Source organism: Nothobranchius furzeri, chromosome 7 (genome assembly GCF_043380555.1).
Source record: "Nothobranchius furzeri strain GRZ-AD chromosome 7, NfurGRZ-RIMD1, whole genome shotgun sequence".
In the NCBI taxonomy this organism is placed as follows: Eukaryota; Metazoa; Chordata; class Actinopteri; order Cyprinodontiformes; family Nothobranchiidae; genus Nothobranchius; species Nothobranchius furzeri.
In genome coordinates this window covers 27,398,680-27,687,037 of record NC_091747.1, presented here as the reverse complement: position 1 = coordinate 27,687,037, position 288,358 = coordinate 27,398,680, and the positions used below count along the sequence as shown (strand labels likewise).

The 288,358-nt window shown below is 44.9% G+C and overlaps 1 protein-coding gene and 1 long non-coding RNA gene across 4 annotated transcripts; both read left to right on the top strand.

Moving 5' to 3' along the window:
- Nucleotides 1-51,665: 51,665 nt before the first annotated feature.
- LOC139070549 (uncharacterized) lies at nt 51,666-53,745 on the top strand. The gene is made up of 3 exons (XR_011521033.1): nt 51,666-52,519; nt 52,597-52,862; nt 53,377-53,745. It is a non-coding gene; the product is annotated as an uncharacterized lncRNA (long non-coding RNA).
- A 19,973-nt stretch (nt 53,746-73,718) lies between these two features.
- ttn.1 (titin, tandem duplicate 1) lies at nt 73,719-264,766 on the top strand. 3 transcript variants are annotated; one of them, XM_070552979.1, is made up of 218 exons: nt 73,719-73,948; nt 75,911-76,014; nt 76,101-76,304; nt 76,453-76,740; nt 76,825-76,910; nt 77,082-77,287; nt 77,391-77,514; nt 85,102-85,164; nt 85,285-85,543; nt 86,717-86,777; nt 86,846-87,043; nt 87,197-87,339; nt 89,141-89,280; nt 89,373-89,600; nt 89,676-89,914; nt 90,005-90,237; nt 90,323-90,487; nt 90,569-90,737; nt 91,930-93,626; nt 93,703-93,984; nt 94,400-94,666; nt 94,769-95,041; nt 95,128-95,391; nt 95,632-95,892; nt 96,282-96,542; nt 96,685-96,948; nt 97,022-97,282; nt 97,365-97,625; nt 98,993-99,253; nt 99,374-99,515; nt 99,774-99,942; nt 100,012-100,243; nt 100,412-100,696; nt 100,802-100,915; nt 102,268-102,456; nt 103,873-104,325; nt 104,575-105,057; nt 105,323-105,367; nt 107,779-111,372; nt 111,755-112,033; nt 112,193-112,753; nt 112,882-113,163; nt 113,251-113,529; nt 113,607-113,888; nt 113,972-114,250; nt 114,339-114,626; nt 114,699-114,977; nt 115,063-115,344; nt 115,624-115,902; nt 116,132-116,410; nt 117,455-117,742; nt 117,818-118,096; nt 118,263-118,544; nt 118,781-119,071; nt 119,293-119,580; nt 119,698-119,808; nt 119,958-120,240; nt 120,318-120,501; nt 120,605-120,685; nt 120,750-121,017; nt 128,477-128,539; nt 128,828-128,899; nt 129,024-129,101; nt 129,562-129,717; nt 130,280-130,366; nt 130,501-132,345; nt 133,803-133,892; nt 134,027-134,320; nt 134,492-134,551; nt 134,686-134,760; nt 134,875-134,955; nt 135,213-135,248; nt 135,402-137,540; nt 137,992-138,042; nt 138,284-138,682; nt 138,786-139,064; nt 140,182-140,451; nt 140,530-140,669; nt 140,950-141,076; nt 141,223-141,489; nt 141,582-141,848; nt 141,988-142,251; nt 145,633-145,772; nt 145,854-145,980; nt 147,653-147,919; nt 148,010-148,276; nt 148,357-148,623; nt 151,710-151,849; nt 151,918-152,044; nt 152,122-152,264; nt 153,561-153,684; nt 153,754-154,020; nt 154,119-154,216; nt 155,806-155,974; nt 156,118-156,387; nt 156,459-156,725; nt 156,805-157,083; nt 157,161-157,569; nt 157,654-157,778; nt 157,860-158,126; nt 158,759-159,028; nt 159,105-159,404; nt 159,482-159,784; nt 159,925-160,112; nt 160,187-160,301; nt 161,243-161,530; nt 161,616-161,767; nt 161,877-162,024; nt 162,282-162,459; nt 162,529-162,650; nt 162,732-163,019; nt 163,116-163,412; nt 164,773-164,959; nt 165,037-165,152; nt 165,264-165,563; nt 166,555-166,854; nt 167,036-167,141; nt 167,263-167,459; nt 167,534-167,842; nt 167,936-168,214; nt 169,790-170,089; nt 170,325-170,627; nt 170,704-170,900; nt 170,984-171,167; nt 171,236-171,538; nt 171,621-171,920; nt 172,385-172,503; nt 172,575-172,752; nt 174,384-174,668; nt 174,789-175,082; nt 175,165-175,464; nt 175,544-175,725; nt 175,851-175,980; nt 177,586-177,776; nt 178,927-179,356; nt 179,801-180,106; nt 180,276-180,460; nt 181,118-181,247; nt 181,332-181,483; nt 181,569-181,716; nt 181,908-182,073; nt 182,187-182,338; nt 182,443-182,739; nt 185,324-185,623; nt 187,695-188,009; nt 188,085-188,233; nt 188,341-188,491; nt 188,561-188,842; nt 188,914-189,216; nt 191,588-191,890; nt 192,061-192,342; nt 192,422-192,609; nt 192,696-192,807; nt 192,913-193,215; nt 193,435-193,743; nt 196,436-196,717; nt 196,805-197,104; nt 197,483-197,776; nt 197,862-200,831; nt 200,905-201,225; nt 201,336-201,620; nt 201,725-202,030; nt 202,117-202,280; nt 203,232-203,463; nt 204,454-204,729; nt 204,834-205,133; nt 205,242-205,544; nt 205,623-205,922; nt 206,016-206,303; nt 206,393-206,695; nt 206,901-207,203; nt 207,300-207,605; nt 211,611-211,898; nt 212,023-212,313; nt 212,389-212,676; nt 212,761-213,043; nt 213,143-213,450; nt 213,552-213,656; nt 213,769-213,966; nt 214,054-214,350; nt 214,450-215,037; nt 215,176-215,478; nt 215,616-232,895; nt 232,981-233,277; nt 233,476-234,063; nt 234,166-234,468; nt 234,734-235,030; nt 235,483-235,770; nt 235,892-236,197; nt 236,324-236,626; nt 237,283-237,588; nt 237,691-239,454; nt 239,579-239,872; nt 239,982-240,266; nt 240,396-240,695; nt 240,806-242,872; nt 248,071-248,373; nt 248,450-248,755; nt 248,910-249,200; nt 249,300-249,599; nt 249,722-250,027; nt 250,145-250,447; nt 251,277-251,558; nt 251,682-252,275; nt 252,458-252,745; nt 252,887-253,186; nt 253,259-253,561; nt 253,734-254,036; nt 254,130-254,714; nt 254,796-255,098; nt 255,281-255,580; nt 255,665-256,240; nt 256,338-256,643; nt 256,775-257,380; nt 258,042-263,302; nt 263,384-263,537; nt 263,702-263,983; nt 264,241-264,766. In XM_070552979.1, the coding sequence occupies exons 2-218, from the start codon at nt 75,924-75,926 to the stop codon at nt 264,531-264,533; spliced, it is 89,949 nt and encodes a 29,982-aa protein (XP_070409080.1). In that variant the 5' UTR covers nt 73,719-73,948; nt 75,911-75,923; the 3' UTR covers nt 264,534-264,766. The 3 variants fall into 3 exon arrangements, with proteins under 3 accessions (XP_070409080.1, XP_070409081.1, XP_070409082.1); XM_070552980.1 differs by lacking the exons at nt 117,455-117,742; nt 117,818-118,096; nt 118,263-118,544; XM_070552981.1 differs by lacking the exons at nt 112,193-112,753; nt 112,882-113,163; nt 113,251-113,529; ... (8 more) ...; nt 117,818-118,096; nt 118,263-118,544.
- Nucleotides 264,767-288,358: the final 23,592 nt, after the last annotated feature.

Genomic DNA, 288,358 nt, shown 5'->3' with positions numbered 1-288,358 from the left:
ACCAGACACCATCCCTCTGTATTCATCCCTTTTATTTTACATTATTTTATTTCTCTTTGTGTTCTCCCCTCACCACTCCTAGATGCCAGAGAGGACGTCACAGTTGAAGACAATTAAAGTTGTGCTGCAAGGAGGACAAAGCTGTGTTCAAGGAAGAGCTGCATGAATATAAAATGGTGTCATCAGCATATAAGTCTGTATGAGAACTGTCACCAGCATGAACAATGTTATTAATACAGATTCTGAATAAAGTTGGGCCCAGTATCGACCCTTGAGGAACGCCCATAGATAGAGGTAGAGGAGCAGGTTGGTAACCCTCTGTTCTCACTGGCGTACGACCTCAGATATAACTTCTGAACCATACCACAGATGTCTGAGAAAGTCCTTTATGTTTGAGCCTACTGAGTAAGATGTTATGGTCTACAGAGTCAAAGGCTTTAGCAAAGTCAACAAACACAGGTACACAATATTCCTTATTGTCAATGGCACATGTGATGTCATTTAGCACTTTCAGTGTTGCAGAGACACATCCATGGCCAGTTCTGAAGCCAGACTGTATGGGGGTAATGATACTGCTGGATTCCATATAGTGAGTTAGCTGTTGGTTGGCAAACTTTTCAATTACTAGAGAGGCATGGCAGGATAGAGGTAGGCCTTTAATAGCTTAGGTCTGAATGATCTCCCCCTTTAAAGGCTGGAGTATCAGATGCCGATTTCCAGTCCTGCAGAAATGCACCAGTTTGTATGGACAGATTAAGTTCAATTCAATTCAATTTTATTTATATAGCGCCAAATCACGACAAGAGTCGTCTCAAGGCACTTCACATAATAAACATTCCAATTCAGGTCAGTTCATTAAGCCAATCAGAAATAATGTTTCCTATATAAGGAACCCAGCAAATTGCATCCAGTCACTGACTAGTGTCAGTGACTGGATTGTTATCAGGTATATTGTTATCAGTGCTGTACAGTCACTGACTAGTGTCAGTGACTGTACAACAATCCTCATACTAAGCAAGCATAAAGCGACAGTGGAGAGGGAAACTCAATTTTAACAGGAAGAAACCTCCAGAGAATCCCGGCTCACACACGAACACACACACACACACACACACACACACACACACACACACACACACACACACACACACACACACACACACACACACACACACACACACACACACACACACACACACACACACACACACACAGACTAGTAATGTGTCTATAGTTATATTGTGATGTCTAAGTAAATATTCTATTTGGTGAGAGATAAACTTTATTGTATTTATCCTAGTGGATCTATAATTAAACGGATAAACTAGTAGTAGCACATCCAATGTCAAGGAAAGCAAAAAGTTATTATCAGGAGAGGGAGAATGTTTTAGTGGTTAGCAGCAGTGCGCTAGTCGATGGCCCCCTCCGAGGCCACCACAGCTCAGCAGAACGTCGTTGTAGCTTCTTCTGGGGAGAAAAACACTTACAGAGAAAATAAAGTTAACAGCTGAAATTGCAGAAAATATTACAGTTAAAGAGCAGATTGTAGAAGAAAGCAGTAGAGTGTGAAAAGTGGTCAGTGTATCCTCCAGCAGTCTAAGCCTATAGCAGCATAACTACAGAGATAACTCTGGATAACCTATCCTATTTAGATGGAGGCATGTTGGAGGCAGGGCAAGGGAGAGCCGTCGTTACCGACTGTACACTCCACCTCCCTCTACTCCCCCACTTGTCCAGATTTAGGCTAACATCAGATTTTAACCATAAACCCTATCAAATAAAAATGTTTTAAGCCTATTCTTAAAAGTAGACAAGGTGTCTGCCTCACAGACTAAAGCTGGGAGCTGGTTCCACAGGAGAGGAGCCTGATAACTAAAAGATCTGCCTCCCATCCTAATTTTAGATATTCTGGGAACCACCAGTAGACCTGCAGTCTGAGAGCGAAGTGCTCGGTTAGGAACATATGGAACAATCAGATCACTGATGTATGATGGAGCTTGATTATTAAGAGCTTTATATGTGAGAAGGAGGATCTTAAAATCTATTCTGAATTTAACAGGTAGCCAATGTAGGGAAGCTAAGACAGGAGAGATATGATCTCTCTTTTTAATTCTCATCAGAACTCTAGCTGCAGCATTTTGGACAAGCTGAAGACTTTTAACTACATTCTGTGGACTTCCTGAGAGCAATGAATTACAGTAATCCAGTTTTTCAGCATCACTCCTGGAAAGGATGCTTCTAATCTTAGCAATATTCCGAAGGTGGAAAAAGGAAATCCTACAAACTTGTGAAACCTGGGATTTGAATGACATTTCCTGGTCAAAGATAACACCAAGGTTCCTTACTTTGTTCTCGGAGACTAATGTAATGCCATTCAGGTCAGGCAATTGGCTAAGCAATTTCCTTTTCTGGATTTCTGGTCCAAAGATGAGAACTTCCGTCTTGTCTTGATTTAAAAGCAAAAAGTTTAGAGTCATCCAATTTTTTATGTCCTCAATACAAGCCTGTAATCTACCCAACCGATTAGGTTCATCAGGGTTAATGGATAAATATAGCTGAGCATCGTCAGCATAACAGTGGAAGTTTATCCCATGCTGTCTAATGATTTTGCCAATTGGGAGCATATATATAGTAAAAAGAATTGGTCCAAGCACTGAACCCTGTGGTACTCCGCAAGTAACCCTGGAGTATGAAGACGATTTTTCATGTACATTTACAAAATGAAATCTGCCAGACAGGTAGGATTTAAACCAGCCTAACGCTGTTCCTTTGATCCCTACAACATGTTCAAGTCTTTCTAAAAGAACATTGGGATCAACTGTGTCAAAGGCAGCACTGAGATCTAACAAGACTAGAACAGACACAAGACTCTTATCTGAGGCCATGAGAATATCATTTGTAACTCTCACTAATGCAGTTTCAGTGCTGTGATACTCTCTAAAACCAGACTGAAACTCCTCAAACAGAGCATTAGTGTTTAAATGCTCACATACTTGGATAGCCACTATTTTCTCCAGGACTTTGGATAAAAATGGAAGGTTAGATATTGGTCTATAATTCATTGGGTCATCCGGATCCAGAGAAGGCTTCTTAAGTGAAGGTTTGATTACAGCAGCCTTAAAATCCTGTGGTACATACCCATTTACTAAGGATAGATTGATTATATTTAGAATGGGGTCAGTAACCAAAGGAAATGCTTCGTTAAATAATTTGGTTGGGATTGGATCCAAAATGCATTTTGAAGGTTTAGATGAAGCCAATATTTTTGATAACTCTGAAAGCTCAACTGGAACAAAACGGTTCAAACACAGATGAGGTTCTACAGTTACCTCTGATGCTGCCTCACTTTCTGAGGAAGAAGAAATCGCATTAGGGAGGATGCTAAAGATTTTGTTTCTAATAGAATTAATTTTACTTGTGAAAAATCCCATGAAGTCATTGCTGCTGAGGGCTAAGGGAATAGATGGCTCAGAGCTATGATTCTGTGTAAGTTTAGCAACTGTACTGAAAAGAAATTTAGGATTATGCTTATTCTCCTCAATTAGTGCTGAAAAATAAGCAGTTCTTGTTTGTCGAAGCTTATTTTTATAAAGCACAAGACTATTTTTCCAGGATAGGTAGGCCTCCTCATGGCGCATAAAGCGCCATGTTCTCTCCAATTTCCTAGAGTTTTGTTTTAAGGCTCGTAAATGAGAATTAAACCAGGGAGCCAACTTCCTGTCCCTAATTACCTTCTTTTTTTTAAATAGATGGGTAATGGGTGCAGCAATAACACGTGCCACCATTTTCAGAAAGAAAGGGTCAAGAGCTTTCCAGTCCGGCTGATTTATGTGGATCTAACCTGAGTAACTCGTCAAGTACCTCATTTACCTGAAACAACTGAACGGAAATAGTTATGGAGAGGGAATCGTTGCATATAGCTGAGTCGAGGTCAGAGACCCCAGAGACGTGTGAAGCTGTAGCAAAGGCATGACCGGAGGACTTGTTGGTATTTTCCATAGTTTTGACAGTCGGCCAGAACTTTTTGGGTCAGAACTACTCATCAGAAATCGTTTTTTATAATATTCAATTTTTGCTTTTCTGATTGGCCGGGTACATTTGTTCCTTACAGATCTGAAGGATTGCCAATCCCTGATATTCTTGGATGCCTTTGCTCTTTGCCAACATTGATGTTTTAGATGAATCAGTTCTGAAAGTTCAGTGTTGATCCAGGGACTGAAACGATTTTTTACCCTCACTTTTATTAAAGTAGCGTGCCCATCTAAAATCAAGATAAAGGAGTTTTTGAAATGTGACCAAGCATCCTCGACAGTAGGAATGAGGTTAGTGTTATGCCATTGTTCTTTCGATAAGTCACGTAAAAAGTCCTGCTCGTTAAAGTTCTTCAGCATTCGTTTACTGATAATTAGGGGAGGTTGTTAATGTTTGTACCACTGTGGACACACACAGTAATACAATGGTCACAAAGGCTTTGGCTGAAAACTGCAGATGAGTATTTTGTTGGTCTGTTGGTGAGAATTATATCGATTTAATGTTCCGTTATGGAAGGACTTATTGGTAAATCTAGTTGGAGGTTGCACAATCTGGGAGAGGTTTAAAGCATCCAGCTGAAGTTACAGGAAGTAGACAGTTTGAGCACGTCCCAGTTCAAATCACCTAATAACAAGAATTCAGAGGAGGTGTAAGGGGCAACACAGGGCACAGGCAGGGGCAGATGGGGGCCTGTAGCAGCCAGCAGCAACCAACCTAGTCTAGAAGATGGTTGTGCAGTCAGGTGAGGATGCAGACACTTCACACGGCAGCAGAGAGGACCCCAACCCCCCTCTGGAGGACCGAATCAGAGCTTCATTACTACTCTGATGAGCTGCAGACGCCTCGTCTCTAATCTGCTCATTATCAGAGCTGCAGATTTAGCTGTGATTGGACGACTACATGATGACTTCATAATAAAAGTCGGTAATGAGACAGCTGATCAAAAGGAGGCAGGGGTCAGGAGGTCACTGATAACATTATCATCTTATCTCTGACACAAAGGTCGTCCTTGGAGGACAAAACCACTTTTTTACCCACTCTAGTGTGAAAGGGATGAGTCCAACTTTCTACTGTGTGACTGTCGTCAGACTTGATCAACACAGGTCATGTATGTTCTGATGGTCATGTGTGCGCTTTGTTGTTCACACTCAGCTGGTCCACAACTCATCTGCCCAAAAATAGATGATAAACTTTGGTTTAGCTTCTGTTGTCTTCTGTCCTCTTCGCTGTCCTCTTTCATTTGTCTGTTTTCTTATCCTGTCCTCCGTCTCTGCAGTTTGATCTGGTCTTTTGTTCTCCTGGTTCTGTCGGACGTTCCTCCTGCTGGTAAAACCAACAGACAGGAGGCAACATGACAAACCAGATCATAATTTTCCGGCTCTTTGCCTGGACTCAGCTGGGCTTTTTTTCCACTAAAAGACACAGCAGGATGTCTTCTATCTGCCAGGACATTGACTCTAGGTCATGTGTCTTAACCCTGAAGGCCCAGACAGAGCCAGGAGGACTGAGTGTCCAGTGTGTGCAGGCTAAAGCAGGAGGAGGGACATGTCCAGCGGGGAGGAGACTCTTCTAGAGCAGCATAATGTCTCTTAGCAACAGCACCTAAAGACTGAACAATAAGTCAGCCATGGTCCTTCAGGAAGACCCAAACAGACTCTCAAACCAAGCAGATCCACCCCCCCCCCCCCCCCCCCCCCGGTTCATTTGCCACTAAACAGCAAAAAGTTCTAGATGTCTGAGAAGGTAGCTTTAGTCCAGCAGCAGAACCGGACCTCCTGGGCTCATGTGTGAAACAATAACTCTTCACTACATTCTGATCGCATTGCTGCGTTTAATGAGCTGCCTCCCTGTCCACAGCGTCTTACTTTCAGCAGGTTGAGCAAACTGGAGATGATGGATTAAAAAGGACCACCACTAAGTTCTGCTCAGTGATCTGGGCCTATTAGCACTTTAAACATTTGTATTTTGTTCTCACAACGGCTAACACGGAAGAAGAAACGGATTTGGTCTCAGGAAATAATAAAATTCCATTTTCAAGTTGGGCTTTTTCAGAAAAGCTGGAAACGGTTAAACACGCTGACCTAAAGCACAGAGATCAGCTCTGTGGTCACCGATGTTCTCCTGCATGAAGAGATGAGAATGGGTTAAAAAAAAATCAGCAACTTCAATGAGTGTCATTTACATTTATAAATATTACATTACCAATAAAGTACAGCCCCCAACAAAAGCGTTCACAGCATTTCAACGACAGACAGGACGTTTAGACTCCACCAGGATTCTATTGAGATTTTTTGTGATGCATAAAGTAACTGCTACAGGAGCCTGTAGAGACGCTGGACGGCGCGTCGCCCCTCTCTCCCTTCTCTGACACTGCACAGGCATGCAGCGGCAAAAACTGACCCCCACCCCCCCACCCCACCCCCCCACCCCCCTCCCCTGGGACAACAGATGTTAAGTTGTTATCCTACAATAAAAATACGGTGCGGAGGAAGCTCGTTCTTTCATACGAGTTTATAGAAGAACTTCTGGGTGGTGTGAGGTGAGTTTTTAAGGCTCACTGCAGAAATAAAAACAGGAGCATCAACAGTCAAACACAACACTTGTCTGTATGAGTGTGACACTCGTAGCTGCACTAATAACCTGCAAATAATTAAACATCAAGTTAGATCAGCAGCCTGGATGACAACTGCTTCTGCTCACTACAAGAGCTGCTTCAGATATCAAATAAATAATAAAATATACAGAAATGTTATCAAACGGAGCTCTTCCAAACACTGAACGGAACCGAATATGATTTCAGCGTACCGCTACGACCCTTGCTAACCATGCTGATGTGTTTTTATTTAGCAGCGGTTTATCTCTGTTTATTGACAACTAGGAGTGTTACGTCCCCGACAGATGTTCAAATGTGAAGGAGGGGGTGACATGAGAAATGCAACAGTGGAGTTAAAATGGGTTTAATTGTTATAAAAGGTGCTAAAAACAAGTGCAAACAGACGGTGAGCATTATTAAGATAATGCTAAACAAAAAACTCTCAAAAAGGTTAAGATTAAAAGAGCAGTTACCAACATTAAAAACACCTGGTTAAAACTTATTAGAAGCTACACCAGAACCTTTAAAACGATCCCTCTGGACCACTCAGACTTAAAACTATAAAAGTTAAACCTCTTCTACTCAAAGGGGTTGAAAACAAAACGAGGCCTGGAGGACAGCAGAACCCCTGCACTGCTGCCTCCCAGACTGCTGAAGGCTCAGCCTTTTCATCCAGGTGTGGGTCATCAGCAGGACTCAGCCCAGCTGTGCTCCTCAGCAGCCTGGAAGAGAGGAGGAGGAGGGACGGTGTCTGGCTGATCACCAGGGATGGGCGATCCTGCCTCCTGCATCCCAGTGGCCAGGCTGGTAGCCGCCACAAGGAGATAAACACGTAAAAACCGAGACATCACGTTTCAAGGGGTTTATATTGATTTGGTGGTTTGAGGAGTCATCATCCGTACATTTAGCATTCCATTTAGCACCATCTGGATGTGTGTTTCACTGAAATAAGAGCATTTATTTAGGCCTAGTCCACACGTAGCCGGTTTTTTAAAAAACGAATATCCGCCCCTCAAAAAACTTGCATCCACACCACCTCGTTTTAAAAAAAAACTCTGTCCACACGTACCCGGATAAATACGTTGTTAAGGACATGCCAGACCTGTAGGCGGCAGTACTTCCCCCGTTCTTAACCTCGTCCTTCGTCTGTGGTCTTCCAGAAGGAGCAGTAATTCCGCTTGCAAAAACAAACAAGCAAAAAGCGCTTGGACAATTGATAAAGCGAGCGCAGCTCTGAGGGCATCCATGCTGTCGGCTAGTGTAAACACAGGTCGCACACGTGATGTCAGCATTTTTTTGTCGCAGAAAGTGACGTCGCGGACCTTAAAACTCCGGTTTTGTCTGTCCATACGCAGACACCCAAAACGGAGAAAACGCACATCTTCACTTTGGCCGGAGTTTTTGAAAAGATCCGTTTTAGTGTGGAAAAAACTCAGTTTTCGTGTGAAAAAAAAATCCGTTTTCATGTGGATGACAGGCCAAAACGTAGAAAAACATCTACGTTTTGGCAGATCCCCGGCTACGTGTGGACAGGGCCTTAGATCATGTAAACACAAGCTGCTGAATTTTGTACCAAAAAGTCTCAAAGAAGAGTTGAAGGAATCATGGAACGAGAGCATTTCCTTTTCATTGTATTTGTTAAAAAACAGAAACCTCAAGTGATGTCAGAAAGACAAAAGGCTCAGATTGGTTCCCAGTCATTATGTTGGCAGAGTTCAGCCCAACCTTCAGACCGTTTCTTTCATCAGACCTCAGATCAGTGTGGAATCACAGTGGGAGCTGGAAACATTCACTTCCTCCTCACACGGAAGAACAAACTGCACCTGCTGGGAGACAACCTCACACAGGCTTTTATTTAGAAGATTTCTAATTTTGATACAAGTAGGAGCAGAGTTCTGATTTATAGTCCTCGGAGTGGGTCCAGCTTCTCTTCTGGGTTTTATATCCTGATTAAAAATGTGAAATACAACCACCGTTGAGTGTGGATGTGTGTGAATGAATAAATGATGTGTTGTGAAGAGCCTTGGGGGTCACAAGGCTCTATAAATATAATCATTTCATATCTCTTGTATTGTCACCAATGTAGAGTGGTAAATGTAGTGCTTTTAAGCTTAATATATTACCTTTACTTATGACCAATAAACTGTGCTGCTCTATATGAATATAGAATATCACCCTGCTTGGTCTTTAGATGTTTAATCAGAAGATTCTAGGATTCTTTGTTTATTCAGGGATTGTAGAACACTTCGTATTGACTCAATAAGAGAGTCAGGTTTATAAAAAGTAAGAATTTATTTTCCAAACAATTAAAAACACGACAAGTTAACTAATATTAGTGTGATGGATGGATCTAGGTGGATGGAATGTGATGTATGGTGACTATGTGTGAATGTGAGGTTATCAGAGGAACTGAGTTCTCGGTGAAAAAGGAAAGAATTTGGTTTGCGTTAACTAGGAAGTTGACTCTTATCAAAGCCACATAAGACGCGATCATGCTGTGTCTACCTCACCGTTTGGAAGACCCTCTTCGTGGATCCGAAGGTCAGGGAGGTCGGATGACCTCTGCACTCTTAACCCGAATTAGTTGACTTTACTCGCAAATTGCGAGGAAACCCGTTGCCTTATGCCACTTTAGTTTTTACACAAGCTGAAACTAAATAGGTTTAGTTTAATTAACATAGAAGATTAATTTTTATACAAGCTGAAATTTAACTTTTAGCTGTATTAATATAACCTGAATTTTTATATTTTTTGTGTAGTCAAAATTATTAAATAACAAGCGATTGTTATTGGTACTTACTAAAAATTACAATTATTTTATTTTCCTCTAACAAAATAATTTTTATGAATTATAAAAAACATTGTTACAATGAAATTGAAAAAAAAAAATCTTCAAATGCTCGATGAATTTTATTTTTAGGAAAAAGCCACAACAAAGCCAATGTCAATTTTAGCCTAAAATTCAGTGAACAGCAACACATCCAACCTAAAATGTAACAGCCTGTCTTACTTTAGCTTATATTTTGGTGAACAGCAATGCATCCAAACTTAAATAATAATCCTGAAAAAGGTCATAACTATTTTAAACAGTTATGAGTGTGGTAGTTGAATGTGTGTGTTGTGTGGTTGTTGTGTGTGTGTGTGTGCGCGCGCGTGTGTGTGTGTGTGTGTGTGTGTGTGTGTGTGTGGTTGTTGGTGCCTGTGTTTTCTGTGCTGCTTGTGTGTGTGTGTGTGTGTGTGTGTGTGTGTGTGTGGGGGGGGGGGGTTGAATGTAACAACCAACAAAAAACAGTACTCCCAAGAAACCTCGGTTCAAATGTAGAATTACAAACAGGATCTGCACCATCGGCCTACATTAAGGGAGGTCAACAGACAAACTAACAAATACTTTCTTATTAGAACGATATCCATCTCCATCTAAAAGACTTATGACGTAGCAACTTAAACAATATCTTTCTTTCAGCTACAACTCTTCAATTTACTTTCACCTTACATGCTTCTACTTACTTCTAAAGCATCTAAGTGTGTGTGTGTGTGTGTGTGGAACGTTTATGTCTAGTGTTTTTTGTTTGTAGGTGTTGTATGGGACTGTTCTGACTGGGTGCTGAATGTGTCTGTTTCTGCGTTTTGTGCCTTTTTGTTCGGCTGTTTTACAGAACCAAAAACATGAAAAAAAGCTTGTTACAGCAGAGATGGCATCTCTTTACATTGTAAGCAGATTTTTCAAAGATTGAATCTTTGGCTTTAGGTCAGTGTGGCCTAAAGAGAGCAAAATCTGTTGGATGAACAGAAAGGTCAGCGTCATACTTTTAGGATAGTTAAGATGGAGTGCATACGTGAGTCCAAACAGAATGCACATTGCTTTAGGCCAATCTTTTCCATCACGACTTCTCCCTCAATGATAATTTTCAACAAGGTTGGACTTGGATGCTGGGCAGATGTGAGCGCAGCCTCTTCACGCTCAGTGAGAAGAATCCCGATGTCAAGGTCACGGAAAAAATCTGCATCTGATTCCTTGTAAAACAAAAGTACATAATCATTAGAATATTCATTAGAAAAATAAACTTCAATCAGTATACCACAAGAGTGTCATGGTAAAATGTAGAAGGAAAGAGTGGAACAGAGGCTCCGGGAAGACTTCAAGTGCTATAAAACAATCTTCATAAGTAGATTGACAGGGTTATTGAAACAAAAAACAAACAAACAAACAGAGTTTCAATATGCAGCATCCTATAGGAAGGAATGTCGATTCACCAATCAAAATGTAGGGCTGGTACCTTCAATTTAATTGGGTAAAAAGCAATTTGAACTGGATCAGTATAAGTGCCCCTGGAGATGCCAAGAAGAATCTTTAAGGGAATAAAAACCTAGAAATAAACAAAATATGTATATAAAATAAAAAGAACCAACACAAAAAAGATGAAAAGTAAAAAACGTGAAAATAAAATAGCAAACAGGATGCAAAGATAATAAACAGTACATCTAGGGATAAAAGGAAGTAATAAAAAAAACACGATTGAATGGGAAAAGAACCAGATCAGGGAAACGAGAATGGACAGAAAAAACTTTATTCTAGAAGACTCCAAGTGAATGCAGATTAAAAAAACAATTAAAATGCAAAATTTATTTAAAAAAAATCTGAAAAATCATTTCTAATTTTAACAAAACTGAATAATTTATTCATTTTTAAAATTAGAAAACTTTTTTCAGACTTGATCCAGTTTTAATTCCATTCTAATTGCACCCCCTGCTGTTCTTCATTTGCTTGTGACAACCCAGAGGTTCTGCTCTCTGCTTTGCCCTGGTGATCCTCCTGCTGCAGGCCTCCAGTCCTGAAGTCCTGCTATCCACCACTAGAGACCAGCAGAGAGTGGTGAAGAACAGCTGCACTCAATCAACTATCAGCTGCACCTGGAACCTTTTTTAAGCCTCCCCTTTTTCTTCATTCTAGGAGACACAGTGACAGAGGAGATACAGCTTTAGTGCTGCCTGTGATCTCTTAGAGACTCGGTTTATAGCTATACAACTGTGATCTCCAGCCCTGGGGTTTTTGGTTAAATGTTTAGTGTCCCAGTTCAGCTAAACTTAATTTGTGCTTTTGCCACCCGTTTTGTAGATCTCGAATCCTCAGTTTAGTTTTAGTGTTTTGCCTTTGAGGATTTTTAGTTGGGGAGATTTCTAGCTTCTAGTTTTGATGATTGTGGGTCTTTTTGGTTTGGTACTGGCTAAGGTTTATTCTTTTCGTTCTTTTGTTGTCGGTTTAGTTTTGAACAAGTGTTTTTCCCTTTGTGGTCTCCTCTCAAGTAAATCAGGGAGAGTCGCTTTCAGTTGATTATTATTTTTGCTTACTCCCTCTTTTAGCAGAGGAAGTTTCTTTAATTTGATTATAATAATATCTTTTATCCAACCTTTTGTTAATAAACCTTTTTGAATTGCCAGTTAACCTCCTCACCATTCTTTTATTTTTCTCGGTGTTCTCCCCTCACCTCTCCTAGACGCCAGAGGGGACGTAACTATGGGATTAGATTTGTGCCAATAGGATCAAGAAAAAACACTTTGGAGAGCAAACAAATTTTAAGACATTGAGAGAAAAAAACATTCGTTTCAAAAGAAAAACTTAAGATCTGAATCAGATTCTTAAAATGATCAAGAAAAACACTTTGACGGTCAAACAAAAATTAAGAAATTGACAGAACAAAAATATTGACTAAAGGAAAAATACATGTATCAAAAGAAAAACTTACGATCTGAATAAACTTCTTAAAATCAGTAACAAAGTATGTTTCCTTTTTCTGTTTGCCTCTATGTGTTTTTGTTATCAATTTCCTTAGTTTCGTTCTCGCTGCTCACAGCTTTGCTCTCACTACCAGATTTGCACTTACACTTTCTGGCTTTCTCCTTTGCAATTCCTGAGTTTTTGGTTGCAATTCTGACACAACCCTTTCGGGTGGGTGGGACTTCTGAGAAGTCCTCTCCCATAGGACAGTGGTTTCTCTTGAGTGACAGTTCAGTGACATGGAAGTGATGTAGCCTCCAAGACTTTTTTTTTCCCCACCTCGGTCAACAACATGAATTTTGAGCCCCAAACATGTTATTTCTGCTGTCTGTGGTGTCTACTGAGGATCTAAAGTGAGTATTGACATTATATTTTATCTTTTCTTAGTTGATCTGTAAGTTAAGCCACTTTCTTTTTAAGTTGGTTTTAACCAGACGTTAGCTCACTAGCTAGCTGCTAAGCAAGCCATTGCGCTAGAATCTGGTAGTGAGAGCAAAGCTCTGAGCAGCGAGAACAAAACTAAGGAAACAAATTTTGCCTCTGGCCGATAACTTTAAATGAGTGAGTGAACCCACTACCAAGGATGAACTCTGCTAACTTTAAAAATCAGCTGCTCTAAATAAGCATGAAGGTCAGAGAGGAGCTCTAGGATGGACATGGATAAAGGAACTGTAATGTAGAGGTAAAGTAGGGCAGGGCCAATGTTAGCAGCTGTCATACGGTCCATTTGAAATGTTTGACTTTCATTTAGCTTGTTATGTGACCGGTTAGAGCACAGTCTCATGTTAGAGTTTTGTCATGAGAACATTGAGATACCTCACATACTGATGGCATCTAAAAATTAACCTTTTTGTTTCAAAATAAATAATAATTTTAATCACAGTTGAAACGTACAATCCTAGAAAAACCTCGTCCAATCAATGTGCACGTCCTGTTTTCACTGATTGGATAGAAATCCTTCCATCAAACTGTGTGTGTGTCCGTGTGTGTGCGTGCACACAAGAGCGTGTTGTGAACTGGTGTTGTGGTTTTGCACTGATGTAACCATCTTTACGCTGACAAAAATGTAACAAAGTAACATTTACTTTGAGTTCATTTTATTTACGATACTTTTTACTTTTACTTGAGCTCTTACTCTTGGCAACCGTTTATATTCCACCTTCAGCCATTGCTGAAAATGCATGTGATGCCATCAGTTCCGTTGTCGCTACGCTACAAACCCAGCACCCCAATGCATTTGTGGCTATATCTGGTGATTTTAATCATGCCTCGCTCTCTGCTACACGTCCAACATTTCATCAGTTTGTCAGCTGCTCCACCAGAGAAAACAAGACATTGGATTTGTGTTATGCAAATGTAAAGAATGCATACATGTCCAAAACAAGACCTCCTCTGGGACATTCAGATCACAATCTTGTTTTTCTCTGCTCGGAATACAAACCACTTGTTCAGAGGCAACCTGTGACAAGAAGAACTGTGAGAAAATGGTCACAGGACGCTGAAGAAGCCCTGCAGGGTTGTTTTGAGACCACATATTGGATGACTCTCTGCCAAGGATATGAAGAGGACATCAATGCCATGACTGGATGTGTCACTGACTATATAAACTTCTGTGTGGAATACATCATACCCACCAGAACATTGAGATGCTTCGCTAATAACAAACCCTGGATCACCAGTGAACTGAAGAATCTGCTAAATGAGGAAAAAAAGAGCCTTCAAGGAGGGAGACGGAATTATTGAGGAGTATACAGAAGCAACTGAAGATCAAGATCAGAGACAGCAAGGAGGCATACAGGAAGAAGCTGGAGAACACGCTACAGAGGAACAATATCAGAGATGTCTGGTCAGGGATGAAGAAGATCACAGGCTTCAAGCAGAGGAAGGATTGCACAGATGGCAGCCTGGACATAGCCAATGAACTGAACAAGTTCTTCAATAGGTTCAGGTCAGGAACAAACCCAGCATCCTCCTCGCCTGTCCCCAGCCAATCAGTCATCCCAACCTCCTCTGATGCAACATTTTCCTGTCACACGCCAGCTCTTTTGTTCTCTAATGCAGTCATGGACTCTTCTGGTTCTATAAATTCGTCTTCAACCAAGTCAGGAGATGCTGCTGCCCCATTTACCTCCCCCTCACACCTATTTATCTCTAGATGTCAGGTGAAGAGGCAGCTGGAGAGACTGAACAGGAACAAGGCTGCAGGTCCAGATGGTGTCAGCCCAAGAGTACTGAAGGCCTGTGCAGAGCAGCTCTGTGGGATTCTGCAGCACCTCTTCAACCTCAGCCTGGCCCAGAAGAAGGTTCCAGTCCTGTGGAAGACATTCTGCCTTGTTCCAGTTCCAAAGAAAACTTGCCCATCAGTCAATGATGACTACAGACCGGTTGCCCTGACATCCCACATCCTGAAGGTCCTGGAGAGACTCCTGTTGGTCCACCTGAATAAGCAAACTAGAACATATCAGGACCCGCTGCAGTTTGCTTATCGCCATGGAGTTGGAGTTGAAGATGCCATCATCCACCTGCTTCAACCAACCCACTGTCATCTGGACAAAGCAGGCAGCACTGTGAGGGTCATGTTCTTTGATTTCTCCAGTGCATTTAACACAATCCAGCCTGATGTACTTTGCCAGAAACTCCAGAAGACACAGGTGGGGGCCTCAGCTATCACCCGGATTAAAGACTACCTGACAAACAGACCACAGTTTGTGAGGCTGACGAACTGCACATCAAATCAGGCGATCAGTAACATTGGAGCACCACAGGGGACTGTACTCTCACCATTCCTTTTCACCCTGTACACCTCAGACTTCCAGTACAAATCAGAGACCTGCCATCTACAGAAATACTCAGATGAGTCTGCAGTTGTCGGGTGTATCAGAGATGGACAGGAAGCTGAGTACAGAGAGCTGGTGGAGCGCTTTGTGGCATGGTGTGGAAACAGTCATCTGACCTTGAATGTGAACAAAACAAAGGAGATGATTTTAGACTTCAGAAGAAATAGGGTGGAGTCAAACACTGTTTCCATCATGGGAGAAGAAGTGGAGGTGGTTGAGGAATACAGATACCTTGGAGTTCACCTGGACAACAGACTGGACTGGAGAAAGAACAGCAAAGCTGTTTACAAGAAGGGACCATAGACTGTACATACTGGACAAAACGATTCCATAGGCTCCAATAACACGTTTTTTGTCTATAATGGGAGGTGGCCACCACCGCCATTTTGACCGTGTCACAGGTTCCGTCCAGCCCAGACAATTCCATAAAAGGGAAGAGAGGAGGAGCTGAGGGTGGGGCTGTAAGGCTGGGATCGAGTGACAACACCCAGGCGAACTAGCTACGAGCTAACCTGAAGCTAACCCTGGCTAACCCAAAGTTAACGCGGAGGTGGGAGCCGAGCTAACGGATGTAGCCAACTAGCTTCAACCCAACCGGAGCTAACTGGAACACTCATCGACCTGAACCTCACACGGAGTTTAGGCGGAGGTTTTCGGCGCCTGATCGTGAAAAGTACCTGGATTAAAAAAGTATTAAATCGGTAAGTTTATAATTTATCTCCGTAATGAAAACATTTTGCTTTGAGCAAGTTTTCAGTACCGTATTCTCCGGGCTATCGCTCCTGAGTCACACCAGCCATTAAATGTATAATGAAGAAGAGAAAATATATTTAAGTCGTATTTTGGGGGGACATTTTATTATTTTTCTTACAAAATCTGAGACCAAGCGTTTCACATTGCAAGACAAGCACCGGTAACCATAACAGAATGAACAACCGCGCGCCACGGGTCGGAGTCGGCCCGCAGCAGCGCGGAGTAGCCTACATATTTTGTTATATAAGTCGCTCCGGAGTAGCAGGACCAGCCAGATTATGTAAAATAGTGCGAGTTATAGTCTGGAAAATACGGCAGTTTTTAGTATTCGAGCTAAATTAGCAGCCTAAATACATTTCATATATTTCCAAAACGTAATACTTGTTTGTATCTTGTACAGCCAACTAGCCTTTATTCTGGACTCAGTACAATTCACCAAAAGTAAAGAGACATTATACAGATGAAGTAAGCACAAGATAACTTACTGGAAGACACGGAATTATTATGAGAACCAGAACAAGAGAGCCTGATAACAGTCATGTGAAAATAACAGTTAAAAAGTATGTAGAAATAAAAATATATTAGAATTAGTGTAACTCACTGTGTTCCAAACAATAAATCAGCCATAGCTGATTAGTAAATATGACATGAGGTCTGGGAGTTTTAATGTTTCATTCTTTTATTACATTTTTTTTCTAAGATCTGTTTAAAGGTCACCATGGCAGCCTGTGTGTCTCCAACATCAGCTACACAACGCAGCAAGTGTAAGTTCCAAATACCTGTCTTGACCACTTCATGTATGGTTTTGTACTTTAAACAATTATGACAAACCTGTTATTTTTTCTCCTTAGCCATTTGGATCATTGGAGACAGCTACGTGAGGCGTGGTGCCCAGAGAGCTGCAGAGACCGTTGGAGACAACCTTGGCCTCCCTGACGTCTGTGTCTCCTGGTTTGGTTGGGGCGGACCATCGACATACAAACATGTGCCGACACTTTGCGCCCTGTTTTATAAAATGCAGTGTTAAAAATAAATGTTTTTGCTCAATTACTGGAATTTCTTTGGTTAAGACAAAAAAGTGAGGAATAATCATTTACAAGTTATTTGTACAACAGGCCCATTTTAAATCCCAACAGTTTCTTAGCAGACAATAGAAATGTGTTCTTTACTAACTTTACTTGGTTTAAAATCTTACTAAAATAAACAGAGTGCCATATTGCAAAACACAATCATACTTGTTATGTAAACATTAGCTTTGTAGATATTTCTTACAGATATATATTTGTGAGCAACAAAAATCAAACTTAAATAATTTGTCATTCTTTATTGAAAAACAATAAAATACAATTATACAGAAAGTGTGGGAAAATGATAATGTGAAAGTATTGCTCTTTAAATGAAGAAAAGAAAACTCTAAAAATGTCCTGTACAGCAACATGACAGAAGAATGGTGGTCTGTCTGTCAGAATGTGCTGAACAGATTTGCTCTCATCAAGAGGAGCCTTAATGTGTACGAGGTTCCCCTTGAGTAATATTGGTTTGGGTTATGTATCGCCACATCAGCATGTAAATGCTGAACCAATCTGGAATAAAGACTGCTGATAGAGGATAAACAAGTAAATAAGAGAAAAATTAATACAACTAGGAAACCAACATAAAAAACAGCAACCAGCAGCTGCACCTGTGAAGAAACATTTCTAAGAGTCATCAAGAAAACGTGGGATAAACAACTATAAACATGTAAAGCATGGACCACAAACATGACCAACAAACATCGACAAGCATGTGTTCGTGTGTGTGCTGGGATGTGAAGTGTTAGACTGGATCAGGTGCACTCTGGAACGGCCACAAGCACCAGAAAACCTTGCTACAGAGAACTCAGCAAGGCCACATCCAGAACCGGGTTGACCAATATAGCAAGCCAAATGAGCATTTATTCTGATATCAGGAAATCAGCCAGAATTGTCATGAAGATGTAAGCCATTTCTGTCCACTAGTTAACTAGTTAGCCATGTTTGTGTCAACTAGTTAAATAGTGACAGCCTAAATGTCAACTAGTTAACTAGTAAGGCCTAAATTCTCTCTAGTTAACTAGTTAAAATGTTTCATATCTTACTAGTTAACTAGTATTGCTCAGTGTGTTCACTAGTTAACTAGTGGACAAATCAATGTCCACTAGTTAACTAGTTAAAACACATTTAGTTTTTACTAGTCAACTAGTAAGGTACAAAAACTCATACTAGCTGACTACTGAATGTAAAAATCCCACTTGTTAACTTTGCCCAATTTGGCCAGCCGCTTGAGCATTAATTTTGATATCTTGTCAACAGGTCAACTAGTTAACTAGTGAGGGTCAAACTGTACATGCTAGTTAACTAGTGAACACATTTTGACCTTCACTAGTTAACTAGTTGACACAAAAATGGCTCATTAGTTAACTGGTAAAGGCCAAAATGCATACCAGTCAGCTAGTTGAAGGTATTTGTGTCTCACTAGTTAACTAGTCAGGGTCAAAATGAGCCCACCAGTTAACTAGTGGGAGACAGAAATGTTCACTAGTTAACTAGTGAACACATTTTGGCTTCACTAGTTAACTAGGTGACACAAAAATGGCTCACTAGTTAACTAGTAAAGGCCAAAATGCATACCAGTCAGCTAGTTGAAGGTTTTTGTGTCTCACTAGTTAACTAGTGATAGCCAAAATGTGCACACCAGTTAACTAGTGACAGAAGAAATGCCCACTAGTTGACAAGTGAACACATTTTGGCTTCCTAGTTAACTAGGTGACAGAAAAATGGCTCACTAGTTAACTAGTAAAGGCTAAAATGCATACCAGTCAGCTAGTTGAAGGTTTTTGTGTCTCACTAGTTAACTAGTGATGGCCAAAATGTGCACACCAGTTAACTAGTGACAGAAGAAATGCCCACTAGTTGACATGTGAACACATTTTGGCTTCCTAGTTAACTAGGTGACAGAAAAATGGCTCACTAGTTAACTAGTAAAGGCTAAAATGCATACCAGTCAGCTAGTTGAAGGTTTTTGTGTCTCACTAGTTAACTAGTGACAGTTCAAAGTGTCCACATGTTCACTAGTGAAGGCAAAACTCCTAACTAGTTAACTAGTTGGAGTAGGTCAGTGCCACTAGTTAACTAGTGAACCATTGATTGTAGCAGGCTCACTAGTTACCTAGTTGATGCATCCATTGTTCAAACTAGTTAACTAGTGAGGACATAAATGTATACTAGTAAACTAGTTCAAGCCTACATTCACACTAGTTAGCTAGTTGCACAGAATTCTAATTAGGAGGCGGAGAATTTCTCAAATTGAGGCTTTCTGTTGGCTGACTATGTTAAAATAAAATATGACAACCAATCACAGTGCGGAATTTTGCAAAATCCCACCCCAAACATTTGCATGCGGCACACAAGTTAACATAATGGCCAGAGGAACCTCAGCTAGTGAACTAGTAGTGGCTTCAGTGTGACACTTACATGTAAACTTGTGAAGGCGGAACTGCTCACTAGTTAACTAGTGAGGGTACAAATGTCCACTAGTTAACTAGTGAGGTGCAAAATAAGTGTCACTAGTTCACTAGTGGGCCCCAAAACGCCCACAAGTTAACTAGTAAGGTGCAGATATGCTCACTAGTTAACTAGTGAGGTGCACATTTGCTCACTAGTTAACTAGTGCGCCCTTAAGCGCACACTAGTTAACTAGTAAGGTGCAAAAAAAGCATCACTAGTTAACTTGTAAAGTGCAGATATGCTCACTAGTTAACTAGTGGGCCCCAAAACGCCAACTAGTTAACCAGTAGGGTGCAGATTTTCTCACTAGTTAACTAGTGAGGCGCAGATATGCTCACTAGTTAACTAGTGAGGCGCAGATTTGCTCACTAGTTAACTAGTGAAGTGCGGATTTGCTCACTAGTTAACTAGTGAGGTGCAGATTTGCTCACTAGTTAACTAGTGAGGTGCGGATTTGCTCACTAGTTAACTAGTGAGGTGCAGATATGCTCACTAGTTAACTAGTGAAGTGCGGATTTGCTCACTAGTTAACTAGTTACATCTAAAAACACATACAAGCTGACCATTTTTGTCCACTAGTTAACTAGTGGAACAATTCAAATTTCACCAGTTTACATGTGTGGCAGTGCAGCAGCTCACTAGTTAACTAGTGCCTGAAACACAAATTATGCATATTCTAATGAGAAGGCGGGCAGAAGACTCCTGTTGGGTATAAGAATCCCACCCAGTCTAAAACGTATGTGCTGTGGCCTCGCAATCACATACTAATGGGTGCCCCTGAGCGCCAAGGCTTGCACTCATTAGTCATGGTTTGACACCTACTGGTTGGTCATTGCGGCGGGTTCGAATCCCGCAGATGGCATTCCGCAATTCCATCTTCCCAAGAAATAGATCAAATGACACTGAGGGAAAAAACTGTGGTTATTTTGAGCTAGTACCAGAAGACAGTGTAACCTTTTTTAGTTCTCTCCAGTCAAAACAAAACTTTAGACTTTTTTCTTTTTTAATTTAACAGGGAACAGCAATCAATTGAACAGGGAACTGCAACCAGTAGTCACACAACAAAATAAAATCACACAAACAAAATAAAGTTACTCTCCTCTTTTCTTGGTGTCTGAAAAGGGCAGGGAAAACCATCAGACTCCAGTCACCCATCGAATGGACTCTTCACCCTCCTGCCCTCTGGGAAGCGCTACAGGAGCCTATGGACTAAGACTACCAGGTCCCGAAACAGTTTCTTCCCCACAGCTGTCAGACTCCTAAACTCTGCCTGCTGACATAACACCCCAAACTAGCAGCACCCTACATAAACTCTGTAGAAACAAGAAAGCCCCGCAAATCGACGCAGAGCGTCGCAGGATATGCCTGACTGGTCATGTATATTATCTCTCATGACACTGACCTCTGACCCTATGAGCTTGTGTATGTGAAGAGTTTATTTACCTTTGATAGGGAGTTATGACCTCTGATTTTGTCAAAATCCTTCAACCCGTTCAGGAGATATTGCACACACAAGCCAAATTTTCATATATACGGCCTCACGCAACCTTGACCTTTGACCCTATGAGGTTTTGTACCTCATGAGTTTATTTTCCTTAGATAGGGAGTTATCACCTGCGATTTGGTCAAAGTATTTCAACCTGTTCAGAAGATATTGCACACAAAAACCAATTTGGCATATATACGGCCTCACACGACCTTTACCTTTGACCCTATGAGGTTGTGACCTGATCAGTTTATCTACCTTTGATAGGAAGCTATCACCTCTGATTTGGTCAAAATCATTCAACCCATTCAGGCAATTTTTGATATATATATATATATATGACCTCACACGACCTTGACCTTTGACCCTATGACCTTGTGTTCCTAATCAGTTCATGTACCCTTCATAGTAATAAAATACACAGGCGAGGGTCCGACTCTCTGGAGGACGCCATGTTGGATTTTATGTTTATTTAGCTGTATTTATGGTTTTGCTGGTGGTTTTTGACTCCTTTGAAAACTGTGCAACAACACTCTTCTTCTTCCTTTTCTTGTGTGTTATTTGGCGGATGGCACTCAACATAGAAAGATGCATTTTTCAACAATTAATGTATTGGAGCGTGAACCAGAGTCATTAATCTCATATCCTAATTTGAGAGTTACAGCTAGAGTCCAGAGGGTTTTGTTGGCTTTATGAGCATTAGTTAGTAAGGTCCTCACTTGAACAAAAAATACAGCTTGTTTGCAGTGACTTTGGTATTTACTACCCCCTATTGCCAGAAATCTACACACTTTCCCTTTAAGCCGCGTTGTCTCTTTAAGACCGGTCCTGGGTGACATTGGAGTTTACAGCGAGGCCGTAGAAATTCTCTGTCTGGATATTTATTGTGGAGATTAATGGACTAAAATGGGTTGCTGCACCGTGACTGTCTTCTCCTTTTTTTGGAGAGAAAAAACTATATTTTGGTTTTTAAATGCTGCCGCTGCACCGTGTTAAGAAATCATATTACTGGTTGGTTCGAAATGGGTTGAAATGTTCACATTTCTTCTTTGCTTTACATGCTGATCACTAAAGCGTGCTTTAATTAATATTACGTTTTCGTAAAACGTAAGAGCAAACAAGGGGGATTTTAATTGACAAAAATAATAAAATCAGCACATTTCCGTGCCAACATTGGCACGTCGGCTTGAAAAATATCTCCTTTTTGCCGTAAATAACAGACATTTCATAGCTGTTGTGGGTTATTTATGTGTTCATCAGTGCTTGAGAACTGTAACTTTGGGGAGCGGGTCGTAATTGTGGGCTTTAATGCGGTGCTGTCTGTGGCGAGGTGTTGGTAGGGTCTGATCGGAGCTGCAGCCAGAGCGTTTCTCCCGACCAGCGGCTGCTGGGAGCTGGTCCACTGTGAAGCAGCCCACGCAGTCGAACGAGGGCTTCCCGGCTCTACCTAAGAGCTGACCGCAGCGGCCCCGACGACCGCGGGCCAGCGACCCGAGACATAACATGGGGAGTCCTGCTGCTGCCTGCTGTTGTTTTTTTTTTCCGTAGTAAATACCTGAAAATGCAGAGACTCAACAGGTCATTCAGTTGTATGGTATCATTCAGATGATCAAATGAAATGTTGCAACATTAATATCGGTTTACCTGATCTTGATCAATAATCACATTGATGAATTGGTGCATGAATAACTACAGACCCTGCTTCCTGCAGCAGCTTTTTCTGCTCTAGATTTATGATTTGCTATTTGTATATTTCAACGAATAAGACGGAAATAGCATTAATTATTTAGATTTATTTGTGGATTTTTTTGTCGTTGTTGACCCTGTTGTGTCTCAGTTCATGAAGCTGTTTTCAATGTTTCCCGCGATGCAAGCAGCTGATTGTGCAGCAGATGGCCGCGGACATTATCAATTTAGAAGTGAGCAAGTTTCAGAACTTTGTTCTGTAGATTCTGGTGGTTCTGATAACCACCCGCTAGTTCTGGATCAAGAGAAAGCCTGCTGTGCTGTGCCGATGAGGAGCTGCAGCGAGGATGGATTGAGGAAGGGGGACACACATGCTTAAATATCGACTGTCGGCAATAATCAGATTCATACTCATAAATTACTTGTTTACGTTTTGTGTGTGTGTGTGTGTGTGTGTGTGTGTGTGTGTGTGTGTGTGTGTGTGTGTGTGTGTGTGTGTGTGTGTAACTCTGCCCAGTAATCCGTTACGTATTTTGTTTCTTGTTGACATAAATACAAAAATTATGCAAAAGAAAAGAAGTGAAATAATGTACAAAACTAAAATATATGAACCAGGATCGAACCCGCGACCATCACCATTGCAGGCGAACGCGTTAGTCATTAGACCACCAGCACTGGATGCTAAAACCCCTTTGCAAATTCATAGCTTCAAAACACCATGAGTGCTGGCAGGCTTTACAGCAACGTATGTAAAATAGAGCCTTTTTTATTATTATAAACTTGTTGCTTCCGTACAAATGTGAAACAATATATCTGACGGAGATTTCTGCGGAGTTTCTGCACTTTCCTGTCAACAGAAACAGACATGCTGTCTGCCGCTGCCTTCCGCCTCCAGGCTTTTTCAGACTAATAACTGAAAACTAAAGACTGTACACATTAACTGAACAAAGATTACAGCAATACACCACAACTTTCTCGCTACAAATGTCGTCAAAACATATTTATATGCTCAAACGATCTTAGTTTATCAAATTTTCTCTTAGAACAGCCGGAACAGAGTCCGCCATACTTTCTCTGTTTCTCAGTCCTAAATAGACCAATCACATTGCTGTTCTGCATTTCTTCATTTGCATGTAAAGGCCGGATTTGCTCACTAGTTAACTAGTGAGCAGTACAGCGGTCGAACTAGTTAACATGTTACACAGAATGCCAGCCAAGTGTGTATTTATTCAAATTCCACTAATTTACTAGTTTTAGGGGCATTTTTCTGCAGCTAGTTAACTAGTGACAGTGTTTTGTGTTCACTACTTAAAGCCGGGCGTACACTGTGCGACTTTTTCACTCGCAGCGTTCAGCTTCAGCTCAAACTGTACGTCTTCCTCGCAGAGCAGATCTCACGAGTCATGTGCTCACACTGTACGACCCAGTTCTCGCATGCGACCTGACTGCTCACACTGTACGTCTGGTAGCAACACGTCGGCCCTAAAAATGTGCTAAAAATAGCAGTATTTACTCAACACGTCAGACTTTTTTGTCTTGTCTTGCCTGTTGTCCTTCGGGAGTGCTGCAGGAGGACACACAGGGATTTATGGGGGTTGGATGAGGACAACGAAATAAAGAGAGTAAATCTGTGTTTTGTGATCAGTTTAATTTGACATGAACACGACAAACACGCTTTCTTGACAATCTTTGTGAGTAAAAAAAACGTGTAGAGACAAAAACGAACAGCGTGTGTTATTAGGGAAATAGCGAGCGACCGGCGTTGATGCAGGATTGCGCATGCGCCGTGAGCGGTTCTGATACATTTTGGATCGTAGCTGCTCGCAGCTGTTCGCAGCGCTGCTTCAACAGTGCGATACCCTCACGAGGGACGAGCGAAATATTAAACACACCAGAAGTCCGTGCAACCTCACGACTGCTGATCGGCAGCTGGTCACGTGGTGTTAATCACCTCTCGTAACCCCCTGTACACTACACGACTGCTCGGCGCAAAACTCGCCCCGATGTCGTGGATTCTCGCACGACTGGAAAATCGGCTCAAAAAAGTGAAAAAGTCGCACAGTGTACGCCCGGCTTAACATGTAAGGCTCAGTTTGCCCTCTATAAGCTACTGAGAAAAAATTATAATGCAGATATGCTCACTAGTTAACTAGTGAGTGCGTCCTGTCCCATTACAAGTGAACTAGAAAGGCCAAATATGCCAACTAGTTAACTAGTGAAGGTAAATTTGTCACTAGTTAACTAGTAAGAACACATTTTTACATAACAAGTAAACTAGATTGCTCCAAAAACAGCAACTAGTGTGTGTCTTGTGCGCACTAGTTAACTAGTGAGCATATCTGCACCTCACTAGTTAACTAGTGAGCATATCCGCACCTCACTAGTTAACTAGTGAGCAAATCCGCACCTCACTAGTTAACTAGTGAGCAAATCCGCACTTCACTAGTTAACTAGTGAGCAAATCCGCGCCTCACTAGTTAACTAGTAAGCAAATCCGCACTTCACTAGTTAACTAGTAAGCAAATCCGCACCCTACTAGTTAACTAGTTGGCGTTTTGGGGCCCACTAGTTAACTAGTGAGCATATCTGCACTTTACAAGTTAACTAGTGATGCTTTTTGCACCTTACTAGTTAACTAGTGGGCGCTTTAGGGCGCACTAGTTAACTAGTGAGCAAATCTGCACCTCACTAGTTAACTAGTGAGCAAATCCGCACATCACTAGTTAACTAGTGAGCATATCTGTGCCTCACTAGTTAACTAGTGAGCATATCTGTGCCTCACTAGTTAACTAGTGAGCAAATCCGCACCCTACTAATTCACTTGTTGGCATTTTGGGGCCCACTAGTTAACTAGTGAGCATATCTGCACTCTACAAGTTAACTAGTGATGCTTTTTTGCACCTTACTAGTTAACTAGTGGGCGCTTTAGGGCGCACTAGTTAACTAGTGAGCAAATCTGCACCTCACTAGTTAACTAGTGAGCATATCCGCACCTTACTAGTTAACTTGTGGGCATTTTGGGGCCCACTAGTGAACTAGTGACACTTATTTTGCACCTCACTGGTTAACTAGTGGACATTTGTACCTTCTCTAGTTAACTAGTGAGCAGTTCCGCCTTCACAAGTTTACATGTAAGTGTCACACTGAAGCCACTACTAGTTCACTAGCTGAGGTTCCTCTGGCCATTATGTTAACTTGTGTGCCGCATGCAAATGTTTGGGGTGGGATTTTGCGAAATTCCGCACTGTGATTGGTTGTCATATTTTATTTTGACACAGGGAGCCAATAGAGTCTTAATTTGAGAAATTCTCTGCCTCCTAATTAGAATTCTGCGCAACTAGCTAACTAGTGTGAATGTAGACTTGAACTAGTTTACTAGTATACATTTTTGTCCTCACTAGTTAACTAGTTTGGACAATGGATGCATCAACTAGGTAACTAGTGAGCCTGCTACAATCAACTAGCTAGCTAGTGAGCCATTAATGGTTCACTAGTTAACTAGTGGCACTGACCTACTCCAACTAGTTAACTAGTTAGGAGTTTTGCCTTCACTAGTGAACATGTGGACACTTTGAACTGTCACTAGTTAACTAGTGAGACACAAAAACCTTCAACTAGCTGACTGGTATGAATTTTAGGCTTTACTAGTTAACTAGTGAGCCATTTTTGTGTCACCTAGTTAACTAGGAAGCCAAAATGTGTTCACTTGTCAACTAGTGGGCATTTCTTCTGTCACTAGTTAACTGGTGTGCACATTTTGGCCATCACTAGTTAACTAGTGAGACACAAAAACTTTCAACTAGCTGACTGGTATGCATTTTGGTCTTTACTAGTTAACTAGTGAGCCATTTATGTGTCAACTAGTTAACTAGTGAAGCCAAAATGTGTTCACTAGTTAACTAGTGCGCATTTATGTCTACCACAAGTTAACTAGTTTGCACATTTTGACCCTCACTAGTTAACTAGTGAGACAAATACCTTCAAGTAGCTGACTGGTATGCATTTCTGCTTTTACTAGTTAACTAGTGAGCAGTTTTTTGTCAACTAGTTAACTACTGAAGCCTAAATGTGTTCACTAGTTAACTAGTGCACATTTCTGCTGTCACTAGTTAACTAGTGGGCACAGTTTCACCCTCGATATTTAACTAGTTGACAGAAACATGGCTAACTAGTTAACTAGTGGACATAAATGGCTTACACAGCATTTCCACCTGAAACAGAATCATTAAAATTAGAATCAAATAAAACAGTTGTTCAGTATGACATCAAAAGGATTTTTAAAGAAGGCAATTGGACTTCTTTGGTTTCATGAATATAGGAGGGTTGATCTTAAGCCTGATTCATGCTTCTCCTGCGTCAGTGCGGAGACACGCAACTCCATTATCCGTCCTTGCGTAGGGCCCCAGCAGGCACGCAAGTACGTATGGAGTCGAGCCCACTTTTTTAAACATCCGTTTAACGAGACGGACAACGCAAGCTTGTGATTGGTCAGGATGCCGTTGTCGTCTACAGCGCCGCCATTGCACACTCAAAAACAAAGAGCCGAGGATAACTAGCGACAGACACAGAGAAACTTGAAGAACACCTCGCAAAAATACTCTAAAAACATGAACATTTTTATTCCCCGTGACTGGAGGAGTGAAACGATGCACAGCAAGCGTTTTATTTGTAGACGCAAATGACAGGAATCATAGGTTTGGAGGTGGCGAGCCCGTGAAGAGGTGTAGGAGAATGAGACAAATTTGTCTGTTAAAAAGTCTGTTATGTACAAAAAACACAATATCATCACACTATTTTGGACCGATACATGACAGGATACCACAGAACAGCTCTACACCCTCTGCTGTCCTGGCCAGGAATTGCTTTGCAACACTCCCCAGAAGACGGAGAAGTATGAGAGCTAAACATCTCCGTCCGTGCGTGCGTGTCTCTCCCTGTTGGAGCTGACAGAGAAGCATGAATCAGGCTTTATTGTAGCTGTCAATTGTTGCTTGATAAGCAGAAACTGTCACCTTCAAAACACCTCCTCTGCACAGGTATTTCTTTGTAAGTAGGAACAGGAATAAAGTTATAGATGTCAGCAGGTAAAAGATCCACTAAAATTAATTTCACCATTAGAACAAAGGATGTTGTGTAGGCGTGAGATCACCAAAGATGATAGGGTCTTTTAAATCTTACTTTCAGATAAGCTGATGACGTTCAGCACCTGTTCTTCCCTTCTTGGAACAGGTTTTTTTTACCTTAAAGGACGAGAAGATTGTAGGTACGGCTGTGTCCTTCAGGCAAACTCTCCCCTAAAATAAAAAAAAACATAATTACTTAATTAAAAAAAAAGAGATTCACATATACACACATCAGACAAGGTCAGCTTCTGAAGAACACACTGGTACACCAGAGCACTGTGTGTGTGTGAGTGAATGTGCTTGCGTGCATGCGTGTGTGCGTGTGTGTGTGTGTGTGTGTGTGTGTGTGTGTGTGTGTGTGTGTGTGTGTGTAAAAGCCATGTGTAGTGTTTGTTATTTTTAAAGCATATGTTGTTGGATTTTATCAAGAATCGAGACTTTGAAACTATATAGTTTAATTACAGTTTGATTTATTTGACATCTGTATAATGTTTATTATTTTGTTTTTTCCCCCTAAATGCCTAACATTTTAGTTTAACATGAATATTTGCCATTCATCCAAATACATAAAGTTACACATTAAAGACTGTCCAAAAATTAAATTGTTTCTCTGAGTAATTGACCATAGAATTAGATGGAAATTAATAACATGATTGTTTCTCATCTAAACAGCCCTAGTCACAGACAATTCAAGGGTGGGGAAGATTTTCTTCTAGTTACACAGCAATGTAACGTCGGTATGTTATACAGCTAATGCTTCAATTTTTTAAATCTCAACCAAAATATGAAGTAATGTGTTTGTACCCTTATTTATTATATGGAGTCTACATTTACAGCAGCTGGCAGAGGCAGAGATTTTTTCTATTGATACACGGAATTTACAGAATCATTTTAAATTTTAATAGGGGAAGACTGCAGGAGGGAGCGGTAAAATACAGGGGGTCCCCAGCAAAAACAAACTTTACGAGTGTGATGAAACTTGCTGGTGTTCCCTCAGCAGGCCTGGTGGCAGCAACAACGGCCCAGTGGCTGTGCTTGGTCAATGTTATCGAGCTCAGTCCGGCTCGGCCGTGAACCAGCCGAGGAGACATCCTGCTCTGCTTAAGAAGAAGTGTTATTTTACCGCTTCAGAAGAAGCGTCCGTGTTTTTACGCTTTCTCAGAGACATGTCACATCGCTAACACGTCAATAGTGCAGCGTAGCCTGCTGGAGGTTTTAAGGGTTCCGATGAAAACACCCTACCATTCAGGCTGCTTACACATCCATATTAAGTTGTCGCTGTTGCGCTCACGCCGTAATACAGTATTAGATGCGGTTAAAGTCAGACATGAAAAACTCCACGAGCGGTCAGACCGCGCAGCAGCTAGGCGCAGCAAGTAGGCGCCGCATCGGTCAGGCTGCCCGGCCTGACCGCTGGGGATTACCGGATGGAAGAATGGACACAGAAGTCTCCCTCCAAGCGCTTTTTACCCTTTTACTCATCAAAATATGCCCTATTAATTATTTTACCGTATTTTACATTTAAATTTCATGGTTAAACAGTACATGCTACATGTTAAACTGATAGTTAGCTAGCTACTTCGGTAAACTCAGCTAGTTTAAAGGCGGCAGTGACATAAAATACGAATATAGATTTTAACTTACCGAAAAAAAATGAAGTGGAGACTCCTTGGATGCTCTATTAGTGCAATTAATACCACAGCACGTCATTTTGTCCAACAATTGCACCAATAATATCCAAAACAGAATTCACAAGCACAGAGACTCAAAATCCCGAAACAGTTTCCAGGAGGGACCGAGGCTGTACTGAGGCCTTTCCACGGAGCTAACTCTGTGGTCACGTGGGTCTGAGGCGGCGGTCACGTGTGTCGGATGCTCATTAATTATACAGAATTTTAGGCTTTCAATACACTTAAACAGAAGAGTGAGAAAAAAATTCACCCCCCTCAGAGTTGTCATGAGTATAAACTAGATAATTTAGACAAAAAACATGTTTTGGTATCAGGCTGTAAACATGTTTATTTCTGCTGTGAAATTGGCATTTTTAACATGGGAGTCAATGAGGATTTGCTCGCTTCTGGCACCAGCCCCCAGTGGATGAGGGTGGAACTGCAATTTCTCTTACTTCCGGGTTGGGGCCATTTTTAGAGACCCATTGTGGGGGCTTGGAAGGGACACAGCAGACTGCACTTCTTGAGGACGCTTAGGTCCTTCAATGTCTGTAGCAAGATCCTGCAGATCTTCTACAAGTCTGTTGTTGAGAGGGTAATCTCTTCAGCCATCGTCTGTTGGGGTAGCAGCATCAGAAGCAGGGACCTAAAAAGGCTCAACAGCCTAATAAAAAAGGCTAGTTCTGTTCTGGGGACGACTGTGGAACCACTGGAGGAGATAATGCAAAGAAGGATTCTCCAGAGAATCAAGAAAATGATGGACAACCCTGAGCATTCTCTTCACAAGACTGTCCGACAACGGAAGACTGTCTTCAGTCAGAGGCTTCTTCAGTTTCGCTGCAACACTGACCGCTACTGGAGATCCTTCCTGCCAACAGCCATTGTAATATACAACAACTCTTTGATGACTTGATTATTATTATTATTATTATTATTATTATTATTCTGAGCTACTACAGCAATCAATTTCCCTCTGGGATTAATAAAGTATTTTTGAGTTGAATAAAATTTAGGCAAGTACTTTTACTTGTACTTGAGTAAAAATTATCAAAGTACTGGTACTCGTACTTAAGTAGGAAATTTTAGTACTCTTTCCACCTCTGCTGGTACACAATAACACAAATGCAATATTCAGTATGTGTTCAATATTTGTGCAATACCGGATTTACATGGTATGTCTGTGTCCCTTACAGCATGCTGCATATTCTGGAACCCAAGTTTTTCATTTTTATTTGTAGTTTTTAGTGGTCGAAGGTTACAATAATAGCTTACTGCCTATTTGTTATTATTTCTCTTGAAATTATTCTGGTGAGTGCTGGTGCTGCTGTAACAAGTGAATTTCCCCACTGTGGGATCAATAAAGTCTATTCTATTCTATTCTAACAATCGCTTTCTGCTATGATTAATAATGTATCTTCCTTCAGTGCATGTAACAATTCTGGGGTGGTTTTTCATTTAAAAAAATTCATAAACAAGTTGACTCATGAGTCAAGTAGTTTTCATACCTCCAGATTTTAGCTAAAGTTAAGCTCAGCTTTCAGCAGATGAGTCCAACAGGTTCCAGCTGAGAGATGTTTTTATGTTTTGGTAACAATAACCAGCACAAATCATCACTTTGGAAAAGTCACACCAGGTAATCTAGAAATCTGATGGAGGACATGCAAGTGAAACTGGAAAAATGTAAATAATGTGTAAAAGTCCATCTATTTCGTGAATTCAACTTAGACTGAGACCAGGTGCGAGCCACCCCAATTATTTTGCCATGACATGTGGAGATGTGCAGCAAAACATGAAGTTACGCGTCACACTGACGTCACTCAGAAGACTCAGAAGATTAAAAAGTAAGTAAGTAAATGAATAAATAAAATGAATAAATAATAAATTCAATCAAAATAGCCCCCACCCACCCACTCTCTCTCTCCCATGCTTATTTATCAGTGTGGTCTCAGGGAGCTGCTACAGAACTCCATCAGTCAGTCCATCACGGGGACACGGGGACAGTCTAAGATCTTCTAGTCGTGGGCTGGTGTAGAAACTCCCACACCCGTTTTTCACACAACAGGAGATGTTTTAGAGCACTGGTCCCAGGTGGATGAATAGCATAGAACATTAATGTCAGTGGGGAAGTTCGTTTGCTAGAGCAGCACAAACACTTACAGAAAAGAAAAAGGAAAATTAATAAGATTAGAGGTAAACACACAAAGGCAGTAAGCTATAGTAACGTTCAACCACTAAAAACAACCAATAAAAAACTGGGTTTCCAGAACTATGCAGCAGGGACACGAACATACTACATCCGGTAATAAAATCATCTCTATATTTTTTAACAGCAGCTGATTTTTGTATAGTGGTTTTAACTAGATTTTGGCTGTATGACTTTATGTTTTATCTATTTTATTTTTGGTTTTATGTCCTTAATTTCATCTATGGTGCCTTAAGATTTTTTGTGAAGCACTGTCAGTTTTTTTAATCCTGTACAAATAAATTGTAACACACGTGTCTCACTCCATGCTGCATGTGCTAGCGTCTGACTGGGCGCCATTAATGAGCAGTGAAATTGCAGACAGCGCCTCGCTGACCAGTGCGAGCCAGGGAGAGGAAATGTCAGAGATGGTTTTTACAACAGCGCAATGAAGATGTTAGGTGCATGGGTGTATTTTTAATTAGATCAAAACTGGTTTTATTACAGATGTTTCATTTTCTTTTAGAACCATTAGAATAATGTCAATATTTTAGGTGTAGTACCACCACACAGGCACAGGAGGGCGACATCGCTCCAACAGACGATTTACATTTACCTGTAACACCGTGGTTAAGACAACTGACTTCATCTGCCTGATTTCATGTTCCTGATATTTTCTAATTATAGTTTATCTGTTTGGTCAGTCTTGTTTTCTCTACTTCCTGGATTCAGCGCCAGAGACGATTTTCCACTCCTTTTACGTAACGTAGAAGCAAGCCCTTGTTGCCATGGTGACCCGCCGCATGCTACGCTAAATACCGCTCGCCCTCTACTGTTGTTGCTGCATGTGCACAAAGTTCACGTGTTTACGTTCACGTGCTTCATTGAGCTCGTATTTACAGGTAGGACTGACATTTCTAGTCTTTAGTGTTTAAAAGTATTTCATTAGAACCTGCAGAAGCAGCTAAACGTTTTTTCTGTCCCAACTGGACCGGACCGGACCCTCTGGAGACAGAAACCCGACACAAGACGGCCACAGCGTTGACGCATGTCTGACAGCACTTGTAGCACCAGTAGAAGACGTATCGTAGTACCAGCAGACGTAAAGTAGCGCGCGCACCAGTACAACTGCAATCGTCTGCACGCACGGAAGCGCAGGTGGCGTGATGACGTCACAAAGCCTTTATGACTGACGCTGGCAGCATCATATACATGTAGGTCTGCAGTCTGTGGTCAGTCAGTATCAGACTTGCTTTGAAGAAGGTGGTTGGACGGATTGTTGCTCTCAGAAAACTTGTTGGTTTTGTGTAAACAACATCTTTTAACAGCTTCCTTCAGAGAAATCTGGTGCATTTGGTGAATATTTATAGCTAAATTATACACTGCTCGAAAATCATAGAGTGCAAAATGGTCTTTGCTCTCTCAAACAGCCAACCAGCTTTCCAGTCAGGGCTAAGGTCCTCTGAGCTACAGTCGCTTCACAAACGACGCAGATATGAACTTCTGGCTAGCTACAGAGGAACTAGCTTTGCAGAAACACAAAAACTGTGTCTGTCTGCATCAAAACCTGACAAGTCTCGTCAGACTCAGCCCTTTGAGGAACCAAGTGTCTTTTTCAAGACAGCCGTGTCTGTGGACACCAGTGGAGGTTTAACATCCTTCTCCAGCAAAAACTCCTCTGTTTTACGGGCTAATCGGCAAGACCAAAGATATAAAACGCTGGCAAGGTACCGAGGAATTTCCTTAGTGGAGAAAAGACAGATGTCCTCTGTCCAACTCCAGGATACTCCTCGCATTCAGCTGTTGGGAAAAAGAAAGCGTTTGAGTGACGGAGGTCACGAGAACTCTGATTTCCCCAGCGCTGCTAAAGGGCCAAGGCTGTCAGAAGGCGCGCCTCAGCAGAAACGTCCCACTATGATCCGCCTCAAAGGTCGTAGGAAAGGGACGTTTTCCGGACCCAAAAATGTCTCTGAACACACCAAAACTGCATCTACCATCAAGTCTGAGCAGCCTCGAACTCCAGTAATCTGGATTATTGGATCCAGTTACATCAGACGGGGTGAAGAGGCGGCTCAGAAGCAGTTTGGGACAAACTTTGGACTCAGAGCTAAGGTCCAATGGTTTGGTAAAGGAGGCATGCGCTGGGGTGGTGTCCTTCCCAGGTTTTACTCCGAGGCTTGCACACACGGTCCTCCAGATATTCTGGTAGTCCACGCTGGAGGAAACGATCTGGGTCTAGTTTCCCCGGTGGAACTGGCTTCTCAGATCCAAAAGGATTTGTCCCACCTCCACAAGGACTTTCCGGAAATGAGAATAGCCTTTTCCGCCATCAACGAACGGCAGTCGTGGCGATACGGGCGACCAGGAAGAATTAACAGCAACAGAAAAAAGGTTAATTCTTTACTGAGGAGGGCCGTTAGGAGCTTTGGGGGCCTGGTCATCGAGCATCCTGAGCTCAGGTTCTTCAAAAACTCCCTTTTTCTCCCAGACAGAGTGCATTTTAGTAAGAGAGGAAACAGCTTGTTTCTGGGCAGCATTCACTCTGTTCTGGAGAAGATTCTGGCTCAGAGGTGTAACACCTAAATCTGTTACGCCTTAAAAAGATAACAGCTGACAGAAAAGGGCAAATGGACGAGCTTCTCATCCGGCACGTGTGTGAATCAACCGTTGGATTAGGACTCCTGAAGAGCCAACAACTGTCACGCTGAGCAGGAGGAGGTAGGACCCAAAACGCAGAAGCCCAGAATGACTCGAGGCAAGAGCGGTTGAAAAAAGGTCAAATCCTTTTATTAAGGTGGCAACAAAAATGACTTAGATGCAGGAATCAAATCCAGAAAACTGAAAGCCAAAAAAAAAAAAACTCCAAAAAGCCCAATAATGAGCACGAAGACTAGAACCTGACGAGGGAACAAAACAACGCTGACTCACAACGATGGACCGACAAACACTGAGGGACAAGACAGGACTTTTAAACACAGAGCGAGGTGATCAGAGGAACAGGTGACAGGTGTGAGTGATCTGAAGGGAAGGCAGGTGCATTCAGTAAACTAAATGTGGAAAGAACTAAGCAGGAGAACCTGGAGGAGAACAGGAGGAGGCTGGGGACAGAGGGACACAGAACATGAAAACAACTGTCTTTTTAAAGACAAAACGTAACAAAAAAACATGAAAAAGATTAACTTAAAGTTCAGAAAGCATCTGAATAAAAAACCAAAAAAAAAAAAAAAAAAAAAAAAACCAACTAACTCTGCCAGAGTTTCCCTTTTGGGTCACTTTTGCCGGTCCCAAGCCCGGATTAAAGAGGAGGGGTTGGATTATAACACAGAAATAAATCCACAGTATAGGGATTTTAGTCTGAAGAAATAAATTGTAAAAATGCAAAATAATTACACTTTACCATCTATATAAACATTTACTGGGTTCAGTTTTTTATTTTGTTAAGGACTTTTGTCATAAATCATTACAGAAAATCCAGATCCTCTCCTGCAGACAGTGAAGAACTGTGTTTCGCATACGTCGCTCCAGCACGTAAAACAAGCTAGCTGCTGATGCTAGTATTGTGAATCACTGTTATTTGTTTACTTTCAAGCTCCTAATTATTACGTGAAATTGCGTTTACAGCTGCAGCAAAAGGTCTGAGCATAGGCGTCATTTTAACCGGGGACGCCGGGGACATGTCCCCGGCAAAATTTGTGATTGGCAGCTGTGTCCCCCCCACTTTCAAAAAAGCCTGCTGATGAGGATTTTTGTTTTACCAGCTCAGATCTTATACCAGGGGTCGGCAACCTGTTCCCATCAAAGAGCCATTATTACCCGTTTCCCACAGTAAAGAAAACACCGCAGCAGCCGCAGCGTTGTGGGCGGGGCCTACCCTCAGACAGCAGAGCGCTGCTCACAACCAGGTGACAGCAGCCAGTACCGGTCGCTCGCATGGGCGTCGCACCCGTGGGGGATTCAACACCCACACTTTTCCAGCTGTTTTGTTCCCCTCCACACCAGTCTGGTTTCTTTATGTCGCACACTCACTCTGTTTGCCTCATCTCCTTCTTCACCTCCCAGCCGATGTCGGGTTTCCAGGAGAGCAGGAGAGGGAGGGACGGGAGAGCTCGACTGAATTCATAATTTTACATCTTGACATTAGCTGTACAAAGTCTGAGTTTGATAAAGTGAAGAACAACCATTTGCAGAGGATTATAACAGGCGCGGCGCCAGGTTTTCATGGGCCATGGTAATTTTGGACGGACCTTAATAAGCAGTGACTTAGTGAAGCAGGCAGGACGCGCTAGAAAATTTCGTTTAAAAAGACATCATAAAGTTTTCCCCCCGTCATTTTTATTTATAAAATATGAAGTAAAAACTCCCAGTTTAATTTTCATTCATTTGTCATTAATATTTAGTCTACACCCGTGCGTAAAGTGGACCATCTTCCAGTAAAAGCAAAGCTTCCAGCCCACCTCTCCAAATGCGTAAAATGTGCATCAGCCGCTAGTTAGGTGCGCCGCGCGCAGCATTAGCTACGCCATCCCAGACAAGAGCAGAGCAAATAGAGACAGAATAGAGGATAATTGTGTCTGGATGTGGATGGAGATTACATTTTACAGCAGCCTGATCATCATTTAAATACGTAAACCATCACCTGTCTTCTAGTCCACGCTATCAGCATTATTTTAATTGGTGTGTGTGTGTGTGTGTGTGTGTGTGTGTGTGTGTGTGTGTGTGTGTGTGTGTGTGTGTGTGTGTGTGTGTGTGTGTTTTCCACTTCCAACACTGGTCTAACCAACCAGACCAGCATGTCCAGTATGTGTTTAGACTGTTCAGAATACAAGTCCAGGCTCGCAGAACCAGAGCGCATGTGAGAAGGTTCCTCCCACTGAAGCGAGTGTTTTCCAAACCCTGTCTCTCAGAGACTTGTCACTTAGAAAATGTTCCCTGATTATGAAACTTTGGCTGAATAGCGCTTGTTCCTGTCTCCAATGTGGCGACGCATCCAGGAGCCGTCTGAGGAGAATCCCAGAATCTGACATCCTCCAGCTCAGGAAGCGCATATGATTACGCACAAGCGTGACGCGTCAACCCGGTCTCACAGTAAGACCGGGTTGGAACTGTTTAGGTTTACGCAGACAATCTTTACATTTAGAATTAGCTTACAGATGTAAAATTAATGCAGTAAAATATAAAGCTTTTTATTTAAATATCCATTCATTATTTTACAAGCACAGCGAGCCGCCGACCCCTGTGCTAGCCTATATTGTCCCCAGCAATTTTTAAACCCCACTCAAGTGTATGGTTATTGTCCCCAGCAATTCTGAAAACAAACTGACGCCCTTGGGTCTGAGCCATGTGTCTGTGTCCTACACGCATTTTTAAATAACAGGTCTGATCTAAAATAATAACCTACATCTATGAATCCATCTAGAACTGGACTCTAGACGAGTCCCGTTAGCATGACTGCAGCAAAACTGCTAACCGTGTTAGCTCCGGTAAGGACAGAACAAGTCCTTTGGGAAAGCTACGACACACACACACACACACACGCACGCACGCATGCTATATCTGATTGATGACACATTGTTCTCTGCTATAACGCTAACACAGAAACAGCGGAGCCAGGCGTTGTTTACTACAGCTGTTTCAGCAGAGCTCCATGTGAAACGTCACCAGCTGCCCAGGACTTAGACCGGAAGTTAGTTTCTGTTTTTCCCTCGCCGGTCACAAACATCAGATTTTCTTACAATTCCAGACGTCAAAATCCAAAAAATCTTTTTCATCTAAGGTTTTAATACACATTTACACATGCTGTTCAAACGAATTTTGCCTCTGGCCGATATCTTTAAACGAGTGAGTGAACCCACTACCAAGGATGAACTCTAACTTTAAAAATCAGCTGCTCTAAATAAGCATGAAGTTCAGAGAGGAGCTCTAGGATGGACACGAATAAAGGAACTGAAATGTAGAGGTAAAGTAGGGCAGGGCCAATGTTAGCAGCTGTCATACGGTCCATTTGAAATGTTTGACTTTCATTTAGCTTGTTATGTGACAGGTTAGAGCACAGTCTCATGTTAGAGTTTTGTCATTAGAACATTGAGATACCTCACATACTGATGGCATCTAAAAATTAACATTTCCGTCACACTGTGTGTGTGTCCGTGTGTGTGCGTGCACACAAGAGCGTGTTGTGAACTGGTGTTGTGGTTTTGCACTGATGTAACCATCTTTACGCTGACAAAAATGTATCTAAGTAACTTTTTACTTTGAATCCATTTTATTTATGATACTTTTTACTTTTACTTGAGTAAAAATTTAGGCAAGTACTTTTACTTGTACTTGAGTAAAAAATTATCAAAGTACTGGTACTCGTACTTAAGTAGGAAATTTTAGTACTCTTTCCACCTCTGCTGGTACATAACACAAATGCAATATTCAGTATGTGTTCAATATTTGTGCAATACCGGATTTACATGGTATGTCTGTGTCCCTTACAGCATGCTGCATATTCTGGAACCCAAGTTTTTCATTTTAATTTGTAGTTTTTAGTGGTCGAAGGTTACAATAATAGCTTACTGCCTATTTGTTATTATTTCTCTTGAAATTATTCTGGTGAGTGCTGGTGCTGCTGTAACAAGTGAATTTCCCCACTGTGGGATCAATAAAGTCTATTCCATTCTATTCTAACAATCGCGTTCTGCTATGATTAATAATGTATCTTCCTTCAGTGCATGTAACAATTCTGGGGTGGTTTTTCATTTAAAAAAAATTCATAATTAAGTTGACTCATGAGTCAAGTAGTTTTCATACCTCCAGATTTTAGCTAAAGTTAAGCTCAGCTTTCAGCAGATGAGTCCAACAGGTTCCAGCTGAGAGCCGTTTTTATGTTTTGGTAACAATAACCAGCACAAATCACTTTGGAAAAGTCACACCAGGTAATCTAGAATTCTGATGGAGGACATGCAAGTGAAACTGGAAAAATGTAAATATTGTGTAAAAGTCCATCTATTTCAGTAATTCAACTTAGACTGAGACCAGGAGCGAGCCACCCCAATTATTTTGCCATGACATGTGGAGATGTGCAGCAAAACATGAAGTTACGCGTCACACTGACGTCACTCAGAAGACTCAGAAGATTAAAAAGTAAGTAAATAAAATGAATAAAAATAAATTCAATCAAAATAGCCCCCGCCCACTATCTCTCTCCCATGCTTATTTCTCAGTGTGGTCTCAGGGTGTCATGGCGGGCGGCAGTCCTTTGACCCACGACATGCAGAATCACCAAACAGGAACTGGTAAGTAAGTAAAACGACTTTATTATATACTGCAGAGCAAGGACGGGAACAGACGACGGGCAGGCTGGCAGCAAGATTTCCGGATGGAACTCTGAGGAAGGAGACAGAGTGAATATATGGAGGGAATGACGGGGAATGATATTGGGAGTGGAGCTTACTGATTGTAGTAGTGGTGAGAACTTCCGGAGGGATTGGTCAGGTCCGGGTGAGCAGGAAGGCTCCAGAAGGAGGAGGAACTGTTGGATCGGAGAGGAGGTAGGAGTAGAGGCTTGGTGGGTGCAGGTGAGCGGCTGAGAGCGGGCGGCCAGGGGAGGAGACAGCGTGACATGAAGTGCAGGGATCCGAGCTGGTGTTGAGATGGTGGAGTGTGGAGTGAAACCTGGAGTAGAGCAGGGAAGAGAAGTCAGGGTCTTTTCAGGTTGAAGAAATCCAGTGAATAATTCTCAAGATCTGGTAACAAGACGGAACACAGGATCAAAAAACAGGTCAGAGGCTAGAGCTACCCAAAATTGAGCAATCATCCAGCGAAGTGAAGAGTCACACTGCTCCTTAAATCCCCTGGACCGTGATGACAGGATTAGCTGCAGCTGGAGACTCTCAGACACGCCCACCTGCAAACAATGTTCAGAAAAGCTGGTTAAGTGCAGGGAGCTCACCACGGATCGTGACACAGGGAGCTGCTACAGAACTCCATCAGTCAGTCCATCACGGGGACAGTCTAAGATCTTCTAGTCGTGGGCTGGTGTTGAAACTATGGGATTAGATTTGTGCCAATAGGATCAAGAAAAACACTTTGGAGAGCAAACAAATTTTAAGACATTGAGAGAAAAAAAACATTCGTTTCAAAAGAAAAACTTAAGATCTGAATCAGATTCTTAAAACGATCAAGAAAAACACTTTGACGGTCAAACAAAAATTAAGAAATTGACAGAACAAAAATATTGACTAAAGGAAAAATACATGTTTCAAAAGTAAAACTTACTATCTGAATCAACTTCTTAAAATGAGTATAAAGTATGTTTCCTTTTTCTGTTTGCCTCTATGTGTTTTTGTTATCAGTTTCCTCAGTTTCGTTCTCGCTGCTCACAGCTTTGCTCTCACTACCAGATTTGCACTTACACTTTCTGCCTTTCTCCTTTGCAATCCCTGAGTTTTTGGTTGCAATTCTGACACAACCCTTTCGGGTGGGTGGGAATTCTGAGAAGTCCTCTCCCATAGGACAGTGGTTTCTCTTGAGTGACAGTTCAGTGACCCGGAAGTGATGTAGCCTCCAAGACTTTTTTTTCCCACCTCGGTCAACAACATGAATTTTGAGCCCCAAACACGTTATTTTTGCTGTCTGTGGGGTCTACTGAGGATCTAAAGTGAGAATCGATAATATATTTTATCTTTTCTTAGTTAATCTGTAAGTTAAGCCACTTTTTAAGTTGGTTTTAACCAGATGCTAGCTCACAAGCTAGCTGCTAAGCAAGCCATTGTGCTAGCCTCAGGACATTGGTCTGTTGTTCCGGTGTTCTGGGAATTTCTCCTACCCGGTAAACCGTCCTACCCGTCGTTCCTGCGCATGTGCGTGCATGCGCACAACACAAAAAGGGAAGCAAAGCGCATCCGGCTGTGATTTCATGCTACTCCGTTGTAAGATTTGCAGGAAAATAGGTAAGTAGTTAAGTATTTGTACTTTTTATTGATTTATTTAAGCCTTTGTGATTGTTTGTCAATATTAAAGTAAAATCGCTATCTGCTTTCTGCACAAAACTGTCGAATTTGCAGCTTTGGTTAAGTCTGCTGTGGTTACTGGACATGTGGTATTTCACAGGAAGGGAAGCAAAGCGCATCCGGGGCTGTGATTTCATGCTACTCCGTTGTAAGATTTGCAGGAAAATAGGTAAGTAGTTAAGTATTTGTACTTTTTATTGATTTATTTAAGCCTTTGTGATTGTTTGTCAATATTAAAGTAAAGTCGCTATCTGCTTTCTGTACAAAACTGTCGAATTTGCAGCTTTGGTTAAGTCTGCTGTGGTTACTGGACATGTGGTATTTCACAGGAAGGGAAGCAAAGCGCATCCGGGGCTGTGATTTCATGCTACTCCTTTGTCAGATTTGCAGGAAAATAGGTAAGTAGTTAAGTATTTGTACTTTTTATTGATTTATTTAAGCCTTTGTGATTGTTTGTCAATATTAAAGTAAAATCGCTATCTGCTTTCTGCACAAAACTGTCGAATTTGCAGCTTTGGTTAAGTCTGCTGTGGTTACTGGACATGTGGTATTTCACAGGAAGGGAAGCAAAGCGCATCCGGGGCTGTGATTTCATGCTACTCCGTTGTAAGATTTGCAGGAAAATAGGTAAGTAGTTAAGTATTTGTACTTTTTATTGATTTATTTAAGCCTTTGTGATTGTTTGTCAATATTAAAGTAAAGTCGCTATCTGCTTTCTGCACAAAACTGTCGAATTTGCAGCTTTGGTTAAGTCTGCTGTGGTTACTGGACAATCCGGTATTTGGACAACACTTCTGAATCCGCAGCTTCTGTGTTTTAAGGCTGTTTCGGTAATGTCGCTATTTAATAAGTTAAATTATTTGCATTGTTAACTGCACATATTGAAGCTCAGAAGAAAATGTCTACTTACATTCATAGATATGGAGAAGAAGTGGGAAGAGATTTACACATTCATTTCTGCGGGCTCCTACCCTTCAGGATATGACAAGGCTCAGAAGCAAAACCTCAGAAGATATGCCTCAAAATTCAAACAAAAGGGTCAGTAATTTATTGTTAATCCTAACAACTCATATATGTGGTTACATTAAATTCTAAATATATATTGTTTTACTGCAGATGGAGAACTCTTTGTTGGAACCAGAAGAGTAGTAAAAACCATGGATGATGCCAGGAAGATTTTTCATGAGTTTCATTCATCTCCAATCGGAGGACACACTGGCACACACAAAACGCTAAATGCAGTGTGTTCCAGATTTTACTGGTTTGGTATGACAGTTGACATTAAAACATGGGTATGTATTAAATGTTTGTATTGTTGTGAAATACCGTTTAAAATAAGCAAATTTTTTGATATCAGTTAAAAGAGAAACTGTGCACTTGCAAAATATAAATAAATATGGTTAATTAGTGATATTACAGTAATAACCTGTAGGCCAGGCAGAGATTAGAAGACACAAAGTATTGTTGCTAAATTGTTTTTTTGTTGAGGAATATGTCATTAAGTGTTTTGTTTTTTCATAAATGAGAATGTTGAACATTTACGTGAACTCCATAAATATTTTTACCTTAAAGATTCTGGAATGTGACCAGTGTCAAAAAGTTGGGAAACCACTGACTGCTGTGCAACCGTTGCAGTGTATTCAGGTAAATATTATGCCCCTTTTACCCATCAAACTATGCTTTTAGCTCACATTCATAAAGGCAGGAGGGTTTGCCATCTAATTTTAACCATTGATGTTAATGTGTACATTATACAAATTGTTGTTCAAATTATTAATTTGTCCTTGATAGGTGTCTGAAGTGTGGGAACTTATTGGTATAGATCTTACTGGACCTCTTCCTAAAACTTCAAGCGGCTTCCAGTATATACTTACTGCAACTGACTACTTTTCAAAGTGGGTTGAAGCTTTCCCATTAAAAACGAAATCTGCATCTGAGGTAGCACAGCACTTGTGCTCCATTATATATAGACATGGCTGCCCCAAAAGGATTTTATCAGACCAAGGCAGAGAGTTTGTGAATGAAGTAAGTGTTAAATAATTTTCAGTTACATTTTTTAACTTTACTTCACTGGGGTCACAGATTTTTTCTTGTGTGCTTTATAAGAAGTATAAGAATCCTTGTCCTTATCTGTTGAAGCTCAACTCTGATCTTTGCAAGTTATTGCAAATTGAAAGAAGTGTCACAGCAGCATACCATCCACAGACCAATGGTCTAGATGAAAAGACCAATGACAACATAAAAAGGTATGCCTAATTTTTATCTATCAGTTTTTAATAACATTACTTATGTTATACAAAATTAATTGTTACTTAATAATTTATTAATTTCTTTACTTCTAATTAAACTTTCATTACTGTCGTTACATATTTCTATGCCTGTATTTAGAGCCCTCCGAAAACTGGTGAATGACCAGCAGAATAACTGGGATCTGTATCTACATCCCACCCTGTTTTCACTGCGGTCAAAAGTACACACCACAACAAAATACTCACCTTTTTTTCTGATGTATGGAAGAGAGGCAGCATTTCCATCAGAAGTGCCTGCTCAAATGCCGGTGAGTGTTTGTCAAATTCTTTCTATGTTAGAACTAAGAATTGAAGCCATAAAACAAACAGTAATGTCTTTATGAATATGATATCATCTTGTTTTAATTGCTAATATCTACAAAATTTTAGATTTCCAACATCATTCTGCCAGACGACAAAAGGTACAGTGACTGTGTACAGTCTGAAAGTGAAGCACAACATGCAGTTAAAGAAACTGCACAAGAAAACATTGCGAAGTCACAAGACAAGCAAAAGGCAGCATACGCCAAGCGGGTCCTGAAAAAGTACAAAAATGTTGTCTATAACGTAGGGGATCAAATTCTCCTTCTAAATATGAGGAAACGTGGGCGAAAAGGAGGAAGACTTGAACAGGATTTTTCAGGCCCCTACACAATTGATGAGATCAGTGGGAAATGTGTTAGACTGAAAAACGCTGAGGGAAATACTTTAAAAAGTCTATACAGTATTGACCACATTAAACCCTATAGAAGAAGTCACCCTGTCCAAGTCTCAACTCCAACTAAACCTGTTGAGAGTAGCCCATCATCTGAGATGTGGCCTTGCAGTCCTCAGCATCATCATGAAGCACTGCAAAATAACAGACCCTCTGTCATAAAGTTTGCACCAAAAATAGCTCAGGTAACATCAGTCCAAGCACCAGAAGAGCCTGCACCAGTGACCCCCCAGAAACCCAGCACCCAAGAAAAAGGTGGCATAGCTAAAAATCTCATTCTGACCGGTTGGTCAATTGTTGCCAGTTTGGCCTTTGTTGGCCTAAAACTAACTAAAACCTTATGTTGGCCCTTTTCTGCATGTGGCCCGTTGGCCCTTTTCTGCATGTGGCCCGTTGGCCCTTGTCTGCATGTGGCCCGTTGGCCCTTGTCTGCATGTGGCCCGTTGGCCCTTGTCTGCATGTGGCCCGTTGGCCCTTGACCGTGATTTTCAAGTGGCAACTGTTATTACTAAATAAACTTATCATATTTTGTTTTTAGTGGAGTGGCTTTGGGCTGCAAAAGACACCGGGCGTGTGGAGGCAGTCGTTGGGCCATACAAATTGTATGACTCTTCTTTTCGAACACTGGAGGACAGTGGGTGGCTTTCTGATGAGGTAAGTGAAGTAATCATTTTTGGTCCTAGTGGTGGTCTGTAAAAATAATCTTCTTTTAATCCAAACAGGTCATTGATGCATACCTGCACTGCCTCATTAGGAAACAAAAGGCAAGTAAGAACGTATGCCGGTTATTTCACAAAAGTATTTTATACAATTTTGTAATCTTTAAAAAAAACTATTACACTTTTCAGAAACCCGTGTATCAGTTGTCTGGCGTTGTTGCAACCTCTCTGTTTTCTGGGAAGTTTAAATGTGTCAGCAAGGTAATGTAGATGTTATATAAGTCATATAGTGCATGTTATGTAAATGAATCTAAATCTTTATAAACTAAAAAAATATTCCACAGATGTTGTTTCCGGCTGAGGACATTTGGTTGTGCCCACTGAACTTTGGTGCACACTGGATCCTTGTGGTACATGTTAACACCTCATGTGTTTTTTTTCTCTTTTTTTGTTTTATTATTCTTTTAGCAGCATATTCTTATTTTGAAAATGTTTGCAACTGATTATGTTTACTTAAGTGAGTGTAATAAACATTCTACTAAATACGATTTTCATTTTAGGTTGTCAAAATCTCCTCACAATCTGTACTGCTGTTAGACCCTCTTGGAAATGAAGGTTGTTATGAAAGGAAAATTTTGCGTAACTGGAGGTATTCATCATTCATTAATTATCTGTTTTGGGTTGTTTGGTTTGTGTTTTTATTTTAGAATTTTCTGAAGATGAAAGGAAATTGAAAATATATATCTCTCATATAAGCTCTTTCATATATTATTATAAGCTCTTTTATATGAACAAATATGTATCTCTCACTTATGCTCCTTATATATTATCATAAATACATTATTATATGCCTTTTCATGGAATCTTGTTATAATATCGAAAACCTCTCTGTGCCTTTTCTGCTCAAGCTGAACAGCTGCATAAGGGAGTGAAAGTGTTCCTTCCTTCATTTCCTCAATACAAGAACAACTGTCTTTGTTAGCAAAGGATGTTGCAGGATGTGTCCTGATCATCTCAAGGTTGCATGTCCTTGGGATGAATTGGTCTTTCATTAACAAGGCTATTAGCTGACGTGCGTCTGCAGGTGCAGATGGCAGAATTACGTGTGTGTATGGCAAACTACGTATGTAACATTCCTGTAATCTTCAATAAAAATCAGCCGTTTTCAGCAGAACGGCGAGAGTCTGTCCGAAGCAACTGACGGGAGCAGGTCGCGGGACCTGCTGTATGTTGCAAAGGCTCTCCCTCATGAGCGGTGAAAACAGTGACTGGACTTCTGATCATTTGTCTCCACATTCTGCCAACTCAAAAGGTGTTTAACTCCATCTTCTCCGTACCCGTGCTTGGTCTAACAGAAGAAAGACCAACAAATTTGGCGTCACGAACAGGATTTTTTCTTTTTGAAGAAAAAGGAGTTTTTGGAGGACGATTCGACCTACTGACCCAGCGAACGATCTTGGCACAGAACACCGCGGTGGAAAACAAGGTGAGCAGAACCTTATTTTCTAAAATCTGCTCATTGGATTTATCCAAAGCCTTTGTGTCCAGAATCATAGTAGCTGTGGTCCTAAAATAATAGTTGGAGAAGAAAGTGGAGACAAGTGCAGAAGAATAAGAGATTTTTTGTAATGGTTTAATGGTGAAATGAAATGAGGATTTTTCTAATGGTTTAATGAGTAAATGAGATAAGGAAATAGTACAGAAGAAGGGATGGTGAGAAGAGCTTGGCGAGAGAGTCCATAGGTGTGGGAACCCTAAAAGTCCACAGGTCGAGGACCTGGTTTGTGTTGAGGCCCTGGGAGGCTAAAGAGAGCTCCCTAAAGTACAGGTCGAGGACCTGGTTCGGGTTAAGGGCAGGGGAGGCTAAAGAGAGCTCCCTAGATTTTAAAGGTCAAGGACCTTTTGTATGAGATGAGAAAAATGTTCTAAGGTAACTGTTTTTGCATAAAATAAGCAATGTTTTAAATATGACAAGCAGCCCAGTTGAAGCCATGAGAAATAAGGTTTTATTGAGAAAGTCAGCAGAAAAGGCGATGAAGGAAAAGGGGTAGATGTTAACAGTAGAGGTAACTGGAGCAAGATTTGGGAAGTGAAGGCTGCAGAATCAAGAGAAAAAGGCACAGCTGTAGACAAGCTTCACTGTGTGTGTAAGCTGAGTTCAGCCTGTGTGTGTGAGGCGCAGCAAGAGGCTGCTTACGGCTCTGGATTGAAAGTGCAGCACTAGGAGAGTGCAGAATGCAGAGCCGAGTTTTGGGAGCTCCGTGTGTGTGTGTGTGTGTACAGCGCTGGATGGTGTGTGTGAAGGCCTGATGCGGTACCAGAAAATAAATAAATAAGATAAATAAGAGCTTTAAAAAGTTGCAACTCGTATATGTAAATTACACTGCAGTGCTAAAATTAATGTTTGGAGCTACGCAAAATTCAAAATTCTGCAACCCTGTTCTGATCAGTCTTTGAACAGAACACCATAAGTTAATAAATAAAAGGTTTTTAAAGTAACATATGTGTATGTATGTGTGTATGTATGTATATGTGTATACATATATATACATATGTAGTGTACAAGCGTGATAATCATTTGTGTGCGGGGCAGCATGTGAGGGACCCCGATCTGGGGGTTAAGTGGCCTGGAGATAAAAAAAAACAACAAAAAAAAAAAAAAAAAAAAAACCCAATAAGAAATGCAAGTAAGGTTGTATATGACAGCTTTATTTCAGAAATATATGGATATACATATACATAAAGTCAGGTAGCTACTAAACAGTAAAATCAAAACAGATCTGCAGAAAATAAATATATAAACTATTCCTCAGAGCGCTCTCAAAAAATTGCAATTGGATTTGCTCTAATGTTACATAAGGCCTGCTTAAAAGCATAGTAAGCATTAAATTCTGAAAATAACCAGTGCAGTGTTAAATAAATTCTGTGCTTAAAATATTATATATATATATATAGAGAGAGAGAATAAATAAGTGACGAACTGACTTACTTTAAAAAAAAAAAAAAAAAAGACTGTGACAAACAAAGAATGTCTCTGTGCCTTGTGAATGAGTGGATGCGTGTCTTCTTGCATGAGAAGTAAATGCTGCTTTCGCTGGATCTTCTCCTGAAATGACTCAGTTTTTAATAGAGGGAGCAGCTGCTTGAGAAACGGTGCGTTCCATGTTTTTGCTAGACGGTTATTTAGTTCAAGAGACTGTGGAAACAATAGAAAAAGAATTTATCGTTAGTGTGATGACAAGTAAATCCTTTAAAATACAAAAGTTGCATGGTTGTGGTTATAAAGGAAGTATTTTGTCTGATTATGGGCCGTGGAGTCAGCTGGACTCCCTCGCTCTCACTGTTTTTCTGTGTAACATGCAGTTTTAAGCAATTTGTGACTTTAGAAAGGATATTTTTCGGTGTTTTGGACGTACCTTAAGGCTCCTGGTTAGGGTAATCAGGAGATCCTTCCTCTCGGACAGATCTAGTGAGAATGACTGGAGTTTCAGCCTGGGGACCTGACTCCACCCACTTTTACACACAGGAGTCCCATAGTCTAAAAATAGCACAGGGTGCTGCGAAAAGCAACTCTGAACCTCTCAGGATCATCTTTATGAAAACCATAAAATTAACAAATAATCAGTCAGGAAATAAAATATTTGTTAAATCTTGCTATAAAAGAAAATCCAATAATTGTCTTGCCTCAACTTTAAGAACCATTAACGTTAATGGCTGGATTTTGAGATGCTGAATAATGAAAAAACAGATAAACTAAGTATTATTTCCTGTAACCTGGCTAGAAACTGTACTAGGCTGTTTTGAGTTAAAAACTGGTAGTTATTTTCCCAAAATAAAATAGATAAATAAAAAATGAAAGGAGGGATCTTGCATTTGGGATAGATTGTGCCTAAAGTTTAAAACCTGTGTAGAACTGATTTGATGAGTCAGAACAAATTGTGCATAGGAAGTAGTCTAGATTTACCTTTGAGTCAATAAAGTCGACTAATTATTAGAGACCATCGTTGATTTTGATTTGTAAAAGAGAAAGTTCTGTCATTTCAACCCAATCAACATATTTAAGGGAAACGTTTGCTGTGCATTGTGGAGGCATGAACTTTACTGGGTGGGCCTGTCACAACCAGCTGCAAAGAATGTTTGGGTCTGACTTCTATACAAAGAGAACCTGGAAGCCCTCACCAAAAGCTGTGACTCATAACATCAAGACGGGGAGCACTACAAGATGGACAAAGAGGCAGAAACTTATTTGCCCTGCTGCTGATGAAACAAAGTACAAAAGGGGAGGAGCATGTGTGCTAACATGTGAACTTTAATCAATGACGGTGGTCATCCTGGACTTACAAAGAGAGGCTCAAAAGAGACTGTTTCCTATGGTTACACCCAGTAAAAGAGTGCTTGCTGCAGTCAGGTAATGAACAAGGCTTTTTGGCAACAACCAGTTGAATTGATGAAATGTCAGAACTGTGGAAAATTTACTAAACTACTGTAGAACATAGTTAACTGAGAAAGTTAGCCTAAAAAAAAAAAAGAGATAATAATAATAACAATAAATAAATAAATAATAGGATTAGTAACCTGGATTTCAGCCCAACTCACCATTGGACGTCAATATAATCTTTATTGTCTTAGGATTCTCAGCTGCAGCGGACATGCAGTAAAGCCTTATTTTCTTTTCAAAAAGGAATACATCAGCGTTATCACTTATTTTCATTAGTTAAGGAAACGGTGTCTATTTATAAGTCTAGGAGAACGCTTTAGGCTTCAACAGTTTTCTCCTTCGAGCAAACATGCGCAAATTATAGTAACGTTCCATCCCATTCCATTCATTGCATAAAAATAAACATTAAATGAATAATTTGGCATTCAGCTGACTAAATGATTCATGGAACATCTCATCCGAGACAACAGTGTTGTTTCAGCTCCGTTGAGTTTCCCAACAGATCTAGCCAAACCTAGCTGATCCTATATTTTTCTATCAGCTGTAAGTTCTAACGCAGAAAATAATGTTACAAAAATATTGAATAATGGTACCCCTCATTCGATAAAAATTATGTTCACATTTTTATCTTGTGAAATCTTTAACATAATATTTTTAATTGGCCTTTTTGACGACAATTGGCTAAAAAGTCTTTAAGATTATCATCACAGGATGGCATGATAAATAAGTAAATAACATAAATAAATAAATAGATAAAAATAAGAGAAAAAGCAGAATTAATTAAATGAAACATAATAGTAATAAAACGTTAAATTGATCTAAAATCTGTCATTCAGTGCCACTGGAAAAAGGAAGAGGATAGGGGAGTATTTCTTAGCACAAATCACGTTATTGATTTAGCAATGTGTTATTTATGAATTAACCTTAAGTAGTGAATTAATTCTTAGGATTTCTTGTGCGAGTAGTGTTCTTAAAGGAAAGAGAAAGAAAGAAAGAAAGTAAGAAAGATAGGTAGTTTAGGTAAGGGACAACCTGAAACTATTTGGTTGAATTGATAGTAAAAGTGGTTGTCCTAATTTCTAATTGAAGAGATCACATCGCAACATGAGTTTAGAACAGCAGTTATGGGAAGTGTTGTTGGATTAATTTCATCACACGCTTTAGGTCTTATTTTTCTTTCCACTGATTTAGCGTTAGGTTAAGTATTTCACACTTTCGCTTCAGTCTGACATTTGCTTGGTGTGTGAGGGCACAGAGACGTGTATGGACCGGGTGTTTGACTGTGTTTGTCTTGTTTGTTTGTTTATTTATCTATATGGGCATGGCCGAGCCTTGAGAAACATCAACAAAGCCATTGGACTATTCTGAGTAAATTAACCAATTTAAATTCAAATTCAGGATCCTGAAACAATTTGGTTATAACCTCTAATTGATGAAGGACATCTTAAGAATTCATTGTACAAGGCATCATCTCCAGTGTTGCCGGAACTGTTATAAAACCCATGCATGGTTGTATATTTTAGTTTGATCATTTATACTCATTGAATTATTGTTGTTTGCTTTATGTTTTAATTTCTGTGTAATTTTTTCTCTGTGACACAGGTGGAGATGCTGGTGGCAAAATGGATCCCACTCATTTCTTTCTCCCACACACATTCTTACTCTCTCCCTCTCTCTCTGTGTATGTGCATGTGTATGTGTTTGTGTGTCTGTGTGTGGGTCCATGTCGTGATGTCACTGTACCTTTAATTGCGCTTGCTGTTTGTAATTGTATGTGTCTGATGTTGAAGGTATCAGAGGCTAGGGTCAGTAAGAGCTAGGACATTTTTGTGCATAACCTCTAATCCCTAGGCGATCGGTTCGGGGAACTTCTGGTCCGGCCGGAGTGTGAATCTTCCTACCAACTATCTGCCGAGATCAATTGGACTGCACAAGCCGAGAAAGCCTTCATTGGACCAAAACCACGCACACGAAGATACTTCGCCTTCGGTGCCAGGCGTCTGGGTCCTGCTGAAGGTCACCAAAAGAAAGTGGACGGAACCGAGGTGGACCGGGCCATACAGGATCACGGAGAGGACGTCACACGCTGTCCGGCTGGACGGGAGGATCCTAACCTGGAAGAGAAGCAGCCGACATCTGCCTGACCAGAAAAAGTACCCAAGGACCAGGACGAGAAGCAGCTGACATCTGCCTAACCAGAAAAAGGATCCAAAAACCAGGAAGAGAAGTAGCTGACTGCAGTAGCGTGCCAAGCTACCAATTCTGCGGGACGAGGTAGCATGCCAAGCTGCCACCACATCCTGCAGGACGAGAATCGTGACATCATCACCCCCTGCAGCTGCCTGGAGCCAGTGGAGGGACCTCAACAGGGGGAAGAAGTAACCACCATACGAACATTCTACAAGGGTTATATTTAACACCCTCCATTTATTTTATCTGGGTTCTATTTCACACCCTCATTTATTTTACAAGGATTATATTTTACACCCTCCACCTGCTGACCCAATTATCCAGATGCCCTTGTTACTAGCCAATCCTAACATCTATTTGGGAGGGGAACCCTCTGATGATAGTGATGACTCTCATGATGAAGAAGATGATGTTAGAGTGTGAGAATGTTCAGTGATTTATGTAACAATCCCTTCACCTGTTCATTTCTATGAGTTTTTGATTGTGTTGTTTTTATTTTTTGACCATTGATGAGCTAGGCATGCTCACTCTGTGCCAAAAGGTGTTTGTCCCAAAATGGGAAGACATGGGGGAATTTTCCCTATTAACGTACGACAATTAGGGTTTTTCGCCCTCATACGGTGAGCATGCGATCCATTCATGTTGTAATGTGTTCAGTTAAAAATATGATCATGTTTTTTGTATTAGTTTACTGCTGGAAATATGAGAAAATGTAATCTGATTGATTGTTTGTATTGGTATTTTACAACTTTGCTTATTGGATTCTTTTTGATGGAATTTGGTGTTGTTGTTTTGATTTCTTATATCTTTATTGAACTCTTAAAAGAGTTCAAAAGGGGGATTGAAAATATATATCTCTCATATAAGCTCTTTCATATATTATTATAAGCTCTTTTATATGAACAAATATGTATCTCTCACTTATGCTCCTTATATATTATCATAAATACATTATTATATGCCTTTTCATGGAATCTTGTTATAATATCGAAAACATCTCTGTGCCTTTTCTGCTCAAGCTGAACAGCTGCATAAGGGAGTGAAAGTGTTCCTTCCTTCATTTCCTCAATACAAGAACAACTGTCTTTGTTAGCAAAGGATGTTGCAGGATGTGTCCTGATCATCTCAAGGTTGCATGTCCTTGGGATGAATTGGTCTTTCATTAACAAGGCTATTAGCTGACGTGCGTCTGCAGGTGCAGATGGCAGAATTACGTGTGTGTATGGCAAACTACGTATGTAACATTCCTGTAATCTTCAATAAAAATCAGCCGTTTTCAGCAGAACGGCGAGAGTCTGTCCGAAGCAACTGACGGGAGCAGGTCGCGGGACCTGCTGTATGTTGCAAAGGCTCTCCCTCATGAGCGGTGAAAACAGTGACTGGACTTCTGATCATTTGTCTCCACATTCTGCCAACTCAAAAGGTGTTTAACTCCATCTTCTCCGTACCCGTGCTTGGTCTAACAGAAGAAAGACCAACAAATTGAAGAGTTCCGAGTGGATTGGAAAATGGAGAGACTGCCACACAACAAGCAGATGGACTCCAGCAGTTGTGGAGTTTTAGTGTTGAAGGTATTTAATAAGCAATTGCATTTAATTGTATTTAACTAGAATTAAGTTAATTGCAATTACTGTAACATATTTTACAGTTTGCCGAACACTACCTTATGAGTGGAGAGGTTACTAGGGTGCTGTCCACTCCAGAAGCCATTGGGCTGCAACGCGCAGAAATTGCTTGCGAACTGCTAGAACATCAAAGTAAGTTGAGTCATGTGCTTTTGTATTGCAATAGCACTTTCAGTTTTGTTTAAAAACTGTTAGGTTGAACGCCAGTGTGTTTCTAGGTAATGCTGATGACTACTGTGTGGTTTGTTCCATGCTGGAAGCCGATCCTGAGTCCAGTATGATTGAAATGGTAAAACAAATAAACCACAAATGCAATATATAGTGGCTGGCAATAGTATTCGGCCCATTTGAACCTTTCTACATTTTGTCACATTACAGCCACAAACACGAATCAATTTTAATTGTAATCCTACGTGAAAGACCAATACAAAGTGGTGTACATGTGAGAAGTGGAATGACAATCACACATGATTCCAAACAATTTTTACAAATGAACAACTGAAAAGTGGGGTGTGCGTAATTATTCAGCCCCCTGAATCAATACTTTGTAGAACCACCTTTAGCTGCAATTACAGCTGCTAGTCTTTTAGGATATGTCTCTACCGGTCTCTAGCTGGTAGAGAAATTGGTCTTTCACGTGGAATTCCAATAAAATTGATTCTTGTTTGTGAATGCAATCTGACAAAATGTGGAAAAGTTCATGGGGGTTGAATACTTTTGCAAGCCACTGTAGTAATTATTTTCTCATGAAATTCGTAATGTTGGTTAACACACTTACACCCCCCTCCCTTCTCCCTCTCCAGGTGCAGTGTGAGAGTTGTCTCAGATGGGCACATTTTGGATGTGCTCAATATGAGAGCAGCCTGGTCAAGTACCTGTGCAACAAATGTGCATAATTTGTTATGAATACTATTTCTTTTTCAGTTCTTTGTCCCTGTGTTCTGTTGGATCTATAAATGTCAAATATATGTATCTGTGAATATATTCAGTAAATATATACTGTAACTATAATGGAGTGAGTTCATTGTCAAAGTTTATATAGTCAGGTGTTCCAATCACTTCAATGGTGACAGCTGCATAACTTAAGCACCTTGGCATGCAGACTGCTTCTACAAACAAGCTCCAAAGCGTGCTACCTTTGTTATTATAAACTAGAAGCATAAGAATTATGTGCCAAAACATGCTACCTTCGTTATTATAAACTAGAAGCATAAGAATTATGTGCCAAAACATGCTACCTTCGTTATTATAAACTAGAAGCATAAGGATTACGTGCCAAAGCGTGCTACCTTCGTTATTATAAACTAGAAGCATAAGAATTACGTGCCAAAGCGTGCTACCTTCATTATTATAAACTAGAAGCATAAGAATTACGTGCCAAAACATGCTACCTTCGTTATTATAAACTAGAAGCATAAGAATTACGTGCCAAAACATGCTACCTTCGTTATTATAAACTAGAAGCATAAGAATTATGTGCCAAAACATGCTACCTTCGTTATTATAAACTAGAAGCATAAGAATTACGTGCCAAAGCGTGCTACCTTCGTTATTATAAACTAGAAGCATAAAAATTACGTGCCAAAGCATGCTACCTTCGTTATTATAAACTAGAAGCATAAGAATTACGTGCCAAAACATGCTACCTTCGTTATTATAAACTAGAAGCATAAGAATTACGTGCCAAAGCATGCTACCTTCGTTATTATAAACTAGAAGCATAAGAATTACGTGCCAAAACATGCTACCTTCGTTATTATAAACTAGAAGCATAAGAATTACGTGCCAAAACATGCTACCTTCGTTATTATAAACTAGAAGCATAAGAATTACGTGCCAAAGCATGCTACCTTCGTTATTATAAACTAGAAGCATAAGAATTACGTGCCAAAACATGCTACCTTCGTTATTATAAACTAGAAGCATAAGAATTACGTGCCAAAGCATGCTACCTTCGTTATTATAAACTAGAAGCATAAGAATTACGTGCCAAAGCATGCTACCTTCGTTATTATAAACTAGAAGCATAAGAATTACGTGCCAAAGCATGCTACCTTCGTTATTAAAAACTAGAAGCATAAAAATTACGTGCCAAAACATGCAATCTTCGTTATTATAAACTAGAAGCATAAGAATTACGTGCCAAAACATGCCACCTTCGTTATTATAAACTAGAAGCATAAAAATTACGTGCCAAAACATGCTACCTTCGTTATTATAAACTAGAAGCATAAAAATTACGTGCCAAAGCATGCTACCTTCGTTATTATAAACTACAAGCATAAAAATTACGTGCCAAAACATGCTACCTTCGTTATTATAAACTAGAAGCATACAAATTACGTGCCAAAGCATGCTACCTTCGTTATTATAAACTAGAAGCATAAAAATTACGTGCCAAAACATGCTACCTTCGTTATTATAAACTAGAAGCATAAAAATTACGTGCCAAAACATGCTACCTTCGTTATTATAAACTAGAAGCATAAAAATTACGTGCCAAAGCATGCTACCTTCGTTATTATAAACTAGAAGCATAAAAATTACGTGCCAAAGCATGCTACCTTCGTTATTATAAACTAGAAGCATAAAAATTACGTGCCAAAGCATGCTACCTTCGTTATTATAAACTAGAAGCATAAAAATTACGTGCCAAAACATGCTACCTTTGTGAATATGACCTACAAGCACACTTTAATGGGTAAAAAGAAGTGTCAAACCGTACTGGCTTCATGAATAACAGCTACAAACATACTCTGATTGGCAAAGTTAAACTGTCATACCTACTTAAATTTGTGCTGGAATTATTGTTTGGCAGCAGAAATGTGCAGAGATTACGTACAGTAGGACATTTGGCCAAAGTAGGGCAGTTTGTCATGAGGCAGCGTAAAGTTATCCTACGGGTAGGACGTTTTGTCAAAGTAGGACGTTTTATCAGAGGACACCGTAAAATTATCCTACGGGTAGGACGTTTTGTCAAAGTAGGACGTTTTATCAGAACACCGGATGCGCTTTGCTTCCCTTTTTGTGTTGTGCGCATGCGCGCACATGCGCAGGAACGACGGGTAGGACGGTTTACCGGGTAGGAGAAATTCCCAGAACACCGGTCTCTGCCGAGCGGTGGAGGCTGTGTGCTGTTTTTCAATCGCCCAAACAGGATGAGACCAGCTGTCCAATTGCTGACAAGAATATCAAAGGGTAGGAATGGGAATGTATCCAATCAGTGTCGACGTTGTTTCAGAACGTTTCAGAAGCATGATGGGCGATGGAGCTACCGCCAAAGGTTTTGTTGGTGTTCGGTAGAACTCGGCAGAGTCATTTTTGGTCGTGACGCAGATGTAACATGGACGCCGCCAGTGACTACAACCAGATCTCAGCAGCCACTGAATTCAGTTCGGTCTCTTCTCCAGTATCCGTTCGAGAGGAGAACTATGGTGGAAAAACTTAATGTCAAAGAGCTTGGACCAGATCAGCCCGACGTAAAGATAAGCCAGCAGTACAAGGAGAGAGGTAAACTGTACACACGACGCTTCTCCCAAAATTGGTACACCAGGAAGGCTTGGCTAGCTGGATGCAATCACGCTAATTCGTTATTTTGCTTTACGTGTTTGTTATTCAAAACGGCTGGGACAGATAAGGCATGGATGAGTCAGGAGTTACGGACATGAAACATTTTTCTGAGAAGGTGAAGAAACACGAGTCATCCCGTGCACACATGGACAACAACACGGTGAAGCTAGCCATGCTAGGCAGCAGAGCTAACGTTGCCATGCAGGAAACAACAGCAGCTGGGTGCAGAGGTAAGCTGTCCATTACATTTCTGTGAACAAGACAATCAGAATCAGAAATCCTTGGTTGTCCCACAAACCGGGACATTTGTTTAATAACATGTTTAATGTGCAATAACTGTAAAAACTAATTTCAACACACATACTTATTATACATATTTAATCACGTAAATGTGTATTTCATGTAAATTTGTACATACATCAATCTGATTCCATTTTACTTGTTACACTTCTGCTGCAGCAAACAAATTTCCCAGCTTTTGGGACAATTAAACATTTCTGATTCTCAATGAGATGTTTTTACCTCAAATGTAAAAACATCTGATTGAGAATCAGAAATGTTTTATTGTCCCAAAAACTGGGAAATATGACATTTGTAAGAGGATACTGATGACATTATTTCCTATGAAAGTGTTTCCTATGTACTTATCTGTTGTTTTTTTTAATTTATCATATGACAGGTTTTTCACACCATCCTGAGCCATGCAAAAGAAGATTCTTGTCACCACACCCATGACCACAGCTGAATCAGAAAGGTGCTTTTCTACTTTAAAGAGGATTAAGACTTTCCTTGAGGAACACCATGACACAGGATGGGCTGAATGCTCTTGCCATGCTCTCCATGGAAAAAAAAAGCTTGTCACAAACATCCCTGACTTCAATAAAAAGCTAATCGAGAGCTTTGCCACTCAGAAGGACAGAAGGGCAACATTTCTGTACAAATGAGGTATCACACACACACACACACACACACACACACACACACACACACACACACACACACACACACACACACACACACACACACACACACACACACACACACAAATGCATCTACTTGATCTTTGTATAAAGTTGACCTTGGCACAACACTCCAGAAATATTTAACAGTGTAAATTTCTGGCATTTTGTCTAAGTAGTGTTTACTACCATTACTGTAACAGTGACCTGCTCATAATTTTTGGTGTTCACTCAAATGTTGAAATTAAACAAAATGTTTTTGTTACTTGCCTCTTGTATTGCCTATTTACCATTTATGGTCGTGTTATTTTATGTGCAATTTAATGCAGTATTTTTCAACCTTGGTCTGCAAGGCAGCGTGCCAATAGTCAGACACACCTGGATTAATCAGTTTGTCCAATTATGTAAGACAGGAAATAAAAGAGCTGTGCTTAATTCAGGAAATAGTGAAGTTGTGCACAAAGCTCAGAAAGCACAAGTTTGTTTAAAAATAAAAAATAGCACAGCCCCACCAAAAATATTTTTCACCAGCCGCCACTGTTGAGAAGGTAATAGACCAAGCAGATGCTCTCACAAACGAGGTCGAGCGAGACCAGCTAAGACAACTTTTGCTAAAGTACCAGGATTTTCTTTCACTTGACTCCTTGGACTGTGGTCTGACCACTATCCATGAAGTCCGGATTCCTACCAGGCCAGATGCACCGCCGTCCTTTGTGCGGCAATACAAGATTCCCCTGGCGTCCATGGAACCGGTCCAGGAAATCATTGACAGCCTCTTGGCTAACGGGGTCATTCGACCCTGCAACAGCACCTACTCGGCTCCGTTGTGGCCGGTACTGAAGCCTAATGGTAAGTGGCGACTAACCATTGACTACCGGCAACTCAACAAACAGGTCCCCTTGTCTAGGTGGCCTATGGCACGCCTGGAGCAGGAGCTTCCAAAAGTGAAAGATGCTAAGTACTTTTCCACCCTTGACATTGCGTCTGGATTTTGGACGATTCCCGTCCACGAATCGGACCAACACAAACTTGCTTTCTCCTTTGCCAACCCGGTGTCCTTTTGGTTATTCCAACTCGCCAGCTGAGTTCAACATCTTGAACAAGGCCTGCCCCGATGCTCGAGAGCGTGGGACCCTCATCTATGTCGACGACATTCTTATTCGTCAGCGTACATTGGATGACCACCTGGCCGAGCTGGACCATGTCATGGGTCAGCTCGCGGCGGCGGGTGCTAAGATCTCTCTCGCCAAGGGACAGTGGTGCAGGTCGCAAGTTCAGTACGTTGGCCTCCTTGTGGGACCACAGGGAGTGCAGCCTCAGCTTGGCAGGATTCAGGGTGTTGCCACCATCACACCTCCGACGAACGTCTCCGAACTTCGCAGCTTTTTGGGGGTCTGCAACTACTCGCGTCAGTTCGTGGAACATTACGCTGAGTTGGCACGACCTCTGACTAATCTGTTGAAGAAGGATGTGGCATTCGAGTGGGCCGAGCAGCACCAGCAGGCCATGGATGACCTGAAGGCCGCGATGTGCTCGGCTCCGTGCTTGGCGCTCCCCGACTGTGACAAGGAGTTCCACCTTGAGGTTGGTTTCTCAGCTCACTGTTTGAGTGCTGGTCTCTACCAGATTCATGACTGCGACAGGCGTGTCGTGGCCTATGCTAGTAAGCTCTTGACTGGACCTGAGTTGAAATACTCGGACTGTGAAAAGGCTTTGCTTTCCACCATGTGGGCAGTTAAGTACTTTGCGAACTACATTGGCGGACAGAAAATCATCATTGAGACACAGCACCAGCCGGTGACCTTCCTTAACAGTCAGCGCATCAGAGATGGTGTGGTGACCAATTCACGAATCGCTTCGTGGCTGCTGGCTCTTCAAAGCTTCGACATCGAGGTGCGCTACGCCCAGAACCGACGTAGCCCTCTTGGCATGGGTTTGGCTGCATGCCAACACTGCTCGGACGACGCCATCGCGTCAGTCCCGCCAGCCAGGCCCCCTCAGGCTCTTCTAAACCACAACCACCACTACTACGACCAGTCATACTGTGCGGGTTTACCGACCGTATACGTGGATGGCAGTGCTTTTCGGCACGGTTCTGCGCCTAGTGCGGGCGTGGGTGTCGTCTGGGTAGACGGTGACCACAGGGAGTCCCGGTGTTACTCTCTGGGTGAGAAGACCTCACAGTATGCTGAAGTAGCGGGGATCGTGATAGCGCTACGTAGCGCTAGGGACCGTGGCTTCCGTGAACTGGTGATTTGCACTGACTCGGACTACGCGCGTCTCAGTTTCTTGTGTCATCTACCTATTTGGAAGAGTAATGGGTTCCAGACCGCTAGCCGGAAGCCCGTCAAAAATCAGGCCCTCTTCAGGGCATGTGACGTTCTGGTCACTGCACTTGACATGCACATTTACTGGCGTAAAGTCAAAGGTCACTCTCGCGCACCCGGTCCTGAAAAGGAGTTGAACGATCTCGCAGACTCTTTGGCCAAACAGGGCGCGACCGATGGCCCCCTGTGGGTTTTCGACCCCGGGTGGCTTGAGGGACTTGTGTGGTCTTTCCCTGATGAGCACCAGGTGTGTGTTGTTACTCGAGCTCGGGCTGCTGAAGCGTCCGCCTCGGAACCACCCAAAGGTGCGGTGGCCGTTCAACCTGCCTATTCGGATACCGATCTTGTCAGTCTTCAATCCCAGGACCCTGCTATCAGCAGGATGATCAAGTACATTTCTGATCCTAAAACCCAGCTACCAACTTCCGTCGAGCTTGATTCCGTTCCAGAGCTTCGCTCTCTCTTTCGTGTGCGGTCCACGCTGAGGGTCGTCGAAGGGCTGCTGATGCACGCCGCCAAGCCTCCTTCGCCGCCTGTCCTTGTTACTCCAAAACCGCTGAGGAGGGGCATGATCTCACAGGCTCATGACTCTCCATCCGCCGGTCACAAAGGCGTCAAGGCCACGTTCGGTGCCCTGTGCCAGGTTGCTTATTGGCCGGGGATGCATCGTGACATCTCGGACCACATCGAGCGTTGCTTGGTTTGTTGTCAGTTTCAGCCGTCCAACCCTACGCACAGAGCTCCCCTACAAGAAAAAGGGCCGACCACTCCATGGTCGGACTTGCAATTCGATTGGGTGGGGCCTCTGACCAAATCCACCAGAGGGAGTAAGTACATACTGACTGTCACATGCGCATTCACCAAATGGGTTGAATGTTTGCCAGCACCTGATGACACGGCTAAGACTACAGCGATCCTCTTGCTGAATCACGTTTTTGCCCGCTTCGGTTTGCCCACAAGGGTCGACTCGGACAGGGGTACCCATTTCACCTCTGACGTGATGAAACATCTTTGGGAACTGTTGGGTGTCAGGGCTAAGTTCCACATTAGCCACCGGCCCCAGTCCTCTGGACAGGTCGAAAGGGTGAACCGCACGGTTATCAGCATTAGGGCTGGGGGTAAACGATTATTTTTAAAACGATTATTCTGACGATTATTTTATCGAATAGTCGACTATTCTAATGACTATTTAGAAAATTAATCTAATGATTATTTTTCTATTGCACAATTAACAAAAACCAGAAAATCTCAAATAAATTCCTCAAAAAAATTGATAAATTCTTACTGTAAGAGAATAAACACTACAGGCCTTCCATTTTGTATAACACTGCTTTTATTGTGTTGCGGTTGGTTATGTTCTGGTGACGTGTAGAACTTGGGAGTGCAGGCTGCTGCCTGAGAGGTGGTAGAAGATGGAGTGTCTCCATGCTGCTTTGTTTTGGTCACTTATGTGCGTGAGGCGAGTGGTCTTACGGGTTAAACCAAACTCAGGTGATATTTTACACTAAACCGAAAACCCACAACACTCTAAATGTAATAAAAGGGAGATCTACACCACAAAAAAGATTAACTCTAAACCAAAACGTAACAGCTTATCCCAACGCAAGAAGTTGTTAGCGAAGATGCTAACAGTAGCTTTACCAACGTTAAGTTCAAGTTACCAAGTTTAAATAAACCAAAAACACCCAGCAGCAAACAGACCAGCACGGAGGAGAGACTGCTACCACCAAAACAGCTCTCCTCATGTCTGAAAGAAGCTCCTTAATGAAGGGAGAAGTGCTCCCGGTGATTTTCTACATCTGCGATAGACACGAAGCTGCGCATCTGACCCCGGAAGTTGTTGTCCGTTGCCGGGAGACGAAGGGGCAAAACAGGAAAATAATCTAGTAGTGGACGGACGTTGTTCCGGGTCTTCGGTATTTGGCGGAGATGTTAGTGAAGGCGAAGAAGAGGGCGAACTAGAGGAAAAACGGGCAGATTCCTCCTCTATTTACAAACTCCTGGGGATGCAACAAGTGGGCGCGGTGCGTCGACATCCGGATCTGACGTCGACAAATTTTTAGAATCGAGCCGTCGACTTCGTCGAGGCTTCGCTACAGCCCTAATCAGCATGTTAAAAAAGTACGTGAAGGCTAACCACCGAGATTGGGATGTGAAACTTCCGTTGGTCCTCATGGCCATACGGGCTACCCCACATGAGTCTACAGGTGTCTCCCCGTTTGAAATGATGACGGGCCGACAAATGACCCTACCGCTTCACCTGCTGTATCAACGACCGGTTCGGTCCGACACAGCCCCGGCTTGTACGAGCGGCCAATACTTGCAGGACCTGAGAACTCACCTGCTTGCAGCATTCTCGTTCGCACAGGCATCTCTGGAAAAGTCAGCTGAAGGCAGAAAAACTTATTACGATAAGAAAGCCTCACATTCCGAACTCGATGTAGGTGATCAGGCCTGGTACTACATTTTCGCTCCCAAAACGGGTAACAAGAATGCGACCTCGGGGAAGCTGACTAAGAAACTTTTGCCCAAATGGTCGGGTCCATACCTGATTACAGATAAGATCTCTCCGGTCGTGTATCAGATCAAGATCGCCGACAAAAACAAGGCGCCCGTCTACAAATGGGTACACAGGGACCATATCAAACTGCACAAGGGTCCCACAGATTTGGCCGATACCAACAACAACAATCCACCGACTTCAAAAGGGGGGTGATAAATACGTCCCGTTGGTTCCACAGATTTCTATCTCTGATTACACAAATTTGTTTGTTTGTGTGAGTGTACATGGTTGTCTTCCGTGTTATACGTCATGTGCAGACTTAAGGTGTGTTGAGACGGACGTGCTGTGGGCTCCTGGAGTCAGGTAAACGGCCAGGTAACAGTGAGTGGGTTAGGCCACATAGTACTGTTGTCCAAAAATTTTGTTTTTTTTTTAATCTTGACTAATCACAATTCCTTAGGGGTACATTAACATGAACATGATTACTAACCACTGATTTACATTTTAGTACTGATTTACATTTCTGTTTTTTTATAGTACCTTTGACCAGTTGATTTTAACAGTGAATATTATGTTGTGATTATCAATTCTTTGATTTATCCTACGGGGCTGTAGCCAATTTTTGCCCCTGTCCTGACAGCGTGTCTTTACAGTGTGGATTCACTGATACCAGTTAGGGTTTCTTTCATTTTTCTGCTTCTCGCATAATCCCTTTTTGCATCTTACACAGACAGGGCTGCATCCATTTCTTCACTTCATGGGTAATTACACATAAAACTAACACATAGTACAAAAGGCACTCATAGAGTTAGGTTTTTATTATTTTTATTTCTTTGATGACATGAAATGCACTTTTGTCGTGTCTACATTGAAGTGCCTACACTGTGCTCTCTCTCCTCTGCTGAGCTTGTGAGGATCCTGCTTCCTGGGGGTGGATCCGTGACTCGTCATCTGCATCGACTACTCCTGAGGGTGCTCCGGCTCGTTGGCCTTGGACGACTGTGGTTCCGGCATGGCTGCTGGGACACCTCATTCGTTGGGATTACTGTCAACTGCTCTTCCCTTTTTGTGGATTACGATAAGTACTCTTTCAAGGTTCAATTTTTATTTGGAATATTACCCTGCCTACGGATATAACAATCGATTTTTAATTGGAATACTACCCTGTTCGTGGATACGTTCAAGATTTGCTCCTGCTTTGCTTTATTGCCCGTGAGGATATAAAGTTGCTGTTGCTTTGTTTGTGGCTTCCATGGGGAATAATTAATAACCTGCTGACTTGTGTTCTTCCTGAGGAGTATGCAAGACTGTTCTCCGGCGTGGGGTTCGTACCTCACCACAGATGGCTGTTCCCTTGGGATCGCATCCGGTTCTGTTGTCAAGATTCTTCATAACTTGGGTTTGTTCAACGACCAAATGGTCTCTTGAAGGACCACATTGACCTTGAAAAGGGGGGATATGTAAGGTTATGAAGTTCATCATTTTCAGCTCCACACAGCTGCCCCCTTTGCACAGTAACACCCGTGTTGAAAACGCCAAGGTCGGGTGTTCCTCAGATTGTTTACATTCCAGGAGAAGAGTCCGAAGGAGAAGAAGAACGCTTTCAATAATCAAAGTACTTAATTTGTGATTAAAGCTATTCGAAACAGATGTTGATCAATAATAACCAAGTGAATGATCTGTGAAATAAATATGTCATGAATTATGTTTAATGAAAACAGGACTATTGCACAGACACACTGATCCTCATCTCCATAGAAACGCATGACACATTGTTCCAACCAATCAGAGCCTTCGGCTGCCGCAAGAGAATCTGGTGTTGACTTAAAGTGTCCAATCCCGTTTACTGAAACTTAAAACAATTCAGAGATATAAAACAAGGCAACGCCATTTTAAGCTCAGTTCCATTTTGACTTCAGTTCTATTCACCGTCATCCTAAAGAAAAGTACAGCCTGGCCAGATGTGTTTTCTTCTTTAAACTAAGAACTGTGAAGTTGGAGATTTTCGTCGATTAACAACCAGACGACATCCTTTCAAAATAAGAGCACCTGCTGATGCTGCCGATTGGTACCGGGGTCGACCCTTCAGACGGGCTTTGAAGTGCTGCGACCGCTGCTCCGACAGCTCCAGTACACATCCGAGGTTCTTGGACCTGGCATTTCCTGATCTACCTGGGAGGCCCCTCACTGGGTACGTACACGGCAAAATAGCAGCTCATGTCATCACTTTATAAGCCTCGTGATATCTAGTCATAACAAAGACTACCAGATTCAATGACGTCAGCCTAAGGAGTCTGAACCAACCACACACACACACACACACACACACCAACACAACATCCAAATCCATTTTCATCCATCACAGAGTTAGTCCTGGTAGATTGTGAAGAATTTATAATTAAGAAATTAAAGATTCTTAAACGATCCCAACTCTCTCTCTTTTCTTGTCTCAAAGTCAATACAGAGTGTTTAATTAAACTTCCTGATGATAAAAACAGCCCATCTTCTGATTATAACAAGTGATCTACTTACAGTGTATTAAAATACAACTCTAGATAGTTACATCACTTCAATTCCGTCACACCATCCTTGAATTAAAGCTCGTAGCTGGTCACTCATCAGTGTTTTAACCCATATCTAGCCCATGACTCTGCCGTTTTTCAAACTTACATTCTCATTTTCTATGCAGATCTATGGGAATTCTTTCCTTGAAGCTCCTGATTCCACAGCCATATTGGCATTCGGCTTACCCACTACCTTCTGCTCACCCGCTTGCAACTCATGCTGTCATTCTCCCAGACTTCTGGTTGTTTCTCCACCATTCTGCTGTCTCCCGTCTGCGCTACAACTTCAGACCGTAAGTACCTAAACTTTTCCTTTTGCAAGTCTCTCTTTAGTCATTACTAACACTCAATTTTACCTCAGGGCCTTCTGATCTTTAAACACTAAAACCTGTGGCTCCATCTCTGTGGCGTTTCTCAGTCTCTGTAAGCTACCTGCACAGTCTAAGAAAAACCTGACCTGTTGCCTCTTACTAACCTCTGCTCTTCCTCGCAGAAGCTTCTGGTTCCTGATCTCCAGCTGTTACCTCTTCAGTCATCTGTCAAACATTTTAATAAACTGTTTTTAGCTCATTTGTTTATGTTTATTCATTTTTGCAGACGCTTTTATCCAAAGCGACGTACAATTTTTTTTTTATTTTTTTTTTTATAACCTATAGAGCATGTTGTGATCTGTGGGGGAAACCGGAGCACCCGCAGGAAACCCACGCATGCATGGGGAGAACACGCAACTCCACGCAGAAAGGCGAGTTTTGAACCTGCGACCTTCGTGCTGCGAGGCAACAGTGCTAACCACTGCGCCACCATGCAGCCCACCTGCAGTCTTCTGAGTTTCTCTGCATGAAGGTCAGGTTGTTGCAAATATCATGACATCAGCAATTATTTTGCACCACTCTGTTAAACAGCTGATATTAATTTCAAGTGTATCTTTAAAAATACATTGAATGTCAAAGTGAATGAAAGGCATCCATTCAGCTTTCAGTGTCTAATGCAGGATTTTATGGACAGGCACCAAAACAGGAAATTTATAAATTGAGATTTATTTATTAAATCAGGTAAACCATAATAAAATACTAATGTTTAAAGTCCGGAGGAGGGAGGAAGGCTTTATAGCAGGGGTATTCAATTCTAGTCCTGGATGGCTGGTATCCAGCACGTTTTAGTTGTTTCCCTGCTCCAACACACTTGAATCAGTGGTTGAATTACCTGTGCAGCAGCTCTGCAGAATCCTGTTAATTATCTGCGGACTGAAATCAGGTGTGTTGAAACAGTTAAAACTAAAACGTGCTGGAAACCGGCCCTCCAGGCCCAGAAGTAAATACCCCTGTTTTATAGGCACAGAGAACTCCCATCATGATCCTGGAGACGGCACAAGGAGATGACGACATGAGTGTGCCCTCCCAGATCACACCAGCACCACCTGACCACACGGAGGCATGTGTCTGTAAGAAAGAAAAACTGGTGATGTATGAGGTCTAAACAAAAACTACGAACGAAATGAATTTTACAGTTGTTTAACCTGCTGAGCACTTTCTCCCCAAAGAGCTGCACAAAGGTGCAACTGGCTCAGAACCAGGGTGCTCCGTAATGCAGGTGGTCACCTCCTCCTGCTGACACCCACATGATTACCTACAACAAAGGGAAAACTGATATCAATAAGGAAATAATTAAATCAGAGCTAAAAGTTTAATTTTAATGTGACGCTTGAGATCGCGTGAAATAAATGTGGACATTATTATTTTCTATTGTGGGGTCAGTATCTTGGGCAGTGGCGGTTCTACATGGAATTACTCCCCGGGCGAGGCCCCCTTTGAATTAAAAAGGCTAAAACCACCAGGTGCCCGATTCAGGAAAAAAAAAAGAAGAGGAGAAAGATAAAGGTATGTACGCTCTCATGATGCATGTTTTCAATTTTTTGAACCAGGTAACTGGGATTTTAACAGTTAAATTCGGTCAACTAATTGCTAACAGAGCTAATAGCGCTGAAATATTGAAACGAATATTCAAATGGTTCAAAAAAATTCCTTCGTTTTTTACTGATTCAAACTAGGATTTGTTAAATGCTCACTGCAGCCTGTGGCCTGCCTGAACAACAACAAACATATGTTGATCATATTCACATAATAATAAATAAAACAACTCTACAAGCAGAAGAAAACTCCCCAGTCACCACTAACTATCCTGTTTATTTATTGCAGATGGCTGCACTGATTATTTTTACATGATTTGTTCTGTAAAAGTTGGCATTTTTGGTAGTTACAGTTTTTTATGACAGTTTAAATTACAATTTCAGAGGCAATTCTAAAATATTATGGATCATGATAAAGATCTATTGGAGATCTACCCCAACTTTTGGACTGCTCTGCCAGTCACTGTGGCTCAAGCTGAGAGGAGCTTTTCAAAACTTGATCAAGTCATACCTGAGGTCACCTATGTTTCAGGGGCGGCTCACTAACCTGGCTCTGATTAGTATCAATCACTCAGTAGGGGAGCAGATTTCATATGATGACATTATTGATGACTTTGCATCAAGGTTAGGTTTTAATTTTAGTTTGTGTTTTCTGTTCTAAGTGCAATACTGTAGTGATTATCTTTAGTTTGTTATGTGTGAAACATTTTTGCTATTTAGAATATTTATTATCTATTATGTTCATATATTCTTAATATTTGGTTATAGTTGTTTTTGTATATTTGATTCTATATATTTTGATACAGTGTATAATGTATATTGCTTTACATTCTGACAACTTCATAGTAATTTATGTAAATATGTGCAGCTTAGAAAAATGAATGTTCAATAGTCGTAATAATAAAACATGCCTGTTTGTAGAAAACATGCGTGTGTTCGTGCAGGTGGGGTGGTGGTGGTGGTGTGTGTGTGTGTGTGTGTGGGGGGGGGGGGGGGGGGGGCTCAAAGGAGGGCCTCGACCGGGGAGTAATTCCATGTAGAACCGCCACTGAAGCTGTTTATAGTAATCAGCCATAATATTCACAAGCTTTTTACTCTCGTAATAACTTTGACCCTTTTCATCTTTAAGGCATAAGATAGCTTGGGGCCCCCTTTTACCAGCAGCTATACGAGCTAACAATTGCCATGTTTTATCGCCCAATTCATACAATCTATGCCTAGCATAAAATATACTTGCTTCTGTTTTTTGCGTCAACAGCTGATTTAGTGCTGAGCGCGTAGCTTCAGTTTTCTTGAGTAAAGTAGTAGAGAAATGGGTTTTCAGTAGGTTGTCAAGGTAGGCCAGTTCCTTCTCAAGGTCAAGTTGCCATGCCAAACAGTGACAGCGCCAGGGGGGCGCTATAGCTACCCCTGGATTAGTCATTGCACCCCCATAGCACCCCCAAGTAATTATTAGATTTTTTTTTACAATGTAATTTTAATTTAACGTGTGGATGTGATAACATTTAACATACAAAACAAAAATAATCAGTAAATTACCATATAGATAGTAAAAACTTAAACCAAAACAGGAAATTGACCTCATTTTCCACGAAAGGTAGTGAAAGGTAGAGCTAGTGGTAAAAAGGATCGGTTTTTGTTGCTGTAATGATTTAAATTACGTTATTTAATAAGACATAAGGCGTAGGATTCCATAGGAAATATGACATCAACCTTATGGATCTGTCGGGTTATTTTAACCGGAATATTGGAACTTTTTATTGCAGAGATTAAACAACAACTTTGTATTTACTCAGAGACAACAGAAGAGAGAGTCAAGTTTAAAAAGTTTAAAGATTTATTAAACAAATAAAACTAGACTAACTTAAACACTAAATGTATGGTGTAACTAAGGTGAATGAGACGGAGAATGGTGTGATGTGGAATGTTGCTCAGAACCAGCAAATCCGAAGAAACGATTAGTTCTGATGGGAACTGAAGGTCATGTCTTCGCGTTAAGCTTTCGTTAGGAGATTCATAAACACATTCGATGCCATTTACCGGTCTACATACCCTAGGCGGAAGTCCCCGTCTAGATCAGGAGGTGTAAAGGTCCAGCTTGACCTTGTGGAGCTGGAGCCTGTAGAAGCAGCCGCGGCAGCCGACCACCAGTCTTGAGATACTCCCGGGCCGCGACAATTTTGTTGGCATCTAGTGAGACCCAAACCTGGGTCGTGATGGTTCAGCTTTTATTCTGAAAGGAACCGTTGCAGCAGTTGGAACTGCAACATATTTTATCCAGCTTGTTGTTGGTTCTTTTGGCTGAAGAGGAAAGTTACGGATTGGCCACTCCGACACTTCTCTAGAACGCTTTGAACTGGAGTTAAAGATGACGTGGGCATAGTTTTGTACTTCGGATGTTTTGGTTTATGGTCGAATGAAAAGGTGACAGATTTACCAAACACCACCAAAACCACGCCTCCGTCAGATCTGGCAGATTCTGATTGGATCAGTAAAGTAATGTGTTGTCTCTTGACGCTACGTGAGATCAGTCCTAGTGGAAACATTTAAAGTCATATTACTTATTATATTCTATAGGATTATAATAAAGTAATTCATATTTTGATTTCACAGATTGGTCACATCTTATTTATTGACTAACACTTTGTTTGATTAGCTTTATTAAAATAGAGTTATTTGATTTTTTAAAAGGAGAGAGTCCTTTCTTCATTCTTCTGTTGAGCTGGAAAGAAGTTTCAACGGTCTCACATAATCCCTTTGGAAGCACACAAGTCAGCAGATTATTAAGGCATCCATGTGGAGGTAATAATTTGAAGCAGGAGCAAAATTTTATATATCCACGGGTAGGGAATACTTCCAAAATAGTATATTGATCTTTGTAATAGCACTTATCGTGATTCGGTGCGGGAAAGAGCAGCAGGCAGGTCAGGTCCCAGCGAGCGAAGTATCCCAGCAGCCATGCCGGAACAAACGGACGTGCAGGTCCTATGAGCCAGAACACCCATCAGGAGGAGTGGAATCCGATGACGAGTCATAGGTCCACCCCCAGGGAAGCGAGGATCATCAGCGAAACTCAGGAGAGGAGAGACAGAGCACAGCACAGGGCACCTCAATGTAGACACAACAAAATGGCGTCTAATGCAAATTAACAAACAAAAAGAAACCTAGCACTGTGAGCACCTGCGTGTACTATGTGTAGGCAGTTATGTGAATTAGCATTTAAGCGAAGAAATGGGTGCAATACAATACGTGTAATGCAAAAAGTGGTGCAAAAAGAATAAAATTAACAAAACCCTATACTGCATATGGGAGAAATCACTGCACTAAGTGAAAATGTCTTCAAAATGTAAGGGCAAAATTGGTTGTAGCCCATAATGGTAAATTAACAAAGTTAATCATAAAGATTTCAAACTTAATCACTGTTGTAAAGTTCTATAAAAAGATAGATATGAGTGTCAAAGAGCACTAAAATGTAAATCAGTGAAGTTAGTAATCAACCTACATGTGAATGTACCCATAAGGAATTACGATTAGTGAAAAAAAAAGTAAAAATTGGATAACAGTAATATGTGGACTAAACCCATCTACTGTTAACTACCTGATTACCTGACTTCAGGAACCCACCGCATGTTCATCTCAAATCACCCAAGTCTGCACGTCATGTATAAACAGGAAAGACAACCATGCACACACACAAACATAGACAAGCTTGTGTAACTCGAGATAGAGAGCTATGGAACCGACAAGGCACGAAATCACCCCCCCTGTCGAAGTCGGTAAGTTGTTGGTGGCAGCATTGACCAAATTAGTGGAACGCTTGTGTGGTTTGATTTGGTCCCTGTGGACCCATTTGTTGACGGGCTCCTTGTTTGTTTGGGTAATCTTGATCTGATAGACGACTGGAGAGAGCTTATCAGTTATCAGGTGTGGGCCTGACCACTTCGGCAAAAGTTTCTTAGCCAGCTTCCCAGAGGTGTTCTTGGTGTTACCACTTTTAGGAGCGAAAATGTAGAACCAGGCCTCGTCACCTATGTTGAGTTCAGAAAGTGAGGCCTTCTGATCATAATAAGCCTTCCTGCCCTCAGCTGATTTCTCCAGATTTATCTGTGCAAACAAGAACGCTGCAGGCAGATGTTTCTTCAGGTCCAGCAAATATTGTTCAATCGTGTAAGCCGGGTCCGCCTCGGACTGAACAGGCTGGTACAGCAGGTGAAGTGGCAGGGTCATTTGTCTACCCGTCATCATTTCAAACGGGGAGACACCAGTAGACTCATGAGGGGTGGCCCGTACGGCCATGAGGACCAACGGAAGCTTCACATCCCGGTCTCGGTGATTAGAGGACACGTACTCCCTCAACATGCCGACAACCATCCGGTTCATCCTTTCGACCTGGCCAGAAGACTGGGGGCGATGGCTAATGTGGAAATGGCCTTCACACCCAACAGTTTCCAAAGATGTGCCATCACTTCAGAGGTGAATTGAGTACCCCTGTCCGAGTCAACTCGAGTGGGACGACCGAACCGTGCGAAGATGTGATTCATGAAGAGAATAGCTGTGGTTTTCACCGTGTCATTAGGTGCTGGTAGACATTCAACCCACTTGGTGAATGCACAGGTCACGGTCAAGATGTATTTATTACCCCTGCTGGACCTGGTCAGAGGCCCCACCCAATCGAATTGCAAGTCTGACCACGGCGTGGACGGTCCCTTTCTCTGTAGGGGAGCTCTGTGTGCGGGGTGGGATGGCTGAAACTGACAACAAACCAAACAACGCTGGACGTGGTATAATAGTTCCATATGTTCCTAACAGAACACTTCGCTCTCAGACTGCAGGTTTACTGGTGGTTTCCAGAATATCTAAAAATAGGGTGGGAGGCAGATCTTTTAGCTATCAGGCTCCTCTTTTGTGGAACCAACTCTCAGCTTTAGTCCGTGAGGCAGACACCTTGTCTACTTTTAAGACTAGGCTTAAAACATTTTTATTTGATTGGACCTATGGTTAAAATCTGATGTTAGCTCAGATCTGGACAAGTGGGGGAGTAGAGGGAGGTGGAGTGTACAGTCGGTAAAGACGGCTCTCCCTTGCCCTGCCTCCAACATGCCTCCATCTAAATAGGATAGATTATCCAGAGTTATCTCTGTAGTTATGCTGCTATAGGCTTAGACTGCTGGAGGACACACTGACCACTTTCCACACTCGACTACTTTCTTCTACAATCTGCTCTTTAACTGTACTATTTCCTGCAATTTCAGCTGTTAACTTTATTTTTTCTCTAAGTATTTTTCTCCCCAGAAGAAGCTACAATGATGTTCTGCTGAGCTGTGGTGGCCTCATGGAGGGGGCCATCGTCTAGCACACTGCTGCTAACCACTTAAACATTCTCCCTCTCCTGATAATAACATTTTACTTTCTTTGACACTGAATGTGCTACTACTAGTTTACCCGTTTAATTATAGATTCAGTAGGACAAATACAATAAAGTTTATCTCTTACTAGAATATTTACTAAGAAATCACAATGTAACCATAGAAACACTACTTGGTATATATGTGGTGTGTGTGTGTGCGTTCGTGTGTGTTTGTGTGTGTGTGTGTGTGTGTGTGTCTGCTCTGTCTTCTCCATCCCCAGTGACTCATGGTGGACGGCTGCTTATACTGAGCCAGGATCCTCTGGAGGTCTCTTCCTGTTAAAAGGGAGTTTTCCTCTCCATTGTCGCTGCATGCTTGCTTAGTATGAGTATTGCTGTAAAGACTCTGAAACTAGCCAGTGACTCGATGCAACCTGCCGGGTTCCGTATATACGAAAGTTGTTACTGATTGGCTTAATGACCTGACCTGTATTGGAATGTTTACTGTGTGAAGGTCCTTGAGACGACTCAGGTCTTGATTTGACATTTTATAAATAAACTGAATTGAATTTAACTGAGTATCGTCAGCAAAACTGTGGAAGTTTATTCCATGCTGTCTAATGATTGTACTAATCTGTCCTCTACCACTCTGAGTGTGAGCTTCCTCTTTACACACAAAAACTGTTGTGTCCCAAGAATGCAGGGGCGACTGTGCTACAGGAGTTTAGTGCTCACCTGTAATCGAAAGGTTGCAGGTTTGAGCCCCGGTCAGTCTGTCGATGTTGTTGTGTCTTTGGGCAAGACACTTAACTCGCCTTGCTTTCTTGTGGTGGTCAGAGGGACCGGTGGCGCCTATGCTCATCAGCGTTGCCTCTGTCAGTTTGCCACAGGGCAGCTGTGGCTCTATCGTAGCTCATCGCGACCAGGGTGTGAATGTGTGTGTGAATGACTGATTGTGTTGTAAAGTGCTTGGGGGGTTCTAGGACTGTAGAAGGCACCTTATAAAATAAGACCATTTACCATCCTTAACTCAGAAATCTCCAAAGAACCTGCAAAACTAAGCAGAAATTTAAAACTGCGCTGAATAAAATAAAATGCTGAATTGGACAGAAATCGGGTTGTTTAAACCCACAAACCGGCCGCTAACTGCAGTTAGCCTGTTAACACGATTAACTGACAAAGACTGGCAATGTGAAAAATCACTATTGACTTATTTAGGTTTGAGGCCATCAGCTTATGCTTCACAACACCAACATGTTGAAATTTCATCAACTTACTGGAGGAACAAACCTCCGAAACACAGAGGATGAAACTCCGTGGCTGGCGTTACTTCTGCATTCCATTCTTTCTATTATGGGAATGTCCAAACTCTGAATCTCAAAGGTGCTGGTAGATCAGATCTGTCCAGTGCTTTAGGACAAAGTGCAGTGAGGAGGTGAAGGGATGTAAAATCTAAAACTGGACCTTGATCAGAGACCCGGTTCCATAACACCTGCTGGGGGTGGGGGTGTTGAGTGACAGGAACAGCCTCCGTCTTCCCTTTGCCAGCCTGATTGTGTGTGTGTGTGTGTGTGTGTGTGTGTGTGTGTGTGAGTGTGAGTGTGTGTGTGTGTGTGTGAGTGTGTGTGTGTGTGTGAGTGTGTGTGTGTGTGTGTGTGTGTGTGTGTGTGTGTGTGTGTGTGTGTGTGTGTGTGTGTGTGTGTGTGTGCGTGTGTGTGTGTGTGTGTGTGTGTGTGTGTGTGTGTGTGTGTGGTATTCACAGACTTCTTCGGTGTTAAACTCGCTGATCTTCTCTGGACTCTGGTGGTCTCAGACAGGTTCTGATGGTCTATAATCAGGTCCAGGATGACTGACTCTTCTATGAGTTAGAAATGGCTGCCATCTCCCAGCATGCCTCCATGGGTGTCCCAGTGGCCAATGAGGAGGCTCTGTGTGTTGATGATGTGGGCTGCCCCCCCAGTATAAAACCCAACAGCACCATCTGGGCCCTCCTGAGCAGTTGGAGCCTTCCCAGCCTGGCCTCGGGTGGAGGCAGACAGGACTACACGGTTTCTCTCTGTGTAGTTTTGTTTTTTTTCTGGAGGATTTGGAGGCTCAACTTTCTCATCTGGATCTTTCCTCTTCGGACCTTTGAGGATACGGGGGCTGTCAGTCAGCTGGGCTTCGTCCCATCAGTCCCAGGCACTCTTGTGGACACAAGTGAGTAGGTCCAGCTGGACCCGAGGTACACGCGTCGGCTCTAGGAACTGGGTTTGGGTGACTTTCTGAAGGTTTTGGTTTTTTTCTGTACTAGAGGCAGCAGCAGGCTGTGTTGAGCCAAGAATAGCTGTGGGTCAGCCGGGCCCATGGCTTTTTAAGGGAAGGGTTTTCAGCAGCACAGATATCACTTACACCCCCAGCTATGTTCCACATGGAGCTGTCAATCTCAGCCCTGGTGTCAGGGCGGGGGTGGGGGCTATTTTTAGTCACAACCATATCTGTTGCTCAGGTGCTGATCTGTGCTGGAGTGGTCCAGTTTGGTCCTTCAGGACCACTTGGGAGGAGATCTGTGTTTATTGATTATTGAGCTTAGATCAGCTGAGTCCTGATGAGGCGTTTATGGTTCTAGTCAAAGCGCAGGAACCAGGCAGTACCAGATTCTCTTTGGATTTTCGTGCTTGACAAGTGTCCCCATCTTGCCCTGGACTACTGGTACCAATAAAGGACAACATGGTCCTGGACTGGAGGATAGAGCATTAACTGTCAATCATGTATAAAGGCAGCACAGCTCTGTTAGTTTGAACTCTGATCAATCCATTTAACCCATTGATATAAACAAATAAATTAATTGTTTGGATGGGAGTAGGACACAGCCAGTGTTATCTGGGTCAGAACCTGGTATGACTTTAAGCCTTAAGACTAACTGGTATCAGTCAGACTAAGGACCTGTAACCCCAGTGTGGTCAGCAGCTCCACCAGGACTGTCCTTGACTGCTAATGGTTCTATCTCATGGTGGTCCTGAAGACCATCTGGAATCTCCTCTTGAGATGTTTCTGCTCCACTTTGCCCCTGCTTTAATGTCCACACACATGGACATATTAATGCTTCATCACAGGTCTCTGCTGGGGACAGGAGTTATGTTCTCACCAGTTTCCCAGCATGTCCAATAAGTGTCTCCAACTAACCCAGAAATGCAAGTCAGGTAGGATGTGGGTGAGGAGCTGAGAACGTTTAAATCAGAGGTGACCAACTCTGGTCCTAGAGGTCCAGCAGCCAGCATGTTATAGTTGTTTCCTGCTCAAACACATCTGTTCAGCTGCTCAGAAAACATCATTATAGTATAGTACAGCATAGCATAGTTTATTATAACATAGTATAGCATACTTATATTTTAGTATTTGTTGCATGTAGTTTTTAGCTAAATTAAAATTTGATCTATGATTTTATAGTTTTTGGTACTTAACATGAATTCATGTATAGTACTTTTTACTCCTTATGATGTGTCTTTTATTATTTTAATGCTTGTTAATCTTACACTGCTGTGTTCAGCACTTTGGGCTGCCTTGGTTGGCAGCAGGAAGGTGCTCTATGAATGAATGAATGAATATACTATAGCATACTATACTATAGTTAGTAAAGTATATCATACCATAGTATAGTATATCATACCATAGTATAGTATACTATAGAATAGTATAGTATAGCATACTATAGCATAATGTAATATAGCATGGTATAGTATATTATAGCATGGTATTGTATATTATACCATAGTATAGTATTATAGCATGGTATAATATATTATACCATAGTATAGTGTATCATAGCATAGTATAGTATATTATATTATAGCGTAGTATAGTATATTACAGTATAGTTTGTACAGTATATTATACTATAGTATAGTATATTATACCATAGTATAGTATATTATACTATAGTATAGTATAGATTTTGTATTAAAATATTTTATAATAATAATAATAATAATAAAACGATTAGAATAATAATAAAAATAATAATTATGGCAATGACAATGATGAGTTAGATCTATAAATTGCTTTCCGTTATTCACTCACTCATTCATTTACACACTGCTGGTGATGGTAAACTACTATGTAGCCACAGCTGCCAGACAGAAGCTGCCATTTTGCGCCAACATCCCTCAATCTCTGTTGCAGGGTGCCAACCAACATGTCAACACAGGCGCCGACGTTCACTCAGCCGCTGCAGAGCGTTGTAGCACTAGAGGGTAGTGCTGCAACGTTCGAGGCACAAGTTAGTGGTAAGAAAGAACCATCAGACCTCCAAAGGACGGTCCATCCGAGGGTTCTGTCATAACAAACCGCCTGGTTCTCATATCCTCTGCAGGTTCTCCAGTTCCTGAGGTGAGCTGGTTTTGTGATGGCCAGGTTCTTTCCACCGCCGCTCTGCCCGGCGTTCAGATCTCGTTCAGCGACGGCCACGCTGTTCTGAGGATCCCCGCTGTGACCGCCGCACACAGTGGACGCTTTTCTGTCAGAGCCACCAATGGTGCCGGACAAGCCACGAGCACTGCTGAGCTCCTCGTTACAGGTGAGACTAGGAGATGGGTCAGAGATGGGTTGGGTATGGGTTACAGAAGGTTTAGAGACAGGTGGACCAGCTGAAACTCCTGAGATACTACTTTCCAATCATCAGACCTTGTCAGATCTTTAACTCTTTTTTTTGTGTGTCTGAGAAGCAGAGACAGCGCCCCCTACCTTCCTTCAGAGACTGCAAAGCTCCACAGTGAGACAGGGCAGCCAGGTGAGGCTGAGCGCCAGAGTCACAGGTATCCCCACACCTGTAGTGAAGTTCTACAGGGAGGGAGCTGAGATCCAGAGCTCTACCGACTTCAGGATCCTGCAGGACGGAGACCTGTACAGTCTGCTGATTGCCGAGGCATTCCCAGAGGATTCTGGGACATATTCTGTGACGGCCTCCAACAGCAGCGGGCGGGCCACGTCCACAGCTGAACTGCAGGTTCAAGGTGAGCTCCCATTTGTAAACCAAAGGTTCCTGTGTTGAAGGGCTGCTCTGAGTTGAACTAACCACAAGCTAAACATGTGTCCAGGTGAAGAAGCTGTTCCTGCAAAGAAAACTAAAACAGTCATTTCAACCGCGCACATTTCCCAGACCAGACAGACCCGAGTGGAAAAGGTACATGTGCTGAGAACTGGAACCACAAAATAAGGGGGTTTTAGTTCATTCTGATGCAAAGGTGTTGGGTTTAGTCCCGGCTCACCTGACCTACTCTCTGTCTCAGAAGACCTCAGTCAAACCCTCATCTGCTTCGGTTATGTTTTAGTTACTTGGTTATGTTCTCCTCAGAAGGTGGCGACCACCATGATGGAGACCCAGATGGAGGGTGTTGAGGTCACTCAGATGCTGGGTTACAAGACTCCACCCAGAGTTCCACCTAAGCCTTCGTCCAAGTCTCCCACCCAGCCCTCACTGGTTCCCAAGGTGACTGGAGCACGCCAGCAGTCGCCATCCCCTGTCAGACACGTGAAGGGGCCCATGGCCACACCTGTTAGGTGGGAGAATCATCTTGTTGTTTATGTCAGCAAACCTAGCAGACCAGAACCACAACAAGTACTAGAAGAAGCTCAAACTGTAGCTCTTTCTGTCTGACACCAGGCCAGTGAAGTCCCCCATCACCACTCGCAAACAGGCCCCGCCTGCTGCAGAAGTCCCCCCACCATGGAAACAGGAAGGTCATCCTGTCAAACCAGGATATCAGCCAATCACAGACTCCAAACAGGTAAGGGCTGGAGTGAATTGAATCTGGACCTGAAGCTGGTGTTATGTAGTACCCAACACCAGAACTTGGACTCACATTGCTCAGGATCAAAGTCTGGGTCCAGACCTGGACCCCAGGCGGCTTTGTTCTCCCCGATCTGTTCCACTAACCTCTTGGTTTACGGACTCATGGTTGATTTTTCTACAGAAACTATACGGTTGATCCCGCCCTTCTTTGGCTAGATCAGGGGTGGGCAATTACTTTTTCCATGGGGCCACATGAGAAACAGAAAATATTGTGGAGGGCCAGGCCAAAAGGCTGAAGTCAATTATGCATAATATTAATGGTATTTATTTATAAAAAGCAGTAAATACCATTGTTTTTTCAAGCTGGTAAGAGTAGACTATATGTTATAAATAAGCAAAAAGGAAAAAGTGAGGTCGGCTTACAAAAATGTGATTTATTCAAATTTCCCAAGGCAATGGTAAACAAAGTGCGCACATTTGGTTTTTGTTAAACATTTGTGACTTATATTAGTTAACAGTTTCAGTCACATTCACTCCAAAACACATTCTGAGTTTCAAATATTGTTGGAAAGAGGTTCTTAGCATTCTACAGACACACAGTATCGTCTGTAAAATAAAATCACTGAACTGTGATCTTGAGAAAGAGGTTTAAAAAAAAGTGTCCCAGTTCACTGCTAGTTGCCTACATTTGTGGTTCAAACACCTTATTTTGTGTTTTTAAGCGATTATTTTCTTATTCATTGAGAGAAATCTAGTCTCTGCTGGGCTTTAACGAGTGCATCAAAGTCAGGTTGAATGTCTGAGGTGGAGATGCAAAGCACAGCTGACAAATGATCATCAGTGAGAGAGGATCTTTACCTGGATTTTGTAAACTTCATCATTGAAAATGTTTGTTCACAAATGTAGGTAGAGCCGAAGAGAACCAACATCTTCTGAGCATGTCTCCTCAGGTTTGGAAAGTTCTCCTTAAGAGAAGAGTAGAAATCCAGCAGAGATCCTGACTTAAAGTGCTCTGCCAGCAGTGTTGGGAGTAACGCGGTACAAAAGTAATTAATTACTGTAATGCATTGATTTTTGCTGTAATGTGGTAATGTAAGGCATTACAGGGAAAGAAATTGGTAATATTTACTCGGTACAATTGTCAGTAACGCGGTAATTACAATGCATTTTTAAACCCAGAATCAAGCTGCGTTTCTTAAAAATTCAAATTGCGGGAAACCCGAAAAAAGTTCCAGTATCTGCATATATTACGTCATTTATGGACTCAGCTTTGCGGGCAGAGAGGACGCCGCGGTAACGGCTCAGTTGCATCATGCGCGTGGCCGCTGTAACATTCACAAAATTGCTCCACTAAAACAAAAATAATTCACCTGCGATCGTTCATATCAGCGCATGTTCTCTGGTATTCTGTACTTTTCTGACGTGCTTTGCCTCAGCTGAGTTAATCTGGGCTCCGGTGATTTCAACTCATTGCTGCTGGAGCGCCGCGCATGTGAATATCCCTTTGGCTGATTAGTTAGAAAGTAGGAAGTCTAGGAAACAGTTTTTTCTGGAAGACGGAGAAAACATGCAGCATGCAGGAAGGTTAGAGAGAGAAAGGGCAAGAAATTATTCAAATAAAATCAAGAAAACAAAACAAAGTGCTTGAAAAGAAAAATGCAGGTAGATTTATCCCCAACACTCATTTTTACCAGTGAAAAGCAATAATATATAAGCACTTAATATTTATACATGTGATAGAATCAGGTCACCCCAGAAGTCAGTCCCACATCCAGGGCCGTATCAAGGCATTTGGGGACCAAGGCAAATAGGCTTGGAGCCCCCACCACCTCACTCGCCGCTCAGTTAATCTAAGATGGCAGCGTGCTGAGAGTACAGTTTGTTGTTGCATTTATTACATAAACAATCCTTCTAAAGAACTGTTATTAACAGCAGTCCTAGCTCAGACACCACATCACCTTCCACCGGATGTGTCATGAGTTCACCAGGCATCAGATTACCAAACTCATACTGAAGTTGTTTTGTTGAAAGTAACTTAGAGTAATGCAAAAGTAGTGTAATGCCTTACATTTTAAAATCAGTAATATTGTAATGTAATGAATTACTTTAAAATGAGGGTAACAAGTAATAAATAATGCATTACAGTTTTGAAGTAACTTGCCCAACATTGTCTGCCAGTACTGCATCAGACTGCAGGTCAATGAGCTCCAGCTGCACATCACTGGGTGCATTATCCACACTGCAGGTAAAGGGAGAGGAAATGGTAAATGGCCTGTATTTGATATAGCGCCTTCTAGAGTCCTGGAACCCCCCATGGCGCTTTACAACACAATCAGTCATTCACCCATTCACACACACATTCACACACTGGTGGGGATGAGCTACAATGTAGCCACAGCTGCCCTGGGGCGCACTGACAGAGGCGAGGCTGCCGAGCACTGGCGCCACCAGTCCCTCCGACCACCACCAGCAGGCAAGGTGGGTTAAGTGTCTTGCCCAAGGACACAACGACAGCGACAGACTGAGCGGGGCTCAAACCTGCAACCTTCTGATTACGGGGCGAGCACTTAACTCCTGTGCCACCGTCGCCATGTGCATTTCATCCTCGATTGTTCTGAGATCTTCAAAACACCTTGAAAACTCACCATGTGATGCTCCTAACATGGATGAGTACCTGCTGAGGTGATCAGCTGATGGTGTAACTTCGTTCAGGGTGTGCATGTGAGTGAGAATGTTGCTCTCCAGTTGACTTGAAAGAAACTGCAGCTTTCTCATGAAGGCCTTCACGAGGCTGTGCATTTCATGAACAAAAAGGCCCTTGCCTTGCAGTTTGGTGTTCAGTTCATTCATCAGTGCAGTCACATCAACAGCAAATGCAAAATCTGCCATCCAATCCTCATCTGAGAGCTCTGGAATGTCTTTGCCTTTCCTCTCGCAAAACTCTCGAATCTCTGCTTTCAAGTCCCAAACCCTCAGCACTTTCCCCAGGCTGAGCCATCTGACAGCTGTGTGGAGTCCTCCACAAGAGCCACAAACTGTCTGTGATTCTTTGCCCATGCCCTGATGAAGTTTATTATTTTAGTAACAACATCAGTAACACGGTTGATTTTTAGCACTGACTTGCACAACACATGTTGGTGTATAATGCAATGCAAAAACACCTATTTTTGATCTGGATCGATTTCTGTCACTTTATCTTGCATGCGTTTCAAAAGTCCGACATTTTTCCCCGTAAGATTTGGACAACCGTCTGTTGTGACACCTGACAGTCTCTCCCATTTCAATCCCAGAGTGTCCATGCACGCATTTACCTCTGTAAAAAGATCCCTCCCTGTCGTTGTCCCTTTCATCGACCGCGTTGCTGCCAGCTCCTCTGTGAGCTTGAAGTCCGTTATCCTCCGGACGAATACGAGCAGCTGGGCTGTGTCGCGGACATCACAGCTCTCGTCTAAGGCCAATGAGAAAAAGTCTAAACTTGCCACTTCACGTTGCAGCTGAAGCTCCAGGTTCCCCGCAATGTCCTCGATCCTCCTGGTCACGGTTCGGCTGGACAGCGGGATTTGTTCAAATGCGCCTTTTTTTCAGGGCATATTAGTGCGGCAGAGTCCACCATGCACTCTTTGACGAACTCTCCCTCCGAAAACGGCTTGCTGCTTTTAGCTATTTTGTGGGATATCACAAAGCTGGTCCTGGTTGCTGCATCCCTGGATGTGTGAAGCTTAGTAAAAAAAAGCCTTGCTGCTTTTGCAACTTTGCTAGCAAAGCTTCGGATGTCCGTGCCCTCTCAGCATCAGACAAGTTCTTGTATTTTTCCGAGTGTTTCTTGTCGTAATGCCGACTCAAATTGTAGTCCTTAAACACGGCAATCTCCTCCCCGCAAACCAAACACACAGCTTTACCTTCGACTTCAGTAAAAAAATACTTAGCAGTCCAATTTTTGTTGAAAATCCTGCATTCGGCATCTTTCTTTTTTTTTTTTTTTTTGCATGAGCGGAAATTTCTGGGGGCTACGATCACGTCAATGGGCACCTGTTGCTATACGTATTGCGTCATTGTGCACGTAAAAAACAACTTCAAAATAAATGCAATGCAGCCTTAGTCCATGCATGAGGTAAAATGAGAAAATACATTTATTTTGTAATTTCCAGTTAACCTTACGCGGGCCGCGTAACTGATGTGGCCCGCGGGCCGTAAAATGCCCAGGTTTGGGCTAGACCCTTATCAGGGTCTTTGTGTGTCCTTGATACAACTTTTGACTTTTTAGACAAGGCAGCTTTATTTATGAAACACATTTCACACACAATCAATTCCATCGGCTTTTAGTCGAGTAAATAAATGCATTCCATTCTTTTCATCAAGTCCTGGTCCAGGTCTCAGACCGATCAAGTCCTGGTCCAGGTCTCAGACCAATCAAGTCCTGGTCCATGCCATCATTCTGACTGATCAAATCTCGGTCCAGGTCATCATTCTGACCGATCAAGTCCTGGTCCAGGTCTCAGACTGATCAAGTCCTGGCCCAGGTCTCAGACCGCTCAAGTCCTGGTCCAGGACTCAGACTGCTGAAGTTCTGGTCCAGGTCTCAGACCGATCAAGTCCTGGTCCAGGACTCAGACTGCTGAAGTTCTGGTCCAGGTCTCAGACCGATCAAGTCCTGGTCCAGGACTCAGACTGCTGAAGTTCTGGTCCAGGTCTCAGACCGATCAAGTCCTGGTCCAGGTCATCATTCTGACTAGAGCCCTGCACTGAAGCCCTAGGCCCTCAGGCCGGGCTTCGGGCCAACGACTGTGTAATCAATCAATCAATCAATCAAAGTTTTATTTATAAAGCTCGGACACCTCGGACACGGGCCGGGCCGGTCTCCTTTATTTTTAATCGAATTCATAAAAAAAATGAAACACAAACGCAACAGTAGAGCCCTGCGCGGGACTGTTTTCTTCATCCCACTCCTGCCCGCTCCCACTGAATTTCTGACCATTACCGCCTGCAATTGCAACGTGTGTGTTACACTCCCGCCCGCACCCGTAGCGTGCATGTCTACTCCCGCCCGCAACCGCAAAACTCGGAGAAATATTACCTCACAATAAAAGAGATGTACTGAGTTTGCGTCCTCTCTGGTCCTGGAGAAAACATGTCACAACCCGCGGCTCTTCCATCCATCTGATGCGGCTCTCTATGCTTGTAAAATAATGAATGGATATTTAAATAAAAAGCTTTATATTTTACTGCATTAATTTTATATCTGTAAGTCAATTCTAGTAAAGATTGTCTGCGTAAACCTGAACAGGCCCAACCCAGTCTTACTGTGAGACCGGGTTGACGGGTCACGCTTGTGCGTAATCATATCGGCGCTTCCTGAGCTGAAGAGGATGTGAGATTCTGGGCTTCTCCTCAGACGGCTCCTGGATGCGTCGCCACATTGGAGACAGGAACAAGCACTATTCAGCCAAAGTTTCATAATCAGGGAACATTTTCTAAGTGACAAGTCTCTCTGAGAGACCGGGATTGTAAAACACTCGCTTCAGTGGGAGGAACCTTCCTGCATGGTTCTGGTTCTGCAACGCGCTCCAGGCCCCTCTCCACATCTTCAGCTCGCTGTGCACCATATGCACGCGCTGACAGTGAGCTGCACTGATCAGTGTCCATCTCAGATGTTCAGATGGGAATCTTTTCTTGAGTGATTTAGCTACATCTGCGATGTGCGTAGAATAAAATGTCAGTACGTCTGCATGCGTCGGGGTAATTCTTTCTATTCTTTCTCCATCAAAATAAACGGTCAAATACGGGAACTATCTGGTCAACACAACACAAGCCCTGCTTTTAACTGTTCTGTTTTCTTGTGAAAATAGATCAAATTAAACTTGATTAACACCAGAGCCAGGCGCACTGCGCCGTTGTCTCCGTCGCTGTAAATGAGGGAAAAACAAAATGATCGGATCCTTTTCTGACCTTCCCCACCTACAAAGTTTAATTACAACAATCAAACATGACAGAGTCTGGATTTGTATTCTGAACAGTCTAAACATGTTTTAAAAAGAAACGTATGACAAAAGTGGCACCTGCTCAGTAAAACCACCAACAGGGTGAAAAATATCAAAATATTGTAGCAGAGACGGGCTACAACTTCTGGATCCACTTTATATAAATCGTTTTATTGATTATCGTCTTATGAAAGATAACTTTGATGTACACGAGCGACCGATACCGGCTGCTGTCACCTGTTGTAAGCAGCTCTCTGCTGTCTGAGGGTAGGCCCCGCCCACAACGCTGCGGCTGCTGTGGCTCCCAGTGTTTTCTTTACTGTGGGAAACGGGTAATAATGGCTCTTTGATGGGAACAGGTTGCCAACCCCTGGTTTAAGCTATCCAGCATTCAAACAGCATTTCTGCAAGAAATGCAATTTATCTAGGTATTATTATTATTATGGTTTTCATTATGAAGAGCTCCATGGCATGAATAGGGGAGACTGGACCAAACAACGTTTGGAATGCTCCTCGGTCTACTTTAGACTCAAGTTCTGCCTAGGTTCTCCTCATTTCCAGGTGAATAGACTAGGTTTTTGATTTTAGCATCCATTAGCATATTACACTGGAGGTATTTTCATAGGAGGAGTCTTTATTTTCTCATGAGGATCAATTCCAAAGAGATCAGGATGTACACAGGCTGACACACACACACACACACACACACACACACACAGAGCTATGTTCTCCTGTTCCCACTGAGCGGCAGCTCCGTGCTACAGACAGAAGTTTACTCAACAGCATGAAAATGAATCGCTCACTTCATCTTCTACCACTGCTAAAAGGGTCATCCAGCCCATCAAGTCTCCCAGTCCATGTTATAAAGTGACCAGGTCTGGGGAGCCTCAGGAGTCCACTCCCCCACCGCTAAAACAATCTACTGGGAAATGTGTCCTTGGTCCCCAGTTACAGACAGGGGTGGTGTACCTGGGGGGTCGAGACGGAGTGTATGAGCACTGGGAAACAAAGGTCTGTGAGCTGGATCTGAACAGGGAAAGAAACCCTGAAGTCTAAAGTCCATCCAATACGAGAACAACCAAATATCCAATCAGAATCATTTCTGACTCTCAGACGTTCCCCACAGCACCAAAAGTGTGTTTGCACAGGTAGATGTTTACCCTCCTGCAAATTTCAGTCTTATTTCATTAACAGGTAAATCATTTAATCCTTTCTCGGGACAAACAGACAAAATAACTTGTTTTAGTCTTGTTGGAAGAATCAGACCCTTAGAACCACCAGAGATGGACCTCTGGGAAGATCCACGTCTGGTTTTCTAGATTTCTGTGAAAATCCAGATCAAATGTTCCTCAAATTAAATTTTCATCAGCTTGTCAGAGCTGCTGACATCCTTCTCACCTCTTGAGTCCATCTAGCCCCTCTGTGTGTGTGTGTGTGTGTGTGTGTGTGTGTGTGTGTGTGTGTGTGTGTGTGTGTGTGTGTGTGTGTGTGTGTGTGTGAATTCCTTTTCACCACACGTTGGCTGTAAATGTGTTTAAAGTTCTGCATTTTCTGCTCAGTTTACAGGTTTAGCATTACTGATCTAACAGGTGTGATTATGACAGGTAGAGGAGGCAGCAGCTGTCCCATCTCCAGGAGGCGCTGTGGCTCCACCCACACTTATGTCTGTAAGTGAAATTTTCTCAGTAAAATGGCCTTCTAGGATTATACGACCCTCCATTATTCTTGAATGTTCTATCACAGTCCATCTTCTTGTCTTGTAAAGGAGGTGACTTGTTTCTTTTCAGGGTCTGAAGAATGTGACGGTTACAGAGGGTGAGTCGGTGACCCTGGAGTGTCAGATTAGTGGTCAGCCCACCCCAGTCATCATATGGTTCAGAGAGGACTACAAGATCGAGAGCTCCATCGACTTCCAGATCAGCTACGAGAAGGGCCATGCTCGCTTGATGATCCGTGAAGCATTTGCTGAAGACAGTGGCCGGTTCACCTGCACAGCAACTAATGAGGCGGGAACCATCAGCACTACCTGCTACCTCCTGGTCCAGGGTACAGATGGCACCATATCATTGATCTTGAAATACAGATCATACATCCGAAAACATCCTCTGTTACCATAACACCTTACATTATTGTCAAGATCTTTATAAATAACTGATCTCATCCGACTGTTGGGCTGCTGTCCGTACTGGCCTTATGCAGTAGACAGGTATCTACACTGGCTTTTGACAGGGGGACGGTGTTGGTACTGCTTTTTAATGATAAACGACCCACACTTGTACAGCACCTTTCAGAGCCAGAGGGCTCCAAAGCTCATTACACTACAGTGTATCATTCACCCAGTCACACGCTGGTAGCGATGAGCTACGATGTAGCCACAGCTGCCCTGGGGCACACTGACAGAGGCGAGGCTGCTGAGCACAGGCGCCACCGGTCCCTCTGACCACCACCGACAGGTACGTTAGGTTAAGTGTCTTGCCCAAGGACACAACAGCAGCATTCTCTGGTTGGGGGCCGGGATTGTCCATGTCAGAGTTCCTGGTACCCCATACTCCCAAAGTACCCCCCACAGGGCCTCCTGAGGGACACGGTCAAGATTGGTTGGGCGAACTCCCAACGCACCCTCCAGGACCCCCCTAAGGGTGTAGAGCTGGTCCAGTGTTCCACGGCCAGCAGGAAAACCACATTGTTCCTCCAGAATCTGAGGTTCAACAATCCGCCGGACCCTCCTCTCCAAAACTCCTGAATAGACCTTACCAGGGAGGCTCAGGAGCGTGAGCCCCCTGTAGCTGGAACACATCCTGCGGTCCCCCTGTATAAACAGGGCCTTAAGAAACTCCAGGTGGATCTCATCCATCCCCGGAGCCTTGCCACAGAGGAGCTTTTTGACCACCCCAGTGACCTCAGCACCAGAGTTTGGAGAGTCCAACCCAAAGTCCCCAGACTCTGCTTCCTCACTACAAGTAGCACAGGAGGCTGAGCTTTCAGTTGTGAGCCTCCTTTCTGGTGGACACTTGGTGTCACCAGTTTTATAATGAATCTGACTTTATGTTCAGTTAGCGTGAAGCCTACCTTGAGATGAACTTGTTTCCTTTTCAAATGCTTTGACATGACTTGGGCCGTAAATGAGCGCTTAAAAAATAAGTTCAACTGCTTTAAACTTGAAGCTAAACTTCCTTGTTGCACAAACACCTCAAGTTGTCCTTGTTGTTTCGCTTTTAGTGTCCGAAGATGTTGAGAGCAGACAGGAAGTGTCCCTGGAACAGGAGGCTGCTCAGAAACTGTGAGTTCTCCTCCACAGATAAGCTAGTAGAGCTCAGCTGATACTGAAGCCAGAATGATCTGTTTCAGAGTTACAGAGGAAACGACCGAAGAGGCGAGTCTGCCTGAGCCCGATACTCCTACAGCTGCGCCAGTCATCATCAAGAAACCAACCGCTCAGAAGCTGGTGGAGGGCGGAAGTGTTGTGTTTGAGTGTCAGGTGGGAGGAAACCCCAAACCTCACGTCGTGTGGAAGAAAAATGGCGTGCCGCTAACCAGTGGATACAGGTATTAGAAGGCCTACATCACCAACAGAAGTCTAAACCTCTACAATACTTCAGTGTGGAGGTTTAGTGACTTCTAAGAGTCTAAAGCCGGTTTAAATGCCAGGATGTTGTTTGTACAGAGGCTTTAACAGACAGGTGTCTCTCACATCTTTAGATACAATGATACCTACAAGAAGGAGACGGGAGAGTGCAGGTTGGAGATCTCCATGACCTTCGCTGATGATGCTGGAGAGTACTCTGTCTTTGCAAAGAATCAGCTGGGAGAGGTCTTTGCTTCCACCAGCCTTCTGGAGGAAGGTATGTTGATGGCGTCTAAATCCACGATGAGAGTCTAAAGTGAGCCTTGCAGGGATGATGGTCAAGAACACCCTGGGAGCAGGATTTAAAATGTTGTCCCGCGCAGAGCTCTAGTCTGAACTCCAGGAAGAAAGAAAACAGTGTTTTATGGCGCGCCTCTCAAGATAAAAGTCACGAGGTGCTTCACGTAAACAAACACAAAAATTAGAATATTAAAGAGATTTCAAAAAATTATTAAGAAGATGTTTAAAATGAGAAAAAATATTGTGATTAAAAAAAGTGTAGAGAGAAAGTGAGCAGGAAAGAGGAAAATCAGTGGATCCTGGGAAAGGCAGGATAAGAACAAAACCAGGAGAGGGTGATGATGATGGTCCCACCATACCTGAACAGGTGAGTTTAAAGGAGACCACTGAGTCCACTGATCTCAGGCTCAGGGGGAGAGAGGTCCAGAGTCTGGGGGCCACAGCAGCAGACGATCTGTCACCTTTGACCTTTAGCCTGGTGCTGCACAACCAGTAGGTTGTAGGACAGGGCGTCGATACTGCTGCTACTCTGTCATCTAAACTTATACATCCAGCTGATGGTGTGCTGACAAAACTTACAGAAAAGTTGTTTTCTTTATTCAAATTTACACTCAACTTCGCAGGCATTCGTTTTTGAGGACCTTTCTTCATGTTTCAGCGAGCCTTCCCACCATGTTGTTGTCCTGTTTGTGAGGGGAGAGGTAACTAGCATGGCGGGCGGCAGCAGCCGCTCAGAGGCGTGTCTTTCCTGACTCGCTGATATGAGGGAAAACTGAGATGCCGGCCACATTTCTTTAAAGGCCAAATTCAGAGAATAAACTGTTTTTACTTGTTATTTCTGATCCTAACGGGCAACCCTGAGTGTTTCATGCAGGCTGAACATGAAAATAGTCTCCTACATCTATCTCCTGCATTAGCTTCTGATAGAAAACAGACGGTGAAACTTTAGGATTAGAAAAGCCTGACAGATCTACGTCACGCTGTCACTAACATTCATGGACTCACCCGTCTGGACTAACGACGGGGAAGGCTGTTGTTGGTTTAGCGTCCAGAAAACAGCAGAGAACGTCTCTGCTAGTAGAAGCTAACTGTTAGCATTAGCAACTGCACCACACAGCAGAACTCCTCCTGCCTTGTGTTATTTGTGGAGATAAAACACCAACGTTGCAGAGCAAGCAGAGTCAGTGGTAGAGTCATGCTGCTGTTAGCCAGTCAGAGGAGAGATGCCCACATATCAGGAAGTAAAACTCCAGATCCTGTCGTGTTCTGCTTAACTCTGATCTGGCTCCCTTCTAGTCCCTGAAACAGGAGCACCAGAGCTTTTTTTTCCCAGAGAGACTCACAAAGCACTCATTTATACTACAGAGCACTGCAGAAATAAGTGAACTTGGCCATTAATAACTCCGTGCTGCATGACCCGCTCGAGCGTGTTCCTCTGCATTTTTCTAAAGCAACAAATATTAACTGATTATATTGCGAATGACACAACAGACGAGATTTAAATAGCCTTACGTGATTTATAAGTCAAAGTTTCTGTGTGGCGCTAACTCTTAGCTGCATTTAGACGGATAGACCTGCAGACAGCTGTTCCAGTGTTTCCAAAGTCCACACTAACAGCCAATGGCATTGAGGTTCATGTTTGACCATTTGTGATGCTTTGAATCTGCTCATGAACTTATTTACTTCACATGAAGATGTCGTTGTAGCCCCGCTCCAGTCGGACACGTTCCACCTCAGTCGGTGGGACACAGTCAGATCACATCTTTGTTTTCCTGCAGAGGAATATGAAGCCTATGTGAAGAAACAGGAACTAGCCTTTAAAACTGAAGTGACCATTCCAGTACAGGAACCCAAAGTGGGAGATGTTCCTCCAACCTCAGTTACTCTAAAGGAGCAGATTACCATCATCTCTGGACAGGTATGATTGGGCAAGGGAGCAACAGCCTGCCAGTAACATGGGGAACTGGTGACCTTGTTGTAACAGAAGATCATTCTGGGTCACGTCTGCAGGAGTTTCACCTGTCTGCCATGGAGCAAAGAATTATTCAGGAGATCGAGCTGAGCATCATGAAAATCACCTACAAAGAGATTGTTACAGAGGATGGAGAGCTGATGGTAACCGCTGCCGTTACTGAGGCGGTGCAGCCAGCCTTCGACACACCCGTCAAAAACTACAGGATAATGGAGGGAATGAGTGTCACCTTCCACTGCAGGATGTCAGGCATGCCGCTGCCCAAGGTGAGGAAGGGTTTTGTGTTCTGTTGAGTCCAGAGGGGCACAGCTCGTTTCAACTGATGTTTTCACTCGTGGCAGATTGTTTGGTATAAAGACGGGCAGCGCATCAGACCTGGAGACTGCTACCAGATGGAGGTTCTTCAGGATGGACGGGCCAGCCTCCGTCTGCCTGTGGTCCAACCAGAAGATGAGGGTGTGTACACAGCCTTCGCCTCCAACATGAAGGGAAACGCCGTGAGCTCAGGGAAGCTCTACGTGGAGTCGACCGGAGCTGCTCCTCAGAGATACACGCCACAGCCTGCAGTACAGAGAATCAGGTAAAGGGCCACTCAGAAAACACTTTACAGGTCCGGAGTCCAAACGCAGCTTCAACCAGAACTCATGAAAAATACGGATGGTTTTCTCAGGTCGGCATCTCCTCGCTCACTCAGCCGCTCTCCTGGCCGCTCGCCTAGCCGTTCGCCTAGCCGTTCACCTGCTCGCCGCCTTGATGAGACTGATGAGGCTCAGTTGGAAAGACTTTACAAACCCGTCTTTGTTGTGAAACCATCCTCATGTAAATGCTCTGAGGGACAAACGGCCAGATTTGACCTCAAAGTTGTCGGTAGACCGATGCCTGACACTTACTGGTTCCACAATGGTGAGTGGGACTAAACACCCTCGTAAAAGTTGTTTCTCATCATCAAGTGTTGTTCATTAAATTAAAACATGTTTTCTCTTCTCAGGACAACAAATAGTAAGTGACCACACCCATAAAATCGTGGTTAAAGAGGACGGTACGCAGTCCCTGATCATTGTCCCAGCCATGCCTCACGACTCTGGAGAGTGGACGGTGGTGGCTCAGAACAGAGCTGGCCGCTCTTCTGTCTCTGTCACGCTCACTGTTGATGGTCAGCTTCAGCTCTCTTGCTAGATGCCTCCTCTGTGTTGACACATCAAATGACTTCACATCTGGATTTTGTTTGTTTCAGCTAAAGAGACCCTGGTGCGTCCACAGTTTACGGAGAAGCTGAAGAACATTAGCGTGAAGCAGGGCACTCTGGTTGAACTGGCTGTCAGAGCCATTGGAAACCCCCTGCCTGACATCGTCTGGCTGAAGAACAGTGACATCATCACCGCACACAAACACCCAAACATTAAGTACGTCTCATTCAAAGTAGATATTGACGTTCACCTGTATGTTTACTGAAAATCAGACTACAGATGAAGTAAGATCCAGTTGAGAGCCTGGTTTAACCACACCTGTGTTTGGTTCAGAGCCTGTCTCTAGTTTCATTTGGGAACTGCTGACCCTAACCCCCAAATTCCACAACCTCCGCTCCGCTCCAGCACGAACTCCGGAGCAAAATCGGTCCCGTTGTAGTCAATCAGAGCAATTCCACTACTGCGGCCGAGCTCCGGCAGTGCGGCGCAGTGCGCCGCCCTCTGTTCCGGCGTCCGGCAAAAATAGAATCGATCCTATTTTTGCCGGACGCCGGAGCACCTCCGCAGTAAATGGACAGAAATCACAACCGCCCAACAGGAAAGGGAGCAAGCACAACTTCCGTTATTTCACAATAAATCGATAAACAAAAAGCGTTTTTTGTTTCATATGCACAGGTTTAACAACTTTTAACAACTATCAATGGCGGCTGAAGTTTAAATGCACATAAGTAAGCCATAAATACAGTTTCTACTATCAAAGTAGTCACACTTTGTTGATCCAAACACTGCTGATCTCTCAACACAAATGATGGGCAGATTAAACAGTTCATTTCGATGCTTCTCCCACACAATGGGTGTTTGGATCTAACTTCCGCGTTTATTGCTCGGACTGTATCGCAAGATCTCGAAAATCCCGCGCATGCTTGTTTGCCCCCCTCAGGTCTCCGCACCGGAGCGGAGCCGTTGTAGAGCGGGTACCAGTAAAAATTGAGTTCAGAAGCGAGCAGCTGCGGAAGGCGGGGGCGGACCGGAGCGGAGGTAGTGGAATTTGGGGGTAACTGAGGGTACTGCTTGTACAGAGGTCACTAGGGTAGCTCCCCGTTGGCAGGGTGCTGCACAATATTCATAATGTACGGTAACATTTGCAAACGTGACTTGGACCTGTTACCTCCAGGATCTAATGTTCAACAGTATGTTACATGGGGCTGGGCGATATGGCCTAAAATCAATATCACGCTATACTGAGGAGTTTACCTCGATCACTATACATTTTTGATTTATTGCCCAGCACTAATGTTACACATATTTTTACGTTAATAACAAAAATAAATATTTTGATTCAGTAATCTGAATTTAGATGTGTTTTAGATATAGAGCCACCCTAAAATAAAATAATCTAATGTTGCAGAATCGAAGGAACCAAAGGAGAAGCCAAGTTTCAGATCCCCTCTGCTGGAGGCTCAGATAGCGCCTGGTACACTGCTACAGCCATCAACAGGGCTGGCAGAGACACCACCCGCTGCAGAGTCAACGTGGAGATGGACCATGTTGAACCTGAGCCAGAGAGGAAGCTGATTATTCCCAAAGGAACTTACAAAGCCAAAGAGATCAACCCCCCTGAGCTGGAGCCCTTACACCTGCGATACGGCCAGGAGCAGTGGGAGGAGGGAGACCTCTACGACAAAGAGAAGCAGCAGAAACCTCTTTTCAAGAAGAAACTTACTTCTGTCCGCATGAAATGTTTTGGTCCGGCTCATTTTGAATGCAGACTGACTCCGATCGGGGACCCCACCATGACGGTGGAGTGGCTGCATGACGGCAAACCTCTGGCAGCCGCCAACAGGCTGCGTATGGTCAACGAGTTTGGCTACTGCAGCCTTGACTATGAAGTAGCTTACGCCAGAGACAGCGGCGTCATCACCTGCAGAGCTACCAACAAGTTTGGAGTGGACCAGACCTCGGCCACCCTGATCGTCAAGGATGAGAAGGGCCTGGTTGAGGAAACGCAGCTTCCTGAAGGCAGGAAGGGAGTGTATCGAATGGATGAGATTGAGCGGATGGCTCATGAAGGTGGACCGTATGGAGTAACTGCTGAAGAAGAGACGGAAAAAATGAAACCCGAAATAGTCCTTCTCCCAGAACCAGTTATGGTCATGGAAGGTGACACAGCTCGATTTCGCTGCAGAGTGACTGGTTATCCGGCTCCAAAGGTTAACTGGTACCTGAACGGACAACTCATCCGAAAAAGCAAGAGATACAGACTTCGTTACGATGGTATTTACTATCTGGAGATTACAGATATCAAGTCTTATGACTCAGGTGAGGTGAAAGTCGTAGCAGACAGCAACCTGGGTTCAGTTGAGCACACTGTGAAGCTGGAAATTCAGCAGAAAGAGGACTTCAGAACCCATCTCCGCCGTGCCCCTGAAGTTAAGGGAGCTGAAGCTGCCCATGAGCCTGGAAAAACTCCATTTGAGGTGGTGAAGGCTGAGGAACCTGTGGAGGATACCCAGCAGAAGGAGGTGGTCAAACTAAAGAAGGTACAGAGAATAGTCCACAAGAAGGCCATTGAGGAGTCAGAGGAGCTGAGGAGCAAATTCAAGCGCAGGACAGAAGAAGGCTACTATGAGTCCATCACAGCTGTTGAACTCAAGTCTCGCAAGAGGGATGATTCTTATGAAGATCTCCTGAAGAAGACAAAAGAGGACCTACTTCACCATGCCAAAGAAAAAGAGGAGGCTGAGAAGAAAAAGGAGGAGCAACAACGCAAACTTACTGCTAAACCTTTGAAACCAGAGAGAGTCAAGCTCTCAGCCAGCATGGAAGCTCCTAAGATCCTGGAGCGGATCACCAGCCAGACCGTTGCTCAGGGTGATGAAGTCAAGTTCAGAGTCCGGGTCATTGGTAGACCAGAACCTGAATGCCAGTGGTTCAAAAACGGTGTTCAGCTGGAGAAGTCTGACCGTGTTTACTGGTACTGGCCTGAAGACCAGGTGTGTGAACTGGTGATCAGAGATGTGACAGCAGAGGATTCTGCCAGCATCATGGTTAAGGCCTCCAGCAAAGCTGGAGAGACTTCCAGCCATGCTTTCCTGCTGGTTCAAGGTAACAGAACACACCGTTGTCTAAACTCTGTCTAACCCTTCTGCTGCTCAGGAATGTCTTTCTGAAATCTTTGCAGCAAAACAAGTGATCACCTTCACACAGAAGCTGGAGGAGGTCAACGCCAAGGAGAAGGACACAATGGCGACCTTTGAGTGTGAAACCAATGAGCCTTTTGTCAAGGTCAAATGGTTGAAGAACAATGTGGAGATCTTCTCAGGAGACAAGTATAGAATGCACTCAGACAGAAAGGTCCACTTCTTGTCGGTGCTGGTGATTGAGATGAGGGATGATGCAGAATATTCCTGCGTGGTCATCGACGATGACAACATTCAGACCTCTGCCAAACTCAATGTTGAAGGTGGGTCAGGCGGTCGGTCCAGTGTGAAATGTTTAAAGAGATTTTCCACCCCAGGCATTTTGTAACCAGCCCAGTCATTCTCCTGATCTGGCAGTAATCTGTTAGCTTAAGCTTAGCATAAACACTGGTGACAGCTAGTCATGAAAATGACACATTTTTCTTGGCGACCTCAGTGTAAATTAACATAAGTCCAGGTTCACAGATTTAGACTTGGGACTACGTTAGGACAAAGCACCGCTGACACATGGAATACACGCTTCAAAGCAATGGCAGCGGGTTTCAATCATTTCATCTGGTGAACATTCAACCTCCTCCGTGTCTTTGAACAATGTAAATAGGTCCAGTGAGTCTTAGCTGGAGCCATTCCTACCTTTAAGTGCTGTGGTTACTGGTTTATGGTCTGTATAACTAACAGGAGCCCCTCTGGAGATCCTGAAGCAGCTGGAGAACACAGAGGTGCCCGAGACCTATAGTGGCGAATTCGAATGTGTGGTGTCCCGTGAGGATGCTGAAGGTAGCTGGTTCTTTGAGGGCAAGTTGCTTTCTGCCAGTGGTAAATACACCATGTCCTCGCGCCGTGGGAGACATTCTCTGACCGTGAAAGATGTCAAGAAGGAGGACCAAGGAAAGTACACTTTCACCGTGGGAGAATTCAAGACCAGTGCCTCACTGAAGATGAAATGTGAGCTTTTGCAGATGTTCTACTTATTCAGACCTCTGTGTATTCTCTGTAGTGCCTACAGGGCGCAGGTGACCTAGATGTGTTCTTGTTGTTGTCTTTCAGTGCGTCCAGTGACCCTGATACAGCCTTTGACTGACTTGACTGTTTGTGAGGGCGACATCGCTCAGCTCGAGGTCAAGTTCTCTCAAGAGAACGTTGAAGGCAGCTGGATGAAGAATGGACAACCAGTCACGGCTTCAAACCGTGTTCACATTGTTGTTGATAAACAGATCCACAAACTCCTGATTGAAGATGCCATCAAGGATGACTTTGGGATGTACTCCTTTGTGAATCCCGATCATGACATTTCAACCTCTGCTAAGCTGGTCATTCAGAGTAGGTCTCTCAGCCACGCGTGTTTGTCGAACCAGGTACTTGTGCAGAAGGAAGTTTTACTAAGAAATGCTTTCTTTGTGTTGCAGCTATTGGCGTCCTGATCTCCTTGAAGGACGTGTCCTCCATTGAAGGAACCAAGGCTGTCCTTGAAGCCAAGATCTCTGCTCAGGACGTCAGCTCTGTCAAATGGTACCACAACGACATGCTGCTGGAACCCAGTGAGCGGGTCAACATGGTGGCAAAGGGAGCCAAACAGCGCCTGGTCTTCAGCAGGACCTACGCTTCTGACGAAGGACACTACAGGATGGTAGTAGGCCGAGTGGACACCAGCTGTAAATTGACCATTGAACGTAAGTGACATGAGATCAGATGAGTCCACCAAGCTTCACACAAACTAATAGCTCAGTGGAAGGAGGAGATGGTCTGTTGTAGACAGGTTAAGGGTTAGGTGGGGTTGGAAAGGGTTTCTGGTGAAAACGTCTGAAGCCGGTCTACCTGGATTCTGCTTGATTGTTGTTACACTGAGTAGAAAGGACACCATTGTCTAGTGGTGATTGGGTTGGTGAAATGTTCTTGTTCCTGCTGATCAGCTGTTCAGATTGTGAAGCCGATGGTGGACACAGAGTGCTCCGAGTCTGAGAACGTCACGTTTGAGGTGGAGGTTTCTCACCTGGGAATCGATCCTTATTGGACCTTCAAGGACCAGCCACTAAAAGCTGGCGCCACTCACAAGATGGAGACCAAGAATAAGCTACACACCCTGACAGTCATCAATGCCATGAAGGATGAGGAAGGCGAGTACATGTTTGCAGCTGGTGAGAAGACATGCAGAGCTTCACTCACCGTCACAGGTAAGTCAGCCATGTTGTAACATTCATGTTCTGAGCATGCTCAGTCAAGGTGATTAAGGTAGTGACTGTGCTCTGCAGTAGAGGCTGGCACTGTGTTTACACGTAGCTGCCAGCCCCGCAGCACACGCTCACTCAGAAAGAAGATTTGGGGTTTTCAACAACGTCACATTTAGATTGATTTATGTGCAGCTCCTTTTTTTAAACTCATTTCTTCTTCCACCCGTATTGTACTACTGCTGTCGGCCCACCTCTGCACCTTGTTCCTTTTCTGATTTGCTTGTGCTTCAGTAGCATTTTTCCTTGCTTTCTGGGATTGAGACAAGAGGGTTTTCTTACAATGGGAGTGGGTTGGGAAGCCAAAGAAAATTCATCCTCTCCTCTGCAACCAGGTGGAGCCATCAAGAAGCCTCTGAGGGACCTGGTGGTAGCCGACTCTCAGACGGCGGTTCTGGAGTGTCAGGTAGCCAACCCGTCTGCTGAAGGCAAGTGGCTGAAAGACGGCCAGCTCGTTGACTTTGGTGAAAACGTGCTGAGTGAGTCAGATGGCGCTGTCAGACGTCTCATCATCATCATCACCAAAACCACTGATGTGGGAGAGTACACCTACCAGGTGGCCACCTCCAGGACTACAGCTTCTCTCAAGGTGGAAGGTCAGTCCAGGGTTAGAATCGGGCAGTTAAACATATGTTTTTACGAAACGTCTCAGTGTCCCAGACTTCTCCAGATCAGCTGCATGTCTCCTTTTACATAAATACCTAAACGATGAACTAATGGAGGCCATTGTGTTCACAGCTGTGAAGATCAAGAAGACTTTGAAGAACCTGAACGTGGTTGAGACCCAGGAGGCTGCTTTCAGCTTGGAGCTGACCCACGAGAATGTTAGAGGAGCCCAGTGGATCAAGAATGGTGTGGAGATCCAGCCTAGTGAGAAGTTTGAAATGACAACAGAGGGAACGGTCCACACCTTAAAGATCAAGAACTGTAACACCCAAGACGAGTCTGTCTACTCGTTCAAACTGGGAAAGCTGTCTGCAAACGCCAGGCTTAATGTTGAGAGTAAGAGCTCTTCCACCAGCGTTTGGCTCACATCCCTCTGAGAACATTCTCTAACTGAACTGTTTTCTCTCAGCCATCAAGATCCTGAAGAAGCCTAAAGATGTTACGTCACTGCTGGGTGCAACAGCTGTGTTTGAAGTGGGGATCTCTGAGGACAACATACCAGTCAGATGGATGTTCAACAACACGGAGTTGAGGCCCAGTGATCACTACACTATGCTGTCTGAGAAGAGGACCCACAAACTGATAGTCCACAACGTGGACAACAGCAGACAGGGAGAGTTCACGGCTGTGATTGGCCACCTGCAGTGTAGCGCCCACCTCACCGTCGAATGTAAGCCCCCAGAACCAGCAGGAACCCTCCTCCTGTGTTCTTTTCAATCCACTAATCTTGTGAGTGTGTGTCATTCCCACAGCTCTGAGAGTCACCAAACCCATGAAGAGCGTGGAGGTTCCTGAGACTCAGGTGGCCTCTTTTGAGTGTGAAGTTTCTCACTTCAACGTGCCGTCCACCTGGCTGAAGAACGGCGTGGAGATCGAGATGAGTGAGAAGTTCCGGATCGTGGTGCAGGGGAAAGTCCACCAGCTGAAGATCATGAACACCAGCAGGGACGACTCTGCAGAGTACACCTTCATCTGTGGGAATGACCGCGTGTCGGCCACACTCACCGTCAACGGTAAGAGGCCCTCAGCCTTCAGACACCTAAAGTCCCGTGGTAGTCTCACACGCTGGTGTGGTGTGGTGTGGTGACAAACCCATCCCCGTGGGGAGCGGTGAGCTGTAGACATGGCCGCGCCCGGGATCCATTTACTGGTTTAACCCCCCGATCCAGCCCCTCACAGCGGGGTGGCAAGAAGAGAGGCATCCGGTCCGTTTTTATAAAGTCTTTGGTTTGACCCGCCGGGATTTAAACTCCGATCTCCCAGTCTGGGCACTTTACCACTAGGCCACTGGGCTGTCTGTCTCTGTTTACCGTGGAAGCAGCAGATCTGAGATCAGTCCATACCGTTGGAGTTGAAGATATCTCCATAGTTTTATTCTTTATTTAACCAGGAAGCTCCTACTGAGATTAAAAAGCTCATTATCAAGGGAGTCTGGGCCAAGAGGCAGCAAAAGTTACAGTTACTGTTTTTAGTTACACAGACATGTACTAGATTACAGAAGGCAGTTACAACACAGGGAATTTGTCTCAAGGGCTCTCAGGCGGGTTTTAAATGTAGTCAAGGAGACAAACCGGGTTCATCTCCAGCGTTCCTGCAGCCTGCTCCATGCAGAAGGAGCAGAGTGAACCAAAGCCCTTCAGCCCAGATCGGTGCCAGCAAACGGACCTTTAGAGCAACAGCTGATCGTTGAATGCAGACTGAGAAGTTACAGATGTAGGTGGCAGTAATCCAAGCATGGCCTTATAAAGGAAGGTGTACCAATGTCCCAACCTCCCGGTGGACAAAGAAGGTCATCCCACTGGAGAACACAATTCACCATGATGGGTCTGTGGTCTACACTGACCCATCATGGAACTTGCTTCCCTCCGCCATTAGAAATACGGACTCTTTTATTATTCAAGGCACACCTCAAATTCCACTTATTCAGACAAGCTTATTCCCTTTAGACCTAGACTTTAGAATGTTTCCAATTTTTATGTATCTTATTTGTCGTTATTGCTCTTTCAACCTCTGTTGTTTTTATTGTTTTTATCTTTGTTTAATTGTAAGGTGACCTTGGGTTTGAGAAAGGCGCCCTCAAATAAAATGTATTATTATTATTATTATTATTATTATTATTATTACAGTTAGTGATCAACCTCATCAAGGCATGACGACATGAATCTAACCAAGACACTGTGCTGAGGCCTTCATGTACAAACGGTCTCCATGATCCAGAACAGACAGAAATGTTGCAGTGACTGATCCGTTTGTTGTCGCAAAAGAAAAACAGTTGATTTAGAAAGAGAAACCCAGTCTGAGTTTCTTCACGAGATTTTCTGTATTTAGTACAAAAGGCGGAGAGACAGCCTCAGTAGCTTCATTCTCCTCTTCTCTGCAGCGGTTCTGATCACCAGCATGCTCGAGGACCTGAACGCTCAGGAGAAGGACTCAGTCACGTTCGAGGTGAATGTTAACTATGAAGGGATTACATACAAATGGCTGAAGAACGGCGTGGAAATCAAGTCCACAGACAGGTGTCAGGCTCGCTGCAAACAGCTGACTCACAGTCTGAGCATCAGGAGCGTGCACTTTGGAGACAGCGCCGATTACACCTTCATGGCCGGGTCTGCAGTGACCACTGCTAAGCTTTATGTAGAGGGTAAGCTCTCCGTTCTCTGTTACTGTGGCCGTCTCCTCACGGAGCCAGCAATCTTCTGAATGAAGCTCCCTTTAACCTTTACAGTCCTTGTTGACGTTTTTAATGTTTGTCTGCCTGCAGCTCGTGTCGTTGAATTCACCAAACACCTCAGGGACCTGAAGATCACTGAGAAGAAGAGAGCTACGTTTGAGTGTGAAGTTTCTGAGCCCAACGTCCAGGTGATGTGGATGAAGGACGGCCAGGAGCTGGAGATGTCTGATAGGTAATGGCCCTGTCCCAGTGGAAGAACTGATTCCAGCATCATGACTCACCTGCTCTGCCCCTTGTGCTTTCCTGTTTTTTAATTTCTTTCTTTATTTTTTTTAATAGTTTTTATTTGTTTTTTCCATTTTGGTGATGTATTGTCTTGTACAGCACTTTGGTTGGCGTTGTTGCCGTTTAAATGTGCTTTATAAATAAAGGTTGATGATGATGATGATGATGATGATGAAGATGATGATGCCTTCTGTGGTTCCTGCAGGTACAAAATGACCTCTGACAAGTTTCTGCACCGTCTGGTCTTGCCATCGGTGCGTATGTCAGATGCTGGTGAATACACCGCCGTGGCTGGGTCCAGCATGTCAAAGGGTAGCCTGGGTGTGGAAGGACGGGATGTTAGAATCTCAGAGCCTGAGAGCAGAGACATCACGGTGAGTCCAGGAGCTCAGGTTGAGTTTCAAAGTCTCTGACCTCGACCCTGACCCTGCATTTGCCTGCAGGTTGTGGAGAAACAAAGAGCGAACTTTGAGTTTGAGGTGAACGAGGATGATGTGGAGGGTCATTGGCTGAGGAACGGTGTGGAGATCCAGTTCTCAGAGGAGGAGAGGGTCAGCTACGTGGCCATCAGGAGGCTGCACCGTCTCACCATCTCTGAGACCTACAGGAGTGACGCTGGGGAGTACACCTTCATCGCCGGCAAGAACCGGAGCACTATGAACCTCCATGTGAGATGTAAGAGCTCTAGCAGTCAGAGGTCCATGAGTCGGATGTTCTGATTGGTTCTGTGTTGTTAGCTGTTTAATTAGCGCTACAGAAGCATCAACGTGAATGTTAGTTTACGAATGGAGACTTTTCTCTGGAAGTCCGAAGCAATCAGCTGTCCCTGTGCTTGTTGTGCAGTGCCTGAGCCACCTCAGATTGTGCACCCCATGGAGCCCCAGATGGTGATGTCGGGTCGGTTGGTTCGCTTTTCCACTCAGGTGAGCGGACTCCCTCAGCCACATGTGCTCTGGTACAAGGACTCCCAGCTCCTCTCCACCAGCTACAAATGTAAGTTCCTTCATGACGGAGAGGAGCACACACTGCTGCTGCTCGAGGTCTTCCCAGAGGATGCTGCTGTTTACCGCTGTGAGGCCAAAAACGACTACGGAGAGGCAGCAACCTCCGCCGCCCTCACAGTGGAAGGTGAGCTGTGTGATTTTTGTTAGTGTTCATAAAGCAGCTGGTCTTAACTGGAGAGCAGAGCACGACAGCTAAGATAATTCACCTGGGAAACCTTTTGTGTTTCAGTTCCTGAGGTGGTATCGAGTCAGGTGTCTGCCCCGGTTCTGGTCACCCCCATGAGGGACGTCCTGGTCTCAGAGGGACATCCTGCACAGCTCAAGTGCAGTGTCTCTGGAGAAGGTACGACTCTCCTACTGGCTGAGGAACAAAAAGGTGCTGATGTTTACTGTCCAGTGCCGGATCAGCCCTGTAACATTTGCCATGGCTCGGCTCGGCCTGCTTTTCCAGGCTCTAGGGGGTGTACTCGGGTGGTGTCGTTTAAAAACGTCAAAAACAGGGACAGTGTTCGGCATCTTCCATTAAAAAGGTAATAGGTTACAGTTACATATTACTTTTCCAAAAGGTAATTGAGTTAGTAACTCAGTTATCACTTAGTAAAAGTAAGTAGTTACCTAGCAAAGTAACTGATGTTACTTTTATGCTCTATAATATCTGTAATGTCAAAGACTTTGTAGCTGAATGATTGTTACTATCAGTCAGAACGTACTCATGGATATCAGTACTCTAGCAGGAACTACAGGAGTACAGGTATCTGGAACACATATCCAGTGTGACTAATAAATGGTAAAAGGCCACCGTAGGTTTTAGGGATTCTGAGACATCTCAAACGTTCTACCTACTAGTGCCGTTGTTATTATGGATACCCTTAGGGCAAAATGAGATCTGAGGCACTCAGGAGATACAAAATGAAAAGCCTTTATTGGTGCATGGCTTAAGTAGTTAAAAACATAAATGCTGACACTTTTCAGCCCACAGGGCCTTCGTCAGGGCTCGATACATTAAATTATTGTTATATAAAACAGGGATTACAGAGGGGTCTGCTTGGTGATAAAATGTTAAAATGGCTTGCCAAAGCGTTGGTACCCTCTAGCCCAGTGAACCTGAACTGGCAGCCCACAGGCCATTTCCAGCCTGTTGAACCTTTCCACCCGGCCCCCCAACCCTTTGGGCCCTAACGCCCCCAAATGGGGGACTTTGAAGTTTAGCAGCAGAATTCATGTCCCAAACATCAATAATTGTTTACGCTCTCCAAACTAAAACTACAATCAAAACAGTTTTAGGTAACCATTTAAGGTGTGGACCGAGCTCTGACGCCAACCCCATACTCCCTGAGTAGCCCCCCTCCCAGTCGAAATCCCCACATCCAGGCCTGGCTCCAGAGGGGGGCCCGGGGGGCCCCGGTGACCCACGTCTGCACGAGGGAACACTGTTTCCATTTATATTTTTCTTCATAAGGGGTTTTGAGCTGCACTTTGTCTGGTCCCTCACCTAGGACCTGCTTGCTATGGGTGACCCCACCAGAGGCATGATGCCTCCTAGGGTCACTTAAACCCGTCCACCACCATACGGTGGCAGCCCAGGGACATAACTAATAAACTAAACTTTTTAAAACTATTACACAGGATTTTGGTTAATTTAAGTGAAATACACCTTTCAGGTGAGCTTTAACTCATTGACCGTTGTGTTCTCAGACCTGCAGGTTTCGTGGTTCTGTAAGGACAGGGAGATTCGACAGTCTGACATCTTCAGGATGTCCCATTTAGATGAAACCTGCCTGCTGGAGATCTCCAGAGTCCTTCCGTCCCATGAGGGAGAGTACTCCTGTATCGCTACTAACTCTGCAGGAATGGTCACATGTTCTGCCACCTTGATCCTGGATGGTGAGTTCTGTCACACATCGTATGTTCTGCAAGAGTCAAAACTTACTGCTTGGTCATCATGAAAGGAGGTCTCTCTTCCTGTTTTGGGGTTTCAAAGCAGAATGCTGGAAGTAACAAGGGGCTCTAACAGCACTACTGATGTAAAACGGCTCACTTCAGTGTAGATGGTTTTCCCTACCAACTCTGTGACGAACAGTCAGGGTGGAGGTTGGCAGTCGGAGTCTTAAGTTGACACAAAAATAGTGAAAGGTGAGCTGTGGACCACACAGAAACCCAACCGTGGTGGTGAACGTCAGCCTCTGAACTCAGAAGAAGCTGGCCTTGCAAGCCGTCCGTTATAGGTGAATATATGGTTTGGCCACGATCCCTTAACGGCTCCCAGTGGAGAGGCGGGATCTACGGTTGTCTTTCAAATGGTCCCCAAATGCTGTGGGATAGCAGGGATGAACTCCAGTACCTCTACCTGCTCTTGGCTCAAAGAAAAGCCCAAGTCAGAAAAGTCCAAAGATGAAGCCTAAGCCGTCGCCATCTTTGTTTTTTCAGTTACATCCCACCCACTGAGTGGTGTGATTGGCCCACTACACCAATAGAGTGCTGCGATTGGACCACCTTGGAGCTGTGGCCATCTTAGTTTTGCTCAGTTGCAGTAACGTCCCGCCCACTTATGATTGGACCCCTACGATGTCAGTCTGTTGTTACGTTGTTGAAGAACTACTTACAAATAAAGGAAACATAGAACAATACATGCTTCTTCTAAATAAACATGCTGTGATTGGTCAGCCACAACACTGGCCTGGCTTGGCATGTTCTAATGGAGATGCCCAGACCGACATGTAGGTGTAGACTCTAGCCTACAGCAGCAGGCAGAGAGCTCTGGAACAGCTGGACTGTGGCACACCTGTCCGAGTCACGCAGAGGTTTACTGTTAGAAAACCCTGATAGGCCTTTGGGCTCCTTGTGGGACAGCTCTGTAGTGTCCATTCAGATTAAATGTTTGACGTCAGAGACGAGACAGAATCCAGTTCTGCTGTAGTTGTTGACTTACTCTGGTCAGTCTTCCCAGAGACCTGGTTTTGGTACTGCTGGTTCGTCTTCTGATGCATGAAGCCTTCTCTTCTCCACTTGTTTCTATGTAGTCTTTCTGTAAGATGTCACTCTCTTTTCCCAGTAAACCAGCAAGCTCAAAACATCTGCTTACTGGAAGCTCTGGATCCTGCACACTCATGGACAAAGTCAATAGCTGGTTTCAATGCTCTGGCCCAGCCAAGCTTGCATGGCTGAGTGTAGAAATCAGCCTCGGTCCGTTTCTTCACTAATCTTCAGATCTTCAACCCAACTGCACTCTGGCAAATAAACTGGAAAGGTCATGGAATGTGCTGTGTTGATCTAATGCTTCTATTCTTTCTTGCTGCCCAGATGTAAGAACCTTAGATAGAGAGAGGAGCGCTGAGCCCAAACTAACCCAGAGTCGGGAGACCCAGGTGTCTGTGGGACACACAGCCCGCAGTGTTGAGTTTTCTGAGCTGCGCTCTGAGAGTTCCTCTGTGTCCTGGAGGACAGTAGAAGTTCAGATGGAGACCAGCTCTTACAGCAGACCCCGGCTGTTGGTGGAGATGAGCGATGTCCGCGTGAGCAGAGGTGAGATGGCCAAGTTCTGCTGCTCATTTGATGGCCAGCCCTTCTCTGCTGTGGTGTGGGATCGTAACGGTCAGAAGCTGGTGAACACGGAGCGGGTGAGGAGCTCTCAGAGCGGGGAACTTTTGTCCCTGCTCATCTGTAGTGTTGATGTGGCGGATCAGGGACTTTACTGCTGCACAGCCACCAACCAACACGGTCAGAACAGTTCTTCTGCCAGGCTCACCGTAGAAGGTGGTTAATCTTTTTTTTAATTCCTGATCCATCCCACCTTTCCATTTGCTCTCCCTGCTTCGGACCCCCCCTCCAGTCTGTAACCTGATAGGATGTAATGCAATAACAACCCTGGTGACATAGTCCCCCCCCCCCCCCCCCCCCCGCTTCCCTGCTAATCTCATTCTCCATCCTACTAACTATTGATCAGAGTCGTAACCTTCTCCTCTCTGACCCCTAATCGCTCTCCCTAACTTTATTCTCACCCAGCTGAAGAAGCAAACCTCAAAGCAGGGACCCCCATCCCCACCGGTTCTCTTCCTAAAGCGTCTCAGGCAGACAGGGAGAGCCCTAACAACTGCTCTGACCAGGAGCAGCAAGAGTCCAGGGAGAAGATGGGACCTCTGGCTAAGTCTTCTCAGAGAGTGTACAGCCTGATCAGCCATCTGCACTTTCCAGATGTTGTGCTTGATGATGAGCAGAATGAGTTTCTGATCAAACTTCCCCCTGAGCTGCTGATCGGAACCAAAGACAGCAGCTCCCTGTCCAGCACTTTGAAAAGGCTCCCCAGACTTTGTGTCATGTGGCTTTACAACCGTCTGAATGTCCAGGACTCCGTTCCCCTGTCCCTGAAACACGACGGTGCTCTCTGCTGTATCGGTGCTAACAAAGCGGGGCCCAGGCCAGCCGGCCCTTACTCTTTTAATCAAATAGGCTCAGCTGAAGGAGCTGAGTTCAGCTCAGGGATGAAAGGTTGGCATCTTCTGCATGCTTTTGTCCTCACTCTGGCTTTGTGTCCCCACTCATGCACACTGTCTCCACTGATATGTCTTCATAAGGTCACACCAGTCTTCTTGGGTTTTACCAGGACCTAGTCTTGTTTACTGACCACACTTAGACCTGTAGGAAGAGGGCTACCAGTGAAGCCCAAACACGGATCGGTTCTGACTCTAACCAGCTGGAGCTGAGAAGCCAGTTCAGGATGGTCTTTAACTGGGAATGTTTTTTGTTTTCACAGTTCCAGAAGTGGAAAAGGAACCGGCGATCCAGCAGGAAGTGAAAGGTAAATATCAGCTAGGACACGTACTCTAGACCAGACCTGCTCTGGACCTGAGTCTAATGCTAGACCCTAAGAATGGTGTAGTCCTGGCCCTAGCTACCCTTTATGCACAGAGTCCACTTTAGACCCTGGGCCTATGGTCAGACTTGGGTAATAATCTTAGTGTTAGACCTGATCAGACCAGTTAGACCTGATTCTACTAGTTAGACCTGTTCAGATCAGTTAGACCTGATTCCACTATTTAGACCTGATCGGACAAGTTAGACCTGATCAGACCAGAGACCAGTTAGACCTCTGCAGACCAGTTAGACCTGATTGGACTATTTAGACCTGATCAGACCAGTTAGACCAGATCAGACAAGTTAGACCTGATTCCACTAATTAGGCCTGATCAGACCAGTTAGACCTCTGTAGACCAGTTAGACCTGATCACACTAGTTAGACCTGATTGGACTACTTAGACCTGATCACACTAGTTATACCTGGTCAGACCAGTTAGACCTGATCAAACCAGTTGGACTAGATTGGACCAGTTAGACCTGATTGGACTAGTTAGACCTGATTGGACTAGTTAGACCTGATCAGACCAGTTAGACATGATCGGACTACTTAGACCTGATCACACTAGTTATATCTGGTCAGACCAGTTAGACCTGATCAAACCAGGTAGACCTGATCAGACCAGTTTGACATGATAGTACCAGTTAGACCAGATCGGACTATTTAGACCTGATCAGACCAGTTAGACCAGATCAGACAAGTTAGACCTGATTCCACTAGTTAGGCCTGATCAGACCAGTTAGACCTGATTGGACTATTTAGACCTGATCAGACCAGTTAGACCAGATCAGACAAGTTAGACCTGATTGGACTATTTAGGCCTGATCAGACCAGTTAGACCATATCAGACAAGTTAGACCTGATTGGACTATTTAGGCCTGATCATACCAGTTAGACCAGATCAGACAAGTTAGACCTGATTCCACTAGTTAGGCCTGATCAGACCAGTTAGACCTGATTGGACTATTTAGATCTGATCAGACCAGTTAGACCTGATTGGACTATTTAGGCCTGATCAGACCAGTTAGACCAGATCAGACAAGTTAGACCTGATTCCACTAGTTAGGCCTGATCAGACCAGTTAGACCTGATTGGACTATTTAGGCCTGATCATACCAGTTAGACCAGATCAGACAAGTTAGACCCGATTCCACTAGTTAGGCCTGATCAGACCAGTTAGACCTGATTGGACTATTTAGGCCTGATCATACCAGTTAGACCTGATTGGACTATTTAGGCCTGATCAGACCAGTTAGACCAGATCAGACAAGTTAGACCTGATTCCACTAGTTAGGCCTGATCAGACCAGTTAGACCTGATTGGACTATTTAGGCCTGATCATACCAGTTAGACCAGATCAGACAAGTTAGACCCGATTCCACTAGTTAGGCCTGATCAGACCAGTTAGACCTGATTGGACTATTTAGATCTGATCAGACCAGTTAGACCTGATTGGACTATTTAGGCCTGATCAGACCAGTTAGACCAGATCAGACAAGTTAGACCTGATTCCACTAGTTAGGCCTGATCAGACCAGTTAGACCTGATTGGACTATTTAGGCCTGATCATACCAGTTAGACCAGATCAGACAAGTTAGACCCGATTCCACTACTTAGGCCTGATCAGACCAGTTATACCGGGTCAGACCAGTTAGACCTGATCAATAGACCTGATCAGACCAGTTAGACATGATAGTACCAGTTAGACCAGATCGGACCAGTTAGACCTGATTGGACTAGTTAGACCTGATCAGACCAGTTAGACCTGATTGGACTAGTTAGACCTGAATAGACCAGCTAGACCTGATCAGACCAGTTAGACCTCTGCAGACTAGTTAGACCTGATCAGACCAGTTAGACCTCTGCAGACTAGTTAGACATGATCGTACCAGTTAGACCTGATTGGACCAGTTAGACCTGAACAGACCAGTTAGACCTGATCAGACCAGTTAGACCGGATCAGACCAGTTAGACCTGATCTGAGTAGTTAGACCTCTGCAGACTAGATAGACCTGATCTGAGTAGTTAGACCTGATCAGACCAGTTAGACCTCTGCAGACTAGTTAGACATGATCGGACCAGTTAGACCTGATTGGACCAGTTAGACCTGAACAGACCAGTTAGACCTGATCAGACCAGTTAGACCTGAACAGACCAGTTAGACCAGATCAGACCAGTTAGACCTCTGCAGACTAGATAGACCTGATCTGAGTAGTTAGACCTGATCGGACCAGTTAGACCAGATCAGACCAGTTAGACCAGATCAGACCAGTTAGACCTCTGCAGACTAGTTAGACCTGATCGGACCAGTTTGGGACAAGTGGTTCATCTTATATCGTGGTTGTGTCACTCAGCCTCTTCAGTTGTGGCGGTGGAGGACACGGCCCAGGACGACTCCGGCCCAAAGTTACTTCACACAGCCAGAACACTTGAACTCCAGCCAGTGACCAAACGCTTCTCCAGATCTTTAGAGATGAGAAAAAAGCCAGATTTCATCAGCAGGCTTTCTCCAGCAGCTGTGGCTGTTGGAGGAACAGTGAGGTTCACCGTGAAGGTGTCAGGGTTCCCTAAGCCGACCATCCAGTGGTTCTACAACAGCCAGAACATAACCAGTTCATCCATGTATGTGTTTGTTCAGGAAGGAGATGAGTTTAGTTTAGTTGTGACTGAAGCTCAGAGGGAGTCTGAGGGCGAGTACTCCTGCACCATTAGTAACAGATATGGACAGTCCTCCTGCTCCTCCTATCTCCACATTCAGTCTGAGGAACCACACAGAGCTGATGAAGGAGCCACCACTGGCAAGCCTCCAGAGTTCCTACAAGTTGTAGAGTCTGTCCAGGTGTTGGAGGGGGATCAGTGCTTCTTCAGGTACTCTGTCACTGGCGATCCCCTTCCTCAGGTTCAGTGGTTCAAAGGGCACATCCACATCGATCCTATGGGGCTCTGGGTCCTAGTGACCAACCCAGATGGATCAGGCTTTTTAAACATTAAGAAAGTCAAACAGGAGCATGGTGGTGCCTACACCTGTAAGGCCTCCAACCAGTACGGGGAGGTCTCATGTAGCGCTGAGCTGCTTGTGTTCAGTCAAAAAGTTCAAGAAGAACACAAACTGGTCCAGAAGTCCAAAGGTCTGAAGATCTCTCTGACTGAGCAGAGCATCGAATCCAGATCCTACGAGAGAAGCCGGTCTGATCAGATGATTTACACCATTAGTACAGAAGATCGGCAGATAATTCCCAGTGAGGAGGTGGAGACCTTCAAGGAGCTCAATATTTCTGCTGCTACTCTTCATCTAGAGCAGTACACCCACCAAGCAGCAGTGCTACAGTCCCATGAGGTCCAGGAGAGGGTCTCACTGGCTCCAACCCATCCACTTCAGGTCTCAGCTGTTCCCACCAAGCAGCTTCACCATGCAGCTTTTTTATCTTCAGTCCAGGAGAGACCGAAGATCATAGAGCAGCACTTAGAGAGAGTCCTCAGCCCTGAGGTGCTCCAACTGGAGTTGTCCAAAGAGCAGCCATCAAAGCTCATGTCAGCCATGTCTGAGGAAGTCCTGCCCCTCACCACGGTGCAAGCTGAGCCTTTGACACGTCAGAGTCCAGAACACCTGCAGTCTGCCACCCAACCTAGGCAGCTGGTTAGCAGCCACCAAGTCCTGTCACTTCTAGCCATTCAAGATGAATCTCTGGGTCCTGTGCATCAACCAGAGGAGGAACAGAGCTTCAGAGTCAGTGAAGGGGTCAAGGTTTTATACTCAGCGCAGTGTGCAGGGCATCTGCTGCTCTCGGAAATGCAGTGTGGACCTCTGCCAGCTGTGATCTCTGCCTCCAAACCTGTGAGTGAAAAACAACAATCCACACCAACGCTAGCACCTGTCAGTCAGACTACAGTAGCTTTGTCTAAAGAGCAGATGTTTGACCTGAACAGGCCTGAGGAGCAACGCATCAGGCCAAGCAAAGACCAGGTTTGTAAATCAGCTATTGCTAGTGAGGACAAGTATAAGATTCAGGCTGAACATCTGGGGCAGGTGGTACCTTTAGAGCCTCCAGTGAGTCTACAGCCTCTTTGTGAACACAGCCTAGTCCTTAATCTGCAGACGATCAGTGATCAAGATGTTTTACAGTCTGAGGGAAAACTCAGCATGGAGAAGCCCTTTGTCCAGCAGGCAGAGGTCAAAAAGGGTCCGTCGTTCCTGCATTCAGTCACTCAGGAAGAGCAGAAGGCTGTGGTGTGGGAGTCAACTTCAGAGTTCACAGCAAAGACTGCTTCTACCTCAGTTCAGCCAAAGAAAGAGCAACCACCTCCCAAATACCTTCAAGTAGTCAAGTCCGTACCCGTTTTACTGAAGGAAGACAGCCTGACCTTTACCAAGCCTGACCACCAGGTGGCAGCAATGAGAAAGGACCTGGCCACGAGCCACACCGCTACCTCAGAGATGACACAGGAGATCACTGCTGAGTATCACCAAGACATGGACCTGTCTGTAGGTGGGATCAAGCTGCAGCTTCTCACAGAAACCAGAGCTCCAAACACCCTGGGGGTGTCCTCCCAGCCCGTGCTGCTGTCAAAGGAGACTCCTCTTGTAGCAGCCAGCAGGCAGCAGCGAGCGTCAGTACAAAGAGAGGATTACTGGAACATCACGCGGGCCATAAATGTTACAGACACTCCCATCTTAGAGGAAGGTCACACCACGCAGCTAGATGCTGATGAAACATTCCAGCCTGAAGTCAGAACAGAGCCGAGGATTCCCAAAAGGCCAGTTTTCATAGAGGAACAGGCCACCGCTGCTGAAAGCTGCACCCTCCTTGAAGCTGCTGAGCAGGACTCTGCAGTCCAGATCCAGCAGGGACAGTCAGTCCGGCAGCTGGTGCTGCTGGAGGAGAAGCAGGTCATCATGGGAGAACGTTCAGATGAGATTCGTCAGGCTGAGAGTTGGACAGTCAAAATTCAGACCCAACCTAAAGGGTTGGTGTCTGTCCATGAGTGTCAGCATGCTCAGCCCTTAGCTAAGGAACTCAGCTTCACTGTTAACATCCCCAGACCATCAAGTGTGAACATACAGCAGCAGCTCCAGGGTGCTCTGCGGTCGGCTGTGGCCACGGATCAGCCTGTGCTTCTGGCTGAAGTCGTAGGAAGGCTGAAGGCCACACAGGTTCTGGAGGTAGATGTTCAGATAGAACCCAGGTGGGCCGCGTTTACATATCTAATCACATCACCTCATGTCCTTCTGGAGATCACGCTGTCCTTTGAAGGGGACTACCCTCAGACCGCTGACCTCAGGTCTGAACTGCAGGTAGCTTTGCACACATTTGTCTTCCAGGAGCAGCAAAGTCTCACTGCCGAACAGAGAACACTGCAGAGCGAGAGGCCTCAGAAGGCTCAGGTCAGCTCTGCATCCTCCAAAGAGATGCTCTCCTCTGTGGTGGAGTCTGTGTTGGTGGCTGAGACTGTAGTGGGGCTTCCTGCTGAAGTGTCTCAGGCTGCAGCAGTCAGAAGCGAGTGCAAGGTAGTTCAGAGTCACACTGAAGCCCACGAGTCAGTTCATTTGAGTCTAATGGAGTTTGGAGATGCTGCTGGACAGGTTCCTGCTCAGGCTGTCCTCAGAAACACCGGAGAGGAGTTTCTGTCTGAGGCTGTCCTGATTAGTGAGTCCTCCGAGAGCCTGCTGGATGGTCCGGTTGTTGAGGACTCTCTGCAGGATGTTTGCGCTGAAGCAAACAGCACTGTGGCTCTAGCTGCCACCATCAGACACGCCACAAGCGTTAGCTGGTTTTTCAATGGTCAGCTGGTCAAATCTGGCAAAGAGTTCAAGTGTTCCTCAGACCACGACACACACACGCTGATCATCACCAGAGTCAGGAAGACGCACCAAGGAGAGTATGTCTGTGAGGCTGAGAACCGAGCCGGCAGGACCACCGTGTCTTCACGTCTCACTGTGGTCTCACAAGGTTTGATGATATTATCATCAGCTAACTCCTCTCATTCATCCCAACTCAAACACCCCTCATGGACCCCAGCACTAAAGCTCCGTTGCAGTGTTCCATCCTTCTGCTGCATCTGGAGGTTTTTAATCCATCCACTCTGCCTCATGTTCATCCCTGCTCCCCTCCAAGGAACCACCTTTCACATCCCATCATCTGTCCTTCTTCCTCCATCCTGTGCATGCCTCCCATCTAATCTCACACTCGTTTCCTTCTCCACAGTCATCACGGGATGAGCTTGTATCAGTCCCTCTTCATCCTAGGACCTGTCCATCACTAGCAGGCTCAGCTGCTCCTGGTGGTCCACTAACTGTCTCCCTCCCTCTCTCTCTCCCTCTCTGACACGCAGTGAAACCAGTGTTCAAACACAGGATCGTTCCTCTGGAGGTGAACGTGGGGAACCCTGCCAGGTTCGAGTGTGACACTGAAGATGCTCCGAATGTCACCTTCAAGTGGTTTAAAGATGGCCATCCCATCAAAGAGGGGAATAAGTACAGGATCATCAGTCGCTTCACTGCCTCCTCTCTGGAGGTGCTGTGCACCATCAAAGATGACAGTGGAGATTATACCTGCAAAGCGTCCAATCAGCATGGCAGTGATGAATGCTCCGCCTCCCTCAGCATGACAGGTAAGAGTGAAGCTCAGCGTCTTCCTTGTTGCTTCCACAGGAAGTCAGATAATCTTCTGTGTTCTTGGTTTCTTTAAGGATGGGTTCTGGAGCCACCCGGTTGTGTTTTGTCCGTGGTGACAGACAATAATAACGTCTTTGTCTTTCTTAATCCTTCAGAGAAATGTCCTCCAGCCTTTCTCAGTAAGCCGGACACTCAGACAGTGTATGTTGGAAAGAGGGCTGTGATGCAGTGTGTGCTAACGGGCTCGGCCCCTCTGAGTGTTGTGTGGCTTAAAGACCACCAGACGTTGTCACCGGATCACTACCAGATCTCTTGTGACAACAACAAGCCCTGTCTCGAGGTGCCCCGGCTGGAGGCGAGAGACCGGGGGCGATATGTGTGCAGAGCGTCTAATGATGTCGGAGCGGCTGAGTGCAGCATGGAGCTGCGTGTTGTTGATAAGCCCCACTTTATAAAGCCCTTGAGTCCAGTTGCTGCTGTGGTGGGAGCAGCGCTGCACCTGGAGTGTCAGGTGGACGAGGACACTGGAGTAAGTGTCACCTGGACCAGAGACGGTAGAAAAGTCCACCAGTCTCCAGACTGTAAACTGTCGTTTGAGAAAAAGACAGTAAATCTGGATATTCTGAAAACCACACAGAAAGATTGTGGAAACTACGTGTGCACGTTAACAAATGAAGCCGGAAGTGCTTCTTGCTCCACTCTGGTGAAGGTTCAAGGTAAGGCCGTGTGTGAAACTTGATTCTGTATTCATGTTTTTGCCCCACTCTTCCTGGCGTATCAAGTATTTCTCTTTAACTGCTGACCTGTTCTCCAATGGTGGTTCTGGTCAACCCCGCCCCTCCAGAACCTCCAGTCTTTCTAAAGAGGCTGGAAGCCACCACGGTTTGGAGGCAGGGCGGCACAGCTCGCCTGCAGTGCTCCGTCAAAGGATCTCCTGAGCTGCACTCTACCTGGTTCTTCAATAACACTGAGCTGCCTGCAGGGGGCAGGTACGCGGCCAGTCTTAAGGACGGTGTGGCCACGCTGGAGATCAGTGGCGTCATGTTGAGCGATGCTGGGAATTACAGCTGTGAGGTTCTGAATGAATCTGGCTGTGAGAGCTGCAGCACCAAAGTTGCAGTGAAAGGTGCCCGGACCTGCTTCTAGAAAAAAAATCCACGTGCTTATTATTTTTATTTTATTTTTTTGTAACTGAACTGTTTGTTCCCATTAGAGCCGCCATGTTTCTTGAAGGACTTATCACCTGTTGAGGCAGTGAGGGGGTCCGTAGCCGTGCTGGAGTGTGAAATCACAGGCTCTGCTCCGTTTGACGTGTCGTGGAAAAAGAACAAGAAGAGCCTGACCACAGACAGAAAGTACAGAGTAGTGTCCCAGGGGTCGCTGACCTCCCTGGAGATCCACACCTTTGAGAGTGCAGACTCTGGTGAATATGAATGTTCAGTTTCAAACGAAGTGGGTTCAGTGACCACAAAGTCTTTGGTTAAACAGAAAGGTTAGTAGAGCAGGGACGGTTTGGGGTGTGTTTAGTCCAGCTGGTCGCTGTAATCATCACTCGTGCTGTTATTGTAGAGCCGCCCACCTTCTCCAAGAGGATTGAGAGTGCGACAGCTGTTCTGGGAAACGCAGTGAAGCTCCAGGGAGTGTTGAAAGGCTCCGCCCCCATCTCTGTCAAATGGTTGAAAGACTGTGAGCTGCTAAGAGATGATGATCCAACTGTCACCATGTCCTTTGTGAACAATGTTCCAAGTATCACCTTCTCTTCTCCTGAGATTAAACACGGTGGCAAATACACCTGCCTTGCAGTGAATGAGGCAGGACAGCAGAAGTGTGAGGCTGTTCTCACCATTCAAGGTTAACATCTTCTCGTTCTGTCCGAGTGTTTTCAGATTTACGCGTCGGGCTGATGAACGTTAAAGCTGCTGTTGTCTTTTTAGAACCTGCTCTGGTCATTGAGAAGGCAGCGTCCATCAGCGTAATGGCTGGCGACTCAGCCACGCTGCAGTGCACGGTTTCAGGAAGCCCTGATCTCCAAGTGAAGTGGTTCAAAGATGACAAGGTGATGGTCAGTGGGCGTAAATATAAGATGACAATGAAGGAGAACACCGCTGTTCTGAAGATCCTGTCAGCAGAAAAAGGAGACACCTCAGAGTACCGCATGGAGGTGTCAAATAAAGTTGGGAAAGATGAGTGCACGTGCTCGGTCACTGTTATAGGTTAGTTCCAGACAGGAAGTCACCATTACCACGGACTAAACCCTGAACTGTGGTGACCACCTGGTGTTGGCTCTGCTCTCCTACACAGATCGTGCCGTTCCTCCAACCTTCACCAAAACTCTAAAGAAAACCGACGCGAGTGTGGGTGGAGATGTTAGCTTGGAGTGCAGAGTGGCTGGATCTCAGCCCATGCTCGTCTCTTGGTTCAAAGATGATAAAGAAATCCACAGCGATGATAAATACAGGCTGGAGTTCAGTGACAGCGCAGCCTCGGTGACCATCACGGGCCTGGACCAGAGCCACGCAGGAGTTTATGAGTGCCGGGTTTCTAATGAGGCCGGACTTGCCCAGACCAGCGGCGCCCTGATGGTCAAAGGTCAGACCGGTTCCACTGCCTTACATCAGTAGTTCACACAGAGGGGATTTGAACCTGCATGTTATTTTTCAGAACGTCCCACTTTCACCATGAAACCCGAGTCCCAGGACGTTTCACCAGGATTAACAGTTCTGATTAAAGCAGATTTCACTGGATCGCCTCCCATGGCGATTAAATGGTTCAGAGAGGAAAAAGAGATTTTCTGTGGAGGAAGGAGTGTCATAAAAAAGGAACCATATTCCAGCTCTTTGGAGCTTCACACAGTGAAACCCAGTGACTCTGCTAAGTACACCTGCCAGGTGTCCAACGATGCCGGAAAGGTGGACTGTACCATGGTCCTCTTTGTGAAAGGTGCCGTCCTGTGTGTCCTTGGTAGAACTGTCCTCCCAGCACCTGCCTGCTCATGTTTACTATGAATCTTCTTGTTCGTTTACAGAAGCTCCCACCTTTTCAATGAAACTTGAGCCTTCACGGCTGTTAAAAGCTCAGCAGCCTTTGAGGTTGTCCTGCAAAGTTCAGGGGACTCCAGTTATTAACGTCTCATGGTTTAAGAACGGCTCAGAAGTCAGAGCTGACCGTAGACACACCATGTCCTACGACAGCTCCGTGGCCTCTCTGGAGGTGGAGGACTGTTGTGTAGAGGACAGTGGAGAGTTTGTGTGTGTGGCATCCAGCGAGGCCGGCAGAGACCAGTGCAGCTGCTCCGTAACGGTCAAAGGTCAGTTTTACTGTTTCACTTCAACCGTGATGTCCAGGTTTAAAGTCAGGTCCACATAAGACTGGCTCGGTTCCCACGTCTGTATCCTGTTAGCATTGTCCCTTCAGTCAGCTGAGTGGAACTGGGGTTACCCTCAGGGTCACGGCTCAGAGGTTACAGGTGATCTACCCAACCCAGGTGTGAAGTAAACTGAAAGAGGTCAAACAAATGGGGACGTGTGCCTGAGCAGACCTCAAGCTGCCTTTCAGTTCTCTTAACTGGACTCTTGTCTGTTTGTAGAGCCTCCGGTCTTTCTGAGGCCGTTTGAGTCAGCTGAGATCATGAAGGGATCTCCCATTTTCCTGGAAGGAACCATTGCAGGTTCTCCTCCCTTTGAAATAACTTGTTTCCTAAACGAGAAACTGATTCGAAGTGACCCAAAGCGTAAGGTGTGTGTGGACGGAGACACGGTGGCTCTCCAGGTGTCCGCCTGTGACACGAGGGATGCTGGGACTTACCGATGCACCGTTTCTAACGATGTGGGAGAGACCTCTTGTTCTTGCCTCGTTTCTTTGAAAGGTAACCAAACACCCACCTAACCTGAGTTATCCTAGCTGGTTCCTGCCTGCATGATGGTTTCACCTAAACATTTTCAGTAGTTTTACATCTTTTTATCAGTTTTTAAAGCTATCCAGGTGATTTTGTTTTAGTGTGTCCCGACGTCCACAACAGACCATGGAGTCAGGGAGACACCATGGTTACTTTCATTTTGGACCCTGCACTCTTATCTGTGGTTTTCTTTCACTAGAACCGCCATCATTTGTTCAGAGACTAGAGGACATGTCCTGCATGGTGGGCTCTGATATGTCTCTGAAGTGCATGTTGTCTGGATCAGTCCCCATGACCTTTCTCTGGACCAAGGATGATCATGAGCTCTCAGAAGACGAGCACATTAAGATGCTGTGTGACTGTAACGCTGCTGAGCTGATTGTGACCGACGCTCAGGTGTCACACAGTGGGCGATACGCTTGTGAGGCTCGCAACAGAGCTGGTACTCAGAGATGTGCCGCGGTGGTCGCAGTCTCAGGTTTGTTCCATGTTTTTGTTCTTTGTCATGTTGCCTCTGAAACAGAACTCCTGCTGAAACTTTGGACACGAGTCAACTTAATGAAAGTTTTATTAAACTAATCCTGAATGTTAGTGAATATGTCCTTTGGCTCAGATCCTCCAGGTAGACCGCCGCTGGTTTACTGATAAATGCTGACTGCTGGTTTTAAAGACACAGGCCAAGGACCCTTCAGTCAGAGATCAGTACGGGTTTCCACTCTCGTCCTGTTGTTATCTGACCAGCTTTAGACCACAGATGAGTAGGGACGGACATCTGGTTGCTTGATTTCAGAATAGAAAACGTGTTTTCTGATGACAGGATTCAGACGAGATAGGCCGTCTAATCCAGCCAGGGTTCAATGATCCTGGAGGTGAGGCTCGGGGCCGGGCAGCTGTGGCTGCGATGGGCCTCGTCACCATCGCTGTGTGAATGGATGAATGATTCACTGAAGTGTAAAGCACTTTGGAGTCGTCTGAAGCAAACAAGAGTCGTTTATCCTTTTTCCTAAGTTGAGGGCTGCTGAAGCTGGAGCTGTGAATGTTCTGTTGTTCAGGCCTTCGTCCTCTTACAGAACCTTGGGCAGCCTGTCCATTTGGTGTCACAGAAACCCTTTCTGTTATCACCTGCTGTGCTCACATCCAGACCCTCGCAGTTCCTGAACTCACCTGTCAGGCTGTGAAAGAGGTGGGTCAGAAGATTGGGTTCAGTGCTTTTCAGAACTGATCCTCCAGTGCCACCATTCGGGATGCTTAGTGGGTTTTCTGCTTCAAGCAGCTGTTTTAATCAGACTGCAACTGAGACTAGTGGCCTGCTGAACCGGCGATTCAACCTGTGAATCAGGTGTGTTGGAGCAGGGAAACAATTAGAACATGCTGAAGGTCCGTGAGTGCACACCACTGACCTAAAACCACCCGTCCTGATCTGGCTGGCTGATGATTAGACAACGAGATCTCTCCACAACGCCCAGCCACCGGTCACGCTTCAGAGTCAGCAGACATCTAACCGCAATGTTATGTAAAACAGGTGAGATGGCTCCTCCCAGATTCATCAAAAAATTAACCAATATCCAGGCAGTGATGGGTTCAAAGGTCACAATGGACTGCATTGTGGACGGTCCCCCTCCATTCTTCGTTGAATGGTACAAGGGGAGGCAAAAACTCAACAAGAGTTTAAAGTACAGCCCTCTGCAGATGGGAAGTAGCGTTTCCCTGGAGTTCCTCCTGATGGAAGGCGCTGACACCGGACAGTATTCCTGCAGGGTTGCAAACGCAGCAGGCAGCTGTGTGTGCAGTGGCGTTCTTACAGCTAAAGGTTAGCGTTTCACCAACGGTTGAAGACCCAAGCTGTGAGTTGTGTATGGTGACGGTGTCTCTGTGTGGGTTCCAGTGCCACCAACGTTCACAGCTGAGCTCAGCTCTCAGACTGTTGCTCCTAATTCGAATGTGCTCTTCACAAGTGCCTTCGAAGGGACCCCTCCATTTATGGTGAAGTGGTTCAAGGACAACCTGGAGCTTGTTTCTGGACCATCGTGTATTATTATCCTACAGAAATACTCTTCTTCTGTGGACCTCCGCTCAGTCTGCTCTCTGCAGAGTGGACTTTATTGGTGCCAAGTGAGCAACGCAGCAGGCTCCGTGAAAACCACAGCAGGGTTGCTGGTGAAAGGTTGGACTCATCTTCTGTCCATCACTTCTCCTTAACCCCATCTTTAAGTTGTCTGTCTTCATTTCCCATCGGATATTTATGTTTGTGTTTGGGTCACCACAGCATGCTGTCTCCATCCTGGGCTTTTCTGCTGGCGACAGTAATGTAATCTTTTTAAACTTCACAGAGCCTCCTCGGTTTGTCCTGAAGCTGCCTCCTACCACCTTTGTGAAGCAGTTTGAGGAACATCGTTTTGAATGCAAGGCCACCAGCGCCCACGGCTTAAAAGTGTGCTGGTACAAAAACAGCCAGCAGATAACTGACGGGGGCAACTGTAGAATTATGTCAGTGGGTTCAGCAGTATACCTCCAGATCGGCTCTGTGACGTGTGAGGACGAAGGAGTCTACACTTGTGAGCTTCGTAATGATGCTGGCAGGGCAAGCTGCAGCACCACCCTCACAGTTCAAGGTTTGCTGGTATCTGAATCTCAAAGTTACTGCTGGTCGTAGGTCAGTCAGGTGGACATCAGTGTTGATACGATGCTCTAGAACAAGAGAGAGAGAGGATGCTGGTCTGGTCAGTGGTCTGGAGTGCAGCCACCACATGCATCTGAACATAAATGAGTTGAATGCTGCTTCAGATTCAAGGGCCAAAATACTTGTGAACATAAGGATAAATGTAGACATATCTTCTCCCTCTAACAGAACGGAAAGTCCCTCCAAATTTCACCAAGAGGCCATCTGACACCATGGTGGACTCGGTGGGTAAAGTAGTGAAGATGGAGGGTCGGGTGTCGGGCTCCCAGCCGCTGACTATCACCTGGTACAAGGACAATGTGGAGCTCCATGCCTCCGACAAATATCAGATGGCCTTCAAGAACAACATGGCTTCTCTTGGGGTGCGGGACTCCACCCCTTCAGACAGCGGAGTCTACGTCTGCGAGGCGTCCAACGAAGCTGGCAAGGCTTCATATCAGGTGTCTCTCTCAGTGTCAGGTAGGTGTCCCATCAGCCAGGAACCAGTTGACTTTTATGTAGATCTAGAATCTCAGTTCTGTTAAAAACAAAGATGATTATTATTTCATCACCTTGATGTAATCTGATTAGGATTACACGCAGCTTTGAGGATTAAATCTATTAGCAAATGTATCAGTTTTCAGGCAGATTTTTCCAGAGTGGTCCTGTGTATCCGCTGCTGTTTCTCACCACCTCCTCAGAAACTGGCCAGGCTCCTAAGTTTGACCTCCCTCTGGAGCCGGTGACGGTAACCGAGGGGGAGAAGCTGAGTCTTAGATGCCACGTCAGAGGCTCTGCCCCTCTCAACATCCAGTGGATGAAGGACAGGAGGGAGCTGAAGTCTAGCGACAGCACCAAGATCACACTTGTGGGTGGAGCAGCAACCCTGGACATCAGCTCAGTGTCCAAAAGCGATGCTGGAGATTATCTGTGCAAGGCCAGCAATGCCACAGGCAGTGACTTCTGCAAGTCAAAGGTCACGGTGAAAGGTAAGCAGGTTGAACTGTGACAGCTGCTTGTTGGGTTACAAGTTGGTGTTTAGCAGGACCTGCACACAGAATCAGCAACTCACTGCAACCACTGAATCCCCTGCTTCTCACTTCCAGATGGAGAAGTGAAGGCAGTCCCCACTGAGGCTGCTTCCCCAGCTGTCCCAGTCAAAAGACTAGACAACCTGTTCTTCATCGAGGAACCCAAAAACATCTCCGTCACAGAGAGTAAGAGGACCAGCCTCCTCTGAGACTGAACGTTTGCTGTATTGTGTCTGTGTTTTATCGGCTGACTGTTGCTTTTAAATATGCTCTACAAGTGAACTTGCTGTGGTAGGGTAAAGGCTCTAAGGGGTTTTCACCTGTCCGTTTTCCAGAGGGAACCGCCACCTTCATAGCTAAGATTGGTGGAGATCCCATCCCCAGTGTCAAGTGGATGAAGGGTAAATGGAGACAGGTCACCCCTGGTGGTCGTATCTCCATCGAACACAAGGGACAAGATGCCAAGCTGGAGATCAGAGAGGTGACCAAGTCAGACTCAGGTCTCTACAGGTGCGTGGCCTCCAACAAGCATGGTGAAATCGAATGTGGTGCTGAGATGGAAGTCACCAAAAAGGATGAAGCTGAAGGATTTGGAGACATCAGATCAAGACTCAAAAAGTGATTTATTTTAATGGATCCTAAACAAAGCCGGGCAGGAGAACGTCCTTTTTCTTCATGCTTCTCTTGTTTTTCAGGACTCCTTCCAAGCAGAAAAGTCCCAAGAAAGTCGAAGAGATCAGTATTGTAGATTTGCTCAGAGGTCATGACCCTAAGGACTATGAACGGATCCTGACAGAACATGGTATCTATGACTACAGAGCCATCCTGCAGGCCGTGGAGTTTCTGAAGAAGGAGAAGGAGATGGAAACCGGAAAAGTGGTAAGGAGGACAGACCAGTTCCAGGGTTCTGGTGGCAAACCTTCTGGGCTCCAGAGCAGGGAGTTGGGTTCTGTCCATCTGAAAGCTGTCTGTCCTGCTGCAGGAGGTTGAACATGGTGGCAGAGTGGAGGAGGAGGACATGGCCAAACTCATTGAGCAGCTAGAGGGACGTGTTGCTGCTGAGGTAAACACCAAAACCACATGACCTGGAAACCAGACACCCTTTAACTGGATTGTTTTGTCCTCAGCCTGTCTCTGTGATGGAGGACATCGTTGACCAGGTAATCACGGAGAACCAGACAGCTACATTTGAGTGCCAGGTCCAGATCAACTACCCAGAGATCACGCTGACCTGGTACAAGGGCACACAGAAACTGGACACTGGAGATAAGTACGAAATCAGCAGCGTGGGCGACCGACACTATCTGAAGATCAAGAGCTGCCAGGTTAAAGATCAGGGCAACTACCGCGTGGTGTGTGGTCCTCACATCTCCAACGCTAGGCTCACCGTCACTGGTAAGAGCCCTGACATCTCGTTCTTTTCCTTGTGCCTGTCCCGGTCCATCGTGTCCCAGTACTTCCTGTCTCTTGTCTCTGGTCATTGCTGTCATTTTGTATCAGTGTACCATTCATCTGGAGCTGCTCACTCGTTAGCTTCTTACCTGTGAGGTGTCAGAACAGCAGCAGCTGTTCTTTCTCCCCACCTGAGCTGGAACAGGAGTCCCTCCTCCACTGGGCAGGGTTCCCCCTGGGATCACTAAGCTAACCTCTAACTCTGATCTTCTCCTTTTAGCCGGCACAAGTCAGTTCACTAAAGGTTTATGTGTTTAGCAGACACTGTTGTCCAAAGAGACTTACAGGTGATGAAGAAGCAGCAGGTTGCCCTTGAGGCTAACACCAAACACTATTCAGTCAATCCTAGGTTGAAGTGAGGCAGCAGAATCAATCATAGACTACGTTTACATGCAGCCAATATCCGGGTTATGATCGGGTTAAGGTCGGTATTCGGGTTTCTGAGTTGATCAGAATAACCCGTTTACAAGCATAAATAGAAAGAGTTACCTCTAACTTGCATAACCCGATTTAAATGCGGACATTGGGGTAGCGTCAGGACGTGTGGACTACGTCCAGACGCAATATGCCTCATTTCCGGTTCTTCTTTTTCCGGTATCCGTGAAAACAACAACATGTTTCCCAGTTCGGAAGAGATAGTGACCGCATTTGTTTGCGCTTTAGTTTCCTCGTCACTCAAAGTGTGGTGTGCCGTGACTCGCCATTTTGCCCCCAACTTGTTGTTTACTTCCGGTGTTCTGGTGCATACAAGACGTCTCGCTACTCAAAAGACCAAGATTCCTTGTGAACAGAGCATGTGCAGAACACACGCTTTGATGGGGACATCCCGATATGCGTTTACACGACCAAACATTCGGGTTAGAGAAGGGTTACCCCAGGTGTAGTAACCGGGTTTTTAAAAACCCGGTTATGAGCATATCCGGGTTTTTGGCGGTGTTTACAAGGACCTGCGGAACCGGATTATTGTGAATATTCGGGTTTTAAAAGGGTTACTGGCTGCATGTAAACGCACTGATAGAGGGGAGTGAACAAGGAAAGGACAACAGAGTGGGGGATGGGTGCAGGGAGGGTGCTAGTTTAGAAGATGCTCTCTGAAGAGCTGGGACTCCAGGAGTTTCTTGTAAGACATTACAGACTCATGGGTGCCTAAAGGGAGCCCCTTTAGGACTGAAGGACCCACTGCATGACTGCAGAGGGTGAAGGTTTGCATCTGCCTCCTCCTTCACAGGTTAGTATTCTCCACTCAGAGCAGAATAACGACCCAAATGTAAATCTGGAAACCATCAGTCTGATTTACTGAACAGGTGGCCAGTGTGTCCCTCCCTGTGAGAAGCTCATAGCACGGCTAAGCGTATGTTTGAGCTCGGAGTAGCTTGCTGGGCCAGCAGCAGCGTCACCTGCTCCCACATAAGAGCGGTTAGAAACAAGTCCACATCAGCTCTAACCCAACTAGAGTTAAGATTCAATTCAATTCAGTTTATTTATAAAGCGCCAAACCACGACAAGTCGTCTCAAGGCACTTCACATAGTAAAACTTTCCAGTACAGGTCAGGTCATTAAACCAATCAGTAACAAGTTTCCTATATAAGGAACCCAGCAGGTTGCATCGAGTCACTGACTAGTGTCAGAGTCTTTACAGCAATCCTCATACTAAGTAAGCATGCAGCAACAGTGGAGAGGAAAACTCCCTTTTAATAGGAAGAAACCTCCAGAGGAGTTGAGACCAGGGACATTCAGGTTCTACAGCAGCACTTATTCAAAATGAAAGTGGTAAATCTTTGTGGCTGAGTTTCTAGATGTGTTGACGTCATTGGTTCTGGTACTAAAGGTATCTGTGGTTATCTGTCTCAGAGCGAAGAGAAGTGCCATCCTCTAACCTTCTGCATCAGTAATGTGATCTTACTCAGCTCACATATAACTCCCCCACAAAATAATTAAGATCAGGAGCTTTATTTGACCTTTTCTCTGCCCTTCACCCATCTTCTTGTCTGTGTGGTGTCTCCTGTCTTTGTGTTTCCTTCCTGTGTTTATAGAGACTCTCTGTATTTAAGACACTTATGGAGACTTCCTGTTTTTGGAGGTTTCCTGTTGTTGGAGACTTCCTGTTGTTGGAGGCTTCCTGTGTTTATGGAGACTTCCTGTTGTTGGAGGCTTCCTGTTGGAGATTTCCTGTTGTTGGAGACTTCCTGTTATTGGGGGCTTCCTGTTGTTGGAGGCTTCCTGAGTTTATGGAGAATTCCTGTGTTCATGGAGACTTCCTTGTTGATGGAGACTTCCTGCGTTTATGGAGGCTTCCTGTTGTTGGGGACTTCCTGTTGTTGGAGGCTTCCTGAGTTTATGAAGACTTCCTGTTGTTGGAGACTTCTTGAGTTTATGGAGACTTCCTGTGTTTATGGAGACTTCCTTGTTGATGGAGACTTCCTGTGTTTATGGAGGCTTCCTGTTGTTGGAGACTTCCTGAGTTTATGCAGACTTCCTGGGTTTATGGAGACTTCCTGTTGTTGGATACTTCCTGTTTATTGAGACTTCCTGAGTTTATGGAGACTTTCTGTTGTTGGAGACTTCTGTGTTGGAGACTTCTTGTTGTTGGAGACTCGCACTTGTACCCTTGTGCCCTTCATTTGTGCGTTCCTGGCCAGGAGTACGAGTGCATAGAGTGTCCTATTTCTCAAGTGCAGAAGTTGACCACGCCCCCGAGCTTTGGCTAGTGACTAAAGATTGAGATCACGGATACAAGCAGCTGAAAAAAGTTTTCTCCGCAGGGTGGCTGGGCCCTCCCTTAGAGATAGGGTGAGAAGCTCGGTCATCCGGGAGGGGCTCGGAGTATATTCGCTGCTCCTCCACAGAGGAGCCAGTTGAGGTGGCTTGGACATCTGGTCAGGATGCCTCCTGGATGCCTCCCAGGTGAGGTTTTCCGGGCACGTCTAACCGGGAGGAGACCTAACCCCCAAATTCCACTACCTCCGCTCCGCTCCGGTCCGCCCCCGCCTTCCGCAGCCGCTCGCTTCCAAACTCAATTTTTACTGGTACCTGCTCTACAACGGTTCCGCTCCGGTGTGGAGACCTGAGGTGGGCAAACAAGCATGCGCGGGATTTTCGAGATCTTGCGATACAGTCCGAGCAATAAATGCGGAAGTTAGATCCAAACACCCGTTGTGTGGGAGAAGCATCGGCATGAACTGTTTAATCTGCCCATCATTTGTGTTGAGAGATCAGCAGTGTTTGGATCAACAAAGTGTGACTACTTTGATAGTAGAAACTGTATTTATGGCTTACTTTTGTGCATTTAAACTTCAGCCACCACTGATAGTTGTTAAAAGTTGTTAAACCTGTGCATATGAAACAAAAAACGCCTTTTGTTTATCGATTTATTGTGAAAAACGGAAGTTGTGCTCGCTCCTTTTCCTGTTGGGCGTTTGTGATTTCTGTCCATTTACTGCGGAGGTGCTCCGGCGTCCGGCGAAAATAGGATCGATTGTATTTTTGCCGGACGCCAGAACAGAGGGCGGCGTACGGCGCCGCACTGCCGGAGCACGGCCGCAGTAGTGGAATTGCTCTGATTGACTAGAACAGGACCGATTTTGCTCCGGCGTTCGTGTCGGAGCGGAGCGCAGCGGAGCGGAGGTAGTGGAATTTGGGGGTAAAGGTAGACCCAGGACACGCTGGAGGGACTATGTCTCTCACCTGGCCAGGGAACACCTTGGGGAGGTGCGCTGGTTGGAATCGTCGTTTGGCTCCGTGCCAGTGCGCCACTCAGATAAACTAACAGGGAGGTACGTCCTCCGTGCATCTTGGGTGATCGTGAACGAATGGAAGGACAAAAGAGTCTGGCGATCATAGGAGATGGTAGCAGGGACACTACTGAAGCAATACATTCTCACAACCAAAGCGTCAATATATGATGATTTGGCATGCCCTAGTGCGCAGGAGACGACGATCAGGGACACACTGATGATGCACCGTCCCAGAGCATCGGTATCCGACGCCGGTGGTGAGACGGACATTTGAACGACTTGTGAACTACTTAACCTTCCCCTCACCCCGATCCTAACCTTAAGGTCACAGTTACTGACCTTAAGGTTAGGATTGGGGTGAGGGAAAGGTTAAATAGTCGAATAATGTCCGTGTGACCGCGGGCGTCAAACACTGACGCCAGCGGAGCCACGTGTCCCTGATCGTTGTCTCCTGACGCGCTAGGGCATCCCGAATCGTCAAATATTGACACTTGGTCACACGCGTCATATTTTGACACGTTGGGTGTGAGAATGTGTTGACTGAAGAGGAGCTGAGACAGGAGCAAGGTGGAAAAGAGGAGGTTAGTGGAGAAAAGTTAGAAAAAGTGGCCCGTGACTGCGGCTAAGCCAAGCACAGGCGCCATCTTGTCACAGACCGGGTTGATGAAGCTCTTTGATGCAAATGTGCTGGTTAGGTAAAAACAGTGTGCCCCTCCTGTGACGCGCCAGTAACGGCCCTTTTTACAGAACAAAAACGGTCGTTTGCTAAAGTCCTTCAGAGTGACCTGTCTTTGTTCTTGTGGGGGTAGAATCCTGTGCTGTTTCAGGTGTCACTGTTGTGTTTTTCATATAAATTATGTGCATTTATTTTTTTGCGTGATTTAATAAAGGCACACATATGGCTGACATCTGGCTCCAGTACCGTAACTAAAGCCTATTTTATACTTCTCCGTCTGCGTCGGGATGGACAGACGCAACGCTATTATGCGTCAACGCAACAGGCTTACGGAGTAAGATGGAGACATGCCCCAAATTTTAACTATCCATTGAAAGAGACCGGGATCGCATTCTTGTGACTGGTCAGCACGCTGCTGTCGTCAACAGCGCCGCCATTGTGCCCTCAAAAACACAGAGAGCCAAGGATATCTAGCGACAGACACGGAGGAGCTCGAAGAATCCTCGCATAAAAACGAAAAATATAAATGTTACTCACCTGTGACTGGAGGAGTGAAAATGTACACAGCAAGCATTTAATCCGTGGACGGAAATGATGGTAAACGTCGGCTTAGAGGTGGTGAGCACACGAAGAGGTGGAGGAGAATGAGAGACAAATGTGTCTGTTAAAACGTCTCTTAAATACAAAAAACACAATAGTAAATACACTATCCTGGACCGAATACATGACAGAATACCCCAGAACAGCGCTACGCCCTCTGCTGTCCTGAGTTGTCCAGCTCCTGATACTCAATTCTGCAGCTCAATAACAGCCTAATGACATGCAGGTCATGCACTCTGTTGTACTGTATACTTTTAGCCTGGCAAGCCAGAAAAAATAAATGTATTATTTAGTCTGGCAACGCTCCATTGACGGCTCTCGTTTGTGGGGCGGGTTCTACCGTTGTCTTTCAAATGATCTCCGCATTCCACTGGACAATGAATGTGACATACTCTTGTTTCACTCTGTTGCATCATCCCACCCACCAGGCATATAGAGTGCCCTGATTGGCCCACAAAGTTGATAAAGCTCTGTGATTTGTTCACTAAGCAGATAGAGCACTATGATTGGCCCACCATTATGGACCAATCACAGCTCTTTATGTGTTTGAAAACCCTCTAGAGAGTTGTGATTGGCTAGCCAGAGTCCTGGTAGGGGCTGCAGAGGTTTCAATGGAGCATGACTAGACCAAACTTTGCAAAGCAAGAATTTGGTCTAGTTCACTAGGCTAGTATACTTTAGCATGTAGCTGTAGCATGTAGCTCTGCAGAGCATGCTATACAAAAGGTTTAGTAATTTTGCATTATTCACATTGCTAATCAGTTGTTTTCTAACAAAGGACAACAACGGCTCTCAACTGAGGAAAGTATTCAAAGTTTATTGCTCAGCACTTACTGCTAACATTCGTCAACAACAGGGAACACGATGAGCTTCGCTCATACTTGGTGGATTACAGTAAAACAAATAATGCTCTATTTCGGTTCAGATTAAAAAAAAACATTTTTATTCCTCAACAGGAAAAACAAAAATAGGAAAAAGCTGCTTGAATGTACATAATAATAGGCCTAAAATGCCATTTTTTTAAGGAGTCACTTTTCCATTTCTTTGTGGTTTTTACATTCCAAAGAGAAGCTGAGGAACAGGTCATTTTCCGGTATGCCCACCTCTGTTGCTTACGACGAGTCGAAGGACTTTGTGGAGACCTGTGATGAGATTGTTGCACGTTTCCTGGGTCAGTTTGCTTGTCCAGAATGTCGTAATAGCTTGAATAAACTCTTGCTTTGTGCCCGGTTTAGCCTCTTTGCGAATGAAGTCCTTCATTAGATGCCAGACGAGCTCGATTGGGTTTAAGTCTGGGGACTCTAGTGGGGTTTTAACCCAGTTAATCCCTTTGGAGGCAATGAAAGCTGCAGATGCTGTCTGTTTTGCGTCATTGCCCTGAAAAAAGCAGTGGTTCGAACCAAAACGTGCACTTATAAATGGCGCGGCACATTTTGCGATAATTTCATTCTGGAAGTACGTCTTGTCCATGATCCCCTCGAAGATGAAAATAAAAATGAAAATAACAGAAAGTTATAACAGTGCTGATAGACTAGCGACATGTCCAGGGCACGCCCCAAATGACTGGTTTTAGTAATCTAGAAATAAGTGAGTGTTAAAATGTTTCAGTGGTGTGGTTCTCAGCAACTGAATGCTGAATTGATGGAATGCTGTTTTTTATAGCATAAAGTTTGAGTCACATAGATCTGGGATCTCATGGAATTTAGCCAAAAGGCTGAGTAAATAAATGTAAATGTGCCAAAGAGCACTGGTAATTGGTGTGTTTGCACAACAAAAGCAGGAGAACAATGTTTCGTTTGCCCCTCCGCAGATTGCCTGTGATGTCATTCACAGGTACAGTGTTACGCCAGCTTTTGTGCTGCTGCGCCCCCTCGTGGATAGTTTGACGGTTGTACAAATGCAACAAAATGCCTGTAAGAGGGCCGTTTCCACTCGCCAGGCGGAGTCTTTCAGCCAGTAATAGTGCAAACATTTGCCAGTCCTGCTGCACTGTTTTAGCAGCTCTTTGGCAGCAAAAGTGTTAACTTTGTCACGACTACATCTGTAGTTATTTCAAATAATTGCTTTGTTGTTAGTTTTAAAGTTGTTCGTAAAGGTTTTTGAAAACGTATCACAGCATCACGGTATGCATTGCTATCGATGGCTCGATGCTACCTGTCTCAATTCGGCAATTATTTGCACACTTGTGTACTACGCACTCGAACCCTACTGCGCACTTTCTCCAAGTGCCCTTTGCTGAAGACTGCAGGGAGCAGTGTGAGTATTGAGATAGGCCTTCCTGTTGTTGGAGACTTCCTGTGATTAGAAGACTTCCCAGGTTAATGGAGACTTCCTGTTGTTGGAGACTTGCTGCTAGTGTCTGAGGCTTTTCTCTACATTTTTTTTCCTCCAGAGGAGAGAAAAGCTGTAGAAGAAAGGATTGAGAGGACTGAAGTCAGAGAGGAGATCCCATCAGGTATCCAAGCCACCAACCTACTAACTGACACCTGCTGCTTTTACAAGCTTTGATTTCACTCTAACGCCTAGTTTGTGTTTGTTCTGGACTCTTCTGTGTGTCCCAGTGTGTTAACAGCTTTTACTTTTTGAATTAGGCTCTCTACGTGTGTCTGTGGTAAATCTCTAAGTTCCTGTTCTTCACCTGCTTCACCTCTTCTGCTCTTATTAACCCAGACCAGAGCATCCTGCGCAGTAGAGTAGAGCGTGGCCAAAAGCGTTTAACTCAAACTTTCTTCATCTTTTTAAGTTCCTGAGGTTAACAGGCGAGCCGAGGAGAAACCCTCTAAACGTGAGGCTCTGCCCCCACCTGCAGTTTCAGGTATCTAAATCCCAGACTTTTTCCATCATTACCATTTGTTTTTGTGTCTTGTCTAAATGTTTGTGTCCCAAATCAAATGATTGTGTGTGATGAGAGAACTCTACTTCATTAATATGTCTTGAAGAAGCTGATGCAAAGCAGACAACACTGGGCGTCAGCGTCACGGCTCCTCCGCAGCAGGAACCACCTGCAGCTCCACAAGGTAACGTAGACAACCTTACCCCTGACCTGTTCTGAGGCTCTTTGGTGGAACCAGAAGTACCAGCAGGTCACAGGAGCCTGCGTAGAAACATGGTTGCTAATAGACCAGTTGTGCTCTGTTGATATTTACAGGTTATTTAGTCTTCGGAAAGAAAAATTTAGTTTAGAAACAGAAAATCAGTCTTGAACTTTTGTACTTTAGCTTCTAAATAAAACTGATGAACCTGGTTTACCTGTTAGGTTTAGCCTTGACTGTAAACTCAGTGTTGAACTGTTACAGTGCTGAAACACCTGCGTGGTCCTGCTTACCTGTCTCGACACTGAGTCAGCTGACTGGTTACCTGTTTAATGGCTTCTTACCTGTCAGTCGGCTGACTGATCTTTTCCTCTGAAACTCTTAAGCTCTTATGGTCTCCTTATTGTGACTTTAGTGTTTCTCTTTAACATTTTCACCAAACCAGCACCTGAGGCTCAGGAAGTTGTGAAAAAGGTTCTTCCTGAACCTCATCTTCCTACACCAACAGTCAAAGTAAAACCTGTGGTACTTGAACCCAAAGTACCCAAAGGACTAGAAGCAGAACCTACCCAGACCAGCCCAGTAGCTGCTGAAGCAAGAGGTAAAGGATGTGCTTCACATCAGTGACCAACATGATTAACTCTGAAAACCAACTCTTGCTGAGATCGTTTACATTGCAAGTGTTGTCCTCAAGTGTCCTACTACTAACTTGGCCCCATTTCATTTACCAAAAACTAATGACACTAAAAATGTGTGATTAGCATGGTGGAAAGATGGACATCTTGTATGTGTTCTCCAAAGTGCAAGAAGCTACCACCCATCTTGTCTCTGAGTCCTCTTCAACACATTAGATCTTATCTACAGGTTCTGGACCACCAAATCCTGTTTCCTGTGATCTGGTGATCAAGTTTCCTGGTTTACTCACTTGGCAGAGTGTTTAATGTCTGATTTGGTTCTAAGCTGGTAGATGTTCCACCAGAACCAGAACAGACAGAAGGCCCTATACTTCAGTCATCAGAATCAGAACCCAGATAATCTGAAAACTCTGATCGCTGTCTTTCAAACTCCACTTTTTTTTCCTGCATGAATTCACTGCTTAGGAGCTCATCTTTTATTTATTGGTTGTTGCTTTCGGATTAAACAAATCGTCTTTTTCTCCTAAGTCCAAGAGGTCCCCAGACCTGAGAGGCCTGTAGTCCAATCATCTGCCAAAGGTACTGCACCAACCAGCGGAGCTTCTCTTATTGAAGGTACTGAAGATGTTCTTCTAGTAACATGCTTGTTCTTATGCGTTTTGCTGTAACCTTACTGCCTGTGAGCACTCGCTAGAGTGTGGCTTCACTTCTTTCAGACAAGATAATTATCTTATACATATTCTTCCCAGAAGCAAAGACACCACAGCTTTCTGGAAAACTGGACCTGGTGGTTGCTAAACATGACCAAGACGTTCTATGGAACACTACTATAACAGAACTAGAAGAACCAACGTTTCAAGAAACATTAAAGGATTTTATTGAAGCAGCTAGTCAGATTACTGAGTCGCCTGGAAATGTTCAAGATCTTAAAAACATATCGAGAAAGACAAAGACGGTTCCACATTCATGGAAGGAGGTTACTGAAACACCAAAGAAGGCTCCTGAAACTCCAAAGGTGGTTCCTGAAACACCAAAAGTGGTTCCTGAAACACCAACGGTAGTTCCTGAAACACCAAAGGTGGTACCAGAAACACCAAAGTTGGTTCCTGAAACACCAAGGGTGTTTCCTGAAACTCTAAAGGCACCAAAGGTGGTTCCTGAAACACCAAAGGTGGTACCAGAAACACCAAAGGTAGTATCAGAAACACCTAAAGTGGTTCCTGAAACACCAAAGGTGGTACCAGAAACACCAAAGGTGGTACCAGAAGCACCAAAGGTGGTACCAGAAACACCAAAGGTGGTACCAGAAACACCAAAGGTGGTTCCTGAAACACCAAGGGTGTTTCCTGAAACTCTAAAGGCACCAAAGGTGGTTCCTGAAACACCAAAGGTGGTACCAGAAACACCAAAGTTGGTTCCTGAAACACCAAAGGCACCAAAGGTGGTTTCTGAAACGCCAAAGGCACCAGAGGTGGTTCTTGAAACACCAAAGGTGGTACCAGAAGCACCAAAGGTGGTACCAGAAACACCAAAGGTAGTTCCTGTAACACCAAAGGTGGTACCAGAAACACCAAAGGTGGTTCCTGAAACACCAAGGGTGTTTCCTGAAACTCTAAAGGCACCAAAAGTGGTTACTGAAACACCAAAGGTGGTACCAGAAACTCCAAAGGTGGTTCCTGAAACACCAAAGGCACCAAAGGTGGTTCCTGAAACACCAAAGGTGGTTCCTGAAACACCAAAGGTGGTTCCTGAAACACCAAAGGCACCAAAGGTGGTTCCTGAAACACCAAAGGTGGTACCAGAAACACCAAAGGTGGTTCCTGAAACACCAAAGGCACCAAAGGTGGTTCCTGAAACACCAAAGGTGGTACCAGAAACTCCAAAGGTGGTACCAGAAATACCAAAGGTGGTTCCTGAAACACCAAAGGCACCAGAGGTGGTTCTTGAAACACCAAAGGTGGTTCCTAAAACACCAACGGCACCAAAGGTGGCTCCTGAAACACTGAAGGCACCAAAGGTGGTTCCTGAAACACCAAAGGCACCAAAGGTGGTTCCTGAAACACCGAAGGTGGTACCAGAAACTCCAAAGAAAGTTCTTGAAACACCAGTGAAAGTATGTGAAACACCTGAAGTGGTGCCAGAAACACTAAAGGTGATTCCTGAAACCTCAGTGGTGCTTCCTGAGATACCAAAGGTGGTACCAGAATCTCCAAAGAAAGTTACTGAAACACCGAAGGTGGTTCCTGAAACTCAAATGGTGGTTTCTGAAACAGTAATGAAAGCTTCTGAAGCACCTAAGGTGATTCCTGAGACTCCAACTAAAGTTTCAGAAGCCCAAAATATGGTCCAAGAAATCCCAAAAGGGGATTCAGAGATCCAAAAGTTGGTTATTGAAACACCAATGGTGGCTTCCAATATTCCAAAGAAGATTGCAGAAGAAACAGCTAGGATTACGGAAGATCCAGAAAAGACTTCAGCTGACCCACCAGTGAAGCTGAAGAAAGAGCAAGAAGCTTCAATATTAGTCAGAAAGAAACCAGCTGGCAGGGCATCAACACCTCCACCGGACTTGCAACGACATCCTCAGCAACAAGGTAGATACCCTGACTTCCTCTTGAGTAATCTTTGCTGGTGTTGATCTTCTGATTAGTCGTGAGACTTAGCAGATCTGTGTCTTGTCACGTCTTTTGGCTGTTATGTGTTACATTATTAAATGTAAGAGACACCTGCCGTCAGCTGTCTAGAGTTCAATGTCTTTGTTATTCACTAACTTCTTCTTGAAGGGTTGGCCCAGTTTTCCAGTTTCCTTTTAGCTGAACCAGATCTGTGTGATCCAGGGAGATCTGCAGCAGAGAGATGAAGTTTGATAATATTAATAGTTTGAGTCACACTTAAATCTGTTGGTGTCTTTCTGCATGTGGTGTCTTACTCTTGGTCACCTCTTCGTGTGATTCTTCAGCATTTGAAGATGTCTTCCAACATAGTCCAGTTCCTTTGGAGGCTGTAGTTCAGACAAGAAGAGTTATGGCTGAAGGAAGGAAGTCTTTTCTTAATGCTGATGCTGGACTCGAACAAGAGGACAATCAGGGACCGAAGGGGCTGGCTGTCAAAAAGAGCTGTGTACAGAGGGCCAAACATAGCCAATACCAACGGTAGATGATGTTTTCAGATGGTTCATTAAGACCATCAAACTAGTTTATCTGAACTTTTAAAGCTCATTGAACCAACTCCGCTAGAATACAACTCCAGTAAACAAATGGACAAAAAGCTGTTGAGGAAGAGTTGGGCTTGACTGGCAGCAATGGTTTTCCACCTCTGCACAAGGCTGATCTTCCTTCAACGCAACCTGAAAAAAGTCCTCTGAAGAACAAGATCAAGACCAAAAAAGAAGACTCCAATAAAACTGAGGTGCTGGTTTTTATCTATCTTTCACAAAGCAAAGACAACTTCCTGGATGGTTTGTCCCAGTTCACCCCAACAAATGGAAGGAGGAGTAGTTCAGATGCAGGAAGGCTGTGGTTCTTCACCTGAAAATGTGTTGGTTTGAAAGAACCACCACCATCAGAGACAGATCCAACAGCTTTAACTTCACACAGAGCAGTCGTCACCAGGGAGCCGGTTTCTAAAGCTACATCCGTTCCTGTTAGAAGACGTCTAACAGAAGACTGCTCCAACCCTTGAGTGTGTTTCACTCACTAAATGAAAAAAATCCTGATCATCCAAATCTCCAGGAAGCTATAGCAGATCCTCCAACAGGAGAAGACCACAACTTGAAAGAGGCAGCAAAGGCCCTGACACCTAGCAAACATATTCTTCAGGGTTGTCCTGAGACGTTCTTTTAACTGGATGTTTTTTAGTCTGTTGCTTTCATCTTCATGCTGTCCCAAGAGACAGTCATCCATCTTTTACTGGGTCACGTCCTTACTGTTGCTTGCTTGTTGGTTCTGTTTGGAGTCTTTATCTGGTTCTCCTGTTTGCTCTTACCTAGGGTTAGGGGTAAACCCTAGCCGTGTTTTCTTAGTGGTGATCTTGGCATCTTTTATCTCCAAAGTGTCTCCTCCAGAGGAGAAGAAACCAGCGTCAATATTAAAGCCTTCACCACCTCCTCCCCCTGCCAAAATGAAGGTCTCTCCTCCTGCAGGTAGTAATAGTTTTTTTTGTCTTTGGTGATCTGTACTGGTCTGTTGGTCTTTGTGTCCAGAAACTTCTGTGGTGTTGTTCTAATGTTTGTTGATTTCTGATGACCAGTCTTAGTGTGTCTTCTTCATTACTCAGTGTGTTATATCCCCAATGTATCACCTCCAGAGAAGAAACCATCTGCACCCGTACCAAAGCCCTCACCCACTGATACTCATGCAGCTCCTGCAGCTCCTGTAGCTCCTGCAGCTCCTGCTGCTCCTGCAGCTCCTGTAGCTCCTGTAGCTCCTGCAGCTCCTGCTGCTCCTGCAGCTCCTGTAGCTCCTGCTGCTCCTACTGCTCCTGCTGCTCCTGTAGCTCCTGTAGCTCTTGCTGCTCCTGCAGCACTTGCTGCTCCTGCAGCTCCCACAAAGGAAGTTTCTCCTCCAGCAGGTAGTTTTCTTCTCTTGTTTGTTGATATTCTTATAAACCTCTAGTTTGTTTGTGTCTGTGGGAGGTGTTCTCCTGCAGTCTCTTCAGCTTAAATGTGACCTTGCTGCTGTGTGTGATCTTCTTCTTCTTCTTCTTCTTCTTATTATTATTATTATTATTTATTTCCTGCAGAGGAGAAGAAACCATCTCTAAAGCATGCAGCTCCTGCAGCCAGAGTTACTCCCCCTGCAGGTAGTGTTTCAGTCTAAGTCCTCTGGGCTTGTTTCTGTTTTTTCTTCAGTTGAGATGTTTTTCTGTCCTATAATGTGTTGTCACTTGCTCAACTTTTGCCTGGTTCTTCATTTTTGCCATCTTTTACTCCAAAGTGTCTCCTCCAGAGGAGAAGAAACCATTTCTACCACCAACAAAGCCTCCAGCAGAGAAAGTAGTCCCACCCACAGGTAGTTTCTTGTGTTTCTGTCCCATCTGTTGGTTTGCAGCAGCAGTGATGTGTTGTACAGTGGCTTGTTGTCCAGATCTATGCCAGTGTATTAATCTTATTGGCATTCTTGTAGCTCCAGCTACAGAGGAGGAGAAGGAACTTCATGTAAAGACTGAACCTCCCACCATGTCAGAGCAAACCCCTCAGCCTGAAGGTACTGCCTTTCCTTTTTCTTTTCTGTCTATTTCATGTTTTGGGAGATTTTTCTGTCTGTTTTAATCTTCAGTGTTTGTTTCCTAGTTCTGTCTGGAGCTATTGCACTAACAACAAGGACTAGTTAATTTAACAACTCCTTAGTGTCTTTATTCAACATAGGGCACAACCAGAGGAAAGGATTCTTGATTAAAGTTATTCCACGCCTGATTGAAGTCTCAGTTTTTACTGACGATGGTCTGATTTAAATTCTTACAGACAAGGAACCAGTTTCAGCTCCTGGACCAACTAAAGGTATCGCAGACTTTTATTTTTCAATAGTTCAGCCACCAAAGTTTTGTTGTAAACAGTGATTCCTAACCTGTGGGATCTCCTCTTCTGTCTTCTTTGGTGTAAAAAACCTCAAATCATTGTTTCCAACACATTTGTTTCTGGTTGTTTCTAAAGACTTCTCTACTCCTTTAACCACAGTGGCACTGTTTAAACAAAATGGTGAAACAGAGTTGCCTAAACTAAAGAGTAAATTCACTAAAATCCACAAAGAACCAGAACCAGAGGTCATCAAGCTGAAGAAGGTTCCAGTGACTCCTCCAGAACCTGAGAAACAAGTGGTAACACACAAAGCTGAGGTAGCAAGACATCATGTTCCAGAACATTGGGTCCACACACTTCATGATAGAGATGACCGAGAGATCACGGCCCTCAAAAGAACTGAACAGATCTTCACTGCAGAGCAGGAAACCTTTCAGCTGTCCCAGTCCCAGGAGACAAGAGTATTTAAAGTGTCACAGAAAACAGAGAGTGAAGGGTGGACGAGAACCCTGAAACCACGGACCGAAGAAGCTTCAGATGTTGATAAGAACAAAATCACTAAACTACTGAATGAATGTGAGCAAAAAGAATCTGTTAGACTGAAACCGATCGACAAATCTGACAGATCAGAACCAGAGCCTCAGATGGTCCAACTGAAACACGTTCCGAGCAATCCAAAAGTCCCTGAAAATAACGTATCGGTGATTGAAGCTGAAAGGAAAAAGCAAACCGAAGCTAAACCAACAGTTCAGATGCTGGAGCGTAAAGAGGCTCCAGATATAACCACAACCAGAAGACCTGAAAAAGTCTCTACTGCACCTGAGGGGGCATCTGAACTGGACATTATGGAGGAGTCCAAAGGGCTAGAGCCTGAGGAGAAGTCCAAATGGATCAGAACAATTAAAACAAACAAGGATAAAGAACCTGAACCAGATTTTACTACAAGGAAAATAAAACAACTGCTAAAAAAAGGAGGACAAGAAGTAGTGACACTTAAACCGTTTGAAAAGCCTCCAAAGCAAGAACCAGCTGAACCACCGAAGGCTAAAGACAAAGTCCAACCAAAGGCAGAGATGGATCATCATCCCTTCATAATTGGTCAAATGATCAAAGAGCAACCTACAGTCGACAGGAAGACTGGGAAACCTAAAGATGTGGCTCTTACGAGTGCCGTTACATCTCCAGATGTCAGCAGAACTCCACAGGAAACATTTCCACAACAGACGGTATCAGAGGCTAAATCTTCTGCAGCTGACAAGCTGAAAGGATGGCCTAAAGCTGAACCCTCAGGACATAAAAAGAAGGACCAGAGTGTGTTGAAGACTCTCACCAAAACCACCATGCCAGAAGATGCACCGCAGGAAGTGAAAATAAAACCTTTAGTGCCAAGACAATCCCTAAGAGAGGAGATAACCAAAGACCTAAAGAGCTGTCAGAAAGTTGAGAAGATGATCACATATGAAACAGATAAACCTAAAGGGCTGGAGAAGCCAGCAAGTCCAGACAACAGTCTAAGTTCTCCAGGACAACAAAGGGTAATCCCAGCAAATGAAGCAGACACATCACCCAAACAGACACCATCGCCCAAACAGACCCCATCGCCCAAAGTGACCTCATCACCCAAAGAGACCCTGTCGCCCAAAGAGACCCTGTCGCCCAAAGAGACCCTGTCGCCCAAACAGACCCCGTCGCCCAAACAGACCCAATCGCCCAAAGTGACCCTGTCTCCCAAAGAGACCCCGTTGCCCAAAGAGACCCCATCACCCAAACTGACCCCATCGCCCAAAGTGACCCTGTCGCCCAAAGAGACCCCGTCGCCCAAACTGACCCCATCCCCCAAAGTGATCCTGTCGCCCAAAGAGACCCCATCACCCAAAGAGACCCCATTGTCCAAAGAGACCTTTTCATCAAAGGTTGATAAGCCAAGTGTTGAGGAGACTGAGAAGAAGCCATGTGGTGAAGAGATCAAAGGGTCTCCCAAAGTTGTTTCCCCCAAAGACTCCCCAGAGAGTATTATGCCCAGAATGGTAACTCAAAAGCATACAGTCCAGCAGGGATCTGAAGTAGATGGGATCTTTCTGGTGAAGGAGATCCCCCCTGGTGCTGCACTGATTAAAAGGGTGACAACTCAGCCTGAGGAGGAAGTTTTTGAAGAGGAGACTGAGGAAACTGAAGACGAGGCCTGGGGCTGGGAACTCATTCCCCCAGAGGACTGGGAAAGTGAAGAAGTGATGGGGGCAATGGAAACTCCGGGTATGCCTGGTGCCAGACGAGGTGAGCTGAAGACCAGCAATATCTCCAAACCAATGAGTGTGAAATCCTCTCATTCCATCTCAGTTGGATGATCTAATCCTCATCACTTCTTTCATTATTTCATCCATTGGTTCTTCCATCTATACAACTGTCCATCATCAGCCCATCCGTCCATCCACCCATCTTTCATTTACCTATTTGCTGTTGCCTTCATATTAGACCTTCTCATGAACATTTCATCAGTCTTGAATGTCTGAGTGGAGATTTTCCAACATCTTTAGACTCGTTGTTGTGTTCAGATGTCCTTTCAGTCATCTTGTTTCATCTTTCATCTTCTTCATGCACTGTCTGTCTGTCCTTGGTGCTGTAGATTATGTTATTCTACTGTTTGCTAGAAAATCTTTGGTTTGGTTGGTGTTCACTGAGCTGTCTTCCATGGAAGTTTAAAACAGGTTTTCTGTTTCTTGTTCAGATGGAAAACCAGCAGAAGAGCCAGCAAAAGGCCGAGGCCGAGGGTTTGGAGGTGAGGACGCAGGGGTAGAAGACCTTAACCTTGTTGGTTTCTGTCCCACGAACTCCAGATGCTCTCCATTGTTTTTCATGTGTTGTTATAGTTTTTTTCTCTTTATGAAAACATTTTTAGCATCTTTAAGTTTTAGAATCTTTCTAGGATGGATATGAAGCTTTGTTTTGTCTTTAATTGTGAGTGTGTGACCCAGCACTCATCTGAAACTAACTAGATAGTTGTTGGTCTAATTTTGCAGCGAGGCAGACACCTTCTCCAGGTGATGGTGGTAAAGGGCGGGGCCAGAGGCCTGGTGGTAAAGGACCATCACCACCTGAGGAACCATTTGGAGGATTCAAACTCAAAGCTGTCCCTCTGAAGTTCACCAAGAAGATTCAGGACATTGTTCTACAGGAGGCCGAGTCCATTGGATCCTCTGCTGTGTTTGAGTGTGAGGTGTCACCCTCCACCGCCATCACTTCCTGGATGAAAGATGGTGGTAATCTGCGTGAAGGTCCCAAACACAAGTTCACCTCTGATGGTAAAGACCGTAAGCTGCACATCATTGATGTCCAGCTGTCTGACACGGGTGAATACACCTGTGTGGCTAAGAATGCTGGCAAGGAGATTACATGCACCGCCAAGCTGATCGTGGAAGGTAAAGAGGAATTTCTTACATTTGGTAAAAAGTGGGTAGTTGCTAAAAATGCTCTAATTTAGGGTCCATGAGTCATTTTTGAAACTGTTTCTGTTGAACACAGAGCTGCCTGTTAAGTGGCTGAAGGAGCTGGAACCGGAGACGACATGTATGAAGGGTCAGCCCATGTACCTGACCTGTGAGCTGAACAAAGAGAGAGACGTGGTCTGGAAGCGGAACGGAGAAGTTCTGAAGAAGAAGGCAGGAAAAGTGGCCATTAACATCATCGGGATGCAACAGGCAGTGACCATTCAAAATGCCACAGAAGAGGACGCTGGTGTCTACAGCTGTGAGGTGGAAGGCCAGGAGGATGTCAGGACTGCAACCACTATCAAAGTGCTCGGTGAGATGTCTGCAGGCCGTTCTCCTGAAGACGAGGCTCAGGACAGGGTCTGCGCACGTTAGAGGTGCCAGGGCCTAAAGCGAGTAAAGCATGCATTTAAAGTCCCGTTGGCCAGGGTTAGGGTTAGGACAGTGGCTGTGTTTGGGCCTATCTTCAGTAGTCCTCAGACCATAGGTGGGGCTACACCTGGACTGGTCCAGTGTTGTTTTTGGCAGCCATCTTAGTTTTAGTCTTTTGGACAAAATGCATCTTAGTCTACAAAGATTTTGGTTTTATAAAAAATGACATAGTCATCAACAAATGCATTTAGATATCACACGTGCACTCTGACCTACTGGAGTGAGTTTCATACCAACAGCTTTTATTTTGGGCTTAAAGGAGATAGGGCACAATCTTAGCTGCCCCAGATAGTTTTTTACAGTATTCATGCAGATCCATCTGAGCATCATTCAGTAGATTTCACGTAAGAAATGTGAAATTTCTTTCGTCCCCAGAATCAACATTGGGTAGTATTCTACCTCACATTTAAATCGTTGGATTTAATCATTATTCATGGGTTAAATGTATAATGCTGATCCTCTTACGGGTAAACAGACCTTGACATCTGTTTTCAGTCCTGTTTTCTGATCCCTGGAACTAAAAAATAGGGTGTTTAGAAGGAAAGATACCAACACTTACAGAACAAAGCTTTGGTCACAGTAGCTGCCTTTGCATTACCAGAACTTCAGGGTAGATTTGCAGGAACCTCACCAAATGTCTCCAGCTGACCGGGCCGTTTTCAGGAACCTTCTGTGTACCTGCTCAGGGGTAGGTAGTCCGAACGGCCCGGTGGAGCAGCTGAGCAAAGCTTTTGGTTGACTCACGCTGATTGGTTGTAACTCAGTAGGAAACTACATCAGCAGGTGTCGTCCAAAACAACCGTCATTAAAAAAATGAGAAGAGTTGCTGGTGAAGCAGAATAGAAGAAAAGGAAAAGAAGCACCAATCACATTTAAAATCTAACTCCGGACACCGGGAAAACGGGGAAATTCCCCCACAAACATAATTAATGGGGCTTTTCTCACTGGCAGCTCCCTAAGGCCCAGAATGTAACGCTGTTGTTGTCCCCTCCCTCCAGAGGTCATCAAGGACTGGCTGGTGAAACCTCTGAGGGACCAGCATGTGAAACCAAAGGCCAAAGCCACGTTCAAGTGTGAGCTGTTCAAAGACACTCCCAACTGGAAATGGCTGAAAGGAGACAACGAGCTGACACCGTCTGACAAGGTCCAGATCAACAAGGACGGGAAGGACGTGATGCTCACCATCAATAACTGCCAACCCGATGATGTGTCAGACTACACCATAGAGGTGGAGGATCGGAGATACACGGCCAAACTCACACTGGGAGGTGGGAGGATGGAAACTCTCTGGTGAAAGGAGTCAACCTCAGGAGGTCTTGCAGTCTGACCCTTTGTGTTTGTTCTAGAGCGAGAGGCGGAGGTCCTGAAACCCCTCACCAGTGTGGAGGTGGTTGAGAAGGAGGAAGCCAACTTTGAAACTGAAATCTCTGAAGAAGATGTGATGGGCGAGTGGAAACTGAGAGGCCAGGTGTTGGCCAGAACTCCGGTGTGTTTAACTAACCACGACCTGTGTAGTACACCGGCAACCAGGGATGCAGTTAAAGTGCTTGGGGGGGCTGGACCTGGTTCACACTTGATGGGAGTGGGGGTGGGGGGTTGGAACAGATTTGGGGTGTAGAGAAGGATGTTCTGTAGTCTTGGTGGGATGAGATGGAGTCATATGTAGACCTTTGTTTACCTCCCTGATGAGAGGCTTAGATCTCTGGACCCAGATCTAGTCTCTGGAGTCTGACCCAGTGAAAACTAGCCTCTGTTTGGTCTTCCAGACCTGTGACATCAAGGCTGAGGGCGGGAAGCGATTCCTGACGCTGAAGAATGTGCAGCTGGACCAGGCTGGAGAAGTGTCCTATCAGGCTCTGAATGCAGTGACCAGCGCCATGCTCACTGTTAAAGGTAGGACTTGTTCCGTCTAAGAGCTCATGAGGATTTTGTTGGTCCATCTGTCTGGTGGCATGGAGCAATGCTGGAGAAACATGGTAAGAAACGTGTTGGCTTTGTGTTGCTTTCTGAGTAACTGTTGGACTGTCCACACCTCCCAGAAATCGAAATGGGCTTTGTGGAGGTTCTGAAGGATGTTTCTGTGCCTGAGAAGAAGCAGGCTAAGTTTGAATGCACCATCACTAAGGAAGTGACAAAGGTCATGTGGTTCAGAGGGGCGGACATCATCACGTCTAGCCCCAAATATGAACTAATCCAAGATGGAGGGAAACACATGCTGATCATTAACAGCTGTGAGTTTGATGATGAGTCTCAGTACACCATAGAGGTTCTAGGCCAGAGATCCAGCGCCCAGCTGATGGTGGAAGGTAGGTGTGACTTAGATGCTCCACACTTGGTGTTTCCCCCGTCTGTGGCTTGAAATGCTGCTGTCTGTGTGTGCTGACCCGCTTTGTTCCAGGCATGAGGCTCAGGTTCCTGCAGCCACTTCAGGACCAAACCGTTAAAGAAGGTAACGCTGTGCGCTTTGATATTGAGCTGACTCACGACAACGTGCCTGTGGTTTGGTACCGGAATGAAGTGAAGTTGCACGTGAGCAGAACCGTGCTCATACATGTGGAGGGAAAGAAACACTCTCTAGAAATGAGGACGCTGAGTCTAGATGATACCTGCCAGATTAAGGCAGAGGCCAAAGGCGTTTGCTCCACGGCCAAACTGACAGTCATAGGTAAAGGCTGAGATCCTTCTCACATAGGATTGTATTACTAAACATCCTGCTGTATCAGCTGATGGGTGGGTGTGGCTATGATGTCCACCTACAGGTGAGAAAATTTGTCACGTGACCTCTAACCCTGCTCTTGCTGCAGAGGGCGACGCCATCTTCGTGGTGAAGCTACAGGATTACACCGCCACTGAGAAAGATGAGGTGACGCTAGACTGCGAGCTGAGCAAAGATGTCCCCGTTGTTTGGTACCACAGTGAGAAAGAGATCACTGCCTCCAAGTTGGTGGTCATGAGGTCAGAGGGCACACGCAGGTCTCTGGTCCTGAAGAAGGTGGCCCAGGGCGATCAAGGCCAGTATGTATGTGACTGTGGGACGGACAAAACTTCAGCCAACATCATCATCGAAGGTAACCATGGTTAACAACTCTAGTACACTCACTACTTCCCCAGCCACTCACCAAACACCACACCTTTAGATCTTATTTTAACACGCAGGATGTCCTCCAACAACGTCTTCCATACGTTACTGTACGTATTTGAGTATGGTCTGTCCTCTGAAGTCAGACCTGGTCAACTTTATTTTTCTCTCTCTAGTTGTATCGCTGAAATTTATAACAGCAAACCTCTAAAAGGTTCTTACCAACCTAACCCACTGCGGTCAAACCACTAAAACAAAAGGATGGCAAATAAACAAGGCAACACCTAAAGTTCTGTAACCATTAATTATTTATAACAAATCCAGAAGATATTCATATTTACCTCGTATTAGAGAATAAAACAATGTTGAGACCCAGTTCTTCAGATTCCTAACCAAACCTGCTTCCACAGTACAGCGTTACACACCAGGGGCCTCGTTTATCAGCTGTACTTACAGACAGGTCTGTGTGTAGGAACTAATGTAGTCGTTGTGTGGTATTCATCATGTTGTACCTGTGTGTGGAAATGTTCCTAACACATTAGAAAACTTCAAACCATGCATAGGAACAGCATCTAGTGGTAGAATGGGGGAACCGCTACACCGAAGGTCTCAGTTGTCCACTAACCATTTTACCCATTAAATAGTTATTTATCAAACAACTGGTGCTAAAACTTTTAAAAGACACCTGTGAACCACCGGAATTGGACATTGTAGCCAGGGGTGGATTAAGGACTGAAGAAGATCCGGGGCTTAACACACACACGCGCGCACACACAAGCGCGTGCGCGCCAGGCTAGTAATGCATTGCTTTTTGCTGTAATGTGGTAATGTAATAGCCTGGCAAGCCAGACTAAATAAATGTATTATTTAGTCTGGCCATGCTCCATTGACGGCTCTCGGTTGTGGGGCGGGTTCTACCGTCTGCATTCCACTGGACAATGACTGTGACATACTCTTGTTTCACTCTGTTGCATCATCCCACCCACCAGGCATGTAGAGTGCCCTGATTGGCCCACAAAGCGGACAAAGCTCTGTGATTTGTTCACTAAGCAGATAGAGCACTATGATTGGCCCACCATTATGGACCAATCACAGCTCTTTATGTGTTTGAAACCCCTCTAGAGAGCTGTGATTGGCCAGCCAGAGTCCTGGTAGGAGCTGCGGAGGTTCCAATGGAGCGTGCCTAGACCAAACTTTGCAAAGCAAGAATTTGGTCTAGTTCACTAGGCTAGTAATGTAAGGCATAACAGGGAAAGATAATGGGTTACTCGGTACAGTTGTCAGTAACAGTAATTACAATGCTTTTTAAAACCCAGAATCAAGATGTAGGTCTCTTAAAAATTCAAACTGCGGGAAGCCTGAAAAAAGATCCAGTATCCACATATATGATGTCATTTATGGGCTCAGCTTTGTGGTTATTCTACGAGCAGAGCGGGTGCAGCGGTAATGGCTCAAATAGTCCAGCTGCGTCCTGCGCACCGCCGCTGTAACATTCACAAAATTGCTCTACCAAAACAAAAGAATTCACATGCGATCGTTCAAATCAGCCCATATTCTCTGGTACTTTCTGTACTTTTCTCACGTGCTTTGCCTCAGCTGAGTTCATAATCTGTGCCCCGGTGATTTCAACTCATTGCTGCTGGAGCGCCGCTCATATTAGGCTTCTGTTGCATTCGGTAGATCCCTTTGGCTGATTAGTTATAAAGTAGGAAATGTAGGAAACAGTTTTTATGGAAGACAGAGAAAAGATGCAGCATGCAGGAAGGTTAGAGAGAGAAAGGGCAGGAAATTATTCAAATAAAATCAAGAAAACAAAAGAAAGTGTTTGAAAAGAAAAAAAGGTTGGTAGATTTATCCCCAACACACATTTTTACCAGTGAAAAGAAATAATATAAAAGCATTTAATATTTATACATGTGATAGAATCAGATCACCCTCAAAAGCCACTCCCACATCCAGGGCCGTATCAAGCAAAATAGGCTTGGAGCCCCCACCACCTTACTCCCTGCTCAGTTAATCTAAGATGGCAGCGTGCTGAGAGTACAGTTTGTTGTTGCTTTTATTAAATAAATAACTGTTATTAAATCTGTTTTAACAGCAGTCCTAGCTCAGACACCACATCACCTTCCTCTGGATGTGTCATGAGTTCACTGAGCGTCACATTACCAAACTCATATTGAAGTTGTTTTGGTGAAAGTTACTTCAAGTAATGCACAAGTAGTGTAATGCCTTACATTTTAAATTCATTAATATTGTAATGTAATTAATTACTTTAAAATGAGGGTAACAAGTAATAAATAGTTGAAACCCAGGTACGCATCTGGGTATTCACCTGGGTATGCAGCTGAGTACGAAGCTGGGTACACACCTGGGTACGTACCTAGGTACATAGCTGGGTACTCAACTGAGTATGCAGCTGGATATGTACCTGGGTACTTATCTGGGTACGTACCTAGGTACGTAGCTGGGTACTCAACTGAGTACGCAGCTGGATACATACCTGGGCACTCATCTGGGTACGTAGCTGGGTACACACCTGGGTACGAACCTGGGTATGCAGCTGGGTAAGCACCTGGGTATGCAGCTGGGTACTCACCTGGGTATGCAGCTGGGTACTCACCTGGGTAGGTAACTTGGTACAAACCTGGGTACGCAGCTGGGTACGAACCTGGGTACGCAGCTGGGTATGAACCTGGGTACGCAGCTGGGTAGGTAGCTGGGTACGTACCTGGGTACGCAGCTGGATACTCAACTGGGTACGCAGCTGGGTTTGTAGCTGGATACACACCTGGATACGCAGCTGGGTACGAACCTCAGTATGCACCTGGGTACGCAGCTGGGTATGCACCTGGGTACGAACCTGGGTACGCAAGTGGGTACGAACCTGGTTTCGTAGCTGGATACACACCTGGGTACGTAGCTGGGTACCAACCTGGGTACCCAGCTGGGTACGCACCTGGTAACGAACCTGGGTACGTAGCTGGATACACACCTGGGTACGTAGCTAGGTACGAACCTGGGTACGCACCATCCACTGCATGTTTTATCAATCAGGTTTTTGATGAATGTTTTACATTTTGTTCATAGGCTGGATTATAGGAATATTTCTGCAAACGTCTGATGTGAGGAGTTCAGAGGGAAAATAGAAAGTATGAGATGATTTCTTTCTCATACCCAAACAAATGCTACCAGCCAGAGCCTCTTGCTGATTAATAATGAAACCATTTTATCCTGAGTCATGCTGACGTCTTTGTATTTATTTCCCTATAAATCAGAAAACTGCTGTCTAGGTTTTGGAATAAATAATACACCATTACCCTGTCGTCACCTCGTTAGCTCTTTGAGTAAATCTAAGTGTCTGACCTTCCAGCACGGGATGTGAAGGTTGTGCGTCCAATCTACGGCGTGGAGCTGTTTGATGGAGAGACTGCTCGTTTTGAGGTGGAGATCAATGAGGATGATGTGCACGGCCAGTGGAGGCTGAATGGAAATGTGCTCAGTCCTTCTTCTGTGAGTTCAGCTGTTTTTTTCAAACATTTCCTTTGTTATGTCATAATGTGACATGTGACACTCACTGTATTCATGTGACAGGATGTGGACATCATTGAGGAGGGAGGCAAACATACACTGATCCTCTACAACTGCAGGGTGTCCATGACTGGAGAGGTGGCATATGCTGCTGCCAATGCCAAGTGTTCTGCCAACCTAAAGGTCAAAGGTAAAGCTATTCGTATGAAGCAGAGTACACATGAGGAAGTAACAAAACAGTTAGCCTTGAGGTTAAAGATTATCTAGTAGAACCAGCTCAGTGGCCTAGTGGTAGGGCATCCGCCCTGGGACTGGGAGGTCGGGGTTCAAATCCCGGTCGGGTCACACCAAAGACTTTAACAATGCCTCCCTGGTTGTTACTCGGCATTAAAGAGGTTGGATCTGGGTTAAACCACCAAAAGGTCCCTGAGTGGCCACAGCTGAAGCTTGCTGCGCTCACACGGGGATGGGTGAGACAAACACCAGTGTAACTAGTGGGACTTCACCTTCAGTTAGAAGGAAGATGTCCAGTCAGAGGAAAAGGGTACGAGATGCTCCTCGAAGAGCTTATCTAGGCTGTAGGCCACACACACACACACACACACACACACACACACACACACACACACACACACACACACACACACACACACACCTGAGTAACCAAGTTGTGTGGAATAGGCCCCGTGAATGTTATTGCTTAGACGGGGGTAATAGCACACACACACACGCAACGCTGGAGGGCAAAAGGTTACAAGTCATTACAGGAAGCGCAGACGAGCTATTCTGTCATGGGTCTTTGGCTCTGTCTCTCTTCATAGCCCTTTTCAGACAGACATTCTGGAACATTTGCGGACAATTCAATCCGGTTTTTAACCGGAACTGTGTTTTCAGACACACCACTTTTGTACTGGAACTTTTCCTTTCGGCTGCGTTCACACAGCAGGGAAAAGTTCCAGATGTCTGACGGCGGCGGGGTGGGGTGGGGTGGGGGGGAATCGGACTTATGTTAAGAAGAAGAAGAAGAAAATATCATTTCTATAGCGCCTCTCAAGATAAAAATCACGAGGCTCTTAAGCATAATTCTGCGCACACGAAGATGCATAAGAGACCTGGATGATGAAGCTCAATGGTTAAAGGAATCACTGAAGCGGTGTGAAGCGCTCCGTCGCGCGTCTAGGCGGTACCGTAGGAGGCGAGCTGCCATGGTTCGCCGCATTCTACAGCAGCGGGCTATATAGGTGCGCACAGCGTCCCCCGGTTCCCTCCTCCTCCCCCTCCCTCTTGTCCGGAACTTTACCTCACCAGTCTGAAGCAGCCACCCTGTCCGTAACAAGTCCGGACCTGTTACTAGGGGCTTCGTCCGGATAAATTCCGGAACACGTTATCCGGATGTTTGTATTCAGACAGAAAGGTCTTACGGACAGATTCCGGAACATTTCCGTTTTTCATGGCCTGTCTGAAGGGGGCTATGTGGCTGTTAACCGCCTTCAGTGTTTGCCAAGGCGTGATCTTTTGCATGCTAAACAATGGAAAGCATCACAAGAGGACAATGGAGGCAATGAGACACCTGCCTACAGAACAGTCCGAGATCCATTTAGAGCAGGGCTTTTCAATTCTATTCCTGGAGGGCCGGCATCCAGCATGTCTTAGTGGTTTCTCTGCTCCAACACACCTGATTCAGTGTTGAATCACCTGTGCAGCAGCTCATCAGGCTCTGCAGAAGCCTGTTAATCACCTACTGATTGAAATCAGGTGAGTTGAAGCAGTTAAAAGTAAAACCTGCTGGAGACTGGCCCTCCAGGAATAGCCCTGGTTTAGTCTCTATCCCTGACCATGTGTTTTACTACTTCTTTTTGCAGAACTTCCTCTGAGCTTCCTGACACCACTCAGTGACGTTCAGGTCTATGAGAAGGATGAGGCCCGATTTGAGCTGGAGGTGTCCAGAACCCCCAAAGGTTTCCGCTGGCTGAAAGGCTCGCAGGAGCTGACGAGTGACGACAAGTACGAGATGATCCAAGAGGGAAAAATGTACGCTCTGGTGATCCAGGCAGCTGCTTATGAAGATGAGGCCAAGTACATGTTTGAGGCCGAGGACAAGAGGACAATGGGCAAACTTGTTATTCAAGGTGTTTTATTTAAGAACATGTTTGGTTTGATTTCAAACTCGGTAGGTTTACTGCAAAAGCTCTGTGGTTAACTTGTTGTTCCCATACCAGGTATTCGTCTGGAGTTCATCAAGCCCATTAAAGACGTGACGGTGAAGGAGCGTGAAACTGCTGAGTTCAGCGTGGAACTGTCTCACGACAACATCTCAGTGGTATGGTACAAGAATGACGTCCGTCTGCATCCTAGTAAGGTGGTGCACATGTCGGATCAAGGAAAGGTCCACACACTGGCCTTTAAAGAGGTCACCATTGATGACACATCCATGATCAAAGTGGAGGCCATGGACAAGAACCTAACAGCCATGCTTACCGTCATAGGTCAGTGTCCCTTTGAGCTCCCGTTAGATACCCAGAAATTTGAAAATGTTCTGACTCAAACCAGGTTTCTACTTCTACAGAAGGTGATCTGTACTTCACTAGCAAGCTGCAGAACTACACCGCTGTGGAGAAAGATGAAGTGAAGCTGGTCTGTGAGTTGAGCAAAGCTGTTGCCGATGTCAAATGGTTTAAGGATGGGAATGAGATCACTCCATCCAAGAACATCACCATCAGCTCTGATGGGAAGAAGAGAATCCTGACAGTCCGTAAGGCAGAGAAGGCCAACATCGGAGCGTACACCTGTGACTGTGGCTCAGACAAGACCACGGCTGACTTGAACATTGAAGGTAGGGCTGTCTGATACTCTAGGCCTAGTTGGGTCAAGCTGGATCCAGCTGGGACTAATTAAGCTTATGTGGGACTGGGTAGGTCTTGCTTGGTCTGACATGTTCTATCTGGTATAGTAAGGGTTACGTGGGTCTAACCAGGACTAGCTGGGTCTGTCGGGTCTAACTAGTTCTTGCTGGGTCTGTCGGGTCTAACTGGGACTAGCTGGGTTTGTCGGGTCTAAATGGGACTAGCTGGGTCTGTTGGGTCTAACTGGGACTAGCTAGGTCCATCGGGTCTAACTAGTTCTTGCTGGGTCTGTCGGGTCTAACTGGGACTAGCTAGGTCCATCGGGTCTAACTAGTTCTTGCTGGGTCTGTCGGGTCTAACTGGGACTAGCTGGGTCAGTCGGGTCTAACTAGTTCTTGCTGGGTCTGTCGGGTCTACCTGGGACTAGCTGGGTATGTCGGGTCTAACTGGGACTAGCTGGGTCTGTCGGGTCTAACTGGGACTAGCTGGGTCCATCGGGTCTAACTAGTTCTTGCTGGGTCTGTCGGGTCTAACTGGGACTAGCTAGGTCCATCGGGTCTAACTAGTTCTTGCTGGGTCTGTCGGGTCTAACTGGGACTAGCTGGGTCAGTCGGGTCTAACTAGTTCTTGCTGGGTCTGTCGGGTCTACCTGGGACTAGCTGGGTATGTCGGGTCTAACTAGTTCTTGCTGGGTCTGTCGGGGCTAACTGGGACAAGCTGGGTCTGTCGGGTCTAACTGGGACTAGCTGGGTCCGTCGGGTCTAACTGGGACTAGTTGGGTCCGTCGGGTCTAACTCGGACTAGCTGGGTCTGTCGGGTCTAACTGGGACTAGCTGGGTCTGTCGGGTCTAACTGGGACTAGATGGGTCCGTCAGGTCTAACAGGGACTAGCTGGGTTTGTTGGGTCTAACTGGGACTAGCTGGGTCCGTCGGGTCTAACTAGTTCTTGCTGGGTCTGTCGGGTCTAACTGGGACTAGCTGGGTCTGTCGGGTCTAACTGGGACTAGCTGGGTCTGTCGGGTCTAACTAGTTCTTGCTGGGTCGGTCGGGTCTAACTGGGGCTAGCTGGGTCTGTCGGGTCTAACTGGGACTAGCTGGGTCTGTCGGGTCTAACAGGGACTAGCTGGGTTTGTCGGGTCTAACTGGGACTAGCTGGGTCCGTCGGGTCTAACTAGTTTTTGCTGGGTCTGTCGGGTCTAACTGGGACTAGCTGGGTCTTTCGGGTCTAACTGGGACTAGCTGGGTCTGTCGGGTCTAACTGGGACTAGCTGGGTCCGTTGGGTCTAACTGGGACTAGTTGGGTCCGTCGGGTCTAACAGGGACTAGCTGGGTCCGTTGGGTCTAACTGGGACTAGCTGGGTCCGTCGGGTCTAACAGGGACTAGCTGGGTCCGTTGGGTCTAACTGGGACTAGCTAGGTCCATCGGGTCTAACTAGTTCTTGCTGGGTCTGTCGGGTCTAACTGGGACTAGCTAGGTCCATCGGGTCTAACTAGTTCTTGCTGGGTCTGTCGGGTCTAACTGGGACTAGCTGGGTCAGTCGGGTCTAACTAGTTCTTGCTGGGTCTGTCGGGTCTACCTGGGACTAGCTGGGTATGTCGGGTCTAACTGGGACTAGCTGGGTCTGTCGGGTCTAACTGGGACTAGCTGGGTCCATCGGGTCTAACTAGTTCTTGCTGGGTCTGTCGGGTCTAACTGGGACTAGCTAGGTCCATCGGGTCTAACTAGTTCTTGCTGGGTCTGTCGGGTCTAACTGGGACTAGCTGGGTCAGTCGGGTCTAACTAGTTCTTGCTGGGTCTGTCGGGTCTACCTGGGACTAGCTGGGTATGCCGGGTCTAACTAGTTCTTGCTGGGTCTGTCGGGGCTAACTGGGACAAGCTGGGTCTGTCGGGTCTAACTGGGACTAGCTGGGTCCGTCGGGTCTAACTGGGACTAGTTGGGTCCGTCGGGTCTAACTCGGACTAGCTGGGTCTGTCGGGTCTAACTGGGACTAGCTGGGTCTGTCGGGTCTAACTGGGACTGGATGGGTCCGTCAGGTCTAACAGGGACTAGCTGGGTTTGTTGGGTCTAACTGGGACTAGCTGGGTCCGTCGGGTCTAACTAGTTCTTGCTGGGTCTGTCGGGTCTAACTGGGACTAGCTGGGTCTGTCGGGTCTAACTGGGACTAGCTGGGTCTGTCGGGTCTAACTAGTTCTTGCTGGGTCTGTCGGGTCTAACTGGGGCTAGCTGGGTCTGTCGGGTCTAACTGGGACTAGCTGGGTCTGTCGGGTCTAACAGGGACTAGCTGGGTTTGTCGGGTCTAACTGGGACTAGCTGGGTCCGTCGGGTCTAACTAGTTCTTGCTGGGTCTGTCGGGTCTAACTGGGACTAGCTGGGTCTTTCGGGTCTAACTGGGACTAGCTGGGTCTGTCGGGTCTAACTGGGACTAGCTGGGTCCGTTGGGTCTAACTGGGACTAGTTGGGTCCGTCGGGTCTAACAGGGACTAGCTGGGTCCGTTGGGTCTAACTGGGACTAGCTGGGTCCGTCAGGTCTAACAGGGACTAGCTGGGTTTGTCGGGTCTAACTGGGACTAGCTGGGTTTGTCGGGTCTAACTGGGACTAGCTGGGTCCGTCGGGTCTAACTGGGACTAGCTGGGTGTGTCGGGTCTAACTGGGACTAGCTGGGTGTGTCGGGTCTAACTGGGACTAGCTGGGTCCGTCGGGTCTAACTGGGACTAGCTGGGTTTGTCGGATCTAACTGGGACTAGCTGGGTCCATCGGGTCTAACTAGTTCTTGCTGGGTCTGTCGGGTCTAACTAGTTCTTGCTGGGTCTGCCAGGTCTAACTGGGACTAGCTGGGTCTGCCGGGTCTAACTGGGACTAGCTGGGTCTGTCGGGTCTAACTAGTTCTTGCTGGGTCTGTCGGGTCTAACTAGTTCTTGCTGGGTCTGCCGGGTCTAACTGGGACTAGCTGGGTCTGTCGGGTTTAACTGGGACTAGCTGGGTCTGTCGGGTCTAACTGGGACTAGCTGGGTGAGGACCAGTTTAAGATGGACAGAAGAGACAAGAGTTGTGAATGTTCCTGGTCTTTCTGCAGAGCGGGACATCAAAGTGGCCCGTCCCCTGTACAGTGTGGAGGTGACGGAGACAGAGACGGCTAAGTTTGAGACTGAGATCTCAGAGGAGGACGTTCATGGAAACTGGAAGCTCAAGGGAGAAGCTCTGCACCAGTCAGCTGTGAGTTCCTCTCTCCTCTTTGCTGTCTCTTCCCGTCTCTGGAGACCTAACTGTTCTTCTCTCTGCAGGACATAGAGATTAAAGAAGAGGGGACCAAACACATGCTGATTCTCTACAACGTCCGGATGGACATGGCTGGACCTGTGGACTTCTCAGCTGCTAATGCCAAGTCCAGCGCTCAGCTCAGGGTCAAAGGTCAGACCTGTTCCCACTCTTAGGGTTTTTCTCAGACCTTATTTGTGCTTGAGACTGAAGTTCCTCCTGTCCTGCAGCCCGCTCCATCATACTGACACGTCCTCTGAAGGACGTGACCGTGACAGCTGGAGAAACAGCCACCTTCGAGTGTGAGCTGTCCTACGACGGCATCGAGGTAGAGTGGCTGCTGGGCGGAGAGCGGATGGAGGCCAGCGATCGGGTAAGTCCTGGAGTCTCAGGAAACGTCTTTTACTAAGGTTGTGTCCCTGAGGCGATCTCCTGGTTGGACCTTGTCTCAGGGACTGGTCCATGTCCTCCACTGAGTTGAATTGTTTATCGCAGTAGCTCAGGAGGTGGAGCGAGCTGGTGTAGTGTGGGATCAACCCCAGCTCCCTCCAGGGTGCTCTGCTGTTGTGTCCTTGAGCAAGACACCTGACCCACTTTGCCTTTGTTGTGGGTGGTCAGCAGGGCTGATGGTGCAAATGGCAGCATGCCTCTGTCAGCAGTGGTGGCTACACGGTAACTGAGCATCACCAGCCCTTAGTGCCCTGTATAGCTCTAATCCATCATCATTATTATTGAGTCCTCCTCCTGTCCCAGCCGTGGAGCCCGGGGTGCTGCACATAAGGAAAGGACACATAAAACACATCACATACAAGCCTAAACAGGGGAGTACGAAGCAGTGAGACCACAGAGCAATAGGAGCAAGGGAAGGCATAATGATGAAGCACTACTGATGTAAATACCACTTATTTTTGTCAGCGTGAATTTATACCTACAAATAAAACGTCTGTTTCAGTCAAGCTCCGCCCACGCCCGCTCTGACAAAACGCGCCTACGTCCGCGTCTTAGGCGAGTCGCCTGCTGCTGTACTGGCCTTGGGCTGGTCCAGTGCTGATGCTGGTGTCGGCAGTCGTTAATTCATATTTTAGTTTTGTTGAATACTTTCTGTAAATAGTTTGCATCTCTAAAGATGTTTGAGTTTGGTCGTTTCCAAGATGCCTGCAGCCAGGAGAAAGTGGGCATTAGTGACCTGCTTCCAGGGGAGGTGGGTTCCAGGTCAGAGACCTGCTTCATGGGGAGGAGAAAGGCCTGATGATTCACTTGGGACTTTGTCCCGTCTGCAGGCTGGAAAATGCCTGCATGCTGCCAATAAGGGGTTTGGGAATTTCTCATGAGGAAATAACAATCTTATCTGGTAAAAAGCTGAATTCTTTAGGGTGGGACCTTTAATGGAACGATGCAGCTGGCTTTGGCGGGAGGGCGGGACCAGTTTGTCCTCTGACAATGTTCCTCTAGAGTTAAAAACAACGTGTTCTTCTGTTCATCTGCCTTAAACATCCGGGCTCACCCAGCAAAGAAAACGTTTTAAAACGGCTGATTGTGATCATTTTAGTTTAGATTAAAATAACGTTACACATTTTAGAGCTGATTCAGTTATTTATCATAATTTCATCTTAAGATAAAGCAGCAGGTAGGATCCAGCCCTGCTGACAGCTCACCTTTGTCTCTGCAGGTGAAGACCCGTGTTGCAGGCAGGGTCCACACTCTCACCGTCAGAGACGTGAAGTTGGTGGAGGCCGGTGAGGTCAAGCTGTGTGCTAAAGACTTCCAAACTCAGGCTCAGCTCATTGTCAGAGGTAAACAAACCTGAGCCCAGGGCAGTAGTTGTGTTCAAGCATCACCTGACGGTGTGTGTTGGTGTTCAGAACCGCCGGTGGAGTTCACAAAGCTTCTGGAGGACCAGACGGTGGAGGAAGAGGCCATTGCCACCCTGGAGTGTGAAGTTTCCAGAGAGAATGCAGAGGTTCGCTGGTTCAGAGAAGGACAGGAGATCAGAAAAACCAAGAAGTATGACACAGTTGCTGATGGGCGCAAGAGGGCGCTGCTCATCCATGACTGCTCTCCAGAAGATGCCAAGATGTACACATGTGACGCCAAGGAGTTCAAGACTTCCTGCTTCTTGGAGGTCACACGTAAGTCCAGTCAGAACCTTCACCACTCACGGCGTGCCCTTCCCGCTGAGACCAAAGAAGTCTTTGATCTTCAACAAAGACAAACTTTGTGTCTGCAGCTCCATATGTGGAATTTGGCAAGCCTCTGCAGGACGTGGAGGTCCGAGAGAAGGAATCAGCCAGGTTCGAATGTGAAGTGTCTCGTGAATCCGCCAAGGTGAGCCCAGAACCACCTGAACATACCCAAATTACAGCAGATTAGAGCTAGACCAGTCAGATTAATAGTAATAATACATACAGTGTCCGATCATTACTGCATGTTTTTAACATCACCAGCATCTAGGGTCCACAGCATCACATGTGGTGTGCCCCAGGGTTCAGTTTTAGGCCCAGTACTTTTAACCTCTATATGCTCCCTCTTGGCGGGATCATCAAGAGACATGGAGTGAATTTCCACAGTTATGCTGATGATACACAGCTGCACATCTCTGTGTCTCCTGATGACACACAGCCAATGGATGCACTTTTTAACTGCATTTTAGACATTAAATCCTGGATGGCAGAGAACTTTCTCCAGCTCACCCAGGGCAAAACTGAAGTTTTAGTCATCGTTCCTGAGGCCCAGAGAGAGAAACTTTTACCACAACTACCATCTCTGTCTTTTAATCCTTCTGAACAAGTGAAGAACCTGGGTGTGATTTTTGAATCTGATCTGACTTTTATGCCCCACATTAAAAACATCACAAAAATAGGTTTTCATCATCTAAAGAACATCGTCAGAGTCTGCCCCATTCTCTCTCAGGCCAATACGGAGACGCTGATGCATGCTTCTATCACCAGTAGGATAGACTACTGCAACGCCCTGCTTTCTGGTCTTCCCAAAAACAGGATTTCAGGTCTACAACTTTTACAAACTCAGCAGCACGTGTCCTGATGAAGACCAGGAGGCGGGAGCACATTGCTCCAGTTTAAGAATCACTGCATTGGCTCCCTGTATGTTTCAGGATCCATTTTAAAATACTTTTAATGGTTTTTAAGTGTCTTAATGGTCTTCTCTCTCAGAACTGCTTTTACCATACCAACTCGCGCGGTCTCTGCGCTCCTCTGGCAGCCGTCTCCTTTTTATTCCTAAAGTCAGGACACACACCCGAGGTGAGGCGTCTCTTCATTATTACAGTCCTCGCCTCTGTAACCGGCTGCTGGAGGACCTCAGGGCCTTGAGCCGGCCAATCAGTGAGCAGTGGGTGTGGTGGGCCAGATTAACCTGAAGCTGTCCAACTTGGGAAGAGGGCTGAAAGAAGGACCAGTTGAGCACAGAGAAAAACCAGGCCACCCAGAAGTGAACACCCTATATCATACCTGGGCGGGGGGTGGGCTGGCTATGGACTCACCCATCTGGACTCATGACAGGGAAGACTGTTTTCTTTTTAACATCCGGGAAATGCCTCGGTTAGTAGAAGGTAACTGTTAGCATTAAAAACGTCACCACACAGCAGAACTCCTCCAGGCTTGTGTTATTTGTGGCGATAAAACATTAACGTTGCTGAGCAAACAGAGGCAGTGGTAGAGTTGTGTTGCTGTTAGCCAATCAGAGGAGAGATGTCCACATATCAGGAAGTAAGACTCCCAAACCTGCCATCTGAAGCTCAGCTGTGCGGTGGGTCGCTTCAGCTCCTGGTTATGATGCATCAGTATCCCTCCGAGAACAACTTTCAAGGCATTTATTCCTGCAGACTATCGCTGATGTACTGATTAAATAAGACACCCACACCTTTAAATGCGGTTCCTCTCTGATGTTGTTTGAAGGTTCGTTGGTTCAAAGATGGGAGCGAAATCAGGAAAGGGAAAAAGTACGAGATCATTGCTAAAGGGGTGCAGAGGATTCTGATCGTCCACAAGTCGATGTTTGATGATGAAGCCGAGTACGAATGTGATGCCAGAACCTCCAAGACGTCCGGGATGCTGACGGTCATTGGTGAGGATGTTACTGACTCGTTTAGTGTCACATCTTCTGTTACTGGACATAGTCCTGCAGCCCCTTAGATCAGTATCATGTTCTGTTTACCGTGTCTTCCTGGTCACTAACTGTTAGCCATAATGCTGCTGCTTTGTTCTCAGAGGAAGCTGCTACCTTCACCAAGAACCTGTCCAATGTGGAGGGAACAGAAACGGACAGTGTGAAGATGGTCTGTGAAGTCTCAAAGATCAACGCAGAGGTCATCTGGTACCGGGGAGAAGAGGAGCTGCCAGAGGGCGGTCGCTATGAACAGATCTCAGATGGACGTAAGAGGATCCTGATCATCCAGGACCTGAGGATGGAGGATGCTGCAGAGTACACGTGCAGGCTGAGCCCCACAGTCCAGACATCTGCAGCTCTGAAACTTAATGGTAACGAGATCAGGAGGAGCTTGCTGACTTCAGATGGACCTCAGACTAACCCTTCTTCCTCTTCCTTTCAGAACTAGCTGCTGAGTTCATCTCACGTCCCCAAAGCCAGGAGGTGGTGGAGGGGGACAAGGCTGAGTTTACTTGCTCTGTCTCCAAAGACACCTATGAGGTGAAATGGTTCAGAGGTGAGCAGGAGATCCAGGATGGAGACAAATACACCATCATCAGTGAAGGAAAGAGAAGAGCTCTTATTGTAAAACGATGTGAGCTGAAGGACGAGGGCGGCTACGTCGCCCACATCGGCAACGTCAAGGCCTCCGCTGACCTCTTTGTGCTAGGTGAGATACTTCACTTCTTCTCAGAGGCTAGTTCTGCAGACGTCTGCACTGCTGCTGATGGGTTTGTGTTTCACTGCAGAGAAACTGAGGATCATCACCCCGATTAAAGACACAGAAGTGAAGGAGGGAAGTGAGATTGTGTTCAACTGTGAGACCAACACAGAGGGAGGCAAGGCCAAGTGGCTGAAGAACGAGGAGACCATCTTTGACAGCAGCAAGTACATGATGGCTCAGAGAGACAATGTCTTCTCTCTGAGGATCAGAGATGCTCAGAAGGTAGATGAGGCCACCTACACCATCTCTTTAACCAATCACAGAGGAGAAAGTGCCAAATGCAGTGCCAGCGCTAGAGTTGCAGGTAGGTAAAGTTCCTGTGGTGCGTCCTGCCTCCTGGTTTATGGAGGACCGAGTCTGTAACCCTCATGTGATTCACAGAGGAGAGGCTGAAATTCCTGGAACCCATTGAGGACATTGAGACTCAGGAGAAGAAAACCATCAGCTTTGTCTGTAAGGTGAACCGGCCGGAGGTGACCATCCGCTGGATGAAGGCCGGCCAGGAAATAACGCTCAGCAAACGCGTTGTTTACCGAGCCGATGGCCTCAAACACACGCTGACTATCAAGGACTGTGTCATGGAAGATGAGGGTGAGTACACGGCTGTGCTCGGAGATGACAAGTGTGCTGCTGAGCTGATCATCAGCGAGGCACCGACCGACTTCACGGCACAGCTCAAAGACCAAACCATCACCGAGTTTGAGGACGCTGAGTTCAGCTGTAAACTGAGCAAGGAGAAGGCTGCTGTCAAGTGGTACAGGAACGGGCGTGAGATCAGAGAAGGTCCCAGGTAGGATGTTTCCCTAACCCTAACCCAACCTCTGCTGAAGCCTGACCGCTCCAGCGTGTGAAACACCTTGTGCTGTTCCTGCAGATATCATATGGAGAGAGACGGCAGGACATGCAGACTGACCATCAAGGTGTGCAGACCTGATGATGAATGTGAATATGCCTGTGGCGTAGACGAGAGGAGGACCAGAGCCAGGCTTTTCGTTGAAGGTCAGCTCAGCTCAGACCTTCGAGGGAAACTGTCCAGCCGTTCTGTACAAGTCATTCTCACTGTGTCTTTGTGTCCTGCAGAGACGCCGGTGGAGATCATCCGACCCCCTCAGGACGTCTTTGAACCTCCAGGCTCCGACGTCATGTTCGAGGTGGAGCTCAACAAGGACCGGGTGGAGGTGAAGTGGATGAGGAACAACATGATCATCGTCCAGGGAGACAAGTACCAGATGATCAGTGAGGGGAAGCTTCACCGGCTGCAGGTGTGTGAGATCAGGCCCAGAGACCAGGGGGAGTACCGGATTGTGGCCAAAGACAAGGATGCCCGGGCCAAGCTGGAGCTGGCAGGTGGGTCTACTTTAGTTGTTATTCACCTTATTTAAGCAGGTAGTCGCGTCAAAGCTAAACAAAATGTTAAAGTCATAAATAACAGGCAGATACCTTTTAAAGTCTTTCTTCAGCAAAGCAGCTGATCAGCTGTTCTCTGTGTGAACAATAGGAGGAGAAATAGTGCGAGGTTGGCCTTGCAGAGGCGCCTGGTGGTGGTAGTTGGGGTGGGGGTGGGGGGGTGGGAGGGTCAGTTCTAGGTCCTCATGTATAATCATGTTTTTGAACTAATAACCGGAAAAGGAACTAAATGATCTGAAATAAAAGTCCGAAGCAGACATACTGGATGTTTATTTGAACACCAGCAGGCTGTGGGCTGATTTAGGGTTTACTGGTAGAGTCGCTTTGGGTGCTTTCTCGTTAGAAAACCACATTTTCTTAGCAGCATTCAGTACTAGCTTAACAGAAGAGGGAACTGCTGGACAGCAGAAGCTTTCTACTGAGGTTCAGTGGCCAGGAGCACCCCTTATCAGACACATATATGATGTGGAAACGTCCTTACACACACCTTTACATCTCTGTAAAGAAACAGAGACATGAAGGCTGATGAAGTACGGTTGGATGAATAAAGTGAAGAACATGTCCCTCTGCAGCTGTTCCAAAGATCAAAACCACTGACCAGAACCTGGTGACCGATGCTGGAAAACCTTTCGTGATGATCGTGCCCTACGATGCCTACCCTCGGGCTGACGCTGAGTGGTTCTACAGAGACCAGAGTCTTCCTGTGCAGAACATTGACACCTCGGTGGACAAGACCGAGTATCGTTTGAAGAGCCCCATCAAAGAAGACCAGGGTCGGTACAGAGTAGTGATCAAAAACAAGCACGGGGAAGGAGAAGCTTTCATCAATCTAGATGTGATCGGTCAGTCTGAAGGTCACAGGTGAGCACATCTCTGATGGATGAGGAGAGAGTCTCAGTGTCTTGGTTTTGGTTTCAGATGTGCCCGGACCCATCAAGAACCTGAGAGTAGTTGACACCTCTGATGGTGAGGTGAGCTTGGCCTGGGAAGAGCCCGAGAGCGATGGCGGCAGCAAAATTGTTGCTTACATTGTGGAGCGGCGTGATGTGAAGCGTAAGACCTGGACCCTGGCCACAGATCGGGCTGATATTCCAGAGTACTGTGTCAGTGGCCTTCAGAAGGACTCCCTGTACCTGTTCAGAGTCTGTGCTCGAAACAGGGTTGGCAACGGACCTGCAGTTGCCACGGACGACGCCGTTCAGGCCAAGAACAAGTTTGGTGAGCGGACACTTACCGACTGTTTTTAGAAACTAGCTCAGACTTTAACTCTGATGATGCTTGTTGTCTGCATTCAGATGTTCCAGATGCTCCAGAAAATGTTGCAGTAAGTGTGGTGAACAGGTTTGGAGTCACGATCTCCTGGGAGCCTCCCAACTTTGATGGTGGTTCAGATATAACGGCCTATGTGATCGAGCTTCGCGACAGGACTTCTGTGAAGTGGGAGGCGGCGCTGGTGTGCAGGGCCAGCGAGCGCTCGGCCACCCTCAACGACGTGGTGGAGCACAAGGAGTACATCTTCAGAGTCCGGGCTGAGAACAAGGCTGGCATTGGCAGGCCCAGTGCCGCCACCAATCCTGTGAAGATCATGGATCCCATCGGTGAGTAACGGGTGCCAACAGGGAGGGAGTTCAACTCAGGGATTCAGGAACCCAACGATCCATTTGTAGCCCATGTGGGCATGCTCAGAAAGAGGGGGATCTTCTTCCACTTCCTGTAAAACGTCTGATTGTTGCTGCAGAGAGGCCCAGCCCACCTCTGAACCTCAACTACAGTGACCAGATCAACACGGCTGTCACGCTGACCTGGGAGACACCGGCCAGCAATGGAGGCAGCATGATAACCGGCTACATCATTCAGAAATGTGATGAGGGTTCTGACAAGTGGCTGCGCTGCAACGCCAGGCTGTGTCCAGACCTGTTCTACCGGGTACTCCGCCATCACATCAGGTCCCTTCTCTCACGAGTCTTCTGCTCTGACACTACAGTGTTTCTCTTCTCTAGGTGTCTGGGCTGAAGCAGGGTCAGAAGTACCTGTACAGAGTTAGTGCTGAAAACGCAGCTGGTGTTTCAGATCCAGCCGAGCAGCTTGGACCTCTGCTGGCTGATGACCCGCATGGTAAGTGCCTCCCAGAGGAACTGTGCTAAGCTCCTTCTACAGGATGAAGTCGTAAAAGTTTCTTACCCTAAGTAAATATATTTAAATAAATTCTAATAATTTGGCCCATTGGAGGACAAATGCAATAGTTTGGGGAACACAAATTAACCATTAATTAGCTGCCAAATAATATGCATATTAGTGGACTACTAAGTCTGAATTAGTCATTATTAAGCACTAATAAACAGCGTATTAATAATGTCATAATTCTAACATTAACAGGCCTAAATTAAGAGTTTTATCAAAATAAGCCGTTCATAATGGTTTGTTAACTGAAAGTAAATGGTTTGTTGCTGATTAACGCACACACTAATTAGCTCAAATCAATATGTGGCTTTTCATTCAAGGGGAACACATTCTTGCCTTTACGTGGTTAATTAATACTAAACTACTAGTAATTAGGCATGAACAAAATCTGACTTTAGAATGGAGAACATATTATTGCTTATAAGTGGTTAATTGATTGCTGTTTAGGCTCTATTGACATGTAGAGTTTGGTGTTTATTTTACATAATACCAGAAAATAATATTTTTGGTTATTAATGCAGAATAACTATCCCCCCTGAATTACTTCTTTAAAGCCACATATTGATTTGAGATAACTAGTGTGTGCGTTAATCAGCACCAAAACATTTACTTTCAGTTAACAAACCATTATGAATGACTTATTTTGATAAAACTCTTCATTTATGGCCTGTTAATATTAGAATTACATCATTGGTAATAAGCACCTAATAATATCTTAATAATGGCTAAAGCAGACTTAGTAGTCCACTAAGCATATTAATTGGCAGCTAATTAATGGTTAATTTGTGTTCCCTAAACTAAAGTGTTACTGATTTCCTACCTTTATAAACAGTTTAGTCAGTGACCATGATGAGGAAACGTTGTTCTCCCTGCAGTCGGTCCGACCTTTGACCTGAGCGGCTTCAGGAAGGGCCTGGAGGTGATCGCTCCTCAGCCTCTCACCATCAGAGTCCCCATCACCGGATACCCAACTCCTGCTGCCAGGTGGACTTTTGGAGAGAAGGAGCTGAGTGATGCAGAGGAGCGTGTCTCCGTGGCGACCAAGTCGACATATGCAGAGCTGACCATCTCACCGAGCGTTCGTCCAGACAAAGGCACCTATGGCCTGCAGCTGGAGAATGACGTCGCCTCCGTCTCTGGAGAGATTGAGGTCAACGTCATTGGTGAGAGTGGCTGCACTAAAACTAGTTCAACCCACAGGAAGCATCTACAAGATCTTCACTCAACCCTCTGGTCTGACTTTCCCAGCATGCCCCAGTGCTCCTAAAGACTTCAAGGTGGCTGAGGTGACCCGACACCATGTGCACTTGATGTGGGAGCCTCCGGAGCACGATGGAGGAAGTCCCGTCACCCACTATCAGATTGAAAAGAGAGAAGCTTCTAGAAAGACCTGGGCCAAGGTAGGCATGGAAGTTCACCCAGTCTCAGGATTAGGGTTAGTCTGAGTCCACAGCAGGACGGTTACACCTCGAGATGCCTTCTGAGGGATGTGCTTTGATGTTTCTTCAGGTGGCGGCCGGCATCATGGACCTGGAGCACACCGTCACCGACGTGATTGAGGGGAAAGAATACCTGTTCAGTGTTATTGCCTGCAACAAGTGTGGACCTGGAGAACCAGCGTACATCGACGAGCCTGTCAACGTCTCCTCACCTGCCAGTGAGTCTTGACCCACCTGCTAGAGATCACATCATCCCTTACCCAGTTTATCATCACGGTTCTACTCATTAGACCACCCTTCATAGACCACTGTATCCAGTCAGCTAGTCAAGCTTGTTAGTTGTGGTTAACTGTGAATAACTAAGTTGTTTTGACATTCATAGTGAGCTCCCTCTATAGCCTGAGATTCACGTAGCTCTCTCAGTGAAGAACCAGTTCACAGACTGACTTTTAACTGCCTGGATCTGGTCTTTAAGCTGTTCCTGATCCACCTGAAAACCTGAAGTGGAGAGATAAGAGTGCAAAAGCCATCTTCCTCTCTTGGGAACCTCCGAGGTATGATGGTGGTGCTACCATCAAAGGCTATGTGGTGGACAAGTGTCAGCGTGGCACAGACAAGTGGGAGCCCTGCAGTGACCCCGTTACAGAACTCAAGTAAGATTCAAGAGTTTGTTAGTAGTTAAGGAGGTCTGGGTCAGGTGGAATAACCGTCGGTGGTTTCAGGTTCCAGGTAACCGGGCTGATTGAGGGCCAGTGGTACGCCTACAGAGTCAGGGCCCTGAACAAGCTCGGAGCCAGCAGGCCCTGTAGGGCCACTGATGAGATCCAGGCTGTGGATGCCAGAGGTAGGTTAAACTTTTCCAGGCTAACCCAACTCTCCTCCATGGAGCTCCTCACCACCTTTTTTCTTCTCAATATTCTAACAGAACCTCCAGAGATTCAGCTGGATGTCAAACTCCTTGCTGGTCTCACAACCAGAGCTGGTAGCAAGATCGAGCTTCCTGCTGATGTCAAAGGACAGCCCGACCCACGGGTTAAATGGACCAAGGCTGATTTGGTCCTACGGGCTGATGACCGCATTGCCATTGACACCCAGCCAGGACACTCCAAGCTGTCCATCAGCAACACCTCTAGAGGCGACACCGCCACCTACATCATCGAGGCCGTCAACCTGTGTGGCCGTGCCACTGCTACCATCGACGTCAACATCCTGGGTACCACCTAGACTGTCCTCCTGGTGAACATCGTGTTTAGGGTTGGGGTTGGAATATGAGCTAAAGTATGATCTTTATGTGTTTCCTCCTCCTCAGACAAACCAGGACCTCCAGCTGCCTTCGACATCTCTGAGATCACCAACGAGTCCTGCGTCATGGCCTGGAACCCGCCCAGGGATGATGGCGGCTCCCCCATCACAAACTACATTGTGGAGTGCCGTCAAACAGACAATGAGGAGTGGGTTAAACTGTCGGCCACAGTGAAGCTCACCACCTTCAAGGCCTGCAAGCTCATCGCAATGAAGGAGTATGTCTTCAGGATCAGTGCAGAAAACCAGTATGGCATCGGCGTACCGGCGGAGCACACCCCGATCATCGCCAAGTACTCCTTCGGTACGTTTGACACTGCTGGCTTGGGCCACCATCTTAGTTTTAGTTGGAACAGCTTTTTAGTTGGAGTTACTTTTAGTGGCCAAAAGGTGAGTCTCATTGTGTTTGTGTGGATTCTGGTGATCCTGGCATGAGAGGCTTGGAGGTTTAATGGAAGACTGGTTTACAGCTCATAGATGTAGCTGAGCTGCTGGGGGGCTTTCACACCAGCAGCACTCCTTTAAGGCTACAGGAAGCCTCATTATTTCTGAGTTCAGACCTTAACAGAGAGTGCTCAATAACCCCTCGCCCCATGAAAGTCCACCCATGGAAATGCAATCAGACTTTTTAGAGATGTAGTGATGTCATTCCTTTAAGCCCCGCCCCCAGCTTCTGACGTTCTCAACAAGATCAAATCTGTCAGCGTGGTCGACACACGCAGCGCTGTAGACGACAGCCGGGTTTAAACGAGCCGTCTGTGCAGCACCTTTCAGACTCAGGACTCCAAAGCGCTCTGCGCTGCAGTCCGCCACTCACACAGTCGCACCCTGGTGGTGGTGAGCTACCACGTAGCCTCAGCTGCCCTGGGGCTGTACACAGGCACCTCCGGTCCCACCCATCACCAGCAGCAGGTAATGGGGTTAAGAGTCTTGCCCAAGGACACAACAGCAGCATTCTCTGTCTGGAGCCGGGATCGAACCTGCAACCTTCTGAACACTGGACAAGCCGCAGTACCTCCTGAACTGCTGCCGCTATGATGCTACGGCTAGTAGCCATGAAGAGAGTTTGTTGGAGCCAAAGTCTCCTGACACAATAAGAAAGCCAAAGATCTGCTCCACACGTTGGAGCCCTCTAACCACGTGAACACCTTCGTTACCGAGTTCACTTAGTTTCTTTTTACATAATTACATGAAACGTGTTCTGTAAGTGGAGCGGCAGCCTTTAATGTTGTTGGTTTGTGTTTACTGATCTCGTCAGAGATGTCAAATATATAACAGTTATGTATTTACAAACTGTTTGTCCCTCCTGACATCTGCTCAGCCTCTAATGTCTGAGCTCGTCAGAACAAACGGAGCACCTGTGCATGTCCAAAGACGAACCGCGTCACGGCTATCCTTCAGCATTAACCCGCTCCATGCAGGAGAGCTCCGGTTACACCTGCGTAGCTTCAGATGTGTGAAGTCCAGTTACCTGTAGACATACCTGTACGTCTTCTTCAGTCAAACGAGCCTCTATCTTCTCATACATTAGTCTGTGATCTTAACGTGGACCCACCTACCTGGTGACATGGTTCATTCTATGGACATGTATGGTCCTGTATGGAGAGGTGTGGATACGACCCCGCAGTCTGACGATACACAAATGATCTAACAATGTGTTTCAGAACCTCCTGGTCCTCCAACCAGAGTCACACCCTCAGACATCGCCAAGGATGCTGTGACTCTGACCTGGTTTGAGCCTGACGAGGATGGAGGTAGCCCCATCACTGGATACTGGATTGAGAAGTTTGATCCAGACAGCGATAAGTGGATCCGGTGCAACAAATTGCCTGTAAAAGACACAACCTTCAGGTAAGTCAGGACAATCCTCCGTCCCCTTCAGAGGAAGCCAACCAGAGTTAGGGATCATCATGTCCCTCTGCCTGTAGGGTAAAGGGACTTCCCACCAAGAAGAAGTACCGCTTTCGTGTTCTGGCAGAGAATCTGGCTGGACCTGGAAATCCAAGTGCAGAGACAGATCCTGTCCTCATTAAAGACCCGATAGGTAAGTCCATCAGGACTTTACAGCGTTTCAGCTGGATGTGGTCAGGTTTCAACCAGCACACGGTTGGGTGGGTTTGCTTTAGGCTAATGATAACATGAACATCTTTGCCAGATCCTCCATGGGCACCAGGGAAACCAGTCATCAAGGAGGTGGCCAAGACTTCTGCCGTCTTAGCTTGGACACGTCCAGAGCACGATGGTGGAGCAAAGATTGAAGGCTACATCATCGAGTTCCAGAAGAGTGGAAATGAAGAATGGATCAGAATAGCAGAGGATGTTCCTCAGACCGAGCACCAGCTGCAGGGTCTGATGGAGAAGCAGGAGTATTCCTTCAGGGTCAAAGCTGTCAACAAGGCAGGGGAAAGCGAGCCCAGTGAGCCCAGCGAGCCTGTGGTCTGCAAGGAGAGACTTTGTAAGTTCGCTCGGAAACACAGATGTGTGTTTATCTTTGTGCTTACTCATGTCGGGTGTTGTTCCCTACATCACTGAAAACCGCTGCTGTTAAGCCTCTTCTAGAGAAAAGCAAACTAGATCCCTTAGTGGTGAAGAACTACAGACCAACCTCTCGTCTCCCTGGATTGAACAAGCAGTTATGATCCAGCTGAGCCTCCTGGATGGATTTCAGTCAGGCTTTAGAAACGCCACAACAGTGAGACTAGGTCTTCGTGTCACAGGTCTGGTGTCTGTTATTTTGACCGACAGGGTAAAAAAAGCCTGTTGTGATGGATTATCATCACTTTCATTTTTCTGTTTACTTTATTTATAAAAGTCGTCCCAAGGGTGAGAGTCAGTAAACATCCCAGTACAGGTCAGGTCATTCAGCCAATCAGTAACAAGTTTCCTTTATAAGAGACCCAGCAGGTTTCATCCAGTCACTGACTAGAGTCAGAGTCTTTACAGCAATCCTCACTGGGGATGGAGAAGACACACACACACACAACACACACACACACACACACACACACACACACACACACACACACACACACACACACACACACACACACACACACACACACACACACACACACACACACACACACAACTTTATTCTCTATATGACTGAATCCTGGGGAGGGAGAGGTCTGGTGGTTGACTGCGGTGTGCCAGCTGATGGCCCCCTCCATCAGGCCATTACAGCCCTCCCCTCCAGAACACCAGGCCTTTGTGTGCTTCATCATTTTAAGTTTGCAGTATCGCGCTGTCACATAGATTTTAGAAGTCGAAGACCGTTTTGTTTTCTCCGTTCTCTTGCACCTGAAAGCACATTGGATTGCTTCTGTGTATGAAAAGTAAGTATAGCTGGTTGCCTTGGAGCGGTCTAGTGGGTGAAGGGTCCGGGGTGGCCTGCCACTTGCTTTAGGTTAACGTTTAGACGTATCAGTCTTTGCTCTGTGTTCCAGACCCTCCATCTGCCCCTCAGTGGCTGGAAGTGACCAACATCACCAAGGTCAACGCTGACCTGAAGTGGCAGGCTCCAAGCAGTGATGGAGGTTCCCCCATCACCAACTATGTTGTGGAGAAGAGGGATGTAAGGCGGAAGGCCTGGCAGACCGTGGACACCACCGTTAAGGAGCTGAAGTACTTGGTGACTCCTCTGAATGAAGGTTCTCTGTATGTGTTCCGCGTTGCTGCTGAGAATGCCGTGGGAACCGGTGACTTCTGTGAGCTGGAGGACGCAGTGCTTGCTAAGGACACGTTCAGTGAGTCTACACAAACACCCAATCAAAACCTTCCATCAAGCTCACTCTACTAGACTTGTTTATGGAGAACAACAACTGTTTGCTTCCGTCACTTATGTCTAGATCATCAGTCTGTCAAGGAGCGGCTGCACCAACTAGACTGTCAGGAAAAAGGATTCATGTGTGTTTTGCGTCTTTACAGCAACTCCTGGTCCTCCATATGCCCTGACAGTGATGGAGGTCACTAAGAGACACGTGGAGCTGAAGTGGGAACCTCCTAAGAGTGATGGTGGAAGACCCATAACCAAGTAAGTCCCATCAGTGATTCAGACTTAGGAACTAGTGGGAATGAGACCTGGGTTTCCCACCATGAAACAGGAAACATGCCACAGCATAGTCAGAGAAGACAAACACCTTTTTTGTTTTCAGGTATGTGATTGAGAAGAAAGAAAAGGTGGGAACTCGTTGGCTGAAGTGCTGCAAGACTCCAGACAAACAGACCCAGTTCAAGGTGACGGATGTGGACGAAGGATCAGAGGTGCAGTTCCAGGTCAGAGCTGAGAACGAGGCTGGAGTTGGAGATCCAAGTGAACCCACTGTGATCCTCACCATTGAGGACCCGACCAGTAAGTAACCAGATAGTGAAAACTCAACAACCAGCATTCCAGACATTAACTCTGCTTGTGCTTTGGAACTGCAGGTCCTCCATCTCCTCCTCTGGAAGTGACCGTTGTGGACGCCAGTAGGCAACACATCAACCTCACCTGGAAGCCTCCAGCCAAGGACGGCGGCTGTCCAGTATCAGGATACCATGTGGAGGTGGCAGAGGCTCGTCCTGAGCTGAAGTGGCTCCGGGTCAACAGCAGGCCCATCAAAGACCTCAAGTTTAGGATCGATGATGGAATCAAACCAGAGAAGAAGTATGTTATCAGGGTTCGAGCCATCAACTCGATTGGAGTCAGTGATCCTTCCGAGATCTCTGACAAAGTCTTCACCAAGGATCCTGATTGTAAGCTCAGACGCAGCATCGGTCCAGCCCAGCAGGGGTAATGCAGCTCATCAGAGTCATCTTTGAGTAATGAGTGTGTCTCCTGGTCTGCAGGTGCTCCAAGCATGGATCTAGAGGCCCAGGATGTGATTGTGGTTGAAGGTGAGAAGCTGCACTTAAACTGCCCCTACAGGGCCATCCCAACACCAAAGATGGTTTGGCAGAAGGACACGGTGGAGTGCAAAGCTGGCGACAGGCTCTCCATGACTGTGGAGATGAGCAGCGCACACCTGGAGCTGCTGAAGTGCCAACGCTCTGATGCTGGAACCTACAACATCACGCTGGAGAACAGCCTAGGAACAGCTACCGGGACCATCAATGTCAAAGTTATTGGTGGGTTCTTCAACCTTACTACACTCATAATCACACCGATATGTGCTGCACAGGTGATTCTGTTCAGTAAAGGTGGTCAGGGTCTCCACAGGTGGTCAGGGTCTCCAAAGGTGGTCAGGGTCTCCAAAGGTGATCAGGGTCTCCAAAGGTGATCAGGGTCTCCAAAGGTGGTCAGGGTCTGCACAGGTGATCAGTGTCTGCACAGGTGATCAGGGTCTCCAAAGGTGGTCAGGGTCTCCAAAGGTGATCAGGGTCTCCAAAGGTGATCAGGGTCTCCAAAGGTGGTCAGGGTCTGCACAGGTGATCAGTGTCTGCACAGGTGATCAGTGTCTGCACAGGTGATCAGGGTCTCCAAAGGTGGTCAGGGTCTGCACAGGTGATCAGTGTCTGCACAGGTGATCAGGGTCTCCAAAGGTGGTCAGGGTCTCCAAAGGTGATCAGGGTCTCCAAAGGTGATCAGGGTCTCCAAAGGTAGTCAGGGTCTCCACATGTGATCAGTGTCTGCACAGGTGATCAGGGTCTCCAAAGGTGGTCAGGGTCTCCAAAGGTGATCAGGGTCTCCAAAGGTGGTCAGGGTCTGCACAGGTGATCAGGGTCTCCACAGGTGGTCAGGGTCTGCACAGGTGATCAGGGTCTGCACAGGTGATCAGGGTCTGTGTTAGGTATTTTTATTTTATTCATCTTTGTTGTGAAATCTTTTGTTAAATGTGTTGGGGGAAAACCTGACCTTACTTGTTTTTACGTTTGGGTGTTTTCAGAAACTCCTTTCTGCTTTAGGCATTTTGATCCAGTATCTGAAGTTTTCTTTAGTCCTGTGCATTCTAAGACCAAAGTGTTTTCCATTAGTTAAAAGCAAACTGGTCAGGTAGGAAAATTAGCTCAACTCTAGAAACTTCTCTTGTGATTGTGGAATTTGTGGGTGTGAACATTTTGTGAATAAATCCCTCCATGAGCTCTGGCTCCTTTGTGAGAGGAAAATGGCTTCCGTGTGTGATGGTCTGATTCACTCTCACCCTCTGCAGAGTTCTATCACTTTGCAGAGTTTGTCTGTCTGTTTAATAGGTTTGTTACAGTTTACCAAATTAAGAATCCCTCTGTGTGTGTGTTCTGACTTCCTTTAAGGTAATATAAGTTTAAGGTATTATAAGAACAATAGTATAAATTAAATATGCAACATAATAGTGAATAATGCTAAATTAAAATACCCAACATAGATAAAAATTACCTAACAGTCTGCACAGGTGATCAGTGTCTGCACAGGTGATCAGGGTCTGCACAGGTGATCAGGGTCTGCACAGGTGATCAGGGTCTCCACAGGTGGTCAGGGTCTGCACAGGTGATCAGGGTCTCCACATGTGATCAGGGTCTGCACAGGTGATCAGGGTCTGCACAGGTGATCAGTGTCTGCACAGGTGATCAGGGTCTCCACAGGTGGTCAGGGTCTGCACAGGTGATTCTGTTCAGTACAGGTGAACTACTTCCCCAGACATAATTACTGCCTTTTATAAAATGATAGTTACAGGTTTTAAGGTGGCTGCTTTAGGACTGACTCTCCTGTCCTCCTGAACTCTGCAGGACGCCCTGGTCAGTGCAAAGACATCTCCTCCAGTGACGTGACGAAGAACTCCTGTAAGATCAGCTGGGTGGCTCCAGAAGATGACGGTGACTCACCGATTGTCAGCTACTGTCTGGAGCGCCGTGAGGCATCCAAGAAGACCTACATCCCCATCATGTCAGGGGAAAATGTTCTGACCTTTGAGGTCCAAGACCTTTACATCAACTGTGAGTACTACTTCAGGGTGAAGGCTGTGAACAAGGTTGGAGCTGGAGAGTACCTGGAGCTACGGAGCCCGGTCATCACTGAGGAGATCAAACGTGAGTTCTGTTAGAATGCTTTTTAAGATGTTTACAGGTTAGGGTTATAAATGTTTGCATGCTCATTTATCTTATTTTTCATTGTTATACTTTTCCATTCGGCATTCAGGGCAGGTGGAAAAGTAAGATGGGGAAATGCGTTTCTTTACTGTGCAGATGGCAATAATGGCTTTTGAATGTTGAGCTGGTGCCTGGCCCACAGGATCACTCTCTGGTGTTTGCTGTCGTTACACAGAAAAACCCGACCCACCCATCCAGGTGGAGGCTCGCGATCCCACCTCCTCATCCGTCACAGTCACTTGGAAGGCTCCAGATTACGACGGGGGCTGTCCCATTCAGGGCTACACTGTGGAGAAGATAGAGAAGGATGGTGACCGCTACGAGAAGGTCACACCAAGCCTGGTCCCTGGCTTCTCCTATGTGGTGACTGGCCTGAAGGAAGACATGGAGTATCAGTTCAGGGTCCGTGCGGAGAATGCTGCTGGAGTCAGTGAGCCGTCACGCAGCACGCCGCTCATAAAGGCCGCTGATCCCGTTGGTACGTCAGCTTCTGTCAGAGGTGTTCTTCATCACGTTCCTCTAGATCTTTAAAACTTTTGTTCTGTGATTCCCAGAAAAACCAAAAGTCACCCTGCATGCCCGTGTGCAGTCAGGCGTCTGCGTTAAGAAGGGAGAGGAGATTCACATCGACGCCTTTATCTCTGGGTCCCCGTACCCTAAAGTCACCTGGCTGAAAAACGAAGAGGACGTTACCAAGGAGCCAACCAAAAAGATTGTCCCTGTAGTTAAGAAGAAGAGAACCAAAACTCTGGTTTGTCCCCTTAAGGAGACATCTCACAGAATGTGGACTGGGTCCTGGTGTTCCCTTCTTATGTCTGACTCTGTTTGGTGCAGGTTCCAGAACCGGAGGAGGAGTTTGTGACTCCTCTGCGTGAGAGACTGGGTCTGGATAAGACCACCAAAGGCCAGTCCGCTCTGATGATCCGTGATGCTGTCCGAGCTGACCACGGCACTTTCACCATCAAGGTGGAGAACACACACGGTGCTGCTTCTGCCTCCTGCTTTGTCAACGTCCTGGGTGAGAAGGGTTTAGTGTAACACAAGTCTGTCTGGAGGTGAAATGCTGATTCTGCCTCTGTCCACTAGACAAACCTGGCCCTCCAATCAACTTCACCTTCGATGACATCAGGAACACCTCGGTGGTCTGTAACTGGGAGCCTCCCGAGGACGATGGCGGCAGTGAGATTCTGAATTACATCCTGGAGAAGAAGGACAACAAGAATCATGAGATTGGCTGGATTACCATCACCTCCACGCTGAAGGGCAACCGTTTCCCCGTCACCAAGCTGATCGAGGGGAAGGAGTACATCTTCAGAGTTACTGCTGAGAACAAGTTTGGCTGTGGTCCTGGGTGCATCTCAGAGCCGCTCGTGGCCAAGAATCAATTTAGTGAGTAGCATGGCCCTAACCCTTACAGAATTCACCAGGAGGTTCTAACAAAACACCACCTTTATCTTCTCCACTCACCCAGACCCTCCAGATGCCCCCAACACCCCCAGAGTACATGAGGTGACAGCAAGCTCCGCCCACATCTCCTGGCATGAGCCGAAGGACAACGGCAGCCCAATCCTGGGCTACTGGATTGAGAGGAAGGAGGTGAACAGCAAACACTGGACCCGAGTGAACCGGGCCCTGCTCAACTCTTTGGATGTGAAGGTGGCTGGTCTGATGGAGGGACTCACCTACATCTTCAGGGTGTGTGCAGAGAACCTGGCCGGGCCCGGGCCCTTCAGCGAGCCCACAGAACGCGTCGTAGCAATGGACGCCATCCGTAAGTTTCCACTGATGGTTTCTTTCGGTTTCCTACTCTTCATACTCCCCTCAGACGGAGCCGCTGCAGCTTTCCACAGATGCACAAAGTATACAGATATACTTCTTATTGTCAGCTCTAGTAGGCCAACAGCTGCTGTCTGTAAATACAAGGTTCCTCCTGAGAGAGATGATTTTATTCTGATGATCCACATGAAGAAGAGCAGGACAACCGCAGTTTGGAGAAATATTATTCCAGAATTTATTCCTGTACACTCAGATCTTTGCCTTCATGTCTAAATCAGTTCTCAGGAGTAGTTCATCCATCCGGCTAGGCAGGAGGAGACTGTTGGACACCTGGGAGGGACAAGTGGTCACCTTAGACTGTAGAAATGTAGACCAGAAGATCCAGAAACTACTATTATCTGTGTATCTCTAGTTGTTCCATGTCCGCTGGACAACATTTACCATGTTTTTCTATCCCAGTTCCTCCTGGACCCCCCACTCCATGGGTGGTGGACACTGGGAAGGATTGCGTCATCCTAGCCTGGAAGCCTCCCCTCTACAACGGTGGAGGAGACATTCTGGGATACCACATTGAGAAGGTATAAAGCCTGTTCATTCAGATGTTTGAAGCTTCTACAGAACCCTTCAGTCCTGCGTTCTGGTTCACCAGGTCCTGATGGGAGAGAAGGAGTGGAGCCGCTGCACTGAGTTCAGGTGTAAGGAGCTGACCTACACCGCTGTGGGCCTCACTGAAGGAGCAGATTACTACTTCCGGGTTGTAGCGGTTAATGATGCTGGTCCTGGAGCTCCTGGTGTTACTGACCCCGTCACAGTCAAAGAACCCCAAGGTCAGTGTCGGGAAGTTCTTTTTAAATATGAACTAGTTTAAAGTTCAGTTCACACATTCAAAAACGAACTAGTTCAGTTCATAATTACATCTTTGAACTAGTTCGTAGTTTTTGTTTTCAGTGTGTTGTAACGAGCGATTCCCCTCAGGGTTCTTGTTTCCCCCCGTTCAGTCCACACCGGTACCCAGCTGCAGCACGTTCTCACCCGCAGGAGGACAAAGCTGCTGTTCGAAGTTTGGAAAAACAATTGCTCAGCGTTCTGAGGAGGAAACAAGGATGCACCTGCAAATCATCTAAACGTTCATTATCTTTTAATTATGTCACTTTTCTCATTTTCTGACCTGTTTGTCCGAAGAGACAGAAAAGTTGTAGAACTCGGGTCACAAAGTCCGGATGAACGAGTGAATTACAGGTCCGACTCTGTGACTAGATCTGATGCTTCTCCCATATTATTGGTCGAGGTCAAGGTCCATTTTATTTATAGAGCGCATTTACAGCAGCAAAGCTACACCAAAGCGCTGTACAAGGTACAACAAATCAACAATAAAAACCTAAAAATAAGATGAGGACACAACAGTCACAATTCATAATAAAAACTGTTAAAAACTATTAAGATGCTCAAGTCAACCTGCATTAAAAGCCAGATCAAAAAATTGCGTCTTAAGAAGGGATTTAAATGCTCTAGATTCTGTGTGGTCCTGATGTTGAGAGGTAGCTTGTTCCACAGTTTGGGAGCTACCACAGAGAAAGCTCTGTCGCCGCGAGTCTTGTGGCGGGTTTTTTGAACTGTTAAAAGAGCTTGAGAGCTGGACCTCATGGTTCTGGCAGGGACGTAAGCAGACAGCAGCTCAGAGATGTAAACTGGGGCCAGGCCATGAAGGGATTTAAAAACAAAAAGTAAAATTTTAAAATGGATCCTGTAAGAGACAGGAAGCCAATGGAGAGAGGTCAGAACTGGGGTAATGTGATCGGGCCGCTGCATTTTGGACCAGCTGAAGTCGGTGTGGGGAGGACTGCTCCAGGCCAGAATACAGGGAGTTGCAGTAGTCCAGTCGGCAGGACACGAAGAGGTGGATGACATGTTCGAGGACATTAGCAGGAATGTATGGCTTCACCTTTGCTATCTGCCATAAATGATAAAAACCAGATTGGACCACTGCACTCACCTGTCTGTGAAGATTAAAAGATCCGTCTAAAAACACACCAAGGTTTTTAACACAGGGTTTTAGAAAACCAGAACAATGACCAAGAGGACTAACAACATTGTTTAAAAGATTAGGACTGCCAAATAGTAAAATTTGACTTTTTTGCTGCGTTCCAGTTGTGTTTGATACGTACCACGATGCCCGTTAACAGCACAGGGCGAGGTCTACTCTTTATAACGTCAATGGCAACAGGACGCTTTACCTCCGTGGAGATCTGGAGCTCTCCAACAATACACATACACAACACGTTCACAAATGTCAGAATGAACGTGTCGGACAAAATATGAATAAGTTCAGTTCACATTGACTAAAACTGTGAACGAGTTCAGGCACAACACCGCCCACAGTACCGGTGCTGCCAGGTTGTAGTAACTCACGGGGTTGAGCTGGTGAGTAACGCTTTGAACCTCTCTCTGTGTCCTTTAGAGTCTCCTGCCGTGGCCTTCAACAGCTCTGTTAAAAATGGAGTCATGATCAAAGCCGGAGATCCTCTGAGGCTTCCTGCTGTGGTGACAGGCCGACCCCAGCCAGAGGTCAAATGGCTCAAAGATGAAGCTGAAATTGACAAAGAGAGGATGATGGTGGAGACCGAGGGCAAGAACAGCACTCTGTTCATTAAGAAGTCCATCAGAGCAGACCACGGGAAGTACCAGATCACCGGTACCAACAGCAGCGGCACCAAGAGCGCAGAAACCAGAGTGGACATTATGGGTCAGTGCTCCATCACAGACATGCAGACTGGGTTTACTGGGCTTTCACTGATCAGGTGCACCTGGTCTGCATCTTTAGGTGTAGGAAGTCTTTCTAACCAGCTGAAACTTGTTTCTGTAGATGTTCCTGGACCCGTGGTTGACCTGAAGACAGTTTTGGTGACAAAGAAGAAGATTGTCCTCACCTGGTCTGATCCTCTGGACAATGGAGGCAGTGACATCATTGGCTACGAGGTCCTGAGGAAGGATGCCAAGATGAAGCTTTTCCGTCAACCCATTGAAACGGCCTCCTGTAAATGTGACATTCAGGACCTTCTGGCCAATGAGGAGTACGACTTCAGGGTCATTGCCAGAAACAAGTATGGTGATGGAGCTCCAGCAGACCTGGGACCCATCTTGGCTGAAGATCCTAAAGGTAACCATGCTGATATTGAACCTACAGCCTTTACTACTGAAACATTCTAGAAACATTCCTGAGTCCCTCCATGATGTTTCAGGTACTCCGTCTGCCCCTGAGAAGCTGCACTACACTGACAGAAGTAAGACCACCATCACTCTGGCCTGGCTGCCACCACGCACCGATGGGGGCAGCCCCATCAGAGGCTACTACGTAGAAAAGATGAGGTCTGATGACACCGAGTTCGATGTGGCCAATCGCAAGATCTTCACAGAGTGCAGTGGAACTATTGAAAACCTTTCTGAGAACCAGGAGTACCAGTTCCGTGTCAAAGCTGTAAATGAAGTTGGGGATGGGGAACCATCCAAACCAATCACAGCCAGGATCCAGGATGATCAACGTATGTTCAGATCTCAGTCCTACTGAAGGTCCAGTGTTGATGTAAAGTTTTCATAAACAGAAGCATTGTTCTGTCGCAGTTCCTCCATCCATCACCATCTTGAAGTTTTTCAAGAGCAACACGATTGTTGTGAGGAAAGGAGCCGCCATCGACATCCCAGCAGAGGTGACCGGACTTCCTCTGCCTGTGCTTCAGTGGATGAAGGATGATGTGGTGATGGAGAAGCCTGAAGATGAGAAGATGACAATGGAAACAGAGGAGGTGAGAACAAAAGGCTCAGAGTTTGGAAAAACGTACATCTAAGGAGACCATCTGACTACTGCAACGGGAGAAGCTGTTGATTCTATCTTCAGCCTGATGTCCTCATGTTAATGCTCTGTCCTCAGGTGAACCGGACCACCCTGAAGACCAAGATTGCTATACCACAAACCATCAGACAGGACAAAGGAAACTACAAGCTGGTCGCCGAGAACAGTTACGGCCAAGCTCAGCAAGTGGTCAGAGTGGAGATCCTGGGTAGGAACCAGAGCCTTTTTTTGTTTTGTGAGAACAATGAGATGGATCAAACAACATTAATAACGAGGGACTGGCTCTCCCTGTTAGCATTGTCCACAGGACCCAGAAGGGGAGCTGCTGTGTGTCAGGCTGTAACTGGGCGATGAGGGGCTGATTGGTTCACTGGGTGGGGCTTGTGGGTGACTAGCTTAGGTACTGGCCTGATACGGTGCGTTTCTTTGTACTTGTACTCATAAAAACTGCCCTGATGCTACACCAGATACTGATCACACTGGTCCACTGTGGTGGACATAACAGGAGTGTTGAACAGACGGCTAAAGTGGCGACTTGAGCTACATTTAATCCTGGCTTCTACTGGTTCAAGCTGGTTCACTTCTTGGAAGATTTAGCACAAGGTGGGGCTCATTGGGATCACAAGTGTTAGCTAGCTTATGAATGTTAGCTTACTTTCCTCCTGCTGTTGTTTTGATCGAATTGATCACGTTTCCGACTTTTTTGTCGCTGGCTGGGTCACCGGGTTCGGCTGCTGCTCTTACACTGGGTGGGGTGGGGGGGGTGGTGGTGGGGGGGGGGCTTATTTATAATTGTGAAGCTCATCATGCTACATAAATAACCCAGTAAAGAGCCACAAGCACTTTGAGGGCTGCTAGTCTGATTGACAGCTGCTGTCCATCCCTGTCTAAAGACATGTTGGCTTCACAGTCTCCGTCAATGCCACAGCAAAGCTGTTAGCTCTTCATGGTGAAACCAACCAGATAAAATGCTACAACCTAGCTTGTTTTGGACTTTTAATGGATGTTCCTTTGGCGACCATAATGGTGAAAGAGGCATTCCCGTGAGTAGCGTGACATCGTGCAAAGGGTCAGAGGGCAAATGTTCCAGCCGAGTAAATAAATCCATACAAATAGAAAAACAAGAGCTGCATAACCCGATCAGGCTGGGTCTCTGTGGGTTAGAGGTCAGTTGTAAATGTGCTATCTTATGTTAGCCTAGCCATAGTTCTCTGTAGAGTTAAACAGGCCAGGCTAGTCTTGACTGAGGCCTTCAGTGGTGCGGTTCCCCGTTCTACCTCTAGATGCTGTTCCTACGCATGCTCTGAAGTTTTCTGATGTTCAGGAACATTTCCACACACAGGTACAACGTGATGATCACCACACAACGACTACATTAGTCCCTACCATCGACACATATACTGGACAGTTTGTGTCCATAGGCTCGAATTTTAGCTTTTGGTGCTCAAATAGGAAGTTCCCACCACCGCCATTTTGATCGTGTCACAGGTCTCGTCACACCCAGACAACCCTAAAATGGGAAAAGAGGTGGAGCTGGGGGTGGGGCTGTTACGTCTGGAACAGGGTTGGAAAAAATGACCAATGTAGCTGATAGCTAACTTGGCTAACCCAAGAAGCTAAGAAGCGCTCCTTAAATCGGAGTATCCTACTCACACTGCAGACTGGCTCCTGTGCGAGCTTTCGTATTTTCCCTGTCAACTTCCCCCTCCCAGAAATGTCCCTGAGCTGGTGTAGAGGGAATGCAGCTCATGCTGCCGGTGGAAGCTGTGTTTGTTCTCTGAGCATGCTAATCAGTCCTACTCATTGTTTTTAGACCGTCCCCTTCCTCCGAGGAACATAGTGGTGTCGGACATCAAGGCGGATTCTTGCTACCTGACGTGGGACTCTCCTGAGGACAATGGAGGAAGTGAGATCACCAACTACATCGTGGAGCGCCGAGACGCCAGCAAGAAGAAGTCTGACTTTGAAGTTTTGACCATCAACCTGATTGACAGGAGATATGGGGTCAGTCTTCACAGTTACTAGCTCAGCATGCAGAAGTCCAACTGCATCATGGTCTCCCTTCTCATAGCTGTCCTCTTACATGTCTGCCTGACCACTGAAAGGTCCTTCAGGCATGTGACGGGTTACCTCTCACACAACAACCTCCTTGGCCCTAACCAGTGTGTGTTTCTAAAGCAAGCCACTTCACCCAGACAGCCCTGTAGCCTCACCAACAGCCATGTCTGCTGTTCTAATCAGGGGTGTGCCTTGGCTAGACTCTGCTGATACAACACACGTCAACCATACGGGAGAGACGGTGCGATAACAACCATATGATGTGTGCAAGGCCTAAGACTGGCTGTATTGGGTGGTGAGGCCAGACCCTTCCAACCACATCCAGTGCCTGTTGTTCTGTGGGAGTGGAGGTGCTGCCAACTGCAGTCACACTACACCAAAAATAAAGTAAATGGGCTACATATTAAATAAATGATAAATTCTGCTTTTAAACATCGATTGAGGATCATGACACTAAATGTTGTGAATTTTAGTGAATCATTGTTCTCCTACATCTCAACCGGCTGCATGTGACTGTCCACTGCAGTGTGGTATTGTCCCTCCTCTGTAGCATGGTTTAGCCCAACCTCACAGACACTCCCATCGTCCCCACGATGGTGGGAAGACCTTCGGAGCTACCAGACCCATCTCCTACACTACAGATGCTCATTAGTATTAATATTATATTAACTGACCAATACTATTTTAATTGTTTGGTACATGATAGTAATCTGTACAATTTTGTGATGTTAGCACACGAGTTTAAGCTAACATGGTTAACTCACCAGACACCTGCTGCTCCCTCGCTGCTTCTCCTCCTTAATCTCTTTGCTTTGGCCGATCGTTTCTCCCTCTGGTTTGTCTCTGCCCTCTGGGACGTGCAGCAAACTCATAACTTTATGGTTTTGGTCCATCATGAGCATAATTGTAAACATTTAGTTTCCTCTGTGTCAGAGCCAGCATTAGCTCATCACCACCAGGGTGTGAATGGGTGAATGGGTTGTGAAGCGCCTTGGGGGTTTGTAGCACCCTAGAGGGGGTACTACCAGATGATTGTTTTATTAGAAAACCTCATCAAGCCAATTTCATCCTTTCATTTGATCTTCTGTTTCTTTAGGTCTGCAAACTGGCCCTGAATGGTTGCTACCAATTTAGGATCAAAGCTGAGAACAAATATGGCACCAGTGATGGCTGCGACTCGGAGAAAGTCCAGCTCCGAGATCCGTTCGGCCTCCCCGGACCTCCACGTAACTCTAAAATCATAGCCGCCACGACGTCTTCCATGACCGTGACCTGGGACCCCCCGCTGGACAACGGTGGCTCCACCATCCAGGGCTATTGGTTGGAGAAGAGGGAGCGTGGTGCCGTGTACTGGGGCCGTGTTAACCGAGCCCCGGTCACCAAGCCGGCTGTGAAGGGTCTGCAGTACACTGTGCTGAGGCTTATCGAAGGAACGGAGTACCAGTTCAGGATCTCAGCCTGCAACGCTGCAGGGGTCGGGCCGCCCAGCGAAGCCACAGAGTGCCGCTTCGCCGTGGATCCTTGCAGTAAGTGTTGTAGCATTGCTCCATCCTACATGTCAGCACTGCTGCACAGACAGCCGAGCGGGAGCTGCTGGTGGTCCAACGCTCTGGGACGAGTCACCTTTGAGTGTTAGACAGAATCGTTTTGATGTGATGGCGTTTCAGCATTAGGGATCACATCATTGCTTGGATCTTATTGTTTTTCGTCTCCTTTAACCTGTTTTTTCTTTCAACTTTCTCTTAATGTTTTATTTTTTATCTTTCTTTTAATGGCACTATATCTGTTTTCACTGTGTTCAGCACCCTGGTCTGCTGATAAGGTTGTGGAAGGTGCTTTACAATTAAATGAACTGAACTGGCCCTTGAACCAGTTAAACCAGTCTGCCAGCACATCAGTATCTTACCTAGTCTGTGAGGACATTAGACTCTGGAGAACTTGCAGCAGAACAAGTCTGTGTTTCTTCTCAGATCCACCCAGCCCCCCTGGAGCCCTTGAGGTGAAGGACAAGACCAAGAGCAGCATCACGCTCACCTGGACACCCCCCGATAGAGATGGAGGAAGTCCCATCAAAGGTTACATCGTTGACGTCCATGAGGAAGGCTCTCCTGATTGGAGGAGGGTCAATCCTGCTGACAAGCTGCACCCGTCCACTGAAATCACCATCCCAGACCTGAAGGAGGGCAAGAAGTGCAAGTTTAGGATCTATGCTGTGAATGCTGCTGGAAACTCTGAGCCCGCCAGAAGCGGAGACATCCTGGTTCAAGACATCCTGAGTAAGAAACTATCACACCTTCTCATGACGGCATCTACTCCAGCTGCTCAGAACCTTAACATCAGTCCGTAGATGATTTCGCTATGTGCTGGTTCCATCCTGTTGAGGTTAGGAACCAGAACTAATGCCTCATCTGAACCGGGTCTCACTTCTGTGCCTGTGTTCTGCAGTCGAACCCACCGTTACTCTAGACGTGAGTGCCAATGACCTGCTGAACTGCAGAGCCGGAACCAGCATCAGGATCCCTGCCACCATCACAGGAAGACCCATTCCCAAAGTCAGCTGGACCTTCGTGGACGGTACCGCTGAGACGGAGAAAAAGAACGACCTTCACACGCTGCCTATTGACTCAGAGGTATTTTCTGACAGATTTGAGTTTCTACATGATTTTCTAGAGTCTAAGCCTCTAGCCCCTCCTCTCCACCGGACGCGAAAGCAGCGTGTAACGTAATAGAGTAGTTTTTACCCGCAAGCTCCCTTTCAGCCAGAACCGATTCTGACGCAAAACGGGTGCGAAAGCGTTTCACACAGCTAGTCCAGTGAGGTCACAAATCGGGTTGGTGGTGGTAGCAACAGAAGTCCACACAAGGACAAGCAACGAGAAAGGTCTGTGGCTCATCTTCTGCTCTGTTCAGCCAGGCTAAGAGGGTTTCACAGGAACTAACGCACGTTTATCTGAGTTTCCAGATGTTTTACACTGCTTTCATGTCTGACTTCCTGTCTGACTCTATCTGAAAGACCAACTTTGACATGTTTTGGAAATGTAGTGCGTAAAAAGACTTGAAAGGTAATCAAATCCTCCCTTTGCTTCTGGGACGCATCTTAACCGTTACACTTCATGATCAGTGGAAAGGAACCCGTCCATCAAAATGGTGGCTAATGACCCTGAAGTATGTTTCGCTGCCGTTTTGCGTCTGGTGGAAAGTAGGCGTGAACGTCTTTTGGACTCTCTGAGGATCGGTTCTTATTCAGTGTCATGTGTTAATACTCTAATCGGTCCCTTCCATTTCAGATTCACTCTACTGACACCACTTCAGTGGTTCTGATCCCAGACAGCAAACTGGGTCACAGTGGTCGGTACATCATCAATGCTGAGAGCCCAGCTGGTCACAAAGTGGTCAAAGTCCGGGTTAACGTGCTTGGTATCCGCAAACTCGCATCACATTATCGTCAAACCTTTCTGAGACCTGCTGAGTTTACCAACCTATGCTTTGGTTTATCTGCAGACCTTCCCGGACCTCCAAGAAACCTCAAGGTGAGCGATGTGACCCGAGGAACCTGCAGACTCACTTGGAAGCCTCCAGAAAGCGACGGTGGTGAGAGGGTGAAGAGCTACTTCATTGAGAAGAAAACAGTGGAGGGCAAAGCCTGGACTAAGGTACCGACCTGCTGCACCTGCTCAACACAACCACCACTTGCTTGTCCCTCATGGGTAAACCTTGATGCTGATCTTGTTCGTCCAGGTGAACCCGGCCTGTGCTGCTCAGTCTCTGGTGGTTCCAGACCTGATCAATGGAGAGGAGTACCTTTTCCGCATTCGAGCCGAGAACCGCTTTGGCTTCAGCCCGTTTGTGGAGACTACTGAAGGGACCAAAGCCAGAGATCCCATCTGTAAGTCCTGAGTTCTTTTTGGACCTCTTCCACCTTCAGCACAAACTTTATCTGAAGTAAGCTTCTGAGTTTGTCCAGAACCTGGTTTCTGTTTGGTCATCAGGGTTTGCAGATGATGTTCTGGTCTGTTCACCAAAGTCAAGTCTTTATTATTAAAGATGGTAAATTATCTTTATTACCTGAACCGGCAGATCCTCCAGATCCTCCAACCAGGCTGAAGATCCAGAACATCAGAAAGGGTACAGTGACTCTGACTTGGAAGGCTCCGAAGAACGACGGTGGTTCACCTGTGACCCACTATAGCGTGGATCTGCTCTGCTGGGACTCCAGCGGCACGCAAAAGGAGTCCTGGAGGAGGTGAAGCTCTTCTGAATCAGCCCTTTACTGCAGTTATAGTCAACCTTTAGGTTCTTGTGGAGGTTTGTTGGGGTGTTGTCTCTTGCAATGACTCGCTTTGGTTGTGTATTCAGGTGCAACAGGAGAGACGTGGACACCACAACCTTCAAGGTGGAGGACCTTACAGAAGGAGATGAGTATGAGTTCAGAGTGACAGCATTCAATGAAGTTGGTCCGAGCCGCCCATCATCCACAGCTGGTCCCATCCTGCTCCAAGACCAAACCTGTAAGATCAGAACTCAGACCAAGCACCGCCATGTTTGCTCTAAGCTCTTTGAATCACTAGATGATCCAGTTGTTTTTCTCAGCTAAAGCTTTCTGTGCTTGCAGGTCCTCCGTCCATCGAACTGGAGGAGTTTATGGAGGTTGAGCAGGGCTCTGACATCAGCATTGTGGCTAAGCTCCGCGGCTGTCCATTTCCTAAACTCACCTGGTTCAAGGCTCCACCCCACAAGTCTGAAGACAGGGTGGAGGTTCAGTATGACGAACATATCAACAAAATTGTCTCAGACGACAGCTGCACACTGCTCATCCAGCAGGGCAAACGGCCCGACACTGGTCTGTACACGCTGGTGGCCTCCAACAGCCTTGGCAAGGCGCACAAGGAGATGAGGCTCAACGTACTCGGTAAGATGGACCACCCGCTGAAGCTGCTCGTTGTCACTAAGCTAACCTGTTACCTTGAAGAAGCAGTCTGGTTTTACTCACTCCCTAAAGCTCCAATCCAGAGTTTTCCCCCTTTCAGGGGTTATGTAAGGTTTTTTATCCTAACAGTGGAAGTCTTATCCGGTACTGTGATGTAAGCTAGGTAGGGCTGGATGATGTGGATCAGAACTTACATCTCAACATCTTTTAGTGGAACTCTAATATAATAATAATAATAATAATAATAATAATAATAATAATAATAATAATAATAATAATAATAATAATAATAATAATAATAATAATAATGTTTTTTATTTGAAGCACCTTTCTAAAAACTCAAGGTACAATAAAAGAGAATAAAACATTCTAACAAGGACAATAAAAACTAGTACATTTAAAACCACGATAAAACACATAAAATACAGTTATAGGGAATATGCAATCTTAAACAGGTGAGTTTTGGGTTTGGCCTTGAGGTGCAGGGTAGTGGTATTTCTAAGGTCAGCTGGTAATGAATTCTTCAGGGAGGGAGGGGGCAGATCTGCTGAATGTGCGACTTCCCATGGTGACAAGACGAGCAGGGGGATTGTGCAGACTGATGGAAGCTGACGATCTGAGCAAGTGGGAGGGTGTAGATACTTGTAGAAGCTCTTAGAGATATAAGGGAGCAAGGTTGTGAATGGCCTTGAATGTGAGGAGTAAAATTTTGTATTTAATCCTGAATTTTATTGGTAGCCAATGAAACTGTAGGATAATGGGGGTGATTTGATCAAATGAGGGTGTTCTGGTGATGATGCGAGCAGCAGTGTTTTGGACCAGCTGAAGTTTATGTAGAGATTTCTGTGACGAGCCAAAAAGGAGTGAGTTACAGTAATCAAGACGTGAAGTGACCAGACTATTTACTAAAATTGTTGAGTGATTAGACAGAGATGGACGAAGGCGGTTGATGTTACGCAGGTGGTAGTAAGCTGAGCAAGTAACAGAACTGACATGAGACTGGTAAGACGCGGTGCAGGTGACAGTAGAGTTTCCTATTGCTATGGTGAACTTTTAACTTCTCTAATGCTGATTTTGTGCCCAAGAGAAGCACTTCCGTTTTATCAGGGTTCAGTTTCAGGAAGATTAATGAAAACCATGACTTAATTTCCGTAAGGCATTCAGTGAGTGAGGATGGTGGCAGCATTGTTGATGGTGCAGTTGAAATATATAGCTGATTGTCTTCAACGTAACAGTGAAAAGTGATGTTGAATTTGCGGAAGATTGAACCCAAAGGGAGCAGATAGATTATGAGTAGAAGTGGGCCGAGAACTGGTCCCTGGGGAACGCTAGATTCTACTTCAGTAGTGGTGGAGGTAAATAGGCTGAACTGAATGAATTGAGTTTGATTTGTAAGATATGACTTGAACCAGTTGTATGGATTGTGAGAGATGCCTACGGCAGATAATCTTTTCAGGAGGGTGGAATGGCACACTGAGGTTGAGGAGAACTAAGAGATTAAGCCAGTATCAGCCTCCATTACGAGGTCATTAGTGATCTTAATTAGTGCTGTTTCAGTGCTGTGTAGACGGCGGAAACCAGACTGGAATGATTTGTATAAATTGTTAACAGGTAAATGTTGATGAAGTTGTGAGGCTACAGTTTTTCTAGAATTTTTGAGACGAATGGAAGTTTAGAAATTATTGAAGTTCCTAGGGTCAGCTCCAGGTTTTTTCAGTATAGGGTGGATAACTGCTGTTTTCGTAGATGGATGAGCGGTTCCAGTGGAAAGTGAAGAGTGAATAATTGAAAAATGAGAAGAGCCAGAGAGGGAAGGCAGGTTTTGACCAGAGCAGTAGGGATGGGATCTAATTTAAAGGTGGAAGGCTTTGAGCTAAAAACAAGATCCAGGATTTCAGTAGTGGGTGGAAGCTCAGACATGGAAAATAGATGAGTTGGAGGTGGAAATTCATCAGGATCGCAAACAGCAGTGTCAGAACCTAGATTATGATGAATTTGCCAGATTTTTTCATTGAAGAATGACAGGAATTGCAAAATTCATTAGAGAGGCAGTAAGATGATAAAGAATCTGGTGGACTTGTTGTGACCTAGGTAGTGAGAAAAGTGTTTTAATTATCCCTGTTGGAAGAGGTTATTGCACCAAAGTATACCGTATGCTATCCCTGTAGCATAGCATATGTATAATATGTGAAGGTCAGAGGTCACTAAAATCCTTCTGTAGAACAGATACACATCTGAAGCCCAGGAAGCTCCCTAGATAAGAGATTTTAAGTTTCCTCACAAGCACATTAAAAAATGTAAAAACCATAAGAAAGATGATAATGGGGCAAATTAATAGGTTTTTTCATATTTATAATTTATATGACTGTATTGGAAATACTTTGTATTTGAAGAAAATCGTGAATCCAAAAGAAATGACAATTTCTCCTAGAAAATCACAGTTCAGTCTTTTCCTAAAGTCGTCCAGCCTTAGTTTCACCCTAAAGGTACTACTGAGATGTTCTCTTGAATGTTACTTGCATGTAAACGCTTCTGGTTACTCTTTTGGTTTCTTGCTGTCCTACAGGTCGTCCTGGACCCCCCTCTGCTCCTATTAAGTTTGAGGAGGTCAAAGCTGAGAAGATCACGCTGTCCTGGCTGCCACCAAAAGACGACGGTGGCTCAAAAGTCACAAACTATGTCATCTGGAGGCGGGTGGCCAACAGGAAGACCTGGGTACCGGTGACCAGTGAGCCCAAAGACCGGATCTGGACCGTAGAAAACCTTATGGAGGGGCACGAGTATGTGTTCCGCATCATGGCCCAGAACAAGTATGGGACTGGAGAGCCTCTTGACAGTGAGCCTGAGGTGGCCCGTAACCGTTACAGTAAGTGACAGATCTTATCCAGAACCACATTCCTCTGGTACCACTCCAGCTTCATGTGTAAGCTGTCTGAAACCAATCAGCACCGCTTTCAGCTTAGCTTGACTCAGTGTGGGTTGTTTTTCCACTCTGGCGGATGGGCTCATCATGGCGGGGTTGGGGTAGGACTCGTGAAGCTTGGTTTATGCTTGACACATTCACTTTCCGCTTGGTGATGCGGCTCGCGGATGGAACACACTTCACAACTTGCAGCGTTTATGGTTCATGCGGCTTGTCTCTGCGGTGAGCCAATATTCTCCCAAACTGAACGGGGCAGCATGGAGCTCTACGGCATGCATCCAACACTACACCATAGTAGAAGTAAAAATTACTGCTGTTTACAACATGGCATTCCAGCATTTTTAACAGCGTCCTCGTCTTTTCCGACAGTGCGAGCTATTTCTCTCCAAGAATTATTAACAACATGTTGATCACGGTGATCTCTGAGAGCTGAATCATACAAATGTCTGTATTTACGAACCTCTGCCATACTAGTTCTTGCCGGTCCGCCATGTTTTTCTGTGTCCGACCGTCCGCGTGGTTAGAAAATTTCCTAGGTGCACGGTGCGGAAAGTTTGGGCCGTGCGGAGGCGCGGTGGAGGGGCGTGGTTGTTTAAATGACGCAACTTTTCCGCAAGGAGCCGTGCGGACCTCGCGGACACGTCAAGCATAAACCAACCTTGAGTGTGAGGTGACCCGTGTGTCACACAAACAGCATGATAATGGTGGACACGGTGGTGATGTTGAACCTTTTCTTTAGTCTCTGACTTTTTCTCAGATTCTGAACCTGGAAAAACCAGCATGCAGAAAGCTCTGGAGGAACCATTGACTCCTCCCCTTTCCAATCTGTGACTAAAGCTGGTTTTCCAGGAGCACTACTCAGAGCAACTCGGACTGACCGCTGTTCCCAAGGGCACGGTTCGGTGTTTTCCCTCTACTTTCTCTCCTATTTGTAGTCCCTGCTCCGTTGAGGTATCTGGCAGGGCTGACTCGGTATCGGGATTCTGACCACTGATTGGCTAGGGGGCGGAGTCACTGGTTGCTCCGGAGTCTTTTGCTTTCTGTTTCACTGCCTGCAGCCATTTCCTGGTTCTGAGTTTGACAAAAAGCCATAAAACTGAGCTAAATGTCAGCGACCCCATTTTTCAGCTGAGTTGTGTTTCTGTGGATCGTACAGGTTACCTTACACTGTTTACTGATCACCTCAGTAAACCTCAGGAACCTCAGCGGAGCAGGGACTAAAAATTGGGAAAAAGTAGAGGGAAAATACCAAACCGTGCTCTTGGAAGAGGTGGTCAGGCTAAGCTGCACCGGTCTGAGTTACTCTGAGTGCCCTTCCATAACCAGCTTAAGTGAGCAGGCAGGCAGGCAGGTAGTGAGTGAGTGAGTGAGGGAGATAGGTGAGAGAGAGAGAGAGAGAGAGAGAGAGAGAGAGAGAGAGAGACAGAGAGAGAGAGAGAGAGAGAGAGAGAGAGAGAGAGAGAGAGAGAGAGAGAGAGAGAGAGACGCTCCTCCTACATCAGCAGGTTAAGGCTGATCTCTAAAGCTTGGTTTGTGCTTCATCAGGGCGAGCGAGGAGTGGAACACTTTAGTTGACTCGAAAGTTCAGCTTCTCTGTTAATTAAAATTGGTTTGAATGTTTCTGACGCGTTAGTTCAAACAAGCTAACGTGTCAGTGTGTCTCTTTACTGCGTGGGTCTCTCACGGAGCTGACCAGCATAAACGGGACTTTATAGTGGTGTTAGAGAGGGTTAGGGTATCGTTGGAGTAGAACAAATAAAGAGAAACATATAATCATGGGAGGAAAATATGAATAACTTTAACTGTGTTTATTGTATTAGATTGCAAATATTAATTTGAGTGATTTGTTGTACTAGAGACCATCTTTTCACTAACACACAGGATGGGTGGCAGGCTAGGGTTGGACCTTTGTTTGAAGAAAATTGTGAATTGAACTGAAATCATAATTTCTGCAAGAAAAATCATGATTCAGTCCTTTCCTAAAATCGTTCAGCCCTATTTCTGTCTCTTCCAGCTGTCCCGGGTCAGTGTGAAAAGCCGACTGTAACTAACGTCACCATGGACTCAATGACAGTTAACTGGGAGGAGCCTGAGGACGACGGGGGCACCCAGATTACCGGCTACTGGCTGGAGCGCAAAGAGACAACAGGGAAACGCTGGACCCGGGCTACTCGAGACCCCATTCGCCCCATGGGCCTGGGCGAGTCTTTTGTAGTGAGTGGACTTGTTGAGGGTTCCCAGTATTTATTCCGAGTTTCTGCCATCAATGCTGCTGGGCCTGGCCTTGCCAGCCCCCCTACTGACCCCGTGTTTGCCAGAGACCCGATCTGTGAGTACCAGGACTTGTGATTGTCTGTCAGAACTCAGAGCAGGATGCTAACCACTTTCCTGTTTCCTCCTGAAGCCCCCCCATCTCCTCCAACACCCAAAGTCTCTGATTGGACGAAATCTACCGTGGACCTGGACTGGATCCCACCACTGAAGGACGGAGGCTCCAAGATCATCGGATACTGGGTGGAGTACAGGGAGGAGGGCACTGAGGCCTGGGTCAAGGTGAAACAGCCTTACAGAATAAAAGTTTCTTATTACAATCAAAGACTGATGCATTTGTTCATCCATCCTGACTCTGGTGAGTTAGAAGTAATCTGCTTCTCCTTTAGGCTAAGGAAACCGAAATCCGAGGCACACGCTTTGTGGTCACCGGTCTGAAGACGGGCGGTCAGTACAAGTTCAGGGTGACAGCCTTCAATGCTGCTGGCACCGGTGAGCCAGGTGAAGTCCCAGAGGTGCTGGAGGTCAATGACAGAACTAGTGAGTTTAACACTCAGGTGATGAACGGCTGAATTCTGCGGAGCAAGCAGACTAATAGGTGTCTTTTAGTTGCTCCTGAGGTCGACCTGGATGCCTCTGTGAAGGAGAGGATGGTGGTCCATGCTGGCGGTGTGATCCGTATCATCGCCTATGTGTCTGGCCAGCCGGCACCAGATGTCACATGGAGCAGAAATGAAGGTGCGCTGCCTCCAGAGGCCAAAGTGGAGACCACAGCCATAAGCTCATCATTGGTCATCAAACCATGCTCCAGGAGACACCTTGGTGTTTACACCCTGACTGCCAAGAACGCTGGAGGAGAGAAGACCAAGAACATCACTGTGGAGGTCCTTGGTGAGAGAAGAGTTACTTAAAGCAGACGTTCTATAACCATTACAAAGGTTTAATCCATTCTCCTCTGTCAGATGTTCCTGGACCTGTTGGAATTCCCTTCATTGCTGAGAACCTGACGGTAGACTCCTGCAAGCTCAACTGGTTCTTCCCTGAGAATGATGGTGGTTCTCCCATTAGCAACTACATCATAGAGAAACGTGAAGCTGAGCGTAAAGCTTGGACCTCGCTGTCCTACACCGCCAGCAGGCAGAATGCTGTGGCTCATGGTCTCACCCCTGGGAAGGCCTACTTCTTCAGGGTAGCTGCAGAAAACGTCATTGGCATCGGGCCTTTTGTGGAAACGGCCGCTGAGCTCATCATCAAAGAGCCCATCAGTGAGTGTGACTAGACAAATCACAGCCATGACATCTAAGGTGGCTTCAGACTCAACAACTCTTTAGTCTGGTTTTCTTTTTCTCCATTTGGAAAATAAAGAATCTGTCAGGAGAAGTAGTAGCACAGTCAGCAAAAACAATGATGTAGTCATGTACCTACCGAAGGAAAGAATATCCTGAGTTTTCTGCACCGTGGCATCTTTTAACCTTTCCTCTAAAAATCTCTAAACCCCAAAGTTTAGGATGAGAGAAGAAAGTGAGCCGTAGGAAAAGGTTCTGTTGTTAGCCAGCACTCGTCTATTACTAGGAGAGACTAGGAGACACCTGCATCAACTAAAAACTCAACTGTTTCAGATCTCTTTGAAAAGCATTTTTCTCTCAAAATGCTGTTTGTTAGCCTGCAACCGTCCTCTGTATACGAATATATAGTCTGGCCTTGCCTCGTTGAGCAGGATTCAACGTTCTCCTCGTGGAATTAAGTTCCTCCACCTGCTCTCAACTCAAAGAAAAGTCCAAGTCTAAATAGTCCAAAGTGGATACCAAAGCCATTTAAAACAAGCCATTGCCATCTTAGCCAAACTCAGTCACAATCACACCCTGCTCTGTGATTGCCCACCAAACCTGTAGTCAGTGGCAGCTGGTGAATCTTTTTTTGGTGGGGCGCATTTATGCCGTCTGTAGATTTTACATGCGCTAACCACATATCACCACTAGGATAAGTTATCTACCTCAACAATGATGCTAAGTAAAAAGGCTGAGAAAAGCAACTAACACACAGGAGCAACACAATCCTATTAGCAGGAGCAGCCATTTAAATTAAAGTCCAGGCTCTCAGGGTCTAACCCAGGCCCCGTACCATTACTCTTCCAGCAAAACTCAAGGAACTCAGCAGCAAAACAAACAAACCTCATTTCATGAAGTCAAAAGCATAAATTCAGTTGGTTTTGGTCATAATAATCTGTGTTATAGTAAAAAAAAACTGTGTAATTTGGCCGTTTTGGTCTTTTTTTTTTACCTGCTGAAGAGTGTTTACAAGTCTCTGGCACCACATTCCTTCATTTCCGGGTTATTCATAGTAAAAAAAAACTCCTCGAGGTGTACTCAGCTGCTCTACAACAAACAAACTAAAAGGTGAACTGTGGAGAGCTCCTGGCTCCAGGTGCACATCCTGAGCTGAGACTCCACCCAGGTTCAGTCACAAACCTCTGTAGCCAAAGGCTCTCCTATTCTTTGTATTGGAGGGGTTCCAATGGTAGCGTAGGTCTATGGTAGCGATTGCTGCGCCCAAAAGTAACAGGAAATACGTTACAAGGTGATTCGGTGAAGGTAAAAGTGTGAGAGAACAAGGTTAAAAACAGCACTTATAGTCTGTATGATGTACAGATCGTTTTCTTCTCCTTCCTGTGAGACTGGTGGGGCAGCGCCCTAGCGCCCTCTATGGACGAGCCGCCACTTGTCTATAGCTCGCTGTGATTGGACAGCCACCAAACCAGCCAGGGCTGCAGAGGTTCCAATGGAGCGTGGCTAGACCGACAGTCTGTGTGATGATGAGAAGTCCTTGTTACAAAACACCTGTTTTCTAAAGTATCTGATTCTGTGTGGAGGAGAACTTTGTGGTCTCACGTTGAGAGGTTCCAGGAGAAGAAAGGGTTTTTAAATATAGCACCTTTCTAGATGAAAATCACGAGCACAATAAAAACATCTAAGAATAATTTCAAAAGATCATCATTGAACTGTATTTATGAAGCACTTTTAACAGTCACAATGATGCACCAAAGAGCTGACCAGGACCCAAAATAAAACCTACAAAAGCAGCTTAGTAACTATTATCTAAAGCCCAGACCAAGATTGTAAAAATAAACCACTTTAAGGTGAAGAAATGAATGCTTCCATATCATTTTCTATGTGGAGCACTTTTAACACAGTATTCCAACTGACCAAAGCGCTGCACATTAGAAACAAACATAAGTAATCACATAGGTAACACGGGTGAAAGAACAAAGGGATAAAACCAAACAGGCTACTAGAACCATGAAATAACCTGTAGGTTCTCCACCAGGTTTTAGAGATTAAAGCCAAGGAAAGCCACGATTATCTGCACTTGCCTAATCTGTAGAGGATGAGGTTCCAGAGTTTTGGTGGACAGCAGCTAATGCCATGAAGGCAGGAGCTGGAATGGTCAAGCCGAGAGGTAATGAAGACGTGGACCACAGATTCTAGGTGACCTTGACTCAGGGCTAGGGATCTCAGACTCAGGGGGAGACAGTCTCTTCTAATAAACCATCTGCTGGATGACACACACTGAAATTAAAGACATCTTTGGGCATCTTCTCATCATCTCATATGAGGAACGTTTGTATCTCTCCTACAGGTGTGCCAGACCGCCCAGAGGAACTAGAAGTTACCAAGGTTACCAAGGATTTGATCAGCGTCACCTGGAAGGCGCCCAAATTTGACGGAGGCTCTGACCTCACCATGTACATCCTGGAGGCTCGAATGATCGGCAAAGACAAGTTCACCAGACTGACAAAGGAGAAGTTGCTAGACAGGAAGTTCACCTACGATGGTCTGAGGGAGGGCGACACCTACGAATTCAGAGTGATCGCTGTAAATGAAGTTGGGCAGAGCAAACCATCATTCTGCACCAAACCAGTCACCTGCAAGGATGAACTGGGTGAGCCCATTCCCACATCTTGTTGCTGTGGAACTGAACATGTGAAGTCACAGATATGTTCATGTTCGTAGTGATTCCACAAAGCAGATTCAGGGGACATTAAATATTTTATCATGAGAACAAAGAAGCAGTAGAGGAGGCCTGACAGTTACTGGTCTTTCTGGTTTCAGAGCCACCAACCATTGAGCTGGACTTCCGTGATAAGATCATCGTCCGTGTGGGAGAGAGCTGCCTGCTTCAGGGCCGCTACACTGGCAAACCCCATCCATCTATTACCTGGTACAGAGACGACAAGGAGCTGAAGGCTGACCAGCATGTTGTGTTCAAGAGCACGCCCAACACCATGTCGCTGTGCCTGATGAAGGCTAAGCGTGAGCACAGTGGCCGGTACGTGGTGGTGGTGGAAAACAGCGCCGGATCCAGGAAGGGAGTCTCCAACGTTACAGTCGTTGGTGAGCAGTTGGAAGATAAAATTGACTCTGACCAGTTCAAGAAGTGCTGCACCTCATTTTCTGTTTTTCTTTTCTGCAGACCGCCCCACTCCTCCCATTGGTCCTGTAGTGTTTGAGGAGGTGCACAGAGAGTACATGGTGATCTCCTGGAAGCCTCCATTGGATAGTGGAGGTGTTGAGGTCTCCAATTACATCATTGAGAAGAGAGATGTTAACAGGGAGATCTGGACCACAGTAACATCTGCCACAACCAAGACTACATGCAAGGTATTCTGGCTGGGCTTTGGTGATGTTGCTACTAATCCCCGGGCATCCGGAGGAAGTTCAAAGGTTCTAATGTGTCTTTTTGTCAGATCCCCAAGCTGACGGAGGGCAGGGAGTACATCATGAGGATATCTGCTGAGAACATGTACGGCATCAGCGACCCTCTGGAGTCTGATGAGATGAAAGCTAAAGATCTGTTAAGTACGTCTTTTTCCACTATATCGCAGCAAGAGTTTCAGTTTTCAAATGTCTGCTTTCCTCTGGTTTTACAAAAAAATATTTGATTATTTATAATTTCAATATAAGGAGTCCCTGAAGCTCCTGAGATGCCAACAGTCAGAGAGGTGTATGCTGCCAACGCTCTGGTCATTTGGAACCGTCCTCGGGATGGCGGTAGGCCCATCACCAACTACATCCTGGAAAAGAAGGAGCCTGGAGCCAAGAGGTGGTCCAGGGTCACTAGAGATCCACTTTACCCTGCAACTCAGTACCGGGTCCAGGACTTGGTGGAAGGTTTCCAGTACGAATTCAGGGTGATGGCTGAGAATGAGTTAGGAACTGGAGATCCAAGCCCCCCATCTAAACCCATCCTGGCCAAAGATCCCATAGGTCAGTGGAACACACCTTTATTCAGCTGGTTTGCACTGGAATCAGAGGGAATGTTTTTCAGTCACAGAAGTCAAGTGTTTCTTATTTTCTCATGTTTTCAGAGGTAGAACTTAGGATTGTTTCTAAGGATTCTGTGGAATATTGGGTCATTTTGGTTAGGGTTAGGATGAGTTTGATTTTAGTTGCATTTCAAGCTGACTAACCTGTGTCCTCCCACAGTGCTCCCAAGTCCTCCAGTAACACCCGAGATCTATGATAAGACAAAGGACTCTGTCAGTCTGAAGTGGCAAATGCCACGTCATGATGGAAAGGGACGCATTTTTGGCTACCTTGTGGAGTATCAGAAGCCTGGTGCCATAGAGTGGATTCAGGCCAATGAGACTCCAGAACAGTGTCCAGACCTCCACTATGTAGTAACTGGCCTGACTGATGGGCAAGAGTACACCTTCAGGATCTTTACAGTCAACGCTGCTGGGAAATCTGACCCTGCCTACGTCAAAGAGACCATCAAAGTCCACGACAGACTGGGTGAGAGGATCGTTTCCAACTTGGCTCATTTCAGCTCCGCTAAACCACTCAGTTTTTAATCTTTAAAAACCTCCTAGAGTTTTTAAACTTTAAGAGAAATTGTGCTGTGTAACCTCTGCAAATGCTCCAAAATGCATCAGTGTGAGTGGTCTTGGGTCAGCCTAAAAGAGCAGATGTCTCCCCTTAGTTCATGGAGCTTTAGTATAGCTACCCATAGCCGTCCACATCAGATCCACGTCTACAAAGTCCTGAATGAAACGGTTCCCATCTGCTTGAGTATTCTTGCAAAGACTCAGTCACTTTGGAGGTGGGGGGTAATTAAACATTACTGGATCAATTAAGCAGTGACAGCACATTTATAAATGATGGCTCAGAATGGAGGTATATCCATCAGCTTTCATCCACTGAAAGTCTCATTCTGCTCAGGACTCCATCTGAAAGGGAGCATAACCCTAACCTAAACTCAGATACTTTAGAAGTTATCACAAAGATTTTGGTATGATACGGCCCCAACCCTTGACACGTATTTAAACTTTGAGTGATGTTCCAGGCCCAATCGTTTTCATACCCTAAGCCAGGGTTTCTGAACCCTGGTCCTCAGGGTCTACTGATCTGCAAGTTTTATACGTCTCTGCTCAGCACACCTGATTTACATGACCTCCTCAGGAGGACATCAAGTGCTGCATTAGCCTGTTAATCACTCGTTTATTTAGGTCAGGTGTGTGGCAGCAGGACAGTGTGCCCCGAGGACCAGGGTTGGGAAAACCTGCTTTAAGCACTCAAAGACCACAAGGTCGTTCTTGGATTTAGGAGATTCTCCATTGTTTTCCAATGGGGTGTCTGCAGATTTTTGCTAGTATTGTTGCCATGGTTACACAAAACACTAAGATAAGTAATACTGCACTTTCCACAACTTTGCTGTTTTTTTCCAACTCTTTATTTCTTTGTTTTTTATTACAACACAACAAAGACCAGGGGTCATTGCATCACATGTGTTGTACATCTTTGTAGCACGATAAAATGAAATAATACAGTGGTTCTGCTTCTTTATTAATATATGCAACCCATGCTGTCCAGCGCTTGTTGTGTAAACGTCCTTTGATAAGTAAAGAATATGTCACCTTCTCCATTGAGTGTATCTCCTCCACAATTCCTTTCCATTGGTTGGCTCGAGGTCGGTCACACTTACGGCAAGACCGTGTGATAGCCTTTTTACATGCAATCATCGGTACCTTGCAGAGATACAGTACATATCGTCTCTTGAAAAGTGATAAACCTAACAAGAAAATCTCTGGGGACAACCATTATCCGTCCAATAATTCAAAGATACTGTCCCAAAAATGTTCTAACTTCATCAATTCCAAGAAACATGAGTGGTTGGCGTTCCCATGACTGCACTATCTCCAACGTTGTTGTTGCACACCGCTTTGTTTATTAATATGAGGTGATGAAAAACCTGACCAGACTATTTCACCCAAATGTCCTCCATCCATCAGTCCTAAATGGTGCAGGGCTAAACCTACCAAACACTGTGTGATAACACGTTCATTCACTGGCTTTGGGGACTGGCAAAGTGTTTGATAATAGTTTTCAAAGATTTCATGAATGAGTTTAATATCATAAGGCAAAGTATTTTCTCGTTTTAATTTTAACAGCATCCCAAACCTGAACAGGACTTACCTGACCATCGTTATTATTCTCTATACATTCTGTTAATTCAATTCAGTTTATTTATAAAGCCCCAAACCATGACCAGTCGTCTCAAGGACCTTCACACAGTAAACATTCTAATACAGGTCAGGTCATTAAACCAATCAGTGACAAGTTTCCTATATAAGGAACTCAGCAGGTTGCTTCGAGTCACTGACTAGTGTCAGAGTCTTTACAGCAATCCTCATACTAAGCAAGCATGCAGTGACAGTGGAGAGGAAAACTCCCCTTTAACGGGAAGAAACCTCCAGAGGATCCTGGTTCAGTATAAGCAGCCATCCTCCACGACTCACTGGGGATGGAGACGAAAGAGCAGACACAAACACACACACACACACACACACACTCACGCACGCGCGCACACACACACACACACACACACACACACACACACACACACACACACACACACACAATATATATATATATATATATATATATATATATATACCAAGTAGTGTTTCTATGGTTACATTGTGATTTCTTAGTAAATATTCTATTTGGTGAGATATCAACTTTATTGTATTTATCCTAGTGAATCTATAATTAAACGGGTAAACTAGTAGTAGCACATTCAACGTCAAATAGAGTAAAATGTTATTATCAGGAGAGGGAGAATGTTTAAGTGGTTAGCAGCAGTGTGCTAGCCGATGGCCCCCTCCATGAGGCCACCACAGCTCAGCAGAACATCATTGAAGCTTCTTCTGGGGAGAAAAACACTTAGAGAAAAAATTAAGTTAACAGCTGAAATAGCAGGAAATAATACAGTTAAAGAGCAGATTGTAGAAGAAAGTAGTCGAGAGTGAAAGTGGTCAGTGTGTCCTCCAGCAGTCTAAGCCTATAGCAGCATAACTACAGAGAGAACCTGGATAACCTAACCTTTTCACACATTTATCAACAAATTGACCAAATAGATGTTTATATAATTTTGTTTTTATTCATTTGTTCTAAGTTACTTACCTTTTCTTTTACTTTTCACCAGAGGAGCCAGAGTTACTCTTGGATGCCAACATGGCACGTGACCACCTGGCCATGCAGGGCACTGATATCACCCTGAGTGCTACTATTAAAGGAATACCTACACCAACAGTCACCTGGAAGAAGAATGATGGCGACGTTCCTTCTCACATCACTGTTGCCATTACTTCCACTAGCAGCAAAGTTTTCATCCCCAAGTGCATCCGTGCAGACTCTGGAAACTACACCATTGCAGTTGAGAATGCAGCTGGAAAGAAATCAGCAACTGTCTCTGTGCTTGTGCTAAGTATGTAAACATCTACCAACACAAATCAGTGAATCTTTAAATTACAATCTTAAAATTTTCATCTGACTAATGTTCATCTCTCATTAGACAAACCAACTCCACCAAGGGATCTGGTGGTGTCCGAAGTGACCAGTGAGTCTGCTTACCTGACCTGGAAGGCTCCAGAGGACAACGGAGGTGCCATCATCTCTCATTATGTTGTTCAAAAGAAAGACGTGGCTGCAGAGCAGTGGGTACCTGTGGCTCCAGCCAATAAGAAGCTGAGTCTGATGGCCATGTACCTGATGGAAGGAATCCAGTACCTGTTCAGAGTGGCTGCTGAGAACCAGTTTGGCAGAAGTGACTTTATTGTGACCAAGACGCCCATTAAAGCCATTGATCCTCTTTGTGAGTACAAATTATAAAACTTCGTAATGTTTGTTACTGTGCTCCATTATGCCACTTCCATAAAATGTCTAGTGCAGGGGTCCTCAATTACAATGGTTCGAGGGCCACTCAAAAAAAAGTCCCAGAAGCAAGAGGTCCAGACCAGAGGGGGTGCTTTGCTTAGCGCTGCTGGCTGTTCATTAAACCAGCCCTCTATGTGACAGCTCTCTTCCCGTTCCGCCGTCGTCCCGGGGAGGGTGCATGCGGGATTTGGGGGCCACAAAGAGGGGGCCCGCGGGCCGCCTGTTGCGGTCCACTGGTCTAGTGTATGCATGTTAAGTGAAATACTTTATTCCATGATTTATCATAATTGGTTTGTTCTCCTGCCACACCTTTAAGATCCTCCTGGTCCACCCAAAAATCTACACCACACGGATGCAGAAAAGACAGAAGTGTGGTTGGCTTGGGAGTGGCCAGATCGCACTGGTGGAAGTGAAATCACCGGCTTCATTGTGGAGCACCAGGAAGAGGGTCAGACTGACTGGGTGACCTTTAAGACTGTGAGCAACAATCACAGCCACGTGACAGGTCTGGAAGAAGGCAAGACCTATCGCTTCAGGGTCAAGGCTCAGAATACTATTGGTGTAAGCCGTCCTGACACCAGTGTCCCAGTCACCTGCCAGGAGAAGACCTGTAAGACATTTTGGGGGTGTTTCTCACAATGAAAGCTATGAATCTTGAAAACCTTGCAAAACAATTGCTGTTTGCTCTCTTTCAGTGGCGCCCACTATTGAAGTAGATATGAAACTCATCGAGGGCCTTGTTGTCAAAGCTGGTGGTGCTATTACTTTACCAGCTAAGATGACAGGTATCCCACCTCCCACAGCTAAGTGGATGAGTGATGGCAAGGAGCTTGCATCTGAGGGTCGATATCATATAGAAACTGCTGGATTCTCAACTATCCTCAGTATCCCTGAGTGCCAGAGAGGAGACAGTGGCGAATACATCCTTACAGTGTCCAATCCTGCTGGCAGTAAGACGGCTGCTCTACACGTCACAGTCTTGGATCTACCGGGACCACCCATTGGACCAATCAATATTTTAGAGGTCACACCTGATCACATGATGGTACAGTGGAGGGCACCCAAAGATGATGGTGGCACACCTATCACCAACTATGTGGTGGAAAAGAAGGATGTGAAGAAGCCATGGGAACCTTGGTCAGTTGTTAGCTCCAGTGGTACTAGTACAAAGGCCAAGGTGTCAAGGTTAGAGAAGGGTCGTGAGTATATTGTTCGAGTCCGTGCAGAAAACAAAATTGGCATTGGTGCAGGTCTTGAGAGTCCTCCTACTATTGCCAAACACATGTTCAACCCTCCTGGACCCCCAGGCTTCCCTGAATGCTCTGATATTACAGAGAATGCTGTGACCATTGAATGGGCCCTGCCTGACTATGATGGAGGTAGCCCCATCAGTGGATATGTGATTGAACGCAGAGAAATGACAGGAAAGTGGATTCGTGTCAATAAAACCCCAGTGCTAGACCTAAGATACAGGGTATCTGGTCTCTTTGAAGGCAACAGCTATGAATTTAGAGTGTTTGCTGAGAACATTGCTGGAATTAGTGAGCCTTCACTGACCTCTGACCCCATTAAAGCTACTCGGGCCATCACTAAACCTGGGCCTCCTGGTAACCTTAAATTGAAGGACTGGAGTAAATCATATGCTGACATCTGCTGGACCAAGCCGACAAGAGATGGAGGCAGTCCCATTTTGGGCTATGTGGTTGAAGCTCAGAAGTCAGGTACTGCTCAGTGGGACAGAATCAACAAGGACCTTATCAAGATATGTGCTTACAGAGTGCCAGGGCTTATTGAAGGGCTGGAGTACAGAATACGCATTAGAGCTACCAACAAAGTTGGAGACAGTGAGCCCAGGGAGCTGCCTGAGACAATTTTGGCAAAGGATATCCTGGTGCCCCCTGAAATTGTGGTTGATGTGTCCTGTCGTGACTCTGTGACAGTCAGAGCAGGTCAGATAATCAGTTTGATCACTAGAGTGAAAGGCAGACCCGATCCAGAGATCACTTGGACTAAGGATGCCAGAGCCTTATCCCGGGATAAGCGCACTGAGATAAACAACAATTATCCTCTTTGTGAACTGATCATCAATGATGTGGTCAGATCAGATTATGGAAAATATGCCATTTCTGCAAAGAACAGCAGTGGGCAGGCTCAGGCTACAATTTTGGTCAATGTTCTGGATACACCAGGAGCTTGCCAGAATCTGAAAGTAGCCTATGTCACCAAGAAATCCTGCATGGTCTCTTGGGAAAACCCAGAAGACAATGGTGGCACTGAGATCACTCAGTACATCATTGAATGCCGTCAGCCAAGCCAAAGAGGATGGACAGTGGTCTCCAATGACTGGACCAAGCGCCTAATCAAGGCTCCTCTTACTGAGGGTTGTGAGTATTTCTTCCGTGTTAGTGCTGAGAATAAAATTGGCAGTGGTCCAGCTACTGAGACTAAGTTGCCTATTCTGGCAATTGATCCTATTGAGAAACCTGGTGAACCCATTGATTTCCAAATATCAGAGATTGGAAAGACCTTCTGCTTCTTGAAATGGAAGAAACCAGATTATGATGGTGGCAGTCGTAACCTTGGATATCATATTGAAAAGAAACCAAAAGAGGCAGAGGAGTGGGAGAGGATACACAAGGGTGCCATCAAGGAGACTTACTTCATGGCAGACCGGTGCGTTGAAAATCAAATCTACCAATTCAGAGTTCAGACTAAAAACGAGGGAGGTGAGAGCAACTGGGTGACCACAGGAGAAGTGTTGGTGAAAGAACAGCTGGTAGAGCCTGAGGTCAAGATTAAACTGGATGGAACACTTGTTGTGAAAGCTGGAGACTCCATACCCATAGAAGCAACAATGAAGGGGAAACCCCAGCCAGATGTCAAATGGTCAAAGGACGAGAGCACCGATGAGATTAGGAAAGGCCCAAAGCTTCAGATTGAAACTGGTTCAGACTTCTCTAAGTTGTTGCTTACTGGTGCTAGACGCACTGACAGTGGCAAGTATGTTGTTACTGCCTCCAATAGTGCAGGATCCTGCTCTGCTACTGCTAAAGTGGTTGTACTGGACAGGCCTGGGCCTATCAGGGATCTCAAGGTGTCTGGTATCACCACTGATAGGTGCCACCTTGCTTGGGAAATCCCAGATGATGATGGTGGCTGTGATATTTACAACTACATCATTGAGAAATGTGAGACGAAAAGAGGAGTTTGGTCTGTCCATTCTAATGCTGTCATCACCAACAAGGCTAAAATAACCCGACTTATTGAGGGTAATGAGTACATCTTCAGAGTTAGAGCTGAGAATAAGATGGGTCCTGGCCCTGCCGTTCAGAGTGAGGCTATGGTTGCTGGCACCCAGTTCACTGTACCCGATATCCCTGAAGCACCAGAAGTCATCAAGATCAGCAAGGAGGATATGACTGTGCAATGGTATGAGCCTGAGAAAGATGGAGGAAAGCCTATCATAGGATATTTACTGGAGAAGAAAGAGGAGCATGCAGTCAGGTGGTCTCCTGTCAATAAAGATCCAATCCCTGGAACTCGTTTGACTGTTACTGGGTTACTGGCACTCCATGATTACCAGTACAGAGTTAAGGCTGTGAATGAAATTGGTATTGGTGGTCCAAGCAAGGCTTCTCGTGCGATCACTGCAAAGGATGCTGTTGGTATGTAATCAGTCATTTTTCTGCATTTGTTTAATATATGATAAAACTGATCAACTCTACGGTTCACTCACAGAACCTCCTGCACCTCCGACCAAACTGAGGGTTACAGACAGCACCAAATCCTCAGTCACCCTTGGCTGGATCAAGCCTGTATCTGATGGAGGAGCTCCTCTCATTGGCTATGTGGTGGAGATGAGGGTACAGGGAAGTGCAAAGAAAGGAGATGATGGCTGGAAAAGATGCAATGTGGCAGCTCAGCTGGTCATTTGTGAATTCACGGTCACAAGTCTGGATGAGAAGCTTATTTATGAATTCAGAGTGTCCGCTCAGAACCAGGTGGGCATGAGCCTGCCTTGTAACCTAGAGGGTGCTGTGATACCACATGACATTCTAGGTAAGTCTGTTAGTCTGCTTTAAGGTGAATACAAACATCAGTTTACATGCTTTTTTCAATAGATATTTAAATCTGTGTGATGTTAACAGAAGCATTGTTTCATCCTGCAGAGGCACCAGAAGTGGACCTGGATGCCAACCTGAAGCAGGGCCTGACAGTTCGGGCTGGTTGCCCCATTAGACTGTGTGCCACCATCAGAGGCAGACCACCTCCCACTGTCACTTGGAGGAGGATGGGTATCGATAACGTGATCAGGAAGGGGAAAGTTGACATAATTGACACAATGACCTTCTTGATCATTGCTGACACCACCCGCGACGACTCTGGCAAGTACTGCCTGACCCTGCAGAGCCCTGCAGGAGAGAAGGCCGTGTTCGTCAATGTCAGAGTCCTTGGTAGGTCTATTATTGGTTATTTCACTGCTGGTAAAATGTCTGTGAAAACTGCAGGTTTACAAAGTTACTCTTAGAAGAACTTAAGGTGAGGGTTTTTTTAACAGATACTCCTGGACCTGTAATGAATCTTGAAGCTACAGACATCAAACAGACATCAGCTATGCTGGCTTGGAGTCCTCCAGAGAACAATGGTGGCAGCGAGGTTACACACTACATGGTTGAAAAGCGTGAGATAGATCGTAAGACGTGGGGCACTGTCAAGACTGAAGTTCAGCCAGATAAGATTCCCTTCAAAGTTTCTGGTCTGTTGCCTGGCACTGAATACTACTTCAGAGTCACAGCTGTTAATGAGTATGGGTCCGGGGTTCCCAGAGTCTCACCTACTTCCTACCTGGCTTCTGATCCTGTCAGTAAGTATTCATTAAACACTGGAGGAAAGTTTGATCTACTGTTAGTTAACCAGGTATTAAATGATTTCAACACATCTATTTTTTAGGCAAACCAGACCCTTGTCAAAAAATTGAAGTTCTGGAGATAACAAAGAACAGTGCTCTGATTGGCTGGGTAAAGCCTGAGAGAGATGGTGGTGCTAAGATTGATGGTTATGTGATTGAATACATCGAGATCAAACCTCCTCCAGAGCCACCAGCACCTGTGGAGGTTTGTCACCTGTTCTGATTTCATCAGCCAATTGTTTAATTTGAAATTACAAAATTGAAAAACATCAAACACGATTTTCTATTAAGACAAGTACTCCTGGTTCACAGAATGTACCAAAGAAACCTCACTTACACTTGGTAAATATTCACTTTCTGAGATGGTTTTGTACTTGCATACTTTTAACTGGTTCAAGTTTTTTTTTTCCAATCCAAGTTTATTTATAAAGCTCCAAATCAGGAACAGAGTCGTCTCAAGGACCTTCACACAGTAAACATCCCAATACAGGTCAGGACATTAAGCCAGTCGGAAAAAGTTTCCTATATAAGGAACCCAGCAGGTTGCATCGAGTCACTGACTAGAATCAGAGTCTTTACAGCAATCCTCATACTAAGCAAGCATGCATCTCTCACACACGTGTGTGTGTGTGTGTGAGAGAGAGAGGGAGGAAATGGGTGAATGACTTTTTAACCTGGAAAGCCATGCCAATGTTTCCTTATAGGAAGCAAAGGGCCTGGTAACACTCCCATTCAAATAACCCTGCCCCCTGAGAACTCTAACCGAACCAATCAGTGCTGAGCAGCATACGTCACACGCCGCAACACAAAGAAACGATAAAAGCCTTTCTTCTAATGAAAGATTTGGCGCCATCACCAGACGCCATCTTTAACTACAGCTGAAAAATAAACTACAGCATTGCACGATACTGTCATCATTTCTGCCTTTTTTCTGACTGGTTATTTTCGAGCTGGCTAGTCTCGCCCCTCATGGTGCTCTCTGCTTCTGAGTATCCAGACTCATCCTCTGTGTAGAATAGACAGAGGATGATGTTTTTGTGTTGTAGAGAATGTCTTCATTTGTCAGTGAACCAGCATCCCAGTACAAGAGCTCCTTGGGGGTTGCAGGACTCTGGAAAGTGCAATATAAATACAGGCCATTTACTGCTCATTACAGGTTGCTGAAGGAGAGGAAGCTCCTCCTCCACCACCACCACCAGCAGTAGAAGAAGAAGAGGAACCTGCGAAGGAAGTGTGGAATGCCTACACAACAGTTAAAGGTTTAACAGTTGGTGTCAGTGGCCTAAAGGAGGGAAAGAGGTTCAAGTTTAGAGTGGCTGCCAAGAACATCATGGGCTTGAGCTCCTTCACAGAAACCAGAGAGCCGGTGGAGATCAAGGAACAGATGGGTGTGTTTGCTGTTTGACCAAGAACCATTGTACATTTGCTTGTCTCAGAAACAGCATTCTATTAAAATTAAAGGGGCCATATCATGGAAAATCCACTTTTTGGAGCTTTTTACCATGTGATGTTGTTCCCTCATGAAAAATGCCCCAATCCTGTGGTTGGCTACATTCATGCAGTTTCCTGTCTCGGCTCCAATTTTTCTGAATTAAAGTTCTTGACTGCATCCTGGAGAAAGTAGTCCAAGTGCATCATCAGGCCCTTCTCCTTCCCTTGAAGCTAGTCTCTGATCTGGAAACCACCTCTCCAAGAAGTAGGTTGATTTCATGCTGCAGGTGAGAATGTGACCTTCATGTCACAGATGACTGCTTTAACCCTCCACTGGTACCAGAGTGGAGATTGTGACTAAATGCTTCTGCATCAGGGATAAAACACCACCATAAAATGCATGAGTCCTGTCCACACAGGCACGCGTAATGGTGCTCAGGACATGTGTGGTAGGGGACTGTTGTTTTGTAACAGACTGTAGTCTAGTGGTTAGATTGACTGGCTGGCATGATGTTTTACACCACTTTGCCTCCAAATCTCTGCAGTAACTTTTTTCTTCTTTTTAGCTGCACTTGCCAGTTTGATGTTTTCAACCCTTTATTGGTAAACTGTTTAAAATATCAGTACTAATCAGTTTTTTTACTCTTTGTTTATATAGCTAGCGAGAGTCCATGTGAGGTGAGCAGAGTAAATCAACTAAAATGCTGCTGGGAAACGACCAAATTCAAGATCTTTAGACAAAAAAAATATTTTGCCGAAAATAATCAGTAAAACTAAAGTGTAATTAAATGAAATCTTTGCTCTTAAAGCTTTTAAATAGCATGATCTGGCTCCTTTAATATTTCAAACATCAAAAGGATTGAAATTTGGAGGAACATGTGTTATTTCTGTCTAACCAAACTATTTCTTTCAAAATAATGAGTCAATCTTTGCTGCTGGATCTACAGTGGAACCAAAGATTGTTATGCCAGAGTCAGCAAGTGCTAGAGCTGGAGCCAAACTTAGAGTTGAGGCCTTGGTCTCAGGAAAACCCTCCCCAACCTGCAAGTGGATGCGTGGTGAGAAAGCAGTGATCCCATCCAGCCGTTTGGCAGTGCACCAGTCTGGAAACCTTTGTGTCCTGATCATCAAAGATGTGACAAGGACTGACAGTGGAGAATACAGTCTTTTGGCAGAGAACACCACAGCAAAGGTTTCCCAATTGCTCAAGATCATAATTAGAGGTGCGTCCAACGTCTAAAATTAGGATAACAAGAAGTCTAGATGTTGGTCAGCTCCAACAGAGAATGAATAAACATGACTCAACTTCCAATTATCTATATTACAGATATTCCTGGTCCTCCTGAAGGCCCTGTAGAAATCAGTGACATTGATGCTGATTCTTGCTCCTTGTCTTGGAACCAACCACTGGAAGATGGAGGCAGCAACATCACCAACTATGTAATTGAGAAATGCGATGTGAGTCGAGGTGACTGGGTAACAGCCCTCTCTTCCTGCTCAAAGACCCTTTGCAGATTGGGAAAACTAATTCCTGGAAAAGAGTATATTTTCCGCATCCGTGCTGAGAATCGCTTTGGTGTGTCAGACCCTATTCAGTCTGATAGGATGGTCGCCAAGTTTCCCTTTGGTGAGTGTGGGTGAGATATGCCCTGAGACTGGATTTATTTGTGAAGTTGATCAGCTGAGAATTCTGACTTTATGAATAGTATTTGAAGTATATTTATGTTTTCTTCAGATGTTCCAAGTGAGCCTCTAAACTGTCGCATCAGCAAGACCAACAAGGACTGTATGTTTGTAGCCTGGGACAAGCCAGACAGCGATGGTGGCAGTCCCATTACAGGTTACTACATTGAGCGAAAAGAGAGGAACAGCCTTCTGTGGGTGAAGGCCAATGACACTGTAGTCCGAAACACTGAGTACCCGTGTGCCGGCCTGATCGAGGGTCTGGAGTATACCTTCAGAGTATCTGCCATTAATCGTGCTGGCCAGGGTAAACCAAGTAAGAAGACAGATTTTGTAACTGCCAGAACACCTGTTGGTAAGTTTTCCACTCACACCTGTTCACTAAGTTCTTTTTCATTCAACCATACTCTTACCTTTATCTCTTTTGTGTTAGACACCCCAGGCAAACCTGAGGTTTTAGATGTAACCAAAAACTCTGTCACTCTGGTTTGGACCCGTCCCAAAAACGATGGTGGAAGCAAGATCATAGGCTACTATGTTGAGGCCTTGCAAGTTCCAGGAGACGTGTGGATACGCTGCAACACCAGCAGTCAGAATGTCCCGAGGGAGGAATACACCGTAACCGGCCTGGAACGAGATCTTCAGTATCAGTTCAGAGTCATCGCCAAAACAGCTGTCAACATGAGCAAACCCTCAGAGGCCACAGACCCAATTCTAGTTTGTGCTGAGAATGGTGAGATAACATCACTTTAAGATATTATTCAAATACAAATTCATTTAATGGGTTTAAAATGTTGAGCTGTTACTGTGTTGCTCTAAATTACAGTTCCTCCGAGGATTGAGCTTAACACGAAGATGCAAAAGGTTCTGAAAGTGAAGGCTCAAGCCACAGTGCTTCTGGAAGCTGATGTGTTTGGTAAGCCTATGCCCAGAGTCACCTGGAAGAAAGGTGAGGAAACTTTGAAGTCAGGTGAAGGTCAGGTCATTACCCAGGAAAGACATCACTTCCAGCTTGAGATGACAGCTGTGACCAAAGAACACTCAGGAATCTACACAGTGGTGGCTGAGAATGCCAGTGGCTCCAAAACTGCAGAAATTGAGGTCAATGTTCTGGGTAAGTACATTCACACATGGATTTGACAAAGGTATACTAGCCTGCCAAAGTTGGCGTCACATTAAATGTTGAGTGTTGTGTTTCCTCAGATGTGCCTGGCCCCCCTGCCAGTGCCAAATATGTTGAGGTCTTTGCCACCAGTGTGAAACTGTCCTGGGAGCCTCCTTTGAAAGATGGCGGGGCCCCTATAAGTAACTACATTGTGGACAAGCGGGAGACCAGCAGAACCAACTGGGCCCAGGTCTCAACTAAGATCAAGAGTGACAAGCTTGAGTTTACTGTGGACAAGTTAATTGAAGATCATGAGTACCAGTTCAGAATTCGAGCTGAAAACACGTGGGGAGTTGGAGACCCCTTTATCACCCACCCAGTCAATGCCAAGAATCCATTCAGTGAGTCATCACCAGCTTTGAGTTGAAATGAATGAGTTGGTGCTTCTGTTAAAATCTGACTCAAACTTGTAGTGTGAGGAAAGTCCCAGTCAGTTATACCAGTTATAACCAGTATATATTATGTCACAATGAGTGTGAAGTGAGTTCTGCTTTAAACACATTTGTCATTTCTTAACAAAGACCTTTGCTCTGATATTACTCCCAGCTGTTCCTGGACCTTGTGAGGCCCCGGTAATCACTAATGTTACCAAAGACCATATGACGGTAAGCTGGAAGGAGCCTGCTGATGATGGAAAGTCCACAATTCTGGGATACATACTAGAAAAGAAGGAGACCAAGGAGATGTACTGGGTTAAGTTGAATAGGAAGCCCGTGACAGAAAGGACATTTGAAGTAACTGATCTAGCAGAAGGAGTTGAGTATGACTTCAGAGTCATTGCTGTGAATGCAGCTGGTCTTGGCAAACCCAGCGACCCCTCTGCCAGTACAGCTGCACAGAATCCCATCAGTAAGTCTCAGTTATTAATGATCAATTTGCGTTTACATTCACTAATTTGAAACACCAAATATATCTGGTAAAATTCCTCTTTGTGCTCCTATTCAGCACCTCCGGGACCTGTTCTAAACCCCAGTGTGACCGACACCACCCATAGCACCATCAGCCTTACATGGACTGCTCCTGCTAACAATGGTGGAAGCCCAATCATTGGATATTTAGTGGAATGCAAGAGAACCAACACCACTGACTGGATCCGCTGCAACGTGCCCAGGAACCTGCAGGACACCAGCTACATCATTCAGAATCTTATTGATAAGTCGGAATACCAGTGTCGCATCACTGCTGTCAACAAAGCTGGTTTCAGTGAGCCGGCTGAAGTGCCTGGCACACACACTGCCAAGGATATCATTGGTGTGTATGATTGTGGTTTTCTGGAATGCCTTAATGTTAATTAATGTTACACCAAAACCAGTATAAAAGTTTAGATAAAAACACACATGTCCAGTAATCGGAGGGTTGTAGGTTCAATCCCTGCTCACAGCAGAGAAGCTGGTGGTGGTCGGAGGGACCGGTGGTGCCTGTGTTCAGCAATACGTTTAAAAAGCACTTTTCAGGACACCCAAGGACACTTTACAACAATGGGGGGAAAAACACTTGAGTTTTGATTTAAAAAGTGGGAGAGAGAGAGTGGTGCATAGATCAGGGGGAAGAGAATTCCAGAGGTGGGGAGCAGAGCGGCTGAATGCTCTACTCCCCATGGTGACAAGGCGAGTGGGGGAGCCGAGAGTTGAGGAGTAGAAGAGGAACGAAGAGCGCAGACAGGAGTGGTGATGTGAATGAGATCAGATATGTAGAATGGAGCCAGGTTATGGAGAGCTTTGAATGCGATGAGCAGAATGTTGAAGCTGATTCTCTGTTTAAGGAGCAGCCAATGAAGTTGTTGAAGGATGAGGATGATGCGATGAGATGATGGAGGACTTCAGTTTTAGAACTGTTCAGTCTGAGGAAGTTGGAGGTGAACCAAGAATGGATGTCTTGGAGACAGAGGGTAAGGGAGGAGGGTGGAAGTGAAGTTTAGGGTTTGGTTGAGAGGTAGAGCTGGGTGTCATCCGCGTAACAATGAAAATGAATGTTGTGTTTACGGAAAATGTGACCTAGCGGGAGAAGGTAAATGATGAAAAGAAGGGGGCCCCAGGACAGAGCCCTGGGGCACACCAGCAGAAACAGGGAATCGATTGGATTTATATGACTTCAGTTGAATGAAATGTGTATGGCCAGGGAGGTAGGAGGTGAACCAGGCAAGGGGAGTGTGGGTGATGCCTATGGATGACAGTCTGCTGAGGAGAGTGCTATGGGAGATGGTGTCAAATGCTGCTGTGAGATCGAGAAGGAGGAGAATAGACAATAAACAAGAGTCAGAAGCAGTGAGAAGGTCGTTGGTGATTTAGAGAAGTGCTGTTTCAGTGCTGTGAAGAAGACAGGAGCCAGATTGAAACTGTTCGTAGATGTCATTGGTGATGAGGTGGTCATGAAGTTGAGAGGCAACAGATTTTTCAAGAACTTTGGAGATGAAGGGTAGATTGGAAATAGGGCATAGGTTATTGAAGTTTGTGGGGTCCAGGCCAGGTTTCTTCAGAAGAGGTGTAACTATTGCAGTTTCGAAGGCTGGATGGACAATTCCAGAGTTTAGGGAGTGGTGAATAATGTTGGGAATGAGAGGAGAAAAAGAAGACAGGCAGGTTTTAACAAGAACTGTAGGGAGTGGATCGAGCTGACAGGTGGAAGGTTTGGATTTGAGGATAAGTTCAGTGATGTCATAGACTGAGGGAAGTGGGGAGGGGAGAGTGATGTCCACTCTGAAGACAGAAGTGCTTTGAGAAGCTAGATGTTGATGGATGTCGGTGATTTTTGAAACAAAGAAGGACATGAGGGAGTTACAGAAGTCAGTGCACCCCAGGGCAGCTGTGGCAACAATGTAGCTCATCACCATCAGTGTGTAAATGGGTGAATAGCTGATTGTGTTGTAAAGCACCTTGGGTGGGGGTGGGGGTGGGGGGTGGGTGTGGGTTGGTGGGGGGGGTTGAACCCTAGAATGTGCTACACATTTACAGGCCATTTACCATATTTAAAATAGTAAATCAGCTTCTAGATAGTTGGTAACATGTTGAATAATAAAGATCTGTGCACAAAATATCTCACACAAAGCAATCTTACCAGCTCCATTCTCCAGTTTCAGAGCTTGTTCACTTTAATGGAGCCATGCTGTAGCTGGCCATGCTCACCCATTCCCTGATTGGCTGGACGTTTATCACAGTAGAAATTACAACTCACATTCTTGCTTTCTCTTCTTACAGCGTCTTAGTTAAAGCTTAGTGCCTCATCCAAATGATTTTAATCTAGAAACTACTTAGGTTGTGTCCTATCTGCACACATGCATTCAAATGCTAATTTAAAGCATGCAAATATCAGCCCAACCCTAACCCTAACCCTAAAGCCGGGCGTACACTGTGCGACTTTTTCACTTTTTTGAGTCAATTTTCCAGTCGTGCGAGAATCCACGACATCGGGGTGAGTTTTGCGCCGAGCGTCGTGTAGTGTACAGGGGGTTACGAGAGGCGATTAACACCACGCGACCAGCTGCCGATCAGCAATCGTGAGCTCGCACAAACTTCTGGCGTGTTTGAAATTTTGCTCGTCCCTCGTGAGGGTATCACACTGTTGAAGCGGCGCTGCGAGCGGCTGCGACCCAAAAAGTATCAGAACCGCTCATGGCGCATGTGCAATCCTGCATCAACACCGCTCGCCTGCTATTTCCCTAATAACACACGTTGTTCGTTTTAATCTCTACACGTTTTTTTTACTCACAAAGATTGTCAAGAAAGCATGTTTGTCGTGTTCATGTCAAATGAAACTGATCACAAAACACAGATTTACTTTCTTTATTTCGTTTTCTTCATCCAACCCCCATAAATCCCTGTGTGTCCTCCTGCAGCACTCCCGAAGGACAACAGGCAAAACAAGACAAAAAAGTCTGACGTGTTGTATAAAAACTGCAATTTTTAGCATATTTTTAGGGCCGACGTGTTGTTACCAGACGTACAGTGTGAGCAGCCAGGTCGCATCCGAGAACTGGGTCGTACAGTGTGAGCGCATGACTCGTGAGATCTGCCCTGCGAGGAAGTCGTACAGTTTGAGCTGAAGCGGAGTGCTAACGAGTGAAAAAGTCACACAGTGTCCGCCCAGCTTAACCCAAACTAAACCCTTGAAGAAACAATTTTTTTACAGAGCACCTCTCACGATAAAAACCATGAGGCACTTCACAAGAACAAAAATAATACATAAATGACAGTTAAAAGATTAAAACAATTATTTCACATATAAAAATGATAAAATTATTTTTGATTAGAAAATGCGAGGACAGGAAAAAGAAAATGAGTAATAAAGAGGTTATCAGTTGTTCCCAGGAAAAGTGGAATAGGTAGAAAGAGCAGAACAAGGAGAGGGAGGTGATGAAGGTCCCACCAAAGCCTGAACAGGTGAGTTTAAAAGAGACCACTGAGTCCACTGATCTCAGGCTCAGGGGGAAAGAGGTCCACAGTCTGGGGGCCACAACAGCAAATGATCTGTCACCTTTGAACTTTAGCCTGGTGGCTTTGGTCACTGGACCTCGGGGACCTGCTGGGGCTCTAGGGACTGAGAAGATCACCAATGTATGATGGTGCTTGTTCATGTAAGGCCCTAAAGACCAGAACCAGGATCTTGAAGCTGGAAGAGGAGCAGTATGATGTGGGTTAGGGTTAGGATTATTAGCAGAGTTAGTTCATGCTGAACTTTGATAGGAACAAAAAGTGTATTGTTTAAAAGTTTAACACCGCTCATCTGCCGACTTGACATGGAACAGGGACAGCTCCTTCCAACAGAAGATGTTTGCTGGTCAGTACAAAATGTACCACTGGGCCTCAAACATAAAAGATTTTTGTAATTTGTTTGCTGGGAGCTCCGGTGTAGTCCGTCAGGTTGCAGGTGTAGCAGTTTAAGCAAATAAGAGACAAACATCTGTCTCCTCAGCCAGCCAGCTCCTCTGGAGGAGTCGTAAGATGCTGGCTGGCCAGCCAAGAGTCATACACCCCCCAGCTTGTCCTCTCTCTGTCTTGTACACAAGAATGCAAATTTCCCTGATTGTGACATCTCAAAAAGGGACTTAATAAAACTATTTAAATAAATTCTAAACCAAGCACTGCCAAAAAGAAAATGGGACTTTTTTTTCAATGTTTGGAGTGTTCATAGAGGCAGTAGAGAGCCACGTGCCAGCACAAAAAGATTAAAAAAGTCAGATTTACTTTAAACGTACCCTTTAAATTAGTCTTGAAAGTTGTTGCTTATGCTGTGATTAATGGATGCCTCATCTGTCTTCAGTTTCTCCAGAGGCAGAACTGAGTGCTGAGTTGAAAGAAGTCCTGGAGCTTCACGCTGGTGCCACCATGAAGTTGTATGCTACCATAAAGGGTCGGCCTATTCCCAGAATCACCTGGGCAAAAATGAACACCAACATCAAGGACCGCCAGGGCATCGTCATCAAATCCAGCAACAATGACACTTTGGTGATGGTGGAGAAGGTCAACAGATATGATGCGGGCAAATACATTTTGAATCTGGAGAGTTCAGCTGGCATGAAGATGTACACCATCGTTGTCAAAGTTTATGGTTAGTACAAACAACATCTCCAGATAAACATGTTATCTGACACCATACCCATGCTAAAATGTTCATTCTCTAGAGTTAAAATAAAACAAACTTCTTTGGTTTAAGGTCCATGTTTCTGTTTCAGACACTCCGGGACCACCAGCAAACCTAGTGGTGAAAGAGACAACCAAGGACAGTGCTGAAATCTACTGGGATGCCCCTCTTATTGATGGTGGCTATGAAGTCACCCATTACATAGTAGAGAAGCGTGACACTGAAAGAAAAGCCTGGTCTGTTGTCTCAAATAACTTAAACAAGACATCATTTAAGGTTCCAGACCTGGATGCTGGACGATCCTACTGCTTTCGAGTGTCAGCAGTCAACCAGCTTGGTACTGGAGAGTCTTGTGAGACAGCTGATGCTGTTAGAGCAACAGGTTGGTTGAATAATAAGAACATTTCATTTTCCTTGTTGTCTTTTGGAAAAGTCACATTTACTTTTTACATTTCAGAGGAGCCTGGGCCAGTCATGGACTTTAAAACCTTGCTGGTGACCAAAGACTCTTGCACTTTAAGCTGGAAGAAACCCCTGACGGATGGTGGTAGTCGCATTATCTGCTATCTCCTTGAAGTTCTCAATGGTGATGACAAATACAAGGAACTCATGAGGTCCAAAAATATGCAGTACAGTGCCAAGGACCTGGTAGCGGGCAGAGAGTACACCTACCGGGTCAAAGCTGTAAATGACTCAGGAGAGAGCTCAGCCAAGGAACTGAAAGTGATTGCAGAGGATCAGATTAGTAAGTGTCCATGTTTATAAAACTTCCATCTGGGGAAGTATAGAAAAAGTTGTTTTCTGAATGTAGTTTCTTTTTCCTCTCAAGTTTATCCAAGCTGTGATTTAAGAGACTTGCCCAACATGTGCTACATTGCCAAAGAGGGAAGCACAGTTCGTCTGAAGATCCCTATTATTGGAAAACCTACTCCAAAGGTTTCCTGGAAGAAGGGAGATGATGAGGATCTGACAAGTACTGGCAGGGTCTGTGCAGAGTCATCTGCAGTTAACACCACCCTTCTAATCAGGGACTGTCAAAGGACTGATGCTTCTAAGTACACCATCACCTTGAGGAACAGTGCAGCAAGCAAAGAGTCTGTCATCTTCATCAGGTGGGTATCTTTGAGATGAAGGGTTAGAGTTGTTGTTTCAATAAAAAAAAAACAGCTCAAATTTAAGTATTAAAGGTTAACATTCCTTTGCATCATCAGGGTGGTGGGCAAACCTGGTATTCCAGGGGGGCCATTAAAATTCAAGGATGTTACTGCTGATGGTGCTACACTGAAATGGGCCATTCCCAAAGATGACGGTGGCTCAGAGATTACAAACTACATCTTGGAAAAAAGGGATTCCATCACCAACATGTGGGTCACTGTGTCCTCCGCTGTAGAGACTAACTCCATGAGGGTGACTGGGCTCCATGAAGGCACAGAATACATATTCAGAGTTAGCGCTGAGAACAAGTATGGTGTTGGAGAGGGACTCAAGTCTGAGCCTGTTGTAGCAAAACATCCATTTAGTAAGTGCTACTTTTAGACATTCTACAGTCCTGGTTACTGCTGAACATAAGATTCTACTTTTGCTAACTGAAAACATTTGCACGTCACTGTTTTTTCATAGATGTACCAGATGCACCTGCACCTCCACAGATCATGAGCATGCATCATGACTCTGCTTACCTTGCCTGGTCTGACCCCAGAAAGACTGGAGGATCTCCAATCACAGGTACAGTAAACCCTATGTAGTTCAGGCATGATTTTCAAACATGGTATCTGATACCTGTTTATGTATAAATGCCAGATGAGTTTACACTGCATTTTCCCCAATTTGATCTTAGGCTATCACATTGAGTTTAAGGAGAGGAACAGTATGTTGTGGAAAAGGGCCAGTCCAGCTGCCTTGAAGATGAAGGATCACAAAGTAACTGGTCTGACTGAAGGTTTGGAGTATGAGTTTAGAGTAATGGCTATTAACTTGGCTGGAATTGGCAGGCCAAGTGCTCCAACTGATCCACAGGTAGCACTGGACCCCATCGGTAAGATTTTAAGACTTTAAAGAGCAGGAATATTACCCCTTTCTTTCAACTCAGCACTACAATTTCTTATTTTACTTGTGTCAACAGATGCACCTGGTAAACCTGATGTAATCAGCATCACCAGAAGTAGTGTGACACTCCAATGGACTGAACCTCAATTTGATGGTGGACACAGGCTGACTGGATACATTGTGGAGAAGCGAGACTTGCCTTCTAAGATCTGGGTGAAAGCCAATAACATGAATGTTGTGGAACCTGCATTTACTATTCTCGATCTTCAAGAAGGCTGCAAATATGAGTTCAGAATCAGAGCAAAGAATGCTGCTGGTGCCCTCAGCCCACCCTCTGAGCAGACAGATACCATTATCTGTAGAGACGAGTATGGTGAGTTAAAGCATGAGAAGCACTTTTAGTGAGAAACACAGTGATGAGACTCCGATATGGTATGATGGGCTAATGTTTTCCATTTTTTCACCTGGACAGCTGCACCATCCATTAGCATTGATGCCCAGGTGATGGAAGGTCTTACTGTCCGAGCTGGTGACACTATTGTTATCACTGCCACAAGCATTTTAGGCAAACCTGCCCCGACCTCATGCTGGTCTAAGGGAGGAAAGTATTTTAAGCCATCTGACCTTGTTCAGATCGAAACTACTGCAACATCATCTACTCTGTCTGTAAAATATGCGGGCCGGAAAGATTCTGGAGAATACACCATTACTGCCAGCAACCCCTTTGGTGTAAAGGAAGAAACCGTTAAGGTCAAAGTTCTGGATGTTCCTAGTGCTCCTGGACCAATTGAATGCAGTGGTGTCTCCTCTGAAAAAGTGACTCTTACCTGGACAGCCCCTACCGAAGATGGCGGTTCTCCTATCAAATATTACACTCTGGAAAAAAGAGAGACTAGCCGACTTCTCTGGACAATCCTTGAAGAAAAGGCAATAAACTGCCACTATGTGGCCAACAAACTCATTCAGGGCAACGAGTACTTCTTTAGAGTGTCTGCTGTGAACCAGTATGGTGGCAGTGAACCATCCCATTCTGAGGCTGTCAAGATTATTGATAGGTTTGGTATGTATGAGCAGTTTGTTTATATAATTTAAAATTTTCAGCAATAAAACACCTGTCTGCAATCTGTATCTTCTTGAATATGTTTTCAAGGCGATACGTTTTTTTTTTAAATAAATGAAACGTTTCTTTTGGCCGTAGGTCCCCCAGGTCCACCATCTAAACCAGAAGTTGAGAAAGTTGACGGACATTCAGCCACTTTGACCTGGAGAAGACCAGCTGAAGATGGAGGAAGTGACATAATAGGTTATTGTATTGAGAAAAAGGAAAAGAAGGCAATGGGATGGTTTAGGGCATCTAAGAAATCGATTCCTGAACTCGGCTTTGAAGTCACAGGTCTCACAGAGGGCGTTGACTATGAGTTCCGTGTACTTGCAGAGAACAAAGCTGGTTTTGGAGAGCCAAGTGAACCCTCTATGGTTGTAAAAACAATAGTAGCTACCTGTAAGTAACAATAATTAAGAATCTTTCATTTGTAGCCTATCAAAACCCTTTTTTTTACTTTAATTAAGTTATTGCTTGTTTTTCATAATTCAACTTTTAGTTTAAAATGTGTTAACCATTTATTTTATTTTTGTTAGATGTGCCAGGGCCTCCGGTCAATCCAAGAATTACAGACACTACAAAGACCACTGCTACTCTGAACTGGGGAAAACCTCTGGATAATGGTGGACTTGAAGTCACTGGATATGTGATTGAGCACAAGAAGGAAGGAACGGAAGAGTGGATTAAGGACACCCCTTCATCTCCACTGAGGATCACAGAATTTGTTGTTCCTGGCCTGGAAACTGGTGCAAAGTACCACTTTAGAATTAGTGCTGTAAATGCCAAGGGGCCGGGGAAACCTGCTGAAACTCAGGAATTGGTTGAAGTAGTGGAATGTGCCACTGAACCTGACTTGGAATTGGATGTTGAGTTGAGAAGAACCCTTGTTGTCCGAGCTGGTTGTTCTATCCGTCTCTTTGTGCCAATCAAAGGCCGTCCTTCTCCCAAAGTCGGTTGGACCAAAGAGGGTTGCCTCGTTTCCCGTGCGGTAATTGACAACACTGAATCATTCACAATGTTACTTATTACTGAAAGCTCAAGGATTGATGCTGGCAAATATGAACTTGTCCTTGAAAACTCAGCTGGAAAGAAGTGTGCAGATATTCATGTAAGAGTTTTGGATTCACCTGGACCTCCTCTTAACCTAAAACCAATCACGATTGACAAAGAAAGCATTACACTTCAATGGGATATTCCTCTAATTGATGGGGGAGCCAAGATCACAAACTACATTATTGAGAAGAGGGAATCAACACGTAAGGCTTTTGCTACTGTGATTACAAAGTGCCCCAACACTTCGGTAAGAATTGGCGAGCTGGGTGAAGGTTGTGAGTACTACTTCAGAGTGTCTGCTGAGAATGAGTATGGCATAGGGGAAGCAGTTGAAACTGCTGATCCAATTCGTGCATCCCAAGCCCCAACTCCTCCAGAGGGCATTATTCCAATTGATATCACAAAGAATTCTGTAAGCCTTATTTGGACCAAACCCAAACATGATGGTGGAAGCAGAATTACAGGGTATGTTTTGGAAGCCAAGAAGAAAGGAACTGATCAATGGGCCCATGTTACAACAGTCAAGGCAATGGAATTCACAGTAAAAAATCTCAATGAGAATGAGGAGTATGTTTTCCATGTCATGGCTGTCAACCAGTCTGGCAGAAGTCATCCACGTGAGAGCAAACCTATTGTTGTCAAAGATTCTACATTTCTCCCCGAGTTTGACCTACGTGGTGTTTGCCAGAAAACTGTTATTGCCAAAGCAGGAGATAACATCAAGGTTGAAATTCCAGTTATGGGACGTCCCAGACCAACAGTCTCTTGGCAGAAGGATGGAGCACCCCTGAAACTCACACAAAGAACCAATGTAGAACTGAGTCCTGCCACAACCATTATTACTATCAATGAATGTAATAGAACTGATAGTGGTGTTTACAGCATGACAGCAAAGAACATTGTTGGATCTGTCACAGACAACATAACTGTCAAAGTACATGATATACCCGGGGCACCTAAAGGACCAGTTAAGATTGTTGAAATATCTCGGACCTATTGCATCTTTTCTTGGGAAACTCCAGAAAACGATGGGGGTGTTCCAATAAACAACTATGCAGTTGAGATTAGAGATACAACGTCCCAAACATGGACTGAGTTGTCTTCCTCAGTGATACGTACAATTTTCAAAGCTACACGGTTGACTACTGGGTCAGAGTACCAATTCAGAATTAAAGCTAAAAACAGATATGGCGTTGGACCTCCAATCACTTCAGAGGCAGTAGTTGCTGCCTATCCATTCAAAGTACCTGGGCCACCTGGTACTCCTAGTGTGGCTGCCTTCACAAAAGATTCGATTACCATTGGGTGGAATGAGCCAGTATCTGATGGTGGAAATGAAGTAATTGGTTATCATGTTGAGAGGAAGGAAAGAAGTAGTATTGTATGGCATAGAATTAGTAAGGGACTTGTGAAAGGAAATACCTTTAAGTCCACTGGACTTGAAGATGGTGTTGCTTATGAGTTCCGTGTCATGGCAGAAAACATGGCTGGAATTGGTAAGCCCAGCAAAGCCTCAGAACCAATACTGGCCTTGGACCCTGTTGATCCACCTGGTCATCCCGTACCAATTGTTGTTAATAAGAATGCCATTACTATTCAGTGGACAAAGCCTGAGTATGACGGTGGCTTTAAGATTACTGGCTATACAGTGGAAAAGAGAGAATTGCCTGCTGGTCGCTGGACCAGAGCTAATTTTACCAACATCATAGAAACCGTATTTACTATCAGTGGACTAACACAGGACAACTCCTACGAGTTTCGTGTTACTGCCAGAAACTCTGCAGGTGCGGTGAGCACGCCATCTGAGCCCTCTGATCCAATTACCTGCAAAGATGACATTATTGAACCGCGCATTATGGTTGACGCCATATTTAGGGATATAGTCCTACTGAAGGCAGGGGAGTCCTTCAAGCTTGAGGCAGATATTGCTGGACAGCCAATCCCTTCCATGGTTTGGACAAAGGATGGGAAAGAGGTTGAAAACACAATGAAGCTTGAGGTCAGATTCACTGAGCTGACAACTACTCTGACCAACAAGGAATCTATCAGAACAGATGGTGGTAAATTTGTTCTGACTGCTACTAATGTTGGTGGATTTGCAAAGCACGTCTTTAATGTCAAAGTGCTTGACAGACCTGGACGACCAGTTGGACCTCTAAAGGTTTCTGATATAACTTCTGACAACTGTGTACTTACTTGGACTCCACCAGCCGATGATGGTGGTGCCAAGATTGAAGGATATGTGATTGAAAAACGTGAATCAAGTAGATTGGTGTGGACAAATGTAGTTTCAGGCTTGCAAGTTACGCAACACAAAGTTACCAAACTTCTCAAAGGAAATGAATACATCTTCAGAGTAATGGCTGTGAACAAATATGGGCTTGGTGATTCTCTCGAATCAGAACCCACTGTTGTAGACAACCCGTATGTGATTCCAGATCCTCCAGAAAACCCAGAGGTGACAGCTATTTCGAAAGATTCAATGGTTGTCATGTGGCAAGCACCCAAGTATGACGGTGGAACTCCCATCATCAACTACGTTATTGAAAGAAAAGACAAAAGTGCCCTCCGCTGGATAAAATGTAACATAAGAAAAGTGAAAGATCTACAGTTCAAGGCAACAGGCCTTGTTCCTGGACATGAATATGAATTTAGAATTTCTGCTGAGAATGCTGCTGGAGTGAGTGTACCAAGTGTTCCCACTCTCTTTTACAAGGCCACAGATGCACTGTACAAGCCTGGGGCTCCATGCAACCCAAGGGTCATAGACACAACCAGGTCCTCCATTACTGTTGCTTGGAACAAACCAGTATATAATGGTGGCTCTGAAATCAAGGGGTACATTGTTGAGACGTGCATTCCACAGGAAAAAGAGGAAGAGGAGGAATGGATCATTGTTACACCCAAGGACGGTCTTCTTGCAACCTCATTTACTATCATTAATTTAAAAGAAAATCAAGATTATAAGATTAACATATCTGCCTTGAACAGTGAAGGAATTGGAGAGCCAGCACCTGTACCTGGAAACCCTAAGGCAGAGGACAGACTCCTCCCGCCTGAGATTGACTTGGATGCTGAGCTCCGCAAAGTGGTTAGTCTTAGAGCTTGTTGCTCTCTTAGGTTGTTTGTGCCCATTAGAGGACGACCAGCTCCTCAGATTAAATGGACTAAAGGTGACGGGGAGCCTATTGAGAGAGCAACCATTGACAGCACAACATCATACACATCACTTGTAATTGAAAATGTCAACAGATTTGACAGTGGAAAATATACTCTTACTGTTGAAAACAGCTCTGGCTTCAAAACTGTTACAGTTCAAGTTAAAGTTCTTGATACACCAAGTGCTCCACAAAATCTAAAAATTACTTTAGTCACAAATAAAGCTGTAACTCTCACATGGGATCCACCAGTAAATGATGGAGGTGTAAAAGTCAAGAACTATATAGTTGAAAAACGTGAGTCAACAAGGAAAGCTTATGCCACAGTTAATGCTAACTGCCATAGCACCACTTTCACTGTTGACCACCTCCTAGAGGGATGCAACTATTACTTTAGAGTTTTGGCTGAAAATGAATATGGCATTGGCTTACCCATTGAGACTGTTGAAGCAGTTAAAGTGTCTGAGAAACCACAACCACCTGGCAAGATCATTCTAAAGGACGTCACTAAAAACAGCGTAACTCTCTCCTGGGAGAAGCCAGAGCATGATGGTGGCAGCAGAGTTGGCTGTTATGTTGTTGAGATTCAACCTAAGGGTGTTGATAAGTGGACCCAGGCTCTGATTGCAAAGAACACAGAAGCCACCATCAGTGGACTAAATGTAGGAGAAGAGTATATGTTCCGTGTAGCAGCAAGAAATGAGAAAGGAACAAGTGACCCTCGTCAAATAGGTGTGCCTGTCATAGTAAAGGATCTTGTAATTGCACCAGTTGCTAAAATGTTGTTCAGCACATTCAGTGTGTTGGCAGGAGAAGATTTGACAGTGGAAGTTCCATTTTTAGCCCGTCCTAAAGCAGCTGCCACCTGGGTAAAAGACGGTCAGCCTCTGAAGAGAACTACCAGAGTCAACTTTGATTCAACAGAGACAATGTTGAACCTCAACATTAAAGAGGCAACCAAAGATGATGTTGGGCAATATCTTGTCATTCTTGGCAATACAGCAGGAGAAACAACAGTAAATATTAGTATTGTTGTTTTAGATAAACCTGGCCAGCCCAGAGGTCCTGTCAAAGTAGAAGAGGTGATTTCTAATAGTGTAATAGTCTCCTGGAATCCACCAGAGTATAATGGTGGTTGCACAATCAAGAACTACATTGTGGAAAAAAGAGACACATCCACAACGAATTGGATGGTTGTGTCTCCCAACCTAGCAAGGACCAAAATTAAGGCAGGCAGGTTGAAGACTGGCTCTGAATATCAGTTTAGGATTACAGCTGAAAATAGATATGGAAAAGGTCCATTTCTTCTCTCAGAGTGTATTGTTGCGCAATACCCATACAAGCTCCCAGGACCACCAGGAACACCGTATGTTGCAGTCTGCACTAGGGACAGCATGGTTTTAGCCTGGAATGAGCCAGTTAATGATGGTGGAAGTTCAATATTGGGCTACCATCTCGAACGCAAAGAGAGAAACAGCATCTTATGGGTCAAACTAAACAAGTCAATCATTACTGATCAAACCTTCAAAACCACAGGTCTGGAACCAGGAATGGAGTATGAATTCAGAGTTTATGCAGAAAACATCGTTGGAATTGGAAAAGTGAGCAAAGTATCTGAGGGGCAAATTGCAAGAGACCCTTGCGATCCTCCTGGCACTCCAGAGGCAACAAAAATAACTAAAGACTCCATGACCATTGTTTGGACCAAGCCCGAGTATGATGGTGGCGCAAAGGTTACAGGCTACGTTGTGGAAAAGAAGGAACTTCCAGAGGGTCGTTGGATGAAATCCAATTTCACTAATGTCATTGAAACAGAATATGTTGCAACTGGACTTGTGCAGGATAATCAGTATGAGTTTCGTGTTATTGCCAGAAATGCTGCTGGTGTTTTCAGTCTCCCCTCATACAGCACTGGTCCAATAACTGCCAGAGATGAAATTGAACCACCACGCATCAGCATTGATCCAGAGTACACAAAGACTGTTGTAGTTAATGCTGGAGATTGTTTCAAAATCGATGCAGATGTTCATGGTAAGCCATTGCCCTCTATCCATTGGATGAAGGGGGAGCAGGAACTGGGAAGCACTATTCACAGGGAAATTAAGAACACATCCAACAAAGCCTTTATATCTGTGAAAGAAGCCAAACTGTCAGATGGCGGTGAATACATTCTTGTGTTAAAAAATCCAGGAGGAGAGAAGGCTGTTCATATCACTGTGGTTGTCTTAGATAAACCTGGGGAACCACTAGGCCCACTTGTTGTAACAGGGATAGCCAAAGATTGCTGCTGCCTTGCATGGAAACCTCCATGCCAAGATGGTGGCAGTAAAATCTCTCATTACATTGTTCAGAGAAGAGAAACAAGCAGACTTGTCTGGACTGTCATTGACTCCAAAGTAGAGAATATTTGTCTAAAAGTTACTAAGCTCCTGGAAGGAGATGAGTATATCTTTAGAGTTTATGCCGTCAATCAGTTTGGAGTGGGTGCACCACTTGAATCTGCTCCTGTTTTGATCAAAGATCCATATGTCCAACCAGGGTCACCCAAGAACTTAGAAGTTTCTGATGTCAAAAAAGATTCAATGGTGCTCAGCTGGGAAGCACCTTCTGAAGATGGTGGCAGTCTCATAACTGGATACATAATTGAAAAACATGACAAAGAGGGAGTAAGATGGATAAGATGCAACAGGCAAACAGTCACTCATTTGACATTCAAAGTTACTGGACTCCTAGAAAGTCACATTTATGAGTTCAGGGTTGCAGCTGAGAATGCTGTGGGTGTTGGTGAACCAAGTACACCAAGTGTATTCTACAAAGCTATTGATCCTGTCTTCCAACCTGGCCCTCCACGCAATCCAAGAGTCACAGACACATCTAAATCATCAGTATTCCTCTCATGGGGAAAACCAACAAAGGATGGAGGCTCTGAGATTCAGGGATATATTGTGGAGTGCTGCACTTCCACAGAGCCAGGAGTACAAGCTGAAGCTGTGGATGCGCCTGCTGAGGAATGGAAAATGTGCACACCTCCAACTGGTGTAAAGACAACCAAGTTTGAAGCTGGAAATCTGAAGGAACATCAGGCATACAAGTTTAGAGTATGTGCTATCAACAAGGTGGGAGTTGGTGAGCATGCTGATGTTTCTGGAGCAGTTGTGGTGGAGGACAGGAAGGAAGAGCCAGATCTTGACATTGACCCAGAACTTCGAAATATTGTGACCATTAAAGCTGGTGCCTCCCTTAGACTATTTATTCCCATTAAAGGAAGACCAACTCCTGCTATCAAGTGGAACAAAGATGAAGCTGCTCTTAAGGAGACTGCTCAGGTTGAGATAACCAGCAGTTATACATCTCTTGTTATTGATAAAATGAGCAGAAACGACAGTGGAAAATACACAGTTACTGCAGAGAACTCAAGTGGAACCAAATCTGCTCTTGTTGTTGTTCGTGTACTTGATACACCTAGTACACCTGTCAATCTTAAGGTGAAAGAAATTACAAATCAGTCAGTAACACTGGAATGGGAGCCGCCTCTGTTAGATGGTGGTTCCAAGATCAAGAACTACATTGTTGAAAAAAGGGAAAGTACACGTAAAACATATGCTGCTGTTGTAACAAATTGTCATGATCTTTCATTTACGATTGAATCACTTCAGGAAGGTTGTAGTTATTACTTCAGAGTCCTAGCTGAGAATGCTTATGGTGTTGGTCTGCCTGCTGTAACAGTGGACCCACTTAAGGTGTCAGAGGTGCCCCAGTCCCCCCAAAATTTGATTGTTACAGATCAGACCAAAACAAGCATTTCTCTGGCATGGGAAAGACCAGAATATGATGGTGGTAGCAGAGTCATGCAGTATCTGCTTGAAGTGCAGTTGAAAGGCCAAGAGAAATGGTCTGGTGTAAACACATTTAAGACCATGGAGACTACAGTAACCAATCTGAACCCAGGACAGGAATATCTGTTCAGAGTTACAGCTATCAATGATAAAGGAAAGAGTGACCCCAAAGTTCTTTCTGGTCCAGTTATGACTAAGGACTTGGTATTTGAGCCAGATATTCGTCCAGCATTCAGCAGTTACAGTGTCCATGTGGGCAAAGACATGAGCATTGACATTCCCATTTTCGGACGCCCTAAACCAACAATAGCATGGACTAAAAATGGAGCACCCTTGAAGTTCACCACTAGAGTCAATATTCACAACACAACAACACACACAATACTAAGCATTAAGGAGGCAGCTGTTGACGATGGTGGTATGTATAGTATAAATGCCACAAACTCCGTTGGAAAGAAGGAATCAACAATTGAAATCATTGTACTTGACAAACCAGGCCCTCCATCTGGTCCTGTTAGATTTGATGAAATAACAACACAGAGTGTCACTATTTCATGGGACCCCCCAAAACACACTGGTGGGTGCCCAATTTCTAACTATATTATTCAAAAGAGAGATGCAACCTCAACAACATGGGAAAATGTGAGCAGCAACTGTGCAAGGACAACGATCAAAGTTATTAGACTGAAGACTGGAGCTGAATACCAGTTTAGGATCATTGCCCAGAACTACTATGGAAAGAGTCAAGGCCTGGATTCATCAACTGTAACTGCTCAATATCCCTATAGGGAGCCAGGACCACCAGGCACTCCCTTCATCTCTTCTCTCTCCAGGGACCACCAAATTATTGAGTGGCATGAGCCTATCACAGATGGAGGAAGTCCTGTTCTTGGCTACCATCTTGAAAGGAAAGAAAGAAACAGTATTCTTTGGGTCAAGATCAACAAGACACTTATTCATGGAACAAGTTTCAAGAGTTACCCATTGGAGGAAGGCATTGAGTATGAATATAGAGTTTATGCTGAAAATATTGTCGGCATTGGCAGAGGCAGCAAGGTTTCAGAAGGTTGTGTTGCACGAGATCCATGTGATCCACCTGGCACTCCAGAAGCCATCCACGTGACAAAAGATAGCATTGTTATTCAGTGGACTAAACCTGAATATGATGGGGGCAGCAACATCACTGGCTATATTATAGAAAAGCGTGATCTGCCAGAAGGCAGGTGGGGAAGGGCAAATTTCACCAATGTGATTGAAACCCAGTTTACTGTTACTGGACTGACTGAAAATGCACAGTACGACTTTAGAGTCTTGGCTAAAAATGCTGTTGGCACAGTCAGCAAGCCATCATTCAACAGTGGACCTATCATTGCAAGTGACAAAGTGGAGGCACCCAGATTCTCCATTGACCCTGCATTTACTAAGACTATTATACTCCGTGCTGGAGATGCATTTAAATTAGATGCAGATGTCCATGGCAAACCACTTCCTTCAATACAGTGGTTCAAGGATGAAAAACCAATTGAGAATACACTAAGACTAGAGATCAGAAACACAGAGAATCATGCAATGATTGTCATTAAGGACTCTGTTAGAATTGATGGTGGAACTTACATTCTCCTTCTGACAAATGAGGCTGGTAGTGAAACCGTTCCATTCAATGTTGTGGTCTTGGATAGACCTAGCCCATGTGAAGGACCCCTACTTATCACAGGAGTGGCTGAAGACAAATGCACACTGTCTTGGCGTGAACCACTACATGATGGAGGCAGTCCTATTGCACATTATATCATTGAAAGAAGAGAGACCAGTCGTCTAGCATGGACTGTTATTTCCAGCAGCAGTACCACTACATGGTACAAAGTAACCAAATTAATGGAGGGCAATGAGTATATGTTCCGAGTGATGGCAGTTAACAGTAATGGGATCAGTGATCCATTAGAATCTGCTGCTGTGATTATGAGGAATCCATGTGTTCCTCCTGGTTCACCTCACATTGAAGATGTATCCAACGTTGCCCATGATGGCATGACTATCACTTGGTCTGCCCCTGAGACTGACGGTGGCAGCAAGATCACTAACTACATAGTTGAAAAGAAGGACAGAGCTGGAATCAAATGGACAAGATGCAATAGACAAAAAGTCACTGACTTATCATACAGAGTAGTAGGCCTCACCACTGACCATGAGTATGAGTTCAGAGTAACAGCTGAGAACATAGTTGGAGTAGGAGAGCCAAGTCTTCCCACTTCATATTACAAGGCCTGCGATCCCAAATACAAACCAGGTGCCCCAGCATATGTGAATGTCATTGACTCCACAAAAACCTCTATTACAGTATCATGGGGTAAACCTTTGTCTGATGGGGGTAGCGCAATACAAGGATATATTGTTGAAATGTGTAAGGCTGAAGAAGAGGAATGGACCATGGTTACTCCCCCTACTGGCCTGCGTGTCAACAAATATGAAATTCCCAAACTTGCAGAGGGCCAGGAATACAAAGTACAAGTGTGTGCTTTGAACAAAATTGGAGTTGGAGAGCCAGCAGTTCTATCTGGAACAGCTAAGCCAGAGGAAAGAATAGATCCACCACATATCCATCTTGACTCAGAGCTGAGAAAAGGTATTACAGTGAAAGCTGGTGCATCTGTAAAAATGTATATTCCTTTTAAGGGCAGGCCGATGCCTGAGATTAAATGGACAAAGGATGAAGGAAATCTTTCTGAAAAGGCTGTGGTGGAGAAAGCAATGAATTTCACACAGCTGTCTATTGACTCATGTGACAGAAGTGACTCCGGGAAATACTCCCTGAATCTGACTAATAGCAGTGGCTCTGTGTCAGAGTTTGTTTCAGTGAAAGTTCTTGACACACCAGGGCCACCACAGAGCCTTGTGGTCAAGAATATCAACAGGAACTCTGCCACTCTTGAATGGAGTGCCCCACTAATTGATGGAGGTTCAAAAATCAAGAACTATGTCATTGATAAGCGTGAATCAACCAGGAAAGCATATGCAAATGTGTCCACCAAATGTTCCAAGACTGCATTCAAAGTTGAAAATCTGATTGAAGGAGCAATGTACTACTTCAGAGTCATGGCTGAGAATGAATATGGAATTGGCCAAGCTGTAGAAACAAAAACAGCGTCCAAAGCATCCGAGGTACCACTGCCTGTTGGAAAGGTTTTTCTCACTGATGTCACCAAGTCCAGTGCCTCACTGTCCTGGGAGAAACCTGAGCATGATGGGGGCAGCAGGATTGGTGGATATCTGATTGAGATGCAACCAAAGGGCACAGATAAATGGGGTGTTGCCACAAACACAAAAACATGTGAGGGAACTGTCACTGGTCTTACAGCAGGAACAGAATACCTGTTTCGAATTATTGCTTACAACGAGAAGGGAAAGAGTGAGCCAAAGGCACTTGCTGCACCTGTGATTGCTAGTGACATGACCTTGGAGCCAAGCATAAGGACGCAATTTAACACTTACAGTGTGTTAGCTGGAAAAGACCTTAAGCTGGAATTCCTTGTTTTTGGAAGACCCAAACCCAAAGTTTCCTGGATTAGGGATGGTCAGGCTTTGAAAGTTACATCCAGAGTTAATGTTTTCAACACTCCATCAACAACTGGTATTCAAATTACAGAGGCCTGCAAAGATGACTTTGGAAAATACTCTATTACAGCAACCAACACTGTTAGTTCTATTACTGAGGATGTGACAGTTATTATTCTTGACAAGCCTGGTTCACCAAAAGGTCCAGTTAAAGTTGTTGAAGTGAGCAACACCTTTGTCCATCTCTCCTGGGAGCCCCCAGAATACACTGGTGGATGTCAAGTAAAGAACTACATAGTGGAAAAGAGAGATACCACAACCACAACATGGCAGCCAGTTGTTACACAACTGGCTAGAACAGCTTTCAAAATAACAAAGCTTAAGACTGGCGCAGAATACCAGTTCAGAATCATAGCTGAAAACAGGTATGGAAAGAGTGTGCCCCTTGATTCCAAGGCCATCTTGGTACAATATCCATACAAACCACCTGGGCCTCCAGGAACACCATATGTAAAATCAGCAACAAAGGACATGATGATCATTGAATGGAATGAGCCAGTCAATGATGGTGGAAGTGCAATCACTGGTTACCACCTGGAGAGTAAAGAGAGAAGCAGCATCCTCTGGAACAAACTGAACAAGACCCTGATTACAGATACTCAGTTTAAGATTTGCAATCTTGAGGAGGGTGTTGGTTATGAATTCAGAGTTTATGCAGAAAATATTGTAGGAATTGGACGATGCAGTAAAGTATCTGAGTCCTTTGTTGCTCGTGATCCTTGTGATCCCCCTGGGGCTCCGGAAGCTGTATCTATTTCAAAGAATCAAATAAAGATTCAGTGGACCAAGCCTCAGTATGATGGTGGCAGTAAAGTTAATGGATATATTGTAGAAAGAAAGGATCTCGCCTCCCCTGATCGGCGCTGGGTAAGAGCAAACTTTACCAACATAATTGAGACATATTACACAGTTACTGGTCTGACAGAGAATGAGCAGTATGAATTCAGAGTTACTGCTAGAAATGTGGCCGGAGTTTTCAGCGAGCCATCTGAGAGCTCTGGAGTGGTTACAGCCACTGATGAAATTGAAGCACCGAGAGCCTCGATGGATCCAAAATACAAGGATCTTATTGTTGTCAATGCTGGAGAGAGTTTGACCTTTGACGCAGATGTTTATGGAAAACCTATTCCTGATGTTGTCTGGCTTAAAGAGGGCAAGGAACTGGAGAAAGCTTTGCGCATTGAAGTAAAATCTACACAGAAACGTGCTGCTATGACCATTAAGGATGTTACCAAACTTGATGGTGGCCACTATGACCTTGTTTTGAAAAATCTTGGTGGGACAAAAACCTTTCCCATCACTGTTAAAGTCCTTGATAAACCAGGTCCACCAAACGGACCTTTTAAGGTGACTGGAGTCATGGCTGACAGATGTGTTCTTGCCTGGACCGAGCCATCCCTAGATGGTGGAGCTAATATCACTCACTATATTTTGGAGAAGCGAGAGACTAGTAGGTTGTCCTGGACAGTAGCTGCGCCGAATGTCCAGGGTCTGTACCACAAAGTAACAAACTTGCTTACAGGAAATGAATACATTTTCAGAGTGAGGGCGGTCAACAAATACGGTGCTGGTGATTATCTCGAGAGTGAACCTATCGTTGCACGCAATCCTTACAAGCCACCTAGTGCTCCAGGAACTCCAGATGCAAGTCATATTACAAAAGATTCTATGGTTCTGTCATGGACAGCTCCAGAACACACAGGTGGAGCTGATATTCAAGGTTACCACCTTGAAAAGCGTGACAAAGATGGTATAAGGTGGACGAAATGCAACAGAGAAAAGCTGACTGCGACTAACTTCAAGGTCACAGGTCTAATAACAGATCACTTCTATGAGTTCCGTGTTACTGCTGAAAATGAGGCTGGAATGGGAGACCTGAGTGAACTATCACTTTTCTACAGAGCATGTGATTCAACGAAAACCCCTGGACCCCCTCACCATCCTAAGGTGACAGACTACACAAAGTCGTCTGTGGCTCTGTCCTGGGGAAAACCCATTGTCGATGGTGGAGCCTACATCAAGGGCTACATTGTTGAAATGAGGGAATATACACCAGTCCCGGAGTTAAAAGAGGAAATGGAAGTAGCACCTGCAGCAGAAGCAGCTGCTGAAAAAGAATGGAACATGTGTACTCCTCCTACTGGTATTCAAGCCACTAAACTTATCATTAAAGATCTAAAAGAGGGTGGAGAGTACCAGTTCCGTGTCTGTGCTATCAACTCAGAGGGAGTTGGAGAGGCTGCTAATGTCCCTGGCACAGTAGTTACTTCTGACAGAGCAGAGGCACCAGAGATGGAGCTGGACGCTGACCTCAGAAAAGTTGTATCTGTTCGTGCTGGTGGAACTCTGCGTTTGTTTGTCACAATTAGAGGAAGACCTGAACCTTCTGTGAAATGGGAGAAGGTTGATGGTGCTCTCACAGAACGTGCTGCAGTTGACACTACTAGTTCATACACCATGCTCGTCATCGACAATGTTAACCGTTTTGACAGTGGAAAATACCAATTAACACTTCAGAACAGCAGTGGTACAAAATCTGTAGTTATTTCAGTAAGAATTTTGGACACACCAAGTGCACCACAAAACTTTACAGTGAAGGAACTCAAGAAGGATTCGATAACTCTTGCTTGGGATACTCCAGTTAATGATGGTGGGGTAAAAATCACTAATTACATAGTAGAAAAGAGAGAGTCTGTCAGAAAGGCTTACACTACTGTCACTAGCAACTGTACAGCCAACTCACTCAAAATTGAAGAGCTACCTGAGGGTGGAATTTTCTTTTTCAGAGTTTCTGCTGTCAATGCATATGGCCAGGGACAGTTGGCTGAAACCAAAGAAATCAAAGTGGCTGAGGTACCTCTTCCACCAAACAAAGTAACTGTTGTGGATGTGACAAAGACAAGCGTGTCACTGTCCTGGGAGAAGCCTACTCATGATGGTGGAAGCAAAGTGATGTGCTACAATGTAGAATTCAAGCCTAAGAGTGGTGACAAATGGGGCACAGCATGCACAGTGAAAGTGCCAGAAGCAACTGTTCCTAATCTGACTCCTAACGAAGCATATTTATTCAGAGTTGTTGCAATCAATGAGAAGGGAAAGAGTGAGCCAAAGGATCTTGGGCTGCCTGTTGTTGCTAAAGATGTTGAAATAGAACCATCAGTAAGTTTACTGTTTAACACATATAGTGTGAAGGCCAAGGATGACCTCACTATTGAAATTCCTGTAAGAGGTAGGCCAAAGCCTGTTGTATCCTGGAAGAAGGATGGCCTTCCTTTGAAACAAACAACATCAGTGACTATTATAAATACTGCTATCTCATCCAAAATTATTATTAAAGAAGCTAATAGGGAACATGTTGGCAAGTATGAAATCACTTTGGCCAACACAGCAGGAACGGTAACAACTGAAGTCGGAGTTGTTGTCCTGGACAAACCTGGTCCACCAAAAGGAATTAAAGTGGATGCTGTGACCTCAGACAGCATTACACTGTCCTGGTCCCAACCTGAATTTGATGGTGGATGCTCCATCAGTAATTATGTTATAGAGAAGAGAGACACAAATACACAGGAGTGGCAGATGGTAGCAAGTAATGTCCCTAGAACATCTTTCAAAGCTGGTCGCCTGACACATGGTTCAGAGTACCAGTTCCGTATTTATGCAGTAAACCGTTATGGAAAGAGCACTTCCCTTGATTCACCTGGAATTACGGCACAGTATAACATCAAACAACCCGGACCTCCATCTACACCGATCATTAAACTGGCCACCAAATCATACATGTTGGTGACTTGGAATGAGCCAGTCAGTGATGGCGGTAGTCCAGTTTTGGGCTATCATTTGGAGTGGAAGGAGCGCTCTAGCATTCTTTGGACAAAGATGAACAGAGGGATGATTAAAGATACAGAATACAAAGTCACTGGTGTTGAAGCTGGAATGCTGTATGAATACCGCATCTATGCAGAAAACCTTGCTGGTATTGGTAAATGCAGCAAGGCCTGTGAACCCGTTGCAGCCAGAGATCCGTGTGATCCTCCAGGAACACCTGTGGTCACTGCTGTTACAAGAACATCTGTTTCCTTATCTTGGGATAAACCTGCATATGATGGTGGAGCCAAGATTTCTGGCTACACCATTGAATGCAAAGACCTTCCAGAAGGACGATGGACAAGATGTAACTTCACCAATGTGCCTGAGACCTTCTATGATGTGACAGGCCTTACAGAAAACAGTCAGTATGATTTCCGTGTCATTGCAAAGAATGCAGCAGGACAGTTCAGTATACCGTCAGACAACACAGGCCCTATCACTGTGAAAGACGATGTGGATCCTCCACGTGTCATGATGGATGTCAAATTTAGAGAGACTGTTTTTGTTAAAGCTGGAGAAACTATAAAAATTTATGCAGACTTAGCAGGACGTCCTGCTCCTGTCATCTGCTGGACCAAGGATGGCAAAGATATTGAGCTGAGAGCCAGAATCCAGATTGTTTCAACCGATACAAGCACTAGTGTCATTATAAAAGACTGCATTAGAAGAGATTCTGGACAGTATGTCCTAACTCTGCAGAACATTGCTGGAACCGTAGCCATGCCAATAAACTGTGTGGTTCTTGATAGACCAGGACCTTCAGCTGGCCCGCTTCAAGTTACAGGTCTCACAGCTGAAGAATGCACCCTGTCGTGGGGTCCTCCTCAGGAAATCGGTGGAGCTAATATTACCCATTATATTGTTGAGAAGCGTGAGACCAGTCGTTTGGCATGGACATTAGTTAAAGGAGATGTCACAAAAACCGACTTCAAAGTCACAGGTCTGCTCAAGGGCAATGAATATATATTCAGGGTTCTGGCCGTCAACAAGTATGGACATGGTGAAGTCCTGGAAAGTGACACCATAAAAGTTACTGATCCATACATACAACCAACGGCTCCAGCTGGTGTGGATGTGACTTTTATTACTGGAGATTCAATGACCCTCACCTGGTGTAAGCCAGCAAATGATGGAGGCAGTCCCATAATTGGATATGTGATTGAACGTCGTGAAAAGACAGGTATGCGCTGGGTGAGAGTGAACAGAGATTTAGTTGTTGATTGTAACACTGTAGTGACAAAACTTCGCAAGGGGTATGAGTATGACTTCAGAGTCTTTGCTGAAAATGCAGTTGGCTTAAGTCCTCCCAGTGAACCATCTGCAACATTCAGAGCACTAGATCCTCGTGTTGTTCCTTCTCGCCCAACCAAACCGAAGGTTGTAAATTCCACAAATGAAAGTGTGTCTATTGTATGGAAACCACCTACAGTTGATGGTGGTGCACCCATTTTAGGCTATTGTGTGGAATACAGGGAATTCATCCCTAAGCCAGAACCAGAAGTTGAAGAAGAGGAATATGAGGAGGAAGAGGAACCAGAGTCACCTGAAGAACTTGCAAGATGGATTGAGGCCATATCGCTTACAAAGAGCTTGGAATTCACAATCACTGGACTCAAAGCAAATGCAGAATATGAATTCTGTGTTAAGGCAGTAAACAAAGTTGGAAGCAGTATACGCAGTCCACATTCAGATCCAGCTGCAGCAAAGGACAGAAGTGCAGAGCCATCATTTGATGCAGACATTGAGATTCGTAAGCTTCTCATTGTAAAACATGGCACATCCTTTACACTTAAAGTGCCATTCAAAGGAAAACCTGTGCCAATTGCTGAATGGACTAAGGAGGGTGTTGATCTAAGAGTAAGAGGAACCATTGAGTCAGGAGATTCAAGCACTTCACTAACTATTGAGAACTCCTCCAGAAATGACTCTGGAGAGTACTTTGTCACGATTGAATCACCTTTAGGAAAAGCAACAATGCTCATGGTGGTGAAAGTGCTAGATACTCCAGGACCTCCAGTCAATGTTAAAGTTTCATCTGTAACCAAAGATTCTGCAACTCTTACATGGGAGGTTCCAGAGAACGATGGTGGTGATGCCGTAAAAGCCTATCATGTTGAAAAACGTGAGGCAAGTAAGAAGGCCTGGATATCTGTGACCAGCAATTGTCATGCACTGACTTACAAGGTGGAAGACTTGCAGGAGGGAGCAGTCTATTATTTCAGAGTAATTGCAGAAAATGAGCATGGAGTCGGTGTCCCTCAGGAGGCAAAGGCTGGAACAAAAATTACAGGTATATAAAAATCTATGTAAATCTGATTTTAAACATGCCTTGTTTCATAAAAGTAATACATAAAGTGTGTCCCTGTATCTTACAGAGGTACCAAGTTCACCTATGAAACTTGGAGTAGCAAATGTTACCAAAGACAGTGTTACCATTGCCTGGACAAGACCAGAATATGATGGTGGAAGCAGAGTCACTGGTTACCTCATTGATGCCCTGGAGAAAGGACAGACCAAATGGGTAAAGTGTACAACTGTGAGGACCATGACACACACTATCAAGAGCCTAAGAGAAGGAGCTGAGTACTTCTTCAGGGTCCGTGCTGAGAACCACGCTGGACTTGGTGAACCCAAAGAAATGATTGTTCCGGTTCTTGTCAAGGAAATACAAGGTACTGTTTCTAGTTTTTAAACAAAATGCTTATCATCTTTTTTTGTATTCATTTGGAATGTTGTTTAAATAAGATGTATGGTTTGAATGGATTTCAATTATTATTTAATAAGACATGTTTGTTGTCATTGTTGACAGTGGAACTAGTTTTTGAATGTATTGTTTTGTTCATCACGTTCACGTTTTAATTTTTCTACAGAGGCCCCTGAGTTTGACTTGAGGAACTATCCCAAGAATACAGTTTTTGTGAAAGCAGGATCTGATCTGACCTTTGAGATTCCTCTCACTGGCAAACCTACACCAAAAGTGACTATATCCAAAAACAATGTTGCCATCAAAGGATCCAAAAGGTTTCTGTCAGAAGTTACTCCAGACAGCTTAATCATCACCCTAAATGAAAGCATTGCAAGTGATGCTGGAAAATATGAAATAACTGCCTCAAATGCCGGAGGTACCACCAAGATCTTCATTATCTTCATTGTGATGGACAGACCTGGACCTCCAGTTGGGCCAGTTGAGATTGGAGAGGTTGGAGAGACCACAGTGTGTCTAAAATGGGATCCTCCTGAATATGATGGTGGCAGTCCTGTTACCAATTACATTGTTCAAAAACGAGAAACAAGTACTCCAGCCTGGGCAGACGTGTCAACTAACATTGCTAGAAGTGCTATTAAGGTTAATAAGCTTACCAAGGGTGAAGAGTATCAATTCAGAATTAAAGCTGTGAATCGTTATGGAGTTAGCAACCACATTGACAGCAAGCCAGTCATGATTAAGCTTCCATACAGTAAGTCATGTCTCATTTCGTTACTTAACTTATTTCCTCATTCCAACTTTAGTTGTAACTGATTATTCCTAACTACACCTATATGAAAATTGTGTTTCATAGCTATCCCAGGTCCTCCATCCACACCATGGATCAGCTTCATTTCAAGGGAGAGTCTGACAGTTTGCTGGAATGAGCCAGTAAGTGACGGTGGAAGTGCTGTCATTGGATATCACCTCCAAATGAAAGAGAGGAGCAGCATCCTCTGGCAGAAGGTCAACAAAACAGCCATCCCTGGAAACCAGCGGCGTGTCACAAACATCTGCCCTGGCCTCATTTATGAATTTAAGGTGGCAGCAGAGAATGCAGCTGGTATTGGAAAATTGAGCAAGACCTCCGAAGAGGTGCTTGCTATTGATGCCTGTGGTAAGTTTTTGTTTTTCAGCTTCAGTTTTCCAGACATTGTGTGAATATTTGACTTGGTGTCTGACGCAAGACATCTGGGTCTTAAAAAGTTTTTAAACTTTAGTAAACACACTCGGTAAAGTCAAAGGTTTTAACATTGAACAGGTTCATTTCCATTTGCTTGTTTCTCAGTAACAAAAAAAAGAATTTCAAAAGAAATATACATTTTAAGAGGCACTTTTAAAACTAAGTCTTTTTTAACTGAATTTTTCCCTCAATCTCACAGAACCTCCAGCGAATGTTCGTATTACTGAAGTCACCAAGAACTCTGTCAGTCTGGTCTGGCAGCGACCTCCATATGATGGAGGCAGTAAGATAACTGGCTACAGCGTGGAGAGGAGAGAAGCTCCCAATGGCAGATGGGTGAAGGCCAACTTTTCAAACATCATTGAGTTGGGTTTTACAGTTTCAGGACTAAGCCAAGATGAATCCTATGAGTTCAGAGTGTACACCAAGAACGCAGTTGGGTCTGTCAGTGGTCCATCTCTCATTGCTGGCCCAGTCACCTGCGCTGATGCATGTGGTGAGTTGCTAGGTTCTATCCATAGATTCATGTCAGCTTTACTTGTACTGGTGAAGCTAAAAAAAAATGAGGATATGGTGCAAAGGTCCAATAATGTCAGTAATCCAGCTCAGACTTAGAGACCACTAATAGCTCGGGAGTCCTCTGCAGGTGTTCTGCGTTAAACAGCTGATTAGAGTGTGGCACTTTGAGTCTAGGATAAGGAACCTTTTCAAAATATTCTGATTGTCTGAGATTTTGAATGTGGGGTGTTCCTCAGCTGTAAGCCACAATCATCACTATTATAATAAATATATGGCTTAGCATGTTAATGAGTCTGGCATAGATTAGATTCCCCTTTTAAGTTGAGTTACTGACATAAATTGAATTTTGCTCCGGATTCTCAGTTTTTGAGTGTTCCCTGTACTGTATTCGTTGTTGCATTTTGTACATTAAATGATTGTGTCCCACAGGAGCCCCAGCCATTGATCTTCCTCCTGAGTATCTTGATGTGGTTCAGTACAAGGCTGGAGCTTCAGTCAAACTCAAAGTGGGACTAACTGCCAAGCCCCTTCCAACTATTGAGTGGCTCAAGGATGGATTAGAGCTCATAACATCTTCCACAGTGTCTGTTGAAAGCACAACTGACTCTTCTGCTGTTCTTGTCAAGGATGCAACTCGTTTTGACACAGGATCATATGAAATCAAGATAAAAAATGTTCTGGGATCAGCATCTGCCACTATCAGGATGGAAATACTTGGTACTTCAAAAATTTAACCCATCTTAATTTGGATAATTTATTAAATTATTACTTTCATCAGAATTGGATTCAAAGGTATTTTTGATGTTTATGCTCTCTTTGTTTTCTGTTCTTCTCTTAGATAAACCTGGACCCCCAGTGGGCCTCATTAATTTTAACTCCATTACAGCAGACAAGATTGTCTTCAGCTGGGAACCTGTACCTGAGAAGGACCAGGGAGGTTCTAAAGTAACCCACTATATTGTTGAGAGGCGTGAAACCAGTAGAGTTGTGTGGTCAACTATTTCAGATAGGCACGAGCAAACACACATCTCAGTTGGAAAGCTGGTGCGTGGAAACGAGTATGTGTTTCGAGTCAGGGGTGTTAACAAGTTTGGAATTGGAGAGCCACTAGAGTCTGAGCCAGTCATTGCTAAGAATGCCTTTGGTAAGTTTTGCTCTGTAGAGTAACTTGTTATTTATAATTCTGTTTTTTCATTACTCAAAGTTTAATGTGGACTGATTGCCATTATCAGAATAATTTACTTTCCAAATCTGTTGTCTTTTTCATAAGTAACGCCTGGTCAGCCTCATACTCCAGAAGTTAATACCATCACCAAGTCCACCATGTTGGTAGAATGGGATAAGCCAGGAGTAGATGGTGGTAGCCCAGTGACTGGCTACTACATGGAAAGACGAGATAAAAAGAGTTTGCGTTGGATCCGAGTGTATAAAGACCCTGTTAGCCACACCAAACAGATGGTATATCACCTGACAGAAGGAAATGAGTACCAATATCGGGTCTGTGCAATTAACAAAGCTGGTGAGGGGCCATTCTCTGACGCATCAGACTTCTATAGAGCTGCTGACCCAGTTGGTAAGTCAACCAACATTCAAAAATGAATTAATACTAAGACAAGATGGGGCAGTTGTGTTTGGCACACTATCCCTGTCTGCTGGATTTATTGATGACTGCTCTGCTTATCTTTGTAATTGTTCACAATGTGTTGTCAGACCATGGTTATGATTGCCTAACAAATGCGGCAATGTGACCAACTTGCTTTGAGCTGTTCTGTGCAGTGAAAATCAAAGCTTACCTAGCATCCTGTTCATCCATTGTGGGTGCTTTTGACTGCTTGAATAATGGCATTTACACATTCATTTGGCCTTGCTCAGTCCTGTCTTGGTGGCATAGGCCAGCCCTCGTGCTGCCAGGTTTTGTTCACACAACCTTCTCCATAACATGGATGTCTCCGAGCACATGGGCAGGGCAAAAGATGAGTGGGAAAATTTGTGGTGTCCTCCTTAAGTTAGTAAAGGGCAGTGTTGATTTTGGAGACTGATGTGAAGCACACAGCTTCCTACTCTCTCACTGAGGCTGCTGTGTGCTTCTCACAGCAGTCTGTCCTCATATTGTCACGGCTGGAGCAGTGAGTCCCAGCTGCGGTCAGAGGAGATGTTTACTCCACTGCATCCAGATTGGTTGATCAATTGATTGTATACCACATTCTAACTAATTATATATATTCACAGATCCACCAGATGAGCCTTGTAAGCTGAAGGTTGTGGACTCCACCAGGACATCCATCACCTTGGGTTGGTCCAAGCCAGAATGGAATGGAGGTAGTGAGGTCAACAGCTATATGGTGGAGAAGCTTGCTGAAGGAGAAAAAGAATGGGTCATGGTTACTTCCAAGGGAGAAGTCAAGACAACAGAGTACACAGTTCACAATCTAAAGCCAGATACAAACTACCTTTTTAGAGTCTCTGCTGTAAATTGTGCTGGTCGTGGGGAGCCTTTGGAGATGAGTGATCCAGTTCAGGCCAAAGATATTCTAGGTAATTTACTGAAATGTATTGATTGTATACTGCTGAACCTCTGTATAGATTAAATGAAGCACTATAAAATGTCCTCACATTGTATATGTGTGTTGTTCACAGAGGAAGCTCAAATCGACCCTGACGTTGCCATGAGAACTCACTACATCGTGAAGGCTGGCAAAGATGTGGAACTGACTGTTCCTCTGAAGGGCAGACCTGCTCCCACTGCTTCCTGGAGCAAAGGAGAAGAATGTATCGATGGCAATCCCAAATATGAATTCCACCATTCAGAGACAACCACAGTGCTTGTTTTGCGGGAAGTAACTAGGCTTGATACTGGAAAGTACACAATCAAGATAGAGAACGGTGTGGGAGAACCTAAGATCCTGACTCTGTCAGTAAAAGTCCAGGATACCCCAGCCCAGTGCAGGAACCTGCTTCTGAAGAATGTGACTCGAGGAAAAGTCACTCTCTGCTGGGACCCTCCACTTCTAGATGGAGGTGCTGAGATCACAAATTACATTGTGGAGAAGAGAGATTCTGCTAAAAGATCATACTCTGCAGTGACAAACAAATGCACTGATACTACATACACTATTGAAGATCTCTCAGAGAAGACATCCTTTTTCTTCCGTGTTTTGGCTGAGAATGAGAATGGAATTGGTGATCCTTGTGACACTGCAGATCCTGTGAAGGCCACAGAGACTCCAGGACCAGTCAAGGAAGTATCAATGAAAGATTCATCTAAGACCTCTATCACTCTACAGTGGCTGAAGCCTGATTATGATGGTGGCAGCATCATTTCTGATTACATAATTGAGAAGAAACTCAAGGGTGAGGAGTGGTCACTGGGAGGAGTTAGTAGGCAGTTAGAGTTTGAGGTCAAGAAACTCAAGGAGCACACTGAAGTGTTTTTTAGAGTTGCAGCAAGGAATGAGAAAGGACAAGGTGACTTTGTTGAGGCTGGACCTATAAAGGTCATTGACTATATTATTACTCCTGAGGCAGACCTTGGAGATTACCCAGATGGTACCATAAGTGTCCGTTTGGGTCATAATGTCCACATTGAGCTTCCTTACAGAGGAAAGCCCAGACCTTCAGTTTTGTGGTTGAAGGACAGCCTTCCCCTGAAAGAGAGTGACCAGTTGCGCTTTAAGACAACTGAAAAGAAAGCCACTTTAATGATCAAGAACACAAAGAAGGATAATGAAGGGAAATACACCCTGACCCTTGACAACAAGGTAAACAGAAAATCTTTCCATATAAATGTCATCACCCTTGGACCACCCTCAAGGCCAGTTGGACCCATCCGCTTGGATGAGATAAGAGCTGAGAGCATCATGATCTCCTGGGATGAACCTAATGACGATGGTGGTGGAGATATCACCTGCTACACCGTGGAGAAACGAGATACCTCTCAGTCTGTCTGGAAGATGGCATGCTCTAGTGTGGAGGGTACTCAGTTCAGGATTCCCAACTTGATTAAGGGTGTTCAATATCAATTTAGAGTTTGTGCTGAAAATAGATATGGTGTCAGTGAACCTCTGATCTCTCAAATGGTTATTGCTAAGCACCAATTCAGGCCTCCCGGCCCACCAGGCAAGCCTGTTGTGTACAATGTCACCAATGATGGCATGACAATCCAGTGGGAGAAACCCATCTATGATGGAGGAACCCCCATTCAGGGATACCATGTGGAGAAAAAGGAAAAGAACAGCATCATGTGGCAGAAAGTGAACACAATACTGATTAAAGAAACAGATTACAGGATTTTGGAACTCATCGAAGGCCTTGAGTACTCCTTCAGAGTCTATGCTCAGAATGATGCTGGCTTCAGTCGAATGAGTGATGAGAGCAAGTCAACAATGGCTGTCAGTCCTGTTGGTGGGTGCTAGTTCTGATAACTACATTTGATTGTTCCCTTGTAACCTTACTAACATTTCACATTTTCTAAGCATGTGTTCAGTGCATTTGTTTTAAAATCTAACTAAAATATGATGTCTCTCAGATCCCCCTGGCCAACCCGACTACACTGATGTAACCAGTGATTCAGTGGCACTGAAATGGGATGCACCAAAACGTGATGGTGGTAGCAAAATTACCAGCTACAGCATTGAGAAAAGACAAGGACATGGTCGCTGGTTCAAGGCCAACCTGACTGATGTACATGACTGTCAGTACACTGTCACAGGGTTGGCAACAAATGAACGCTACGAGTTCAGAGTCATTGCTAGAAATGCTATTGGTGTTGTTAGTCCCCCATCCAACTCCTCTGGCTTAATCATAGTCAGAAGTGAAAATGGTGAGTAACCAATGACAAAAAAGTATTGTACACCTCAGAACTGACTGATAAGTAGTAAGGTTCTTATCTGGCAGTGCTGTTTACTGTAATGCTCTTTTTCTTATAACAGCCCCTCCACATATTGAGTTTGGCCCAGAATACTTTGAAGGTTTGACGGTAAAGGCAGGTGACAACATCAGGCTGGAGGTGGCCATTACAGGACGCCCAGTTCCAAAGGTTGTCTGGTTTAGAGATGGCATGGAGATTACCAGAAAGATCATGGACATTGTCAACGTTCCTGGATCCAGCACTTTGTTTGTCAGAGATGCTGATCGCACACATCGTGGCCTCTACACTGTAGAAGCTACCAATGGATCTGGATCCAAGAAGGAGAGCATCCTTGTCCAAGTTCAAGGTACATGACTTAGAAATTTATGTCTTTTTGATTTAGTTTGGTTGTATACACAAAATAACTGTTATAGGTAACTATTTTGTATAGAATATATCTAACAAATCCACTGTCATTCTCACACACGTGTTGCAGATACACCTGGGGAACCAGTAGGACCCATTACCTTCAGTAATATCTCAGAAGGAAAGTGTACTCTGTCATGGAACCCACCAGAGAATGATGGCTGCTCTGAGATTTCACACTACATAATTGAGAAACGAGAGACGGCCAAGATCTCATGGGCTTTAGTGACTGATGAATGTAAAGAGTGCACTTTTAATGCTACTAAGCTCATGCCGACCAATGAGTATCAGTTCAGGGTATCTGCAGTTAACAAGTTTGGAGTTGGCAGACCTGTCGAATCGAGCCCCATTATTGCACAGATGCAATACAGTGAGTGTAAAGAGTGTACCTCTTTTATTTAAATAATAGATATTTCAACAATATTGTGATTTTGATTATGTCATTTATCAGTTACAGTAAACTGTCTAAATTTTCCCCAGCAACTCCTGATGCTCCAGGAACTCCTGACGCCACTGAGGTAACAGGAGAAAGCATCACCCTGTCCTGGACTCCTCCAACTTCTGATGGAGGAAACCAAATCAAGTATTACACTGTAGAGAAACGAGAGAAGAAAACTGTTCATTTCTACAAGGTCATTACCAAAAAGCCCATCATTGAATGTGCTCACAAAGTGACTGGTCTCACAGAAGATATGGAGTATGAGTTTCGTGTCATGGGTGTAAACGACGCTGGTGTTGGTGCTCCAAGCAACATCTCTTTGCCAATCAAGGCTACTGAGCCTAAAGATATTCCATGTGCTCCATCTGTGGTCCTTGTCTCAGACACTACAAACACATCCATTAGCTTGGAATGGACCAAGCCTGTGGATGATGGAGGCATGGAGGTTCTCGGCTACATTATTGAGATGGTAAAGGTAGAAGAAACTGAGTGGAAAAGAATAAATGAGGAGCTTGTTACTGAAACACGTTACATGGTGACAGGTCTGCAGACAGGAGCACAGTACAAGTTCCGTGTTGCAGCTGTCAATCATGTGGGAAGAGGTGAAGACAAAGAGATTCCAGAAGCAGCACAGGCTGTTGACAAATTAACACCACCACAGGTGGATATTGATGCCACCTTTAAACAGACTCACATTGTCAAGGCTGGTGGTTCTGTGTGCTTGGCCATCCACTTCAGGGGAAAGCCCATTCCCACTGCCACCTGGGTGAAGGAGGATGGAGAGCTTGGTGTAATGTCAGAGGTTGTTACTACTGACGGCTACAGCTCTTTAAGTATTGAAAACTGCTCAAGATATGACACAGGCAAATACACTGTTAACCTGGAGAATTTCAGCGGTAGTCAGGCTGTTACGTTTGTGGTCAAAGTAATGGACACTCCTGGACCCCCGCAGGCTGTTGCTGTCAAAGAAGTCTGCAGAGGATCAGTTACACTTGTTTGGGAGCCACCTGTTAGTGATGGAGGAGCGCAAATTCATCACTATGTGGTTGAGAGGCGTGAAGCTAGCCGTCGCACTTGGCAGCAATCTGGTGGTAAATGCACACAGTGTATCCTCAGGATCCAGGACCTGCTGGAGGGAGTGCCTTACTTCTTCAGAGTCTCGGCTGAAAACCAGCATGGTGTGGGCGAGACCTTTGAGCTTAACGAGCCTGTCATCGCCACTGCAGAACCAGCATCCCCTAAAAGACTGGACATCCTCGATACTACAGACAACTCTGTTTCAATGGGCTGGCTGAAGCCAGAGCATGATGGTGGCAGTCGCATTCAGTGTTACGTTATTGAGGCTAGGCCAAAAGGTGGAGACAAATGGGTTGTGATTGGAAACACCAAGAACCTTACCTATGTAGCAGAAAAACTCAACAAGGGTGATGAGTATGACTTCCGTGTGAAGGCTAAAAATGAATCTGGCTACAGCAAGCCAAAGGAAACCCTGGCTTCTGTGCTAGTCAAAGAGCCTCACATTGAACCTGCTGCTGACCTTAGTGAGATACCCAACCAGCTCATCACGTGCAGATCTGGCAGTACTTTCACTATCGATGTCCCTATCAGTGGTAGACCTACCCCCAAAGTCAGCTGGAAGCTGGAGGAAATGAGGCTTAAAAACTCAGATAGAGTCACCATCAAAGTGACAAAGGACAGAGCCAGCATCTCTGTCAAGGAGGCCATGAGAGGAGATGGAGGAAAATATTACTTGACTCTAGAGAATGTCACCGGAGCCAAGACATTTGCTATTGAAGTTAACGTCACAGGCAGACCCAGTCCCCCAGCTGGACCCATTGAAATCTCATCAATCACCTCCGAGTCCTGTGTTGTTAACTGGCAGCCACCTGAGGATGATGGTGGTACTGACATCACAAATTACATTGTGGAGAAGCGTGAGTCCGGTTCCACAGCCTGGCAGCTCATCAACTCCAGTGTGAAGCGTACATCTCTCCACGTCAGTCACCTTACCAAATACATGCAGTACACATTCAGGGTGTCTGCTGAGAACATGTTTGGAGTCAGCAAGCCAACGGAGTCTGAGACTATTGTTGCAGAGCATCCTTTCTGTAAGTATTATGCCACCAAACCCAGATTACTGTTATCACTTCTAAACTTGAGCTTTAAAGGGCCTGTATCATCCTATTTTACATCTTCCAGTGCAACAGTAGGCACCATATATGAGAAAAAACTACTGTTGGCACCAGAGGTCGTTCTAGACATTTTGATCGACAGAGTCTAAAAAAATGGTCATGATTTATTTTTTTCATCAATTTTATTTCTAAAATAATACATAGACATTTAATACCCTTTAATTTTCATTCATTTTAAATGAATATTTAGTCAAATATTTGGTGTGTTTGAAGGACTTGGTCAGAAGCTGAGCACAGGCATTCTGAACCACCTGTAGATGGTTCAGGGAGGTTCTGCTCAGACACGTAAAAGAGAGTTGCCTTAGTCTAAGCGTGAGGAGATGAAGGTGTGGAGAGCGGGACAAAATGGGACTCTCGATCTACCGGTGGATCTACGTTCCTACCCTCACCTATGGTCACGAGCTTTGGGTAGTGACCGAAATAACGAGATCGCGGATACAAGCGGCTGAAATTAGTTTTCTCCACAGGGTGGCTGGGCTCTCCCTTAGAAATAGGGTGAGAAGCTCGGTCATCCGGGAGGGGTTCGGAGTAGACCTGCTGCTCCTCCACATTGAGAGGAGCCAGTTGGGTTGGCTCGGGCATCTGGTGGCGCTTACACATTAACGTCAGCACAGTTGGGGTTTGGTCGGGCTGGATGGCGAACGGGCAGTGTAGTGTTCACATATAAATCTGCGGAGCAACTCAGGAATGCGGAAATTCCCAAGCCTGTGGGCGGAGTTTAATACGCAGGGGAAAGTCCGCGGTGTCCTCCATTATAAGATAAACAAAGGCAGGCATGAACTGTGTTGCTTTTGGAGATTCTGAACCACAATATTTTATTAATGATTTCTCCCCTGCTTGCCGGGACAAGAGCTCCGATGCAGAGGACACACACACACACACACACAGCTATTCTCTTCTCCCGTTCCCACTTAACAGCAGCTCTGGATCGGCAGCTCCGTGCTACAGACAGAAATTCACTCAACAGCATGAAAATAAATCACACATGCGGGAAACCCCCCACTGACTCATTCTTCTTGCAGATCAGAGGCGGTAGGCGTAATTTCAGCCGGCCAATCAGTCCGTAGTGTCGCCTCGGTCCCCGTCTGACCACTGGGGAGGAGGTCTGAAATAAAGAGTCGCCTTGGAACCAAAATCACAAATCTGACCTGTGTGTGAAACCAAATTCCAGGTCCGGAAGGGACCGAACGGACGTTAATGTTTAAGCGCCATAGTTAGGATGCCTCCTGGACGCCTCCCTGGTGAGGTTTTTTTGGGCACACCCAAAGGAAGGAAGGAGACCTAAAGAAAGACACAGGACATGCTGGACAAATGTGTCTCTTGGCTGGCCAGGGAACTCCTTGGAATTCCCCCGGAGGAGCTGGCTCAAGTGGCTGGGAAGAGGGAAGTCTGGGCTTTCTGCTTAGGCTGCTGCCCCCACAGCCTGACTCCGGATTAGCAGCCGAAAATGGATTGATGGATAGAATATCCAGTCTGCCTAATAAATGTTAAAACAGCCTCCTATTAGATTTTTAAGGATCTGAGATTTTTCTAACTTAATTCCTACTTCTGCAGTAGTTAGCATGTGAAAATAATTTATATTAGTAACACAATAGCTGCTGATACCTTTAATTTCAGTGATAACTAGTAAGAATAATATTGCTATCTAAAATCAGCCCGGCAAGCCATAATATATTTATTCAGTCTGGCTCTCGGTCATGGGGCGGGTTCTACCGTTGTCTTTCAAACGATCTCTGCATGCTACTAGACAACGAACAACATGACGTACTCACAGCAATGGATGTCGATCAACAAGGCGGTCCACTGTTGAAGAAGGTGAAAATACATCCTCTTTTCTAAAAAAAGGGACTCAAATACATCCATCTGCTCCTGATTCTAACAAAGCTCAAGTCCAAATAGTCCAGAATTGATGTAAAAGCCGTTTCAAACGAGCTGTCGCCATCTTGTTCCACTCTGTCGCATCATCCCGCCCACCAAACCAATAGAGTGCCTTGATTGGCCAACAAAGCTGATAGCTCTTTTCTATTGGTTTGAAACCCCAATACAGAGCTGTGACTGGCCAGCCAGAATGCTGCTAGGGGCCAGTGATCCCCAGTAAAAGAGTTTTTGCTACACACATACCAGCACTGAAGTAGCTAACAGGAGCACTGGTAGATTTCTCAGCGGCTTGGTCAGTGAAGAGTCCCACTCATCAATTTCATTTCAGTTTCAGTCGCATCCCGTCTGTCAGATAATCGAGCTGCTGAAGCACACACCCACACACAGAGAAAAGGTGAAAAGTTTATTTAGTAAGTACCATAGGCGTTATTTTAACCGGGGACGCCGGGGACATGTCCCCGGCAAAATTTGTGATTGGCAGCTGTGTCCCCCCCACTTTCAAAAACGCCTGCTGATGAGGATTTTTGTTTTACCAGCTCAGATCTTATCCAGGGGTCGGCACCCTGTTCCCATCAAAGAACCATTATTACCCGTTTCCCACGGTAATTTTGGACAGACCTTAATAAGCAGTGACTTAAGTGAAGCAGGCAGGTCGCGCTTGAAAATTTCGTTTAAAAAGATGTCATAAATGTGTTCCCCCGTCATTTTTATTACTAAAATATGAAGTAAAAACTCACAATTTAATTTTCATTCATTTGTCATTAATATGTAGTCTACACCCGTGCGTTAAGTGGACCATCTTCCAGTAAACGCACAGCATCCAGTCCACCTCTCCAAATGCGTAAAATGTGCATCAGCCGCTAGTTAGGCGCGCGCGCACCATCAGCTGATCAGCCCAGACAAGAGCGGAGCAACTAGAGAAAGAATAGAGGATAATTGTGTCTGGATGTGGATGGAGATTACATTTTACAGCAGCCTGATCATCATTTAAATACATAAACCATCACCTGTCTTCTAGTCCACGCTATCAACATTATTTTATATTTTAATTGGTGTGTGTGTGTTTTCCACTTCAAACACTGGTCTAACCAACCAGACCAGCGTGTCCAGTAACGTATTAATGTTACAATTAAACAGTTTCACTTCATGTAGGCTAGGAACGTTTCATCTGCCGTGGCCCGACCGCTTCTGCTCCACATAAACTTTGTGCGTGATCAAATGTCTCTACGCTTCATGCGGAACTAGACGGGAACAAGCGCTGTTCAGCCAAAGTTTCATAATTTCATAAAAAGAACATTTTCCAAGTGACACATCCCTCAGAGAGACCGGGTTTCCAGAACGCTTCAGTGGGAGGAAATCATCGCATGCGCGTGGTTCTGCACTGCGCTGGAACCTCAGATCTTCAGCTCACTGTCCACCGGGGGCGCTCCGAGCCGCGCTGAACACAGTGTCCAGTATAAAGAGCTCTGATGTTCTGATGGGAATATTTTACCTCCGCGTGTGCGTTAACGATTAAAATGTCAGCTCATCCATGAGCATCCGTGTGCGTCGGGGTAATTTTTTCAAACCAAGCAACATCCTTGAGTTCATCTGTCAAAATAAACAGTCAAATGGAAAGATATGTAACCTGCCGTTTAACTGTTTTGCCTTCCTGTGAAGATTGTTGCAACGAGAAACAATTAAACTTGATTAACCTCAGAGCCACGCAGAGAACCATGCAGTGCGCATGCGGGAAGATTCCTCCCACTGAAGCAAGTATTTTCCAAACCCTGTCTCTCAGAAAGACTTGTCACTTAGAAAATGTTCCCTGATTATGAAACTTTGGCTGAATAGTGCTTGTTCCTGGCTCCAATGTGGCGACACATCCAGGAGCCGTCTGAGGAGAAGCCCAGAATCTCACATCCTCTTCAGCTCATAAAGTGCCCATATGATTACGCACAAGCGTGACCGGTCAACCACCGCAGACCGGGTTGGACCTGTTCAGGTTTACGCAGACAATCTACATTTAGAATTGGCATACAGGTGTAAAATTAATGCAGTAAAATATAAAGCATTTTATTTAAATATCCATTTATTATTTTACAAGCACAGAGAGTTGCATCAGATGGATGGAAGAGCCGCATGCGGCTCCAGAGCTGCGGATTGCCGACCCCTGTGCTAGCCTACTTTATTGTCCCCAGCAATTTTTAAACCCCACTCAAGTGTATGGTTATTGTCCCCAGCAATTCTGAAAACAAACTGACGCCCTTGGTAAGTACGTTTTATTTCTAAAGCTTCACAGAGATCAACAAAACAAAACAAATCATAAAAATCTTAAACAGCAAAACAGCAAATATCATAACATTCATTAAAATCAGAAAAAACAGTCATGAAATTATTAAATGATCATAAATATCATCAAACAAATAAAAGATAATTAGAAATTCAAGTTGAAAAAGAAGAAAGCAAAACAGATTTTGGTAAATTTAGCTTTAAATAAAAGGGTCTTTACCACTCTGGCCTACCAATCGAGTGGTTTTAAGATTGGAATGGTGCCGGTTTGAAGAAGTGATCCATCTGAAAACCCACTGTGGTCCTGGCACAATCCAACATGTGGGCTGGTTCAGTTTTTGAGAGCTCCTGAAGACACAGTCCAACCATTTTTGCTGATTAAACCCTTCTTTAGGAGAACTAACAAATCCCTGTTCCTCTCACAGCCAAATATGCTTTTTCACTTTCTGGGCATAATCAAAATTTCAGACTATTTAAGAAAGAAATCTGCTCTTCATAACTTTGGAGAATAATCCACCCTCCAGCTACTCAGAGAGATCCATCCATCCATCCCTTTTCCGAACCCGCTTTGTCCATGCAGGGTCACGGGGGTGGGGTTGGGTGGTGTACACCCTGGACAGAGAGCCAGCCCATCGCAGGGCTACTCAGAGAGATGTTAGTGTTAACAGTCCAGGGGAGGAGGGGTCTGGATTTGAGTCTGCCTGGAAGGAGGAGCGGGACACGACGACTCAAACCGGTTTGCAATAGCTTAGCAGAGCTGAAGAGACACTGTGGCTCACAGAGCAGAATGTATGTGTGAAACTATAAACCACTTTGGGATGTTTTAACAATATAAGTGAATGATACAGTCCCTTTAAATAGGAATTCTAAACTGGAAAAATACATTTCAATGCATTCACCATTTTAAATGTTATGTTTTATAGTGGACTATATTGTAACAAGGAAATGTGATTTTTTTATTTCAGCCCCCCCAGGCCCTCCAACAAGACCCTCTGTCTTTAATGTCACATCAAACACAATGACTCTAAAGTGGGAGGAACCTTATCATGATGGTGGAAGCAAGGTAACTGGCTACTGGATTGAGAAGAAGGAGAGGAACAACATATTGTGGATCAGAGAGAACAAGATCCCATGCTTTGAGTGCTACTCCAAGGTGGAAGGCCTGGTTGAAGGTCTAGAATACCAGTTTAGGGTTTATGCGATGAACAGTGCTGGCCTTAGCAAAGCTAGTGAGGCCTCCATGGGAACAGTTGCTCAAAACCCAGTTGGTGAGTTTTGGGTAAAATAATGTTTTAATGCCAACTATTTGTCAAATAAGTCATTCATCTTTGTTTTTGTGTTTAGATCCACCAGGTAAACCTGAGGTTACCAATGTTACTAGAAGCACTGTCTCCCTGAAATGGTCAGCTCCACTCAATGATGGTGGGAGTCCCATTGTGGGCTACATCATAGAGCGTAAGCCATACACTTTGACCGGTGAGGGTCGCTGGCTGAAGTGCAACTACACCAATGTGACGGACAACTTCTACACTGTTACTGCTCTGGGAGAGGGAGAGGCCTATGAGTTTAGGGTTATTGCCAAGAATACCAACCAGGTCTTCAGCACTCCCTCTGAGTCCACGGGATCTGTACAGTGTAAAACTGACTTAGGTAACCCCTCGTGATATCTTCTGTGCACCTTTCTGACATTGCTTTGGACAGTTATTTACTTATGCTGGCGCATCAGTTTGAGCTGCATAGTAAAACATTTTACTATTATATGGTCTACAGTTTTTGCAGCATTTGATCTGTTTTCACTCAACAGAGCCGCCCAAGGCCCAGCTGGACAGCAAGCTCCTCTCTGAGACTGTAATGGTCAGAGCTGGTTCAGACTTGGTTCTGGATGCTGCGGTGGGAGGACGACCTGATCCCAAGTCATTCTGGTCCAAGGGCAAAAGGGAATTGGATATGTGTGAGAAATATCACTTGCAGTACACCCCCCACAGAGCCATGGCCATAATCAAATTCTGTGACAGAGATGATACCGGAAAATACATTTTGACTGTCAGGAATGTTAGTGGAACCAAGACTGCAGAAGTTAATGTGAAAGTGCTTGGTGAGTGGCTTTGTTGTTTTACCACTGGAGTAGGTGACATCACAGAAAATGCATTTGAACATAGAGGCTTACCCTGGCTACATCTTGTTCTTTGTTCAGACACACCTGGAGTGTGTGAAGGCAGCATTGAGATCAGCAAGATAACAGAGGAGTCCTGCACATTGACCTGGAAGCCTCCTCTGGAGGATGGAGGGGATGATGTCACTCACTACATCGTAGAGAGACGCGACACCAATCGACTTAACTGGGTGGTGATGCACGCCGAGTGCAAGGAGCTGACATGCAATATCACTGGCCTGTTCAAGAACACAGAGTACTTGTTCAGAGTCCGCGGAGTCAACAAGTACGGTGCTGGTGTTTACCTGCAGTCCGAGCCAATGACTGCCAGAAACACATTCAGTAAGTGTGGGAAGGAAAGTGGCTCCCATACACTCTTATTGAAAAGTTTACCTTTGGAGTAGTGTCCTTCTTATAGCATGAGACATTTTTTCATTTGACTCAGAGTTCTTATCTGTTTTTAGCTGTGCCCAGTCCTCCTGGAGCTCCAGAGATCCTGGTTTCAGGAAGGGACTTTGCCACTATCGAATGGCTGAAGCCAGAGAGTGATGGTGGCAGTCCAGTCACCCATTACCTGGTGGAAAGACATGAGAAGAAGAGTGCCCGCTGGATTAAAGTGAACAGAGATGGTGCTTATCTGGACACCACTATGAAGGTGGCTGGTTTAACTGAAGGCAACATCTACCAGTTCAGAGTGACAGCCATCAATAAGGCTGGAGAAAGTGAGCCTAGCGAGGTCTCCTTGTATGTTGTCTGCAGAGTGCCAACAAGTAAGTGTTTAATAAGCAGAATAACGCCTCAGGAACCATATGAACACTTGTGATCAGATCTATGATCAGGATGGGATGACATCCAATAACACTGATATAATGATTATCTCTCTTCAGGCACACCAGCTCCTCCATCCATTCCCCGTATCACAGACACCCACGCTAACAGCATCAGCCTTGCCTGGTCTCGACCCGTGGACGATGGAGGCTCAGATGTCATAGGCTACATCTTGGAGGTGCAGGAAGCTGGAGCAGCAGAATGGAAGAAGACCCATGAGAAGACACTACGTTCCACAGAGTATGTGGTGGCAGGACTTTCTGCGGGAAAGAAGTACAGCTTCAGAGTGGCTGGTGTCAACATCAATGGTACCGGGGACTTCAGTGAGCCGTGCGCTGAAACAGAACCGTTGGAGAGAATTGGTAAGTCCTAAACAGAACAGCACATGCAGTCATCTTCAACGTTGTAACTCCCTAAGTTTGTTGACAAACTGTCACTAATAAAGCAGCTAAACTTTAGATGTGGAGTAGATGTTCAAGACAGAAGCCGAAAAATCCCGATTAAAAGGTGCAGACCGATTTTCTATTCCCCCCCCACCACCACCACCACCCTGAGCTACACCTCCAGAATACAGGAGCAGGCCAGACGCAGCTGCGCTTGTCAAACAACCATAAAGACATTATGTTATTTATCTTTATGCCCTATTTCACCTACAAACCGCCAAGGAGCTTCAAGGTTTCAGACGAGCTTCGCATAGTTCGGTGCTAGTCAAGAGATCTCCAGACTGTCCCCACTGAAAGTGTAGAAGACAAAAGCCACTCTCCAGTGGGGGGCACTGGGTCTATTACACAGGAAAGCCCCTCCTCTACTTAAAGAATTGTATAACAATTAAGTATATTGGCTAACATAGCTAGTCCCACCCTGGCATTCTTTACTTTTAACTGTTCCTAGCAAAGAAAGCACAGTTTGAGCACAGAGAGGGGTACGCGCAGAGGGGGGAGGAATGGTCGGCGGGTAGTTTGATGGATGGATGGATTAGGATCCAGTCATTAAGAATGATTGATTAGGTTTTCCTGGATAATACATTTCAGAGGCAATTGAAACTATTCAATCTTGACAAAACATTTAATTTACTGGTTGCCATCAGTGTGAGAAGAGCATTTCAAAGAATATGGCACAAAATGCTCCAGCAAAACACCTCCTACTCTACCTGTAATATTCACCCACATTCATATTCATTCACTCTCACAGAACCTCCTGATTTTGAGCTCCACGATGACCTTAAGAAGACCATCTGCCTGCGTGCTGGTGGCTCCCTTCGTCTTTTTGTCAGCATCACTGGTCGTCCAGTTCCTACCATCACTTGGACCAAACCTGACGTTGACCTCCAAGCCAGAGGCTTCATCGAAGTCACAAGTTCTTCCACCACACTCATTATTGACAAGGTCCACCGTTATGACGCTGGCAAATACACCCTGTTGGCTGAAAACTCTGCTGGAAAACAAGAAGTCCACATTCTTGTCAAAGTCTATGGTGAGTAGATGAGAATATGTGCAGAAAAATCTCAGCTGGTTACATTATTTACTGGGGTTTCTTTACACCAAACCTATTTGTTCAAGTGTTTGTAGTTGACATCAGCATGTATTTTCCTTTCAGATACACCTGGACCCACAGGGCCAGTTAAGGTCAAAGAGCTCACTAAGGACTCAGCCACCATCTCCTGGGAAGCCCCAGCTGTTGATGGTGGTGCCCCTGTTAACAACTACATCATTGAGAGGCGTGAGGCATCCATGAGAGCCTACAAAACGGTCACATCCAAGTGCAGTAAAACATCATATAAGATAGACGGTCTGGTGGAAGGCATGCTTTATTACTTCAGAGTTGTCCCTGAAAACATTTATGGTGTTGGCGAGCCTTGTGAGACTCCAGATGTCATCCTGGTGTGTGAGGTGCCTCTCCCACCTCTCAAACTAGAGGTTATTGATGTCACCAAAAGCACTGTCACCCTGCGCTGGGAAAAGCCTGAGCACGATGGTGGCAGCAGACTGACGGGCTATGTGATTGAAGCCTGCAAGTTCGGCACCAATAAGTGGATGAAGGTGGCCACACTGAAACTGACAGACTTTGAGCACACCATTGAGAAGTTGAATGAAAAGGAGCAGTACTTGTTTAGAATTAAAGCCATCAACACCCGAGGAGCCAGCCAGCCCAAAGAGCTTGTTGCTGCTGTCACTGTTCAAGAACAAAGAGGTAACAGATCAAATCAAACGGTGCTACTTTACACAAACTCAGCTAAGTTCACACGTTGTGCTTTTTAAGGTTTCTGAAATGTTCAGACCTTCCTAAAAGGATTCATTTAATACAACACCACAGTTATGTTGATGACCTGTAAACAGTAATTATATGATTTTATCTATTTATTGTTCTTTTAGTGATGCCTGCGGTGGATTTCTCCAGTATTCCTCAGAAGGTTGTTAATGTTCTTGCTGGTAAGACCCTGGAACTGGACCTGCCAATCCTTGGCAGACCTCCTCCTGTCTGCTCCTGGTACTTTGGTGACAACAAGCTAAAGATCAAAGATCGTGTCAAGATAAAGAGCACTGGCAAGTTCTCCAAACTGACAGTGTCTGACACCACCATCGACGACAGTGGTGACTACACCCTGGAAGTGAAGAATACTGTTGGCGTTATCGCTGAGGTCATAAAGGTCACCGTTCTCTGTAAGAGGATCTCTTGTGTTTCTTGTGTCTGTAGTGATAGTGTTACTGACCATCAAAGTAATCAGATGCAGTACTGTTGGATAGACTTAACCCAGCCGTACCCTGGATGACCCTAAACTACCCTTTCTCTCATCTTGCCAGCTAAACCTGATGAGCCAAAGGGACCCATCAGGTTTGATGAGATTGATGCCACCACAGTGACCTGCAGCTGGGACCCTCCTGTTAGAGATGGTGGAGCTCCCATCAGTGGCTATGTAGTGGAGCAGCGTGATGCTCATAGACCTGGCTGGGTGACTGTCAGTGACTCTGTTAGCCGACCAATGTTCAGATTCGTGAACCTGATTGAGGGAGATGAGTATGTCTTCCGTGCAGCAGCGGTGAATCGTTACGGCACTGGAGAGTACCTGCAGTCTGAGATTGTCACCTGCAGAAGCTTAAAGAGTAAGACTCTTGGTCTCCCTTTACTTCAGTATTTTGCCACAGAATGGTTCCACATTTTCCCCTCTTCCACAGATGTGCCTGGACCTCCTGGTCGTCCAGTCACCTTTGATGTATCTCGTGATGGAATGACCGTGGCCTGGGAACCACCAGATGAAGATGGTGGGCTTGAGGTGTCTGGATACATAATTGAGCGCAAAGAAGTGAGAGCTGACCGATGGGCACGTGCCAACAAGAACCCCATCACAATGACCAGATACAGGTCGACTGGACTGATTGAGGGGCTTGAGTATGAGCACAGAATCACTGCCATCAATGCAAGAGGTCTGAGCAAACCAAGTCTCCCATCCAAACCAGCCGTGGCAACAGATCCCATTGGTGAGAGAAAACATTCATAAAAGGCTTCAGCCAATATGGTCTATTTATGTTTATATAGAATACAAATGTGAAACTACAATAAAATGAATCAAAAGCTCAACAAGAAAAATATATCACTCAGCATGCACAAGTAGCAGCTGGAATGTCTAATTTGAAACTTTTTCCGGTGCAGATCCTCCTGGTTGTCCTCAAAACCCAAGGATTACTGATACTACTAAGTCCTCGGTGTCACTGGCTTGGAGTCCCCCCGATGAGGAGGGAGATGCCAGAGTGGATGGGTATCTCATTGAAATGCAAAAAGTGGGCACACTGGCGTGGATCAAGTGTAACACCACACCATCACTGATCTGTGAGTACACCCTGACCAACATGCCACAAGGAGAGGAGTTCAAATTCCGTGTAATGGCTTGCAACGCCGGAGGCTCTGGAGAACCTGCTGAAGTACCTGGAACGGTCAAAGTAACAGAGATGCTTGGTAAAGTACCCAAAATACATCCATGCAAAAGTCAAGTGGATATGAATCAACCTTGCAGTGTAAAACTGAGTTTTGCAAAATTATGTTTTCCAGAATCTCCTGATTTCGACCTGGAGTTGAAATACAAAGATGTGTACACGGTCCGTCATGGAGGAGTGGTTAGACTGTCTGTACCAATCAAAGGCAAACCCTTGCCAACATGCAAGTGGTTGAAGGATGGTGGTGCTTTCTCTGCCAAGGCCTTGATCGCTTCCACTGAAGATGCCAGTGAGCTGGTGATAAAAGGAGCTGAGAGGAGTGACTCTGGTCTGTATGAACTCCTGCTGGAGAATAAGGTTGGGAAGAAGAAGGCCCAGATTAAGGTCAAGGTGATCGGCCGCCCAAGTGCTCCAGAGGGTCCAATGGTCTTTGGAGAGATCCAAGCCAATTCTGTCAAAGTGTCTTGGAAGGTACCCACCGATGATGGAGGCTCAGAGATCCTTGGTTACATCGTAGAACGACGGGAAGCAGCCAGAAATGCCTGGTACACTGTGGACTCTAGAGTGACCGACTCTCAGCTTGTGGTTAAAGGCCTTAAAGAAGGAACAGAATACCACTTCAAAGTCACAGCTGAGAACTCTTTTGGCATTAGCGCATCTTTGAAATCTGAGCAGCCATTGGTACCCAAGACTCCTCTCTGTAAGCGTTTTATTTTGCAAGTTGTCTTTCAAAACAATTAGATAATGTATTCATGTTTAAAACATCTTCTTTTAAAACCAGGTCCCCCTGAGGCTTCAAGCACCCCACCAGAGATCATGGATGTCACCAAGAGCTCGGTAGCATTGGCCTGGTCCAGACCAAAGGATGATGGTGGTTCTGCCATCACTGGTTACTTTATAGAGTACAAAGTGGTGTCTGCTGAGACATGGTCCCGCCATGACAACAAGATCACCTCAACCATGTTTACTCTTCATGGACTTACCCCTGATACAGAATATCAGTTCCGCATTGTTGCCGTCAACAATGTAGGCGAGAGTGAGGCTGGTCCTGCCACTGACCCTGTCACATGCAAAGATCCTTTTGGTAACTGTTCTTTTCTGCTATTAGATAAATTATTTTAATCTTATTACTTTTAAAATTCAGTCTAATGCTTATGTTAAACAGACAACCTAAACAAAAGTACTGTCTCGTTTTGGACTTTACTGAGTAGCAGTCATAAACAACTATTAAACTAAAGTGTTTGACTCTTTCTTTCTATGCTCCAGACAAACCCAGCCAACCTGGAGAAATTGACACAGTGAATGTGGGTAACAACTATATTACCATTTGTTGGCAAGCCCCAGAGTGTGACGGTGGGAAGGAGGTCCTGGGCTACTGGGTAGAATACAGAAAGTCCATCGAGAGCACTTGGAAGAAGTGCAACAAAGAGAGGCTGAAAGAAAAAGAGTTCATTATGCCAGGACTGGCTGAAGCCACAGAGTACGAGTTCAGAGTGTTTGCTGAAAATGAGACAGGAATGAGCAGACCTCGTAGGACTGCTACATGCATCAAGACCAAACTAATTGGTGAGTGCTGTTAAACACGCTGCTTTTTTGCTAAACAGATGATGGTTTAAATATTTTATGGCTACCTTACTTTTGCACCCACAGCTGAAAGTAAGCCGAGCCTGAGGAAGGAAATGGATGAGGTCACTGCCAAGCTTGGCCAGCCTGCTGTCATGAAGTGCCAGATAGTTGGCCGACCTGTCCCTGAAATTAAGTGGTATCATGCAGACAAGGAGATTGTTGAGTCCCGCAAGTATGAAATGAGCACTGATGGCCGCACCCACTCACTGACCATTATGACTGACCAGCAAGAAGATGAGGGAGAATACACCTGCAAAGCTATTAATGATGCAGGTGAAGCTGAGGCCACAGGAACTCTGGTGTTGGAGGCTGCTTCATCCTTCCACCCTGATTACCCACTGAAGGAAACATACTATGCCGGACTGGGAACCACCCTCCGCATCCATGCTGTGTACATTGGTCGTCCTCAGCCAAAGATCATGTGGCTACATGGGGCAAAGACACTAGAAAACACAGAGGACATTAGCATTGAAACCACAGAGCACTACACACATCTGGTCATCAAGAACGTCCAACGCAGAGTGCATGGAGGGAAATACAGGATAAGACTGCACAACCACTTTGGCAGGGCTGACACTGCATTCAACGTTGAAATCTATGGTATGCTGCAAAATGTACCTGCTTTGATTGCATCAATGTTTACGGTCATCAAAGTATAATATTTGTAACTAATAAGATTATGCACCTTTGTTCCCAGATAAACCAGACATACCGCAGGGCCCTATTGTGCTAGATGCACTCCTTAAGAACTCTGTTATCATCAGCTGGAAGCCTCCCAAGGATGATGGAGGCTGTGTGATTACCAACTACATTGTGGAAAAGCGTGAAGACAAGGAGGGCAGTGAATGGGAACTGGTCTCTTCATCCATTAACAGCACATCCTGTCGAGTTCCCAGCCTTATTGACAGTGCTGGATACTTCTTCCGTGTGTATGCACAGAATCGCTATGGTAACAGCGAGCCGCTGGAGATCACTTCCCCTATTCTAATTAAGAGCCAACTGGGTATGTGAACTGTGGTGTTAAGATGTGTTTGAACTAGTTCATAAATTCATGTTTAATTTCAAAAGAATAGAAGTGAGACCTAGAAACAAAAAATAAAGATGCTGATATATTTTTTTTAATTTCATGTCCAGAGAGACCATCAGCACCTTTGTCCCCAGTTGTTTCTGGAATCACCAAGGACTCGTGTGTTGTTTTCTGGAAACCTCCACTCAATGATGGTGGATCCAAGATCAAGAGCTACTGCCTTGAGAAGAAGAACAAGAAGGATAAGAAGGAATGGACCGATTGGACTCTGGTCACCACAGATGAGATCAAACAAACAGTATTTTCGGTCAAGCATCTCACTGAGGGCACTGAGTACATTTTCCGTGTCAAGTGTGAGAACCTTGGAGGAGAAAGTGACTACAGTGAGGAAACAACTCCTATCATTCCAGCCACAGCAGTGGAAGTTCGTGCTCCCGCTTTCAAGGAAGAATTGAGGAACATGAGTGTCAAATACAAGAGCAACGCTACCCTGGTATGCAAGATCACCGGACAACCCAAGCCTGTGATAAAATGGTTTAGACGAGGAAAGGAGATCCATTCAGATGGAAAGAAGATCAAGATCCAGGAATTTAAGGGAGGATACCACCAGCTGGTTATCACTGAAGCTGATGAGGAGGACTCCACTGTTTACCAGATAAGGGCCACTAACCAAGGAGGCTCTATATGCGCTACCATTTCTCTAGATGTGGAAAGTAAGTTAACAAATACTTAACAATGATAACGTATGGTGGGTTTCCATTGTCGGAACTTCAGGGTAAATTCTGGGAGGGGAAAATTTACCAGGAGATGAGGTGGCCAAAGTGTACACAGCGACATTAACAACATTAAAGGTTTAATTCTGTCAAAGTGAAGCAAACTGTCATGCATTCGTAGCCATGAAGCTTCATTTTTAAGGCGCTCTGTAAGAAAACAAAGCCCCATGAATTAGGTCATTGTGGGGGAATTCGCCGTGTTTTTCCATGTTAAGAGTTAAGTACTGTGATCTTAAAGTATTGTGAACTGTGCTTAATTTCTTTTGCTTCCATTCTGCTTCACAAGCAAGTCTTCTGATTTTACTAACGCTGGTTGTTTTAGACGAGGTTTGTTGATGTCATTTCCTACTGTGTTACAACTAATCAGCATGGGATAACCAAATGTTACACTCTTCTACTCCACTGGGCAATTTACAGTATCGACCCCTAATCGGGTTCTCCAAATGTTCCTGAAAACGACCCATTCGGTCGGCCATGTAAAGTAGACACGTGTGCATGCCAGGAAGTTCCAGTAAAATTAGCCTGAAGTCCCGACAGTGGAAACACACCTATATCTACTTGAAACCAATCATATAATTGAAACATTTTTCTTCTTTCTCAGTCCCTGCCAAGATCCACCTGCCAAAGAACCTTAAGGACAAGGAAGCCATCCCTGCCCTACGTGGAGAAGTAGTCAACATCAAGATTCCTTTCAGTGGAAAACCAGATCCAGTCATCACATGGCAGAAGGGACAAGATCTCATTGACAGCAATGGCCACTACCAGGTCATTGTCACCAGATCTTTCACTTCGTTGGTGTTCCCCAATGGGGTGGAAAAGAAAGATGCTGGTTTCTTCATTGTCTGTGCCAAGAACAGATTTGGCATTGACCAACAAACAGTTGAACTTGATGTTGCTGATGTGCCGGATCCACCTCGTGGTATCAAAGCCAATGATGTCTCACGAGACTCGGTAACACTAAACTGGGTGGCTCCAGCAAATGATGGGGGCAGCAAAGTTATAAGCTACATCATTGAGAAGTGTCCTACAACTGCTGAGAGGTGGCAACGTGTCGCTCAGTCCCGTGACACCCACTATACAGTTATTAATCTTTTTGGAGGAACGAGCTACCAATTCAGAGTTATTGCTGAGAACAAGTTTGGACAGAGTGCCCCATCAGAGACCAGTGGACCTGTAATGACCAAAGAAGACAAATCCAGGGTTCTGCTTTATGATCAGGAGGTAGATGACACTGCGCATGTACCCAAGGGCAAAGCTCAACACTCTGATACTAAGAATCTGCACAACAAATATTCAATTGCAGAGGAACTGGGCAGGGGTCAGTTTGGTATAGTTCACCGCTGTGTTGACGTGCGCTCTGAAAAGACTTACATGGCTAAATTTGTCAAAGTCAGAGGAGCGGATCAGGCGATAATTAAGAAGGAAATTGCAACACTCAATCTGGCCAGACACGCCAACTTCCTCCTCCTTCATGAGTCCTTCGAAAGCCCAGAGGAGTTGGTAATGATCTATGACTTCATCTCTGGTCTTGATATCTTTGAACGCCTTAATACAGCAGAGTTTGAGCTCAGTGAGCTTGAGATTGTTAACTACATCAAGCAGGTGTGTTCAGCTCTGGAGTTTCTGCATTCTCAGAGTTATGGACATTTAGATATTAGACCGGAGAATATTGTGTACACTACTAGGAACAGCTCTACTGTGAAAATCATTGAGTTGGGGCAATCTAGACACTTAACTCCTGGAGAACAAATCAAGATTCAGTACACCACCGCAGAGTATGCTGCTCCTGAGATCCACCAGTGTGACATGATCAGCACAGTCACTGACATGTGGGCAGTTGGGGTTCTTACTTATGTCCTTCTCAGTGGGCTCAACCCATTCACAGCTGAGACCAACCAACAGATGATTGATAACATATCCAATGCAGCCTACAGCTATGATGACGAGTCCTTCAAGCAAGTCAGTGTAGAAGCCCTAGACTTCACAGACCGTCTAATGACGAAGGAACGTAAGCACCGTATGACTTCAGCTGAAGCTCTTGTGCATCCTTGGCTTACAAAACCTGCTGAAGAGATTAGTTCTAGAGCAATGCCAACTGGCAGGCACAAGAGATACTACCAAACAATAGTCAGAAAAGAATGGAGCACTGTTATCTCTGCAGCCCGGGTGGCCAACGGTGGTTCAATCAGGTCCCAACGTGGCGTCTTTGTGGCCAAAGTGAAGATTGCTCCCTTTGAAAATGGTCCTGTTGCAGGACAGATTAGCCATGCAGTGGTGAAGGATGGAGATAGTGTGAAGTTCATCTGCAACATTGAAAACTATGATAGCACCACTGAGGTCACATGGTACTGCGGTGTCAGGCAACTTGAAGCTGGAGAAAAATATGAAATTGAATATGAAGATGGTCTGGCTGTAATAACCATCAACAAGGTCACAAGAGCAGATGATGGCACTTACAGGTGCAAGGTTGTGAATGAATATGGTGAAGACAGTACCTATGCTGAGCTGTTTGTCACTGGTGTCAGGTCCTATCAGGACTTTTTCACCACCCGTGTGGTGAGGAGAACAAAACGCAGAATTGACACTTCTAGAATGCTTCAGAAACCACCAGAGTTTACCCTACCCTTGGTCAACCGTACTGCCTATTTAGGTGAGGATGTGCGTTTTGGTGTCACAATCACAGTTCACCCTGAACCTCGTGTCATCTGGCACAAATCTGGGCAAAAGCTCATCCCTGGACATGATGACAAGAAGTACACCTTCATTAGTGACAAAGGTTTGTACCAGCTGATCATCCATAACCTGGAGAAAGAAGATGATGCTGAATACAGTGTTGTAGCTCGCAACAGGTATGGTGATGACAGCTGCAAGGCTCGCCTCACCGTTGTTCCCAGGCCTAAGCCAGCAGATCTCACCCTGCGGCCCATGTTTAAACGACTGCTGGCAAATGTTGAGTGCAAGGAGGGTCAGAACATCCGTTTTGAGATCAGAGTCTCTGGTCATCCAAAACTCAAATGGGAAAAGGATGGCACACCTTTAGCTTTTGGACCATCCATCGAGGTTGTACATGAGGGCTTGGATTACTACATCCTTCATGTGAAAGACACTCTTCCAGAAGACTCTGGTGTGTACAGAGTAACGGCTACTAACAGTGCTGGATCTGCCAGTTGCCAAGCAACACTCAAAGTAGAAAGAGTAACTCACGTGAAGAAGGAGTACGAGGCCAGTGAAAAAGAGAAAGCAAAAGCAGCTAGGCAAGAGGAGTTAGACAAAAAGGTTAGACTGTCCCAAATTTTGGCTGGCACTGTAGTTGCACCTCTGCCACCTTTAGCCATTGAAGCTGTTCGGGAAGCGGCTACCATCTACAAACCTGCTGTTACAACTAAGAAGTGTGAGAAGACTGAGGCCGAGATAAAGAAAGAAAAGGAAGAGAGGAAAAAGCGGGCAGAGGAGAAGAGGCTGCGTATGCCCTATGTTGTCCCCCCTCCTCGTACCACTAACTCTGCTGCTCTTGAGGAAGATGTGGAAATAAAACACTTCCAACCACTTTCTGATATGAAATGGTACAAGAAGGTGCGGGATCAGTACGAATTCCCTGAGCCAATGGAGAAGATTCGGCAGAAGAGAATGAAACGTATTCGTCTCTCCAGGTGGGAACAGTTCTATGAAGTGCCTGTCAGGATTAAGGAACAGTATAAGCCCAAGTGGCGCATCTCATCTCTGACTCAAGATGACCTGGAGACTGTGAGGCCTTCAAGACATCGCACTCCCTCTCCTGAAATGGAAGCCTATCGCAGGATGAGGAGGAAGTCTCTGGGGGATCTGTCAGATGAGGAGCTGTTGCTGCCTGTCAATGAGTATCTGTCCATGAAAAGAACAGAGGAGGAGCGGCTTCGTTTGGAGGAAGAGCTGGAACTAGGTTACTCTGCTTCTCCACCCAGTCTCAGCCCAGTTCGCTTTGAGTTGTCAGCATTACGTTCTTCATCACCCAGGAGAGTCTATAGTGATGACGAGGGGGTGGAAGAGGTTAAACGATATGACTCATACAGAATTCCATCCAAGTACGAGGCTGGTCCGAGCTTTATGGACCTTCGCCAGCGTCATGACAAAACCACATACAAACCTCCGAAGCAGAAACAAAAAGTATACGAAGAGAGAGAAGATTTGGAACTACTACGCCCACACACAACCACAGAGAGAATATCTTCTTACAAGAGCCAGCTCAAACGTATAGAGTTTGAGGAGAAGACTCGAACCTCCAAAAAAGAGGCAACCGTTACAGTTTCAGCCTTTTCTGAAGCTATTGAGTCTGAGCATCTGACAACTATCACATCAGAATATATTCCTAAACCAGTAAAAAAGCTTCCTTCACCTGAACCAGAGTCAACCAGATCTCTCACTCAGGATAAAGGCTTGAAAACAGATGTTACTTTTTCTAAAGTGGACTTCATGTCTAGGTATGAAGAACGAAAGCAGGCTTTGCTGTCAGAAAGAACATCTGTACAGAGGAAACATGAGGTGGTGACTCAGGTTCCCTTTAGCCTGGACCATGCCCCACGCATTACCATTAGGATGCGCTCTCATCGCACCCCTTATTGCTCCAACACAAGCTTCACCCTAAATATCCAGGCAAAACCTGAACCTGATATCTCGTGGTTCCACAATGGGGCAGAAATTACCCAGGGCAGCAAATACCAAATGACCAATGCCAGTGGAGTTTTAACTCTGCATATCAACAACTGTGTGACAGAGGACTCTGGTACCTACCGTGTCATCTGTAGAAACTCTAAAGGAGAAACCTCTGATTATGCTACATTGGATGTTGCAGGAGAAGAATATGCAGCTTTCTCATCACCTCACAAAGACGAAGAGCCTCCTTCAGCCCTTCTGCCAGAGATGACTAGAACAGAAGTGTACCATGTTTCATCTTCTAAAACAACTGCAGAAGAGGCTGTCACTGAAACTGCAAAAGAGACCGTCACAGTTGTTGAGAAGCACAAGGAGAAGCCAGGTGTTCCTGCCACAATTCTGACCAAACCAAAGTCCCTGACTGTGGAAGAAGGAGGCAGTGCCAGGTTTGAGTGTGATGTGGATGGTGAACCAGCACCTTCTATCACATGGCTTCATGAAGAAGCAACTGTTGGTCCCTCTGCCCGTCACCACATTGTCTCAACTCAGTACAACTCCACCTTTGAGATCTCTGCTGTAGAGGCATCAGATGAAGGGAGCTACACTCTACTAGTAGAAAATACTTTAGGAAAACAAGAAGCAAATTTCACTTTAACAATCAAAAAGTCTGAGTCTAAGGAGAAACTAGCTGCCTTTTCCAGAGTTACTTCTCCTGAGGCTAAATCCCCACTCGCCAAGTCCCCTGAGCCAATCAAATCCCCTCAGAGAGTTAAGTCCCCTGAGCCAGTCAAGTCCCCTCAAAGAGTGAAGTCTCCAGTGTCACCAAAGTCCCCTACTCCCAAATCTCCAACTCCTAAGTCCCCTACTCCCAAATCTCAAACTCCTAAGTCCCCTACTCCCAAATCTCCTACTCCATCTGAAAAGGAACAAACGATTCCTCCGTTCAAGTCGCCAAAGAGTGACATTTCACCACCTGCTGAAAAGGGGGCATCTTTCCCAGCAGGCCTGAGGGATTTCACTGAATGTTCTGAAGTCCTGAGTCAAGAGGTGGTGCATGAGGAACTCATGTCCTCTGTAAAGGAGGTTGTGTCCTCACCAAGCCATATGGATGCACCTCATTTCCTGGTGCAGCCTAAGTCCCAGAATGTGAATGAGGGAGAAAATGTCAAGTTTACCTGTGAAGTAGCAGGACAGCCTTTTCCTGAAGTGGACTGGTTAAAAGACAACATGAGTGTGAGTTTCCTTCTTTCCAGTTTTGCTGTTGGGACTGAATATTAATGGCTGTTGTTAACCTGTTTCAATCCATTTTTGCAGATTCCTGTCACACCAAACATCAAACTCGGCCGGTCCAGGAATATCTACACTCTCGAGATATGTGAAGCCACCACTGAAGACACTGGAAAATACACAGTAAAAGCCAGAAATCATTTTGGGCAGTGCTCTGCAACCTCATCACTCAACGTTTACAGTAAGTGACCTCTGTTCAAGCAATCAAACATTGTTGTAGGGTTTTGGCTCCAGGTGCTTGTAATGAACAATAGGGTGCCCCAGGGTCCTCTCCAGCTGAAGAAGGTGTGTTGTCTATGTTGTCCTTTGTGACCTGGGCTTCCTGCTTGTCATGCATTCTCACAGCTCTTGTTGAGGAACCAACACAACAGACTGTAGTGGAACATATAGCTGCCACTGATGGTACTGCAAGCATGCAGAAATGTGTCTTGGCCTCCTCAGTTCAGACGAAAGCCAGCAGCACTTCAAGCTCTGCTGCAGCAGCCAGATATTCGTTATTGAGCATGTCTGCGACTAATGTGTCTGCCGTGGTGTCTGAGTCGGTGGTTTCCATGAGATCCAGCAGTCAAACCACGGAAATGTGTGTGCACTCGCATGTCGATCCCTTCCCCACTGCCGTGAGAAGAGGTGAGTCTATGACACCACACTCCCTGAACAAAGATCAGTTCTTTCAACAACCTAAAGTGTTATTTGAGGGGTCATATGTTTAAACTGTGTAGTAGAACGTCAACATTCATTGGCCAAAATAGCAGCTTTTTCAGGAGAAACTGTTTATTAGTTTTTGACGTTGGCTTGTGGACGTGGTGGAAGCTGTTTGTCATTTATGATTCCTGAAGTCCCAGATGTGGAAACCATTATTAAATTAAGTTCATCCTCTCTAACAGGCTCTCCAGCAAAGGTCGAAGCCCTCCCTCAGCACGTTACCGCTGAGCCCGGGAAATCCCTGGCCTTGGCCTGTGTGTTCTCTGGAGAGCCCGTCCCCTCGGTACAATGGGTCCACTCAGGACGGGTTCTTCCCAATGGGGACGAGCGGTTCCATGTGGAGAACGGAGCTGACCTCTCAACCCTCCGGATATGTGCAGTGAAGGAGGACGATGCCGGGGCGTACACCCTGCGACTATCAAACGAGTTTGGTTCTGACTCTGCAACAGTCAACGTTCACATACGATCCATGTGAAAAAAAAAACCTAATCCTGGTCCCCGTTCCCCGTTTCCCACATCTTATTTACAGTAATTTTATTTGATAACAATCTGGAAAATTCTTGTAAATATGAACTATTTTTGTACCAAACTTGACATTATTTTTGCCAAACTAAAGTCTAAAGGTGTTAAGTGTGCCATATTGGATCACACTGACTTGATCCATTTTTCTGTGACATGTACATAATGTATATAGCCGAATATACCGGTTATGGGAAATGTATGCATTGTTATTTATGACAATATGAACTGAAACTTAATGAAACTAAATGTAGTTTACAGGAGAAAGTTTCTACGGGAACGAATACCCTGTTTAACTGAGAAACTAAACTCTGTGCCTCAACAAGAAGTTGAAGACGTAAGATTGCCTCAACAGGTAGAGAGGCTCCCTGTTGATGTTCTGAACCCTAACCAAAAAAACAAAGTTCTTGTTTTGGACACTCGTTTGTGCGTGTGATCTTACAGTTTCCTGTAGCGTGAGGCCCTGAGCGCTGTGTGCACCACCCTCATGTACGCAGCGTGAACCGGCCTCGTGCTCAGCTCAACTGTGTCGTACCACCATGATAGGATGACCCGCCGGGGTGCGAGCGGCCTGCACTCCCAGCGTTTGGATTCATTTAAACAGAGCGCTGCTTCTAACACAGGACAGGTCAGCTTGGCTTCACTGTAGAAACATCTCCTGGCCATGAAAGAACAGGAAGTCATAGCCGGCTCTCCCATGCAGAAACAGCGCCACCTCCTGGAGGATGGTAGTAATGTGTTGTTTGTGTGTGTGTAGTTTTAGTTATTTCAGGGTTATCTTACTTCACTGAGTTAGTCTCCTGTGAGCAGAAGTTTTCGCTAACGCCTTGCACTCTGAATTAATTTGCTGATGTAGGATTATATTTCCTCCTGGAGTTTGATGCATTACAGATTTAATAAAGCATGATTTCAGCACTATAAGCTGCCAGTCTCTGTGTTTTCATCTTGTTACAAACTTTAGGTTAATGTCATAACCCCGGTTCTCTGAGTAGCATGAGTGAGTGTCTCACTATGGGAACGCCTAGGCGTGACCTCATCAGAAGCTCTTATTCCACACTGCCAGCCCTGATTGGCTGGACCAAATCTGTCAGCGTATAGGAAGCACCCATATATTGGGCCGGCCCCTCACTGACAGTATTCTAAAATGACCACCTCTTCCTTGCTACGAAATAGTGAGACACTCACTCATGCTACTCAGAGAACCGGGGTTACGACAGTAACCTAAAGTTCTCTTTCATAGCATTCGTTTCGTGTCTCTCCATGGGAAAATACTGACTCCTGGATTGCAAGGCAGAACATGATCCACAGACTCTACTCCCAAATATCATATCGTGTGCACAGCTCAGATAGTGGGAGCCATACTCAGCACCGAGTGAGCTAGTGACGGTGTTGTGACATCTAGCTTGTAGAACCGAGTGAATGTGTGAGGGGAGGTCCAACTCGCCGCAGCCCTAGCCCATGAGGAAGAAAGTCCTCTAGTAGAATGGACACAAAGACCCTCAGGAGGTAGAGCGCCTTTGAAGTTGTAGGCTAAGGAAATGGCTCCTACAATCCAGTGAGAAAGTGTGTAACAAAAATGCTCACTACATTCTCTGTAGTACAAATATAACATATCTGAACAACAGCTTGTACTCGATGTTCGAATGTTTACACTAAATTGTAACATGCCGTGCCTTTACACTCGCCCATTTGTCAAGAATAGCATCAAATGAGATAGACCGTGCCACACTGTTTTCAATAGAGATCACTGCCAACTGAATCAAGCGATCATTGCTCATACTCGAACGAAGGTATGTTTTCAAAAGCTTCAGCTTACTAATTGATCTCTCAGCAGATGCAACTGTCAAAGGCATGGTGAGGAATACGCTAAGGACTACTGTCAAATTTGGGAACACCAAATCAAGATTCTCCTGAATGAGGAAATTTAGAAGAAGAAAGAAAATATCATTTCTATAGCATCTCTCAAGATAAAAAAAAAAACACTGTGCTTCACAAAAGCAAAAAATGTAAAAAAGCATTTAGAAAATGTTTAAAAATATATTTTAGGTGAGCAAAAATAGGCAATTGTGACTAAAAATATGTTAAGAAAGAGAGTGAGTGAATAGGAAAGAGGGAAATCAGTGGATCCTGAGAAAGATGGAATAGGTGGGGAGAGCAGAATAAAGAGAGAGTGGTGAAGAAGGTCATACAAAAGCCAGCTTGAACAAGTGAGTCTTCAGCTGCTTACTGAGTCCACTCATCTCAGGCTCAGGGGGAGAGAGGTCCAGAGTCTGGGGGCCACAGTAGCAGATGATCTGTCACCTTTGGTCTTTAGCCTGGTGCTGCACAACCAGTAGGCTTTGATCACTGGACCTCAGGGACCTGCTGGGGGTGTAGGGACTAAGAAGATCACCAATGTAAGATGGTGCTTGTCCATGTAAGGTCGTAAAGACCAGAACCAGGATCTTGAAATGAACCCTGAAGTTGACTGGCAGCCAGTGAAGCTGGAGGAGAAGCGGGGTGATGTGGGTGTGTTTGGAGGACTTGGTCAGAAGCCGAGCACAGGCATTCTGAACCACCTGTAGACGGTTCAGGGAGGTTCTGCTCAGACACGTGAAAAGAGAGTTACAGTAGTCTAAGCGTGAGGAGATGAAGGTGTGGAGAACTGTCTCAAGTTCAGAGCGGGACAGAATGGGACTCAGCAATGTTCCTGAGATGGAAGAAGGAAGAGCGAACAAGAGAACTGACATGAGAATCCAGGGTGAGAGCAGGGTCAAAGGTCACGCCAAGATTCCTGACGGAAGGTTTGGTGTGAGAAGCAAGCTGACCAAGAGAGTCTCTGACTTTGGGAACCAGCTTGTCTGGGGCACAGATGAGGATCTCAGTCTTATCTTCATTCAGCTGAAGAAAGCTCCCATCATCCAGGTTTTGATAGAGTCTAAGCAGGTGTGTAACAGCTGCAGCTCAGACATCTCATCGGGCTTAAAGGAGATGTACAGTTGGATGTCATCTGCATAAAGATGGTAGGAGATTCCTTTGAAGGAGCTCAGGATGTGCTGAAGAGGAAGCAGATAGAGGAGGAAGAGCAGAGAACCCAGCACAGAACCTTGTGGGACACCATGGGTAAGGGAGGTGGTGGAGGACCTAAACTTGGAGACGGCCACAGAAAAGGAGCGCTCAGAGAGAGAAGAGGAAAACCACTCCAGAGCAGATCCTGATAGGCCTACCCAGTCTCTCAGCCTCTCCAGGAGCAGGTGATGGTCAACAGTGTCAAAGGCTGCAGTCAGGTCCAGCAGGACCAGAACAGAACAGTCCCCTGCATCACTGTGGGTCAGAAGGTCATTAGAGACCCTAAGAAGAGCTGTTTCAGTAGAATGAGCTCTACGAAAACATGACTGGAAGCTATCATAGATGTTATGTTCATCAAGAGCAGCTGTGAGTTGTTTAGCCACAACCTTTTCCAAGATCTTGGAGATGAACGGAAGTTTAGAGATGGGTCTGAAGCTGCTATGGAGAGAGGGGTCAAGACTCGGTTTTTTAAGAAGTGGGTGGATTACAGCGTTCTTAAAGTAAGCAGGGACCTGACCAGAAACCAGAGAAGCATTAATTACAGAGAGCACGCTGGGACCGATGGACTGAAAAGCACTTTTAAACAAAGATGAGGGTAAGATGTCAAGGGGGCATGCAGAGGTCTTCATAGAGTTAACTAGTTTGGTTAACTCAGGCAAAGAAACAGGAGCAAAGCTATCTAGGATGATGGGCCTGGTTGGAGTTGGGAGAGGTGGTGATAAGGCTGAAGGAGAGATGCTAGATCTGACCTTATTGACTTTGTCCACAAAGAAAGACAGAAAGTTCCCACAGTCTGCAACAGAGTGGATGGAGGCTGTAGGAGAGACAGGAGAGATGATGCTGCTGATGGTGTTAAACAACACTTTGGGGTTCCCTTTGCTCTGGGAGACCAGGTTAGAGAAACAGGAAACCCTAGCGTCTCTGACTGCAGAGTTAAAGGATGTCAGAAGATCCTTTAGGTGCAGCAGATGGACGTGGAGATGGGTTTTCTTCCACAAACGCTCGATTTTTCTGCATTGGCGCTTCAGGTTGTGAAGGCTGTCATTAAACCAGAGAGTAGGGTTCACTGCAGGAACTGATCTGGTTCTGACAGGACAGATGTTGTCCAGAATGGAGAGGCAGTGCTCGTTAAACTGAGAAGTTAAGGAATCTGGGTCGTTATCAGAAGAACAGGGTGGATCAAAAGCAGTAGAAAAATTGCTAGCTGTGCTCTCATTAAGAAAACGAGAACTAACCATACGGCGAGCAGGAGGTGGGGACGCAGAAACTGACAAGTTAAAAGAAAATGCAGTGGTGATCTGAAATATAAACATCCTCAGGACAAACACTGTCAGCATTTAGACTCAGGAAAAAAACAAGGTCCAGAGTGTGCCCCCTGGTGTGTGTGGGGCCAGAAACATGCTGGGTAAAGCTGAAGGAGTCCATAAGGCTGGAGAAATTTGTGGCGAAGTGATCAGAGGGATCATCAACACGGATGTTAAAGTCACCAACAATCACCAGTCTGGAAGGCTTCACAGTGGAGGATAGAAAGTCACTAAACTCCTGAAGGAAAGGACTGTTTGGACCAGGTAGACGATAAACCACAGCACAGTAGAACGGGTCCTTACGCCCGACTTTAATCAGCTGAAGTTCAAAGGAAGCAAAGTGACCAGAGGTTGTAGAGCTACATGGAAGATGGTCTCTGAAAACAACAGCTAGGCCTCCACCACGACCAGAACCCCGGGGCTGGCTAAGAAAAGAATAACCACTCGGGCAGAGTTCAACCAGACCAGAATAATCAGATGTTTGCTGCCAAACTTCAGTCAGAAACAGAAAATCCAGGTTTTTAGAGAGAATTAAATCATTGAGCAGGAAGGACTTATTGTTAACAGAGCGGGTATTTAATAGAGCCATGCTGAGTGAGGTGGAGGAACCAGAAACTACAGAAACAGCTGGAGTTAGTGGACATAAATTAGCGGGGTTAGATCCATGGTGTTTATAAAAAAACACTTATGGAGGGAACAGGAGGAGAAACCACTGAGGAATGAGGATAAACCAACCTTAAAAAACTTGGACGGAGAAGCCGCGCCGCAACGCGACCTGGCGGGAATGCGGAAGTGGCGCTCAAGTCACCAAACAAAGGACTAGAAGCTAGAAGATCATGCCGATGTTTACTAGATAAACCACACTTTAAGAGAAGTCTTATTCTCACCTAGATTCCTGCTCGTTTACCTCTTTTCCTCCGACGTTTTCCCGGGACCGGATAAACATCGCTGGAAACGCCATGATTGGAATCTTCGTTTGGCTCCGGGCCAGTGCCCACTCAGGTAAACAAACAGGATGGTACGTCCTCGGAGCATCTTGGGTGATCGTGAACGAACGGAAGGACAAAAGAGTTTGGCGATCATAGGAGATGGTAGCAGGGACACTACTGAAGAGGATCACAGACAGGAGCAAGGTGGAAAAGAGGAGGTTAGTGGAGAAAAGTTTGAGAAAGTGGACAATGACTGCGGCTAAGCCAAGCACAGGCACCATCTTGTTAACGCAACACATTCTCACTCCCAGCGCGTCAAAAACAAACGCTTGGTCAGCCAACCTCCACGTCAGACCCCTGACGCCAAAAGTGCCCTTTTTCGTCACTTATGTGCGAAAAGGGTTTTTTCCCTTATTTGACTGCAGATCCCAATGCAGCGTTACACTGACGCGATGGGATGTCTGCAGCCAGGGCACCAAACAAGCTCATTGTACCTCACCTTAACCTTATCCTCTTAACCTTCCCCTCACCCTTATCCTAACCTTAACCATCTTGCTAGCGAACACGTTAGTGATGTGTCGGTCACTCTGAAAGCCGGCTCTACGAAGTGAACGGTGGGAGCCGCCTCGTCATTGGTCGGGTTTGGACCGAGCCAACGCGAGGGGGAGGTTTCAACTACCACGGTGGAGGTTAAAAGTAGAGGGTATTTGTAACCTCCCCCTCGCCAGATGGTATGTTCTAACGTTCCCCTTGGGCAGCAAATACGAAAATTCACAGTCAGACTCCTGACTGTCAGAGTCAGAATGCATGGGAAACAAACGCTTGATCACAGTAAGAGTAACGTTACATGGAAACATCAGAGGTAGTCATGGCAAATGTGGTAACTGATTCTTCCAGCTCAGTTTGTGTCATCTGATCCATTTTAGTGATGATTTTAAATTTCTTACACACAAGCCAAAGATTGGAAAACCTGTCTGATAGCTCTTGCAGGATGGTGCCCACAATGACATTGAAAACCATGCACCTAAAGTGCATTTTGGGTTATTCTCCATGATGAGCATTGCTGGAATTGTCATCATGTCCCTTTTCTTCATCATGTTGACCTCTCTGTTTTTCTCCCTGTTCTTCGTGTAGATCTCTCTGTTCTCTCTCTCCTTCATCATGTGGATCTCTCTGTTTCTGTCCCTCTTCTTCATCATGTTGACCTCTCTGTTCCTCTCCCTCTTCTTCGTGTAGACCTCTCTGTTCTCTCTCTCCTTCATCATGTGGATCTCTCTGTTTCTGTCCCTCTTCTTCATCATGTTGACCTCTCTGTTCCTCTCCCTCTTCTTCGTGTAGACCTCTCTGTTCTCTCTCTCCTTCATCATGTGGATCTCTCTGTTTCTGTCCCTCTTCTTCATCATGTAGACCTCTCTGCTCCACATTCTCCTCTGTAGTCATTGACTTGTCTTGTCTGCCTGCACTTATTTTTCTTAAAGGATGGTCATTAAAATTCTAATCATACTAGAATTCCTATATTAATATATATGTATTTCTATCTGTCATCACTGGTCTCAAGCATTATTTAACAGCTATAAATTACTACTCTGGAAAATGCACTTGATCATTATAAATCCTATTTAAAAATTGATCACTTGGTATTAAGTGAGTGTTCCCTTCCACCTAGTATTAGACCAACCTGATGCCTTCCTCTCTCTGTTCTTTGTTTCTCTTCTTTTCCTCTTTGTCTCCATCCTCACATCTGAATAATAAGAAATTTGAATTTAGAATTTTTAAAAACTACAAGACTCAAACTACATATAAAAACATTATATTTTAGTTTAAAATTGCAGGAATTTAAGAGCAAATCTGAAGTGCATCACCCAATTCAATAATTTATCAGTATTGTCACTCAACATCCAATTAAACAAAGGATTACTGTCATTACTGGATTACAAAATAACCACCCCTGGTTCCTTTATTTTTCTTGTGATTTCTGTTACATATTTTTATTAATATTCGACAAACAGAAACCCCTCCTCACTTAGATCTAACGGAATCAACAACACCCCCCCCCCCTCCCCCGCTCCTCTCACGGATATCCGACTGCCCCCAGAAGCCTGTGTGAGATTAAAACACTGATCTTGTGATCCATACAGAAGACTTAGACACCCGTAACCTGTCATTTTACTTGTGGCAGGCTAGCAGCTTCAGCTAATAGGAATAACTGCCTTCTTGCAAGATGACTTACCTACTGTCTTTCAACCACTTTGAAGTTTTTTTTTTTCATCCCTACGAAATCATTTTCCTTTTCCCTCTTCCGTTTCTCCCCAGAGAGCTTTTTTTTTTTGGTCTTTACATCTCTAGCTAACCTAGCTAGCTGATCAGATGACAGTGAATATTCAAATGAAAACACTCTCGCCCCAGTGGGTATTCGCGGGCGCACGCACTGGACTCGTCAAGAGTGTTCACGTTCTGTGTGTGTGTGTGTGTGTGTCGGGGGCGTCCAATCACTTGCATCTGTTAATATATATTTAATTTACACATGCACAAATAGCTATGAAACACAAAATGCCCTTATCTTCCATCATTGATTAGGCGCCCCCTTCAGCACGGCGCCACACTGCATACCCACTTTTTGCGCCATTGCCTTCAGTGGTGTTTGTTTGTTGTAACCACCAGGTACAAAAACTAACTTGTTTTTATTTGACTATTTTTCTGTCCTGTCTGTTTATTATCTTCCTGCATCTCCTCTCAATCCTAAGGAAAAACTGCTACCTGGCTTCATATATTTTCACCTCATGAATTACTTTTGAACTGCAGTTCTAAAAGATCTACTGACCGCAAAAATAGAGGATTGAGCGCCGCGCGCTGACCGCACCGGTGCGGTGAAGCCACCGGAAGACAAAACTGGTGATGCGCTCTGCTCCACAGCAGCAAAACACATCAGGCACGAATGATCGCATGTTAACTTTGTTTTTGAGTTAGCGACACTTCAATAATGTTACTGTGTCCGTTCTCAGGACACATCTGTCTGGAGTGCATCAACAATCAGAGCTCTGTGCCTCTCAGCTCTAAATAATCCCGGAGAGTCCACATTGACAATGTAATATAAGTAGAACCAGGACCGTTTTGGGCTCCCCCTGGGTGTTATCTATTCTTTCATAATCCATTTGTCATGAGCCGGGGTGAGTACTCTCATTCACCTAACCATCTTTGAGTCTCTTGCCAGGAGAGGGAGTGCCCCAGCTGTTCCAGATCAGCAATCAGCAGGGTGTTTTCCTATTTGAGGTGGATGGAGGACACAATTCAAGGCCGGAAGATTGCCTCAGCTTGGTAGTACCCAGCCACTTGAGTTACCTCTTGTATCTTTAGGATTCTTGTGTTTTAGTATTTTTTGCTCTAGGTATTTTGGAATTTTTGGCTTTTGCTACCTCCTGGAGCTTATTGTGGATTACTTCCCTCTTCAGGATTCCCGCTTGTTCTCTGGTCGCTTGCTTTTGGATACCTACCTCTGGCTCCAGGATTTGGATACTCAGCACGCGGACCATGTCACCTATCTCCATAACCCTCCTCTCTCATCTCAACCCAGTGCCCCATCCACCAGGATGCCCCGCTTTCGTCCACCTATGCTCCCTCTCCTGCGCTTCCCCGGCTCACAACCTGCTCCCTCCTCCAGCCAGCAAACTCACGTCCCACAGTAAGTTCTGCTGAACACCTCTGCCTATAACGGACCTCTGAATCAGAATCAATACTCACCTATGTTCTCCCTCTTCCAGACGCTGAGCTGTCACAGCAGTACCTACCACAGACTTTTCTGTGCATCCTCAGTTCCTTCGTTATAAATAAATCATTCCCCCCCCATCCGTTCTTGGTCTGTGTTGCATTCTGCATGCCTTGGGTTAGGTACTTTCCTCCAAACATGACACCGTTGTTGAATTGTGATCGGCAGCAACTTTTCCAGTTCGCGCCGCACATGAGGCCACCACAGCTCAGCAGAGCATCGTTGTAGCTTCTTCTGATGGGGAGAAAAACACTTAGAGAAAAAATAAAGTTAACAGCTGAAATAGCAGAAAGTAATACAGTTAAAGAGCAGATTGTAGAAGAAAGTAGTAGAGTGTGGAAAGTAGTCAGTATGTCCTCCAGCAGTCTAAGCCTATAGCAGCATAACTACAGAGATAACTCTGGATAATCTATCCTATTTAGATGGAGGCATGTTGGAGGCAGGGCAAGGGAGAGCTGTCTTTACCGACTTTACACTCCACCTCCCTCTACATGCAGTCATGTCTCATGTGGTCACAAAGGCAAAAACCTGAGAGAGAGGAGTTTGGTGAGACCATGGAACAAGATTTTGGGGAGATTCTGGTTCACCATCCGGTGCTTCAGGAGGAGACAGTAGTGCACTACCAACACTGTTTATATTGGTGACGTGTGCTGCTGACCTCGTTGCGGATCGGTGGGTGGAATACTTCAAAGACCTTCTCACTCCTACTGGCACATCTTCCAGTGAGGAAGCAGAGTCTGGTGTCTTTGGGTTGGATTCTCCAATCTCTGGTTGCTGGTGCTGAGGTCACTGAGGTGGTCAAACAGCTGCATGATTAATAACTCAGGGTGAACCAATGCCTAAAACAATAAACAAAACACCTCTAACTTCTGAATGACAACTGACCTACAAACTTAAAGGAAATAATTGACAACCAAACTTACCTCCCTGACTATCCAAAACAGGAGAAAACAGGAATGCAAAGAAAAAAGGCGGTTCACCCCTACAGAATCCTCGAACGGCAGGTACTAGTCACAAAAGGCACAAGGGCATCACACAAACACAGAGCATCAAGTGGTTGTTGATTGGAATGAGTGGAGAATGAAGAACACAGCTGTATCTCATCAGGCTCCTTTTAACAGCTTTGTCCCAGCTGATCTTCAAATCCAAACGTCCCCTGGCCATCATCCACCAATCCTAGGAGGGCACCTGCACACTGAAAACAACACTAGAAATACAAAGAGTGTAAAAATAAAAGAAATAACATTCCTTATGACCGGGGTCATAACAGATGGTTTTAATAATAATCTCTAGCTTATCAAACCATACAGCCGAACTGATTTTACCACCCAGACTCCACAATCTCTCTCAGATACTTAAGGTTTAGCTAAAACATCTAGCTCACATTCCATCATTTTATTCATCATCTGTTATCTATACAACAATCATTTCATTCATACTTTGTTTATGTACAATCATTTAGTTTAGGAAGAAATATATTTTTTTAAATATTCTTGACTGTCTGAATTAATGTTAAGTGTGTGTGTAAACTGGACCGGGTAGCGGTAGGAGGCGGAGCAGCACAAATGATGCAGAGGAGTCTTAGATGGAGTAGTTTCCCATTTTTATTTACACCAGCGCTCACATGCTTGCAGAGCTCCTGTGACCAGCAACAACAGTACAAATTAGTGATGTTACCTGTGACACGCAGGATTCGAAGCTTGTATCACCAAAACGAACCACCGCAGAGCAAAGCACTGTGTCGGAGCTTGATTTGTTTACTGAAAGTCACGTGACCAATGAGCGACGATGCTTCGATTCACCCTTCCACCCACGTGACCGCTTCATATATTTCAAATATTTATAGCAACGCAAACCGAGAGGCGCAGTTTAATGGCAAGCCAAATGAGCATTTATTCTGATATCAGGATATCAGCCAGAATTGTCATGAACATGTAAGCCATTTCAGTCCACTAGTTAACTAGTTAGCCATGTTTGTGTCAACTAGTTAAATAGTGACAGCCTAAATGTCAACTAGTTAACTAGTAAGGCCTAAATTCTCTCTAGTTAACTAGTTAAAATGTTTCATATTTTACTAGTTACTAGTATTGCTCAGTGTGTTCACTAGTTAACTAGTGCACATTTATGTCTACCACAAGTTAACTAGTGTGCACATTTTGACCCTCACTAGTTAACTAGTGAGACAAATACCTTCAAGTAGCTGACTGGTATGCATTTCTGCTTTTACTAGTTAACTAGTGAGCAGTTTTTGTGTCAACTAGTTAACTACTGAAGCTTAAATGTGTTCACTAGTTAACTAGTGCGCATTTCTGCTGTCACTAGTTAACTAGTGGGCACATTTTCACCTTCAATATTTAACTAGTTGACACAAACATGGCTAACTAGTTAACTAGTGGACAGAAATGGCTTACATGTTCATGACAATTCTGGCTGATATCCTGATATCAGAATAAATGCTCATTGGGCGGCTTGCCATACATTTTGTATGACCTGAGATTGACGGTTCAGGATTCAGTATTCAGTGATTAAACACCGAGTCGCAAAAATGGATCCTGTAGCAAAAAGAGGACGTTCTGAGATGTGGGAATGTTTCAGTTTAATCTCTCCAAATAAGGTTTGAAAATGTATTTGGTCTAGTCTAGTAAATTACCTTTATGGTAGTAATACTTGGTGCATATTGTAGGGCTATATCTTTTAGACCGTCTGTCATTTTCCTTTAATTAAATTAAAATCTAGTTTGGTATGATTTTTCTTCTTTTATTGGTAATTAATATAATAGTTGATGAGCTTTTCAGTTTGGTTGTACGTGTAATGGAATTTAGTATGTCCTATCCTTATGTGAATTTTCTAATCTTCATTTTGTTACTCTATTTCTAAAAAAGATACATAAATTGAGCTAATTATTCCTGCCTAATAATCCAATAGAAATGTGAAAAGTTAAATATTTGAATATGTAGAGAATGTTAATATGTGTAAATTAGATGTATTTCATCACGTATCCCATAAAAATAAACATTGTTTCATTTCAAGTATTCACACCAAGAAAAGCAATTTTAGTATATTTAATGTAATGTTCAAATTCAAGATACTTTTATTATATGATCCTGAGGAAGCTTTTTAATGCTTTATTTGTCCATAAAGTTCAATACACCATTCATTTTCAGTAGAATTGGGTGACAATACAATGAAATACAAACATTTACCAGCAGATGTCCTCACAGAGTTTTGAAGCATCAAACCTTGAACCTTTTTTCAATACAATTGGATTGTAAAGCTTTGTTGGTTCAAAAGGCTTCACATCATCATCACCAGTACAAATGTTCAATGGCACCATTTATACTGTGGAACTCATCAGTACTCTGGACTGAATCGTGCATCTTCAATAATTACACTCCCTTCTAAAGAAATCAAATCCTAAATAATTACACTCCCTTCTACATAATCAAATCCTAAAAACCCATACGAAGCCATCACAACAATACAAATATCTATAAATAACATTTTAACACCATAAACATCCAAAATGCAATTCCCAAACACCCCTTCCCACTCTGCCTCACGGCTCTTCCCAGAACCTTTAAAATGGTGCCCATGTTTCAGGGGAAACCCTTAACAGGGCACCCTGGAGAAGACAAGACAGGTAAGTTTGGTTCATTTACCTATTTAAAATACAGTCCACACACAGAACAAATTACTGTCAAAGAGTTATTGCCCATGGTAAAACTGACTGAATATTCTCTGTCCTGTTTAGGTGGAACCAAACATTCCTCCCCCAGCTGGAACCAATCAACCAGACACACATTAGGACAAAGTGACAAAGAAATAAACAGTTTTTAAAATAAGACTTGCATCAATCATTGCTGCGAGGACTTAAGTTAACACCATGGTGTGAAATGTAAAAACAGCCACTGGTAACAGTTTCCTCTGTTACAGTGTGTTTTCTGAATAAGTCAAAGAACCTAAAGGAATATGAAATGAAATATTCATAGACCAATCTGATTGATAGTTCCTATTTATATGGAACATCACATCTTATTGATCAAATTAACAAATAAGTTGTCAGTCCTTAACACTACAATGTTCACTTCCCTTTATGATTGATCATGCTGCCTCGCTGCAACCTAGGATGGACTGAATAGTGTTTGTTGTTAGCCTCAAGGGCAACCTGCTGGCTTCTTTATCACCTGTAAGTTGCTTAGGACAAAAGCGTCTGCTAAATACATAAACATAAACCTTTTTTTTTTAAATATAGTAGTCATTCTGTCTGGTGATCTCTAGGTGTATGCTTGAACCAACATCCCTTGTTTGTTTATTGCCACCTTTGACTTATGTTTCTGCTCAAGCAGTGATTCAACTGCAAATATGTTTCTAAAAATATACCTATTGGGGATTTTATGGAAGTCTTAAACTGATTATGGAGTGTAGTGGGAGGTTGGTGCTGGACGGTACAGGTTTTGGGAGGGGAGGAGGAGGGAGGTAGACAGTAAACAGATATGTAGGATAATTATGCTACAACTAGATGGACGTTTATATTGGGATTTTAATTAACAATATTGGCTCAGTCGTTTAAGCTTTCTCACATGACCATATTTGGAGTTGTTTTACACTGAGGAAAAGTTTAGGGTAAAATCCAGTTGGATACAGAAGGACTTGCCTCCAGGGGCCTGACTTGGAGGACTACAAAGGAAGGACTAGAAGATGACAACGGTGTTGTCTGCTGGCAACCACTGCAGAAACTACAGCACCGTAGTGACCTTTGCTTGACTGAAGTAGAGCTTTTGTTTCAGGACTTAACTTTTATTAAATACAGATGTGGACAAAATAGTTGGTACCCTTCAGTCAACGAAAGAAAACCCCACAATGGTCACCAGGCCCGGAGTGGCTAATCGGGAGGGTCTGGAGAATTCCCGGTGGGCCGCGCGATGTTTGGGCCGCATGGGGCCGGTGCTCTCGTTTTTGTTTTTTATCATTTTATTTTTATTTTTTGGTGCCGGTGTTCAGTCATGGCACTGAGGCCGCCGGGCTGATCACATACGCTCCTCCCGGCTGTCTCTGGCTGGCTCTACCTGCAGGTTGCAGCTCGTTTTTTTCCCCAGTATGCGCCTGTGCGCACCACGTGACCACGCAGTTGACTGAAAGATGGAAAGTAGAAAGAGCAAGGGTGGCGCGGAGAAGGCAAGAATTAAAAAGAGGAAAGCATTGGAAACAGATGCAGCCAAGGCCGGATTAACCGTATGGGCAACTGGGCAATTGACCAGGGCCCACGAACTCTAAGGGGCCCAGGGCAGCAAGCGCACGAGCAAAATACTGTCTGTAATCTCCCGCATTATATTAAACTAGGGTGACCGTATGTCCGGTTTTCCCCGGACATGTCCACTTTTCACTCTCTGTCCGGGCGTCCGGACTGCGGGTTCTTGTATTGATGAAAATGTCCGGCTTTTCATCCAGGAGCAGGGATCGAATTATGGGGGAGCCAGGGACGTAATTTTGGGGGGGGGACGGGTGGGACATGTCCCCCCCACTTTTTCAAAAGGCAGTTTTGGTCCCCTGCACTTTTTTCCGTCCAAAAACAATATTACGCTCCATTAAATGGATTTGGTTGAGCACTAGGACCGAAACGGAAACCGGTTTCCTATTAGACCCGCCCAAAAGCTAATCTATTGGCTCTGCTGATACTTGCTAACGTATTATTGGCTGTTGCTGCTGTCACTCAAGTTGGAAACAGTCAGAACGTGCTCACGTTGTTTTGCTAGTTTGGAGCCGCTAGGGAACACCGGTACTGAGTCACATCGTCAACTAGACGCTGTGTAATATCAGAGCTCAGCTCAGCTTCCATTACATAACATTTGAATAAGTGTTCATTTGTGAGTCTTTGGTAGTTAGGCACAGCCAGGAGGCAGCATGTCAAGAAAACGTAAAGTGGATATGAGAGACTTCTTTCAAAGTCAAAACGTAAGTTGGAACATGTGACACCCCTGCATTAAGCTCAGACTCACCTCCTCCTTCACAAACATACTCAAAACTAACTTTTACAAACTCATCTCCTCCACATAACTGACTCCTCAGACACAATTTGTTCGTATTATTATAATAATTATTTTTTTTATTATTACTATTATCATCATAATTATTATTACTAGTAGTAGTATAGTAGAAGTGTAACTTCAAAACTTTTATCATTTAACTTTATTGTAAACTTATCTATTGCAATGTATATGTTCACATTAAAAAGCTCTGAAAAATGAACAGTATCATCATCGTCAACGGATTTTTTTAAGCTTAATGTCAAAGATGTACACTTTTCATTAGATTTATCTTATTTTTTCCATTTATTTTTCGTGTGTTGAAATGCAACAACTGTTTAAACACTTTTAAGGGAAAAAACATATTTAATATGTTTTTATACACTCAAATGTTAGGGTGATGATCATGTGTAAAACATTAGTTCAGCATGTCCTCTAACACAGCAAATGAACAAACGGCCAGATCTCAGGAGGACCGTTTATGTATAAATAATTTTTATACTTTTGACTAGGCCTGTGAAAGTAACAAATTTTGCTGGATGATATTTTGTCCAACAAATTGTTGATGATAAACTATATCATTGTCAACATTATCTAGACCAAAATAACCACTAATATAATGTTAATATATCATAATAATGCAAGTACACCCTTTAAAATGCAACAAATAAACCTTCATTTAACATTGAAATGTCCAGAACCAGAACTTCTAAATGAATAAAAATAACAAACAAAAATTTTATAAAAAAGGAATCTCACTCCCTGTTAGAAAATGTTGCACCAAAAACAATAAAAAAAAGACCCAAAACAATAAATACAATGGCCTATCCATTGTCAACAGCCAAAACTGCACTTCAATAATGATAATAGATAAAAATAATAATAGAGTTGTACATTTTTTAACTTTGATATATATATATATATATATATATATATATATATATATATATATATATATATATATATATATATATATATATATATATATATATTGAGGATGGAAAAATTATTGAGATGGGCACGTGACGTGTCAAGGGGTCTTTACATAACACCCCCACCCAAAATCCACACAAGCCTGCTGTGTCCCCCCCACTTCTGAAATCAAAATTTCGTCCCTGGGGGGAGCTATATATCTTACACATCCAGGGGAGCCGGAAACAAGTTTTCTATCTATATTACATCATTTATGGACTCTTCTGAGCAGAGAGCACAAAGAGCGGCACAGCGCGTTATTGCGCAGCGATCCAGGCTGCTGCGTCCAGCGCACGGTCCATTCTCAAAGTGGCGCAACCAAAAAACTATAATTAGCACATGATCGTTCATGTCCGCACATATTCTCTATTTTCTGTCTTATTTGTGCCTGAAGCGCTCTGCTGCTGCGCAGCTCATCACCTGTGCTGCGCGGTGCTGCGGTGATTTCACCTCACTGACGCAGCATCGAAAGGCGCACTCCGCTTTGCGGTCAGGAGATCCATTTGATCTGCTCAAAAGTAACTGATGAGGTGAAAAAGTAAGAATCCTGGCAGCAGTTTTTTCTGGAGAGTTTAGAGGAGATGCAGGAAGATGAGAGACAGACAGGACAGGAAATAGTTCAATAAAAACAAGAAAACAAAACTAAGTGTAAAGTAAAATGTAGGTAGATTTATCTCCACTACAAGTTTTTACCAGTATAAAACAATAAGTTATACACATGTCATATTTACACATCTGATACAATTCAAATCACCTTCAAAACTCAGTCACACACCCAGGGCCGTTTCAAGACATTTTGGGGGCCAAGGCAAAATGACCCCCCCCCCCCCCCCACCCACCCACCCCATAACTGGCCTCCCCAGAAGCCTCTGTGTAATTGTTACCCTCTCCAGTAATGTTAGTTATACAGTGTTTATAAAAGCTCCTCAGACATTACTGACATGTTCTAATATTATCAGATGAAAAACTAAATTATCAGACATGCTGTCTCATCTGCTGCTTTTAAAAACTTGCAAAAAGAAACAAAACCGTTTGAAAGCCACTATTTGTGGATTCTCTGAAAGTTTCCATGGAGTGTGTGACAACTTATTTTTTCATTGATCCTATCGTCTAATCTCACAGCTGAAACAAGCACCCTTAATAATCTGTGCACAGGAAGCGTACCGATGCTGTAGTAAAACAAAAGGTATAATAATTTATTATTAATAAAACCTTGTTGCAGCACTAAAGCAGAAAAATGAGATTTTGCAATACATATGCTAAATATTTACATATGAATTGTTTTAGAGCCCTTTAATTGGCAGAATCTGATATTAATTTAGTTCTTACAAAAAAATGGGTCCCAGCGTGGTTTGTGTGGCGTTGCCATAGTGTGACGTCATAGGCACAGATCCCCTGTCCTCTTGTTTGGAAATGGAAATATGATCACCCTGTACTAAACAAACTGTCCACCCGGGCTTTTGCGCTGCACAGAGACGCTTCGCTGCCTATGACTAAACGTCAGTTGAGAGTCAGTCTCATGCAGACTGACCAATGAAGAGAGGGCCTCAAGTTAAGACCCTCTCCTCATTGGTCAGTCCACACAAGGTGGGTCAAAGGTTACCCTGAGCGGGTTACGTGATGTCAGGCATTCAAGCATTGAGTATATTTACTGCATATTACAGTAAAATATTCTGTGACCATATTATGGTGATCCTTGGGTCGTGATGATGGAGCCCTTGAATATTGTTGCCCAGGGTACAACGAAGTCTTAATCTGGCCCTGGATGCAGCTAAATGTGCAAAAATGAGCACCTTTTTTTCTCAAACAAGCTCGCGGTCTTTAACTTCAAATGAAGATAAAACGGGTAAGGCAAGTCAAGATGTTAAACTTTACCAGCTGCAAATCACCATTCAAGTTAATTAAGCATCAATAATGAATTATATGGCATCATGACATAACGTTATGTAATATAATTTACAGTATGATGTGACTGATGCCACCAAACTGTCTTGTCAGAGTCAAACACAAGATCCAGTAGGCCTAATAAGCACCAGGCAGAAACCCACAATTCCAGAGCGGGCATGTACTGGTACTACTTATTGAGTCAGTGAACTGAATATTATTAAAATTTATATGATGAAAACTATCCTGGCTCTATATGAAAGTGTTCTAAAATGCTAGATGATTCAGCATTGATCAGAAAGCATGTAAAAAAGGAAAATGAATGCTGAATTGTGACAATTTTCACACAATGTAGTGTCAGAAGAAGAGCCAGGAGCCAGCAGTGAGGGTATTGCTCCTGTTGGGATAGAAGGTGAGCCAACTTATGTGCAAACAAGCAAACATCAGTTTCATTATAATAATTTTAATGTCCAAATAATAGTAGTGACCTGATGTATTTCTGTTTGTAAATGCACAAAGCCCACAACAGATCGCTATTAGAATGAAAGTAAAATGAAATAAGCCTGCATATTTTGCCATAGAAAATATTTTAATTGGTTACAAAGATGTGTTTTCCATATCAAATGTGCTAAAGCTTTACAGATGATTATTTTAATTGTGTGCAGGTGAGTCTAGGGAAACTGGAAAAAGTGTGAAAGGGAGTGCTGAGTCATTTCATTTTAAAGATTTGAAAATCTCAGAACAGCTGTTTGAACAGAATGTAGATTGTTATATTGTTAGAGAATGTGTTGTAAAGAACAATGTTGGAGATGTGCACTGATGTTCAAATAAACCTACATTGTAAAGCAACTCTTTCTTGCTTTACAAGAAAGAGTTGCTCTATCTTGTAAAGCAACTCAACTCTTTCAACTCTTTCTTGCTTTACAATTACAAGGCTTTACCGAGTAGTGTGCTTTTGTAGACTATACATATAAAGTTCTAACATGATTTTAATAATAATTCGTTAAGTGGGCCGGTCTGGGGTCTGAAACTCCAGGGCTGAAAATGTGTCCCACTCCGGCCCTGATGGTCACAGAAATAACTTGAATCTGACAAAAGTAATAATAAATAAAAATTCTATGAAATTTAACCAATGAAAGTCAAACAATGTTTTTCAACTGTGCTTCAATGTAATTATCTAAAAAAAAAATCTACTCATGGAACAAGCCTGGACAAAAATTATGGTACCCCTAGAAAAGACTTGAAATAATGTGACCAAAAGGAACATGTTAATTTCAGGTGTGTCCACTAGTTACCATCACAGGTGCCTACAATCTTGTAATCAGTTAGTGAGCCTATATATAGGACTCCAGGTAGTCACTGACATGTTGTGTACCACAGTATACATGGACCAGAGGAAGCACAGAAAAGCTGCCTCAGGATATTAAAAGCAAAATTACAGACAAGCATGTGAAGACTAGCAGAACATCTCCAAGTAGTGATGGGACAAATGCAGCCCCGTGAAACAACGGGTCTTTCCTACACATTGTGTTACTAAATGGCTCACTACTCGAGGCCTCACCTGAGTGCTTTAAGACACTGCCATCTGCTGGATGACTTAATGTTTTATGATCGCCTCCTCTAGACAGTCTTATCATTTCACAGTACTACAAAGTATGTAGATACAACGAAATTGGGTGTATTGTTCTCCTTTTGTGCAAAAGTGAAATATAAAATATAATTATTGTTAATCAAAAGTTTAGCTTACTGGAAACCTTAAATGTAAAAACAGTACAATAATAATAAAAGGGATAAAATAAACAATAATAAAACCACACTACTCGCCCAGATATTATAGTTTTATGTGAAAAGCTTTTGTGAGTCAAGGCAATACACTCGATACACACTCCGGTGCCTCGCTTCATTTTTCCCATCACTATCTCCAAGCAGCTTTTTGCTGTCATCATATTTTTGAATGCCTCCTCTACATTGGATAACAGAGCTGGGTGGTAAGAATTCAGAGTGAAAGTTCAGGCTTTCCTAATGGAGTCTATGACAATCATTAAAGAGATTTGTCCAGAAAGTTATTAAGGCATTCGGAGATGTTCCAGGGATGAAAATGCAGTTTTTATTGAGTTGATTGCAATGCTGTTCAAACGACATTGCGAATAAATTGTGACGTGTAGATTTCATACAAATGGTTGGACTAAAGAGGACAGGAAACGTAGGTGCTGCTTTATACCAGAGATTTCCTTGTCTGGTCCAACTATGAGAACTTTGGTTTTGTCTGTATTCAAACTCAAGTAATTTTCAACTGAAAGAAGGTAGATGTAGCTTTATTCCAGGAAACACATGTTAGGCCTAATGACTTGCCTAGCATGCAAAATCGTCAGGATAAAATACCCTAACCCTGAAATGAATGGTTCAATTCAATAAATGCCCTGAATCCTTTTTTACTGAATGGAACGAACCCGACTTACTGTTGGCAATGCAGACCAAGCTCTGACACCGGTCATACAGGGACCTAACAGCCCGTATCAGTGGGCCTGGTACCCCATACTCCTAAAGCTACCCCCACAGGGCCACCCAAGGAATGTGGTCGAACGCCTTCTCCAAAACCCACAAAACACATGTAGACTGGTTGAGCAAACTCCCATGTACCCTCCACGACCCCCTAAGGGTATAGAGCTGGCCATTTTTGAGACTTTCCAGTCTGGCTTCAGCGCTCTACACAGCACTGAGACTGCACTGGTTAGAGTGCTCAATGGCATTTATCTAGCTACTAATAGTGGTAATTCTGTGTTGTTACTTCTGCTGGACCTCACGGCTGCTTTTGGCACGATAGATCATGAAGTTCTGCTTCACCGTTTCCATCATTATGTCGGGATTTCAGGGTTAGCCCTGGAGTGGTTTAGATCATACCTGACAAATAGAAAGATGTGTGTAAAGATGGGAAGTTATTCCTCAGAGTGCTCTGATTTACCCTGGGGGTACCACAGGGCTTGATATTGGGAACTTTGTTGTTTTCTACTTACATTCTGCCCTTAGGTGATATCTGTCGTAAGCTTGGAGTTCACTTTCACCTTTACGCCAGGGACACACTGGCCGCGGAAGCGCCGCGAAGCACCGCGAAAATGGGACCGCCTTCATTCGGCGCCCTTGTTAAGCTATTCTATAAACCACATGGGCTGCCGAAGCGCCGCGAATCGCCTCGCGCCGGCGCTCCAGCCCGCGCCGTGCAGCGATCATTTCGGCGTCGGCTCTATTTTTTTTCGCGAGCCGCGGGTGAATCGCGTCAATTCTGGCAGGAAGTCAAACCTAGACATAAGAGGCAGGCCGGTAAAGTTAACAAAATAAAGCATTTCAAAATAATATTCCGCAATAGTCAAATGTGTTCGTAATCAGACACTGCAGAAAACCCACACGAACACGCACACACATAAACACACATCGAACTTGTGTGCGTGTGTGACCACGTGAAGGGGGGTGTGGTTTTGGGTGTCTTTTCACCGGAGCAAACGGGACAGAGAGGCAGAAAGTCTGAGGCAAGCAGTTAAGATGGATGACTTTAAATTAATTATGGAAGTTGAGAAACACAAGGAGCTGCATGCCCCCCCGAAAAACATGGTTATTTACGTACCCATGTCGGAAGAAACTGCTAGGATACAGCTGCAGAATTGGAGCGGGTTCCAAGAGATTCAGCTGGCAGAAACAACTCATACCATAGGTTCACACACACACACACACACACACACACACACACACACACACACACACACACACACACACACACACACACACACGCACGCACGCACGCACGCACGCACGCACACACACGTACAAACACTCAAACGTAGAGGAAAAGAGCTGAGAAAAGGCAGAGAGGAAATGGAGGACACCAAGTGTTTAAAAGAAAAACTACAGCTGAGCCGAGGCGCGCCTCGACTGGGGCGCGTCTGATCTGAACTGAGCAGCGGCAAGCAGCGGCCGAATTTCGTGAGCGATTCGCTTCTCGGCGCTTCGCGGCGCTTCGCGGCGCTTCCGCGGCCGATGTGTCCCCGGCATTATGCTGACGATAGTCAGCTGTACCTGCCTCTGAACACGTCAGGAGGTCCCTCTATTTCTTATCTTATGAATTGCTTGACGGAGATTAAGACCTGGATGAGTGGAAATTTTCTGAGCTGAAATGATCAGAAAACAGAGGCTATATTGTTTGCCCCAAGCAGACATTCTGACCCTTCTTTAATTGACTGTGGGTCATTTAATGGCCAGATGAGTACTTCAGTGACTGATCTTGGTGTTAAACTAGATAGCGCCCTTTGTTTTGACACCCACATTAATGGAGTGATCTCCTCCTCCTTTTTCCACCTTCATCGGCTGTCAAAGGTCAAGCCTTTCTTGTCATAACATGATCTTGAGACGGTAGTCCATGCTTTTATTATGGTGCGATTGGACTACTGTAACTCCGTTTTATTCGGTGTGAGCAAGGGCGCAATAACCAGGTTTTAAATGGTGCAGAATGCTGCTGCCAGATTTTTAGAGGGCAGGCGCAAGTATGACCACATTACCCCTGTCCTGGCTGCGCTTCATTGGCTGCCCGTTGATGTAAGGATTCGTTTTAAGATACTTTTGCTGGTTTTTAAAACGTTAAATGGTTTGGCCCCTCCTTACTTGATGTCATTGCTTCAACCGCACACCCCTGTACGGTCACTCCGCTCGGAGAACCTCATGCTCCTCTCGGTCCCAAGATCTCGCCTAAAGACGCGTGGTGATAGGGCCTTTGCTGCGACAGGTCCTAAGATTTGGAACGAGCTTCCTCTCAGCATAATGGCCTCCACCTCTGTGGCGGATTTTAAGGCAAGGCTAAAAACCTACTTTTATGATCTGTCTTTTAATCTTTCTAACTAGTTTTTATTGTTTTACTTAAATTGATCCATGTATTCATTGTGTTTTTTGTCTGTATCCAATGTTTTTGTTTTCTGGACCTAATGTTTTATGTTTTTATTTGGTCTGTGTAGCGCCTCGGTGGCATGTTTTTGCCTGTAAGGCTCGATTTTTAAATAAAGTTGAAGTTGAAGCTGGTCCAGTGTTCCATGGCCGAGATGAAAACCACATGGCTCCTCCTGAATCCACCGGACCCTCCTCTCCAGAACCCCTGAACAGATCTTACCAGGGAGGCTCAGGAGTGTGACCCCCCTGTAGTTGGAACACATCCTGTGGTCCCCCTTTTTAAATTGGGGGACCATCACCCCAGTCTGCCATTCTAGTGGAACTGCCCTCAATGTCCATACAATACTGCAGAGCCACATCAGCCTACACAACCCTAAAACATCCAGAGCCTTAAGGAACTCAGGGTGGATCTTGTCCATCCCTGGAGCCTTGCCAACGAGGAGCTTTTGGACCACCTCAGTGGCCTCTGCCCCAGAAATTAGAGAGCCCAACCCAAAGTCCCCAGACTTTGCTTGCTCACTGGAAGGTGTGCCGGTGGGATTGAGGAGAACTTCGAAGTATTCTGCCCGCCGATCCTCAACATCCTGAGTAGAGGTCAGCAGCACACCATCCCCACTATAGATAGTGTTGGTAGCGCACTGCTTTCACCTCCTTAGGTGAGACCTCTTGGACCGGAATTTCCTCAAAGTTGTGCGGAAGTCTTGCTTCATAGTCTCACCAAACTCCTCCCACACCCAGGTTGGCTAATGCTAATGCTAGCAGGTAGCATATTCATGATAGAGTAGGGACCAGAAAAAATAAAATGACACGCACATGTTCACATGAAACTAAGAATGAATATTTATTTTTATTTATTTCATTTAATCTTTATTTAACCAAATGAATCAATTGAGAACTCATTCTCATGAAAATGAAAGAAAAAAAAATCA

Coding starts and splice junctions, on each gene's coding strand:
- ttn.1 (XM_070552979.1), top strand. CDS start 75,924: ATGTCAACACAGGCGCCGACGTTCACTCAGCCGCTGCAGAGCGTTGTA. Junction 152,045..152,121: donor CGCTCAGCTCAGGGTCAAAG/GTCAGACCTGTT, acceptor CCTGTCCTGCAG/CCCGCTCCATCATACTGACA. Junction 212,677..212,760: donor GATTGCAGAGGATCAGATTA/GTAAGTGTCCAT, acceptor TTTCCTCTCAAG/TTTATCCAAGCTGTGATTTA.